The sequence below is a fragment of the Hemitrygon akajei genome, chromosome 4 (assembly GCF_048418815.1).
Source record: "Hemitrygon akajei chromosome 4, sHemAka1.3, whole genome shotgun sequence".
NCBI classification, from domain to species: domain Eukaryota; kingdom Metazoa; phylum Chordata; class Chondrichthyes; order Myliobatiformes; family Dasyatidae; genus Hemitrygon; species Hemitrygon akajei.
This window is the reverse complement of record NC_133127.1, coordinates 26,531,241-26,775,033: the sequence shown is the minus strand read 5'-3', so window position 1 is coordinate 26,775,033 and position 243,793 is coordinate 26,531,241. Positions and strand designations below refer to the sequence as shown.

General features: G+C 43.8%; 1 protein-coding gene and 1 long non-coding RNA gene across 2 annotated transcripts; one reads left to right on the top strand and one right to left on the bottom strand.

Annotated features, from left to right (window-relative positions):
• Nucleotides 1-451: 451 nt before the first annotated feature.
• rnf24 (ring finger protein 24) lies at nt 452-178,790 on the bottom strand. The gene is made up of 6 exons (XM_073042162.1): nt 178,264-178,790; nt 75,333-75,482; nt 64,021-64,063; nt 58,104-58,145; nt 8,899-8,978; nt 452-8,107 (listed from the first exon to the last, which is right to left on the bottom strand). The coding sequence occupies exons 2-6, from the start codon at nt 75,473-75,475 to the stop codon at nt 7,996-7,998; spliced, it is 420 nt and encodes a 139-aa protein (XP_072898263.1). The 5' UTR covers nt 75,476-75,482; nt 178,264-178,790; the 3' UTR covers nt 452-7,995.
• Nucleotides 177,086-178,012, top strand: LOC140726167 (uncharacterized). Its single transcript, XR_012098588.1, has 2 exons — nt 177,086-177,506; nt 177,887-178,012. It is a non-coding gene; the product is annotated as an uncharacterized lncRNA (long non-coding RNA).
• Nucleotides 178,791-243,793: the final 65,003 nt, after the last annotated feature.

The window sequence follows — 243,793 nt, the reverse complement described above, 5'->3', positions numbered from 1 at the left end:
GGAAACTCAGGAGTGGATCAGGATTGAATGGAATATAAGGGATGCTCTGAGATGGATCAGTATGGAATGGAAGGTACAAGAAAGACTCAAAGTGCATCAGTCTGGAATGGGAGGGAAAGTTGATTGCACATGAACTTGATGTAAGGAACTGGATCTTAATAAACCGTGCAGCCCAGTACCAGATCAGGTAATGCCCTTCCTTTGGACAACGTCGGTGGTGTGGAGAGGGGAGACTTGCAGCTTGGGCAACTGCCGATTTTCCATAAAAGAAACCTTGCCCAGGCTTGTGCCCTGGAAACTTTCCAAAGCACGAATCCATGGTCTATCAAGACTAATGGAGGCCTACACTACACACCAGATCAGGTAACTCCCTCTCCAGCAGAACATTGAGAAAACTGTGAGAAAGTGCCCCAAGCCATCAGAGGTTTAATGATAAACCACGCCACACCCGTCATTTCTGAAACCTCTTATTTATTTACAATTCCAGTCAAATTACATGCAAATATTCTGAAATACAATGCAATTAATTAGCAAAACAAAAGCCATCCAAATTTCAAAATAGCAATTAAATATACAAAAATATAGCTTACAAATAGCAATGTTTTAAAATATATTCTGCTGCAGAATTCTTATATAAACACGTCTATGAAACCAATATGCTTTGTTCCATAAACTTTATTACATGGTATCGATAGAAGGCCACCCACAAGAAGATCACAGCATCTGCTCAAGGTTACGTTGCTACTGAAAGAAGACATATTCGGTTTTTAGAAGTTGACCTCTTCTGTCCAAAACATTTAGAAATCCACATCTTCACTCATTATAAGCTAAACCTTTAATAGTGGACTATTTAAAGTGGCCTTCATTACACCTTCAAACTGCTTCCATTAACCATGTCTGAACTGTGTCATAAAAGCACTAGGCTGATTAGAACGAGATGGCAGATTGGAGTGGAGAGAAGACGAGAGGATTCCTTGGGAGAACGAAAGAACTGACTGTAAAGTAGAAGGGAAGAGCGAAGAGACAAAGGACAAGTGAACAGAGAGCAGAAAACCCCAGTAGATTCAGCACCACTCTTTATTCAAGCAGATCTCTGCAGTGAAGACTGAGATTACTTATTTCCTCCCAAATACATGTGCGATTCTGCAGATGCTGGAAATACAGAGCAAAACACAAACAAAATGCTGGAAGAATTCAACAGGCCAGGCAGCATCTACGGATAGAAATAAACTGTCGACATTTTGGGCTGAGATGTTTCATCGGGGGGGGGGGGGGGGGAGTGTGTGTGGAAATCCAACTAAATCCTATTGGATTGAAAAGCCTGGACAAAGTGGATGTGGAGAGGGTGTTTCCATTAGTCGAAGAATTTAGAATCTGAAAGCATAGCCCCAGAATAAAAGGATATCCCTTTAAAATGGAGATAAGGAGGAATTCCTTCAACCATAAGGTGGTGAATTTATTGCCACAGGGAGCTATATAATCAAGGCAGAGTTTGATAAGTTTGAGATTGGTAAACGGGTTAAGGGAGAAAGCGTGACAATGGGTTTGGGAAACAATAGGGCTGGATTGAATGGTGGAGAAGACTCGATGGGCCAAGTAGCCTAATTTTGTATGATAATCTATGGTGGGGGAGGAGTGGACAGGTGTAGTGACTGAAAGTGAGAGGGGAAGGGAATGTAACCACTAAATACTGCAGCCAGGAACGAAGTCTTGGTCTGACCAACTACATCTCAACATCTGCACTGCAGGGTGATGAATATGCCTTGTGTGTTTACTCATAAAATGCTCACTTCTACTCAACTCTCAGCCACGTGAACTCTAATACAAAGACCAGAAGCTGTGAGGTCCAATGAAAAGGCCACTTTGTTCTCCCTATTCTACAACACAGAGCTCCCTATTCAATGTCTAACACTGAGTTTCTTTGTAGAATAAAAAATATAAACAAAACTGAAAAAAGAAAGATTTTGTAACGCAGTCAGCTTTGGTAGCCTTTCAAGAAAGAATGTTGTAAGTATATTAACAGATTATAGGTAAATATATACATCATCGGTAATGAAGAAGCAACGTTTACCCACTCACTGGGTAAGTGAGAAGTTGTTCAGTTTGGACAACTGATGCCTAGTGCTTAGAGGGGGCTGGACCACAGCTGGAGTCAGGGGTCACAGAGACAGAGCCAGGGAGCATTGCTCCCATGTCCCAACACTTCAAGTAATTTCAAGAAAGAACGATTCAGTTCAGCTGGCAGCTGGGGGGTGCCAACAATGAAAATCCGACTGGAATAACAGTTGCATTAATACATTTCCGAGGGAAAAAATTACATTTAATTCCTTCCCGTGGTAGTTGTACAGATTCAGGAGGGATGAATTGGGGCAGGGGTCTGGGTTCAATTCCAGCCATTGCAAGAAGTTTGTACTATATGTTCTCCCCGTGAACGTGGGTTTCCTCTAGGTGCTCTGGTCTCCTCCCACATTCTAAAGGATTAGTAGGTTAATTGGTCACATAGGTGTAAATGGACAGGCTGGAAGGGGCCCATTTCTGTGCTTTATTCCTAAGTAAATGAAAAATAAATAAATAAATTCAGCATGGAAGGCAACACAAAGGCAGTGATTTTGATTTTAGGATCATATGCTGTTGGTAACCCTCTCACTGTACGCTCAGTTTTTATTAAGATGAACTTCATTCAAAGCCTTTCTTTCAGAAACCTGGGGTAGCTTGAGGTTTGTACATCCCATCGGTTACCAAATTCCCAATAGTCTGATTCAGGTACACGTAAACCTTAATCAATGTCACTTAACTGGTATCTCCACATAAGACCCATGGACTGATTCTATTTTATTTCTTTGTTCTACTGTGAATGCCCACAAATAAATGAACCTCAGGGCAGTATATGGTGACATACATGTACTTTGATAATAAATTTAAGTGAACACTCTTGTGACTTAAACATGGGGAAACTCAACATCTGGTCAGAGAGGGAGAGAGTAAACAATAACCACTGGATGAAAACTCATCTGTACAACTATGAAGCAGGCGTAGTTAAATTTCTCAGAAATACCCTGGATATTTGTGAAGCAAAGGCTTTGAATGAAAAGCCTAACCAAAACAGAGTGCCGTTGTTACTTTCCCAAGTTGAGTTACCCATCATTTCAACACAGTGTAGTGGCCCTCCATAAAAATGACACTGGATCAAATGCTTCCTTTCAGGTCGAGCACAATGTTTGGCACATTGTTCGAACCATCATGCAATCTTCTGCGCTGCTGGGGCAAGCTTCTGTCAGTATTCATAACGTAAGTTACTGCTCAGGAACTGCCATTTGTCACCTGTTGTTGCATGATTTATGTAAAAATTAAATCCCCGTTTGTTAGATTTGTTGATTTGTCACAGGCCTATGTGCTGCCTTTGTTCTTCAGCTGAGATGGGAGCATTTGCTAAGCCTCACACTTTAGCTACAGTCTTGAAGTATTCCAATCATTCCTTTGTAACTGCAGTTCTCAATACCTTCACCCAATATTTTGAGTTCTTTACATTTGTACCCTTTTCATCAAGCTTCAACTCAAAACAACAGGCTGCTAGACCCTGGTCAACTATGTTCCAATAATGGCTCAGAAGGAAGAATGTACATGGTTTTTGAAGATGGGAGTCTTCAAATACCCATCTCCTTATGGTCTCCATCTACTTCCCATTTCTCTTCAGGCTCAACAGAGACTGGGAACTCATCCTTTAGGAAACTGTGGGAGCCAGGTTCAGATGTCTCCACATTTTAAGGTACATCAAGCCAGGAACTGTTCTATTTGGATTAGTTTAACATAATGATCTCACTCTTCTTATTCCTTCTAACTTGACAGGACTGAGTAAATCTGAGGCAGCGACTGACTTGTGGGGAGATCTGTCAAGGTTAACAGTGACCTTTCTTGTGGAAGGCTCCACAAAGGGGTATGGTGTGGTCTCACCTCTGGGGCTCACTGCCCGAGGCCGTACGTCAGTTTGGGCAGCTGGCAAGCAGCAAGAGCCTTGCAGGAGTTCCTCTGTTGAACCTGGGACTGGGGGAAGTGGTATCACAAGTGCTGGAGAACATTTCCAGTAGCATCTCCAGAAGTGCAAAGAGAAGGGAGAGTACTGGACAACGTGATAGGCTATGAATGCCACACAAAGACATCATATAGCGAGTCCATCTTAGACATTCTTACTAATTAAGAAACCTATCAACCTCCACTTTAAATATACTCAAGAACTTGGCCACCAGTGCCTTCTATGGCAATGAATTGCATAGATTCACCACCCACTGGCTAAAGAATTTCCTCCTCATCTCTGTTCTAAAGGGACACCCCTCTAGTTTAAGGCTGTGCCCTCCAGTCCTAGATTACTGATAGGAAAAATCCTCTCCACATCCTTCAAGGGCTTTCAGCCACTGTGGGGTTTGGTGGCTGGGCTGTTAGCTACGTTAAGCGGGTTAGCACCCATATGGTAAGTGGGCACAAATGAGGAAGGCATCATTATCCAGCTCAGTTTTGACCTCAATGCATCTAAGATTATTCTTTGCAAGGGAGTCTGGATACTAAGGGGAACAGGTAGATGAATTGTTTTAAATTGCATCTGGAAGTTGCTATCTCTTCCTTCATCATACCTGATCCCTACAGCTCCACTTATCAATGGAATTATCTCTGCATGGAGAAGGGGCAGATCTACCCTGATTCTGGTTTCACATCAAGCAGTTTGAAACTTGTTAAACTAGCGGCTCGCAAACACAGGCTAGCAGCAGAATGCAAAATTAAAGGATGGAAATTCAAGGATCCGGAGATGATCCTAAAGCGGATAAATGGGATTACATCGACAGACAGAAGGTTAGTGTGGTAGGCTGAACAGTGGCCTTTCTGCCCAATTACCCTGTGGGCTTGTGCCTCTCCATGACTCTATAAAGGTCACAGGGCTAATAACTGTTTTGCACACACACATCTTTCCCCTTGCAGTGTTCCCTCTTCTCCCCCTCCCATCGGGCTGAAGATACAAAAGCCTGAAAGCACATACCACCATGGACAAGGACAGCTTCTATCCCACTATGATAAAACTATTGAACCATTCCCTACTACATCAAGGTGGATTCTTGACCTCACAATCTACCTCATTATGATTGTGTACTTTATTGTCTACCTGTACTGCACTTTCTCTGTAGCTTTATTCTCATTGTTATTGCTTTATCTTGTTCTCGGCCAATGCACTGAGTAACGATCTGATCGGTATGAACAGTATGCAAGACAGACTTCTCACTGTGCATGTGACAATAGTAAACCAATATCTGGAATGGGAGCAATACCAGTCTGATCCTACTCTCCATTGCATATCTCCATATTCATGCAGTTCCCCACATTTGAATGTTCCACTCACCAACTGGATTAAAATGGCCACTCTCCAACAGACATTCTCCTTGAAGAATGGAAGACTGAGAGTAGATGTGAGCAGGATACGGAGGCAGGGTTAGTAGAAGGAACATCACCCATTAAGCAGATGGTTCAAAGAGCTGATTTTAAAAGTTGGACAAAAGTTATAATAGAGTAGAGATTGATAGTTCTGATTGGTAAAGGGGTTAAGGGTTAGATGAAGGTGGTGGGAAATGGTGTTTAAAAAGTCAGTCATGGTCACAGACACAGGCAGTTCAGCCCATCTAGACCATTCTGAACTGTTATTCTGCTTAGTCCTGTCGACCTGCACCTGACCATAGGCCTCCATACCCATCCAATCCATGTACTTATCTAGACTCTCTTAAACGGTGAAATTGAAACCACATCCACCATTTCCTCAGGCAGCTCCTTTGCATAATCCCACCACGCTCTGGGAAACTTTGTGTTAAACGTTTCAATTTTCACACTTAACCCATGATCTCCAGTTCTAGTCTCACCCAAGCTGAGTGGAAAACCCTGCTAGTATTTACCCTATTTATACCCCTCATAATTTTGTATACCTACTTGATGGGCTGAAAGGCCTAAATCTGCTAATAAAATTTGTGGTCTGAAAGGACTTTGGCTTGGAGTGCGGAGAGGATCTGGGATTCCCCTGCTAAGCCGGTGGCACAGGCCATAGAGTATTGGAAATGCATTTGTGAGAGTAAAGTCAGTGGGGAAGAAAGGGTTTGGGACTGTAAACTCTATAAGGAGCTAGCGCACACTTGATGGACTGGATGCAACAATTCCATTAATTCAATAATAGGCTCTGTTCACAGCTGTTGTCATCTCATTACACGCACACCTAACGTTCTGGGTCCGGGGTAGTTCAGAGACCGCGCACTCCAGGGCTTGATATTTTAGGGACAGAAAATTTGCAGCAATCTGCTGGGGGGTCTTGGCTGGGCGAGCAGCATCTGGGTGTGGGCGGAGGAGTGAGGGGTTGTCACCGTGTTGGGTTGCAGCGCTGAATCAGATCCGTTATAGTCTCCCGTGTCTCCATAGAAACTGGGGATGAGCAGAGAGAGTCCGTGACTGCGTCCTGCACCATAACATGCAAGTGATTCCGTGAGTCCAGGGTGGGCAGTTGAAAATAACTGGCTGAGTAGCTAAAGAGACCTGGAGCCTGGCAATCTCAGTGCGACCGTGAACGGACGAGGTGGAAAGGGTTTGTGACACCACTGAGGCAGGGGGCTCAACGAAAGGAGGGAAGTCAACGCTGTTCTGCAGCGTACAGACTCACTCCTTTCCGAGACATTTTATTTAAAGGCCCGGGGCTCAGATAGGACAGGGAACGTCCGTGGGGTTGCAGTATGCACCTGCCCCGCAGCGAGTCTGCAATCGCCGCGGAGACGCTGTCAATGTAGTGCTTTGCCGTGGGGGTGGGGGAAGAGAACAGCATGTGGGAAATGGCTGTTTGTGGAGTGATCTGGGGAGGCCTCCCCCCCCCCCCCCCCACTCCCCAACAGAGAGGTTGCTGGAGAATTTTGCTGCTCTACTGCACTGCTCAGTCACCTTGGTTACTAAAGAGAGGGATTTCACCCCGTGCTGGCAGCCTTTTCCAGCATTCCTCCCCTCCTCCGCCATCTGCGTTTCATTCCATTACTAACATCCGTTAAAAATACTATAAATAACATTTTAAACCTAATTATATCATGGTCTAATCAGAATCTCACAGTCGCCCACTTTCCATCCCCTCCCCTAACCGTCAAGTTTCAGCCTTAGACCAGCCCCACATAAAGAGTATCAGAAACAATTAGTCCATTGTACAAAAATCCGTTTTGTTTTAGCAAAGAAACTCTCCGAGCGAGCTGTCAGTCCTCCAGCTAAATTGGTAATGTTCGGCGTTCAGGTTTGACCTTCCTGTCCAAACCCTCTCCTCCACACAAGCACTAGCAACCCATCTTCTACAGGGTTTCCATGTTCTGGTTGGGGAGGAGAGAGGCGGCCAGGAGGGAGGTGGGCGCACGATGTTAGGCACAGGGGAAGAATTGCTCTCTGGGGATCCGGCTGCCGTTCCCAGCTAACGGCCCGGGTTCAAGTTCAGATCTTTGAGCTCTGCACGTAGGCGAAGTTTCTTCCTCAGACAACATTATCTGTTTCCTTGATCTGTCATTCCATTAAAATTGCCTACCGAACTTGGCGCAGCTTGCAAGTAAAACAGGTCCCCCGCCGCCATACACTTCCGACCCTGCCCCGCTGTACCCGTGACCGTCAACATTCAGAAGGAGGAAGGAGTCAGTGTAAAGTGCCCCATTGCAAATAGCTCAAGTCAGTGTGACCACTGCATCATTAAGGCAGGTCAGGCAGCGATTCCCGGCCGATCCAACGACAAAAGTGCTTTGGCTCGTGTTGATTTGCCAGTCTGCCCCCAACACCGGCTGACTGCCGATCGCATGCTCTTCCAGGCAGACGCTGCCTTCGTTACCGTCTTGTGGATCAGCTCCATCACAGACACAAAAATAGAAACAAAAAACAAAATAACCAATAGTAATGACAAAAAATATATAGTAAACCCTTCTCGTGCGTTGCTCAGTTGGGGGGGGGGGGGGTGAGGGGTCACACAAGATTGTCTGTTCCGTTCACAGTTCCAGGCTCCTGTTCATTTTGCAGGACGGGAGTGTTGCAAAGAGGGCAAACCTTTCTCACCTCCAGCCACTTGATCAGGCACCTGTGAGGGAAGAGAAACAAACTTTATAGGCAAACACACCAACTGCAGCTTCTGGGTCACAACTGAATCCCCGAAGGTCCACGGGGCAAGATTTTCCCTGTTTTGGACTCAAAGTGAGTTGGGAGCTCTCTCAGGTTCAGAACAAGCTAGAGAAAAGGAAAACAGTATTCCCTTGCCTCTGTGCACTCTGCCCAGTATGAAGAACATAGAACATTACAGCTCAGTACAGAAACTTCGGCCCACAGTGCTGTGTCAATATTTTAACGTACTCTAAGACAATCCAACCCTTCCGACCGACAAAGCTCTCCAAGAAGATGGTAGGAGCAATACGTGGGAAGCTGGAGGAACTCAGCGGGTCAGACCACATCTATGGATGGAAGTGGCCAACTGAGGGGTCACGGCTTGAAGTGCCCATCTCCACCCACAGGTGATATCTAACCTGCGGAGCTCCTCCAGCATCTTGTGTGGTGCTCCAGATTGCAGCATCTGCAGTCTCTTGCACCTCCATGAGAAAGGTATGGTTCGCCGATGTGGAGTGGCTGCCCCTTGAACCCCATGCCCTTAGATCTGGTCCAGATATAAAACGATAGCACCAGCCGGCACAGAATTAACTTTATGCCAAATTTGGTTGACAATTCAGTTTCCCACTACCTTCTCATCCACAGCTCTACAATCCTCTCTGAAGTTGATATTTCTAGGACAGGAAAAATGTTTAAAACACGCCCCCCCCCCCCGACCCCCCCTGCAAGTTGCACATGGTCGCACGTTGCTTCAACCTCCACAGCACTCACTTTCTGTGAAATGCATGCTTGCACGGGCAGATTCCCAGCTCGTCCTTTGACTTGAACTCCTCCAAGCAGACTGCACAAATCTGTCAGATAAAACATAGACACATTATCAGTTATTTGGAACTTATTATAAAGGCTACAGAATTAGGCTGACATGTAAAGACATTAAGATGGATTAAGACCATGAGACATAGGAGTAGAATTTGGCCATTTGGTCCACCGACTCTGCTCTGCCATTCCATCATGGCCGACTTATCACCAGTCTCAACTCTATTCTCCTGCCTTCTACCAGCAACTTTCGACGCCTTACTAATCTAGAACTTATTAACCTCCATTTTAAACATATTCAATGACTTGGCCTCCACAGCTGACTGGGGCAATGAAGTCCACAGATTCACTACCCTCTAGCTAATTCCTCCTCAGCTCTGTTCTAAAGGGATCTCCTTTGTACTCCAAGGATGTGTCCTCTGGTCCTGGACTCCCCCCACCATATGAAACATCTCATTCTTCCAAACTCCAGTGAATACAGGCCCAGAGTCATCAAATGCACCTCACATGTTAACCATTTTATTCATAAAATCATTCTTATAAACCTGCTCTGGACCATTTCCAATGCCAGTGCATCCTTTCTTAGATACAGGACACAGAATTACTCACAAATTATTTTAACCAATCACTTATAAAACCTTGGGTACATGTATTGATTACTTCATAGCCTGGTAAGGAAACACCAATGCCCATAAACAGAAAAGCCTACAAGGAGTGAAGGAGTACCTTACACCTCCTTTGGTAGAGATGGATCTTCACCCAACTAGTTAACGCCAAAACATCCCTGCTTCCTTTCCCTCTCCACTTCTCTAAGGAGAGGGTCACCCCCTGGAACCTAATCCAGTATCCTGATAGTCAAGGAATTCCTGATGCTAATATGTGCACAGAATGGATAACCAGGGGTAGTGATGGAGGCAGATATGATAGTGGAGTTTAAGAGGCCGTTATAAAAACCGATAAATGAGTAGGCAAAAGAAAAGTAGTGTAACTCAGAATGAATCCTTTATTTTAAAGAAAAGTAACTTAAGACTGTCGTGTATCCTTATTGGAGTCGAAGTGGGCATGTTATGTTATGTCTGTAAGGAGCTTAGTGCATTGATATCGTTTAACAGTGACTCCATGTTTTACTAAATCTCAGCACATTCAGTACACCCTTTTATAGTTATCTGTATATCTATATATAATGGTAAGACTCTTGGCAGTGTGGAGAATCAGTGAGATCTTGGGGTCCGTGCTCATCCGACACTCGAAGCTGCCGCACAGGTTGACAGTGCTGTTAAGAAGGCGTATGGTGTGTTGGCCTTCATCAATCGTGGGATTGATCTCAAGCTGTGAGGCAATGTTACAGCTATATAAGACTTTGGTCAGACCCCACTTGGGAGTACTGTGTACAGTTCTGGTCACAAAAAGGATGCAGATACTATAGAGAGAGTGCAGAGGAGATTTACAAAGATGTTGCCTGGACTGGAGGGCGTGCCTATGAGAATAGGTTGAGTAAGCTTGGCCTTTTCTGCTTGGAGGATAAGAGGATAAGAGGTGACCTGATAGAGGTATATAAGATGATGAGAGGCATTTATTGTGTGGATAGCCAGAGGCTTTTTCCCAGGGCTGAAATGGCTAACACGAGGGGCATAGTTCTAAGGTGCTTGGAAATAGGTACGAAGGGGATGTCAGGGGTAAGTTTTTCACACAGCAAGTGGTAGGTGCATGGAATGGGCTGCCAGCGAAGGTAGTAGAGGTGGATACAATAGGGTATTTTAAGACACTCTTAGATAGGTACGTGGAGCTTAGGAAAACAGGCGGCTATGTGGTAGGGAAATTCTAGGCAGTTTCTAGAGTAGGTTACATGGTCGGCACAACATTGTGGGCCAAAGGGCCTGTAATGAGCTGTACATTTCTATGTTTCTAGTTGTCTGTATGTGGTTTCATCCCATGCTACAAAGGCACGTACAAGTTAGGGTTAATAAGCTGTGGTGCCAGAAGCATGGCAATACCTGTGGGCTGCCCCCCTCATCACATTTTCCGATCTTGCTGGTCTTTGACGGAAATGACGGACATTTCACTTTGTTTTGATATAGGTGTGACAAATAAAGTTAATCTCATGTTCGACGCAGGAATTGTGGGTTGTTCCTGAGTTGTACTGATCACTGTTGTATAAAGTAAATTTCTGGGGACTCTGTTTCACAGTACAACAGATTCCATTAGTGTCTCACAGTAAGGGACCAATCTCCACTATGTGTACCCACACAGAGGTGTGCGTAACTGGCCTCTTCCTGTGCAGTGATAATTCCGTCACAGTGTTTGGCAGGGCTGGGGGCTAAGATGGTGGGATGGGGGTTGGGGGGGAGCGTGGGTGTACTGGTGGGATGGCAGGGAGCTGTGGGTGTGCATGGAGATGTGCAGCTGGAGATATGACTCATGCTGGGCAGGGAGGTGATAATCTCTCTTCTGTCAGCTGCAGTTCATTGCAATCCTGGCTCCAAGCATCCGTCCGTTGAGCTCTCTGGGCTGTAACTGGCTCAGTTTCGAACTGAGATGGATATTTATCTAAGTGTAAGAAGCGAGAAATAATTACTGAGCTTTTGACTTCCTTCTTGTTGCTGCCATTGAGGAGGAGGTACAGGAGTTTGAAGGTCCATGCACAATGATGGAAAAACAGCTGCTTCCCCTTTGCCGTCAGATTATTTATTTATTTAGAGATCAGCATGAGCTCAATGAGCCCGTGGCGTCCGAATACACCCCTGTAAACAATTATCCTCCTATCCCAGACAGCTTTGGAATATGGGATGAAAGCAGAGCACCTGAGGGAAATATATGTGGTCATGGGGAGACTGTACAAACTCCTTACAGATGGCGTTGGGAATTGAACCTGGGTTGCTGTGTTAGCATTCTGCTAACTGCTACACTACTGTACAAACCCCAATACTGAACAGTAAGCCCATGAACTTTATTTTGTTATTCTTTATTTGCACTACTTAATTTCATCATTTATAGCGATTTTATATTTTTGCAGAGTACTCTTCCAACAAAATAACAAACTTCATGTCAAATAAGTCAGTGGTGATAAATCCAACTCTGATTATGATCCTTATCACAACCATCCCCAAGTGCTGGAAAACACAGATTCAGAGCTGTACATTACAACCTACACTTCAAGGAGGTCACTTCTTACCGTGGATTGAGAGGTTACTGTCCGATCCATAGGTCACGTAATCTGTCTTTGTTCTTTCCTTACATCACGTTGTGAGATTGACAGGTAATTAAATGTCTAATGAAAAAGGATCTAGTGCTTTCCCGGCATACTGTAAACTCTTCTCAGGCTTCCAAACGGGTACAGGTACCAATTCTAACCCCTGGCTAGCTCATCAGAGAATTTGTTTGGCCGCTGGAGAAACCAGCATGTATTGCAACCTCACAACCTTAGGGATGATGTCCTTGTCCCAGCATCTCAGAAGGAATGCCAAAGAACAAAGAAGCCTCACCTTCTTTTTACACAAATATTCAAAATGACGAATATTGCAGTGAACTGAAAGGTATTGATAATGGCTGAGGTCTCCCGTCTTGCAAAGACACTGCCCAGCAGAAGGAAATGGAAAACCAGCTCTGTAGAAAAACTTGCCAAGAACAATTATGGTCAAGAGACCATGATCACCTACGTCATACAACATGGTACATCATGATGATGATAATGAAGAAGGCTGTGATGTGAATGGCCAGACTCCAACAAGTACAGAGGACAGAGGGACGTGGTTCACGTGCATTGGAATCCCAGAAGGCAGCAGCACAGCAGATGAGGTGAAGAAGAAATAAAGAACATAGAAGAAACTTAGAAAACGTACAGCACAATACAGGCCCTTCGGCCCACAAAGTTGTGCCGAACATGTCCCTACCTTAGGAATTACTAGGCTTACCCATAGCCCTCTATTTTTCTAAGCTCCATGTACCTATTCAAAAGTCTCTTAGAAGATGCTATTGTATCTGTCTCGACCACCATTGCCAGCAGCCTATTTCACACCCTCGCCACTCTCTGCGTAAAAAACTTACCCCTGACATCTTCTCTGTGCCTACTTCCAAGCACCTGAAAACTATGCCCTCTCGTGTTAGCCACTTCAGCCCTGGGAAAAAGCCTCTGACTATCCACATGATCAATGCCTCTCATCATCTTATACACCTCTATCAGGTCACCTCTCATCCTCTGTCACTCCAAAGAGAGAAGGACAAGTTCACTCAACCTATTCTCATAAGTCATACTCCCCAATCCAGGCAACATCCATGTAAATCTCCTCTGCACCCTTTCTATAGTTTCCATAACCTTCCTGTAGTGGGGTGACCAGAACTGAGCACAGTACTCCAAGTGGGGTCTGACCAGGGACCTATATAGCTGTAACATTAACTCTCAGCTCCTAAACTCAATCCCACGATTGATGAAGGCCAATACACCATACGCCTTCTTAACCACAGAGTCAACCTACGCAGCAGCTTTGAGTGTCCTATGGACTCAGACCCCAAGATCCCTCTGATCCTCCACACTGCCAAGAGTCTTACCATTAATACTATAATCTGCCATCATATTTGACCTATCAAAATGAACCACCTCACACTTATCCGGGTTGAACTCCAACTGCCACTTCTCAGCCCAGTTTTGCATCCTATCGATGTCCTGCTGTAACCTCCGACAGCCCTCCACACCATCCACAACACCCCCAACCTTTGTGTTATCAGTAAATTTACTAACCTATCCTTCCACTTTCTCATCTAGGTCATTTATAAAAATCACGAAGAGTAGGGGTCCTAGAACAGATCCCTGAAGCACACCACTGGTCACCGACCTCCATGCAGAATATGACCCATCTACAACCACTCTTTACCTTCTGTGGGCAAACCAATTCTGGATCCACAAAGCAAGGTCTCCTTCGATCCCACACCTCTTTACTTTCTCAATAAGCCTTGCATGGGGTACCTTATCAAGTGCTTTGCTGAAATCTATATACACTACATCTACTGCTCTACCTTCATCAATGTGTTCAGCCACATCCTCAAAAGATTAAATCAGGATCATAAGGTATGACCTGCCTTTGACAAAGCTATGCTGACTATTCCTAATCATATTATGCCTCTCCAAATGTTTATAAATTCTGCCTCTCAGGATCTTCTCCATCAACTTACCAAGCACTGAAGTAACACTCAAAATGCTGATAGAACTCAGCAGGCCAGACAGCATCTATGGGAGGAGGTAGTGACGACGTTTCGGGCCGAAACTGGTCTATAATTTCCTGGGCTATCTCTACTACCTTTCTTGAATAATGGAACAACATCAGTCCTCTGGAACTTCTCCCATCCCCAATGATGATGCAAAGATCATCGCCAGAGGCTCAGCAATCTCCTCCCTCGCCTCCCACAGTAGCCTGGGGTATATCTCATCCGGTCCTAGTGACTTATCCAACTTGCTGCTTTCCAAAAGCTCCAGTACATCCTCTTTCTTAATGTTTATATGCTCAAGCTTTTCAATCCATTGTAAGTCATCCCTATAATTGCCAAGGTCCTTTCCCATAGTGAATACTCAAGCAAAATATTCAATAAGTACCCCTGCTACCTCCTCCAGTTCCATACACAACTTTTCCACTATCACACTTGATTGGTCCTAATCTCTCACATCTTATCCTCTTGCTCTTCATAGAAGTCATAACCAATACTTGCTTTTATTAGCTGTAAGACAGGAGGAGGTTATGGAAGAACTATATGAAATGTTAGATAGGCTGCAGATGGAGTACAGGGTGCATTTCCAGTTAGCACACAAAGAGAAGGGTGTAATTGCACTGGAGAAGGTGTAGAGTAGATGGGAAGGCATGGTAGCAGTTAGTGTAACACTATTACAGTGCCATTTGCCTGGGTTCAATTCCTGCCACTGCCTGTAAGAAGTTTGTATGTTCTCCCCATGACCATGTGGGTTTCCTCCAGGTGCTCTGGTTTCCTCCCACATCCCAAAGACATGCGAGTTAATAGGTTAATTGGTCACATGATTGTAACCAGGTGGTGTGGGCTTGTTGGGCCAAAAGAATCTGTTACTGTGCTATATCTCTAACTAATTAAAAACAGAATAAAGATTCACCAAGATACTGCCTGGGATGGAGTGTTTCAGCTCTGAGGAGAGAACAGAGAGGCAGTGTTTGTTTTTCCAGCAGTAAAAAAGGCTGAGCAGGAGCCTTTTTTCATTTATTTAGAGATATAGTGCAGAGCAGGCCCTTCTGGCCCAATGGCCTGCACCACCCAGCAATCCACCTATTTTTACTCCTTGCCGAATCACAGGACAATTTACAATGATCTATTAACTTACTAACTGGTATGTCTTTGGAACTTAGGAGGAAACCAGAGCAGCTGGAGGAAAGCCATGCAATCACGAGGAGGACATACAAACGTACAGACAGCGTTAGAATTGAAACTCTGAAGCTCCAAGGTGTAGTAGTTTCACGCTAACTGCAATGCTTGATATAGTACACAAAATTATATAGGGGTACAGTGTGGGAAACCTTTTCCATTAGCAAAGGCATAGGTTTAACCTAAGAAAGGGATTTAGATGGGATTTGAGTTTGAGCTATTTACTCAGAATATGATTAAAATCTGGAACACACTTCAGAGTAGAGACTGTCATCTGCTGGGTCATGTCACATTGCTGGAAGATGAGATTAGGCTGATTAACTCTTTTGGGGCTAGAGCAAACACAAAGGGCTGAATTAACTAAATCTGTGTTATAAGAATTCTACATTTTTTTCATTATCACTTTGCTCATGGGAGATTGTTCTACATTAAAACAATGACGACATCCAGAAGAAGAATTTCATTGGCATTCAGTGGTTAGGCTCAAGTTCAAGTTCAAGGTAATCTGACTGTACATATACACAACCAAACAAAACAACCTTCCTCTGGATTCACAAAACATATATATCACACACAGCCCACAAAACAAAATTATATATGCTCTAAAGTGCAAAGTGGAATGCAAAGCAACACACACTCAAAATGTTGGAGGAACTCAGCAGGTCATGTAGGATCTATGGAGAGGAATGTTGCCTGACCAGCTGAGTTCCTCCAACATGTGCGTGTACTTGGGTAACACTGGGATTTCCAGTACCTGCAGAATCTCTTGTATCTACAAGAATGCAGCAAACTGTTTATTGTACTGGTTGGTCGATGCATTCGTGTGCAGAGGGTGAATTCAGAACTACAGAGGTGAAGGGGAATAATGAAGGAGGGTTTGAAGGTTTCATGATCTTTTAGTGACAACATTGCAATGGATCATGTACCTGCTACATGCCATGTTACAAGGTCACGAGTATAAACTTCAAAGCAAACTCGCTTACAGCAGAGAGTCGAGACGGCAGGACAGCCACAGATAATAACAAGGACTTAGATAAGTATCAGAAGATCTTGTGTCACAGCTGCAGGCTGGTCATGTTTTTAAACTATCACCACTCCAATGGACTGTATGCATCCACTACTGAATAATGTAAGCCATCCCTGTCGTAGATGCGAATATGAAAGCAGAGATACGGTTTAAGGAATGGTGCCGGGGTCTTGGGCAAGTTTTAATGGATACAGTTTGTGGATTGGATTCTGTAGTTTATGTTATGACGTGTTTCTGGTTTCTGGTCACTGCTTTTTTTTATTGCTATTTTGCGCGACTTTAATTGGGGAAGACTGGCTCTGCGGCCTGCAGTCAATGAATGGCACAGCGCTAAACTGAACATTTCTAGACTGTTTCAATGTCTCCGTATTCTGTGTTTATTGGGCTTTTTTTTGGCCATTCACCCAACGTGTTCTTTTTTTGTGCATTGGATGTTTGATGATTTTTTTGAACAGATCCTATGGTGTTTCATTGTTTCAGGGCCGTCTGTGGGAAGATGAATTGTATACTGCATATGTACATACTTTGATAATAAATGTACTTTGAATTTTTAAAGAAGTCATGGTAGCCAAAAACTACACAGCACACCAAGACCAGAGACATTTGAGAAGTGCACAAAGAAGAAATAGAAGACTCAATGCTTCCAAACCGAGTAATAGATTTAACCAAGATTGCCAGTACCACTGCTCAAGATAAAGATATATTTCTGTTGTCTATACCTTTAAGACAACAGTGGCAATTTTAATAAATTGCTAGCTGGTTAAGTAATGCATTTTATCTCTCTCTCGCACATGATTAGTGAAAAGACTGGATAGACAGTTTATTCTCCAGATGGCAATGTGAGACTGACCAATATCTGGTGGAGAAGACTCAATGAGCCAATTGGCCTCATTCTGCTCCTTTGTCTTACAGTCTAGTGGAGTGAAAAATGAACACAAGTAAGGCAAACCTATCCTTAATGTGATGCCACACAAGCAATGAATCAACACCTTAACTCAGGACTCACATACACTAGAGACTTAAGAGTTGGACAGCATGGAAACAGGCCTTTCAACCATAGGACGTGTGTGCGGTTGGATGGCGGGAGGGAGGAAAGGGGGTCTGTCCCGCTGGTGTTGTTTTGTCATCATTGTTGCATGTAGGTAAGCTATGTTAGCACCGGAATGAGATGCCCCTTGAACATCCTTAAGCTGAGTTGGTTGTTAATTGAAGCGACACTTTTCACTGTCTGTTTCGATGAACACGTGATAGGTAGATGAATCTGAAGGGACTGTTTTCATGCTGCGACCCATGCGCAGAGAGCTCAGTCAGAGTATATTTTTGGAAGGGAGCTGGAGATTAGGTGTGAAAGTCTAGCTGAGGCATTATCAGCTGAAGTGTTGTTGAATAAAGTGTTGGCTCATGGGGCCACGTGACCATTGCTGCTCCACCTTTCTCAAGTTCTTCTGCTATGTTACCATCAGCAAGGATTTTAAAAAAGGATCTATACAGAGACAGACTTTATCATGGTTTACCTCGGCATGGTTAATGCCTTCTGCTTAACATATGCTGAAAGGAATAGCCTGTGAACTGCAAACAGTACACCCTCTGTATTTCCCTGTGTCTTTGATTTATCTGTCCTCCTCTGCCTCCTTGAGCTAACTGTTGACATTCGTAAATTCCCTTCTTGTTTGGAATTCCGATTACATTATTTGTGCAAGGCCATTGTCCCAGAGTGTTTATGCACTACAGCCAAGACCGGTGAGTCTGATCTCCAATCAAGTTCAGCTTTTATGTACATGAGAAACCAGGTGGCGATCTAATTTTAAGCTTTGACTTTTGATCATCCTGCCTTCACACATTCATACTGACCCACAGGCTGCTGGGTTTAAGAAGTATCAGAAAGGAACTGGGTCAAACCTTGATGGATCTGGCACACACCCAGTACCTGCCTGGTGCTAGAGGCAGATACATCAAGGGCAATTTAAGAAACTCTTAGATAGGCACATGGATGACAGAAAAATGGAGAGCTTTAGAAGAAGGATGGGTGGATTTCCAGGACATCAGAGATGTCCTCCTTCTTCAAAGAATGGGGTTTTTCTTCTGCCACCATTGATTCTGCCCTCACCTGCATCTTGTCCATTTCCCAGACATCTGCGCTCATGCCATCTTCCCACTGCCTTAACAGGGATAGAATTCCTCTTGTCCTCTCTTACCACCCTACGAGCCTCCACATCCGATACATCATTCTCCACAATGTCCACCAAATGGGGCCCTACCACCAAACCCACCTTTACCTCCCCCCACTCTCTGCTGTCTGCAGGAAATGCTCCCCCGTGATTCCCTTGTCCATTCATCACTCCCGATACTAAACTCTGCAAGCGGCTAAAGTTCTACACCTGCCATTCACTTCCTCTCTCACTTCCATTCACGGCCCCAAACGGTCCTTCCGGGTGAGGCACTACTTCACTTGTGAAGCTTTTGGGGTTGTCTACTGTATCTGGTGCTCCAGTGTGGCCTCCTCTACATTAGTGAGACCCAATGTAGATTGGGGGACACTTCCGGTCTATCTACAAAAAGCTGGATTTACCATTTTAATTCTTATCCTCATTCCTGTTCTGAAACGCTGGTCTGTGGCCTCCTGTTCTGCCACTCACTGGTTGGAGGTGCAGCACCTCATATTCTGTTTAGGCTGCCTCCAACCTGATAGCATGACCATAAATTTCTACAACTTATCTCTTCTCCTCACCTGCTTATCACCTCCCCCTGGTGCTCCTCCTTCTCCTCCTCTCCTCTCCTGTCAGACTCTTTCTTCTCCAGCCCTTTGCTTATTCCACCCATCACCTCCCAATTTTTTAATTTCATTCTCCCCAATTGGCTTCATCTATTAGCTTCTAGCTAGTCTTCCTTCCTAACCACCCCATCTTATTCTGGCATCTTTCCCCTTCCTTTCCAGTGCTGATGAAGGGTCTCAGCCCAAAACGTTGACTGTTTATTCATTTTGATAGATGCTATCTGGCCTGCTGAGTTCCTTTAGCACTTTGCTTGTGTTGCTAAAGATTAGATTGATCTTGAAGTGGGTTAAAAGATCAGTATAACATCGGTGGCTGAAGGGCCTGTTCTGTGCTGTGGTGTTCTATGTTCCATCCCATAAGCAGTGGATCTTTCATGGGGCCCTCTGCCAGCCAGTACACAGAGCTGTCCTGCCAAATCTCCTTGCCGTCTATTGGGCCTACAGTGAATACACCCTCAGGCAGGCAGGTCTGAGTAAACATTTTAGATAAATCTAACCCTATTGACACCTTTGCACAAAGGAGTTATGTAAAGAGATCCAGCAGGTGACCAGGTCTCAAGTACCACAGAATAGAGACTCAGCCCCCTCAACAGAAGCTTCACCTCCCATCAAAAATATGGTGCTGGCTTATCATTGGCACGTGCACTGAGATGCTTAGAACATCGAGCAGTACAGCACAGTACAGGTCTTAGACCCACAATGCTGTGTCGACAATCTGAGCTCAACCTAATGCTTTCCTCCCATGTGGCCCTCCATTTCCTTCCATCCACGTATCTATCTAAGAAACTCATAAAATTACCGAATGTATCTGGCTGTGCCACCACCCCTGGTAATATGTTCCATGTACTTAGCATTCTGTGATATTCCTCCTATCCCCTTAAAATTACATCCTCTGGTATTAGCCATCGCTCCAAAGAGAAAAGCCCGAGCTCACTCCACCTATCCTCATAAGACATGCTCTCTAATGCAGGCAGCATCCTGGTATATCCCCTCTGTGACCTCTCCAAAGCTTTCACATCCTTCCTATAGTGAGGCAACCAGAACTGAAAACCATATTGTGAGTGTGGAATTTCATGTTGAAAAATTGCCTCGTGGTTCTTGAACTCAATCCTCTGACTAATAAAGACCAATAAACCATACACCTCCTCAACCACCTCATCAACTTGCACGGCAACTTTGAGAGATCTCTGGACATGCATCTCAAGATCCCTCTGTTGCTTCACACTGCTAAGAATCCTTCCATTAACCCTGTACTCTGCCTCACTTGCAGCTTGGGCAACTGCTGGTCTTCCATTAAAAAAAAACCTTGCCCCGGCTTGCGCCCCGGAAACCTTCCAAGGCGCAAATCCATGGTCTATTGAGACTAATGGAGGCCTACTACTCCGCCTCAAGTTTGATCCAACAAAGTGTATCCCCTCACTCTTCTTGAATTGAACTCCACCTGCCTCTTCTCAGCCCAGCTCTGCATCCTATCAATGTCATGTTGTCACCCATCACAACCATCTGTACTATCCACAACACCATCAACCTTCATGGCATTTGCAATATGCAATGAAAATCTTTTTTGTTTTGTTTGACATTCCTCCAGATGATGACGTTCATAATTACACAGAGCAAGCAGAAAGGAAAAGCAGAGTGCTGACTATAGTGCTGCCCTCACAGAAAAAGTGCTCTGCAGGTAGACAGAGTGCTAAAAAAGCAGTTTTAAACATTTCTTTCATTCAGGCTATTGAAGTAAATAATTAAATAATGAGACGACTATTTCAAGAGATACAGTCAAGTTAAATACATTGACACACGAAAGATACAGTCAATTAATATCTGTTAAAACCATAAGACATAGGAGCAAAATTAGACCATTCAGCCCATCAAGCCTGCTTCAGTATTCAGTCATGGCTGATTTAATATACTTCTCAATCCCTTTCTCCTGCCTGCTCCCCTTAACCTTTGGCGCCCTCACTAATCAAGAATCTATCAACCTCTGTTTTAAATATACTCAATGATGTGGCCTCCACAGCCATCCCTGGCAATTAAGTTCACAAATTTACCACCTTCCTGTTAAAGAAATTCTTCCTCACCTCTGTTTTAAACGCGTGTCCTTGTATTCTGAAACTGTGTCCTCTGGTTCTGGACTCCCCACCATAGGAAATATCCTCTCCACAGATCTCTATTATCTTAGGTTTATTTTTTTTGAAATTCAGTCAATTAAAATACACTGCACATTGCAGCAACTGGAAAGAGTTGAAAACATTAAACTAAAGTCAAATGAATCTTAGAACAAGTGCCTTTCACGATCACTGTGGAAGGCGGCTGTTAAATCTCCATGGCAACCAATGTGCCGAGAATCTCAGTGCTCCTGCTGGACTCCCATGGAGAGTGTTCTGAGAAAGTCGGCCTGCTTTGTTGTCAGCGTTTCCCGGAGACACAGCATGTGGGCTCAAGTGCAGGGCTTTCTTCAGTGGACAGTACAGCATCAGCCTGTGGACAACCCCAGTTACTGTACTGTATAGTGCTATTGGTAGAAGCTAGGCCCACCACTGCTGATTATCACTAAATCATCTTTATATACAAACACCATGACTTGAGAGCAGGTTATATACTCATTGAGTATGTTCTGCTATTCCATCATGGTCGACATATTTTCACTCTCAACTTCTCTTCTTCCTCAAACCTTTGATGCCCTTACTAATCAAGAACCCATCATCTCTACTTTAAATATAGCCAATATCTTGGCCTCCTCAGCTGTCTGTGGCAATGAATTCCACAGATTTACCATCTTCTGGCTAAAGAAATCCCTCCTCATCTCTGTTCACAGGGATATCCTTCTATTCTGAGGCTGTGCTCTCTAGTCCTAGACTCTCCCAGAATTGGAAACATCCTCTCCATGTCCACTCTGTCTAGGCCTTTCAATATTCATGAGGTCTCAATGAGATCCACCTTCATTCTTCTTATCTCCAGCAAGTATAGGCCTAGGGACATCAAACGCTCCTCATATATTAACCCTTTCATTTCTAGGGTCATTCTGGTGAACCTCCTCAGGCAGGACCCTTTCTTAGCACATCCTTTCTTAGATATGGAGCCCCAAACTACTACAGTGATCGAAATGTGGACATTTCAGCCTAGGATCACAGATTCCAAAGTCCATCACATCCTGGATGCAAGAGTGCTATAGAAAATGAGTAAAAATGTTCACCTAGCACGTAGGGAGGCCCTGGTAGCTAGGGTAGATGGATTACCCACATTGCAGCAACAGTGGCTACCCTTGGGAAGTGAAATACAGAAGGGGAAGACTTACTGAGCAATGTGTGTGGCACTGGCTTGGGGCAAGTAAACTGTCAGGACCTAAGTGCAGATGTTTCCCAGTAGCATGTTACTCAGTTAACGGAAATGCTAGCTTGCTTGCTCTATGTGGAACTAGAAAGAGGCCACAGTGTTAATAACACTAACTTTGAGATGAAGGTGCTGACAGTATAAATTCCATTTTGAGGTCTTCCTCCAGATGCATCTGCCAGATGGCCAAGCACTTGACATGTCCTGCTGAGGGGTAAAAATAAAATACATCTGAAGGGAAAGAGGTTGCTTCCAAAATCTTCCAAGGTAGCTCAGTCTACATCCTGCAGTTCCCTACCCAACGGCAAGGCGGGAGCACCATCACCAGATTATCTATGGTTCAAGGAGACTCAACAAAGTACTCTCAAAGGCAATGGGAAGTGGCAGTGGGCAGGAGGAGTTGTGATGGATGATAGACATGAAATGCGGACGATACAAATCATCCCGAAATAAATATCTAGCAATCCCATTCCACTGAACACAATGCAGAGCAGTAGCTGTGTGTCAGCGGTCCACTGTCTACAGTGAAATTCTGCCCAGGCACAGGGTTCTCTGGAAGGAAGGTCTGGAAGGTGGACGAGGCAGACGGCTGAGGAAAAAATGACAACACATAGTACTCTGATTCAGTAGTTTTCGTGGCCAGTTACTAATGGCCAGACCAGATGGTGTTTTGTGCACCGCTCAAGGGGCAATACGGTAGTGTACAGAACACTATTACAGTGCTAGTGATCCGGGTTTAATTCAATTGCTGTCTGTAAGGAGGTTGTATGCTCTCCCTGTGACCATGTAGTGGTACAATGCTGCATCTCTGAATAAAAAAAGTAATGATTATTGAGCAACGTATAAAATGCTGGACGAACCAACTGGCCAGGCAGCAAAGTCAAAAGTTAAAGTCAAAGTACATTAATTGTCAAAGTATGTATGTATACAACCCCAGATTAGTCTTCCCACTGACAGCCACGAAACAAAGAAACAACACGAAACTCATTCAAAGAAAACATCAAACACACAATGCGCAAAAAAAATCAAACCGCACAAATGGCAAAAGAACGAGTGAATAAGACACGGAATATTAAACACCAGAGTCCTTGAAACAGTTCTGGAATGTTCAGTTTAGTTCAGTTCAGTTCAATTTAGTTGCTGTGTTGTTCGTTGACTGCAGGCTGCAGAGCCAGTCTGCCCTAATCAAATCGCACAAAATAGCAGCAAAAAAAGGAATTACCAGAAACACATAACATGAACTACAGAGTCCTCTAGACACGTCCAATCCACAAATTGCACCAATCAAACCTTGCCTAAGAGCCAAGACTCTCACATCTGTGGAGGGAAATGGACAATGTTTCAGGTCAACACCCTTCATCAAAGTTAAGTTCTGTGATGGGATTTCAAACACCAGCTATCAGTCCTGAAGAAGGGTCTCGGCCCAAGTGCTTATTCATTTCCATAGATGCTGCCTGACCAGCATTTTGTGTGTGTTGCTAGTTTTTTAGTCTCTGTAACTAAAGCACACACAACCTAACCAAATCTAAATAAGCTTACCAACATCAACTAAAAAGTAGATAAGAATGGATATTTGGAAAAATCAAAAAGGCAGTCCTCATGATTATAGAGGGTGCAGACATCTCCTCTTCGCTGATGATCAACACTGGCGCACCTCAGGGGTGTGTGCTTAGCCCACTCCTCTACTCTCTACATACACATGACTGTGTGGCTAGGCATAGTTCGAAAACCATCTATAAATTTACTGATGATACAACCATTGTTGGTAGAATCTCAGGTGGTGATGAGAGGGCGTACAGGAGTGAGATATACCAACTAGTGGAATGGTGCCTTAGCAACAACCTGGCACTCAACGTCAGTAAGACGAAAGAGCTGATTGTGGACTTCAGGAAGGGTAAGACAAAGGAACACATATCAATCCTCATAGAGGGATCAGAAGTGGAGTGAGTGAGCAGTTTCAAGTTCCTGGGTGTCAAGATCTCTGAGGATCTTACCTAGTTTCAACATATCGATGTAGTTATAAAGAAGGCAAGACTGCGGCTATACTTTATTTGAAGTTTGAAGAGATTTGGCATGTCAACAAAAACACTCAAAAACTATAGTTTTACCGTGGAGAATATTCTGACAGGCTGCATCACTGTCTGGTATTGGGGGGCTACTGCAAAGGACTGAAAGAAGCTGCAGAAGGTTGTAAATCTAGTCAGCACCATCTTGGGCACTAGCCTACAAAGTATGTAGGACATCTTCAGGGAGCAGTGTCTCAGAAAGGTAACGTCCATTATTAAGGACCTTCAGCACCCAGGGCATGCCCTTTTCTCACTGTTACCATCAGATAGGAGATACAGAAGCCTGAAGGCACACACTCAGCGATTCAGGAACAGCTTCTTCCCCTCTGCCATCCAATTCCTAAATGGTCATTGAAGCTTTGAACACTGCCACACTTTTAAAAAAATATACAGTATTTCTGTTTTTGCACTTTTAAAAAACTATTAATATACATAATTGATTTACTTGTTTATTTATTATTATGTTTTATTTTTTTTCTCTCTCTCTGCTAGATTATGTATTGCATTGAACTGCTGCTGCTAAGTTAACAAATTTCACAACACATGCCGGTGATAATAAACCTGATTCTGATTCTGATTCTGCCAGATGGAGGTGTCCAGGCAGGTAGAAATTGGGTCTCAGGCTTTTGAAGGGGTAGGTGGGGGTTGAACATGGTGGATAGGAAGTGAATTACACCATGTTCTGTATCAATACCAAATACTCATAAAAAGATGTTAAAATATTCTTTTATAACAAATTAATTCCAGTAGAACTAGAACTGCAGATGACACATTAAGGTTTTGCACCTAAGTATCATGTTGAAGTTTCACACTTGGGTAATTTCATTTGCCTGAAACAGCTCACGGCACTCTGCACAACATGCTTCTGCTCCAAAAAACACACACCCTCTTACATTTCTTTCTACAGAGTTTGCTCCTGATAAACACTAAATTTATGCATTAATACATCAGCCAGCAGCCAGACTGTGGCAAGCCAATGCCCCCCTTTTCCAATCAATATTCTGCATTCAGAACACTCTATCCACTTTGAAACAAGGGACATTTTAATCACTGCATTCGCTAAATAGAATACAATGTCACTATAACTTGTAAAGATTTTGTCCCGAGTTCCCTTTGCTCAAAAACCATTTAAGCTGATCTTTCTCTTTAAGGTGTGAATCTGTTACCGAAATGCATACTAATAAAAGCCATACCTTTTAATAATTAAAAGTGTTCTCTCTCATATGCCTGCATTAATTTTAGAGTGGGCGCTTTTCCAGCATTCTCTGTGGGATGCGATGAAGCAAGGCTAAATTCAGGTTACATTACGTGACATCCCTCAGCCCCCTCGACAATGGAGTGGTGGAACTGCTGGCTTGGGTTCCATGCTGACCTGGGGTACTACATTTACAGAGTTTGCACTCTGTTCTTGTGACTACTTGCGTTTCCCCTGGGTGCTCTGGTTTCTTCTGCACCCTGAAGACCTGAGGATTGGTAAATGAATGGCCACTGTAGATAGTCCCTAGTGTGTCAGTGAATGGTAGAGTGGAAGTGAGCAGTGGACCCTGGACATAGCTGATGGGAATGTGGGGAAAAGGCAATGGGAATAGTGGTGTTCTTGATAGTTGGCATGGACTCGATGGGCTGAAGGGCCTGATTACATGCTGCACGAATTTGTGACTCTTTGACTGAGACTCTCTGCCAACTCTGATAAGCTCTCAGAGATCCTTCCCAGTTCTGAGACATTGGTAAAATTGCTCTACAGTGCCAGCAATCACTGATCGGGGGCCAATTCCTGCCACTGTCTGTAAGGAGTGTGTACATTCTTCTCTCGACTACGTGGGGTTCCTCCGGATGCTCGCCTTCTTCCCACATTCCAAAGATGTACGGTTAGGGTTAGTGAGTTGTGGGCATGCTCTGTTGGTACTGGAAGCGCGGCAACCAGTTCCGACTGCCCCCAGCACGATCCTCGCTGATTTGACTTGACGCAAATGACGCATTTCACCGTGTGCTTTGATGTACAGGTGACAAATAAAGCCCATCTCTTTATCTCTAAAGGGACGTTGTTCTCTCTCATCTCGACTCCCAGAATGTTGACTCATTGGAGATGGGGCACACCGAGCTGGACTTCCATTGACCAAACCGAGAAATATCTAATGGCCACCAAGACAGTGCCAGAGCAAGGCAGCCCTACAACATTACCTCCCACACATCAAGATGTTCAGCAGCTCCTACCCATCTACCCATTAAGCCCCTGTCTCCTCAACCAATCTTCAAGAGAATTTGCCAGAGCCAGACAAAGTGGGATCACATCCCTTTCCTTCATCTTGGGAGAAGGTTGGAAAACCTATCCTGGCTATCCAGTTGCGCCAGGGAGGGCCAGAATCTTGATCCTGCTACCAGGATCCCTTTATCACTTTGATTACCTTTGAGTACACTTTCTGCACGAGTCTAGAAACTTAAAAGTTTTTCCATTAACCAGGGATCACAGGCATGAGTTGGGTCAACTCTATTAATCATTCTCCTTTTAGAACCCTAGCCAACAGCACGAGTGCCAGATTCAGCCTTATTTTCTTAGCATGGATCAGATTCCTCCAGCGACGGAGACCTACAGAGGACAGCGGACGTTTACCTGGAAGGGAGGAAGTGAATAAGTGAAGGTTTGTTATGACAAATGGGAATTAAGGGATTAATCTCGGTTTGCACTTTAAGTCTGCTGACTTGCTGATGTCAAAGTTTAAACAGGGGGTGACTGGTTTTGACCTTTCAGCAACTAATTAGTCATCTGGTGGTTTTGTACTCGTATAGTAAGAAGCATTACAGTGCCACTTTGACTGGGTTCTGGAACAGTTATCACCCCACAATCATCAAACTCCTGAACCAGCAGGGATATCTTCACTCACCTCAACAGTGAGCTGACTCCACAGCCTATAGAGTCTCTTTCAAGGACTCTGTAATGCATGTACTCAGTATTATTTATTTTTATTAATATTATTTTCACAATTTGCCTTTTTTGCATATTTGTTATTTACCAGTCTTCGTTATTTATAGTTTTTGCATAGATTCTATTATATTTCCTTATTTTCCTGTAAATGCTTACAAGAAAATGAATCTACAGGTTGTCATCTACGGTGACTTTGATAAATTTACTTTGGACTTGGGCCTTCCAAAGTTAGGGGGGAAGGAAGGGCCTCAGGTGAAATTTTGGTAGCGAGTCAGAGTACTCACAGTATTTCTCATAGGTTATAAATACTCACTTGATGCTAACTGATACAACACTGGGGCTGTAGCTCTTGGTGTTTACAAGCAAAGCAGGCTGCTTGACTCAGCAGTGAACTGGATTTAGAAACAAACTGCCAGGGGCGGGGGGGGGGGGGGGATTGCGGCTGCAAGCCACTAATACGTATCTTTGCCATTCCTGATGTTAGTAAGAAATTCTTCTTCAAATATCCCCCTGTAAAGGCAATGTTCTCATTGCTGTTTCTTCTAGGATATTCAGGTCCAAATCTCACCCATTTAGGTGGCCATAGTGCTCCTGACAAATACCATACCTCCAATTCTAACTGCACAAAAACAACATTCCCTGCGGTTAGTGAATCAGTGGAATTGATTACCACAGACAGCTGTGGAGGCCAACTATATTTAAAGTGGTAAGTTCTTGATTAGTAAGGGCATCAAAGGTTATGGGGAGAGGCAGGAGAATGAATCTGAGGGGATTAATAAATCAGCCATTTTAGTATGGTGAAGCAGACATGATGGGTTGAATTGCTTAATTCTGCTCCTGTGTCTCATGGTCTACCGTAGTTTACAGTTCACGCTCTTGGCATTGAGTTGAGTGCCTTTAGCATTTTGTGTGAGTAGCTTTCAAAATCTATTCTGACCCTGGGGTCAGACACCTACACTCACTCTGGTGCATTACTAGTACAGCAGGTGGTGTTGCTACCTCAGAACTTCAGCAGGTTGCACTAGATCCTGAGCTCCAGTGCTGTCTGTGAAGAGTCTGAATGCTCCCCTGTGACAGCATGGGTTCCCTTTGGGGTCCCACCTTACTGGTAGAGTGGGAGTACATTGGCCATTGGAAATTGCCCCTAGTATAAGTAGGTGAGAGAGGAATTGGAAGGAAGATTCAGGGATGTGTGAGAAAGCAGAGGCCACAAGCAAAGTCTGCCGTTGAGCTCGTTATGATAGAGTAACCACAGAGGTAGCTCAAAGGGGGCATCCATCACTAAGGTTCTGCACCACCCGGGTCAGGCCCTCTTCATGCTACTACCATTAGGGAGGAGGTGCTGGAGACTGAAGACCCACACTCAATGTTTTAGGAACAGCTTCTTCCACTCTACCATCAGATTTCTGAATGCCCGATTAACCCATGAACACCACATTGTTACTTGTCTTTTGCTCCATTTATTAATTTGGTAATTCACAGCAATGTTTACTGCTAAACCAAAACACATTTCATGACATACATCAGCGATAATAAACTTGGTTCTGATTCTGATTTTCAAGGTTGTGGAGAGCCAAGCAGTCAGACAAAGCGAGAGGGAGGGCAAGAGAGAGAGAGAGGGAGGGCGAGAGAGAGAGAGTGAGAGTGAGAGTGAGAGTGAGAGTGAGAGAGGGAGGACGAGAGAGAGAGTGAGAGAGAGACAGCGAGCAAGAGAGAGAGACAGAGAGAGAGAGAGAGAGAGAGAGAGAGAGAGAGAGAGCAAGGCAGACAGAGAGAGATGGATAGATACTGCAACTTCCAATAGGAGATGATTGGGGAGACTGCAGGATCTGGACAGCCTGTGAACATCTGGAGCAGATATGTAATGAGCTCCGCAGGCCTCTGCAGCCTGCGGTAGAGTGTTGGGCTTCTGGGCTCCTCGAGCATCTGTATTTATTAATTGCTGTCTTACTTGGAGCTGTTAAGCCCTTGTGCTTTCTGTTTAAACTGGTCAAGTTAGTTAGTGCTTTAGTGGAGTCCTCGTGCGCAGTTGTGCAGAATGATCTGTCTGACGGTGTTGCCTGGTCGGGCCGCTGATGCTCTGTGGGTGCTCCTATGTATAACCTTTGGTTTCCACCTCTTCATGGGAGGGAGTCTGCCGTTCCTCCTCAGCAGGGTTCCGTCCTACCAGCGATCACAGTGACAGGTATGAACAGCCCCCAGCAGCGACACGTGCTCATCGAGCTGGGTGAGACACCTCTCAGCAGTGGGCAGGCACAGTCACTCTGTTTGCCCACATCTGTCCAACACCAGTCCTCACAGACAGCCACAGTCCAGTGTGTCAAGTTCAAATTTCAGAAGTAAATTTATCTCCAAAGTGCCTTTATGTCACCATATCCAACCCTGAGGTTCTTTTTCTTGCAGTAAAGGAAAGGAATACAAAGGAATCCGTGACTTACAATGACACACAAAGACTTACAAGCACCTAAAGTGCAAAAGAAGACAAAGTGTGTCAATCAAAAAAGATAATAAATAAATAATATTGAGAACATGAGTTGTAGAGTTATGGCATCAGGTCAGAGTTGAGATGAGTGAAGTTACCCACTCTGGTTCAGGAACCTGGTAGTGGAAGGGAACTGTTCCTGAACCTGGTGGTGTGGGACCTAAGGCTCCTGTACCTCCTTCCCAATGGCAGCAGTGAGAAAAGAGCCCGGCCTCTTTGGTGGTTCTCTGCACACAGAACCATACAACGATGAGACCACTGGTCCACTGCTATAGCAGCAACAATTGAGGCAACATTGCGATACAGTGGTTTGAAGCATGTGTGGCTTACAAGTTTAGCTTAGTGTAATTTGTCACGTGTACATTGAAACATACAGTGAAATGCATTGTTTTGAATCAACGACCAAGCACAGTGCTAATAGGTACTGGGGGCAGCCTGCAAGTGTTTCCACGTATCCAGTGTCACAAAGCATGCCCATAACTTACTAACCTGAACTTGTATTTCTTTGGAATGTGGGAGGAAACTGAAGCACCCAGAGGAGTTGTCACGGGGAGAAGGTACAAACTCTTTACAGACGGTGGTGGGAATTGAACCCTGATCGCTGATTGCTGGCATTATTATGCTAACTACTATCATCACTATCCACACTGCTTACACTGAGCTTCAAATGAATTTCATTGGTGCATTTGACAGTAAAGAAAACTAACTGACGAAATGTAACATGCACAAAATGCTGGAGGAAGTCAGCAAGTCAGGTAGCGACTATGGAGGGAAATAAACAGTCAATGTTTTGGGCAAGGGTCTCAGCCTTATGTCTCTAATTAACGAAATATCAAATCCATAATGACATAGCGCTCTGCAGTAGGTTTAAATCAGGTAACAGCTGTGGGAGAGCATGGATCAATGCTGTCTGGAATAGAAGGAATACGCTATGTAGGGACAGGGTGGGCAAACTTCAGAATCAGCTTTATTGTCACCGGATGTGAAATTTGTTAACTTAGCAGCAACAGTTCAATGTAATACGTAATCTAGTAGAGAGAAAAAATAAATAAAATAAAAATAATAATAAATCAAAAAAGTAAATCAATTACATATATTGAATAGTTTTTTAAAAACTTGCAAAAACAGAAATACTATATATTAAAAAAGAGTGAGGTAGTGTCCAAAGATTCAATGTCCATTTAGGAATCAGATGGCAGGGGAAAAAAGCTGTTCCTGAATCGCTGCGTTTGTGCCTTCAGGCTTCTGTACCTCCTACCTGATGGTAACAGTGAGAACAGGGCATGTCCTGGGTGCTGGAGGTCCTTAATAATGGACGCTGCCTTTCTGAGACACCACTCCCTGAAGATGTCCTGGGTACTTTGTAGGTTAGTGCCCAAGATGGAGCTTACTAGATTTACAACCTTCTGCAGCTTCTTTCAGTCCTGTGCAGTAGCCCCTCCATACCAGACAGTGATGCAGCCTGTCAGAATGCTCTCTGCAGTACGTACAACTATAAAGTTTTTGAGTGTATTAGTTGACATGCCAAATCTCTTCAAATTCCTAATAAAGTATAGCCGCTGTCTTGCTTTCTTTATAACCATTTGTACATTGATAGGTTGGGACCAGGTTAGATCCTTAGAGATCTTGACACCCAGGAACTTGAAACTGCTCACTCTCTCCACTTCTGATCCCTCTATGAGGATTAGTATGTGTTCCTTTGTCTTACCCTTCCTGAAGTCCACAATCAGCTCCTTCATTTTACTGACGTTGAGTGCCAGGTTGTTGCTGCAACACCACTCCACTAGTTGGCATATCTCGCTCCTGTACGCCTTCTTGTCACCACCTGAGATTCTACCAACAATGGTTGTATCGTCAGCAAATTTATAGATGGTATTTGAGCTATGCCTAGCCACACAGTCATGTGTATATAGTGAGTAGAGCAGTGGGCTAAGCACACACCCCTGAGGTGCACCAGTGTTGATCATCAGCAAAGAGGAAATGTTATCACCAATCCGCACAGATTCTGGTCTTCCGGTTAGGATGTTGAGGATCCAATTACAGAGGGAGGTACAGAGTCCCAGGTTCTGCAACTTCTCAGTCAGGATTGTGAGAATGATGGTATTGAATGCTGGGCTATAGTCGAAGAACAGCATCCTGATGTAAATGTTTCTGTTGTCTAGGTGGTGTAAAGCCGTGTGGAGAGCCGTTGAGATTGTGTCTGCCATTGTCCTATTGTGGCGATAGGCCAAATGCAATGGGTCCAGGTCCTTACTGAGGCAGGAGTTCAGGCTAGTCATGACCAACCTCTCAAAGCATTTCATGCAAGCTGAAACTGGAATATTTAATCGTATCCTTTGAGTGTACTGCTGCTACTCGAGTCGCACCCCGGAAGTAGGTTCTTTTCTCTGGAGTGCCGGAAACTGAGGGGGAGACCTGATAAAATTTATAAGATTATGAGAGCCCATTGAGTCTGCTCCATCATTTCATCATGGCTGATCCATTTCCCTCTCAAACCCCTTCTCACCGTAACTTTTCAGGTCCTGATTAATCAATAAACTATCAATCTCTGCCTTAAATGCACCAATGACTTGGCCTCCACAGCCATCTGTGGAAATGAATTCCACAGATTCACTACCCTCTGACTAAAGAAATTCCTCCTCACCTGCAAACTAAATGACTCCCCCACTATAGGAAACATCCTCTCCATATCCACTCTATCTAAGCCTTTCAATATTTAGTAAGTTTCAATGAGACCTCTTTTCATTCTTATAATTCAATAAGTATATATTCACTAAGTTTCAATGAAATTCCCCCTTATTCTTCTAAATTCCACTGAGTACAGGCCCAGACCCATCAAACACTCTTCACACGATAAGCCTTTCATTCTCGGAATAATTTTCGTGAGCCTCCTTTTGAAATCTCTCCAATGTCAGCACATTCTTTCTTAGATAAGGGGTTCTCCAAGAGAGGCCCCACCAGTGCCTTATGAAGTCTCAGCATTGTTCACAACGTTGTGAGTTGAAAGGCCTGTTCCGATGTTGTTCTGTTCTATGTTCTATGGCAAGTTGACTGAAATGAGTTACAGATGGAGGAGGACAGGAGCCCTAAGGGTCCTGACTGGCTTAAGCCCATTCTTATACAGGATATTTTACAAAGTTTGATGCAAATGTGAGCTCTGTTCAGCAAAATCTCAGCTGGAATACAGGGCTGTCCAGACTGCTGCCTGCTGGGATTTACCTGAACGATAGTGACTTTCCCCAGCTAACATCCTTAAATGTTTCCAGAAGCCCTCCAGTGAATTTTTCGGTAACATTATCTTCAGGGGGAAGTAAATGGTACACGTCAAATAGAGGCAAGCCCTCAATTCCACTTATCCACATGGACCTCCTCCACAATTCCTGCACGTCCTTCCTTCAGGTGATAACAAACTCCACATTCTTATCACTCAGGCAAACTGCACCCCATACTGAATTCACAACAACAAAATAATCTGCTGGAGGAACTCAGCAGGTCAAGCAGTGGCAAGAACTGTCGACGCAGAATGTTAACCTGCTGACTTCCTCCAGCATCTGCGACTGATCCTGAGTATACAATTGAATTTATTCCTACTTCACACTTATCACTCCTGTTTTCAAAGTACAAAGTAAATTTATTGTTAAAGTACATATATGTTACCATATATTGCCCTGAGATTCCTTTTCTTGCAGGCATTCAGAGTAGAACAAAGAAATACAACAAAAACAAAACAACCAATGTGCAAATACCACAAAATAAAATAATTATAATAATAATCGAATATTATTCACTTTTTGGCAGCAGCTTTACTCAATCTGATTACTTACTCAGGCTAAATCAAGTGGCGAACATCATTCAGCAAAATCTTGCTTTAAAATACGAACTCATAATAGACACCATACCTTACTATACTTACTTACCATACTTATAAGCCTGATCCAGTTTTAGAATCAGAGTCACACAACTTATATTATGACTGATCAGTTACAGATAGGACAATCTATAATAACCATCTGGATATCATATCACAGGAACAACAAGCAAGAACAACCTACTTAATAGATATAGCCATTCCGAATAACACTTAACATACCGAGATCAATGTGAAAAACACCACAAATATACTGAATTAAAAGGGGAAACTGAAAGACTATGGAACATGAATAGGGTATACTTTGTTCCAACAGTAATACAAGACCATAAGATCCAGGAGCAGAATTAGGCTATTTGGTCATCAAGTCTGCTCTGCCATTTCATCATGGCTGATCCAATCTCCTAACTTTGCCCCACTACTCTTCGTGCCCTGACCAATCAAGAATCTATCAATCTCTGCCTGAAATATACATAAAGACCCGGCCTCTACAGCTGCCTCTGGCAAAGAATTCCACAGATTCACCACTTTCTGCCAAAGAAATTCCTCCTCATCTCTGTCTGTAAGGATGCCCCTCTATTCTGAATGTGTCCTCTGGTCTTAGACTCGCCCACCATAAGAAACGTCCTCTCCACATCCACTCTATCAAGGCCTTTCACCATTCCATAGGTTTCAATGAGGTGAACACTCATTCTCCATAATTTCAGTGAATACAGGCCCAGAGCTATCAAACGCTCTTGATACGACAACCCATTCAATCCTGGAATCGTTTTCGCGAAACTCCTTTGAACCCTCTCTAGTTTTAGCACATGCTTTCTTAGATAAGGGGCCCAAACCTGCTTACAATACTCCAAGTGAGGCATCACCAATGCTTTATAAAGTCTCAACATACTTACTGTTATCACCCCAAAGCAACAGCATTATACAATTCCACCTATGCGACAACATTTATGGAAATCTTCAGAAAGCCACAATACAAAGCACCATGAGAAGAGTCTGAAAGTTCCTAGCAACTGAGAAATGATTGTGCTTGGTTATGTTCACACCTCAGGTTTTACCAGCTTGAGCTGAGAAAAAATTAAAATACAATAAAAATAATAATAAGTAAATAAATAATATTGGCAGTTTTTTCTGAGAATACTAAGAAATAATACTGGATTTGGAATTATCTGCATTATATCTGTCTGAATTAAACCCTCCATTGCCGTGATGACTCTACTAGTTGAATGCTCTACTACTACTAGGGTAAACCCTTTAGCCCTCACTTCAGGTTCCCAGAGCGAGAGACCAGCAATCCCTCCCAATCCCACATGACTGGGCTCAATAGGAGGGAGTACACCGTCTCGACTGCCTGAAGTGAACAAAGCCTTGGCTCAGTAACTTCTCTGAAACTTTCTCTTGGCTCCTACAACATGGTGATGGACTTCAGCCTATCTCAGACACCAAAGGGACCAAAAATAAACAACTTAGCCGAATCTTGAGGAAGTCTTGCAACGAGAAACGTATCCAACAAGGTCACTTGATATCGGTGCTCATGCGCTTTCTGCCAGCCATGGTCTGGCAATGGCACCCTCGTCTTGGAATCGAGAGATTCATTGAAATGTCCCGTCCGAAGTGCCTAAGTCAGCAGCAACATTGATTTTTCAGTTAAATACTTTCTTCCTGGCTGGAATCCAACACTACTGCTGTGACCTTATGAAGTAAATTTGACCCCTGTGTTTCTGTGTCACATCCCCTTTCTCCCTCACTACACCAAAGCTGGATCAGACCCGGGCAGAATTAGTGGAATAAAGAGTGGCTTCCTACATCCCCAGGAATCAGGCATAAAATCGTCTGATATCTTTTACCAATGAATCCGATTTCTCCTTTCATTTGGCAAATAAAACCTCATACGACATAAAAGTTGCCCGATGGTGAAAGAGGAAATCCATTTCGATCTGGCAAGAGACTACAGCCCCTACACTGTGGTTCTCCTAAGGAATATCACTTTTTTTCACTGTCAAATCTTGCTTTCACACAAATCTTGCTTTCTTGTTTTGTATGATGAATATGTCACAGCATTTCATGAGGGAACAATATTCAGCATTTATGCATTGAGAAATTGCTGGTACCTGAATGGCTTTAAGCACAGTGTTCAAGAAGGAAAGAGAAGTTCAGTTTTATAAAACTTTGGTGAGGCTGCACTTGGAGGATTGTGTACAATTCTGGTTGTTCTACCACACTGGTGACCCTATGGAAAATCCTGACAATTCTGGACAATGTTTCTCCCCCTCTGCATGCCACCTTGGCTGAAAAGAGGAGCACTTTTAGTAATGGACTGAGATAACTGCACAGTATGAGGTCATTCTTACTCTTGGCCATTAGGCTCTACAATTAATCAACATATAGCCAGGAAGTGATAACCTCCTCCTATTAGACTGTTTGTGGTAACTTATTTTTTTATTCCTCTACTTCTGATTATATCTCTACACTTGTAATGCTACTGTGACACTGTCGTTCCCTTTGGGATCAATAAAGTATCTATCTATAGTAAGGCTGTAATTGATTTTACCAGAATGTTGCCTGGATTAGAGGATATTAGGTTGGAGAAACTTCTATTGTTTTCTCTGGAGACTGAGGGGAGGCCTGATAAAGGTTTATATGAGCAACAAACACAAAATGCTGGAGGAACTCAGCAGGTCAGGCAGCATCTATGGAGAAGAATACACACTCAGAATGTTTAGCTGAGACTTTTGACCAGGATTGGTTTATATGATTGTGAGAGGCACAGACAGGCGAGACTGTCAGAATCTTTCTCCCACATCAAGTCAAATACTTGAGGATGTGCAGTTTAGGCAGGAGGGGTAAGTCATTAAAGGTGATGTGTGGGGCAATTTCTTTTCTTCCACCATGGAGAAGGGTAGGTGCCTGGAACGGGCTGCCGGGGGAGGGGGGGGGGGGTGGTGGTGGAAAGGGAGACGGTGGAAGCAGATGTTAGATAGACACATGAAAATGCAGGGAATGGAGAGACACGGATCGTGCACAGGCAGAGCAAACTGAGTTTAACTTGAGATTGTGCAGACATTGTGAGCTGTGCTGTACTGTTCCATTAGTATTAGATAAAAAAGAAGATTCTAGCTTAGGGACAAGGGCAAGAATGGGGTGAAGGAAAACTGCATGGACAAGTGGTTGGAATTGGAGGAATGCTATTTTCTGAGGATTGTAACACCGGGGTAGCTTCCCAGATTTCTCCAACTATCCTCTGTGAAGAGGATCTTCCTAAATCTCCCCTAGATTAGTCAGTGACTGAATATGCATGCTTCCTCCACCATCAATGTCCTTCTTCCCACTCTCTGCCCTGTCGGAGCATGCAGTTTCATCTCTGAGCCGCTGTGTTTCTTGTGTCGGACTCCACCAGTGAGTGCTGGCACACAATGGCATCTCAGCAGAGTGAACCTTCCTTCCTTTACACAGCAACTACAGGTTCAAGAAATCATCCTGATGCACCATCAATAACTCTCTCTGAGACGTAAAGGCGAGGTATCAGCTTTTATTGACTGGAAGAAGGAACAAGCAGTGGTTGACCACCATACTACATCCTGGAGACTGAGAGGCCGGGCTCAGACCTCAATCGCCTTTATACAGGGGTCTGTGGGAGGAGCCACAGGAGCAGTCAGCAGGGGGCGTGTCCAGACAGGTATATGTAGTTCACCACACATCCCGTGATAGATTTACACAGCATTTGTCCACTTACAATTTCACCTTTCTGTATCATGGCCCACCATTGAAAACGTGGGTGATAACATCAAAATCTGCTCACAGGAAACTCCTCACACTTTTTCTTGGCAGGTGAGGTTTACAGTGTCACCTTTCCGACACTGTACAATTCCTTTAGTGGCAAAATCTTCGGAAGACACTAAAAATAGGAGATGAGTCAACTTCAGGAAGTGTTGTCAAGTAAACATGTTGAGGGTTCTGTTTACTGCACATCTTCCCTTATGAGCAGAGAAAATACACCAAAACATAGGCAGGGTGGTGGTTTCTGAAGCTCGCAAGATTAGTATGTGAAATCATAGCTTTCCTTTCTCTAACTGGAAAAACCTCACCAGTATTGCTCTATTCAGATTTATTACATGCTGTAAGAACACCTCGTTATTGCAAATATCTGATCAGCCAATCATGTGGCAGGAGCTCAATGCATGAGAGCATGCAGACGTGGTCAAGAGGTTCAGTTGTTGCTCAGACCAAACATCGGAATGGGGGAGAAATGTGATCTGAGCAATTGTTACAGTGGAATGATTGTTGCTGCTGGATGGGGGGGCTTGGGTATCTCAGAAGGTGCTGATCTCCTGAGATTTTCACATGCAACAGTCTCTGGAGTTTACAGCGGCTGGTGCAGAAAATAAAAAACATCCAATGAGCAGCAGTTCTGTTGGCAAAGATGCTTTATTAATGGAAGGCCAGAGGTGAATGGCTTGACTTGTTCAAGCTGACAGGAAGGCAACAGTAAGTCGATTCAAGTCAACTTTTATTGTCATTTCGACCATAACTGCTGGTACAATGCATAGTAAAAATGAGACAACGTTTTTCAGGACCATGGTGTTACATGATACAGTACAAAAACTAGACTGAACTAAGCAATAAAAAAAAACACAGAGAAAGCTACACTAGACTACAGACCTACACTGCATAAAGTGCACAAAAACAGTGCAGGCATTACAATAAATAATAAACAGGACAGTAGGGCAAGGTGTCAGTCCAGGCTTTGAGTATTGAGGAGTCTGGTAGCTTGGGGGAAGAAACTGTTACGTAGTCTGTTCATGACAGCCTGAATGCTTTGGATCCTTTTCCCAGACGGCAGGAGGGAGAAGAGATTGTATGAGGGGTGCATGGGGTCCTTCATAATGCTGTTTCCTTTGCAGATGCAGCATGTAGTGTAAATGTCCATGATGGATATTTATAACTCAAATATATAATATTTGATGATATAACTCAAATAACCATGCGTTACAACAGAGGTGTGCAGAAAATCATCTTTGAACACACAACATGTCAAACCTTGAAGTGGGCATGCTACAGTAGCAGAAGAACTTGAATATACACTCAGTGGCCACCTTGCTAGGCACAAGAGGTACCTGATAAAGTGACCACTCAGTGTATTTTCAAACCAACACAGAAATCTCCTTTAAAAAGATATGTTAAAGTCTGAGTTCAAAGTTCAAAGTTCAAAGTAAATTTATTATCCAAGTACATATATGTCACCACACACAGCCCTGAGATTCGCTTTCCGCAGCAGTGTATCCATATTGCTCAATACAGAACCATCTCCATTCTGGATCACATTCCACCTAAACTCTTTGATGAACTCTTTGGTGTTTGCACAATTTCTCCAGTTCCATAAATATCCATTTCATTTCCCTCACCATCCCCATGGGAGAATGGCTTGAAACGTTAGGGCCTGAGCTATTCGGGCTAAATTGGCGCACGTAATCCAAAGTAACACAAAAGCTGCTGCAGGAACTCAGCAAATCAGGCAGCATCTAGATAAGTTATTTAAAGACACAGCGCCGAAACCGCTTCTTTTGGCCCAATGAGCCCACACCACTCAATTACACCCACGTGACCAATTAACTTACTAATCTGTATGTCTTTTGAACGTGGGAGGAAACCCTCTTGGTCATGGGGAAAACGTACAAACTCCTTACAGATCGTGGGAGAATTGAACCCAGGTGACTGGCGCTGTATTAGCATTATACCAACCGCTATGTTACAGTGCCGCCCAACTCTGATGGACATGAACAGATCACATTTCTGGTCAAGACTTTTCACCTGGACTGATCTTTTAACATTACCAGTTCAGATGAAGGGTCATGTGGTCTGTCCATTTCCCTCCATAGATGCTGCCTGACCTGTTGAGTTCCTCCAGTACCTTGTGTGCTCTTGCTGATCCCATCATCTGCAATCTCTTGTGTCAGCACTCAACCTAAAATTAGCTTGGTGAGAGGAGTCAGAGGTTGATGGTAGGGGGCTGCTTTAATGCCTGTGACTAGTGAGGTCCCACATGCATCAATACAGGAGCCTTTTTCTTGCCATATACATGAAAGTCTTCAATATGCATGAAAGACATTTAGATATGTGAGACAAGACAAGTAAGTTCAATATAGTAAGAAGTTAATAGCATGGAAGGTAATCTTACGCAGCAGAGACATAGTCATATGTGAAATGAGCTGAAAAATGGCAGGTATAGTTTAATCCCACATATGTGAGGAGGGATGTCTAGAACTTCTATAGATGTGTGGTGGAGAGTATATTGACTAGCTGCATCACAGTGTGGTATGGAAACACCAATGCCCTTGAACAGAAAATCCAACGAAAAGTAGTGGATATGGCTCAGTTCATCATAGGTAAAGCCCTCCCTAGCATTGAGCACATCTACATGAAGAGTTGTCGCAGAAAAACAGCATCCATCATCAAGGACCCACACTATCCAGGACATGCTCTCGTCTCATGGCTGCTATCAGAACGGTGGTACAGGAGCCTCAGGACTCACACCACCAGGTTCAGGAACTGTTATTACCCCTCATCTATCAGGCTTTTGTACCCAAGGGGATAATAGAATAGAATAGGCATCCGTTAGTTTTGTGAGACCATGGATTTGTGCCTTGGAAGGTTTCCAGGGCGCAGGCCTGGGCAGGGTTGTATGGGAGACTGGCAGTTGCCCAAGCTGCAGGCCTTCCCCTCTCCACGCCACCGATGTTGTCCAAGGGAAGGGCACTAGGACCCAAGCAGCTTGGCACCGGTGTCGTCGCAGAGCAATGTGCTGTTAAGTGCCTTGCTCAAGGACACAAACACGCTGCCTCAGCTGAGGCTCGAACCAGTGACCTTCAGGTTACTAGTCTGATGCCTTGCCCACTAGGCATGTGCCAAGGGGGATAACTTCACTTGAAATATTCCTACAACCTATGGACTCACTTTCAAGGATGCTTCATCTCATGTTCTTCAAATTTATTACTAATTAATTTATTATTACTTATTTATTTTTGTAGTTGCACAGTTTGTTTTCTTTTGTACACTGGATGGACGTCCAATTTGGTGTGGGCTTTCATTGATTTTATTACGGCTATTATTCTGTCACAGATTTATAGAATAGGCCTGCAATAATATGAATCCCAAGGTTGTATATGGTGCCATTTGTGTACTTCGATAATATGCTTACTTTGAACTCACTGTCAGAGGTGGCGGTGGGATCAGATTCAATTACATCTTCTAAGAGGCATTTAGATAGACATTTAAACAGGCAAGTCATAGGAGACGGTCCTTGTGTGGGCAAATGGGTTTAGTGTAGCTGGTCAAAAAAGGGCAGCACGGACTCAATGGGTTCAGGGTCTGTTTTTGTGTTGCACAGTTCCATGACTCACTAGGGCAGGATTACATGAGAATTTCCAGAGGCCCACCAACCCTCTCAAGAAGTCCTGGCAGTTGACTCTCTGGGGGGCAGGACCCAAATCTGATGACTGTAGCAATAGCTGCTGGGTGGCGTGATCACTGGACGATGATCAGCAACTGCTCTTCCCACGCCATTTGCATTGACCGCCTGCTACTTGGCACGTGGCACATCTAGCCAGGATGACAATGGAGAACTTACCTAGCTTCCTATTAGTTACTTGGGCACAATAAGAGGTCAGCATGAATGCCCTTTAGGACTTCCACCACCGCCTACCTTTCATACATTTTCATCATGTTACTCAGGGGCAGGTAAGTAGACTACATGGTAAACGCGTCTTGCATTGAAGCGATGTTATCTGGTAGTCAATTGCTCCTTGAGGTTTCTATCCAAATTTCCCCACATAATCTCTTTCTGTTGCCGGTTTGATTTAACTTGACACCATGAAATGGAGATCTGTTTGTTATTTGTGCCAACCAGGCATTACTGAATCTGCTGAATAATGGGGATGGGTGATCGAAAGCATCCATTTTCCTGAACAAAGTTTTGTTCTGGAAGTTTCAATTTAAATATAATGTGGATTCCCTGCAGACATTCACAGCATAACTGAGATCGCCACTTGTTCACACGTTGTGCATTGCCAACATAGCCAGCAAATATAGTAAGTGAAAGCAAAAGCACTGCAGATTCTGGAGATCTGAGAGAAAACAACAAGAAGTCAGGGGGGAGGCTGTCAGTCTTAAATGTTAACTCTTTCTCTTTCTACAGCTGTTGCCAGACTTGTGCGAGTCTGGTTGGACTGAATCAACCTGATTCTATTCTGAATGACACTTATTTTTTTTTACAGAAAACAGCAGCTTCAGTAAATATTTTGGTAAAATTGCTCTAAATGTTGGTAAGGAAGGAAACAAGAATGCCATAAACTCACCTTCAGACCAAGAAACCTTCCCTAAAAAGAACCATGGATCACTTGTCAATGCTATGGTACCAACAGATTGCCAGAAACATCAAATCAACACTCACTCTCAATGCTGACAATTTGCACATCACCAGTTTCCATCTCATCTAACTGTAGGACTCCTCTTAACAAACTGAACCCAAGTTACTGTACATGATTTGTTCTAAAGATATGTGTGATGGTGACAAGGTTAGGTTATTTCCCATATTGAGAAGATGGTGTGGGCATTCATGATAACAATTGACTTTTACACCCTGAGGGACTTCAAAGTCATGCTGAAATGTACCAAGAGTCAACAAAGTGGGAGCAGTGTCACCAAGTAGGGCAGCATTGGAAGCAACAATACAAGTCAGAAGTTGCTTAGAGGTCAAGGGCAAGCTTCCAATGTCACGGTTAGAGAAGCTATTGGTGTGAAATGTAAAATACAGAAGATGTTAAAAATCTGAAATCAAAAGAGAAAGAGGTAGAAATTCACAGGAGGCCATTAGCATCTGAGCAGAGAGAAGTAAAGTTAATGTTTGAAGTGTTCTACTTTATAGAAAAAGGGTATGTCTCTTGAGAATTAAGAAGAGGAATTTTTTCAGCTAGAGGCTGATAAAGCTGTGGGAATTCATTGCCACAGATGGCAGTGGAGGCCAAGTCATTCGGTGTAAGCAGGGCAGAGACTGTGAAGTTTTTGATTGGTAAAGGGGTTGAGGATTATGGGGAGACTGTGCGAGGATGGGATTGAGAGAAACGTCAGTCATGACTGAACAATGGAGCAGACTTGATGGGCTGAATAATCTAATTTTGCTCCCATATCTTAAGGTATTGTAGTCCTAAATTTATGCATCATTACTTTGTATTTCAGTTAGCTTAATAAGTATACTCACAGAAGCGAGTTTAATAATACTGGAACTAGAAGTGGGGGCAAACTGTGGAATAAAGTTGATCATTCCCCAGGTCAGGCAGCAAGAGTGCCAACGTTGCCAGATAATAACATTTCATGAGAAATCATTTGTTGGAGACAAGGTCTGCAGTCTTGTAATTACTTCATATAGAGAGGAGGTGTTTCTGGCAAGAGAATTATTGTTGAATGTTGCTGTAGGACATCCTTGCATAAATGCATATAGTACTCATGGTAGAAATGCTTTACAGGTAGCAGCCGGGGCTCAGCCAAAATCAGACACATATTTCCAGCACTACTTTTTGTTTTAATTTCAAATTTACAACATCAGCAGTATTTTGCTTTTGGAAAATTATAATGTCCACTCAGTAAGTGATGAGCCTCTGTTTTGACTGACGATGCTGCCCGCTCCAAGGCGATCAAAGAGGGAGGACTACTAGCCATGGTGAGAGAGGAGGGAGAGAGAGGGAGAGGGAGAGAGAGAGAGAGAGGGAGAGAGAGAGGGAGAGAGAGAGGGAGAGAGAGAGAGAGAGAGAGAGAGAGAGAGAGAGAGAGAGAGAGAGAGAGAGAGAGAGAGGGAGGAGAGAGAGGGAGAGAGAGAGAGAGAGAGAGAGAGAGAAGAGAGAGAGAGAGAGAGAGAGAGAGAGAGAGAGAGAGAGTGTGTGTGTGTGCTGGGATAACTGCAAAGAATCGAAGATAACAGCAGAAATTCTGGAAGTCGTCAGCAAGGATGAGAAATGACGACCGTCAGGTATGGAGTCACCAATTCAAAGGATCAGGGAAAAAACTGCAGAGGATTATGAATACAGCCAGCTCCACTGTGGGCTCTGGCATCTCCATCACCAAGGACTTCTTCAAAAGATGATGTCTCAGGAAGACAGCATATATCATGAAGGACCCACCCCCACCATCAGGACATGCCTCTTCTCATTCTTACCATCAGGGAGCAGGGGGTAGGTGCAGGATCCTGAACACACACATTCACCTCCTCTGCCATCAGATTTCCGAATGGAACATGACCCATGAACTCTACTTCACTATTTTGCTCCCTTTATGCACTTTTTGCACTATGGTAATTGACTTCAGGAAAGCAAGAGGACCTAATGAGCTCCACTACTGATAAATGGTGAAGTGGTGGGAAGGGTCTCCAGCTCCAAGTTTTTGGGGATGAACATCACCAAGGAGCTCTCTTGGTCCATCAACACAACCTCAGTGGTAGGGAAAGCGTTATAGTGACTATACTACTTAAGGAGAGCTAACCTGCCTCAAAAATTGCTGGCCAACTTTTACCAATGTGCAATAGAGAGCACACTGACATAGGCAATGACAGTGTGCCACACTAGCTGCAGCAAGACAGATTTCAAAGCACTCCAACGGGTGATTAGTACAGCTCAGCGCATCTTTGGGACTCAACTGTCAGACCTGGAGACAATCTACAACTCCCGATGCCTACTGCACACTCGTAACGTCATTAAAGATCCCTCACTTCCTGGACACTGCCTGTTCAATCTCCTGCCATCTGGTAGGAGAGACAGAAACGTCGTAGCCAAGACAGATTGAAAAACAACTTTTTCCCGAGGGTTGTTGTGCAGTTGAATAATGGGACATTCTGGCTTGCCAATGGCCTTTGTGTGTTCTGCACTATCGAAGTCGCTTGCTGCATGTGAATGTGGGAACTATTTTTAAATTAAGTCCCACCGCATGCATTGTAAATATCTGTTTTGCACAGACTGGAGTGGCACCATTATCTTCTTGTCTTGAGCGATGTCAATAAAGTTCTATTCTATTTATTTATTTTTTATTTGTCGTTTATAGTAATATTTTTATGTATTGCTCTGTACTGGTGCCACAAAACAATAAATTTCATGGCTTACTGTATGTCAGTGATAATAAAACTAACTCTGATTCAGCTGCAAACAAGTAAACTGTATTTACTGACAGAGACTACAGAAGGGAATGGCTCATGAACCTCACTCTTTTGGAATCTGTGCCAGTGTTTGGAAAGGTAAATAATCCTCGAGAACAGCCACAGTTATGCACATTCCTGGCACTTTTAGCAGTGGATCCTTTAGGTGATACTAATAAACTCTTGCTTTCCCACCATGGGAGATTAACAATGATCATTCTGCCACAGTGTACAAAATGGTCCACAGTTCCAATTTATCCTTCAGCATCACATCCACTGCTCTGTGTGCCTTTGAACAGGGTTCAAATTCAAAAACAAGGCGTACATCTCCTCAGAGACCTACAGTGTGTTGATAAAGGGTGAACTTGGACGATCACACAAAGAGCTGGAGGAACCCAGCAGACCAGGGAGCATCAATGGACGGGAATATCAATGAAGGGGAATAAATAGACCTTCCTGATGAAATGGACTGCACACAATATTCTATATAACCTTACCAATGGAATTGGAATTGAAATTGTTTTATTATTGTCACATGTACTAAGATACAGTGAAAAGCACGTCTTGCACACAGCCCATACAGATCAAATGATTATATGGGGCACTGAAAAGTGTCAAGTACAGTAATTATAATAGCAGAGAGAAGATATGCATCAATCTAGTCTTATTACCATCTTGCAACTATCTGCTCTTTTTTGTTCCCATTTATTGCTCGGTATGCATTTCCAGTCTGTTATTTGTGGCTTAGAAATGAAAACCAGGCACAAATCCTAACCTTACCATAAAACCCACTGATAACGGGGGCACTCTAGTAGTCTGGTGTACTGACCTCTATCTTGCCAAGGCTCAGCAACAACTCGCTGATACCTCCTCTTATTTACCCCTTTGTCATGACCCCACTAAGGAGCACCAGGCCATTGTCTCCCACACCATCACCAACCTTATCAGCTCTGGAGATCTCCCATCCACCGTCACTGACTTCATAGTTCCCACACCCCACACTTCCCGTTTCTACCTCCTACCCAAGATCCACAAACCTGCCTGTCAAGGTAGACCCATTGTTTCAGCTTGCTCCTGCCCCACCGAACTCATCTCTGCATACCTCGACACCGTTTTAACCCCCCTTGTTCAATCTCTTCCCACCTATGTTCGTGACATTTCTCATGCTCTGGATTTTTTCAAAGATTTTAAGTTCCCTGGCCCCCATCGTCTTATTTTCACCATGGATGTCCAGTCCCTATATACTTCAATCCCCCACTAGGGAGGTCTCAAAGCTCTCTGTTTCTTTTTGGATTCCAGACCCAACCAGTTCCCCTCTACCACCACTCTCATCCGTCTAGCGGAATTAGTTCTTACTCTTAATAATTTCTCATTTGGCCCCTCCCACTTCCTTCAAACTAAAGGTGTAGCCATGGGCACCTGTATGGGTCCCAGTTATGCCTGCCTTTTTGTCGGCTTTGTGGAACAGTCCATGTTCCAAGTCTATATGGGTATCCATCCCCCACTTTTCCTTCGCTACATCGATGACTGCATTGGTGCTGCCTCCTGCACGCATGCTGAGCTCGTTGACTTCATTAACTTTGCCTCCAACTTCCACCCTGCCATCAAATTTATCTGGTCCATTTCTGACACCTTCCTCCCCTTTCTTGATCTCTCTGACTCTGTCTCTGGAGACAGCTTATCTACTGATGTCTACTATAAGCCCACAGACTCTCACAGCTACCTGGACTATTCCTCTTCCCACCCTGTTACTTGTAAAAATGCCATTCCCTTTTCTCAATTCCTCCGTCTCTGCCAAATATGCTCTCAGAATGAGGCTTTTCATTCCAGGATGAAGGAGATATCTTCCTTTTTAAAGAAAGGGGCTTCCCTTCCTCCACCATCAACTCTGCCCTCAAATGCATCTCTCCCATTTCACGCACATCTGCTCTCACCCCATCCTCTCGCCACCCCTCTTGGGATAGGGTTCCCCTTGTCCTCACCTACCACCCCACCAGCCTCCGGGTCCAACATATAATTCTCCGTAACTTCTGCCATCTCCAACGGGATCCCACTACCAAGCACATCTTTCTCTCCCCCCTACTTTCTGCTTTCTGCAGGGATCGCTCCCTACGCGACTCCCTTGTCCATTTGTCCCCCCCATCCCTTCCCACCGATCTCCCTCCTGACACTTATGCTTGTAAGTGGAACAAGTGCTACACCGGCCCTTATACTTCCTCCCTCACCACCATTCAGGGCCCTAGACAGTCCTTCCAGGTGAGGCAACACTTTACCTGTGAGACTGCTGGTGTGATATACTGTATTCGGTGCTCCCGATGTGGCCTTTTATATATTGGTGAGACCCGACGTAGACTGGGAGACCGTTTTGCTGAACACCTATGCTCTGTCCGCCAGAGAAAGCAGGATCTCCCAGTGGCCACACATTTTAATTCCAGATCCCATTCCCTTTCCGATATATCAATCCATGGCCTCCTCTACTGTCGAGATGAAGCCACACTCAGTTTGGAGGAACAACACCTTATATACCGGCTGGGTAGCCTCCAGCCTGATGGCATGAAGATTGATTTCTCTAATTTCTGTTAATGCCCCTCCTCCCCTTCTTACTCCATCCCTATTTTTTTCTCCCTCTCTTCCCCTCTCACAATAACTCCTTGCCTGTTCTCCATCTTCCTCTGGTGCTCCTTTCCCCCTTTCTTTCTTCCAAGGCCTTCTGTCCTATGATATTCTCCCTTCTCCAGCCTTGTATCCCTTTTTGCCAATCAACTTCCCAGATCTTAGCTTCCTCCCTCCTCCTCCTGTCTTCTCCTATCATTTTGGGTCTCCTCCTCCCCCACCCACTTTCAAAATCTCTTACTATCTCTTTTTTCCATTAGTCCTGATGAAGGGTCTTGACCTGAAACGTTGATTGTACTCTTCCTATAGACGCTGCCTGGCCTGCTGCGTTCCCCCAGCATTGTGTGCGTAACACCATTATTTTTGATGCACGAGCTATCTCCAACAAACATAAGAATGGACCAGAGTGGATTTGTACATCTATAATATGACACACCAATTTCTGAACTCACTGGCCTGACCAATGCCAAATGCCTTCTTCACTACCCTGTCTACCTGTGTCACCACTTTCAGGGAAGAATGAATCTGTACCCCTAGGAATCCTTGTTCACTCTCCAGACCCCTACCAGTGTAATACAGGAGAAGGGCGATGGGAAGAGGCTTGAGTAGACAAGAGCATCGTGAAGGTTCTTGGCCCAAATGTTGTCTGTTTACTCCCCTCACCAGATGCTGCCTGACCTGCTGGGTTCCTCAAGCATTTTGGGTGTCGCTCAAGATTTCCATCAGCTGCAGAATCCCTTGTGTTTAGAACTTGGAGCACGTAAGGTTCCAGCACATGTTGGGTGGAGAATGGTTTCCATTCTTCCTTTGACATCTTTTCCATGTTTTTCTTCAACCAGCCAAGAAGCTGAAACTTTGGAGCAGGAGAACCAGACTTGCTTCTCAACATCACTGCCAACCTTTCTCAAGAGATTAATTAATGTTGTCTTTGTAACACTGAGATTAATATCTCACTTCAATCCCTCATTTTGTTCCCTTACTTCTAACATTCTGGGGAAGCTTCTGAAATTAACATTAATCCTTTAACATCCAGCAGCTTGTAGAAGAACAAGAGAATTCGAATAGGGGCCACAAGCACCCTCAGAGGAGCTAATGGGTGGATTCATCTATATGATGAGTAAGGCTCATTTGACATGACTTAATGCTTATATCCTTTGGGGAAGACATGTTTCCGGATAAACAAAAGAGGAGATGTGTCAGTGAACTGTGAGCTTATGTACTGTAGAGGTCCTTATATAGCATGCTTTTGTGCGTATGCGCCGGCCACGCATGTAGCCTGTTACAGCCGCTCCGACTAGTTTTCTTACTTTTCTAATGTCTGTCTGTCTGTCTAAGGTTGCATGTTTCATAGGATATTGCAAGTGAGGTGATTACTTTAAAGCAATAGCTATCAATCATTCCCACTGGTAGCTCATTCCACACTCTCACCACCCTGAGTGAAGAAGTTCCTCTTAAAAATTTCACATTTCACCTTTAACTTATGATTTCTAGTTCGAGTTTCACCAAACCTCAGTTCAAAAGTTCAAAGTTCAAAGTTAATTTATTGTCAAAGTATAGTAAGTGCCATAGAAAACCCCGAGATTTGTTTTCTTGCAGGTGTACTCATTAAGTCCAGGAACCATAATAGAATCAATGGAAGGCAACCCAATAAGATAGACAAACAACCAATGTGCAAACACAACAAACTATGCAAATACAGAAAGAAAAAAATAAATAAACACTAAATATTGAGAATATGACAGGGTCCATGAGTTCTTGAAAATGAGTCATAGGTTGTGGGAACATCTCAAAGATGGGGCAAGTGAAGTTGAGTCAAGTTATCCCCTTTGATTCAAGAGCTTGATGTTCAAGAGGTGATAACTGTTCCTGAACATGGTGGTGTGAATCCTGAGACGCCTGTACCTTCTTCCTGATGGCAGCAGCAAGAAGAGAGCATAGCCTTGGTGGTGGGAGTCCCTGATGATGGATGCTGCTTTTCTGTGACAGTGCTCCTTCTAGATGTGTCACATGGTGGGGAGGGTTTTACCTGTGATGGACTGGGCTGTGTCCACTCCTTTTTGTAGGATTTTCCATTCAAGGAAATTTGTGTTTCCATACCAGGCTGTGATACAGCCAGGACGTTTTAAAATGGACCTCAGGGGAAATCTTTCACACAAAAAGTGACGGGTATGTGGAGTGAGAGTCTGTCTAGTGGAATCTACAAAGGCAGGGGCAATTACAATATTTAAAAGTGATGGGTATGTGGAATGAGATTCCATCTAGAGGAATCTATAAAGGCAATTACAATATTAAAAAAAATTGTTTAGAAAGGTAAATGGACAGAAAAGGTTTAAAGGATATGGGCCAAAAAACAGCAAATGGCACCAGCTGGTTAGCATGGGTGAGTCGGACTGAATGGCCTGTTTCTATGGTGTATAACTCTAAGAGACTCGTGTGCTTTTTTCAAACTTCTTCCTTTCATGTGTTTTAGTTACTCTTTCATCTGTGCTTCACGATGGTAACATTACACCAAGACAGAAACCCGAGAAAAGTCAAAACAATTCAGTATTGTTTGCTCGCACTAGTGTTCAGCCACGTAAACAGCAGGACCTTAGCTCAATGTTCCCTGTTCAAATATTTCCAATGGGCTGTAAATGAACATTTCACACATACATCATTCAACAAGAACAGAAGAGAGGCTGGTCAATGTGCAATGGCGATCAGCGGACTGTGACAGAAAATCTGCACGATATGATGGAACAGAGAAGTAGAATGCTAGGAAATTCCCAACCATTCCCAAAACAACTGGCCAGGAGAGGGAGTCAAAAACGAGAAGAGAGATTTAATAAGGTGTCAAAGGGTTTGTTAAAACTTCCATTGTCAAGAGAAGATGCACAAGTGTCCCCAGCACTGGGAAACAAGATGGAGCACTCAAAGGGAAATGTAGAACACAGAACAGAACAACACAGGACTAGCCCCTTTAGCCCCCAATCTCTCCTCGGTCTGCACACAATCCATATCGCTTCATTCCCTGTACATTCATGAGTCATTCTAAAAGCCTCTTAAGCATCGTCATTGTTTCTGCTTCCACCACTACTCCAGTCCAGGAACCTATCACTCCATTATATATAAAAATACACTGCACAATTCCTTTAAACCTTCCCCCTCTCACCTTAAATACATATCCTCTAGTACTTTACATGCCAACCCTTCGATAACAATTCTGTCTACATGAACTTTGTTCTCATAATTTCATCATTTCTGTCACGTCTCCCCTTGGCCTCTGATGCACTTGAGAGAGCAATACAAGTTTGTCTAACCTCTCCTTATAACTCGTACCATCTAATCCAGGTAGCAGCCTGGGAAATCTTTCCAAAGCCTCCACATCATTTCTGTAATGGAGCGACTAGAACTGCAAAGAGCGGCCTAACCAAAGTTTTATACTTCCTGATTCTTATACTTAATTCCTGGAACAATGAAGGCATGCATGCTATACTGATGAAGTCCTCATTAAAGTGTCTGGGCCTGACATATTGACTGCTTATTCCCCTCCATAGACTCTGCCTGACTTGTTGAGTTCCTCCACTATTTTGTGTGTGCTGTTAAAGATTTTCAACATCTGCAGAACCTCTTGCATTTGAATGGACTGTACTCTTCCTTTACCATTCTATCTACTTCTATGGAGAAACATCTAGAAGCAGTAAGGTTCAAAAACGTGTGATCTAAGTAAAAATGTCAGCTTTACAAAGCAAACGGGGCCTGTCAGGATTTAATAGCAGAACTAGGAATTGCTTGGGTTAATAGTAACTAGGGTTACTTAGCAAGGGCCAATAAAAAGAAGCAAGGTTAATGCAGAGTGGCCTTCGTTGGAGTGGACAGTGTTAGAGTGGTCAGGCTTTGGCTCAACAGGCTTAGGTGAGAACAAGCACAGGCTAGAACATAAAGTGTGAGAAGTTAGAGGCTTAGCAGGTGTAGGCAGTGAAATGTTCCTCCTATGAGATGTGGGATTTCAGGGTACCAAATGGTCTCGCTGACGACTACATTTGCAGGAAGTTCTCCCAACTTCAGCTCCTGACTGACAAGGTCAAGGAACTGGAGCTGGAACTGGACACTCTTAGGGTCATCTGGAAGGGTGAAAACTTCATAGCGAGTCTTTTCCTGAGGTTGTCACACCCAGAGTGCAAGCTTCAGAGAGTAGATGGGTGACCACTAGAAGTGAGGGGAGTAAGCAGTCAGTGCAGAGCTCCCCCTGTGGCCATTCCCCTCAGCAACAAGTATACCTCTTTGAAAAATGCTGGGGATGACTGGGGAGGGCTCAGCAGCAGCAGCCAGGCTGGTGGCACTGTGTCAGCTCTGAGGCTCAGCAGGGAAGGGTAAAGTCGAGCAGAGAGATAGTGATAGGAGGCTCAATAGATAGGGAGGGAGAGATGGACAGAAGATCCCATGGCTGCAAGAGAAGCCAAGATAACATGTTTCCTCCCAAGTACTAGGGTCCAGACCTCTGGATCATCAGGATATTTCTTGGGGAAGGTATGATCTGTACAAAAAAGAATGGCTTACATCAGAACCCGAGAGGGACCAATATCCTTGCGGGCAGGTTTGCTGGAGCTGTTGGGGAGTTGGCAAGGGATGAGAACAAGAGTGATAGGGCTGAGGATGGGGCAGTTGCTGTGTGTAGGGAGACTGTGAGGAAGGGCAGATGACAGGGCAAAATTACTGTCAGTGGGATGAGGTGAAGTGTAACATGGGGGCAAAATCAGAAAGAGTGATGAATACAGGACTTACGGTGTTATATTTGAATGTATACAGAATAAGGTAAATGATCTTGTAGTTCAGTCAGTGATTGGCAGGTATGATGTTGTGGGCATCAATGAGACGTGGCTGAGACATTGTTAACATCTTTTTGTTAACAAAAGGACAGGCAGGTAGGCAGAGGGGTGGATGTAGAATCGTTGTGGCTAGGGTTAAGAAACTGCAAGGGTAAAAAGACCCAGATGGAAGCTGTATTCAGGCCTCTGAATAGTAGCCAGGATGTGGGATATAAGTTACACTGGGAGATAGAAAAGGCGTGTAATAAGAGCATTGTTATGATAGTCATGGGAGATTTCAATTTGCAGGTAGATTGGGAAAATCAGATTAGTGCTGGATCCCAAAAGGGAATTTGTAGAATGATTAGGAGATGGCTTTTTAGAGGCATGAGAGAGGAGCTGGCACAAGATAATTGGAAGGAGACAATAGTTAGGGATGATAGGTGAACAGCAATGGCTGGAGTTTCTGGGGGCAATTTGGAAGGCAAAGGATAGATACATCCCAAAGATGAAGTATTCTAAGGGGAGTATGAAGCAACTGTGGCTGACAAAGGAAGTCAAAGACAGCAAAAGAGAGGGCAGATAATGTAACATAAATTAGTGAAAAGTTAGAGGATTGATAAGCTTTAAAAAAACCAACAGAAGGCAACTAAAAAAACCATAAGGAGAGCAAAGATGAAATATAATGGTAAGCTAGCCAATAATATTAAAGAGGATACCAAAAACTTTTTCAGATACATAAAGAGTACAAGAGAGGCGAGAGTAGATATTGGAAGGCAGGAAAGTGATGCTGGAGAGGTAGTTATGGGGGAGAAAGAAGTGGTGGAGGAGGTTCACAAGGATGATTCCAGGAATTAAAGGGTTATCATACAAGAAACGTTTGATGGCTCTGGGTCTGTACTCGTTGGAATTCAGAAGGATGAAGGGGGATCTCATTGAAACCTTTCAAATGTTGAAAGTCCTAGACAGAGTAGATGTGGAAAGGATGCTTCCCATGGCGGGAGAGTCTAGGACAAGAAGCCACAGCCTCAGGATAGAGGGGTCCCCTTTCAAAACAGAGATGCGGAGACATTTTTTTAGCCAAAGGGTGGTGAGTTTGTGAAATTGGTTCCCACATGCAGCTGTAGAGGCCAGGTCATTGGGTGTATTTAAGGCAGAGATTGATAGGTTCTTGATTGGATGTGGCATCAAAGGTTGTGGGGAGAAGTCCGGGAACTGGGTTTGAGGAGGAGACAGAAAAAAACGATCAGCATGATTGGCGGAGCAGACTTGATTTGTTGGAATTCTTTGAGGAAATAACAGGCAGGATAGACCAAGGAGAGTCAGTGGATTGGGACCGCTTCTCTTCACATTATATGGCAATGATTTGACTGTCAGAATCGATGGCTTAGTGACCAAGTTTGCAGATAATACAAAGATAGTTGGGGGGGGGGGCAGATAATGTTGAAGAAGCAGGGAGTCTTCAGATGAACTTGGACAGTTTGGGAGAATAGATAAAGAAGTGGCAGATGGAATATAGTGTAGGGAAGTGTATGATCATTCAATTGGTAGAAGGCATAAAGGCATACATTATTTTCTAAATGGGGAGAAAATTCAAAAAATCAGTGGTGCAAAGGGACTTGGGAGTCCTTGTGCAGAATTCCCTCAAGGTTAACTTGAAGATTGAGTCTGTGGTCAGGAAAACAATTGCAATGTTAGCATTCAATTTGAGAGGACTAGAATACAAGAGCAAGGATGTAATGCTGAGGCTTAATAAGGCATTGCTCAGACCACACTTGGAATATTGTGAGCAGTTTTGGGCCTGTTATCTAAGAAAAGATGTGCTGGCATTGTGGAGGGTCCAGAGGAGGTTCATGAGAATGGTTTCAGTCATTGTATGAGGAGCATTTGATGGCTCTGAGCCTTCAGTCACTGGAATTTAGAAGACTGGGGGGGAGTGTCATTGAAATCTATTGAATATTGAAAGACTAGATAGAGTGGATATGGAGAGGATGGTTCATTTAGTGAATGACTCTAGGACCAGAAGGCACAGCCTCAGAGCAGAGGGACGACTATTTAGAACAGAGATGAGAATGAGTTTCTTCAGCCAGAGAATTGTGAATCTGTCGAATTTGTTGCTATGGATGGTTGTGGTGGCCAAGTCATTGAGAATATTTAAAGCAGAGGTTGATAAGTTCTTTGTTAGTCAGGGTGCTAAAGGTTATGGCGCAAGACAGGAGAATGGGGTTGAGAGGGATAATAAGTCAGCCATGATGAAATTGCAGAGCAGACTCAATGGGCTGAGTGGCCTAATTCAGGGGCAAAAGTGACAAGAACATATGAGAATGGAGGCAGAATGGAGAGAAAAGCACAGAAAAATGTAATTAAATGAGTAGCCCAGAACATTTGGGAGAAATACATTCTATCAGCTTTAACTAATGAAAGATTCCATCTGAAGAAAAGGGGTAATGCAAATTACATGAGACGATGGCAAAATAATATAATGTTTAGGAGAAAAGGAGGAAATATAAAATAGAAATACAAGCCAAACTATAAGGCGGGAAAGGTCTGTTAGTACATAAACAATAAAAAGATCAAAGATCACCACGTTATGTACAAGATAACTGCACAACAGATAGTGCAGAAATAATGAATTACTTATCAGTGTTCATTAATGTTTTAAGACTAGAAAGTATTACATCACTGTGAACAGTGGACAGAATCCAAACTGGGCTTGCCACATTTTAATCTTCACTCCACAGAGGAATGATTAATTTAGAACCTGCAGTGATGTGTGCTTGTGCACAAGGTGTACAGGGAACATTTTTAAGGTCAGATTCTAAGTCACTGATTTGGGTGGGGTGGGGTGGGGCATGGTTGGCAATAGCCAACAAGAAGCACACTAACCACACTACTCAGTACCAGGCTGATGGAATCTCAGTAGGAACACTCGAGAACTCACTTGTACACAAGGACCAGCCTATCTTCAGTGCCATGTTCTTATTTGTAGAGTGTTTAAGCACCAAAAAAGGCATCACTGAGGTTCCACTGAAGTTCAGATGGGGAAAAATGTGGAACTTTCAGCAAACATTTTCATATCCAATAACTTTCCTTGTATTCTGCTGGACAGCTCTGTCCTTTTAATTTCGAGCCAAGCTATAACGTGACAGAGGAGGCACAGAAAATCTTTCCAAGCAAGACTCTTAACAAATTTCTACAGGCATATCATGGAGAGCATTCTGACTTGTGGCATCAATGTCTGGTGTGGAGGCAACAATGCGCAGGATCAGAAAAAGCTGTGGAAGGTTGTAAATTCAGCCAATTCCATCATAGGCACGAGCCTCCCCACCATCAAGGACATCTTCAAAAGGCGATGTCTCAGGAAGGCTGCATCCATCGTTCAATACCCTTGCCACCCTGGATACGCCCTTTTTGCATTAGTATGATTAGGGAGGAGGTACAGAATCCTGAAGACACACACCCAACATTTTAGGAACCGCTTCTTTCCCTCCGCCATCTTGAATGGTCAAGAACCCATGAATACTACCTCAATATTTTGTCACTATTCATTTATTGTTATTTTTTTTTGTAACTTCTGCAATTTTTAAAATGTATTACACTGCACTGCTTCCTTAAAAGAAGTTTCACAACACATATTATGACTTAAGTTTAAGTTTAGTTATCATTGAACTGTACATGAATACAGCCAACAAAACAGCATTCCTATGGGGTCAAGTGGAAAAACACAATACCAACAGTCATTCACAGCACAACGTGCATATAGCACATTTAATATGGCAAAGAAACATACAATCACACAAAAAAATACAACAACCCTTGTTTAAGTTATTCTTTGTTTAACAAAACATATATATTAAACAAAGGACGAGTGCCGACTGGATTAAAGATTTTGAAATGATACGGTGTTCACTAAAGTAAATTCACCGTACATGTTTATATTTATGTGCCTTAAATATAAATTTATCAACAATGTGAAATTTGGGAAAGTCCAGAACAGAGTTCATAGGGTTGCCCAGGTTTTCCTTAGGGGTCCAGCCTCAAATTTTCCAGGTTCCTGAGGTGAAATTAACAAAGGATGGTCCAAACTAAAACTTGACAGACGCTGTTCTGACCCTGATGCGGTCAGGTTTCACTCATACTTCTGGCTCTCGCAACTCTTTGTGAAAATGACCATGGGCTGTGAATTATCTGATAAATACTTCTGACAACTGTCTACTGTCCACGGCAGACTTGTTTCTCCTACAAATACAAACTTAAAATGCTGGAATAGGCCTGACTAGTCTAGTAGCCACATCCTGCCTGTACTATTCTCACCAGCAGAGAGGACAGTCACTCTTTTGAACATGAAGTAACTGATGTCAGCTGATCCAGTATCTCCTCGACCTGAAATGTCACAGAATTTAGAACAATACAGCACAGAAACAATCCCTTTGTTGGGTTTGATTGAGCTATACCAAATTCTGAGGGAATAGAGTAAATACACAAATGACTTTTCTACTCAGGTTGGGTGAGACTAGAACTGGGTAAGATGAAAGGAGAAATATTTAAGACAATCCTAAGGAGAGGCTTCTTCACTCAGAAGATGGCGAGAGTGGAATGAGCTGCCACTGGTAGTGGTGGATGCAGATTCAATTGAAACATTTATGAGAAGTTTGGATAGGTACATAGGTGAGAAGGGTATAGAGGGCAATAATCCAGGTGCATGTCAATGGGATTGGACATAAAAGTAGGTTTTCATGGACTAGATGGGCCAAAGGGCCTATTTCTGTGTTTTTGTGCTCTATGTCTATGACATTGACTGACAATGTTGTACTGAAATAATTAAGCGACGTGCAGAGGATGTTTCCGATTGAGGGTGAGGCTGGGACCGGAAGGCACAGCCTCAAAGTAGAGGGACATTAATCTAGAACAGAGATGAGGGGGAATTTCTTTAGCCAGAGGGTGGCAAATCTGTGGGAGTCACTGCCACTGATGGTTGTGGAGACCAAGTCATTGAGTCGATTTAAAGCAGAGGAGGATAGTAACGTTGTCAAAGTTACAGAGAGGAGGAACAGAGATAATAAATCAGCCATGATAGAATGGTGGAGCAGACTCTGTAGGCTGAATGGCCTAATTCTGCTCCTATATCATATGGCCTTATGTACCTGACTTTCCCATGAGAAGCTTTGGGAGCATTCAGATCTGTGTCACCCAGCATTTGAGCCAATTTTGCAGACACAGTGGCTGGTCGAGTTTCATTTCTGGTAGGTCAGTCTGAGGAAGTACCCGAAAGCAGGTGACCTAAAGATATCTTGCAACTGCTACAAGAGGTCTAAAGAATTTTATTGCATATTCATTTTCCTATCTAAGTATCTTTTAAATGCCTCTATCCTCTCTGCCTCCAGTAGTGCTTTCCAGGCACCCATCACCCTCTGTGTAAAAACCTTGCCCCAACATCTTCTTTGAACCCTCCCCTCTTCCCACCTTAAATGCACTTTGACCCCAGGACAAAGATACTGGCTGTCTACTCAACTCTGTCAACTCAGTTTCTCTTTTCACACATGCTGCCTGTTTCATTTCCTGATACAAAAGCAGGCAGGCCTGTATTTGAATTTTCCCCAGGGTCTGATGCTTGTTTGGTGACCAGGCCGGGGGTGGGGAGTGTGGTCATCAGAGGGGGAGACCTGTTCGCTCTTTGGCCAGTAGGGCTTAGGTGAGGGACACTGACTGAGAATTAACTAGGGAATGTCGGACTCCCCCTTACCTCATGCAAGTTGAGTTCTTTTACTTTCTCTTTCAGTATGACCTGCAAAACAAAGAATGCAGTCAGTCACTCTGAGAACATTTCCGACTTTACAAAGTATCAGCCAATAAAAATCGCAGTGATTCAGACATAAACAAACACTTGTTAACTATTTATTGCTGCTATCTTTGTGAGCTCAACCACTCTCATCTGATGTTTATTTTCCCCATATCTCACTTCCTGTTCCATTTGCCTTATCTCAGTAACTCCCACTGTCTCATTGCTGTTTCTCCCATGCCAGGCCATTTGCTTCAATCCCTTTGAACGAGAAGAGTTCCACTTTCCCATCAAAAACTGAGTAATGAGATTTCACCCTTATTTCCCTCCTGGATCTTGTGAATATTTCCTATTTAGTGCTTGTGAATGTATTTTTTCCTCAAAAGTAGCTGCGAGGCAGTGGGCCCACTGTGCTGCCCTTGAATTGTTAAAATTAAGGGTTAAGGGTCAAGTGTAGGAAAATTGGATTAATAAGGATGTATTCTTGCCCATTTTAAGTCCACTCCCTATTCCCGTTCCTACATGTTGGTCTGTGGCCTCTTCTACTGCCACAATGATGTCACTTTCAGGCTGGAGGAGCAACACCTCATTTTCCATCTGGGTAACTTCCAACCTGAAGAGACAAAAATCGATTATTTCTCTCCCTCTCCCTTTTCTCCTTTTCCATTCTACATTCTGGCTCCACGCTTACCCCTACCTCTTCTCCTCACCTGCCTATCACCTCCCTCTGGTACCCTTCCTCCTTCTCTTTCTTCCATGGTTCACTCTCCTCCTATCAGATTCCTTCTTCTTCAGCCCTTTAACTTTTCCACCTATCACCTCCCAGTTTCTCATGTCACTGCCCCTCCCCCACCCACCTCCTCCTTGCCTGACTTCACCTACCACCTGCCAGCTTGTACTCTCTCCTTTCCCCCACTTACTTGTCCTGCCTGCTTCCCCCTTTATTCCAGTCCTAAGGAACGGGTCTTGTCCCAAAACATCAACCGTTTATTCGTCTCCCTAGATGCTGCCTGACCTGCTAAGACAAGGCATTCAGCCCATTGATTCTGCTCTGCCATTCCATCATGGCTGACTTACTATATCTCTCAACCCCATTCTTCTGCCTTCTCCCCGTAACCTTTCACACCCTTACTAATCAAGAACTGATCAACCTCAACGTTAAATTAAACCTCCCAATGACCTTGGCCTCCACAGCTGGCTGTGGCAATGAATTCCATAGATTCACAACCCTCTGACTAAAGAAATTGCACCTCATCTCAAGAAACTCCCTTGTGTTCTGAGGTTCTGCCCTCTGGTCGCAGACTTGGTCACTATAGGAAACATCCTTTCCACATCCACTCTATCTAGGCCTTTCAATGTTTGCTCCTTCAGAATTTTGTGTTTTACTCTGGATTTCCAGCATCTACAGAATCTCCTGTGTTTATGTATTTTTGAGATTCAGGTTGGACATTGCAGGCTATAATGCTGCCTGATTTCTTTATCAAGGACACTCAAATGAACATCCATTCCCTCATATGTATGCATTCTTACTTTCTTGAATAATGTAGAATGATGTACATTTGCGGTAGGGTAGTGGTTAGCAAATGCTTTACAGTATGGGTTCAATTCCTGCTGTTGACTTAGGAGTTTGTATGTGATTCTGGTACACCTGTTGTTATATTTTTAGCTCTATAGCTGCATTAATTACTTCTACTCTTTCTGTTTAATCTCATTCTGAAACCCCATCACTTCCTTCAACAAAAATCTGCAATGAAGTGTCTTTAAAAGGCAAACACGAGGAAATCTGCAGATGCTGCAAATTCAAACAACACCCACAAAATGCTGGTGGAACGCAGCAGGCCAGGCAGCATCTATAGGGAGAAGCGTTGTCGACATTTTGGGCCGGGACCCTTCGTCAGGACTGATGAATTAAGTGTCTTTGCCAGCTTTGTTGTGATTTTGGTGGTCCTCATATGGCTCATCTTTAAAGGCTATTAAAAGGACATCAATGTCAAATTCAAGAGTTGTTATCAGCTTAAGCAGTATTTCAGATACTCAATACAGAAATGAATGGAAGGAGCATCTTATACTGATTGTTCTGATTTAAGGTGCTGAATCTACTCCAGGATGATGGTTTCATGACTCTGAAGCATGAACTGATCAGCCTCTCCTTGAGGTAACACTTATCGACAAAAATATCATTTTAACATTCCTGCCTTAATTATTAGCAACAAGAACAACACGAGGGACCGACTTTCTACCCTCAGTCATCTGTGTTGCGCAGGCCATGTTATTTGCATGTCTGCTATCAGACAGACACACTATTTTGAGCTCTGCGGAAATTCGCACAAAGATTCAGAGACACAAACCACTGTAGGTAGAGGAGGACCATTCGGGCTGCTGAAAGAACTCTGTGAGTCAGGCAGCATCTGTGCAGTGAAATGGGCACTGCACAGCAAAAAGGAAGTGCTGGATGAACTCGGGTCGGGCAGAATCTGTGGATGGAAATACACCGTCAACATTTTTAGCTCCTTCACCTGGACTCTATGATTCAAGGATGTACTCAAAACTCATGAAGAATTGTGACCTTCCCACGGACTGTTGGGAAGACAGCGGACTCAAACCTGCTAACAAAACTCCAAGTGAGGCTACACCAGTGCTTTATGAAGTTTCAAGATTACATCCTTGCTTTATATTCTAGTCCTCTTGAAATGAATGCTAACATTGCATTTGCCTTCCTCACCACAGACTCAATCTGCAAATTAACCTTGAGGGAGTCCTGAACAAGGACTCCAAAGTCCCCTTGGACCTCAGTTTTTTTTGTATTTTCTTTCCATTTTGAAAATAGTCAACCCTTTCACTTCTTCTACCAAAGTGCATGACCATACATTTCCCAACACTGTATTCTATCTGTCATTTCTTTGCCCATTCTCCCAAGTCCATCTGTAGCCTCTTTACTTCCTCAAAACTTCCTGCCCCTCCACCTAACCTCATATCATCTGCAAACTTTTCAAAAAAGCCATCAATTCCAAACTTCAAATCATTGACATATAATGCAAAAAGTATTGGTCCCAACACAGATCCTTGTGGAACACCACTAATCACTGCCAGCCAACCAGAAAAGGCTCCCTTTATTCCCACTCTTTGCCTCCTGCCAATCAGCCACTGCTTTATCCATGCTAGAATCTTTCCTGCAATACCATGGGCTCTTAACTTGTTAAGCAGCCTCATGTGTGGCACAGTGTCAAAGGCCTTCTGAAAATTCAAATACACAACATCAACCGATTTTCCTTTGTCTATCCTGTTTGTTGTCCCTTCAAAGAATTTCAACAGATCTGTCATGCAAGATTTTTCCTTGAGGAAACCATGATGACAATGGCCTATTTTATCAGGTGCATCCAAGAACAACGAGACCTCATCCTTAATAATCGACTCCAACATCTTCCCAACCATTGAAGTCAGAGTAACTGGCCTATAGTTTCTTTTCTCTGCCTCTCTCCCTTCTTGAAGCGTGGAGTGACATTTGCAATTTTCCAGTCTTTGGGAACCATTCCAGAATCTAGTGATTCTTGAAAGATCATTATTAATGCCTCCAGAATCTCTTCAGCCACCTCTTCCAGATTTCTGGGGTGTGCACCATCTAGTCCAGGTGACTTATCTACCTTCAGACCTTTCAGTTTGGCAACCTTCTCTCTAGTTATGGTAACTTCACACATTTCATGCCCCCTGACACCTGGAATTCCACCATCCTGCTAGTGTCTTCCACAGTGAAGACTGATGCACAATACTTAATCAGTTAATCTGCCATTTCCTTGTCCCCCATTACTACCTCTCCATCATCATTCGCCAGTGGTCTGATCCACTCTCGCTTGTCTTTTACACTTTATGTATTTGAAGAAACTTTTGGTATCCTCTTTAATATTATTAGCTAGCTTACTTTAGTATTCTATCTTTACCTTCTTACTGACTTTTTAGCTGTCTTCTGTTGGTTTCCTTCCTACTAAATTTTGCTCTATTATATGCACTCTCTTTGGCTTTTATGTTGGCCTTGACTTCTCTTGTTAGCCATGGTTGTGTCATCTTTCTTTTAAAATACTTCTTTTTTGGGTTGTATATATCCTGTGCCTTCTGACTTGCTTCCAGTAATTCCTGCTCTGCTTTCATCCCTGCCAGTGTTCTTTTCTGGCCAAATCATCTCTCATGCCTCTGTAATTCCCTTTACCCCACTGTAATAATGATATATCTAACTTTAGCTTCTCCTTCTCAAGTTTCAGGGTGAATTTGACCACATTATGATCACTTACCCCAAAGGGTTCTTTGACCTTACATTCTCTAATCAATTGTGATTCATTGCAGAACATGCAATCCAGAAAAGCTAATCCACTTGTGGGCTTAATAATGAGCTGTTCCAAAAAGCCATTTCATAGGCACTCTAGAAACTCCCCCTCCTGAAATCCAATGCCAACTTGATTTTCCCAATATACCTGCATTTCGAAGTCCCCCATAATGGTTGTAACATTGCCCTATCTCCCGTTGTGATTTGTAGGCCACATCCTTACTACTGTTTGGGGGTCTCTCTAGAGCTTCCATCAGGGTCTTTTTACCCTTTGAGTGAGAAGAGTTAAGAGGCCAGAATGGGGAATAGAAGGGGGAGGGTTTTTTATTTTACCTTCCCGAAGGAAAAATTGATATTCATGCCATCAGGGTAGAGGCCACCCAGACAGAATACATGCACCAATATTTCCGTCTTACAAACTTATACCATTGCTTTGCTAACACAAGGTCACCTGCTGGGTCAGACTGCTGATTCCCTCTACCATCAGGCAAGAGGCATTAGGACAATGACCTATAGGTTGGGAAATAGCTTCCTCCCCCAGGCCAAGAGACTACTGAACTCCCTGCCACCATCTCATTACGTATGAAGGGCCAGTTGCGTTTTACTGCATAGTTTTTAAACTGATCTGGTAAATGCACCTTATTAACTGTTAAGTTATTTGTGGTGCTATTACTTACTGTGTTGTGTGTTAGTTATATGTACTGTGCTGTGCACCTTACTCCGGAGGAACAATGGTTTGTTTGGCGGTATACGCCAAATTCTGGAGTATATGTTTGCATAACGATAAAGTCGATTCAGTCTGAGACTAGAGGAGGGTGTGAGCAGCTACAAGATGAAGGCAGTCGAGGCTATTGGCTCCAGATGCTGCAAGGCTCGCCTGATATGCAGCCTCAACCCAAACATCGGGGTTACTGGGCAATCAGTCAGCGCTTGCGATGCATGAGACAGAAGCCCTCCCTGAATACGAAGCTCAAAGAAAGGCCGTGGTGGAATGTGAACATGAGAGGTTCTGCAAATGCTGGAAATCCAGAGTAACACAAACAAAATGCTGGAAGTACTCAGTATGGAATGTGAGAACTGGGGTTCTCCAGGCATCTTTTCTGGGTTCTCGGCTTGCTAGTTAATAAACGTGGACTGGAGATCCACCCCACCCCCTCACCCCCCATCCCCATTAGACAACATGTAAAATCAAGATGTTGGCACTGGTGAAATTCAATCATCCTACATTGTACAGGGACTACACTTTAGAAGAGCTCCACTGGCGATCAAAGCACCTCCCAAGGCACATTTCCAATTTTCCCTTCACATGCAGATTGTGTGGTGGGACAAAACATAAAGAATTTTACACAGTGCATACATTGCAGTTCCTCAGCTGGCCTGCGATTCTTTACCTAGTCCTGTAACTGTGGGAAGGATGGAACAATCACACACAAGAGTTCCATTTTAATGCAGAGTAACACACAAAGTGCTGGAATAACTCAGCAGGTAGGGCAGCGTCTATGGAGGGAGATGAACAATTCATGTTTCAGGCTTATCTGATTGTTTTAATGTAGCTCTGGATCTTACCTGCTTATAGGCGTATAGCTCCTTGTGTGCTTGATGCCGTAACCTATGCAGAGGAAGACAAGAAGATTGAGGATGGTAGTTTCTACAACAGACACATTACTTTTCTGTAAGAGTACAGCATAATTATTCAATAGCAGCTACAGGAAAAAAGCATCCGTGGACAGACAGACACACACACACACACACACACACACACACACACACACACACACACACACACACACACACACACACACACACACACACACACACACACACACACACACACACACACACACACACACACAATGTCAGGTGACCAGCTAGAAATCAGCAGTTGCTGCCGCTGACTGGAGGCCTGAGGCAGAATGGGATGCTGGTTGAGGGCCAAGCTCAGACCTGCTACTTATCCCACACCCCACACCCCACAGAGCATGTGTACGGGCTCAGTTAATCCTGTTCTGATTTAGCTTCCACGCTGGGCCTTCTGAACATCTCTCTCAAGCTTGAGGTCATGACCATTAAAATATATTTAAGTTGCAAGGCAGGTACATGGTTGCCACATTGGCTTGGCAATGTAATGCTTGATTTTGATGCCTTCCAAAGTCCTTGCCTGCGTGAAAGTACATCAGCTGTACATACTATCAGGCTTGCAGAAGCCATGGGAACATTTCTTAAAGCAAGCTCTTTGATGCAGAAATGGACAAAGTCTGTACAACATACAGTACTGTGAAAGACTTAGGTGCATATAACCAGGGTGCATTAGACTTTTGCACAGTACTGCAGTAATTCTTCTTGAACTGTACTGCTGAAATACAAATTTCATGAGATATGTGAGTGATGATAAACCCGATTCTGATATGAGTTTCTATTGTGGACTGAGAGTGGGAAAGGGACAGGGAGAGGGCAATCATGGTTAGGAAAAGAGGAGGGGAGAGGGGAGGCTGCCAGAAGCACCTGGGAGACATTCTGTAATGGACAATAAACCAATTGTTTGGAATCAAATGGCCTTGCCTGGTGACTCAGGGCTGGATGCGTCTACACCCGCACCACCCCTGGCCGCTACACTCTTCTCTGACACCTGTCCCACACCCCACCTGCGGGCGCTACCCCCTCACCATTCCCAACATCCTTGCTCCTGCCAGATTTTCAAACTTGCTTTCCACTCCATGTTGACAAATACATCTGCGCCTAAGACTTTTGCACAGTACTGTACATCACCCGCAAGCTCCCGCAAGTCCAGCACTCCAAGTCTCCTATACTGAGTGCCATTAGTACCTCTGCAAATTGTGACTGGGTCGTAATCTCACCTAACAGTACCGTGGGAACATCATCACAGCTACTTCGGAACAGTGGTGTGGGCTTCATCAGCAGAGATCACACGATGATGACGTATCAGAGATAAGACTTGGACCCCTAAAGAAGTGGAATCCATCCCTGAGGACAGAAATCCAACACTCGCTAGAGGATTCCCTCACCAGATTAGTCTTAAGGTGATTGGAGGGAAATATAAGGGGGATGCCACAGTTGGGTTTTTCTTTGCACAGAGGGTGGTAACTACAGGGACACCCCTGCTAGGGGCAACGGTAGAAGCAGATACAGTTGGGACATTTAAAAGACTCTTAGACTGGCACATGCATAAAAATGGAGGACTATGAGTGAGGAAAGGGTTAGATTGATTTTAGAGTAGGTTAAAAGATCGGTGCAACATTGTGGCAAACTATTTTCATCCCACCGGGGATTTGTTGTAGGATATTAGGGATGCAGTAGTGTACAGAATAACAGACCTAACAAATCAGATGGGATGCAGGTCTAGGATTCAAACCCTCTGTCCTTAGAATCATTCTGGAGCAGATCGTACACCTCTATACATAGTACCTTCAGCCTTAGAGCCTGGATGGGCACCAGAGAGTCTGAGAATGGCTCAGTTTTATACTTGTTCATTAACAAGCTGATTTTCCCTCTGTCAATGGCCATACTTCTGTTTGCCTCCAGGGTGAGAAAGACTATCAGGGAGGTGGCAGTGACGAGGGTAAGCTATCAAACCCAATGCAGGTGGCTAGTGAATGTTTGATCTCAGGGTTAGTAGGAAACCTCCTTTTCCACAGCATTTCTCCAGTGTAGGCGAGCACAGTAATATCCACCATCTAGAAATATACTAGGTGTTCTGTACCTTGAAGGGTTTTATGATCTTGGGACACATGGATTTCCAGCATTGGAGTCATAATGCCCTTAGCACAGAAACAGGTTCTTCGGGCCATCTGGTCAGTGCTGATCTATTAAGCGCCTTGTCCCATTGGCCTGCATGGGGACCATAACCCTCCATGTCCCTCCCATCCAGGTATCTGTCCAAATTTCTCTTAAGTATTGAAATCAAATCTGAATCTACCATTTCTGCTGGAAGCTGTTCCACACTCTGAGTGCAGAAGCTCCTCCTTATGTTCCCATGTGTCCAATTAACTTTATTGTCCACCCGCACTGCTCTTTCCAGGCAGCTCTTACACTCTATTCTGCGTTGTTATTGTTCCAGTCCAATGCATTGTGCAATTATTTGATCAGTATGAACAGTATGCAAGATAAGCTTTTCACTGTAAATGTGACAATAATAAAGCCATTGCAATAAATTTTCCAATTTATCCAGCTTTGAGAAGTGTGAGACCGAGCAAGCTTCACCAGACAGCACAGGACATCAGGATTGAGCCTGGGTCACTGAAACTGTACAACAGCCATGCTTATAGACACTCAAGAATTGCTGGTCCACCACACAGTCCTGTTCTCCTTTCCACTGACGTTGCATGACCACCCCACCCTCAAAGTTCAGAGTAAATTTATTATCAAAGTACATACTATCCTGAGATTCATTTTCTTGAGGGCTACAAAGAAACTCAAAAGAATCAATGAAAAACCACAAATCGGATGGACGACCACGGTGCAGAAGACAACAGACTGTCCAAATACAATAAGAAAAAAACTAAATAAGAAAGCAGTAAGTATTGAGACCATGAGACGAAGAGTCCTTGAAGGTGAGTATATTGTAGAACAGCTCTGTGTTGGGGTAAGTGAAGATGAGATCAGTTGGATATTTACTGAGATACAGTGGAGATTAGGCCCCTCTGACCCTTGGAGCTGCGCTGCCCAGTAATCCCTGATTTAACCGAGCCTAACTATGGAACAATTTGCAATGTCCACTTAACCTACCAACTTTGGAATATTGGAGGAAACTGGAGCACCCGGAGGAAACTCACGCGGTCACGAGGAAAACTTACAAACTCCTTTCAGATTACCAGGAACTGGACTCAGGCCTCTGAGCTAACCACTATGCTACCGTGCCACCCTCTGGTTCAAAAGCATGGTGGCTGAGGGGTAACAGCAGTTCCTGAAAACTGGGCTAATAATTACAAGGCTCTAACCATGGCAGCATTGTTTAACGTGGCTGGACACAGGGGGGAGTGTTACATAATCCTTGATAAAACACCCCACAGCTACTGATGTTAATCAGTGAGCAACAAGTGAAGCAACCAGTGCATGCAGGGTGGGGTGATGACGGGGCATGGTGTGTGCAAATTTGACTGGCAATGACAAACTATCAAGTGTTTCTCAGTCACTGACTCAAAAAGACTCAAAGTACCCTGGACAACACAAACACCTATGTCAGGAATGCAGTTGATTGACTATAGCTCAGCATTGAACACCATCATTTCCACAATCCTGATTGAGAAGCTACAGAACCTGGGCCTCTGTACCTCCCTCTGCAACTGGATCCTTGACTTCCAAACCAGAAGACTACAATCTGTGTGGATTGGTGATAACATATCCTCCTCGCTGACGATCAACACTGGTGTACCTCAGGGGTGTGTGCTTAGTCCACTGATCTACTCTCTCTATACCATATAAACATATATAACCATATAACAATTACAGCCTGGAAACAGGCCATCTCGGCCCTTCTAGTCCATGCCGAACGCTTACTCTCACCTAGTCCCACCGACCTGCACTCAGCCCATAACCCTCCATTCCTTTCCTGTCCATATACCTATGCAATTTTACTTTAAATGACAATATCGAACCTGCCTCTACCACTTCTACTAGAAGCTCATTCCACACAGCTACCACTCTCTGAGTAAAGAAGTTCCCTCTCGTGTTACCCTTAAACTTTTGCCCCCTAACTCTCAACTCAGGTCCTCTTGTTTGAATCTCCCCTACTCTCAATGGAAAAAGCCTATCCACATCAACTCTATCTCAAAATCCTCATAATTTTAAATACCTCTATCAAGTCCCCCCTCAACCTTCTACACTCCAAAGAATAAAGACCTAACTTGTTCAACCTTTCTTTGTAACTTAGGTGCTGATTGTGTGGCTAGACATAGTTTAAATTCTATCGATAAATTTGCTGATGATACAACCATTGTTGGTAGAATTTCAGATGGAGATGAGAGGGCAAATGCCTGCAAGAAAATGTATCTCAGGGTAGTATATGATGACATATATGCTCTTTGGTAATAAAGTTACTTTGAACTTTGATCTTCTATTCTGATTATTGACTATATTGATGATGTGGCAATACACCCATGATGTTACTGAGGCCACACAGAAGAGTTTTTTTGACATTCACTGTTCAGGATAGGCATTGAATGACTTTGCTAAGTCCCAAAGGATGTTTTTTGTAGCCAACTTACTTCTTACTTAGTGCATTCATGCTTTGTGAAATGAAACTCCCAACATTACTGAAGCCAAAAACAACACTGAAGTAAACAGTAACACACGCAAAATGCTGGAGGAACCCAGCAGGTCAGGGAACAGCTATTGTCCTGACGAAGGGTCTCACCCGAAGCATCCGTCATTTATTCCTCCCCATAGATGGCGCCTGACCTGTGGAGCTCCTCCCACATTCTGTGCATGTTGCTTTGGATTTCCAGTACTTGCAGAATCTCTTGTGTTAGTGAAATAAATAATTAGATAATCTAGGCAAATTAATTTCAAAAAATCAGGAAAAGCTTATGTGGACATTGAGATGCAGTTCCCTGCTCTAGTACCATAGATATTTCGGTACAGACTCTGGCCAGATCTTGTCAGCTAGCACGTCTGACAGTGCGGCTCTCCCCACTCACTGCATAGCCATAGTGTGTTGAAGCTTCCGCAGAGGGGCTGAGCCCATAATCTGACACAGAATCAGGAGAGTTACAGCTGAGACAATGTCTCCTCACTCAGCGTGACCCTGCACTGCATTTAAACTAGCATTCAAGTATGGCCAGTGATGCCCACCTCTCATGATTTGTTACTGTATTGACACCAATATCTGGCGTTATGTGCCTCTTGTAGTCTCATACTACATGGACACTAACCTATTATAGCCAGTGCCTCACACCCATCAGGGTCCCATTCACGAGTGTCTGATTGTAGACAATGTTCTGTGCTTACCCTGGTATTATATCTACACTGGCATCATCCATAGCTCGTGTGTAGTGCCCATCGTGGCCCCAGGTACATTTAGCTCAATGTCACATCCAGCTAGCACACCATACCCATCATGTCCCCATAATAGAAACACAGAAAACCTACAGCACAATACAGGCCCTTTGGCCCACAATGTTGTGCCGAACATGTACTTACTTTAGAAATTACCTAGGGTTACCCATAGCCCCCAATTTTTCTAAGCTCCATGTACCTATCCGGGATGATGTAATCAGACTAATATCTGGCAGGGTTAGTGCTTCCAGATTCAGACATTCTAGAGTTACAGAGCATGGGATCGGGCTCTTTGCCTTAACTTCTCCAAGTTAAACATGGTGTCTATCGGAACTGATCCCATATGCCTGATTTTGGTCCATATCACTCAAAATCTCTCCTACCCGTGCGGTTGCCCAAATGTCTTTCAAAACTTTGTATTTGTTGTAATGTATGGATCGATTTCCTTTAGGGCAAAGACCACCCCTCCCCTCCTTAGCACTATGTATTGATCTGTTGCCTGCACGTGCACTGTTGTTTACATATGCGTATTGCTCCCTCTCTCGCTGCAATGTGAATACACCAGTTATGGACTTCAGTAAGGCCTTTGACAAGGTTCCTCACGGAAGGTTAGTTAGGAAGGTTCAATTGTTAGGTATTAATATTGAAGTAGTAAAATGGTTTCAACAGTGGCTGGATGGGAGATGCCAGAGAGTAGTGGTGGATAACTGTTTGTCAGGTTGGAGGCCGGTGACTAGTGGTGTGCCTCAGGGATCTGTACTGGGTCCAATGTTGTTTGTCATATACATTAATGATCTGGATGATGGGGTGGTAAATTGGATTAATAAGTATGCAGATGATACTAAGATGGGTGGCGTTGTGGATAATGAAGTTGGTTTTCAAAGCTTGCAGAGATATTTAGGCCAGTTAGAAGAGTCAGCTGAATGATGGCAGATGGAGTTTAATGCTGATAAGTGTGAGGTGCTACATTTTGGGAGGAATAATCCAAATAGGACATACATGGTAAATGGTAGGGCATTGAAGAATGCAGTAGAACAGAATGATCTAGGAATAATGGCGCATAGTTCCCTGAAGGTGGAATCTCATGTGGATAGGGTGGTGAAGAAAGCTTTTGGTATGTTGGCCTATATAAATCAGAGCATTGAGTATAGGAGTTGGGATGTAATGTTAAAATTGTACAAGGCATTGGTAAGGCCAAATTTGGAGTATTGTGTACAGTTCTGGTCATCGAATTATAGGAAAGATGTCAACAAAATAGAGAGAGTACAGAGAAGATTTACTAGAATGTTACCTGGGTTTCAGCACCTTAATTACAGGGAAAGGTTGAACAAGTTAGGTCTTTATTCTTTGGAGCGTAGAAGGTTGGCGGGGGGACTTGATAGAGGTATTTAAAATTATGAGGGGGATAGATAGAGTTGACGTGGATAGGCTTTTTCCATTGAGAGTAGGGGAGATTCAAACAAGAGGACATGAGTTGAGAGTTAGGGGCAAAAGTTTAGGGGTAACATGAGGGGGAATTTCTTTACTCAAAGAATGGTAGCTGTGTGGAATGAGCTTCCAGTAGAAGTGGTAGAGGTAGGTTTGGTATTGTCATTTAAAGCAAAATTGGATAGGTATGTGGACAGGAAAGGAATGGAGGGTTATGGGCTGAGTGCGGGCCAGTGGGACTAGGTGAGAGTAAGTGTTCGGCACAGACTAGAAGGGCCAAGATGGCCTGTTTCCGTGCTGTAATTGTTATATGGTTTTATGGTTATAAACCATCTCTTGCGTGCATGCTTTTATTTAACTGATATGTAGTTATGCACAGACACAACAAGTTGGTGATGAGTATGAAGCTGAATGTTTGGAAATATCACGAACTGCACCGACAGTTACGAGACAAAACAGTGAGAGCTAGACAGCAACAGAACGCTGAAGGACCTGTAAGTAACAGTGAAAGACGCACTGAATTTAAAGGGAAAATAGCATGGCTGTGGCTTCACTTGGGAAATTTGATGTACTTGATAGCGCTAATGAAGACTGGGAGCCGTATGTTGAGAGGGTTCAACTGTATTGCAACACAAACAACATGAATGAGCAAGAGAAAGCTTAATGAGCCCAAGGTCACACAGTTTCTTACACAACTTAACACTGCAAAGCCAGCAATTGGGACGTTAGACAAAATTGTTACAATTTTACAAAATCATTTCAGCCCTAAACCACTGGCAATAGCTTGAGAGATTTAGATTTTACAAAAGAACCAGTCAACAGATGGAAGCCTTCCTGAATACATTGCCTACCTGTGCAAACTTCCCCAGTGCTATGGCCTTAGAGCTGGATTTTTTCTGATGCACCGAGGGATAGACCTGTATGTGGCATGCAGAGTCAGAGCACTCAAATGGTGCCACTGTCCGAAAGTGATCAGAATGGGTATTGACCATTGCAATATCATTTGAGACTGCAGCAAAGGATGTAGCAGAACTGTAGAAAGAGAGGTTAGAATGTGACCTGCCCAAAATGTCCCTGAATGGTGTAAAAAGCCAAAAATGTTATCAATGTAGCAAATCCTCCCATGATGCAAATGACTGTTGGTTCAAAAAAAAAGTCGGTAGGAAGTGCCACAGACAAGGTCACATAGAAAGAATGTGCAAGGAAGACTAAAAGCACAACCGAGTAAAAAGTCTCAAGCTCAAAACTCAGCAAATACATGAAGTTACCAACTGTTAAACAAAATCAGACAACACAGAGTCTGACTAATGCTCCCCCACAGGCACCGTTACACCCAATGGGACCAGCCATCATCACCGTGGCAAAGAGACTTCGCTGGGCCATTCATGGACTCCATGTTTCTGATTGCAGTGGATGCTCATTCGAAGTGGCCTGAGGTCATACCAATGAGGTCATACCAATGAGGTCATACCAATGAAGTCAACCACCTCAGCAAAGATTGTCACCACCCTGAGGACTTAACTTTGCCAGAAACAGCTTACCAGTACAAGTTGTGAGTGACAACGGACCACAATACACGTCAGAAAAATTCTGACTGTTCACGAAGGAAAATGGTATTAGATATTTCAAGTCAGCTCCTCACCACCCAGCAATGAATGGGTTAGCTGAAAGGTTTATCCAAACATTCAAGAAGTCCATTAAAATGATGGACAAGGACGATATTTCTCTACAGCACAAGGCGAACAACTTTCTTCTTGTGTATCAGAACTCTGTTCATACGACAACAAATCAAACACCTGCAATGTGTTCATGAGCAGGAATCTGAAACCTCACATAGACTTCCTTTAACCTAGTCATAAGTTACTGATTGTAAATAGCCAATGTCCCACCATTGATCCCTGTGACATCTACCAGTCACTGAATGGTCATCCATATTGGATCCATTTGTCCCAGTTCTTTCTTTTCTTTCAGCAAATTAATTCCCTCCAATATAATATCCGGCACTCTTACGCATTAACTTTTTATCTGGCACTTTTATTCTTCTGGATTTCTGGACATCCAAAAATAACGCTACTATCTTCTCCAACTCTCATTACATCCTCACCATAGAAAGCACTTTTGGTCAAAAGCTTGGTTTGGCAACTGCTTAGCCCAAGATTGGTCTGAAAATATCCAAAAGTTGTAGCAAATAGTTGACTATTTGAATATTGAGCAGTTAGCACGTCAGCCTGAGGACTGACACTGAATGTTTTAGATCCTTCCCTTTCATCATCACATTTCTGAATGGTCCATGAACACAACCACATCATTCAACTTCTGCACTATATATATATATATATTTTGTAACTTTGAGTAATTTTTACATTGGTACTGCTACTATGAAACATCTATCAATGACAATAAACCTGGTTCTGATTCTGATTTTTGAGCCAATGGCTCTGCCCAAGACCACAAGAAACTACAGAGTTGTGAACACAGCTCAGAACATCTCAGAAACTGAAGGTTTATAGCTTCTTGATTAATAAGGTTATGGGGGAGAAGGCAGGAGAATGGTATAATAAATCAGCCACGACGGAATGATGGCGCAGACTCAACGGACCTAATTCTGCTCCTGTTCCTTGTGGTGTAATGCGTTTTTGGAGGGAGAGGGTGGGTATCTTCAGTTCCAATGAGACAACAGTCTCACACCATGGGAGTGTTGTGAAACAATGATGCAAACGGTTGTCCCGGAACCTTCTCAGTGCAGCTGGGCCAGTCAAATGTGAGTTTGGCCAATGTTACTAGAGTCACAGCAGTCAAGTTCTACAACTTCAGGACAGATCAAGGGCTGACTCTGCAAATCGACTTGAGGCTAACAGCAGGACGCTCTGCACAATTCTTACCCATCTGATTTTCTCCCATGTGTTCCATTAAATTACTTGTCAAATTGAAAAGAGGGAGTTGTACAAGACAGTGATGATAAACCTGATTCTGATTCCGATCACACTGAGCATCCAGTTCACCCCCTAATGCTCAAAGGGCAGATTCTTTGTGTAGAGTTAGACAGAGTCACTTTGGTTTTGCAATATAATTATGTATACAAATTTACTCAAATAAAGTAATACCATTCACAGAAAACTCCTTTACCTTAACACTTCGATAACTTTAACCCCAGTAAAGGGAATATGTACACTCAGTGGTCACTTTATGAGGTAGCCCCATACCTAAAGTGGCAACTGAGTACACGTTTGGAGTCTCCAGCTGCTCTTGCCCATCCACTGCTGCCAGAAAACAACAGATACCTGTGATAATTAACCTGGTTCTGATTCTGATGTCTGAGCCACTGGCTCTGCCCAAGACCACAAGAAATTGCAGACGGTTGGAGACACAGGTCAGCACATCATAGAAACTGGAAGGTGATAGTTTCTTGACTAGTAAGGGCTTCAAGGGTTACAGGGAGAAGGCAAGAGAATGAGGTTGAGATGGATAATAAATCAGCCATGAGGGAATGATGGAGCAGACTCAATTGGGCCTAATTCTGCTCCTATGTGATGCAAGGTTTGACATGTTGTGTGTTCAGAGATGCTCTTCTGTACACCACTGTTGCAATGTGTGATTATATGAGTTGCTGTTGCCTTCCTGTCAGCTTAAGCTAGTCTGGGCATTCTCCTCTGACCTCTCTCACCAACAAGGCGCTTTTGTCCACACAACTGCCACTCACCATTCTCTGTAAATTCCGGAGACTTTGGCTTGGTTCATACAGATCAATTCACAATTCACGACATTGAGGTAAAACAAAAACTGAATGCAGAATGTTATAGTTACAGACGGAAAAAAAAATTGGATAGGTATATGGACAGGAAAGGAATGGAGGGTTATGGGCCGAGTGCAGGTCAGTGGGACTAGGTGAGAGTAAGCGTTCAGCATGGACTAGAAGGGCTGAGATGGCCTGTTTCCATGCTGTAATTGTTATATGGTTATACGGAAATGCAGTGCAAGTAAACAATAAGGTGAAAAGTCATAATGAGGGGGAATTCTGAGGTCAAGAGTCTGTCTTATTGTACTAGGGAACCAAAAGACAGTCTTATAACAGCAGGGCAGAAACTGTCCTTGAGACTAGTGGAACATAATTTCAGGCTTTTGCATCTTCTGCCAGATGTGATGGGGAAGGGGAGAAAATAGCTGGAGTGGGAGGGGTATTTGATTACATTGGCCGCTTTACTGAGGCAGCAGGAAGTCTATCTGCACAGTATCTATGGAGAGTAGGCTGGCTTCCCTGATGTACTGAGCTGTGTCCACCACTCCCCGTAGTTTCTCGAGGTCACGGGCAGAGCAGTTGACACACCAAGCCATGATGTGTACACAAAAGTCGGTGATGGTGAAAGGGGACGTGCCAGACCAGCTCCCAATCAGTGCCCTGCAGGGAGTCAATTCTCGCTGTTAGGTAAGCCGCAACTTACCTGATTAAGTAACAGCAGAACAATAAACTGAGAATGAAGACGAAGATTGCTGTCCCGAAAACCACAATGTAAATATTGAGCGGAAGGTTCTGGAACCCAATGTTTGGCATCCTGAAGCTGTGCAGCTGCAACTCAGAACTCATGGACTGCCTGCAGAAGGGTGGAGGAGGGGGGCGGGCGGTTGGCGAGAAAGAGAGAAAACAGTTGGTTAATATTTGCCAGCTTTAACATAGCCAACGGTAAATTTGTCTCTCTGTTTCAATGTTTGATGTAGAGAGAAAATTAAACAGTCACTACCCCATCTTCAAACAAGAGAAAATCTGCAGATGCTGGAAATCCAAGCAGGATTTCATCTGCTGAAGGGTCTTGGCCCAAGATGTCGACTGCACTTTTTTCCATAGATGCTGCCTGGCCTGCTGAGTTGCTCCAGCATTTTCTGTGTGTTGCTATCCCATCTTCCTGAGGTTCCACTCAGCAGACTGCCCACTGTGTGAGATGCGTACTTTGGCAGAGAGCTCTGGAACTCTCTGAAACGCCTGCCGTCTAATCTGATCGCGCCAGTGCAAACAGACTTAGTGGCCACTTTATCAGGTGCAGCAGTGAATCCTTGTGTGATATTTTGCTGGCATAGCCCATACGCTTCAATGTGTTGTGCACTCAGATGTTCTTCTGCACACCACTGGTTGTAATGCATGCATAGTTACTGTCTCCTTCCTGTCAACTTGAACCAATCTCACCATCTGCTTCTGACCTCTCTCATTAACAACAGAGAATCTGCAGATGCTGGAAATCAAAGCAACACACACACAAAAATGCTGGAGGAACTCAGCAGGCCAGGCAGCATCTATGGAAAACAAATACGACGACGCCTTGGCACTTTCGCCCACAGAACTGCCGCTCACTGGATTTTTTTTTTGTTTCTCACACCATTCTCTGCAATTTCTAGACACTGTTGTGCATGAAAACCCCAGGAGATCAGCAGTTTCCGAGATACTCAAACCACCCCGTCTGGCACCAACAATCATTCCAAGGTCAAAGTCACTTAGATCACATTTCATCCCCATTCTGAAGCTTGGCAAGCACAACAAATGAACCTCTTGACCATGTCTGCATGCTTTTATGCATTCAGTTGCTGCCATATGATTGGCTGATTAGATATTTGTATTAATCAGCAGGTGTACCTAATAAAGAAGCCAGTGGTTGTATCATTTCCTCTCCTTGATCCTCTACCAACTTTGACTCAGTTGGTTTACCTTTAATTTTTGCTGCCAATTCACTACCTGGTACTGTGGTAGCTGATGCCCACTGTCTAGCATCAGTATTACGTCAGTGTTTGAGGCTGCTGTCTCTAGCTTCAGATCCACAGACCAGAGCTACATTTACACTGAGATTTGGCATTAGAGAACACCCAAACCGCTCAGCTATCATCAGTGGAAAGAAACAAAAGTTTATTGTTTCAGGTCATTGAGGTTTCGTCAGGATCGGGGAAAGTTTTAGGCAGTAAAGAAAAGAGGGGAAGGTAGGGGACAATAAAAAAGGCCCACGATAGGATGGAGATCAGGAGATCCTCTGACATGAAGAATGTGAAGACCGATGAATAACAAAAGCCAACGAGACAAAAAAAAGACTGCCGATGCTGGAATCTGGAGCAACAAACTATCTGCTGGAGGAACCCATAGGAACGGGCAGCATCTGTGGGAACAAAGGGATTTTGATGATATGTCGATCTGAAACCCTGGATCAGGACTGAGAGTGGAGAGGGGCGATGCCCAGAATGATAGGGAGGGGGAGAGAGTGATGAGACAGGAGAAGGGGAATCAAATCATAACTGTTGGAGCTGCAAATAAACCATAAGACAAAGGAACAGAATTAGGCCATTCAGCCCAGAGTATGCTCTGCCATTCCATTATGGCTGATAGGTTTCAATGAGATCCCCCCCATTTCTTTTGAAATGGTATGAGGTAGCTGTGTGGTAGCTCAAGGAATGGTAGCTGTGTGGAATGAGCTTCCAGTAGAAGTGGTAGAGGTAGGTTTGGTATTGTCATTTAAAGCAAAATTGGATAGGTATATGGACAGGAAAGGAAGGGAGGGTTATGGGCTGAGTGCAGGTCGGTGGGACTAGCTGAGAGTAAGCGTTTGGCACAGACTAGAAGGGCCGAGATGGCCTGTTTCCGTGCTGTAATTGTTATATGGTTATATGTTATATCCCGAAGCAGTGCGAGTTAATAGAGCAATCGACCATAGTAGTGTGTTGATGAGTGGTAGAATGAAGGAATGGGAGGCAAAGGGTGGGATGATGGGAATGTGGGGAGAATAAAAAAGGGTTACTTAGTCAAAAATGGGTGCTTGGTCATAATGGACTTGGTGGATGGAAGCACTTGGCTTGTTGTTCTATGACTCTGTGGCTAGTTGTATTTAACTGTAAGATGGCATTGAGTACCAAGTATAAAACGTACCCGACAGAAGAGATGTTGCTCATGGAGAGTCACAGAGCCAGGCAATAGTTATGGGGAGAAGGTGGGAGAACGAATTTGACAAAAATGTCAGCCAAGATTGAATGGTGGAGCAGACTCTGTTGGCCCAATGGCCTAATTCTGTTCCTATATCTATGGTCCCATACTCCAAATGTCCTATCCATTTCCACAAACCTCTGCCAGACGGTAACATTTCTCATCATCTGCAATCTTTATGCCCTTCATTACATTTTTACACATCACAGGCATTTGAGGCACCTGAATGTACAGATTATTATGCAGACAGAAGGGGTTAGTTTAGTTAGGTATTTAACAATTCGTTTAGTTCGTCCAATACAACATTGTGGGTTAATGTGCCTTTTCCTGTGCTGTTCAGTGGTCTATGTTTTAATATGTCTATGCCTCAGCCTCCCCTGGTCCAAGGAAAACAACCACAAGCTATCCAGTGTCTCATAAATGGAAAGCTTCATCCCAGCATATCCCGGTGAATCTCTTCTGTGTCCTCTACAATGCAATCACATGCTTGCTATAGTGGAGGAAGGACGTGATTAAACTGGAGAAGATGCAGGAACGATTCACCTGGATGTTACCAGGATGGAAGGGTTTGATCGTCAGGAGAGACTGGATAAGCTGGGCTCATTCTCCCTGGAGCAAATGAAGCTAAGAGGTCACATGACAATATTATGAGAGGCACAGGTAACGTAGATGACCAGTGATTATTACCATGATCTATAGCAAGAGGATACAAGAATAAGGTGGGAAAAAAGAAGTTCAAAGTATAAACACAAAAGATTCTGCAGATGCTGGAAATTCAGTGTAACATGCACAAAATACTGTAAGAATTAAGCAGATCAGGCAGCATCTATGGAGAGGAATAAGAAGTTACCATTTCAAGCCAAGAAACTTCATCAGGACATGCCTCAGCAGCATACTTTGTTAGCTCTTTGAAAAATTCAGTCAAATTGACTGGGCAGGATCTGTCCTTAACAAAACCATGTTGACCCTCTGATTAACCTTTGTCTTTCTAAATTTAAATTAATCCCATCCCTTAGAGTTTTTCCAAGAGATTTCCTGTCATTGATACTCTCTACACTATAGTTACCTGGCTCATCACCGTTGCCCTGTAGGAATACAGGTTTCACATACACTGCCCTACAGTCTTCTGACACATCTGTAGTCAGCGAGGGCTTAAAAATCTGTCCGAGCCTCAGCAATTTCATCAGGCCCTGGGAACTTATCCAACTTTTACATCATCTAATACCTCCTATTTTTTAAACATTCTTATAACGCGTTCTCAAATTTCACCACCACCCTTCCTGGATTCTCCAAATGCAATGTCTTTCGCCATAGTGAAGGAAGATGATAAGTATTCATTGCAGACTTCACCTACTTCTCTGATTCCATGCAGTTATTCCCTTTGCCCACTTTCTCTGTATACCCTCTTGCCCTTAATATACACACAAAATGCTTTGGAGTTTTCCTTTAATCCATCCCCAGTTCTATTTTTTGCCTCCTCTTTGTCCCAATTTCCTTTTTCAGTAACACTCCCTCCCCAACACATATACTTCCGAGACTTATTTTTCCAGTTCTCTATACCAGCTTTGTGCTTCCTTTTTTTCTCTATCCAAACCCCTTCCTCCCCTGACTCCTGAGATTCCTGGAGTTGATGTCTTTACTTTGAACTGCTATTGGAAATTTTTTGTCCTGACCTCTCATTGTTTTAAATTTGAACCATTTCTATTTCTCATACGAGGCTTACTAAAGCGGAACGGTACCGCAGCGGTTGGTGCAATTACTTGACTGCGACAGTGATCACCGATTGGGGTTCAATTTCAGCCACAGTAAGGTGCTTTTCTGTCCTCCCCGTGACTGCGTGCCTTTTCTCTGGGTGCTCCAGCTTCCTCCCACATTCCAAAATTTAGGGTTAGCAAGTTGAGGGCCTGCTGTGTTGGCACCAGAAATGTGGTGACACTTGGGAGTGCCTGCAGCATGAGACTTGCTGATTTGATTTGACTCAACCGACACATTTCGCTGAATATTTCAATGTTTCAATGTACATATGACAAATGAAGCTAATCACCAAATCTCTTTAAATCGCTTAAAAGTGCCAGTTCTGAGTTTACCCATTCTACCTTATGGAATTGAAGCTTTCTCCCAGTTCAGGATATTATTTTCCTGTCAATCCTTTTGCTTTTCCTTGATGATGAAACTTACAAACTTATGGTCACTACTGTATTTTCAAAATGCTCCCCCACTGACATTTCAAGCCCTGGTTCAGCAACATTCCCTAAAATTAGTCTCCTACTACTAATAATAGTAATAATAAATACTTTATTAATCCTGAGTGGGAAATACTTTCATTGCAGCAACAACACTTAAAAACACACTTAGCAGCGTGCAGACTAACTAATAATAATTTGCAAATTAATATACTGGTTTGCAATAATTTGCAATAATAATGTACAAAAAAAATAAAACAGACTATTGTACTATGATATGTGTTTAGTACCAACATGTGCAGCATACATGGCTCAAAAACTCTCCACTTTAAAAAATCCACCTTTTTGAAATTTTGGACATGAAAGTGATTGAGGAAGTTATGGGGAAGTTAGTGATCCCTTGAGATTTAACCATATTGCCTCTCAGTTTATAATCCAGTTTCCACTGGTCTTTGGTCCAAGAGCTAGTGTCCATCAGTTGATGGTTCACAATCCAGAAGGCTTCAATCTTGAGTGTACAATCAATCTTCGGTCAATCATTCAGTGGCCATCAAACTAGGTCTGTAATCCAATGTCTATCAATCCCTAGTCTATAATCCAGCGTGTGAATTAGGGCGGATGGTTACAGTAATGCTTTACAGCATTAGCTGTAAGATCAGAGTTCAATTCCCGTCTTCCTATGACATTGTATTTTTCCTGCAGCTTGCTCCACTTTCCTCCCACATTCCAAAGACGTACGTGTTAGACTTTTAGTAACTTGTGGGCATGCTGTGCTGGTGCTTGCATTTGCAGGTGGACCCCAACACATACAGTATCTGGGCTGTGCAGATTGTTGATGCAAAGGACACATTTCACGGTATACTTTGATGTACAGTTGACAAAAAAGCTAATCTTCTCATGTAACACAATTAGCCAGTATTCGTCAATCTCTAGTTATTATTCAAGGATATTTGAGACTGGATTTTGGACTCAAGCCCAAGCACTTTCAAACCTTACGCACAACCAGCTCCACAGGAGTATCATTATGGGAGTTAGTCTATCTTCTACTATATGCCGATGCCACTATCATTTACAAATCATTTCTTCTGTGCAGCCTGATGCAAGTCTTACAGGAAAGAATACAACCTGAATCGCGGAGCAGATTAAAGCTGCTGCATAGTCATTTAAATTGTCTGCTGTGCAATAATTTACGTTTTACATAGAATTCAACCAGAAGAAATAGATCATTTAATGCCTCAGGTCCACAAGAGTCCCCGGCCATCACTTTTTATCCAGGCAACCTACTTTCCCTCTTCTTTTTAATGCATCTTCACATCTTTCTCCTAACATTGATGCTTCATCATTTCGTCTTGAAGTGAAATTGTTCCATAGATGTTTGTGCAGGAGCACAGGAGCATTGAGCTGTGGACTGAAGGCCTCGATGGCCAACAAATAGAGATTTTTGTGCATTCCCTATTGACATAGAAGGACAGCAATCAACTCAGTTCTGGATATCATTACTTGTTTAATTATTACTATTTCTTTCTTTTTGTTTTTGTACAGTTTGCTGTCTTTTGCACACTGGATGAAAGCCCACATTGGTGCCATCATTCATTGGCTCTATTATGGATTATTGCGTATGCACACAAGAAAATAAATCTCAGGGTTGTATATGGTGACATATATGTACTTTGATAATAAAACTTCGAACTTGTCCGGCTGCTGCCAACACGGTGCAGCTCCATTCCCCCCATTTACTTACCTGCTTAAATATATTCAACAGCATCCCCTGATTTTCCCACAATCCTCTACACCACAGGCCAATTAACATTCCCAGCTGCACATTTGAGGCGGAACAGTGACGTAGCAGTTAGCATGGCGTTATTCGAGCGCTAGCAACCAGAGTTCAATTCCCGCCACTGTCAGTGAGGGATCTGTATGTTCTCATCGTGACTGTGTTGGTTTCCTTGGGGTGCACCAGATTCCTTCCACAGTCCAAAGCAGGTTATTTGGTCAGATGGGGGTCATAGACAGGAAGGTCGTATTACCGTGCTGTATCTCTCAATAAATAAAAATAAAGTTTCTGGGTTGTGGAAGGATTTCGAAGTACATGGGAGAATGCACTATCTCCATACAGGATTGAACTTGGGTTACTGGCCTTGTGTGTCTGCTGCATTGCTACAGTACTGCTTCTCTCCTCACTCCATTGTACTTTGGTAAAGATCATTCAGGGGACCAGATTTCCCAGAAACAAAGAGTAGGCACATTTCACAGCTTGGAGGTCTTTGTGGTGTAGGGAGAGTGGAGCACTGAATGTTAGGCCTGCTGGGTCAAGGGTCGGGTGTCCTGTGCCAATGCCACAAGCACAGTTCAATCTTATATTCAACAATAATTGTGGTGAACTGCTCCATTACATAGATGCTATGGCAGGCTAAGAGAAAGATGGCTTTGCAACAGTGATGGAGAAAGCCAGTGTTTGAGCAACTAAACAAACATCAAGAGAAAATGGAGTTCCATGGGTGTACGTTCTTGTCTGAAACGTTCTTCACACTGCTCAGATGAAGGATCTTCAGCCTCTCCTTTTTCCACAGATGCTGCCTGACTAAGTTCTTCCAGCTTCCCTGTTTGAGATTTCCAACAAGTACAGTTTGATTTATTTCCCTTCACACTGAAAGCATTGTCCGCCAAGCTTGCATTGTGATAATGGACCTGTAGCACCTCATGCACAGTAAATGATGTACTCTACAAGAACACAAGTGAAGAAGCCATGGCTAGATTTTCCCTCAGTGCCTCTCCCCTGCACCTAACCAGCATCCCGCAGGGCTGCAACTCTGCCATCACTGCCACATGGACTCGGATTTAATTCTGACCTTCACTGCTGTCGGTGTCCACTAAAACTGTGCGAGTTTATTTTTGATGCTCCAGATTCCTCCCACGTCCCAAAGACGTGCAGTTTGATAGGTTAAGCGACCGCTCTAAATTGCCCCTAATGATGGGAATGTGGGAGGAATCATATCTGGGAATGGGATTGCTTGTGAGGACTTGAGAGGGAGATATTGTCTCCTTCTATGGAAATAATAAATGAGAAAGTCTGCAGATGCAGGAAATCCAAAGCAACTCACAAAAAAGTGCTGGAGGAACTCAGCAGATCAGGCAGCATCTCTGGAAGTGAATAAACAGACAACGTTTCAGGCTGAGACCCTTCTTCAGGACTGCAAAGGAGGGCCAAGACGTCAGAATAAAAAGATGGGGTGAGGGGAAGGTGGATAGCTAGATGGTGACAGGGGAAGCCAGGTGAGTGGGAAAGGTAAAGGGCTGGAGAGAATGGAATCTGATGGGAGAGGAGAGTGGACCGTAGGAGGAAGAGAAGGAGGTGGGAACCCGGCGAGAGGTGTTGGGCAGGTGGAAAGAAATAAGAGGCCAGAGTGGAAATAATTTTGGGCAGCAGAGTAGCATAGCAGTTATCATATCACAGCTCTGGTGACCCGGTTTCAATTCCTACTGCTGCCTGTACAGAGTTTGTACATTCTCCCTACGATCATGTCGGTTTTCTCCAGTTGCCCCGACTTCCACCCACATCCCAAAGGCATATGGGTTAGTAGGTTAATTGGTCACGTTGGTATAATTAGGTAGTATGGCCTCATTGGGCCGGAAGGGCCTGTTACCCTAAATAAATCTCCAAATAAAAATAACGAAATACAATGAAATACATTGGTGGTGGGGGGGGGGGCCTGGAGGGCTATGGTCCAGGAGCAGGTCAATGGGACTAGGCAGAATGATAGTTCAGCATGGATCAGATGGGCCAAAGGGCCTGTTTGTGCGCTGTAGTGCTCTACGACTCTTTAGAATAATTATTGTTATTTACTACTATCTGTGGAACATGCAGTACACAGGACTAATCTTTTCAAATACAATCTCATGTTATGCTTCTCTGCTTTCAGGTACACTCCGTCCATGTAATATGGAACTTTTGCTACTAAATACCTGTGGATTGCTTTACTCTGGCTCCCACACTGCAGCCAGTCTGTCCTCTGCTAACGCTAAAGAGAAGACGGAAGGAAGCGACCAGTCTTCAAAAAGATAAGCAGGAGAGCAGGACAGCGCTAGGTTCAACGGTGCTGAGACATGGAGGACCAGTCACCACAATGCCAATGAACACCGATTGAGGTTCAATTCCCACTGCTCCCGAATAACTGGTATTCCCGTTCCCCCCCTCCCCATTCCAAAGAGTTACGGATAGGCTTGGCGAGTTGAAGGCATGCTTAAGTTGGTGCTGGAATTGCGGTGACATTTGTGGGCTGACCAGTGCACTAACCTCTGATAAAAAAATGATACATTTCACTGAAGGGCTAGGTTTCACTTAGGTTTCAGCACCTGAGTTGCAGAGAAAGGTTGAACAAGTTAGGTCTTTATTCTTTGGAGCGTAGAAGGTTGAGGGGGGACTTGATAGAGGTATTTAAAATTATGAGGGGCATAGATAGAGTTGACGTGGATAGGCTTTTTCCATTGAGAGCAGGGGAGATTCAAACAAGAAGACATGAGTGGAGAGTTAAAGGGCAAGAGTTTAGGGGTAACACGAGGGGGAACTCCTTTACTCAGCGAGTGGTACCTGTGTGGAATGAGCTTCCAGTAGAAGTGGTAGAGGCAGGTTCGATATTGTCATTTAAAGTAAAATTGCATAGGTATATGGACAGGAAAGGAATGGAGGGTTATGGGCTGAGTGCAGGTCAGTGGGACAAGGTGAAAGTAAGAGTTCAGCACGGACTAGAAGGGCCGAGATGGCCTGTTTCTGTGCTGTACTTGTGGTATGGTTATATGGAATGTTTCAGTGTTTCAGTTTACATGTGACAAAGCTAATCTTTGTGTTTAACAGCAGCAACCCGATACTTACTTGGGCCACTCAGCCACAGACAACATCACTGTCGGAAGCATTCAACTGAATAGTGTCACTGCAGTTGAGATACCAGAGCAAACCTTGGAAGGAGTTCTTCTCTATTCTGATTTGTGTCCGGATCCACCCAAGGCCATTCACTTAACCACCAACCATGAGCTCACAACGTTTCTCAACACATGGAGTGCCGGGTGCAACCTCCACGTGGATGGATATGAGGGGACAGAGAGGCTGGTTCTGTGCTGTACGATATTCAGCAAAAACAAACTGGCTCAGTATCTAAGAACATAAGTTCTTAAGGCATGGTGCTGTAGCAATTAACGTTGTTTGTAAGGGGTTTGAACGTCCGCCCCATTACCGCATGGGTTCTCTCCGGGTACTCCGGTTTCCTCCCACATTCCAAAGGCGTACATTTTAGTTGGCTCATTGATCAAGTAGTCCTGAAAGAAGACTACAGGGAGTTAGGAAGGAAGTTGAAAAGCAGGACCTCAAAGGTAGTAATCTCGGGATTACTGCCTGTGCCACGCGACAGTGAGAATAGGAATAGAATGAGGTGGAGGATAAATGTGTGGCTGAGGGATTGGAGCAGGGGTCAGGGATTCAGATTTCTGGATCATTGGGACCTCTTTTGGGGCGGGTGTGACCTGTACAAAAAGGATGGGTTGCACTTGAATCCAAGGGGGACCAATATCCTGGCGGGCAGGTTTGATAGAGCTGTTGGGGAGAGTTTAAACTAGTTTGGCAGGGGGGTGGGAATCAGAATGTGAGTGCAGGGTTTAAGGTAGAAGGACAAGGGCATGATGCTAAGTGTTCTGAGTTGATGAGGAAGGACAGGCAGGGGACAGAACATAATTGTAGCCAGTTAAAGGGGTTGAAATGTGTCTACTTCAATGCTAGGAGTATTAGGAACAAGGAGGATGAACTTAGAGCATGGATTAGTACATGGAACTACGATGTTGTGGCCGTTACTGAAACTTGGTTGGAGGAAGGGCAGGATTGGATGATGCAGGTCCTGGGATTCAGGTGTTTTAAAAGGAATAGGATGGGAGGTAGAAAAGGGGGCGAGTGGTATTGCTGGTCAGGGATAGTATCACAGCTATAGAAAGGGAGGATGCTGCAGAAGGAGTGTCCACGGAGTCAGTCTGGATGAAAGTCAGAAATAGGAAGGGATCAATTACTGCGCTGGGAGTAGTCTATAGGCCCCCAAATAGCCCTCGGGACACCAAGGAGCAGATAAGTAGGCAAATTTTAGAATAGTGCAGGAAATACAGGGTAGTAGTTATGGGAGATTTCAACTTCCCTCATATTGACTGGCACCTCCTGAGTGCAAGGGAGATAGATGGGGCTGAATTTGTCAGGTGTGTTCAAGAAGGATTCCTGTCACAGTAGGAGAGGCTATACTGGATCTAGTTCTGGGTAATGAACCTGGTCAGGTGACAGACCTCTTGATGGAGAAGCATGATGGTGAGAGTGACCACAACTCCCTTAGCTTCAGCATAGCTATGGAAAGAGATAAAATCAGACAAAATGGGAAAGTGCTTAACTGGGGAAGGGCTAACTTTGAAGGGATGAGGCAGGAACTAGCGAGAGTAAATTGGAAACAGATGTTCAAAGGGGAAAGCACAGAAGTAATGTGCGAGAAGTTTAGGGACCACTTGAGCTGGGTTCAGGATAGGTTTGTCCCACTGAGGCAAGGAAAAAATGGTAGGAAAAGGGAACCGTGGCTGACGAAACATGTGAGGCAACTCGTCAAGAGGAAAAAGGAAGCATATGATAGATATAAGAAGCAGGAAGTAGGAGGGGCTTATGAGAAACATAGGGTAGCCAGGAAGGAGCTAAAGAAAGGACTTAGGAGAGCTTGAAGTAGGCATGAGAAGGCCTTGGCATGTAGGATTAAGGAGAACTCCAAGGCGTTCTGTGCGTATGTGAAGAATAGGAAGATGACGAGAACGAAGGTGGGACCGCTAAAGGATAAAGAGGGCAACATGTGCCTGGAAGCGGAGGAGGTTGGGGAGGTCCTAAGTGAATATTTTGCTTCAGTATTCACAAGTAAAAAGGATCTTGATCAGGATGAGGTCAAAGTAGAGCGGGCCTGTGTGCTGGACAATGTGGAGATTAAGGAAGAAGAAGTGCTGGATCTTCTTAAAAACATTAAGATTGATAGATCCCCAGGGCCGGATCTGATACACCCCAGGTTGTTGTGGGAATTGAGAGAAGGGATCGCAGGAGCATTAGCTATGGTCTTTGAATCCTCTTTGGCTGCAGGGGAAGTGCCGGAGGACTGGAGAACGGCAAATGTAGTTCCCTTGTTTAAAAAAGGTAATAGGGAGAAACCTGGGAACTATGGACCAGTGAGTTATGTTGGTGGTATGCAAACTACTGGAAAGGATTCTTAAGGATAGGATCTACGAGCGTTTGGAGAAATATAGTCTACTCATGAATAGTCAACATGGCTTTGTGAAGGGAAGATTGTGCCTCACGAGCCTGATTGAGTTTTTTGAAGAGGTAACAAAAGAAATTGATGAGGGTAGGGCAGTGGATGTGGTCTACATGGACTTTAGCAAAGCATTTGACAAGGACTCTCATGAGAGACTCATCCAGAAAGTCATGAGGCATGAGATCAGTGGAACCTTGGCTGTTTGGATAAAAAATTGGCTTAAAGGAAGAAAGCAGAGGGTAGTTGTGGAAGGAAACTATTCTGCTTGGAGGTCGGTGACTAGTGGAGTGCCGCAGGGATCTGTCCTGGGACCCCTGCTATTTGTGATTTTTACAAATGACCTGGATATAGAGGTGGAAGGATAAGTGAGTAAGTTTGCGGATGACACGAAGATTGGAGGAGTGTGGATGGAGCTGTAGGTTGTCGAAGGTTACAAGAGGATATAGACAGGCTGCAGAGTTGGGCAGAAAAATGGCAGATGGAGTTCAATCCGGACAAGTGTGAGGTGATGCTTTTTGGAAGGACAAACCAGAAGACTGAGTACAGGATTAATGGTCAGATACTTAAGAGTGTGGATGAACAAAGGGACCTTGGGGTTCAAATCCATGCATCCCTCAAGGTCGATGCGCAGGTTGATAGGGTAGTTAAGAAGGCCTATGGGATGCTAGGCTTCATTAACAGGGGGATTGAGTTCAAGAGTAGAGAGGTCATGTTGCAACTCTACAAATCTCCGGTGAGACCACACTTAAGAGTATTGTGTTCAATTCTGGTCACCTCATTATAGGAAGGATGTGGAAGCTATGGAGAGGGTGCAGAGGAGATTTACCAGGATGTTGCCTGGTTTGGAGAACAAGTCATATGAAGCAAGGTTAGCAGAGCTGGGACAGTTCTCTTTGGAGCGTAGAAAAATGAGAGGGGACGATAGAGGTCTACAAGATTATGAAAGTCATAGACAGGGTGGATAGTCAGTACCTGTTTGCCAGGGCACCAATAGCAAACACCAGAGGGCATATGTACAAAATTAAGGGAGGGAAGTTTAGGGGAGACATCAGGGGTAATTTTTTTTACACAGAGGGTTGTGAGTGCCTGGAATGACTTGCCAGGGATGATGGTGGAGGCTAAAACATTAGGGGTATTTAAGAGCCTCTTGGACAGGCACATGGATGAAAGAAAAATGGAGGGTTATGGGGTAGTGTGGGTTTAGTACTTTTTTTAAAGGATTATATGGGTCGGCACAACATGGAGGGCTGAAGGGCCTGTACTGTGCCGTAATGTTCTATGGTTCTATCACATGGCTGTAGTAAAAGTAAAGAAAGAAAGAAGCAGGGACAGGCTGTTCAGCCCTTCATATCTAGTCTGTTATTCAATGGGTTAGGGCTGATTAGTAATGGGCTGGTCCATTGCGGACATCACTACGTCACTCTTCATTCACGTGAGTGACCAGTAACTTGCAGCTGGACTCCAAGGGCACAGAGGAAGAGGGTTAAATACCGACCAGGAAAACGAGGATATTCATCAGCAGCACACAAGATGCTGGAGGAACTCAGTGCATCAGGAGGGAAATATCCTGCGGACGTTTCGGGCTGAGACCTTTCATCAGGATGGAATTACATAGGGAAATGAAAGAGTTACCATATAAGGAGTGTTTGATGGCTCTGGCCCTATCCTTGCTGGAGTTTAGAAGAATCAGGGATATTGTATTGAAACCTATCGAATAGTGATAGGGTGAACGTGGAGAGGGTGTTTCTAATACAGGGAGAACCTAGGACCAGAGGGCACAGGCTCAGAGTAGAAGGATGTCCCTTTAGAAGGCTACCCCTTTAGAACAGAAATGAGGAGGAATTTCTTTAGGCTTGAGTGGTGACTCTGTGCAATACATTGGCATAGGCTGCTGTAGAGGCCAAATGATTGTGTATATTGAAAGCAGAGGTTAATAAACATTTGATTAATAAGGACGTCAAGGGTTTTGGGCCAAAGGAAGGAGAATAGGGTTGACAGGGAAAAAAATCAGCGATGATGGAATGGCGGAGCAAAGTACTGGGCTGAATGGCCTATTTCTGCCCCTACGTCTTATGGTCTTGTGGTGGGGAGGGACACAGCACTGGAGCTGGAGTATGTGACCTGACTCCTGCGTCCAACAGCCCAACACCCTTGGCTATACGTCACTGTAAAGATAACTCAACAGCTGAGAGCGCCAGTGATCTGGGTTCAATCCTCACTGCTGGTGCTGCCCATGTGGAGTGTGCATGTTCTCCAGATTTCCTCTGGGGGACTGATTGCCTCTCACATTGAAAATAAATGCAATTTGTTAGGTTAGGTGGTTACTCAGATACAACCCAGCCCCCTCACTGAGGATATCTTCAACAGGAGATGCCTCAAGAGGGCAGCGTCCATCATGAAAGACCCACAGCATCCGGGACATACCCTCTTCATGTTACTACTACTGGAGAGGAAGTACAGAATACTGAAGACCCATATTAAATGGATTACGAACAGCTTCTTCCCTTCTGCCGTCAGATTTCTAAATGGTCCATAAAGCCATGTACACTACGGCATTACTCGTCTTCTGCATTATTTGTTTATTCATGTAACTTATTGTGAGTTAGTGGTGGAGAGGAGGCCACTAAACAAATTGCTACCCATGATGGACAATCTGGCCCATCCTCTCCCTGACCTACTGAATAAGCTGCAGAGCACCCTTTTGAACAGACGCATTCAGTTCCCAATGATCGTTACAGAAAATCCTTCCTACTAAATGCAATAAGCATATACAACTGCTCATCTCTGTGCGATAGGAGAACACGCATCGTAGTACAATAGTCTCTGCTTTATTATTTCATACATTATTATTGCAAATTATTTCACATTGGTAAATTATTGTTCTGCATATTATTATTCCGTACTTTATTATTAGTTAGTCTGTACACAGCTAAGTGTGTTTCAAATGTTGCTGCTGTAATGAAAGAATTTCCCACTCAGGATCAATAAAGTATTTATTATTATCAGCTTAGAGTACTTTTTGTCGTGCACTGCATTGATATTACAGAAATACAGTCTGTGAGTGAGAATAAACCCGATACTGCTCGTGTGAACAGGTGGTCAGCATGAACTTTGTGGGTTGAAGGGCCTGTTTCGATGCTGGATCACTCTTTGACCCTGTTTTATCAGGTTACATGGATGCATGTCTTAGTTCTTGTAAAAGTGGTGAGGACAAGGGTCTTATCATATCAGAGAACTTTCTAGATGAACACTTGTAGAGGTATTCACTGGAACTCAATGGGAAGAGACAGTGCCCGTGGGATTAGCTGAGGTAGCTTCTTTCCAGTTTGTGTTTTCACAATAGGCTTTAACCTTCACTGACATTTCCCAATAGCTCACCTGGTGAAGGCCAGCTGGCCAATGTGAAATTGAACCAGAAAGGGCCAAGGGTTGAAACTTCATCTCACTGTATTAGTGGCAAACGAGTTAACTTTTAACATTAAGGTTTTTGTGAAAGTAACAGAACTAGAAAATCATTAATATTATGTTTAGATACATTACTAATAGATGGCAGTGTGAGTTCAACTCCAGCCCTACTAATGACCTAACAGTGAGTCATGTAGATATCCCGCTATAATCAGCCCACAATAAACCTGATGAAATCATTGTTAAAATGACAATTATTATTATTATTATTGCCTGCGTGACCAATACAGGGCAGGGCAAGTTCAGCCATGGCCTCATCAATAATTTTAACAACATGCAGAGGCTTACCACACTTCACTGCACAATCTCAGGACAGCCCACACCCTGAATAACTCTCATTGGAAAAAATCCAATAGTTACAGGTTCTGGGAAGCTGAGCAGTGTCACACATAATGAACAGGTCACGTTGTTATTGTGGAGAAAGAAACTCAGCCAGTGCTTCACTTGGAAGATCATAGGGCTGAAATGTTAACTATGTTTTTCTCTATTGCTGACGTCTCTACGACTGAGTCAACCTCAATCACTCACTCATCAGCACTGACCTCATCATGTGAAATATTCAGATTTCAAAATAATCTTGATATTAAAGTACACATATCACTATATAAAACCCTGGGATTTGCTTTCTTGTGGGCATACACAGTAAATCCAAGAAACGCAATAGAATCAGTAAAAGAGCAACAGGAGGGACAAACAACCAATGTGCAAAAGACAACACACTGTACAAATACAAAAGAAAAAATATATAATAAATAAATAAACATTAAATATTGACAAACTGAGATGAAGAGTCCTTGAAAGTGAGTCCACAGGTTGAGAGAACAGTTCAGTGATGGGGCAAGTGAAGTCAAGTGAAATTATCCCCTCTGGTTTAAGGTTCTGATGGTTATCAGGTAACAGCTGTTCATGAACCTGGTGATACAAGTCCTAAGGTTCCTTTACCTTTGTCCTGATGGTAGCAGCAAGAAGAGAGCATGTCCTGGGTAGTGGGGCACCCTTGGTGATAGATATTGCTTCTCTGTGTCAGTGCTCCATGTAGATGTGCTCAATGGTGGGGAGAGCTTTACCAATGATGGACAGTTTAGTGTAATCTGCCTTCTTGGCCTACTGTACATCTTCCAATCTGTTTACCAAGATGTGCGGCAACTAATCTAATTAACTCTTAACAATACCTTTGCTCACTGGAGTACGAGTCTCCAACTTCCCAGTTTTACAAGTTTTCTTTCAATTTTGAACCCACAATTACCGTTAAATATATTGCTTCCATTAACTATTCTGGATAATTTTCTAAGGCTTCACCCATTTGACCTAACCAGTCTACCTGTTGATGCTCCGTACTCTGAACCCAACCATCCCCTTTGGTCTGCTGAGTCTATGCTGACCATCAAACAACCATTAGACCAATCCTACACTAAACCCTCTTTACTCCTGATGCACCATCAGTAACTCTGAGATGTGGGTCAAGGTAGGCTTTTATTGGCTGGAAGAAAGCACAAGCAGCAAGTGACCATCACACAACATCCTGGAGACTGAGGAAGGGTCTGTGGCTCCAATCGCCTTTATACCGGGGTCTGTGGGAGGAGCCACAGGAGCAGTCAGCTGGGGGGGGCGTGTCCAGACAGGTATATGTAGTTCACCACAACTCCCATCATACTCTGTCCTGTGGGGGCCTGCCTTACTTTGATTGTCAAACTTGCTTCCATTATGATTGGTTAGTATAGAAACTGCAGCTGCTTTTCCCATTGGATAGCTGCCTGGTGTCCCGTTTCAAATATCCTGGGTATATAGGATAGCATGTGGAAGGGGCTTGCTCTCTTCTTCCTTTGTTTAAGGCAAGACAACTGGGAAGGCGTGCTCTGTGCGCACATCTAACTAAGCAGGTTTGTTGAATATTCAGCTTTGTATTGTCTGTAACTTGGGGAACCTGAATGTTTGGTTGAAGTTTTACTGTTTGTAAATAAATGATTTACCTATTCGAAGTCAGTGCATATCCTGTTTCACTTGCTGGATCCTCAAACCTAATTCAACATTGCATGCTCCTTTTAACATCTCCCTAGATTATATTGTTCACCTACACAGAACCATAATGGTTAGCCCAAGGCTTTACAACTGCAAGATCGGGGTTCGATACCCACCGCTGTCTGTGCATTCTCCTCGTGATTGCATGGATTTCCTTCTACAGTCCAAAGATGCACAGTGATGATCTCTCTAATCTGTAATGTCCAGTGTCCACAAAGATCTTGTGCTGCGCGATTTTTGCCCAGTGACAACGATATGTGTGCACTGAATTTTATATATAGAGGTACTCATTTTAACAGCTAGCAAAACACTGTCAGTAAGAGCTTTGATCTCCTCTGGGTTTGATTGTTTTTGCTCTTGTTCATCCATCTGCATTTTCACAAAACATTTGTAGCAGGCCTGTATTGGGTACTGAAGGATTTTCTCACCAGAGTTTTGCACACCATCCGTATGTGATTTGCTAAATGACGCTTTAAAAAAATCAAGTTTCCAAATATCACTCCACTTCTTCCCACTTGCAAATTCTGTAGCAACTTTGGCACCATGGCAATACATGCAGGGAACACCGGTTTCTGTATTGTACATAAATTTTTCTCGTAGCTGCACGTTCCGGACCTCATGAGCTTTTGGTGCAGTAGTTTCTACTGTTTCATTAAGCTGTTCCACTTTAAATGAACTCGCAGTGGTTTTGCACTTCACACCCTTTGTTTCATTGTATTTCGACAGAGTGAATCAATAATTTCTGCAATAAAAATAGCATAAGTAAGCCAGTTCTAAAACCTGCAGACAAATCATTGCAAACTCCTTGTTGTCAGCACCATCTGTATCAGAAACCAGATGAGGAAATGTGATTGCGTACGATCGTGAGATATACTTAACATACCAACAAGGTAAAGGGTGTCAACTTCTTGTGCGCAGTTTAAATTCCTTTCTGCGCTGGTAGCAAAAGAAGTGTGTGTGTGTGTGCACATATTAGAGGAAACATTGATGTACAATAAGGGTTAGTGAGCTGTGGACATGTTATTTTGGCAATGGAAAAGTGACAACACTTGCAAGGTGAAGAGTCTTTTTTCTGTAGATGCTGCCTGTATTTTGTGCGTGTTGCTTGGATTTCCAGCATCTGCAGATTTTCTCCTGTTTATGTCAGCACATACACTCGCTGATTTGATTTGAAGCAAATGGTGCACTTTACTCTACGTTTTGATGTACATGTAAAAAATAAAGCTAATCTTAATTTTATATGTGATTTTCATTTGTTTTATGCCATGTCAGATGACGTAGGCAATCATGGTCTTTCCATGGCTATGAAGTGGTTCCTCATTGCCTTCTTTAGGGCAGTGTCTTTACAAGATGGCTGACCCCAACCATTATCAATACTCTTCAGAGATGGTCTGCCTGTCATCATGGTCACATAACCAGGAGTTGTGATATGCACCAGTTGATCACAAGACTATCCACCACCTGCTCCCATGGCTCTATGCGACGTTTATTGAGAGGGCTAAGCAAATGGTACAAGGGTAACCTGCAGGCTAGTGGAGGGAAGGAGCATCTTGCATCTCCTTTGGTAGAGAGGTATCTCCACTCTGCCACCTCCGTTCTGCAGTGAGGAGGCCAAGTATGCTGATGCTTCCAGGTCAGTGATGAGACATTGCTTATTACACGGCACAGAACAGTCGCTATGCACGAATCACAAACAAGAGAAGATCTGCAGATGTTGGAAATCCAAGCCATACACACAAAATGCTGGAGGAGCTCAGCAGGCCAGGGAGCATCTATGGAAAAGAGTACATTTGATGTTTCGGGCCAAGACCCTTCAGCAGGACGGGGGGGGGGGGGCGGAAAAGTATCATCAGCCTGGCCTGCTGAGCTCCTCCAGCATTTTGTGTGTGTTGCTACATGCAAATAGTGGATTTGAACAAGCACATGAAGGAATCAAGGAAAATGAAGAATTAGAATGAGCCTGTGCAAGATGATGTCACTAAACAGAATCTGAATGATTGCAAACGATTGATGTGTAGGAGTGAATGATCAAATGTTGAGCAATTGCAGCAGAATTTACAACACAATTATTCATTTGGCATTGAGAGCATGAAGAAATAGGCAAAATAAACTGGCAGACTTGCTTCCTACAACCCAAATGGCTCCATCTGCTTGGTGCTGATTGCAGTGGTTTCTTGTGCTGAAGAAGACTGTTTACTGCAAAGTCAGACTGAGCCAGAGACAACTGGACAGATCCCACTCCACCATCATGATGTGTTGCCTCAAGAGGACATCACCTACCCTCAGACAAGATGTACAGAAGCATGAAGACTCACATCACCAAGTTTCAACATCAGCCACTCCCCTTCAACCATTTGGTTCTTGAACTAACCTCAAAGTTAAAAGTTCAAAGTAAATTTGTTATTAAGATTCAAGATTGTTTATTGTCATTCTTCAGTGTAAAGGAGAAAGAAATGATTGTTACTCCGGACCTGACGCAGCATAAAAAAACACAATAAGCATAAAGAACACAATAAAAATAAATACATAGATAGAATGTACACTCAATGTCCACTTTATTACCATCACAATGGGGAAGAAATGTAATCTAAGTGATTTTGACCATGGAATGATTGTTGGTGCCAGACAGGGTGGTTTGAGTATCTCAGAAACTGCTGATCTCCTGGGATTTTCACATACAGAAATCTCTAGAGTTTACAGAGAATGGTGTGAAAAACAAAAAAAAAATCCAGTGAGTGGTAGCTCAGTGTGCAAAAATGTCTTGTTAATGAGGAAGGTCAGAGGAGAATGATCAGACTGGTTCAAGCTGACAGGAAGGTGACAGCAACTCAAATACCATGTGCTACCACTGTGGTGTGTGGAAGAGCATCTCTGAATGCACAACACATGAAATGTTGAAATGGATGGGCTACAGCAGCAGCTGATGTTTGGTCTGAACAACACTGAACCTCTTGACCATGTCTACATGCTTTTATGCATTGAGTTGCTGCTGCCTAACTAGTTGATTAGATATTTGCATTGATGAGCAGGAGTATCTAACTAAGCGGCTGCTGAGTGTATGCACATGTGTATAATGACAACAATGTCAATTTTGACTTTGAAATTGAAAGCCAGTTGGATAAGAGATCTGTATCTCGCTTCTGTTGATTTGCATTTTAACTCCGTGAATTATCCAGTATTTTGCAGCCTTTCGCTTTGCCATGTTCAGTTTTCAAACCAGCATCCTCTCAAACTGCTTCACCTTGTCAGGAGTGGCAACCTCTAGCTTTGAGGATAATTAGATCTCTAAGTTGTAGGAGCAGAAATAGGCCATTCGGTCCATCGAGTCTGCTCTGCCATTCCATCACGGCTGATTTATTATCCTTCTCAGCTTCATTCTCCTGCCTGTTCGCCATAACCTTTGACATCCTGACTAATCAAGAACCTAGATTAGATTAGATTAATTTATTAGAGCACCAGTACATGGCCATCAGCCACAGTGTTGTGCTGAACTTTTAAGATCAACCTAACCCAAGGGTCCCCAACCTTTTTTATACCAGGGATCACTACCATTAACCAAGGGATCCATAGATTCCAGGTTGGGAACCCCTGATCTTGCCTTTCCTCTTTCATAGCTCTCTATTTATTTTTCCATCCATGTGTCTGTCTAAGAGTTTCCAAGTGCCCCTAATGTCTCTGTCTCTAACACCATCTCTGGCAGGCTATTCCATGCACCCACCACTATCTGTATAAAGAACTTAACTGTACTTTCCTCCAATCATCTTAAAATTATGCCCCCTTGCATTAGCTGTAAGTTACTCACACATGCATGGAAACATGCAGTGAAATGTGTTGTTTGCATTAACACGCAACGCAATCTGAAGATATACTGGTGCACTGATAGATTCAGCAGTGACTCAGTCATCTGATATTGGAGCCACACATTTACCGGTCCAAAGTGTAGCTGGGGTATACTTTTCCTTTCCCCATCTATGCACTTTCATTTTGCCCACTTGAACTGATGTCTAGGTGGCACTGAATTCTTTTAGTGAGTATTCCCAGCTTCAGATGCCCACATCCTTTTCCCTATGACTCCAGTGTTTCCTTTCATTGCCTTGGGATGTCAGGTCATGACTTACCTAGGTACAGAAAACTAACCAGTCATCCCTCTTTATCGGTACATATTATCACTAATCCTGTGTTTCCTCAACAAATTTTGCAGGCACTAGCCATAAAGCCAGAACCTCTGGAAACAGCTACCAAAAGCATTTGGAAGGAAGTTTTCTCCCTTGTCTTCTAGCTTTGCAACACTGGACATAGACACACAGCAATTTGGTATGGTGGTTACACAGATGCAAAGAGAAGAAAGCCACAAAATAAAATATTAATGATAAATAGTCAACATTTCCGTGTTGGGTTATACTTGAGTACGGCAGAGAAAGTGAACCTAATGTGGATTCAGAAGGCAAGTTGGGAGATGGTAGAGTAAACAAGCTTTGAGGACAGAAGAAACTTTGGGAGGGAGAAGAGTGGCAGGCATTGAATATGAAGGACAGATCAACTAAGAGCTTGGATGATTCATGGGAAAATATGTTTCCACTGCTTTTCTAGGAACGTGGTTGAATAAAAGGTCAAAAATTAAAGGAACAACATTCTTGGCTGATGACAAATCCATCAATGACACCACTGTTTTTGGACAAATCACAAGTAGTAGTGAGTCAGTGTACAGGAGCACGATTGGCTGAGTGGTGTTTCATCAATCCACTCTTGCTCACTTTTCCTCACAGCCCCAGAGCTGATTGTTGACTTTGGGAAGGGGGAAGGAGGCCTAACATGCACTACTCTACATTCGGGAATGTTGGTGGTGACAGCATCGTTAAATTCATGAGAGTTAGCATATCAAATTACCTGTTCTGGGCCCATACAAGGACGAATTTACAAGCGAGGTGTGCCAGCATCTTTACTCTCATAGAAAATTAAGGAGGTTTAGCAAAGCTCAAAGTACATTTATTATCAAGCTATCTATACCACATACAACCTTGAGATACGTCTCTTTGCAGGCAGACACAAAACAAAGAAATCCTATAGAACCCAATAAAAACGGACTGTCAAACACCCAAAGTGCAGAAAAAAATAAATTGTGCAAACAATAAAAGCAGGCATATAATATTTAGAACTGAAATTCATGAAAGTGAATCCACAGCCATGAAGCCAATCGTAAATGCAGCTGATCCAGGAGTCCATTAGTTCCACCCATAGCCTCAGTTCAGCACAGGGACGAGTAAACCTCGTGGAGAAGTGAGCTGACCACCCGCTAGTCCCTTGCCTCCAGCCCTGACCCCTGACCTTTTCAATCTGACCCAGTGCTTAAATCGGCTACACAGTGGGTCAATCCTCGCTCTCATACCTGGGCTTTGCCACTTTGATACGTCTCGGGCTTGCGACAGGCCATTTTGTTTCAGCCCACACCTGGCCTTTCCAATTCAGCCTAACGCTTAAATTGGTCAAAACCCCACTTGTTCCTCATTCTTGACCCTAGCCCCGCTGCCTCGCTGCATATCACCTAAATGTACTATTAAAAGAACCTTGATTGGTTACATCAAAGTTTGGTATGGCAATGTGAACATGCAGAGGCATTTAAAAGCTTCAAGAGTAATAGACTCAGCCCCATCCATCACTAGTATCATGGGAACGCTTATGAAGGGAACATCTCGTTAAAAATCACCACTATCTAGGCCATGCCACCTTCTGGCAGCTACCATTGGGCAGATGATACAGAAAACTTTTGACCCATATTACCAGGTTCGAGAAGAGCGACTTCTTTTCAACAATTTGGTCTTGAACCAACCTGCACGACACTAATCATTACCTCGGTATAGCAACACTACAACCATTTTGCACTAGCGTTGACTTTTTCTTTGTTCCAATGGTGTTCTTGCTTGTAGAATTTTATATAATACCTGATTAGCTTGTGTTTTTGCTTGAATGTGTCTCGGATGCTGTGTGTTGTGTGATGGTGTTGCAGGTGAGAGAGAGAGAGAGAGAATAACAGCAATATTACAGAAGTGAGAAGTGATAAAATGCCAGATAGACCATCAATAGAAGCCATAAGGATTCAATTAAAAACAGAACAACCACTCTGTAAAAAGTAGCTTACAAAGGCAGAATAAAACCAAGTAGCATAAAAAACCCAGATAATCAGAATCAGAATCAGGTTTATTATCACCGGCATGTGTTGTGAAATTTGTTAATTAGCAGCAGCAGTTCAATGCAATAGAATAAATAAATCAATTACAGTATATGTATATTAGAGATTAAAAATCGTGTAAAAGCAGAAATAATGTATGTTTTAAAAAGTGAAGTAGTGTTCAAGAGTTCAATGTCCATTTAAGAATCGGATGGCAGAGGGGAAGAAGCTGTTCCTGAATTGCTGAGTGTGTGCCTTCAGGCTTCTGTACCTCCTTCCTGAAGGTAACAGTGAGAAAAGGGCATGCCCTGGGTGCTGGAGGTCCTTAATAATGGATGCTGCCTTTCTGAGACACTGCTCATTGAAGATGTCTTGGGTACTTTGTAGGCTAGTACCTGTGGTGAACTACATACACCTGTCTGGACACGCCCCCCCTGCTGACTGCTCCTGTGGCTCCTCCCACAGACCCCTGTATAAAGGCGATTGGAGGCACTGCTCCTCCCTCAGTCTCCAGGATGTTGTATGATGGTCTCTTGCTGCTGATAGTGCTCTCTTCCAGCTAATAAAAGCCTATCTCTCGCCTCACATCTCCAAGAGTTATTGATGGTGCATCAGTACCCAAGACTAAATTTATGACCTTCTGCAGCTTCTTTCAGTCCTGTGCAGTAGTCTATACGACCTAATCTATCACAGGTAAAGCCCACCCCACCAATGAGCACATCTACATAGAGCATTGACACAAGACAGCAGCATCTGTCTTCCACACCATGCAGGCTATGCTCTCCTCTCACTGCTACTATCAGGCAGGAGGTATAAAGACCTCAGGACCCACAGCACCAGGTGCAGAAACAGTTATTACCATTCAACTATCAGGCTCCCGAACCAGAGTGCAGAGCTTCACTCACCTCAACACCAAACTGATTCCACAACCTATGGACTAACTTCCCAGGACTCTACAACTCCAGTTTTCAGTATTATTTATTATTATTATTATTATTATTATTTATTTTTCTTTCTGTATTTGCACAGTTTGTCATCTTTTGCATATGAGTTGCCTATCTTTGTGTAATAGCTTTTAATTGATTCTATTGTGTTCCTTTGAATCTACTGTGAAGGCCCACAAGGACACGAATCTGAGGGTAGTATATGGTGACATATATACACTTTGATAATAAATTTACTTTGAACTATAGGATCTCCTATTGAGTGCACTGAGAGAGGCAGAAAAGCAAATATTCTCCACCCCTCACCCTTCTCTCTTTCCCCATTCTTGATTCTGGTTCCCCCTTACTCCTTTCTTTTGTTCTCACCTGCCCATCATCTCCCCCTGGTGCTCCTCCTCCTTCCCTTTCTCCCGCGGTTCACTCTCTACTATCAGACTCCTTCTCCTTCAGCTCTTTACCTTTCCCCACCTATCGTCCCCCAGTTTTTCACTTCATCTCTCTTTTCCCACCCACCCCCTCACCAATCATCTGCCAGCCCCTCATTCCCCTCACCCTAATTTATTATGATTTCTGCCTCTTTCCTTGTCAGTGGTGCTAAAGGGGCTCGGCCCAAAATGTTGATGGTTTATTCCTCTCCATAGATTCTGCCTCACATGTGACTTCCTGTAGCATTTTGTGTTTGTTACTCTGGGCTTCCAATATCTGCACATCTCCTTATCCAGCACATATATTAGTATGGTTCTGAAAAGTAATTTTAATACCCTAACATTAATTATGGTAGAACTCGTATAAAAGCTAATGTTCAGACTATTTTTCATGTCTGTTTTGGAGAATGTTTTGCAGCAAATTTTACAAGATTTCTGGATGCTCCATTCGAGTATTCAAGCCTCTCTTTCACATGTTCTATCAGTCTTGTTGCCAGTACAATCTTCTATGTGGTGGCGTGCTGGGTCAATTGCATCTACACGGGTGACACCAACAGACTCAATAAACTGATTAGAAAGGCTGGCTCTGTTACAGCAGTCAAACTGAACACACTGGAGGCGGTGGTAGAACAGAAGACCCTCTGGAAAATCCTGGCAGTTCTGGACCATGTTTCTCACCCTCTGCATGCCACCTTGGCTGAACAGAGGAGCACTTTTAGTATTAGACTAAGACAACTGCGCTGCACCAAACAGTGGTGTGTGAGGTCATTCTTCCCCTCAGCCATTAGACTCTATAATGAGTCAACTATAGCTGGGGAAGTGATGACCCTCTCTTGTTAGACTGCTTGAGCTAAGTTATTTTTTATTCTTTCTACTTCCCTTCTAATATTTATATCTGTGCACCTGTAATGTTACTGTGACACTGTAATTTCCTTTGGGATCAATAAAGTCTCTATCTAGGAACAGTGGGTCAGGCAGTGTCTATGGAGGGAAATGGACAGTCAACGTTTGGGGTTGGGACTCTTTATATGAACTGCAGAGGAGAGGAAAAAACAAACTCAAAGGATTGCTCTGCTTGGAATTAGTGTGGACTCAGTGGACTAAATGGCATTGCTACAGAAATAGTCAAAGACTGTTTTAGGAAATTTTGAGAAAATCCAAAGACCGATGAAAAATTCTGGGGAAATTTCCAAGCTACAGAGTGTTTTAGCAAAAGTGGACTGGAATCAAGGCAGGAAGTGTGTTTATGGTCCTAAGTAAATACTTCCACTTTTCACAGAAATGGGGCTGAGGACTGTGCATTAGATGGCATAAATGGAAAAGAAATGTCAAGAGATTTGACTCTTTAAAGGTAGACAGGGCTGGTGACGCCTACCGTAACAATGGAGGAAACACAATTTGAAGCTCCACGAACCACTTCCTGCTGACCGCCCAGACACAGGTCACAGGATTGAGATGGTACAATTACTTTCAAAAGTGTAAAACTGACAGTGCAAGTCAATCTGATGACTCTCAGTAGTGGAGAAATTACTGGAGCGAATTAATCCCCACTAAGAAAAGACAGGCAGCATGAGGTTAGTGAGAGAAAACTGTGCTTGACCCAACTGGCTTGCTTCATGCAGATAACAAGAAAGTTACCAGCTCAGAATAAGAATCAGTTTTATTATCACTAACAGTGAAATTTCTTGTTTTCCGGTGGTTGTACAGTGCAAGCCACAGAAGAATACTGTAAGTTACAAAAATATATAAATACTGCAAAAAGAGGAATACATAGTAGTGTGTTTATTGGTTATAAGACCTGCAGACCAGAAGATCATAAGACATAGGAGCAGAATTAGGCCATTCAAGCCATCAAGTCACCATTCCATCATGGCTGATCTTGGACTCCATTCAACTCCATATACCTGCCTTCTCACCCTATCCGTTGATGCCCTGATCAATCAGGAAACGATCAACTTCTGCTTTAAATATGCATATGGACTTGACCTCCATTGCAGTCTGTAACAGAGCATTCCTCAGATTCACTACTCTTTGGCTAAAACAATTCCTCCCTACCTCAGTTCTAAAGAGTCGCCCCTACATTTTGAGGCTGTGCGCTCTAGTTCTGGAACATCCTCTCCACATCCAACTTATCTAGTCTTTTCAACATTCAGCAGGTTTCAATAAGATACCTCTGCATTCTTCTAAATTCCAGTTAGTACAGACCCAAAGCTGCCAAACACTCCTCATATGTTAACCCCTTCATTTCTGGAATCAACCTCGAGAACTTCCTCTGGACTCTCTCCAATGACAACACATCCTTTCTGAGATATGGAGCCCAAAACTGTTGAAAATACACCAACTGTGTTCTGACCAGTGTCTTATAAAGGCTCAGCATTATCTCATTGCTTTTATATTCTATACCCCTTGAAATAAGTGCCAACGTCGCATTTGCCTTCTTTACCACAAACACAGCCTTCTGGGAGTCTTGTACGAGGACTCGCAAGTCCCTCTGCACCTCTGATGTTTGAATTTCTCCCCATTTAGATAATGGTCTGCACTATTTTTCCCTTTCCCAAAGTGCATTATCATACATTTCCAAAAACTGGATACCACCTACCACTTTTTGCCCATTCTTCCAATTTGTCTAAGTCCTGCTGCAATCACATTGCTTCTCCAGCACTACCCACTCCTCCACCTATCTTTGTATCATCTGCAAACTCTGCCACAAAGCCGTCAGTTTCATCATCTCAATCACTGACAAACAACGTGAAAAGTAGCAGTCCCAATACTGACCCCTGTCTAGTCACTGGCAGCCAACCAGAAAAGGCCCCCTTTATTCCCACTCACTGCCCCCTGCCTGTCAGCCATTCCTCTATCCATGCCAATATCTTTCCTGTAATGCCATGGGAATTTATTTTGTTAAGCATCCTCATGTGTGGCACCTGATCAAATGCCTTCTGAAAATCCAAGTAAATGTCACCCAGTGTCTCTCCTTTGTCTACCCTGCTGGTTACTTCCTTGAAGAACTCTAACAGATTTGTCAGGCAAGGTTTTACTTGATAGAAACCATGCTGACTTTGACTTATTTTATCATTAGTCTCCAAGTAAATTGAAACCTCATCCTTAATAATAGACTCCAACACCTTCCCAGCCACTGAGGTTAGGTTAACTGGCTTACAATTCCCCTTCTTTTACTTTCCCCCCCTCTTAACAAGTGGATGACATTTGGAATCTTCCAGTCCTCTGGGACCATGCCAGAATCAAGTGATTCTTGAAAGATCATGACCAAATAATCCAATAACTTTTCAGCAACCTCTCTCAGGACTCTGGGATGTAGTCCAACTGGTCCAGGTGACTTATCCACTTAAAGACCTTTGAGTTTGGCTAGCACTTCTTCCTTTGCAATAACAATGACACTCATGGATCTCTGGTGCACTGCTAGTGTCTGCCACAGTGAAGACTGATACAAAATACCCATTAAGTTCATCTGTCCCCCATTACTACCTCATCAGCATCATTTTCCAGTGGTCTAATATCAACTCTCACCTCCCTTTTACTTTTTATATAACTGAAAAAACTTCTGGTATCCTGCTTTATATTATTGGCTAGTTTGCCATCATATGAGGGCTGATTGATAAGTTCGTGACCTAAGGTAGAAGGAGTCAATTTTAGAAAACCTAGCACATTTATTTTTCAACATAGTCCCCTCCTACATGTACACACTTAGTCCAGCGGTCGTGGAGCTTACGGATCCCTTCTTTGTAGAAGTGGTCCACAGCAGGGGTGATTGATAAGTTTGTGGCCTAAGGTAGAAGGAGATGAGTAATACAGCTGTTGTTATATACATATGTAGTTCAACTCTTTAAGTGAAAATGCAGGAAGTTTGAAGTTAATAACTTATTTCCTTCTACCTTAGGCCACAAACTTATCAATCACCCCATGCTGTGGACCACTTCTGGAGTTCCAAGACGCTGAATTCTACAAAGAAGGGATCCGTATGCTCCACGGCCGCTGGACTAAGTATGTAAATGTAGGAAAAATAAATGTGCTAGGTTTTCTAAAATTGACTCCTTCTACTTTAGGCCACAAACTTATCAGTCACCCCTCATATTTCATTTTTCCCCTTATTATAGTTTTTTTTAGGTGCTTTTTGTTGGATTTTAAAAGGTTCCCAATCGTTCATCTTCTCACTCACTTTTGCACCTTATATGACTTTTCCTTGGCTTTTTTGCATTCCTCAACTTCCCTTGTCAGCCACAGTTGTCTACCCCTGCCATTTGAGAACTCCTTCCTTTGTGGGACATATCTATCCTGCGCCTTGTGAACTACTCCCAGAAATTTCACCCATCTCTGCTCTGCCATCATCCCACCAGTATCTCCCTCCAATCTACCTGGGCAAGCTCCTCTCTCATGTCTCTGAAATTTCCTTTATTCCATTGTGATACTGATACATGTGACTTGTGCTTCTCCTCAAATTGCAGTTTGAATTAAATCATATTATGATCACTGCCTCCTAAGGGTTTCTTTATGTTAAGTTCCCTAATAAGATCTGGGTTATTTCATAACACCCAGTCTAAGATAGCCTTTCCCCAGGTAGGCTCAAGCAGAAGCTGTTCGGAAAAGCCATCTCGTAGGCACTCAACAAATTCCCTCTCTTGCGATCGAACACCCTGGTTTTCTCAATCTCCTCGCATATTGAAGTCCCCCATCACAATTGCCCTTTCCAGCTCCCTCTGCAATCACAACCGCACATCTTTGCCACTATTTGGAGGACTATACAGTATATGATTCCCTTAATTTTTTTTTAAACCTTGCAATTTGTTAACTCCACAAAGATTCAACATTCTCTGACCCTATGTCACCTCTTCCTAAAGATGTAATTCCATTTCTTACCAACAGAGCCTTTGCCTATGCCTTCCTGCCTGTCCTTTCAATACAAAGTATATTCTTTGATGTTAATCTCCAAACAATGGCCTTCTTTCAGACATGACTTAGTGATGCCCACAACGTCATACCAACCAATCTCTACTTATGCCATGAGTTTATCCACCTTGTTCTGAATGCTGCACGTATTTAAATACAGCACCTTCAGTCCTGCATTCTTCGCCCTTTTTGCATTTTACCTCTGTGGTACAATTTAACTCTTTACTCTGTCTACATTTGACCCCGATCAATGGCTTGTCATTCATGTTACACCCATCATCTACTTGTAAACCTACACGGCTCTTCCTCAGCTCTGTCACTCTCGCTCCCATCCCCCTGCCACATTAGTTTAAACCACTCCCAACAGCTCTAGTAAATCTGCCCACAAGTACATTTGTTGTTCAAGTGCAACCCGTCCCTTATGTACCAGTCACACCTGCTCCAGAAGAGGTTCCAATTATCCAGAACTCTGAATCTCAGCCCCCTGCTCCAGTTCTTCAGCCACACATCTTTATATTCCTATCCTCACTGCCGAGTGTCACAGGCAGCAATCCTGAGATTACGACCCTTGAGATCCTGCTTTTCAGCTTCGTTCCTAACTCCCCTGCATTCTATTTTCAGGGCCTCCTCCCTTTTTCTACCCATGTCATTGGTAGCAATATGTACCATAAGATTGTTTAATATATACATACATGCAATGCCCTGATTCACATCTTTACTGAATTACTGGAGATGTTTCATTTAGCAGCTCTGTAAGAGCTGTTTGTTCTAGTTTCAGCCTGTTTGGGTTATTGTTGAAGATAGAGGATGATGTGAATGTGTGCCATCCAATTAGCAGGAGGTTTTTCTTGTTAAGGGACACTGAGGTTGGTCTTGGACTTTTGTTCGAGAAGAAATGAAGAGAGAAAACGCTGGGGAGAACCGGTCGTAGGATACGATCTGGTAGGAGACCCGTGTGTTCGAGATGGATTGCGGGTGACATTTGGGAGGTGGTGTGGGCTTTCACGTCAACCGAGGGCCCAGCGCGTGACTGACAGAGAAGTTCAAGTTGAGCTCCAACCTGTGCATTTGACTGTTTAATTAGAATAGGCCCTTTTCTTTTTGTTACCCTTTGTTAACCATTCAGTTAAGATTCATAAATATAATTCCTTTAATCATATGCAGTGTATTGTCTGTGCACTGTGCCTCAATCTCTAAAGTTTGGCGGGACTGGAGGTTGTCTTCCCTAGACATAAGCAGCCAAGGAAACCAGGCGTTTCATACATACATACATACATACATACATACATACATACATTGGGCAGATGGGGCTCATCAGCCTTGGCTGGCAGCCTGCCTAGGAGAGGGAAAACTCTGATTTTAAACCTCTGCTGCATTGTGGCCGTCCCCACCCATGGGAAAGGATTCAGGAGTAAACCCCGAGGAAGAAATCCAGAGCCAGGGTCCCTAAGGCAGTTTGATGTTGTTTACAGCTTCACTCTGGCAACCTCTGTGGTGACACTGGTGTCAAGCTGTACTGTCGCTTGCCCTTCCATAAGACCATAAGATATAGGAGCAGAAGTAGGCCATTTGGCCCATTGAGCCTGCTCCGCCATTCAATCATAGGCTGATCCAATTCTTCCAGTCATCCCCACTCCCCTGCCTTCTCCCCGTACTGTTTGATGCATTGGATAAACAAGAACCTGTCTATCTCTGCCTTAAATGCTCTCAATAATTTGGCCTCCACAGCTGCTCATGGAAACAAATTCCATAGATTTACCACCATCTGACTGAAGTAATTTCTCCGAATCTCTGCTCTAAATGAATGTACTTCAAGCCTGAAGTTGTGCCCTCTTGTCCTAGAATCCCCTACTATGGGAAATAACTTTCCCATATCTAACCTGTTCAGGCTTTTCAACATTTGGAATGTTTCTATGAGATCCCCCCCCCCCCCATTCTCCTGAACTCCAGGGAATACAGCCCAAGAGCTGCCAGACGTTACTCATATGGTAACCCTTTCACTCCTAGATTCATTCTTGTGAATCTTCTCTGAAACCTCTCCAATGTCAGTATATGCTTTCTAAAATAAGGAGCCCAAAACTGCACACAAGTGTGGTCTGACGAGTGCCTTATAGAGCCTCAGCATCACATCCCTGTTCTTATATTCTATACCGCTAGAAATGAATGCCAACATTGCATTCACCTTCTTCATCACTGACTCAACCTGGAGGTTAACCTTCCGGGTACCCTGCACTAGGACTCCCAAGTCCCTTTGATCTCTGCACTTTGAATTCTCTCCCCACCTAAATAATAGTCTGCCCGTTTGTTTCTTCCACCAAAGTGCATGATCATACACTTTCCAACATTGTATTTCATTTTCCACTTCTTTGCCCATTCCCCCAATCTATCTAAGTCTCTCTGCAGGCCCTCTGTTTCCTCAACACTACCTGCTCCTCCACCTATCTTTGTATCATCAGCAAATTTAGCCACAAATCCATCATTCCATAGTCCAAATCATTGAGATACATTGTAAAAAGCAGCGGTCCCAATGTTGACCCCTGTGGAACTCCACTGGTAACCGGCAGCTAGCCAGAATAGGATCCCTTTATTCCCACTCCGTTTTCTGCCGATCAGCTGGTAACTCCAACCATGCTGGTAACTCCCCTTTAATTCCATGGGTTCTTATCTTACTAAGCAGCCTCATGTATGGCACCTTTTGAAAATCCAAGTATACCACATCTACTACATCTCCTTTGACTACCCTGCTGGTGATTTCCCCCAAAAATTGCAATAGGTTAGTCAGACAGGATTTTCCTTTCAGGAAACTAGGCTGGCTTTGGCCTATCTTGTCATGTGCCTCCAGGTACTCCATTATCCCATCCCTAACAATCAATTCCACCAACTTCCCAACCACTGATGTCAGGCTAACAGGTCTATAGTTTCCTTTCTGCTTCCTCCCACCCTTCTTAAATAGCAGAGTAACATTTGCAATTTTCCAGTCATCCGGTACAATGCCAGAATCTATAGATTCTTGAAAGATCATTGTTAATGCCTCTGCAATCTCTCCAGCTACTTCCTTCAGAACCCAAATGTACATTCCATCAGGTCCGGCAGATTTATCCACCCTCAGACCATTAAGCTTCCTAAGCACCTTCTCAGTTGTAATTTTCACGGCATATATTTCACTTCCCTGACACTCTTGAATGTCTGGTATACTGCAGATGTCTTCAACTGTGAAGACTGATGCAAAATACACATTCAGTTCCTCTGCCATCTCTGCATCTCTCATTACAATATCTCCAGTGTCATTTTGTATTGGTCCTATATCTACCCTTGACTGTCTTTTACCCTTTATATACTTAAAAAGGTTTTTAATATCTTCTTTGATATTAGTCTCCAGCTTCCTTTCATAATTCATCTTTTCCTTCCTAATGACCTTCTTAGTTCCCTTCTGCAAGTTTTTAAAATCTTCCCAATCCTCTATCTTCCCACTAACTCTGGTTTCCTTGTATGTCCTCTCTTTTGCTTTTACTTTGGCTCTGACTTCACTTGTCAGCCACGGTAGTGTCCATCTTCCATTCAAAAATTTCTTCTTATTTGGAACATATTTTCCTTGCACTTCCTTCATTTTTCGCAGAAACTCCAGCCACTGCTGCTCTGCTGTCCTTCCTGCTAGTGTCCCTTTCCAGTCAACCTTGGCCAGTTCCCCACTCATTGCATTGTAATTTCCTTTATTCCACTGAAATACCGACACATTGGAATTTAGTTTTTCCTTCTCACATTTCAAAGTGACCTCGATCATATTGTGATCACTGTACCCTAAGCGTTCCTTGCCCTTCCCTTGGACTACATCAGTGACGTGGAGAGGGGGCACCCGCTGCATGGGCAACAGCCGGTTCTTCAAATCTTCCCGCCCAGGCTTGCGCCCTGGAGAGGACACAGTCCACCAGAGGCACAAACCCATGATCCCCTGGGATCGACGTCTGCCTACTACTACTATACGTATATCATAAAATCATAAAATACTGGAGCAGGATTAGGTCTTTCAGCCTATCAAAGCTACTCCATCATTCAATCATGACTGATTTATTTTCCCTCGCACCCCCATTCTCCCACCTTTGCCCCACAATCTTTGATGCCCTTACTAATCAAGAACCTATCAACCTCCACTATAAATATTTCAAATGACTTGGCCTCTACAGCTGTCTGTGCCAATGAATTCCACAGATACGCCACCATCTAACTAAAGAAATTTCTCCTTATCTCTGTCCTAAAGAGATGTATTCTGAGGCTGTGCCTTCTAGTCCTAGATTGCCCCACTACCAGAAACATCCTCTCGATGTCCATTCTATCTAGGCCTTCCAATATTTGATGGGTTTCAATGAGATTCTCCCTGGCCCAGTCTTCTAAACTCTAGCAATGACTGGTCCATTTATGGACAATTCAGAAATCTGATTGCAGAAAGGTAGAGGCTGTTTATAACACACAGAATGAGAGTCTTCAGGCTTCTGTACCTCATTCCCAATGGTAATAATATATCCATGCGGATTTTGAGAAAACCTTTGTTAAGTTTCCATATATGACACTGATTACAAAAGCAAATACCCATGGGAATCAGGGAATCGAAAATTGGCCCAATGTTATGTCTAACAGGTGGCTAGAAATTTGACCAGTTTGCTGTGAAGCTGAACATTGACAAATGTCATTGATGAAGAGGCTGAGATGGTTGGGATTCCCTGAGAGGAAATCCTATAATGTTGGTGAAGGGCTATAATGATTGACCTCATTAACAACGACCAACACCATCCTTTGTCGACGTTATGACCTCAAACCACTTGGATATCTCCTCCTAGACACCCATTATCTTCAGCAGAAGGGTATAAAAATATACCAGAATAAGGTAGCTCAGGTGGTGGCCCTTTAGCCAACTATTCTTTCAGTAACACGCTGAAGGAACTCAGCAGGTCAGGCAGCATCCGTGGAAACGAACAGTCAACATTTCGGGCCGAGACCCTTTGTCAGGATTGAAGAGGGAGGGGCAGGCGCCCTATAAAGAAGGTGGGGGGAGGGTGGGAAGGAGAAGGCTGGTAGGTGCCAGGTGAAAAACCAGTAAGAGGAAAGATCAAGGGGTGGGGGAGGGGAAGCAGGGAGGGAATAGGCAGGGAAGGTGAAGAAGGAATGTGCAAGGAAGGTGAAGAAGGAATGTGCAGGGAAGGTGAAGAAGGAATGTAAAGGGAAAGCACTATGGGTAGTAGAAGGAAGTGGAACCATGAGGGAGGTGGTAGGCAGCTGAAGGAGGAGGCAGAGTGAAACTGGGATGGGGGAAGGGGGAGGGAGGGAATTACTGGAATTTGGAGAATTCAGTGTTCATGTCAAGGGGCTGGAGACTACCCAGACGGTATATTTAGAAAGCAAACACAAGGAAATCTGCAGATGCTAGAAATTCGAGCAATGCACACAAAATGCTGGTGGAACGCAGCAGGCCAGGCAGCATCTATAGGGAGAAGCACTGTCGACGTCTTGGCCCGAAACGTCAACAGTGCTTCTCGCTATAGATGCTGCCTGGCCTGTTGCGTTCCACCAGCATTTTGTGCCAGACAGTATATGAAGGGTAGCTCCTCCAACCTGAGTTTGGCCTCATCATGGCAGTAGAGGAGGCCATGTATGGACATATCCGAATGGGAATGCGAAGCAGAGTTGAAGTGAGTGGCAACCAGGAGATCCTGTCTGTTGTGACGGACAGAGCGGAGGTGCTCGATGAAGCGGTCCCCCAATCTGCGTCGGGTCTCACCGATGTAGAGGAGGCCGCACCAGGAGCACCGGATGCAATAGATGACCCCAACAGACTCACAAGTGAAGTGTTGCCTCACCTGGAAGGACTGTTTGGGGCCCTGAATGGTGGTAAGAGAGGATGTGTAGGGACAGGTGTAGCACTTACACTTGCAGGGATAAGTACCAGATGGGAGATCTGTGGGGAGAGACTGGTGGACCAGGGAGTCGCAGAGGGAACGATCTCTGCGGAAAGCAGAGAGGGGTAGAGCGGGAGAGATGTGCTTAGTGGTGGGGTCCTGTTGAAATTGGCAGAAGTTGCAGAGGATAATGTGCTGGATCCGGAGGCTTGTGGGGTGGTAGGTGAGGACAAGTGGAACTCGGTCCCTGTTGTGGTGATGGGAGGATGGGGTGAGGGCCAAAGTGTGGGAAATGGAGGGGATGCAGGAGAGGGCATTACTGGTGACGGCAGAAGGGAAACTACGATCCTTAAAGAAAGAGGACATTTGAGATGTCCTGGAACGGAAAGCCTTATCCTGGGAGCAGATGCGGCAGAGACGGAGGAACTGGGAATAGGGAATAGCCTTTTTGTATGTGGCAGGGTGGGAAGAGGTAGAGTCCAGGTAGTTACGAGAGTCAGTGGGTTTATAGAAGATGTCAGTGGACAGTCTGTCTCCAGAGATGGAGACCAAGGGATCGAGAAAGGGGAGAGAAGTGTCCGAGATGGACCAAGTGAATTTGAGGGCTGGGTGGAAGTTAGAGGCAAAGTCAATGAAATTGACGAGCTCAGCATGGGTGCAGGAAGCAGCACCAATGAAGTCATCAATGTAGTGAAAGAAAAGTTGGGGAACAGTACCAGTATAGGTTTGGAGCACAGACTGTTCCACATAACCCACAAAGAGGCAGGCATATCTGGGGCCCATGTGAGTGCCCATAGCTACACCCTTGGTCTGAAGAAAGTGGGAGGACCCAAAAGAGAAGTTATTAAGTGTGAGTACCAGTTCTGCCAACCGGAGGAGCGTGGTGGTGTTGGGGAACTGGTGAGCTCTATTGTCCAGAAAGTAGCCAAGGGCTTTAAGGGCTTCGTGATGGGGAATGGAAGTGTAGAAGGATTGGACATCCATGGTGAAAATGAAGTGGTCGGGATCGGGGAACTGGAAGTTATTGAAGAAGTGGAGGGCATGGGATTCTTTCAGTAATTTTGGCTCAATAGGTTTTTGGTTCAAGTGTCATTCCCATGTAGGTGTGCTTTCATTTAGAAGACTCACGATCACTCACAGGAATTCCCAACGTATTGTTATGAGAAGAGAAGCGGAATTTCTCTTTGGTATCCCAGCAGTGCTTTCTCCACCAAGCAACGTCAATATACTCTGCTGCCTGTGGGAGATTACTGCTTGTCGCTTGCCTGCTGTTTCCTATAAGGGCTACACGTCAGAAGCACTTCATTGAAGAGGGCACATACTGTCATTATGAAAGCTGTTTCTTTAATGAAATCCCTTCTCTTTATCTGTCCAATGACAATGAAGCAATGATTCACTCAACATAAGTATGATTCTTAGCTTTTCTCTTTAGAGTGAAGGAGGATGAGACGTGACTTGATAGAGGTGTATTGGAAAGGGTCCAGAAGAGGTTTACCAGAATGATTCTGGGAATGTATGAGGAGCATTTAGCAAATTTCAATTTCAATTTCAATTTTAGCATTTACATTTTAAATGCTGCACCGCCCCCAAGTTTTTTCCAGTTCTCCTCCCTTTGAAAATATTTTTATCCTCACCAAGATCCAAACGGACTCCTTGCCTGCCACAGACATGGGATCCTGTGATTCTAACCTGATACAACTTCAAACGCATCTACTCAATCTTCCCAGAATCAAGGGGAAACAAATTCAGCAGATATCAGAAATAAAAACACACCTCTACAGGTCAGGCAGCAGCAGAGGGGAGAGAAACCAGGTTAATGTTTAGGATCAGTAGAAGAGTTTTAAATTTTCTTTACACTTTAAGAGAAAGCAAACAAGTACTTCCTGTCTCTCCACTTAACACTTGCCTCCATTCTGCACAGTCTCTGGCATTCTTCCTGAAGAGGGGATCCCAAATCACTGCAAACTTGTACTGAGACAACCTGTTCGGCAGAGCTTTGCTGCTTCCCTCAATCTCCATTCTGACTTCTACCTCCTGCCCCATACCGATCTTGGCCAGAACCCTTCACGTTTAGCTCTGTGCAGAATGACAATGATTAATCCTCACTTGTCTGTGGCAGGGTGCCCAGGAAAGTGACTCAGTGCACGTCTGACTGTAAGTCACTGTCTGTCTCTCTGTCTCTCTCTCTCTCTCTCTCTCTGTCTCTTTCTCTCTCTCCCCACCCCCCCCCCCCCTCCATTATTGGCCCACACTGCACCCAGATGGAGTGGCTCAGAAGCTGAACACCATACAAGAGAAGGTGGGGGGGGGGGGGGGAAGAGTCTGAGAACTTCTCTAGCACACTCAATAAAACAGGAGGGTTGCCTCGGGGTCCAAGAGATAGCAAACTGATCCTACCCACAGCTGCCTGGTAGTAATTCAGCAGAAGGATTCCGAGGAGTCTCTGATCGACCTTGTCAAACGCGGCCCCTCCCATTCCTCCTCACACCTATGGTTGCTTCTTGCTCTGGAGCAGATCCTTCTCCATTCCAAAAGTTATCACTGAATTTGCTTGCTTCTGTCAGCAGTGACTTCCAGACTTGTCATGTTGTCTCTGTTGCCTTTGCTTGTCAACTTAAACCTACCATCATGGAGTTATCGTATAGGGAAAAAGGCCATTTGGTCCATCGACTCTTGAGCTGACCATACAGCATCCACATTCGCTCGCCCTAATTTGTATCAATTTTAAGTTTTTTAACTTATGTCTGTCATTGTTTCCCATTATACTGTACTGTTGCTGCCAGAAACTAATTTCCATGGAATTTATGTCTGGTGTATGCATCTCATGACCAAAATAATCTTAATCTTATTTTATTGGCAGCCATCCTTATCACCACTCCAGTTACATCATCAGAACAACTTTTAAAAAAGAAGATAAAGATCAGCTTTGTCACATGTACATCGAAACACCGAGTGAAATGTGTCCAATGACCAACACAGTCTGTGGATTGTGCTGGGGGCAGTCTGCAAACGTCGCCTTGCTTCCAGCTTGCCCACACTGACTAGCCCTACCTTGTGCGGTTTCGGAATGTGGGAGGGAAGCGGGGCTCCCCGACGAAACCCACACGGTCACAGGAACCCCTTGCAGACCGCAGCGGAACTGAACCCAGGTCACTGCCGCTAACACTGCTATGCCAGTGTGCCGCACAGGTTTGGACATCTTCACCAAACTTTCTGACAGCTGAAGAGGGTTGTAATGAGCATAGGTTACATAGTCGCAGCTTGAATTCACTTTGTTTCAGATGGGAGACCGATTATAATCTCTCATCTCATTTGCAAACCCCAGTCAGTTTGGATTGGCAACACCATCTCCTCCACAAGCTCCACCAGCACAGGTGCACAAGGCTGGGTGCTGAGCCCTCTGCTCTACTCACTTTAGACTCACAATTGTAAGGTTAAGCACAGCTCCAATGCCATGGTTAAGTTTGCTGACATCATCACTGTCGTTGACTGAATCAAAGGTGGGGGTGAAGCAGTATGTAGGAGGGAGATTGAAAATATGGCTGAATGGTGCTTCATCAACAACCTCTTATTCAATGTTAGCAAGACCAAGGAGATGATTATTGACATCATGAGGAGGGAACCACAGGTCCATGTGCCAGTCCTCATCAGAAACTCAGAGGTGGGCAGCTATCAATTCCACATCTTTCTAATCACTCTCGACAACTTCCACCACCTCCAAAGAGACCCTACCACCTAACACATCTTTACCTCCTCCCCACTCTCTGCTTTCTGCAGGGATCGCTCTCTCTGTGATTCCCTTGTCCATTCATCCCTCCCCACTAATCTCCCTCCGAGCACTTAGCCCTGCAAGTGGCCAAAGTGCCCATTCACCTCCTCTCTCACCTCCATTCTGGGCCCCAAACAGTCCATCCAGGTGAGGCAACACTTCACCTACGAATCTGTTAGGGTCGCCTGAATCAGAATATAGAACATAGAAATCTACAGCACATTACAGGCCCTTTGGCCCACAATGTTCTGCTGACCATGTAACCTACTTTAGAAACTGCCTAGAATTTCTCCACCACATAATCCTTTATTTTTCTAAGTTTGATGTAACCAAGAATCTCTTAAAAGACCCTATTATATCTGTCTCTATTACATTCGCTGGTAACCACAACTCCGTGAAAATCTTACCTCTGACATCCCCCCATACCTATTTCCAAGCACCTTAAAACTATGCCCCCTCATGTTAGCCACTTTAGCCTTAGGAAAAACCCTATGGCTATCCACCCGATCAAGGCCTCATTAGTGAGAAACATCATAAATTGGAGGATATTTTCGTCAAGCACCTCCGCCCTATTTGGCAAAGCAGAACTTCCTGGCGGTCAAGCATTTTCATTCCTATTCCCGTTCCTTGGCCTCCCCTTGTGCCATGATAAGGCCACGCTCAGGGTGGAGGAGCAACACCTGTAATTCGGTCTGGATAGACATCAACTGATTTGTCTTTCTGGGGAAAAAAATTCCCTCCCCCTTCACTCTTCATTTATTCCACACTCTGGTCTCCTCCTGGTGCCCCTGATCCTACTCTTCTCCAATGGTCCACTTTCCTCTCCTATCAGATTCTTGCTCTCCAGCTTTTTACCTCTCCTATGCACCTGGCTTCACCCATCATCTTCTAGCTATCCTCCTTCCCCTCTCCTCACTGTTTTATTCCCATTCCTTTCCAGTCCTGTGGAAGGGTCTCAGCCCAAAACAGCGATGGTTTGGTCATTTCCATGGATGCTGCCTGACCTGCATTTTGTGTGTGTTGCTCTAAATTCCTTGGTGTTATCACCTTTAGAGGATCTGTCCTGGACCTAGCACTTAAGTGCAATAACAAAGAACGCACAACAATACCTCTACTTTAGAAGTTTGAGCAGATTCAGCATGACATCTACAACTTTGAATAACTTCTATAGATGTGTGGTGGAGATTATATTAACTAGTTGCACCATGGCCTGGCATGGAAACACCAATGCCCTCGAATGGAAAATCCTACAAAATGTAGTGGATACAACCCAGTCCATTGTGTGTAAAACCCTCCCCACCATTGAGCACATCGACACAGAGCACTATCGCAGGAAAGCAGCATCCATAATCAGGGATCCGCACCATCCAGGCAACGTTCCCTTCTCACTGCTGTCATCAGACTGAAGGTACAGGAGCCTCAGGACTCACACCACCAGGTTCAGAAACAGTTATTACTCCTCAACTATCAGACTCTTGAACCAGAGAGAATAACTTCACTGACCCCATCACTGAACTGTTCCCACGACCTCTGGACTCACTTTAAAGGACTCTTCATCTCATGTTCTCAGTATTTATTGCTTATTTATTATTTTTTTCTTTTGTATTTGCAGTTTGTTGTCTTTTGCACACTAGTTGTTTTTCCGTCCTGTTGGATGCAGTCTTTCATTGATTCTATTATGTTTCTTGAATTTACTGAGTGTGCCTCCAAGAAAATGAATCTCAAGATTGTAGATGGTGACATGTATGATAATACATTTACTTTGAAATTGGTTTTATAGTAGTTATTTCCTCTTGTGGTGGGAATATTCATATTGAGATGCCAAATGGAGTTGGCAACATTCAGTCATAGTTACTGGCCCTTCAGCTCAGCTCATCCATGCCAACCAAAATGCCCATCCAAGCTAGAATCATGTGTCTGCACTTGAGCTATGCCCCTGCAAACGTTTTCTATCCCTGTACTTGTTGAAATGTGTTGTTACTTTAGCCAGTATATGGTGAATCTGTGGAATTCCTTACCACAGGCAGCTGTGGAGGCCAAACTTTTATGTGTATTTAAGGCAGAGGTTGGTATATTCATGATTGGTCTGGGCATGAAGGGATACGGGGAGAAGACAGGAGAGTGGGGCTGAGAGGAAAATGGCGGAGCAGACTTGATTGGCCAAATAGACTCATGCTGCTCCTCTTATGGTCTTTCTGTACCTATCTCAACCACCATCTCTGCCAGCTTGCTCCATATACGCACCTTCCTTAATATGAAGTTTCCCCTCAGGTTCCTTCAGGCATGAGTGAGAAATGGTGTACATTTACCCACATGATTTTATACGCCTGAAAGGCAATTCATTCTCTTACGCTCCAAGGATTTTTAGGTTTAATCAGATTTCCTCTGCATTTTCTACATTTCGACAGTATGGTTCGTTCTCCTTCTGTGCTGCTGAAATCTGACTAGACATCACATGTGGGTTTCAAAATGCTCTACAGACTAACTGATGCAGATCGATTGTTACAGCCAGTAATTCGATGCTTCCTGTTATTGTGTCAAGGTCAATATAAGTTAGATGCTGGATTTTATCCATAGGCAATCCCCGAGACCCTGAGCACTTCACTGCTATTACACCAAAATACCACTCCTCCCTCACATTCCCAGTTAGATAGAACATAGAATAGTACAGCACATTACAGGCCCTTCGGCCCACATTGTTGTGCCGACCCTCAAACCCTGCCTCCCATATAACCCCCCACCTTAAATTCCTCCATATACCTGTCTAGTAGTCTCTTAAACTTCACTAGTGTTTCTGCCTCCACCACTGACTCAGTCAGTGTATTCCACGTACCAACCACTCTCTGAGTGAAAAATCTTCCTCTAATATCCTCCTTGAACTTCCCTCCCCTTACCTTAAAGCCATGTCCTCTTGTACTGAGCAGTGGTGCCCTGGGGAAGAGGCGCTGGCTGTCCACTTTATCTATTCCTCTTAAAGAGGGATTTTCCCTATACATTGACAATTGTAATCACCCCCCCCCACCAACAAGCACCCTCCTCCAGCGTCACTCTTTCCATCCTCTGTATTTACCAAATACGAAGGATAGTGAACTGACGAGAGACTGCGGACTGTGGAATCTGGGCCAACAAACAAGTCTGCTGGAGGAACTCAGTGGCTCGAGCAGCATCTGTTGGGGGAAAGGAATTCCTGACGCGGGGTTTTGACCTGAAATGTCGGCAGTTCCTCCTCCCACCATCACCCCAGAGCCGTTGCTCAATCCACTGAGTTGCTGCCTGAAGTAGCGGGGGTTAAAATGCAGGTCAGGCATGTTAAAGAAGAGTAGGGAGGGTCCCAGTGCTGGGGATGCTGGTTTATTAGAGAACAAATATCACCCCCTACCAGCACTGCAAAGACATCACCTAGTGTCACTTTATGTACATACAATTAGTCTATGTCTATGACAGTTGTGATTCATTGGACTGCTTTTATACTTCTGGAGAATCGGAGTCACTTCATTGCCAGTACGTGAAACATACCAGAATTGATTGTGGTTCGGTGCGAAGCATAAAGCACAGGACAGTATCATGACAGACAACACAATGGCAACCTACAATCTACAAGACAATAGTGCAAACAGTCATGAACAATCAACAATTAGCAGAACAATGTGCAAAGGTCAATAGTCAACTTAATTAAATGTGAACATATGAACAAACTCAATAATTACCGACGGACCAAGTGAGCAGGAAAGGCCATTTAATGGATGTTGTGCAGGAAAGGTGCTTCGGAGACGCCTTGTTCTGGCGGTGATCGACCCTGTTGGCAGTTTGGTCGACAGGTGACTGCTAGGGTGGGTGGAGTCAGCAATAAATTTTTCAGCCCCTTTCTTTGCTCTGGTAATGAACAGCTCTTTTAATGTCGGTAGCTGACAGCAGTGATCTTCTCCGCTGAGCGGGCCACTTGTTGCAACCTCGACTTGGGGAGGGAGGAGGCGGTGGGAAACCAAACTGTGATAGAGGTGGTCATAGCACTCTGGATGACGGCTGAGTATTGTGTTTTCTTTTCTGTTTTTATTGTGTTCTTTATGCTTATTGTGTTTTTTATGCTGCTTTGAATCCAGAGTAAAAATAGTCTTTTTCTCATTTGCACTCGTGCACTGAAGAATGACAATAATCAATCTTGAGTCTGTGAAAGATGTCTGAATACACGATAACTTTAACTTTACACACTATATGCTGGAGGAATTTAGCAAGTTCAGGCAGGTTTATGGAGGGGAACTCCTTCCACATCCTCCTCCTTGTTTTGGCTTCTGCTCCCTTCCAGTCCTGATGAAGGATCTCAGTCCAAAATGTCGACTGTTTATTCCCCTCTGTAGATGCTGCCTGACTTGCTGAATTCATCCGGCATTTTGTGTGTTTGCTCAAGATTTCCAGCACCTGCGGAATCTCTTGTATTATTAACTTCAACTTCACCATTTCTATTCACATGTGAGTGAAAAAAAAAGTGCTTTGAAAGCCTCAGTAACCTTTAATCTTTAAAGCGTGACAACAAACCTGCATCGCCCAGGTTACAGGCTCCCATCAGTGCTTGGCTGCCATCTCTCAGTCCAAACCCTGTGTGCATTCTCTGCGCTGTGGGTGACCTCACATAATGGAGCAAAGAGAGGATTTTCAGCTATTGTCTCTGGCTCTTTTGATTTTGAAAGTAAGCAGAGAAAATCCAGAACGTTATTCATCAATAGTGCAAACGTCACCACCCAGTTGTCTGCCGTAATCCACCACTGCTCTTTACTGGCTCACAGAGGGGGTGCAGTGCTTCATCTGATCAATCTTAGTGTCTTTCCTCATAAAAGGCTATTCAGCCCAGTGAGGCTTTTCCTGCTCTTTGCCCGGTTACAGGTTGAGTGAGGGTGAGGGGTTACATTGATCATGGAGTAAGTTTATACAGGTTGACACAACCTTGTGTACAGAGAGGCCCATTCTGTACTGAACTGTTCTATGTTCTTTGAAAGTAGTTCCATATGTTCTGCCCTTTATGTTATCAACAGATGTTCCGAATCAGTCCCACTTTTAAATAGACATACACAAAATGCTGGCGGAACTCAGCAGGCCAGGCAGCATCTATGGAAACGCGTACAGTCAACGTTTCAGGACGAGACCCTTCGGCAGCACACTTTTAAATGACTACTTAGGGATGGTAGAGGTCTCCCGACCGTCCATGGGGGACGTTTATCAGGAGCACTGCGCACAGAGGCTCTTAGCATTATTTAGGGTCCCACCCATCCAGCATCCTCCGACTTTCTACCATCAGGAAGGAGACTCTGATTCATAAAAGCAAGAATGGTTGGGATGAGAAACAGCTTTCGTTCCTCAGGCCATAGGGCTTCTGAACTCCCTGCCGCATCATATTCAAAGCGCCACTGGTTACTCTGATATATTAATGCACTTTAGTTTGTTATTTATGTGTGATTCTTCAGTAGATTTTATCTTTACCTTCATTAGTTATCGCATGTTGTGTGTACTACTGTGCTTTACACCCTGGTTTGGAGAAACGTCTCATTTCTGTATACATTATATGGTTAAATATGTTATACATATTTATATAGTTAAATGATAATAAACTTGACTTGACTATTAAGTCTATAACCAACTAATCACAGAACAGAAGAGAAGGACCCACTTTAGACCCCAAGCTGATGTTAAAGTTAATCTTTGTTTAAATTAATCCTCATTTCTGTACTCTGTGGATTTCTGACAATTTTCATCAAGGGTTTAGCCAATTCTTCACTAAGTGGTTTGGCTCAGATAACTATTCACCTGTTCAATCACAAATCTCTATAAAAAAACAATTTTTAAAAAATATGAATGCAGGTGGATCAGAACCTGTTGGAGTCTCCTTTAGGCTGCGTGTAGTATGACAACTTTACTAAAGGAATCGTGGAGCCAAAACAGAGTTCAGGCTTGTGATAACTCAACTGGCCACCCCCTGCCTCCCCAGTACGTTAGCTTAGTTACGAGTAGCACTCCCAAAGCCCATGAGTCACACTTTCAAATTTCAAATACTCATGTCACCATACACTACTTTGAGGTTAATTTTCCTGGGAAAGCAAAGAAATACGTGAGAATTAATGAAAACTGCATGCAAAGGCTGACCAAGAACCAATGTTCAAAAGACACACTGTGCAAAACAAACAAATAAATAATACTGAGAACATGAGCCGGTTTCCTGTTAAATTAAGAGTCATCGAGTCATGCAGCAAGTAAACAGGCTCTCTGGCCCATCTGGCTCATGCCAACCAATATTCCCAATTAAATTACGGTAGTCCAAATTGCTTACACCCCTCCAGCCCAGGGGTTTCTAACCTTTGTTTTAATGCCATAGACCCCTACCATTAACTGAGGAGTCAATGGACTTCAGCTCTGTACATTTCCTATCAATCTAACAGTCCAGGTGCCTTTTAAATGTTGTTAAGCTACCTATTTCAATCACGTCCTCTGGAAGCTCATTACACAGATGGACAATGCAGTTTAATTTGTAAATCAGGGGCTTGGCCTGAGACATTGACTCTGGTTTCTCTTCTCACAGGTGTTACTAAACCTATTGAGCGCTTCCTCCTTTGCTGGTTTATTGTAAGGGCTAGATAGAGCGGGTGTGCAGAAGGTGTTTCCTATAATGGGAGAGTTTAGAACCAGAGGGCACAGTCTTGGAACTGAGAGCTGTCCCTTTAGAACACAGATGAGGAGGAAATTATTGAGCCACCAGAGGGTGGGTGAATCTGTGGAATTCACTGGCACAGATGGCTGTGGAAGCAAAGTCATTGTGTGTATTTAAAACCGAGTTTTAAACGGAGTTTGATAGGGTCTTGATTAGCCAGGGTGCCAAAGGTTACGGGGAGAAAGCAGAAGATTGGGATTGAGAGGGAAAGTAAATCAGCAAACTCAATGGGCCGAATAGCCTAATTCTCTCCTATGTCTTATGGGTTACTTTCCACGCTACACAGTTCTGCCCAGTTCTAAAGCAACAATTTTTTTAAAAAGGCTTATCCTGCTTGGAATTTCTTTTTACGAATCAACAGACACTGTTGAAGCAATGAAACACATTGGTTACTGGGCCACACGTGGCACCACTTCATTTAGATTTGGTCTAAATCATCACCTCGTGCCTTCATACAGGATCACTGACAGATGCTCTTTCATGGGGCATCCTCTACTGCAGGATCAGCTTCCTCAAAAGAAAAAGAAACGTGAATAAGGTCAGTTTGATTTAGTAATGCACTTCCTTTCCAAAGTTCAAGGAGAGGACAAGACTTTGAAATCCTGCAAGCCACCTCAGGATGGCAAATGAAAGCCTTCTGCTGTGTTCACTGACAAGCCTTCAGTGGGTTATTTATTGCACCTCCTTACACTGGTGCCTCCCCTTGCTTAAGATCATGGAGATGATCAAAGTCCACATTCTCCCCCACCACCAACGCAGCATGCTTCTCTGCCCTCTTCTCTTATTAGTCCACAACTAATAAGGACTGCCAGTTGGAGGGATTATCTTTAGAACATTCGATAGCCTTGAGCACAATCCCTGCTATTTTGCCTGTAGCTTTCCTGCCTCAATGTCCGCCTCTCATTCATTTCCCCAAATGCATGCTCCCGATGGAGAAGGCTGCTTGCCAACAGCCCACATTGGAATTTAATGTCCATGCTATGTGTAACTACTTGACTATTAAAAACTGCGAAAATCTTTGGCACTGATGCACATTTTCAGAATCTGACAAATGAGAAACAGGCATTCGGACTTAATTTGTCAGAGGGAAAGTGGACAGGACTGTAAATGGAATAAAAATTGTAAAAATGCTGGAAGCACTAAGGAACACCTGCAGAAAATCAAACCGAGTTAACTGTTTGAAGACCCTTTGCTGGTACCGTTAACTGCGGAAGTTTTAAATTGGAGAGAGGGAGTGGGGGGGGGGGGGGGGCTGGTAGGATCAAAGGGAATGAAACAAGTTGAAAGACTGAAGCGTCAGAAGGTTAAAGGCAAACGAGATAAATGATAAGTTCAAAATGATAACGTGACAATGACTCATTGAATATAGTAACTCAGCTTCTTCAAAGATGGAATTATCAGAAGAATTAAGAGCATACCACATGGGAGTAGAATTAGACCATTTGGCCCATCAAGTTTGCTCCACAATTCAATAGTGGCTGATTTTTTCCACTCCTAAATCTCCTGCCTTCTCCCTGTTACCAATGAAGAGCCTCTCAAACTCTCTTTAAAATATGCCAAATGACTTGCCCTCCACAGCCACCAGTGGCAATGAACTCCACAGATTCACTACACTCTGGCCAAAGCAATTACTCTTCATCTCAATTTTAAAGGGGCAAACCTTTATTCTGAGGCTGTGCTCTCAAATCCTAAATTATCCTACTAATGGAAACATCCTCTCCACATCCAATCTACCTTGACCTTTCAGTGTCCGTTATGTTTTAATGAGATCTCCCTCCTCGCCCCTTCCCTTCCAACCACCCCATCGTTCTGAACTCCACTGAGTTCCAGCCAGGACATCAAACATTAAGCCTTTCATTCCTGGGATCATTCTTGTAAATCTCCTTAGGACATTCTCTGCAAAGTTTGAGTGTGTTCAAATTCAACAGTATTTGAAAAGTTTAAAAAAATTGCAGATGCTGCAAATCTGAAATAAGAACAGAAAATACAGGAAGCATTCAACAAACTACTGGAGTTTTCTGTTTTCAATCTCCTCAACAAGATATAACTCTGTCTCTTTTACCTTCCCTACCCTCAGTGGTTTGTTTCACAACTTGTTTTATTCCCTTGGTTCCATCTCTCTGCATGGCTGCTGACTGACCTGCTGAGTTTTTCCATCAATCTTTATTGTTTTTATTTCAGACATCCCACATCCAAACTTTTTTTTCCAATTTTCAGGGCAACAACCAACTTGCAAATGTCCTTTCTCCCTCTTGTCTTTGCCTTTATGTCCCACTAGAAACCATTCCTTGAAAATACTGTCCTTCCCATCAGATTTGGGCTGGAGTTACAGATTTAATAGAGGCTTTCAAAATAAATAAATAATATTAGGAAAATAGGATAATAAATCAGAAAATAAAATCCCAAAGCTTTGTGGGAGCAAGTAGATCAAGCAGATTCCAAATGTAGCCCAGATCAGATAGTGTCATCTGCCAACTCTGTGTGTGTCTCTATTTATGTGTGCATATTATCTGACGCTGATAGGTTCACATTTCTATCATGCACACGCACAGATGTTTATGTGATAATTGAAACTCTGAGGTTCTAATAAAATTACATAATTTAAAATGCAGAATCACCTTCATTTCACAGAATAAATATATAATTAAGAACTGTCAGAAATTTTCCTTCTTTCTCAGAACCAAGCTGAGTGGAAAGGTTTAATAAATGTCAACCGTGTCGCTGTTTAGAGAACTTTGTATCAACAGAGTGAAATGTAATTGGTCCTGATACTGGCACAAGTGACCCAACCCCCTCCCCCTCCCAGGAACATCAAGCTAACTGGCAGCCACTTACAAACAACACATACCAGACTGGCCAAGGGCCAGCGTAACCATGAAAAGGCCAACGGGTAAGCAGCTTTAAGCCGACTCATAGAAATGTCACTGTGTTAGGAATTTCTATCTTGCAAGAATAGAAAGATTAATAAATTTGCCACTTCAAACTGAAGGGGTGAAGAAGAAAGGAGGATCAGCTAGAGAAGACAGGAGACTACTCAGAGGGAAAGAGCACCAGGAGTCCAACAGGACTGGGAAGCCCTCCAGAAATAGCACTATATCACTGACGGTCAAAGTTTATGAAACTTAATGCCACGGCAATGTGATCAATCATCCCACCTTGGAATCTGAAGAAAAATGAATAACGCTGAGCCATCAGGGTTCCAGGAATTAGAATATTCTTCACACGCAAGTTGGAAGGAAAATCAAATGTGGACTATTTTATCAGAATTCTGAACATCTGCAGTTTCACTGGATGACATACTCTGGATCTTCTCTCAGTCTGCTACCAAAATTTTAAAAAGCTCAAGCAGCAGCCCATCATAATTTGATCCAGTTCTGCTCCCCAGGCCCACAAAGCTGAAACTGAACAAAGAGTTTATGCTCAGTGGCCATTTTATAAGGTACACCAGATCTTTAATGCAAATATCTGATTAGCTAATCATATGGCAGCAACTCAATGCATAAGAACATGTAGATATGGCCAAGATGTTCAGTTGTTGTTCAGACCAAATATCAGACTGGGGAAGAAACATGAGCTACGTTAACCTGACCATGGAATGATTGTTGGTGCCAGATGGGGCAGTTTGAGTACCTCAGAAACTGCTGACCTCCTGGGATTTTCACACACAACTGTCTCTAGAGTTTACAGTGAATGGTGCAAAAAAGGAAAAAAACATTCGGTGAGCAGCATTCTGTGGGTGACTACACCTTATGAGAGGCCAGAGGAGAATGGCCTGGCTTGTTCAAGCTGACAAGAAGGCAAGAGCAGCTCAAATAACCACGCGTTGTAACAGTGGTGTGCAGAGGAGCATCTCTGATGTACTGGCCCTTGACGTGCATGGACTAGAGCAGCAGAAAATCACAAACGTGCACCCAATGGCCACTTTGTTAGGTACAGGAGGTAGCTAATAAAGTGGCCACTGAGTATATAATTTGATTTGGTTCTCCTGTCTATGTTTCACACTCCTTCAAGGCCCACTAGTTGATTTATTAACTTGGGCCTGTCCTTGTGGTTTTACAGCCAATTAATTATTTTTCATGTGTAAGCTTGGAAACAAAGCAGCACAGAATGATCCCATAAACAGCCACGTGATAATGACCAGATAATCTTCGGAGTGCTGGCTCCGACACCAGGGAAAATTCCCCTGATATTCTTCAAAATTGTGGAAATTTCTTCTTACGTCAACTGTGAGAGCAGATGTAAAATGTTGCAGTATTCAATTCTGTGCCAAGTTTCCGCTGGCAAAAATTAAACAGACAGCCGGTCCTGTACAGTGGATTTTGGAATTTAGTGTTCTACTATAGCAATTCCCCACTGTACCTTGACTCTCCCTGTCTTTGTAGCCCCCACCCTCTGGGCCAGACTTCCATTGCTTCATCATGGCTTGATATCAAGTTTTGTGTGAAAGTGATCCAGTAAAATGCCTTTGAGTGTTTTAAGGTGTTGTACAAAGACCACTCACTCTAAACTGCCTGGGTGCACAGCAATGCAGTAACTGAAATGCCCCCTTGCACAAAGCCCTCTTTGCTGCACAGCTGGAATAAAGGCAAATGAGAAACAGTTTACGAAACTCGAAAGGTTTTCTTTGTTCTACTGATTTCATTCAATCCTTCTATTAATAAATAAAATCAAATTATGCTATTTTCCAATTTTCATTGTAAATATTCATAGTACGCACATTATAAAAAAAAATTGCTGTGCAGTTTTCATGTAGCTGTAAAAAAAATAGAGGGAATGCTGCTTATAAATGCACGTCAAACTCAAAGTTTGTGGTTGAGAGTTCTGTGCCTGCTCTGCAAGCTGATGCAAACGCACGGATACAAAGGCAGTTCAGGAAAAAGCAAAAGGAGATATGAGACTGCAGACACTGGAATCCAGAGCAACAAACAATCTGCTGCAGGGCCAAGCCGCATATCCTTGGGAGGAAAGGAATTGTCGAGGTTTTGAGTGAAACCCCTGCATCAGGAATAAGAGTGGAAAGGGGAGAGAGCTAGAATGAAGAGGAGAGGAGGAGTGGTGCCACAGGGTCCAGAGGAGAAGGGTGACTGATGACAATGGGCGAGCAAGAACCAAAGGCACTTTGAGTCTGCAATCACACGCAGGTCAGATAATTCCTATAGGGATTTTTACAATAAAATGCCAGTTTATTAGCTGTTATTGCTGAAATTCTGGATTTACACTATTATACCTCAGGGCACTGGAGTTTGGGGTTCAATTCCAGCACCGTCTGCAAGGTGTTTGTACGTTTTCCCTGTGACTGTGTGGGTTTCCGCTGGTTCCCTCCCACAGTCCAAAGACGTAGGTTAATTGGTCATTGTAAATGGTCCTGTGTTTAGGCTAGGGTTAAATAGATGGGTGGCTGGGCAGTGTGGCTCATGGGCCGGAAAAGCCTGCTCCACACCGCATCTCTAAATAAATAAACTTCAAAACCAAAGAGTCCCAGGCATATGGCATGGAAACAGGCTAAAAAACTATCTGCTGGAGGAATTCAACAGATCGAGCAGCATCGGTGTGGTGTGGTGGGGGGGGGGGGGGGGGGGGAGTTAAGAGGAAATGTTGATGTTTTGGGTCGAACTCCTGTATACAGTGCTGACGCAGGGTTTCAGCCCGAAATGACTGACATTTCTTACCCTCCTATCGGTACTGCTTGACTTGCTGAGTTCCTCCAGCAGATTGTATGTTAATCCAGATACCTGGCATCACCATGGAAACAGACATTTTGGCTCACTGTGTGCCTGCTTCCACCTGACATCCCTTTACGCTAATCTCATTTCATTCTCTCCACATTCTCACCAAGTAGCACCGGATTTGGCGGCTCACCTACACCCCAGTTACATTCTACAGTGGCCAATCTACCGATCCACGCTCTCTCCATCTAAGGAGGATCAAGCGTCTCGCCAGGAGAGAGGCAAAGGATAGTATTCGGCATTTGGTCGGACCCAGACATAAATCTGCACGTACCTTTGGGACGTGGCCAGCCCTACACAGGAAAAACAGGCAAACTCTTCACATACAGCACCGGTGGTCAGGATTGAACACATGTCGTCGGAGGCAGTGAGGCAGGTCACTCTGAAGTAGCAGCTCTTTTGTGCTAGCCTTCTGCTTCCTAGTTCCCTGTTGCCATGCTGGGATTTGAACTCCCGTCTCTGTTTCAATTGTTCAAGCTTCTGCACACTAGTCCACAAAGCTACTACGGCCTAGCCTCTTCTTTTCCTGTAGTTTCCTCCCATCCTTACACCCTCCAAAGCATCTGCCTCATCCAGTTCTGACCTCCTGATTTGCTCTCCACCATTAATGATCAGCAGCCAAGGACTTCCCCCTCAAATCCCTCTGCCTTTCTTTCTGCCCTTCTGATACTCCATCCAGCAGATCTTAATCAGCAGGTCCAGTATCAACATGCAAGGGATCCATGAACATCAGTCTGAAGTATTTTTCTTTAGAAATGCGAATTATTTTTGTACCATTGTCCTGATGAAGACTCTCAGCCTGAAATGTCGGCTCTTTATGCCTCTCTATAGATGTTGCCTGAACTGCTAGTTTCCTTCAGCATTTTGTTGGTGTTACTCGAGATCTTGGTAACATGGCGTCATGACAACAACATTTCCCTCAAGGTCAGCAAAACAAAAAAGCTGGTTATTGACTTCATGGGGGGTGGGGGGGTGGGTGGTGCTGTGCACTTGCTCCTGTCTACATCAACGGTGTTGAGCTTGAGATGGTTGAGAGCTTCGAGTTCCTAGGAGAATGCAGTACTATGCTAAAGTCTTAGGTACCCGATGGTTTCAAAAGTTATGGTCTCCATTGAGCCTGATCTCAACATCACCGAGGCTGTCTGGGATTACCTGGAGACACAGAAGCAAGCGAGGCAGCCAAAGTCTGCAGAAGAAATGAGGCAAGTTCTCCATGATGTTTGGAGCAACCTACCAGTAGATTACCTTATAAGACTATACAATAGTGTATTTAAGATAATGGATGCAGTTTTAAAGACAAAGGGTGGTCACACTAAACATGGATTTGATTTAGGTTTTTTATGACTGTTTACTGCTCTTCATAGTAATTTTTTTGATATTTTGAAACTTTTCATTTCTTTATTTTTGAAAGCATCTTTGCTTTACAGAATTTGTTTTACATATGCTCAAGACTTTTGCACAGTAACAGTACTATCACCAACATCCTGTCTTGGTCTAACTATGCCAAACCATAGCCAGGAAAACACACTAATGCCTCTACTTCCTCAGAAGTCTAAGGAAATTTGGCATGTTCCCCTGGACCCTCACCAATTATTATCGATGCACCTTAGAAAACACCCTAACTGGGTGTCACTGCTTCACACAGAAGACTGGACACTATTCAGCACACCACCAAAACCAGTCTCCCTTCCACGGATTCAGCAAAGCAGTCAGTATAACGGATATTCATTCTTGCCCCTTCTTCCAATGGGCAGAAAACACAAAGGCCTGAAGGTGCATAAGACCATAAGATAGAATTAGGCCATATGGCCCATCAAGTCTGCTCCACCATTGCATCATGGCTGATCCAATTTTCCTCTCAGCCTCATTCTCCTGCCTTCTCCCTGTATCCTGTCACGCCCTGACCAATCAAGAATCTATCATCCTCTGTCTTAAGTATACATAAAGACTCGGCCTCTACAGCCACCTGTGGTAAAGAACTCCACAGATTCACCACTCTCTGACTAAAGAAATTCCTCCTCAACTCCCTTCTAAAAGGACACCCCTCTATTCTGAGGCTGCGTCCTCTGGTCTTAGACTCCCCCACCGTAGGAAACATCCTCTCCACATCCACTCTATCAAGGCCTTTCGCCATTCAATAGGTAACATCATATTCAAGGATAGCTTCTACCCCACTGTTACAAGTCTATCAGTTCAAGTTCACTTCATTGTCATTCAACTGCACATGGGTACGTGGCCAAATAAAACAACACTCCTCCAGTCTAAGGTGCACATGTAACTCACACCCAGCACATGAAGTAACAGAGCCTCAAAGAAATTAACAAATAAGGTACATTTACAACGCAAGTTAAAAACTGAACGGCATGACACCACTGGCACTTCAGACGTGATGAAGCCTAGGTGGCGGCAGGGAATTTCCTGAGGGAAGAAACTGTCTCCTATCATTGCCCTAATGCTATGGTACCTCCTACCTGATGGTAGGTGGTGAAAGAGATTATTGGATGGATGGGAGGGATCACTGACAATGTTAAGGGTCCTGCGTACACAGCATTCCGGTTAGATATCTCCAGTGGGAGGAAGAGAGACCCCGATGACCTCTCAGCAGAACTCACAAGCTCTCGAAGGGACTCGCAGCCACTACCTCATTACGGCCTTGCACCTTTTTGCTTGCCAGCACTGCACTTTCTCCACAGCTGTTACACTTTATTCTGCATTGTCAAATCACAAACACGCTGGAAATCAAAGCAACACACACAAAATGCTGGAGGAACTCAGCAGGCCAGGCAGCATCGCTGGAGAAGAGCAAATAGTCAACGTTTTGGAATGAGACCCTTCATCAGGACTGGAAAGGAAGAGGAAAAGACAGAGAAAGAAGTGGGGGGGAGGGGAGGAAGTAGTACAAGGTGATAGGAGATAGGTAAAATTGGGAGGGGGAGGGGTGAAGTAAAGAACTGGGAAGTCGATTGGTGAAAGAGATAAGGGGCTGGTGAAAGGGGAATCTGATGGGAGAGGGCAGAAGGCCATGGATGAAAGGGAAGGGGTAGGAGCACCAGAGGGAGGTGATGGACAAGTGAGGAGAAGATGAGAGAGGGAAAAGGAAATGGGCAATGTTAAAGGGGGGAGCGGAATTACTGAAAGTTCGAGAAATCAATGTTGATGCCATCAGGTCGGAAACTACCCAGACAGAATATAAGGTGTTGCTCCTCCAATCTGAATGTGGCCTCGTCACGGCAGTACAGGAGGCCTTGGACTGACAGGAAGGACTCAAAGCCCTCCGATTCCTTTTGGACACCACCCCAAATCAGTTCCCCTCCACCACTACTCTCCTCCATCTGGCGGAACTGGTCCTCACTCTCAATACCTTTGCCTTTGTCTCCTCCCATTTCCTTCAGACAAAAGGTGTAGCTATGGGCACTTGCATGGGTCCTAGCTATACCTGCCTTTTTCCTCACAGCTTATCCACTGATATCTTTTTTAACACCACTGATACAGCCCCTTGGACTATACATCTTCTCACCCTGTCACTTGTAAAAATGCCAATCCTTTCTCTGCATCTGCTCTCAAGATGAGGCTTTTCATTCCAAAACTCACCCGCATTTCTTCCATATCTGCCCTCACCCCATGCACCTGCCACCCCATGAGGGATGGGTCCTCCTGTCCTCACTTACCACACCGTTAGCCTCCACATCCAGTGCATAATTCTCCATAATTTCCACCACCTCCAACGGAATCCCGCCACCAAGCACATCTTTCCTACCCACTTTCTGCTTTCCACAGGGATCACACCCTATGCGACTTCCTTCTCTATTCATTCCTCTCCACTGATCTCCCTCCTGGTACTTATCCTAGCATGCTGAACAAGTGCCGCACCTGCTCCTATACCTATCCTATACCTCACTACCATTCAGGGCCCCAAACAGTCCTTCCAGGTGAGGCGACACTTCACCCGCAAGTCTGTTGGGATCATATACTGTGTCTGGTGCTCGCGGTGTGGCCTCCTGTAATCGATGAGACCTGACATAGATTGGCAGACCACTTCGCTGAGCATCTATGTTCCATCCGCCAATAAAAGCGGGATTTCCCAGTGGCCACCCACTTCAATTCTACTTCCCATTCCCATATGCCAGCCCATGGCCTCCTCTACTGCTATGATGAGGCCACACTCAGGTTAAAGGAGCAACACATTATATTCCCTCTAGGCAGCCTCCAACCTGATGGCATGAATATCGATTTCTCAAACCTCCAGTTATTGCCCCCCCATTTACCATTGCCCATTTCCATTTCCCTCTCTTATCTTCTCCTTCCCAGCCCATCAACTCCTCCCCTTCCCTTTCTTCCATGGTCTTCCGTCCTCCCCCATCAGATTCCCCCTCCTCTCCAGCCCTGTATCTCTTCCAATCAACTTGCCAGCTCTTTACGTCACCCCTCGCCCTTCAGCTTTCACCTTTCACCTTGTGTTTCTCCCTCCCCTCCCCCCACCTCTTAACTCTTCTCCTCATCTTTTTTTCTCCAGTCCTGCTGAAGGGTCTCGGCCCGAAATTTGACTATTTACTCTTTTCCACCGATGCTGCCTGACCTGCTGAGTTCCTCCAGCATTTTGTGTGTATTGCTTATTCGGTATTGTTATTGTTTCACCTTCAGAGCATTGTATAATGATTTGATCGTATGAACTATATGTAAGGCAACCTTTTTGCTGATTATTGTCATACGTACCGAGAAGAAATTAACTCCAATTCCATGCTGAAGGCTACCAGGGATCACAGGAGTGGAAAGAAACCTAAGATGGATTTAGCTATATGAGAAGAGAAATTGTGTTTGTTCTCTGGAAATGTGATCTGGAGTGTGTTACCGCTCTAGGAATCTTCTGCATGCACTGGGTGCATCAGTTTCCTCATCAGGGTCAGGACAAGAGGTGCTTTTATACAGCAAATCCAGTTCTGGCAGACCTCAACTGATTAAATGCAGGATTTATTGAGCTAATACACAGTCTGAGCTGGTTTTCTTGCTGAGCTGCTTGAGATCATTAAAAAGCACAGATTATTGTCTTGCTACCAGCCATCATTTGAAGTGTGGGCACACTTTTGTTTATTGTTGCCCCCGATTATCTTCCCCTGCTCTAGCCCAGTCTGGTACAGAGATGAATACAGTACCTGGTACAGAGGCCAGCAAGGCCAATGCTTAGGGGCTTGGGAACATGGCGTTGAAATGCCCTGCCTAAGATAATGTCAAAGGAGAAGGAATCTATCAAGAGCTTATTCTGTCCTGCTCGCTCAAGATAAATAAATGATTATTTTCCCTGGAATGTTGGTAATTTTGTTGCTTGAATGCAGCTACAAATATATCCTGTCTAGGTGAGCTCTGTTTTCTGACAATGTTTTTTCGAGCTGAAGATTATTGTGTAATTTTTTGCTTGGCTACACTAGTGGGCTGCCCCTATGCCAACAATGGGTTTCACTGTATATTTTAATGTTTCAAAGTGCATGTGATAGATAAATCTGATCTTCGTCTTTAATTAGCCCTGTCAATCAATGCTGTTAATGACCTGGTGCTGAGAACTGTACACAACTTCTCCACTTGCGGCCGACACGTTTGCCTTAAATTCTTGCTGCAGTTTCTGTATCCCCTGCGCTTTAAAATGAATTTTTCTTCAAGTCAACTAGCTCTGCTTGTACAATATACAATAAGCTGAGTGGTAAGTTCCAGTGCAGCTCTACCTTGTTCAGTGACACAATGTGAGTATTCTGCCCCTGGAAGCCCACGAGACCTAGACTCAGCTCCTAGCATCATCAGTATTGTGCGTGGCTTATAGAGTCAGAGTCACATGGCATGGAACCAGGCCCTTCAGCCCATTAAGTTAATGTTAACCATCAACACAAGAGAAAATCTGCAGATGCTGGGAAGACGCAGAAGGCCTGGAAGATCATCGGGGTCACCAGTCAGTCCAAACCATAAACTGTTTCAGCTGCTTCCATCTGGCAAATGGTACAACAGCATTAAAATCAGGACCAACAGGCTACGGGACAGCTTCTTTCTACAAGCCATTAGACTTATAAATTCACATGTCTGTATATTGCAACAGAGTCATAACGCAAACATTTTTACTCCCTCTCACTGTGTGATGGATGTAAGATTTAAATTCAAATTTAAATCAAAGTCATGAACACAAAATGCTGGAGGAACTCAGCAGGTCAGGCAGTATCCATAGAAAAAATTCCATGGATGCTGCCTGGCCTGCTTAGATCCTCCAGCATTTTGTGTACTAACCATCAACAACTCATTTACAATAATCCTACATCCCCTTTTTAAAAATTTCCACAGACTTTTCAGACTCCTCCCTCCCAGATTCTACCACTTGCCCACAGATGAGGGACAATTTACAGTGGTCAATCAACCCGCCGGATGTTATGTTTGCAGGAGAAAACCAGAGCACTCAGGGACTGACCAGCTGAAGGGAAATTCAACTCATCGCAGCCTTTTTTTATTGCTCTAAATGAGGAACTGAAAAAATCCATGGAATAATTTGGCAACCTCACTGACTCTCAAGCATGCAGCCAGTCTGAATCTAGCTTGGTGGAACTGGGCTTAGGTCAGATGGAAGACCCCCTCCCAAGATAAAGTCTGCACCGACAAAGACCCCCTCCCTGACTGCTAAAACACAAATACAAAGAATGGCTACTTGGCTAAGGTGTCGGGAGCAAGGGGACTCAGTCGCCCATTTCTTCACAGTGCATTGGCCTACTATGAGAAAAAGCAGATAATGATGAAAGGCACAGGAACAGATGAGTGCTCTAAAACACTCATGGTTTTATTCAATTAAAGGTCAATATTTCCATTTCTAATTGGATAAGTTGAATTTTTTTGTTTTTATCAGAATCACTTTATTGGCAGTATGTGAAACATAACCAGAATTGATTGTGTGTCGGTGCCAGGCATAAAACACAGGACAATACCATAACAGACAACACAACAGCAACAAACACTTTACCGAGAATAGGGCAAACGGCCATGAGCAATCAACAATTAGCAGAGCAGCTACTTTAATAATCAGATTTAAATAAATGTGAACATATGAACAGTTTAAATAATAATCAACAGAACGAGAGCAGGGAAGCTCATTTAATGGATTTACTAAATTGCCTTATAAAGATCGAAGGCCTGATTACAGCAGAGGTTGCAAGGCAGGTTTCTGTACAGATTCTATCTCCTTCCCTGGCTGTTCATTTCCAGTAGCCATAAAACCTGTACTACAACCTGGCAAGGCTATTTCATTTGCCATATCTAAACCACGTGAAAGAGCCGGTGTGCTATTCAGTTAGAAAGAAAAGCTATATCAGATCAGGAGGCACAAACCCCAGTGTTATCAGGAGCTGCAGGCTGACTGCCCATCCTGGGTTTACTTACCACCTCAGTTAAGTCACTGAAGCCTCCCCTGCTCGTGTGAAGACTCCCAAGCCCTCTATGAGTCTGGATAATGTGCACATTGCCAATAACTGTTCAATAGGTTAATAGATGGCAGCATGAACATGCAGTTAGATAGGATTAATTAAAATTGGCATCATGGTTGGCAAAGACGGTGCGCTATACCATATTTTCTTTACTTGTTTCTTTATTGAGAGACAGCACAGAATAGGCCATTCCACCCAGCAACCCTCCGATATAATTTCAGTCAAATCACGGGGTATCTTACAATGACCAGTTAACCTACCAACCGGTACGTTTATGGACTGTGGAAGGAAACTCATGCGGTCACAGGGAGAAATACAAACTCCTGACAGCCTGTGGTGGGAATTGCACCTGGGACACCTGCACTGTGGTGCTAACCTCTATACTAACGCGCCTCTCCTTGTCTATGTTCCACGTTGTTCTGTTCTCACTTGGGGGCTATATACTGTATATACAGGCACAAATCAATAAAGTATTCAGGAGAAACGTGGGTATGCATGTGCTTAGAATTTATAACTCCACCCTCATGGAGGTGAATAATAACGTTCATTAAATTATGTCTAAAGAGAATCAGGGAGAAAGTCTGTGGTGGTACGTGCTGAGGTACAGCATAGGAACAGGCCCTATGGCCCACAATATTGTCCTGAACTAATTACCCCTTCCGTCTGCATATGCCCCTATCCCTCTGTTCTCTGCATGTACAGAATTTGTGCAAATATATATAGCTAGGATATCCAAGGCTCTTGCACAGTACTGTCGTAATTTTATGTATTACACTGTACTGCTGCAAAGAAGAACATGCAAATTTCATAACCTATGTGAGTGATGATAAACCTGATTCTGATATGGGTCTCTGTTGTGGACTGAGAGTGGGAAGGGGGCAGGGAGAAGGGAATCACGGTTGAGAAAAGAAGGGGGAGGGGAGGGAGCGGGAAGCACCAGAGATACATTCTGTAATGATCAGTAAACCAATTGTTAGGAATCAAATGACCTTGAATGATGTTTCAGGGCTGGATGTGTCTATACCTATGCACAAGCCCACCATCCCCACCCCTGCCCCTGGCATTTCTCCTCTGCCACCTGTCCCACTCCACTCTCACCATTCCCAATATCCTTTGCTCCCACCAGATTTACAAACTCACTCTCCACTTCATGTAGACAAATATAGTATTGTGCAAAAGTCTTAGGTGCCCCAGCTATACCATGTTCCTCAGATTTTTGCATAGTACGTACAAAGGCCTCTAAACATCTCCGTCACAGAAACAATTGGAGAGGGAACCATGGCGAGGATGAAAAGCAATATGGAATGGCCTGCCAGTATTTTACAAACTACCTCAAGCCATCTGATCATATCAAATATAGGTTGATAACATCCAGCACCATCTGCTTTCCCCTGAGCAGCGGTCTGTGAATTGCAAGACAACCATGGAGTGAAATTTTGGGCAGGAGCACAAATCCCCCATCCCCAGCCAGACCAGCACACGCTGAGCAGGGAACAGTTGGTGTTCCCTTAAGAACGCACATCCTCAAGCATAGAAGATAGAGCCCAAGCAAGAAGTTAAGCTGACCATCATTTAACAGCTAAACTTACAGTGAAGGGGGGTGTGAGAAGTAAAAGAGATAAAGGCCAAATTACCCAAAATAATTATCCAATTCTTTATGAGAAGTATCGTCGAGATGTAAGAAAGTATGGGAGATCCCAATGCAAGAGGCATGACTTACTAATAAATGGGAGACCTTCAAAGTGATATTTTGAGAGTATAATATTCCCTGTCAGAATAAAAGACAAGGCTAACATATTTAGAGAACCTTGGTTTTTGAGCGATATTGAGGCCTGGTTAAGAATTGAATTGAATTGATTTTATTACGTACATCCTTCATATACATGAGGAGTAAAAACCTTTTATGTTACATCTCCGTCTAAATGTGCGATGTACAATTATAGCAATTTATAATGAATATTATGTACAACAGGATAGTCAATATAACATAGAAATACAGTTGTGTCAGCATGAATTAATCAGTCTGATGGCCTGGTGGAAGAAGCTGTCCTGGAGCCTGTTGGTCCTGCCTTTTACGCTACGATACCATTTCCCTGATGGTCACAGCTGGAACAGTTTGTGGTTGGGGTGACTCGGGTCCCCATTGACCCTCCGTGCCATTTTTACACACCTATCTTTGTAAATGTTCTGAATAGTGGGAAGTTCACATCTACAGATGTGAAGGTAATGGCAGGCAGGAACAAACGAGGTACTTACGGAGTACAAGAAATGCAAGAGAACGCTTAAGGAGGAAATCAGAAAGGCTTAAAGAAGACATGAGGTTGCTGTATCAGACAAGGTGAAGGGGAATCCCAAGGGCTTCTACAGATGAAGAGTACTAAGAGCAAGATGATAGAAAGGAACCAATTAGTCCTCTGGAAGATCAGCGTGGTCATCTGTACACGTGCTGCAGTGTTCTACGTCTCTATGACATTCCTGGGGCTGAGCAGTGATGGAAGGGAGTGTACAGTGTGCACACAAAACCCACACTGGCACAGAGACACAGGACAAAGCAGAGGTACTGATCCTGAAACACAGGGCAAGGTATCGGCATTGACATCGGTACAAAAGCAGGAAAAAATTCTTGCCACTGACACTGAATCACATGACCAAACACTAGCACCAACGTTGAAACCTGGGGTTAGGCACAGGCACCAGCACTGAAGCACAACAGAACCCAACATTGAACAGTACAGATGTTGTGTCAACATATTAACCTAGAACAAAGAACATCAGAGCACAGTACAGGCTCTTCGACCACAATGTTGTACTGAACTCTCACCCTACTCCAAGATCAATCCAACCCTTCCCTCCTACATAGCCCTTGAGTTTTCTATCATCCATATGCCTATCTAAGAGCTTCTTTAATGTCCCTAATGTATCTCCTTCTACCAGCACTCCCGAAAGGGCATTTCACGCACTCACTAATCTCTGTGTACAGTATAGAATTTACCTCTGACATCCCTCCCATCAATTCCAATCACATTACAATTGGGCCTCCTTGTATTAACCATTTCTGGCCTAGGAAAATGGTTCCAATTATCCACTTGATCTATGCCTCTTATCATCTTATACATCTCTATCGTCACCTCTCATCCTCAGCTTGTTCAACCTTTACTCATAAGACATGCTCTTTAATCCATGCAGCATCCTCTGCACCTTCTCGAAAGCCTCCACATCCTTCCTATAATGAGGCAACCAGAACTCAACAAGTGGGCAATGGCATCAATTTACAGATTGACACACAGTCAGAAGCCCTTCTGGAACTGGGGTTACAATAGGTGGGTTGCTAGGCAATGTGGCTTGGTGGGCCAGAAAGGCCTATTTTGTGTTGCGTCTTTAAATCAAATAAACTGATCCACTAGGCCCAAGTCTTCTTTTGTGTCCCAACAGAACTGTCCAATAATGACACCTTTCCAAACCACAGTAAAAACAGTAATTTATTTGTTAGTGGGGAAAAATATTAAAAGTTGGGCTCTTCCTTAATTTTTTTTGTGGTTCTGCACTGTGGAAAAGTTGTTCAGTATTAGGCCAGCTGAAGTGTTTGAATTGTTCTTACAGGATTCTGACAGACAACAGCTTTGTAACAAAGAATGGTCTTTGGAAACATAATGCTTAATTCACCAAAAGGAGAGACTGGATAGGCTGAGTTTTGTTTAACCCTGGAGCAGACAGGAGATGTTGAAGGAGTCCTGATAGAGAGGTATGGTGACACTTGCAGGTTACCCCGCACAATCCTCACTGATTTGTTTTCACGCCTTTTGCTGTACGTTTTGATGGACATGCGACAAAATAAAGCCAATCTTTTATCTTTCGGCAGGGAAGTCAATGGACTTTATGTGGGAAAATGAAATGAATGCAGAGATACAGAAACAGCACGAATGTGATGGGCTGAATAGCCTGTTTCTGTGCTCTACCACTCAGTGACACATCAGCTCTCAGACACCAGACTCCGACTAACACACTGCTGCAAAATGTGCAACTGGAACAATGTTCTAAGGAGGGATAAGTGCAAGGAAGTTCACCAGTCTCTCACAGTAGCACTAAACATTTTGGGATGAGGGCACTTTAGTCCTGACTATTTCTTTTGGGAGGTAAACTCCTACATCAATATGCCTGAGTGCTTGCCAAGTAGATCCCTTTTGTTAGCAATCAGGCACCATTCACTCAGCCGCATTTCATGCAGTCACCATGGCTCAGAATGACATAAGCTCCATTAATATCTGCGTGGCTCTTTGTGGAGAAATCCTGCCGATTCATTCTTTCCCATAGCTCCCCAGATTAAATATCTGTCCGACTCCATTGTGAAAGCCCTGACTGAATCCATCTCCAGCCACCTTCCAAGCCTTCACCACCTTGTTTAAAAAAAAAAATCCCTTTATATCTTTTGTCACTCACTACAAAGCTACATTGCATGAATCATTGCCAATGGAACAGCTTTCCTCCAAACCTGTGGTAGCCTTGTACACTGCTGTTAAATCTCTTCTCAACCTTCTGTGTCCTCAGATTCTCCAATGTAACCTCACAGGTGGAATTTCTCATCCAGGGAATAAATCAGATGTCCGGAAGTTGAGGCCCATTGTCCAGAGCCCTGTGCCTGTGAATCTCTGCGAGACCGCTGGGTTAGTCAGAGGCCCAATGTCCATGTGTACGAGTCCACTGGAGGCCGAAGAAGGCAGCCTGTCTTGGGTTTAGGGGACTGTGTATGTGTGTGTGTGGGGTGGGATGCAGGAATGTGGTTTGTTCTGCTGTTGGTGCTTTGCTTTTTGAGGTGTTTTGTCCAGTTCTGCCAAGCGTTGTGGACATATTCAGTTGGTGCCAGAACGTGTGGCACACTTGCAGGCTGCCTCCAGCACACCCATGGGATATTGGTTATTAACACAAATGATGTATTTCACTTTATGCTTTGATGCACACCTGATAAATAAACTTGAATCTTTTAGAGTAAACCATTATTTTCCTGTCCTTTTGAGGACCTTTCCACCTTCTTTCAAATACAGTGGCCAAAATTGGACAAAATATTCAGCTGTGGCCTAACTGGAATCTTAAAAGCTTCAACATCAAAGCCTTGCTTTTGGACTCTTAGCTCTACGTGTGAACCCAAGGAGTTTATTCAGTCCCTAATTTTCAATTGCATTTTATGCTTCGCTGAAATTGGATCATGTAATGCACCAAAACATGGCAACATGTCATTCAGTTTCTAGGCCAGGACATGTAGTCAAGGGCTGCCTCTCTCCAAGCAGTGTAGCTCTCTACAACTCTGGGAGTATTGTGTTCATTTCTGGTCATCTCATTATTGGAAGGATGTACAAGCTTTAGAGAGGGTGCAGAGGGGATTTATCAGCGTGCTGCCGATAAGAGAGCGTATCTCATGAGCAAAGCTTGAGCAAGCGAAGGAGGATGAGAGGTGACTTGATAGAGGTGTACAAGATGAAAAGGAGGTGTAGATAGAATGGACAAGGCAGTGCTTTTATCCCCAGAGTAGAATACGAGAGGGCATCATTTTATGGTGATTGGAGGAAGTATAGGCGGGATGTCAGAGGTAGGTTTCTCTTACACAGAGCGTGGTGACTACGTGGAACGTGCCGCTAGGGGTGGTAGTAGAATGAAGGGTTAGATTGATCTTGGAGTAGGCCAAAAGGTTGGCAGAACAAGGGGCACATACTGTGCTGTGTGTTCTATGTTCTCAGCAGGCTGAAAAAGTAAGAGAGAGCACATGTACCACCAACTGACTTCTAATCATAGCAGGGTTGAGTCCTGCAGATTGCACAACAGATGTTACAGTAAGCTTCTGTTGCAAACTGTGTTAAGTTTGTGCAATGAACTTTTTATGTAATCAGACACTTGTCAGGTGAAAGGGCCTTCCACCAAACATAGGATTTCAAAACCAAAAAAAAAAATCGCAGAGGGAATTCAGTGGGTCAAGCAGTTGAGGTAAAAGGACGGCTAATATTTGAACTGAAACCCAGAAGGTCTTGAATCTTCAACTTAACTGGCCACCACCGATCCTGCCCGACCTGCTGAGTTCTCCAACGGTTTATTTCTGCTCCCGATTCCAGCATCTGCAGCTTCCTGCATCCCCTAGGATTTCAGAAGATGCTAAACTAACCTGGAAAGGTTTCCTTAAACAACTCACTAGAGTGTTTCCCTGAGGGCCATCAACTCTAAAGACATAGGCAGTCTAAACCTACATCTCAACTGCTACTAACGTTGGGCAGGGGATACAGAAACCTAAAGGTTCAGAGACAGCACTGTCCTTTACTACAACCATCTGATTCTTGTTCCTATCTGCACACCCCTCACCCAATCGCAGCGAAGGCACTCTGCAGACCACCTAAACACACAAAATGTTGGAGGAACTCAGCAGGCCAGGCAGCTTCTATGGAAAAGAGTAAACAGTTGACATTTCGGGTCAAGACCTTTCATCAGTCGACTGTTTATTCTTTTGTATTGATGTTGCCTGGCCTGCTGAGCTCCTCAAGCATTTTGTGTGTGTTGCTTGGATTTCCAGCATCTGCAGATTTTCCTGTGTTTGTGACTCTAATACAGACCATCTCTTGCACTACCATGGACATTTGCTTTTAGAAATAAACCCACAGGAACAGCACCTGCCAGCCCAATGAGCTGTGTCACCCAACTCCACCCTTGAGACCAATTGACCCACTAACCCTTATGTTTTTGGAATGTAGGAGGAAACCACAGCACCTGGAGGAAATGCATGTGTCCATTTGTCTTCTATTGGCCGTTTTTGCACTGATGTCTTGATTTTGCAGTCTTAATTTTCCACTCTATGATATAATTTTGCAGATAAAATATATGGTGTGTTGTCTGTAACTATGCTCCTGTGATATTGCTGTCACTGTTTAGCTCCTCACCATGCCTGTGTATTTGACAACAATCTTGTCACACGGTAGCACAGCACTTAGTGTAAGACTTCACAGCACCTGCAATTGGTTAAAGTTTCTGCCGTTGTCTGTCGGGAGTTTGCACATTCTCCGCGTGACCATGTGGGTTTCCATAAGACATAAGAGCAGAATTAGTCCATTTGGCCCATTGAGCTTGCTCCAGCATTCCATCATGGTGGATTTATTGCCCCTCTCAACCCCATTCCCTGCCTTCTCCCTGAAACCTTTGCCACCTTTACTAATCGAGAACCTAGCAACCTCCACTTTAAACATACTCTGTGACTTGGCCTCCACAGTTGTCTGTGGCAATGAATTCCACAGATTCACCTCTATCTGGCTAAAAAAAATTCCTCCGGCAGTCCGGTTTCCTCCCAGATTCCAAAGACACCCGGGTTAGGGTTAGTGAGTTGTGGCATGCTATGTTGGCACCGGGCACGTGACGACACTTGTGGGCTGCTCCCGAGCACATCCTGTGTGGGTCACTGATGCAAACAAACACTTCACTCTGCTTCGATGTCGATGTGACAAAGAAAGCCAACTTTCCAAAATAAACCAACTTGACTGGAACGGGTAATGTGGGGGTATGAGCGATGTAGCCACAATGCACAGAGAGCAAACCACACCCTCCTCAGCCCGGGAATGCTGCATCCTTGATCAAGCAATGCAGCACGCCATCACATCCCCGCCCTCCGTACAACTTTGATGACGATAACCTAAGATGAGCTCCCTCATGGAGGGATCGTACTGCCTCTCATTAATTTATTAACGTTACCCCAACATACGTCAGAACAACGACGTCAGTACGTTATTAAGAATAATGGCAGGCACGTCTGAAATAGGAACAGTAAAAGCTGGAAAAATTCAGCAGGTCAGGCAACAAAGGTACGTCGGAAAGGTGCTTCAATGTGATTCACATACTGGACTAAGCAGAAGTGCCCATGTGAGGATGAACTCTGAAGGCGGGGGGGGGGTTTGTAGGTACACAAAGAAAAGTGGGAAGTTCCTCAAGGGACCCATAAGACCTTAAGACATAGGAGCAGAACTAGGCCACTTGGTACACCAAGTCTGCTCCATCATGGCTGATTTATTATCCATCTCCACCCCCTTCTCTTCCGTGAGATTTGATACCCTTATTAATCAAGAACCTCTCAACCTCCCTTTAAATATACCCTGTGACATGTCCTCTACAGCTCTCTGTGGCAACGAATTCCATAGATTCACCACCCACTTGCTAAAGATATTGACGTCCTTCTGTTCTGAGATGGTGTCCTTTGGTCCTAATCTCTCCCACGATTGAAAACATCCTGCCCATGTCCACTCTATTCTAGGCCTTTCAATATTCAAAAGGTTTTAGGGTTCAAAGTTGAAAATAAATTTATTATCAAACATGTCACCACATACCACCTTCAGGTTCATTTTCTTGCAGCCATTTACAGAAAAATAATGGAATTTATGATAAACAGTAAACAATAAAGATTAGTAAGAATAATGTGCAAAAAACAAACTGTACAAATAATAATGAAACGTAAATAAATAATACTGAGAACGTGAGCTGTGGGGTCCTAGAAAGTGAGTCCATACTGTAGGTTGTAGAATCAGTTTGCTGTTGAGGTGAGCAAAGTTATCCACACTGGCTCAGGAGCCTGATGGTTGTAAGTTAATGACTGTTTCTGATCCTGGTGGTATGGGTCCCAAGGCTCCTGTACCTCCTATCTGATGGTAGTATCAAGGAGAGAGCATGGCCCGGATCAGGGATACCCTATCTGTTTATTGTCATGGACCAAGACCATTTAAGCAAGGGGTCCGTGGACTCCAGGTTGGAACCCTTGGCCAGGATGATGGAAGCGCTTGACCATGGCTGCTGCTTTCATGTAGCTGTGCTCGTTTTAAATATGCTCAATGGTTTGAATGCAATATCCAACCCCCCCACACACACACCATTCTTCAGAACTCCAGCAAGTACTGACCCAGAGCCAAGCACTCCTCCTAAGTTAACCCTTTCATTCCTGAGATCATGCAGGCGGCTGCCTCACGTCTTCTGCTTGCTTAACTTCACCCCGTGACTGAATAACCCGCCTGTATCACCCTTGACGAGGGGGTTATAAGACCAGTAAAAGATGGATCCTTGTATTTCAGTAGCAGTTTCTGGCCCTGACACTTTGGAAAATAAAAATATGAAGCTAAATAATTTATTCATCGCACAGAGGCAACTGGTGCTGCTTCACACCCTCCTTTCACATTTGCACATGCATTTTGCCACTAACCTTTTTATAGCTCGGCCCCAAGTGAAACATCATGTAGCTATGAACTTGCCACACAGTTCTGCATGGAATCTGAATAATGTGCGCTTCACACTTGCCCAATAGTTCCCATGAATTCGGAGCTCAGAGACTGCCTGGTGAGGTAGTTGCATAATAAATAGCTCCTACTGCACTGTACACTACCAATGAAGCCGAGTGCATTTGGAAATAAGGTACCAGGGGTTTTTAAATATTTGATTAGTTACCAGTTTCAGTTTTAACTTTCACTGTGGTTGAATGAGACTTGAGACTGAAAACTGGGAAAATGACTTTGATCATCGGGAGCCGTGACCCAATAAGAGGAAATTGCATTAGCCCATCAAACTTGTGTTTGTGTCTAACACTGTATCGGCTGCGTGTCTCAATTTTAACATGATCCATGTACTTGCACAACACTGCCATCACTGCAAGCTCCCCTGCCCCCCATCGCTGCAAATTCCCCTGACCCCCTTCCCGTCACTGTAATCCCCCCTACACCCCTCAACACTGTAATCTCCCCTACACCCCTCATCACTGTAATCCCCCCTACACCCCTCATCACTGTAACCTCCCTTACACCCCTCATCACTGTATTCTCCCCTACACCCCTCATCACTGTAACCTCCCTTACACCCCTCATCACTGTATTCTCCCCTACACCCCTCATCACTGTAATCTCCCTTACACCCCTCATCACTGTAACCTCCCTTACGCCCCTCATCACTGTAACCTCCCCTACACCCCTCATCACTGTAACCTCCCCTACACCCCCATCACTGTAATCTCCCCTACACCCCCATCACTGTAACCTCCCTTACACCCCTCATCACTGTAATCTCCCCTACACCCCTCATCACTGTAACCTCCCTTACACCCCTCATCACTGTAATCTCCCTTACACCCCTCATCACTGCAATCTCCCCTACACCCCTCATCACTGTAACCTCCCTTACACCCCTCATCACTGTAACCTCCCCTACACACCTCATCACTGTAATCTCCCCTACACCCCTCATCACTGTAACCTCCCTTACACCCCTCATCACTGTAATCTCCCTTACACCCCTCATCACTGTAACCTCCCTTACACACCTCATCACTGTATTCTCCCCTACACCCCTCATCACTGTAACCTCCCCTACACCCCTCATCACTGTAATCTCCCTTACACCCCTCATCACTGCAATCTCCCTTACACCCCTCATCACTGTAATCTCCCTTACACCCCTCATCACTGTAATCTCCCCTACACCCCTCATCACTGTAACCTCCCCTACACCCCTCATCACTGTAATCTCCCTTACACCCCCATCACTGTAATCTCCCCTACACCCCTCATCACTGTAACCTCCCCTACACCCCTCATCACTGTAATCTCCCTTACACCCCTCATCACTGCAATCTCCCTTACACCCCTCATCACTGTAATCTCCCTTACACCCCTCATCACTGTAACCTCCCCTACACCCCTCATCACTGTAACCTCCCCTACACCCCTCATCACTGTAACCTCCCTTACACCCCTCATCACTGTAACCTCCCTTACACCCCTCATCACTGCAATCTCCCCTACACCCCTCATCACTGTAACCTCCCTTACACCCCTCATCACTGTAACCTCCCCTACACACCTCATCACTGTAATCTCCCTTACACCCCTCATCACTGTAACCTCCCCTACACCCCTCATCACTGCAATCTCCCCTACACACCTCATCACTGTAATCTCCCTTACACCCCTCATCACTGCAATCTCCCCTACACCCCTCATCACTGTAATCTCCCTTACACCCCTCATCACTGTAATCTCCCCTACACCCCTCATCACTGTAATCTCCCCTACACCCCTCATCACTGTAACCTCCCTTACACCCCTCATCACTGTAACCTCCCTTACACCCCTCATCACTGCAATCTCCCCTACACCCCTCATCACTGTAACCTCCCTTACACCCCTCATCACTGTAACCTCCCCTACACACCTCATCACTGTAATCTCCCTTACACCCCTCATCACTGTAACCTCCCCTACACCCCTCATCACTGCAATCTCCCCTACACACCTCATCACTGTAATCTCCCTTACACCCCTCATCACTGCAATCTCCCCTACACCCCTCATCACTGTAATCTCCCTTACACCCCTCATCACTGTAATCCCCCCTACACCCCTCATCACTGTAATCTCCCCTACACCCCTCATCACTGTAACCTCCCCTACACCCCTCATCACTGTAATCTCCCCTACACCCCTCATCACTGTAACCTCCCCTACACCCCTCATCACTGTAACCTCCCCTACACCCCATCACTGTAACCTCCCTTACACCCCCATCACTGTAATCTCCCCTACACCCCTCATCACTGTAATCCCCCCTACACACCTCATCACTGTAACCTCCCTTACACCCCTCATCACTGTAACCTCCCCTACACCCCTCATCACTGTAACCTCCCCTACACACCTCATCACTGCAATCTCCCCTACACCCCTCATCACTGTAACCTCCCTTACACCCCTCATCACTGTAATCTCCCCTACACCCCTCATCACTGTAACCTCCCTTACACCCCTCATCACTGTAATCTCCCCTACACCCCTCATCACTGTAATCTCCCCTACACCCCTCATCACTGTAATCTCCCTTACACCCCTCATCACTGTAACCTCCCCTACACCCCTCATCACTGCAATCTCCCCTACACCCCTCATCACTGTAATCTCCCTTACACCCCTCATCACTGTAATCTCCCCTACACCCCTCATCACTGTAATCTCCCCTACACCCCTCATCACTGTAATCTCCCTTACACCCCTCATCACTGCAATCTCCCCTACACCCCTCATCACTGTAACCTCCCTTACGCCCCTCATCACTGTAACCTCCCTTACACACCTCATCACTGTAATCTCCCCTACACCCCTCATCACTGTAATCTCCCTTACACCCCTCATCACTGCAATCTCCCTTACACCCCTCATCACTGTAATCTCCCTTACACCCCTCATCACTGTAACCTCCCCTACACACCTCATCACTGCAATCTCCCCTACACCCCTCATCACTGTAACCTCCCTTACACCCCTCATCACTGTAATCTCCCCTACACCCCTCATCACTGTAATCTCCCCTACACCCCTCATCACTGTAACCTCCCCTACACCCCTCATCACTGTAATCTCCCTTACACCCCTCATCACTGCAATCTCCCCTACACCCCTCATCACTGTAACCTCCCTTACGCCCCTCATCACTGTAACCTCCCTTACACCCCTCATCACTGTATTCTCCCCTACACCCCTCATCACTGTAACTTCCCCTACACCCCTCATCACTGTATTCTCCCCTACACCCCTCATCACTGTATTCTCCCCTACACCCCTCATCACTGTAATCTCCCCTACACCCCTCATCACTGTAATCTCCCTTACACCCCTCATCACTGTAACCTCCCCTACACCCCTCATCACTGTAATCTCCCCTACACCCCTCATCACTGTAATCCTCCCTTACACCCCTCATCACTGTAATCCCCCCTACACCCCTCATCACTGTAACCTCCCCTACACCCCTCATCACTGTAATCTCCCTTACACCCCTCATCACTGTAATCCCCCCTACACCCCCATCACTGTAATCTCCCCTACACACCTCATCACTGTAATCCCCCCTACACCCCTCATCACTGTAATCTCCCTTACACCCCTCATCACTGTAACCTCCCCTACACCCCTCATCACTGTAATCTCCCTTACACCCCTCATCACTGTAATCCCCCCTACACCCCCATCACTGTAACCTCCCCTACACACCTCATCACTGTAATCTCCCCTACACCCCTCATCACTGTAATCTCCCTTACACCCCTCATCACTGTAACCTCCCCTACACCCCTCATCACTGTAACCTCCCTTACACACCTCATCACTGTAATCTCCCCTACACCCCTCATCACTGTAATCCCCCCTACACCCCTCATCACTGTAACCTCCCCTACACCCCTCATCACTGTAACCTCCCCTACACCCCTCATCACTGTATTCTCCCCTACACCCCTCATCACTGTAACCTCCCCTACACACCTCATCACTGTAATCTCCCCTACACCCCTCATCACTGTAACCTCCCTTACACCCCTCATCACTGTAACCTCCCCTACACACCTCATCACTGTAATCTCCCCTACACCCCCATCACTGTAATCTCCCCTACACCCCTCATCACTGTATTCTCCCCTACACCCCTCATCACTGTAACCTCCCTTACACCCCCATCACTGTAATCTCCCCTACACCCCTCATCACTGTAACCTCCCTTACACCCCTCATCACTGTAATCTCCCCTACACCCCTCATCACTGTAATCTCCCTTACACCCCTCATCACTGTAATCCCCCCTACACCCCTCATCACTGTAACCTCCCCTACACACCTCATCACTGTAATCCCCCCTACACCCCTCATCACTGTAACCTCCCCTACACACCTCATCACTGTAATCTCCCCTACACACCTCATCACTGTAATCTCCCCTACACCCCTCATCACTGTAACCTCCCCTACACACCTCATCACTGTAATCTCCCCTACACCCCTCATCACTGTAACCTCCCTTACACCCCTCATCACTGTAATCTCCCCTACACCCCTCATCACTGTAACCTCCCTTACACCCCTCATCACTGTAACCTCCCCTACACCCCTCATCACTGTAACCTCCCCTACACCCCCATCACTGTAACCTCCCCTACACCCCTCATCACTGTAATCTCCCCTACACCCCTCATCACTGTAACCTCCCTTACACCCCTCATCACTGTATTCCCCCCTACACCCCTCATCACTGTAATCCCCCCTACACCCCTCATCACTGTAACCTCCCTTACACCCCTCATCACTGTAACCTCCCCTACACCCCCATCACTGCAATCTCCCCTACACCCCTCATCACTGTAATCTCCCCTACACCCCGCATCACTGTAACCTCCCTTACACCCCTCATCACTGTAATCTCCCCTACACCCCTCATCACTGTAACCTCCCCTACACCCCTCATCACTGTAACCTCCCTTACACCCCTCATCACTGTAACCTCCCCTACACACCTCATCACTGTAATCTCCCTTACACCCCTCATCACTGTAATCTCCCCTACACCCCTCATCACTGTAATCCCCCCTACACCCCTCATCACTGTAATCTCCCCTACACACCTCATCACTGTAATCTCCCTTACACCCCTCATCACTGTAACCTCCCCTACACCCCCATCACTGTAATCTCCCCTACACCCCTCATCACTGTAACTTCCCCTACACACCTCATCACTGTAACCTCCCCTACACCCCTCATCACTGTAACCTCCCCTACACCCCTCATCACTGTATTCTCCCCTACACCCCTCATCACTGTAATCTCCCCTACACCCCTCATCACTGTAACTTCCCCTACACCCCTCATCACTGTAATCTCCCCTACACCCCTCATCACTGTAACTTCCCCTACACCCCTCATCACTGTAATCTCCCCTACACCCCTCATCACTGTAACTTCCCCTACACCCCTCATCACTGTAATCTCCCCTACACCCCTCATCACTGTAACCTCCCCTACACCCCTCATCACTGTAACCTCCCCTACACACCTCATCACTGTAATCTCCCCTACACCCCTCATCACTGTAATCTCCCTTACACCCCTCATCACTGTAACCTCCCCTACACCCCTCAACACTGCAATCTCCCCTACACACCTCATCACTGTAATCTCCCTTACACCCCTCATCACTGTAACCTCCCCTACCCACCTCATCACTGTAATCTCCCCTACACCCCTCATCACTGTAACCTCCCCTACACCCCTCATCACTGCAATCTCCCCTACACCCCTCATCACTGTAACCTCCCCTACACCCCTCATCACTGCAATCTCCCCTACACCCCTCATCACTGTAATCTCCCTTACACCCCTCATCACTGTAACCTCCCCTACACACCTCATCACTGTAATCTCCCCTACACCCCTCATCACTGTAACCTCCCCTACACCCCTCATCACTGTAATCTCCCCTACACCCCTCATCACTGTAACCTCCCCTACACCCCTCATCACTGCAATCTCCCCTACACCCCTCATCACTGTAATCTCCCTTACACCCCTCATCACTGTAACCTCCCCTACACACCTCATCACTGTAATCTCCCCTACACCCCTCATCACTGTAACCTCCCCTACACCCCTCATCACTGCAATCTCCCCTACACCCCTCATCACTGTAACCTCCCCTACACCCCTCATCACTGTAACCTCCCCTACACCCCTCATCACTGTAACCTCCCCTACACCCCTCATCACTGCAATCTCCCCTACACCCCTCATCACTGTATTCTCCCCTACACCCCTCATCATTGTAACCTCCCCTACACCCCTCATCACTGCAATCTCCCCTACACCCCTCATCACTGTAATCTCCCTTACACCCCTCATCACTGTAACCTCCCCTACACACCTCATCACTGTAATCTCCCCTACACCCCTCATCACTGTAACCTCCCCTACACCCCTAATCACTGTAATCTCCCCTACACCCCTCATCACTGTAACCTCCCCTACACCCCTCATCACTGCAATCTCCCCTACACCCCTCATCACTGTAATCTCCCTTACACCCCTCATCACTGTAACCTCCCCTACACACCTCATCACTGTAATCTCCCCTACACCCCTCATCACTGTAACCTCCCCTACACCCCTCATCACTGCAATCTCCCCTACACCCCTCATCACTGTAACCTCCCTTACACCCCTCATCACTGTAACCTCCCCTACACACCTCATCACTGTAATCTCCCCTACACCCCTCATCACTGTAACCTCCCCTACACCCCTCATCACTGCAATCTCCCCTACACCCCTCATCACTGTAACCTCCCTTACACCCCTCATCACTGTAATCTCCCCTACACCCCTCATCACTGTAATCTCCCCTACACCCCTCATCACTGTAATCTCCCTTACACCCCTCATCACTGTAACCTCCCCTACACACCTCATCACTGTAATCTCCCCTACACCCCTCATCACTGTAACCTCCCCTACACCCCTCATCACTGTAACCTCCCTTACACCCCTCATCACTGTAATCTCCCCTACACCCCTCATCACTGTAACCTCCCCTACACCCCTCATCACTGTAACCTCCCTTACACCCCTCATCACTGTAATCTCCCCTACACCCCTCATCACTGTAATCTCCCCTACACCCCTCATCACTGTAATCTCCCTTACACCCCTCATCACTGTAATCTCCCTTACACCCCTCATCACTGTAACCTCCCCTACACACCTCATCACTGTAATCTCCCCTACACCCCTCATCACTGTAACCTCCCTTACACCCCTCATCACTGCAATCTCCCCTACACCCCTCATCACTGCAATCTCCCCTACACCCCTCATCACTGTAACCTCCCTTACACCCCTCATCACTGTAATCTCCCCTACACCCCTCATCACTGTAATCTCCCCTACACCCCTCATCACTGTAATCTCCCTTACACCCCTCATCACTGCAATCTCCCCTACACCCCTCATCACTGTAACCTCCCTTACACCCCTCATCACTGTAACCTCCCCTACACACCTCATCACTGTAATCTCCCCTACACCCCTCATCACTGTAACCTCCCTTACACCCCTCATCACTGTAATCTCCCCTACACCCCTCATCACTGTAACCTCCCTTACACCCCTCATCACTGTAACCTCCCTTACACCCCTCATCACTGTAACCTCCCCTACACACCTCATCACTGTAATCCTCCCTTACACCCCTCATCACTGTAATCTCCCCTACACACCTCATCACTGTAATCTCCCTTACACCCCTCATCACTGTAACCTCCCCTACACCCCTCATCACTGTAACCTCCCCTACACCCCTCATCACTGTATTCTCCCCTACACCCCTCATCACTGTAACCTCCCTTACACCCCTCATCACTGTAATCTCCCCTACACCCCTCATCACTGTAATCTCCCCTACACCCCTCATCACTGTAATCTCCCCTACACCCCTCATCACTGTAATCTCCCTTACACCCCTCATCACTGTAACTTCCCCTACACCCCTCATCACTGTAATCTCCCTTACACCCCTCATCACTGTAACCTCCCCTACACCCCTCATCACTGTAATCTCCCTTACACCCCTCATCACTGTAACCTCCCCTACACCCCTCATCACTGTATTCTCCCCTACACCCCTCATCACTGTAACCTCCCCTACACCCCTCATCACTGCAATCTCCCTTACACCCCTCATCACTGTAATCTCCCCTACACCCCTCATCACTGTAATCTCCCCTACACCCCTCATCACTGTAATCTCCCCTACACCCCTCATCACTGTAATCTCCCTTACACCCCTCATCACTGTAATCTCCCCTACACCCCTCATCACTGTAACCTCCTCTATACACCTCCACATTGCTGTAACCTCTATTTCTAATTTATGTTTACATTTTTCTTGTGAATTTAATATATCTGATGCGATGCTGCTGCAAATAAGTTTCTCATTGCACCTGTGCAGACATATACTCATGCATATGACAATAAACATCACTTTGAAGAAGCACCTTAGATTTTACTCTTTATACCAAGTCTGCTCGAGAACTCTTTATTCACTCAGTGACAAATTTTGATTCGTTACTGAGCTTCTGCGAAGTGTGCTAGGATAGGCTGCTATATTTAAGGTACGGTGCAAAAAACAAGCTTTCATTGCTGTTGTTGTTTCATGCAGAGTGGTTAATCAGTGCATCCCAAAGCTCTCTGACTCAGAATAAGCAAGACTGCTGGGACTCTGGGGATATACAGAGGTGCGATTGTGTAAAACAGAAGCTAACGAACCCGATAGTTTCTCTGCCTAGTATTTTCCTTGACATTTTCTGCAGAGCATCATTTAAAGCAAGTCGAGGGTTAGATCGGAGGAATCATCTGTCTTCATTTCACATTGCGGTATAATGGCTTGGTGCCCTGAAGATAAATGGTCTCAGCACTCTCATAATGTTTTCACATTTCTTTCAGGTTTTGGGTCCTGGGCATCACTGGCAAGGTCAACCATTATTACCCATCTTAAGTGCCCTTGACGTTGGTGGTGAAGATTCCTCCACTGTGCCCTTGAGTAGGGAGTGCCAAGATCCAGGCACGGAGATAAAGGAGGAACAAAACAATTCTAAATTGGACTCGAATGGGTATTGCAAATACTCGTATTCTCATGCACCCAAAACTCTTGCGGTTCTCGGTGGTGGGTTTAGGAGTGTAGCCTGAGGACAATAAATGTAGAGGATGACTGGCACCACAGCCAGTGTGTGCTGGTGGTGGATACTGGGTGTTGCTGTGAGAGTGTTCTACCAGACATGTGACCAGTAGGTAGTTGGAAGGCTTAGGGCTGTCAGAAGGTGGGTCACTTGCTGCAGCCTAGCCACCCTCTGATTCACTCTTGTTGCTGACTTACGTGGCTGCTTTTGGGGTTGTGGCCAATGATGACCCTCATCATCCCTCAGGGTGCCTACTGTGTAGGACTCAGCAACGTCTCTGCCTGCAGCCCTTGCTGCCTTGTTCAAGCAGCCAACATAATCAAACAACGCACCCAACCTGGTCACTCTCTCTTCTGCCCTCTCCCACTGGGCAGAAGATACAAAAAGCCTCAGAACACCAGGCTGAAGGACAGCCTCCATGGGGTAGCCTCTATCCCATTGTGTAAGACTAGTATGACAAAATGGGCACTTAACCTCACTACTTACCTTGTCACTGTTTTTTCCAACTTATTGCCTATATGTAGTGCACTTTCTCTGTAATGCTAACAATTTATTCTGCACTCTGTTCTTGCTTTTCAACTGTACTCTCTCAATGCTTTGATGTGATGAAATGGTCTGAATGGGTGGCATGCAGAACTAAGATTTTCACTCTATCTCAGGACACGTGAGAACAATACCAAACTGATGGTAAGGCTATGGCATCTGCAGGTTTTATTTTGAAGATGATGAGTGGAATCAGACTAGTTATCCTTGGACCAACATAACAACAACAATTTCTGATCAATTTCAGCCTTCTGTGTAAAATTAACTGTGACATACTCTTGATTAAAACTGATTAGAGTCATGGAGAGATACAGCACAGAAGCAGGTTTTTCAGCCCACAAAACATCAATCACCCATTTCCGCAAACCTGACGCTCGATTCCAGCAGAATGACAATCAGGTTTATTAGCACTGACATATACTCAGTGACCAGCTCGATAATGCAAATATCTAATCAGCCAATCATGTGGCAGCAACTCAATGTATAAAAGCACGCAGACATGGTCAAGAGGTTCCGTTGTCGTTCAGACCAAACATCAGGATGTGGAAGAGATGTGACCTAAGTGACTTTGACTGAGGAATAATCATTGGTGCCAGATGAGGTGGTTTGAGTATCCTTGAAACTGCTGATTGCCTGGGATTTTCACCCACAACACTCTCTTGAGCTTACAGAGAAAGGTGCAATAAAGAAAACCCATCCAGTGAGTGGCAGTCCTGTGGGCAAGAGGGACTGTTCTCACAAGAGGGGTCAGAGGAGGGTAGCCAGACTGGTCTAAGCTGATAGGGAAGCGACAGTGACTCAAATGACCACATGCTACCACAGCGGTGTGCAGACGGGCAGGTACAAACGCTCAACACATCAGAACCTGAAGCGGATGGGCTACAGCCGAAAAAGACCACAGATGTACACTTAGTGGCCAATTAGTTACATACAGTAGGTACCTAATAAAGTGGCCATTAAGTGTATGTAATGAAATTTGATCTGTGGCAGCAGTACTGTGTAATACAAAAATATGCTATAGATCACACACACACACACACACACACACACACACACACACACACACACACACACACACACACACACACACACACACACACACACACACACACACACACACACACACACACACACACACACACACACACACACACACACACACACCAAAAATAGTAAGATAGGGCTCAGTGATGGTGAAGGGGAAGAAGCTGTTCCTAAAATGTCGAGTGTGTGTCTTCAGGCTCCTGTACCTCCTCACTGATGATAGTAATAAAGATATATCAGAAAGTTGTGGAGAACTTTGGGACTGGGAGTGTTACTGTATTTCTTTACTGAGTCCCTACTGTATGCGTTTCATCTTTCCCTGTGCATCCAGCGTTCGCTGTGGGAACAGGTTTAGTCAGTGCTCACTCCAGGACTCAGTAGCCTCGAAGACCAGCAGTCTAAAGTGCTGTACGACTGATACTTGTAACTATAAGGGAAGCTACGTTGATGCTGTACTGGCAGATAGGCAGCACAAAGGATCCCTTGTACTGGGGATCAGGAGCAACATACCAATGCTGGAAAGATTTATTATTTTATTTTTAGAAGATCTGAAACAGATAACCCTCAGGGCTGTAGCACGCTGGCTTTAAGAACACCCCCACCCCCACCTTCCTGCTCAACACAACAGTGAAAGCAGCAACATGCCCTTTTCTACGCCCCCATTGTAAGGTTGAGCTTGGCTAATATATTTTAAAAATTACTGCATTTATCCTAGATTCTTTGTGTGATCTGATTTTTTTAAATTCTCACAGAACAAGCCATTCATACAAAATAACTGTTTTTGAATGATTGTGCAATGCTGACATTTTGAATGGCTGATATTTGCCAAATCTATCCACCCTCTAAACCACTTACACTTACACAAAGCCAGCGGGGTCTATTTCCCAAATCAATAGAGTACATCGGCCTTCGTTAGTCAGGGAACAGGGTTTGAGAGTCACGAGGTAATGTTGCAACTAGTTAGACCACACTAGTGGAGTATTGTGTTCAGCTCTGGTTACCTCATTACTGGAATGATTTAGAAGTTTTAGAGGGGGCCACGGAGATTTAGAATGCTGCCTGAAGTGGAGAGCATTTCTTAGGAGGAAAGTTTGAGCAAGCTAGGGCTTTTCTCTTTGGAGCGAAGGAGGGTAAGAGGTGACCTGATAGAGGCATAGATCGAGTGAATAGCCAGGGACATTTTCCCTAGGGTGGAAATAGCTAATACAAGAGCACATAATTTTAAGGAGACTGGAGGAAAGTACAGAGTGGATACCAGAGGCAAGTATTTCTTCCACCCACCCACACCCCAAAGTGATGGGTGCATGAAATTCATTGTTAGGGATGGTAGTAGAGGCAGCTATATTAGGGACATTTAATAGACTCTTAGATTGGCACATTGATGAAAGACAAATGATGGACGGCTATATGGGAAAGAAAATCTAGACTGCTCTTGGAGTAGGTTAAAAGGACAGCATGACATTGTGGGTAAAGGGCCTGCACTGCTCTATGTTCAGATCAACGGCAACTTTCATAAGATTCAATACTTCAAAATTCATAATTCAAAAGAATATCGATCTGGTCGCCTCCCTACAGGAAGGATATGGAAACCATAGAAAGGGTGCAGAGGAGATTTACAAGGATGTTGCCTGGATTGGAGGGTGTACCTTATGAGAATAGGTTGAGTGAACTCAACCTTTTCTCCTTGGAGCAACAGAGGATGAGAGGTGACCTGATAGAGATGTATAAGATGATGAGGCATTGATCATGTGGAAAGTCAGAGGCTTTTTCCCAGGGCTGAAATGGCTAGCACGAGAGGTGTTTTATGGTGGTTGGAAGTAGGTACAGAGGAGATATCAGGGGTAAGATTTTTTATGTAGAGAGTAGTGATTGTGTGGAATGGGCTGCCGGTGACGGTGGTGGAGGCAGATACGATAGGGTATTTTAAGAGACTCCTGGATAGGTACATGGAGCTTCGAAAAATAGAGGGCTATGGGTAACACTAGGTAGGTCTAAGGTAAGGACATGTTCGGCACAACTTTGTGGGCCGAAGGGCCTGTATTGTGCTGTAGGTTTTCTAAATTTTTATGAAAGCCCTTGATAGAAGGAAGGACCTACAACCTTTATCTGAGGGCTTGACATCAGGGAGCCTCAATTTACAGTAATCGGTTAAAGGATAAGACATGGAACGAGAAAAAAATGTTGTTTGACCAGATGGCGTAAGGCACTTAGAACAGACAGACAGACATACTTTAATGATCCCGAGGGAAATTGGGTTTTGTTACAGCTGCACCAACCAAGAATAGTGTAGAAATATAGCAATATAAAACCATAAATAATTAAATAATAATAAGTTAATAAGAAATAAGTCCAGGAACAGCCTATTGGCTCAGGGTGTCTGACACTCCGAGGGAGGAGTTGTAAAGTTTGATGTAGGAATGACTTCCTATGATGCTCAGTGTTACATCTCGGTGGAATGAGTCTCTGGTTGAATGTACTCCTGTGCCTAACCAGTACATTATGGAGTGGATGGGAGTCATTGTCCAAGATGGCATGCAACTTGGACAGCATCCTCTTTTCAGCCACCACTGTCAGAGAGTCCAGTTCCACCCCCACAACATCACTGGCCTTACGAATGAGTTTGTTGATTCTGTTGGTGTCTGCTACCCTCAGCCTGCTGCCCCAGCACACAACAGCAAACATGATAGCACTGGCCACCACAGCCTCGTAGAACATCCTCAGCATTGTCCGGCAGATGTTGAAGGACCTCAGTCTCCTCAGGAAGTAGAGACGGCTCTGACTGTGCTTGTAGACAGCCTCAGTGTTCTTTGACCAGTCCAGTTTTTTGTCAATTCATATCCCCAGGTATTTGTAATCCTCCACCCTGTCCACACTGACCCCTTGGATGGAAACAGGGGTCACCGGTGCCTTAGCCCTCCTCAGGTCCACCACCAACCAGCTCCTTAGTCTTTTTCACATTAAGCTGCACATTCTGCTCGCACCATGTGACAAAGTTTCCCACCGTAGCCCTGTACTCAGCCTCATCTCCCTTGCTGATGCATCCAACTATGGCAGAGTCATCAGAAAACTTCTGAAGATGGCAAGACTCTGTGTTGTAGCTGAAGTCTGGGGTATAGATGGTGAAGAGAAAGGGAGATAGGACAGTCCCCTGTGGAGCCCCAGTGCTGCTGACCACTCTGTCTGGCACACAGTGTTGCAAACGCACGTACTGTGGTCTGCCAGTCAGGTAATCAATAATCCATGACACCAGGGAAGCATCCACCTGCATCGCTGTCAGCTTCTCACCCAGCAGAGCAGGGCGGATGGTGTTGAATGCACTGGAGAAGTCAAAGAACATGACCCTCACAGTGCTCGCCGGCTTGTCCAGGTGGGCGTAGACACGTAGAAAGCAACTCCTGAAAAGCAGGTAGACACAGAAGACCCTATCACAGTTAAACAGCACTTGGAACAGGATTAGATGTATCATCACTGACCTAGATTACCTGAAATTTGTTGTTTTGTGGCAGCAATACAGTGAAAAGACAAAATTACTATACGCTTCAAAAAATAAATCATGCAAGACGAAGGGATAATGAGGAAGTGTTCTGATGGTGGAAGGAAAGAACTACTCATGAATTGGGTGTGTACTTTTATCAGCAGGGCTGCCAGTCAGACGCTGGAAAATGGGGTTAGATTGACTTGGTTTGCTGAAATAGGCTGGATAGCCCCCTGTGTGGTAACTTTTCTATGACAACAGTGAGGACTGAGGAGGCATCTGAGTGTAAGACAGGGATGGAAGGCACACTGCAGTGGGGTGTAGATGTTTTGCTGGCTGCTTGCTGTGCAGAACCTACTTTCTCCTTGGCATTACGGGGGCGACAAAGAAAAGAGCCACCAGGACCATCACTGAGGCTGCTGAGTGAGCCTCCAGATGGCTGTGGGTCAAGAGGTGTGACCCGAGGACCAATGCCGCTGGGCCACAAGCCAGGGCCTGGTAAACACTGGCAGGGTCACATGGCAGGACTGTCTGATGTTGGAAGGCCTGAAACACCTGATGACCCTGGGTGAAAATGTGCCCCCTCACATCCTAGGAGGTATCTCAGCAGTAGCCACAAAATGGCCTCTCAGATTCTGCCTGATCTGTGTATTTAAAAAAAACAGGAAAACCTGGAAAAACTCAGCAAGTCATGACACATCTGTGAAAGGAGAAACAGTTAATGTTTCAGGTTATGAGAACACCAAATTTCCAGCATTAGCAAATCTTTTGATTTTATTTACCACTCATTAATGGAGGGGTGATAGATTGGAGTAAAGTGGCCCACAGAAGGTAAGGGCTTTCAATTCCAGTCTTAGACCACATCCTAACAATGCGATAAATCTTAATTACTGCCAAACAATACTCTGGTACTGAAAATGATCTAGAAAATGTGTGCTACCTTAAATTTCTGGCTGAGATGTTTTTAATTAATAAAGTATTCTCTTCTCTCTATATACGTTCTAAAGCCACATATTAACTTCATTTCCATAAAGCTGATTTCAAACTCTGTGTTGTTTGATCTTCCGACTCCGAGTTCCTTAGTTTACTTTATTCCCACACGTTATATGGAGGAAGTCACAGCATTTCTCCCATTTTCAGCAACTTGCTGTGGGAAGTCTATTAGAAATTAAGTGGCCGTTGGTAAGCCTGATGAGCTGTAGGCGGTGAACTCTGGCTAAAGGGGTGGGAGGTTCTAAAATAGAACTCATTCATGCTCCATGTTCTGATGTTCATTCATGTTCTGATGGGGCTTCTCTTCTGTTCTGGTTATTAAGACATTTCAACTACTGAGAGACAAAAATCCAACACAGAGAAGATTATAGAGCCAATTCAAATAACGCCAAGCAATTCCACAGGGGACAGTGGAATGAAACATGGAAGTAGAGGTCACAGACTGGGTTAGACTGACCATTGGTTAAGCTCTCGAGGCTCAGAGGAGGAGGTACTGTCCAATTAAGTGAAGACTGCAACAAAATCAGGGGGATTCAGTTTTCCCAGAGTGATGTAAACTGGCAGAAGAACCAAAGGTGATCTAATGACTGGTGAAGGTATAGTTAGGCACTGCAGGCAAAGGAATTGCAATCATAGATTTGAAAAGTGAGGAAAAGTGAAATGGAAGACTTGGAGCTCTTTGGGAGATGGTGGCAGGAATGTTCTAACATGCAGCTCATTCAAACCCAATGGGCAGTGTGTCTTCCCCCACGACAAATCTATTTAAGATCACAATAACATATGACATAGGAGCAGAATCAAGCCATTTGGCCCATCAAATCCACTCCACCATTCCATCATGGCTGATTTAGTATTGCTCTCAACCCCATTCTCATGCCTTCTTGGAACCTTTGGTGCCAAGATCTCTGAGGATCTAACCTGGTCCCAACATATCAATGTAGTTATAAAGAAGGCAAGACAGTTGCTATACTTTATTAGGAGATTGAAGAGATTTGGTATGTCAACAAATACACTCAAAAACTTCTATAGTTATACTGTGGAGAGCATTCTGACAGGCTGCATCACTGTCTGGTATGGAGGGGCTACTGCACAGGACCAAAAGAAGCTGCAGAAGGTTGTAAGTCCAGTCAGCTCCATCTTGGGTACTAACCTACAAAGTACCCAGGACATCTTCAGGGAATGGTGTCTCAGAAAAGCAGCATCCATTATTAAGGACCTCCAGGACCCAGGGCATGCCCTTTTCTCACTGTTACCATCAGGTAGGAGGTACAGAAACCTGAAGGCACACACTCAATGATTCAGGAACAGCTTCTTCCCCTCTGCCATCTGATTCCTAAATGGACATTGAAGCTTTGGACACTACCTCACTTTTTTGCCACTTTGTGGCAAAGTTGGTAAATGATACAAAGCAAGGTGGAGTGATAGCTAGTGTTAAGGAAGCAATGCGATTGCAGCAGGACTTAGACAAATTGGAAGAACGGGCAAAAAAGAGGCAGGTGGAATACAGAGTTGGGAAATGCATGGCAATGCATTTTGGCAAAAGGATCAATGGTGTGGACTGTTATGTAAATGGGTAGAAAATACACCATCAGAGGTGCAAAGGGACTTAGGAGCACTTGTGCAATACTCTCAGAAGGTTAATTCACAGGTTGAATCTGTGGTATAAAGACAAATGCAATGTTGGCATTTATTTCAAGAGGAATAGAATATAAAAGCAAGAAGATAATGCTGAGCCTTTATAAGACACTCGTCAGGCCACACTTGGAGAATTATCAACAGTTTTGGGTCCCTTATCTCAGAAAGGATGTATTGTCATTGGAGAGAGTCCAGAGGAGGTTCACGAGGATGATTCCGGGAATGAAGGTGTTAACAGATGATGAGCATTTGGCAGCTTTGGGCCTGTACTCACCAGAATTTAGAAGTATGCATGTGGATCTCATTGAAACCTACTGAATGTTGAAAGGACTAGATAGGGTGGATGTGCAGAGGATGTTTCCTATGGCGGGCGTGTCCAGAACTCGAGGGCACAGCCTCAAAATTGAGGGGTGACCTTTTAGAACAGAAGTGAGGAAGAAATTTTTTTTTAGCCAAAGAGTGGTGAATCTGCGGAATACTCTGCCACAGACTGTGGTTGAGGCCAAGTCCGTGGGTGTATTTAAAGCGGAAGTTGATAGATTCCTGATTGGTCAGGGCATCAAGGGATATGGTGAGAGAACAGGTGTATGGGGTTGAATGGGATCCAGGATCAGTCATGGTGGAGTGGCAGAGCAGACTCGATGGGCTGAATGGCCTAATTCTGCTCCTGTGTCTTATGGTCTAAGAATGCAAATACTAGCTAGTAGAAAATAAAACAGTCCTTCATCTACCTGGGGAGAAGAGGTCAAGCGCTCAGTGGGTGAGTAAGGAGAATAGCACAGATCCAATTTAGAATGGAGAGAAGGAATGAAAAGCAATGAAGGAGATTCCAAATAGTTCTGCAACATGGATGGTGGCAATTTTTTATTTTATTGTCCTGGATATAGATGTTGCTGACAGAAAGTCTGTATTTATTGTGAGTAAACCATGTTGTGATGGACTCAGGCCAGATATAAACCACACTGAAGATTGATGGCTAATGTCAAATGACATTAATGAATCATCTAGACTTTACAACCACAATGACTACTGCTAGAGTTCCACATTCATTTCCACATCCAGCAAAGGGGAATTTGACACTCTGACTTATGAGGCCCAAACCAAGTACATTACTTTGCCAAACCTCCACCACGATCTGCCGTGCTGCTTTCTTACCACACCAGTCGAAACCAGATCTCACTCCCTGTTGTGGGTCAGATGTGAAGTGTGTTGGTTGTTAATGGAAATGCCACACTTCGATGCACATGTGGTAAATAAATCTGACCCTGAACCTGATCCCCATGAGGCCAGGGAAAATTATGTGGCACAGTTTGTTGACTGCAGAGCCAAGCTTGACCTGCACCATGAGACGGACAAGGCACAAGCAGTGAGGATCAGACAACCTTCCTCCACCCTCATCTCTACAGTCCCTGTCACTCTACCACACCTGAGTAACTCCTGCAAAAACTAACAAAAATAGCAAACAGTGGAAATACCCAGCAGGTCAGGCAGAGTCTGCAGAGAGGTACAGAAATGAGGCTATTCGGCCCATCAAGTCCACACTGACCAGCAAGCACATTTACATCAGCCTTACCCTGATCCCTTTTTCCTTTTGCTTCACATTCCCCTCAATTCCCTCGCCTACAGGCTGGGAAGTGGCAAAGTAACTGACCGACTTGTAGCTTCTTGTCATGGCAGCCAGAGCACCCTGAGGAAACCCACACGATCACAGAGAGAAGGTGCAAGCTCCCCACAGACGGGATTGAACGTGGACCGCAGGAGTCGGAAAGCAGCATCTCGACCAGCCGAGCCGTTGTGCTTCTCCCATGGATTCAGGCCAAAGGCCTTTCATCTACAGTCGGAACCAGCATTGCCACAGGAGCTCTTCTCTAGACATCAGCGACCCTGCCCAAGGGTCACCACCGTGGGGAACTGACACCTCGATGACAGCTGGCTGTCAGGTTTTGGACAGGTGAGATAGAATGGAGGCAGTGAGAGCCTGATGCTGGGCAGGCAAAGCCATTCACCAAAAGTCATTGCTGAACAGTTAGGTTTCACCGACAACCTATCTGCTTTGGTAATCACTCTATCCGGTAATCAGCCAATCATAGCCTCCCCTCCACTGACACTCCTCACACTTCCCACTGCCAACGTAATCAAGAAGCCCTCCCACCCTACCTAAACTCTTTTCCCCAACACTCCCTTACCCCATCCATTGGGCAGAAGATACAAAACTATGAGGAGTCTAGATAGGGTTAACACAAGCAGGCTTTTTCCATGGGGTTGGGTGGGACTACAACCAGGGGTCATAGGCTAAGGATGAAAGGTGAGAAGTTTAAAAGGAACCTGAGGGGAAACCTCTTCACCGAGAGGGTCATAAGAGTGCAGAATGAGCTTCCAGCACAAGTGGTGTATGTGAGCTTGATTTCAACATTTAGGAGAAGTTTGGATAGGTACATATATGGTAGAGGTATGGAGGGCTATAGTCCTGGTGTAGGCAGTTGAAATGGTTTCAGTATGGACTAGATGGGCCAAAGGGCCTGCTTCTGCGCTGTTCTTCTCTATGACTCTATACAAAAGCTTGAGACCATGCACTAGCAGGAAAAAGGTCAACTTCTATCTGGCTCTCATAAGACTGTTGAATTGACCATGAACTCATGGTCTCTCACTCTACCTCACTGTGGTCCTAGCACTTTATTTGTCTGACTGCAACATACTTCCTCTGTCACTGTAACATTATATTCTGCATTGTTATTGCTTTCGTTCTGTACCACCTTCATGTAAGGAATAATGTATATACGTATGCTTATGTATAGAATAAACTGTTAGGATTGCAAAAAACTTTTCATTGTATCTTAGTACATGTGTCAAGGTTCCTAAGGTTGTCGTAGCAGGGGGTGGTAGTGGGGATAAGCTCCCACTACCTATAAAGTGCTCTAAATGGCATGCAACTCTAACAGCCTCCGACAATCAAGTCCAACTCTTGGCCTTCATGTGTGGTTTAGCTACCAGGCCCAGCAGAACTGTTACTACTGACAAGAGAAAGGGCAAAGGCGGACCACCGGTGCCTCAAAGCCAGTTGCTTCAGGCAGGTGAGGCTCATCAGCCTTGGACGGCAGCCCACCTAGGAGAAGGAAAACTCTGATTTTAAACCTCTGCTGCCTTGGGGCCATACCCACCATGGGAAAGGCTTCAGGAGTAAACCCCGAGGACAAAATCCAGAGCCGGGATCCCTCAGACAGTTTGATGTTGTTTACAACTTCACTGTGGCAACCTCTGCGATGACACTGGTGCCAAGCTGTATCAGCACTTGCCCTTCCCTTGGACTACATCAGTGACGTGCAGAGGGGGAGCCCACTGCATGGGCAACAGCCGGTTCTTCAAATCTTCCCGCCCAGGCTTGCGCCCTGGAGAGGACACAGTCCACCAGAGGCACAAACCCATGATCCCCTGGGATCGATGGCTGCCTACTACATGTGACCATAATAAACCAATTGAAATTTGTTCTGCGAGGCCTGTGCAAAAATGATCAGGTTTATTCAATCACAAAACTGCCATGGTGTGACTTGAACTCATGACATTGTGGATTGCTAAAATGACTCCTTCTATTTTCTAAGAATGACAGATGAATTGCTGACTGGATCAAAGGCACATCGTGGAAGTACACTCCTTAGTCCTGGGCTCTGACAGTACAGCACAGATTTTCCATTTACTCCAGGAAAAGGACCGTGCCACTCAGAGTCTATGCTTCAGGAAGGCTGAAGTGTCTAATGTTACGTCAGACGGTAACTTAACCAGGTTAAATAATTTTAGAGCATTTGATGTTTTGTTCATGAGGGGTAGACAGTTTGGTTGGCCTGGATGGGTTCAGCTGAAGACAAACTAGAGAAAACCTGCAGATACTGGAAATCCGAGCAACACACACAAAATGCTTGAGGAACTCAGCAGGCCAGGCATCTAGGGAAAACGTACAGTCAACGTTTTGGGCCGAGACCCTTCCGCAGGACTGGAGAAAAAAAAGGTGAGTAGAAATCTTGTAGAAATGTGTGTTGCTTGGGGTTCTGCCGAAGAGCCAGTTTCCACATTCTATGAGTGCTTTGTACCACACAAACACGAGGAGTTACACAGGACAAACCCAGCTACTGCACATGGGAATTTCCTGACCTTGGAAGTGCTCACAGCATTTCTGTGTTTACTTCTGATTTCAAAGATCTGCAATGGTTTAATTGCTCTGTTTGTTTTTGGATATTCTTCAACAGCGTACGTTATCCCTGGAAGCCCAAGAGACCTTGGCACAAAGCAACACATAAATAGACGGTCACTGGTGTATAGTGGTGACAAGTACAGCACAGAAACAGGCTCTTCAGCCCACTGAGGCTTCTAGCCATTTACACTAAACTGCTTATTGAGCAGCTCAAAGACCATACCACTCAAATCTAATGGAATCACCTACACTCAGCCCAAACCCACCGTCAGAAGTAGAGTCGTAGCTCCTTTGGCTACTGTAACTTGGAATACAAATAACTCAATAGGTCAGGCAGTATCGATGGAGGGAAGTGGGCATTCCCATGAGAAAAGTTACAACCCAAAACACAGACTAGTCATTTCCCTCCACAGATGCTGCTTGACCTGCTGATTTCCTCAGCACCTTGCATGCTGCTCGATATTCCAGCATTTGCGGACTCTGGTGTCTGATTAACTGGTGGAATGAGTAGTGGGAAAACACCAAAAACCTTCATCTAGAGCATGGTTGGGGTCTGGAGCTCAAAGTAAGAAAGTATATTGGAGAGTCACAAATCCTTGTCACAGTCCTTGAGCATCCAAGAGCCACAGGGCAGGTGGAGATCTCTTTAGGAGTTGGCAGTTGTAATGACCAGTGCACACAAAAATCTTGTGCAGTGCAATTGCTTGCCCAGTGACAGCAACATGCGTGCACTGAATAATTCCTTCAATAAAAACAGCATGAAAAAGCCATTTCTAAAATCTGCAGACAAATCATTGCAAACTCCACATTGTCAACACCGTCCACGTCAGAAACCGGAAAGGAAATGTGATTGTGTACGATTGTGAAATATACTTAACATGCCAATGAGGTAGAGGGCGGCAACCTTCTGTGTGCAGTTTAAATTCCTTTCTGCGCTAGTAGCAAAAGATCCATGAGAGTGTGCACACCTTGGAGGGAACACTGGCTGAATGATCTCCCTATTGTTGGAAATTTTTCTATGATTCAGAGAGAATTGATTGTGCTTTTGGCCCTTTGCCATTAACTAGCGCTAAATACTGCTGAACATAGAACTTAACAGCACAGTACAGGCTTTTCGATCTCTGATGCTGTACCGAGCATTTAACGTGCTCTAAAGATCAATCAACCTTTCCCTCCTACATAACCCTCCATTTTCTTATAATCCAAGTTTCTTAAATGCCCCTGTTTCTGCCTCCACTACCACTTCCGACAGGATGTTCCACACACCCACCACTCTCTGTGTAAAATACTTACCTCTGACATCCTCCCATCAACTTAAAATTATGCCTAGTTGTATTAGCCAGGCTGAAGGTTCAGCCACCTTTTTCCAGGGAACATGGGCAGGAGACGGAACAGATTGACACCTGTCCAAACACACGCTGTCACTACGAACAGTATGATGAAGTTCAGGGAGGTATATTGCCAAGATGAGTGAATTGTAGCAACAAATTGTTCACTGAAATGGTGGGGTCAGCTATTACTTTAAAATCCCAACATGAGCAAGAGTAATGGGTAGCGTGGATCACTTTCACTGCCAAATTGCACATCACGTAGCCTAATCCTCTTCAATTGTTACCCATTACTGGTTGATTATCTTGGCAGTCTCCAGTGCGAAGGGTCCCCATCACCCAGGCTGCAATGATCCAAGGCTGCCTACCACCTCTTTCCAAGTGCAGCAAGGCATGGTGAATAAATGCCAGCCTTGCCCTTAATGCCCAGGAATCAAGGGAAGAGACTGGGTGCTGCACTTGTTCTTTCCACTGACATGTTAGTAGTGCGATCACACGAGTCGAGTATGATGTTCTCCTAAGGGGTTGTCTATTGATGGGCCTTCACGTGTCTGTAGAGGCCAATCCAGGATCCACCCATCCTGGTTGCTAGGGTGGATTCTCTTCATGGAGAATGCCTGTGCGCGACTTTGTGTTATATGGGAGGCTGATCAGTCATCACACGCTCCTTGACAGATAGGGGTCAGGACCCAGTGGTACAGAAAGCAAGATGACTGGGGACACTTCACTGATGCAGCTTTCCTCCACCTTCTCTGCTGTTGTGTTGTGTCCATATTTTCCACCAGTTCTACCCTCGAGGCCTTGGTTGGATCGTTCTTTGTCTGGAACCTCTTCTTATCGTCATGGGTGAGCCTACCAGGAGCTAAGTGCCAGATTGGTAAGCTCCAGATGGCATCAGTCTCTGGATCTCAGGAAATCACAAGCCTCTCCACCGCAACAAGGCGATGAGCCTTGGAGAAGACATGCTGTTGTCAGGAGGCGGAAATGCATGAAAGCACATAGTGCTTGCCAAGTGGGACAACGTGCTTGACTGCCTACATTGCTCAATGCAGATAACAGTCCAATAATTGATTAAAGAAATACATTGCCTGAGCCTGAAATAACATTTATTTTTTCCTCTTCAAACATCCTTGAGACGCGTCCAAATGCCAATGACTATGATAAAGGAAGTGAGTTATAACCCGATGAAGAAAAATAATACGAAAGTTTTGAGAAAGAAACATTTGATTAGATCCAAACTCTCATTTAATGGAAGTCATGAGAAATACCATGTTTGCCCCCAACTATTGTGTGAAAACAGGATTTGTCTACTAAGGTATTTAGGCTTGCTCTTGAGTATGATAATCTGGATCCCACTTTCTTCATGGTGTCATCTTTGAGAAGAGATGGTAAACTGAGCCCTATCAGCTCTTCTGACAGACCTGAAGGATTCCACGGCACATCTGCAGAGTTCCTGCCCATTAATTGTACCTCAGTTATCTTCCAAATTTCAGCAGTAACAGACAAAAGGGTGGAGGAACTGAGCAGGACAGGCAGCATCAGTTGACATGGCCAGTTCAACAATGCAGGTCAAGGCCCTTCATTTGGGCTGGAAGTGCAGAGTGGAGTTAGCCAGCATAAAAAGCCAAAGAGAAAGGGTGGAGTAAGAGTTGGCAGGTGGATCTAACAAGGGGGATGATAGATTCCAGTGACTGCAGTTTCCTGTTTTTCAAAAATCGCAGCAGTGTCTGACAGGCTAGATGCAGAGAGGATCCACCAGCCAAAGGAATCTCTGAGGCAAGCCATTTAGGACTCAAATGCAAAGAAATTTCTCCATGGGGAAGGTGTCCAATCTTTGGAATTCTCTGCCCCATCGGGTTGTGAAGGCTCAGTTAGGGAGTTCATTGGAAGGAGAACTGGCTTGATTTCGGGATATTCAGGGAATTACGAGCATGGTGCTTGGAAGCAGCACTGAGGCACCATAATCTCAATGAATATCAGAGCAGCATTGAAAAGTTACCCATTCCTGTTCCTATTTCTTATTGTCATATCAAGTTAGCAAATTATTTGATTATCATAACCAGCTGCGGGAGCTTCCATATACAAACTAGCTTCCTGCTTTCTTCTTACAGCGGTGAATGAACATTGAAACTGTTTTAGTGATTAGAAAACATGCCATTCTTTTTGGAGAAGATGATTCCTTTCAACTTTGTCACGGGCCACAAATGCAAAGAACGAACAGGAATCTGACTGGTGGTCTTTCTTTCTATTGGATCAATTCATCACATGGAGTGATAACTACCAACAATCCAAACAAGGATCCAACAGTATGCACAAACAATGGCAGGTGGCCCGTGTATCATCAAATACAGATTCCAAATGGATTACACATTGAGCCTTTCCTTTGCGGACACACCATGCATGAACATCAATATACTCAGCAAGTTAGATGACTGGGCAATTGAACCCATGTTACTTGTACTGTAAAGCACTGTGCTGACCAGTATGCTACTGTGCCACCCTGAATTAGTAAGAGAGGCAATTATTTCCCGGTCTTCGAATGATACATTAACTTCTTTGCAACTGTAAACTTTGAACTGAGGGATGTTATGGCTACAGATCAAGCTCAACTGTCAGCTTATCTACTACTCTGACCTAGTGTCAGAACACAAAGGAATTACAATGTCTAACAACACTGAGGTAATATGCAGATTTCATATTCCACCATGTCTGCTGCATTTAAACTTGTACTAATGCAGATTAAATTTTAGTTACTCCAATCAACCACACAATTGTTTCTCTTGATTTGAACTTGTGGTGATATCTCCTCACCAAGGCTGCAATAAGTGCTAAACGAAGAGTGAGAGCAATGAGCAAAACACCCAAAGAACCGGAGGAGCTCAGCAGGCCGGGCAGCATCTGTGGAGGGGAATAAACAGTCGAGGTTTTGGGCCGAGACCCTTCATCAGGACCGGACAGGAAGGGGGAGAAAGTCAGAGGCAGAAGGTGGGGGAAGGGTAGGAAGAAGAACAGACAGAAAGACAGACATACTTTATTGATCCCGAGGGAAATTGGGTTTCGTTACAGTCGCACCAACCAAGAATAGTGTAGAAATATAGCAATATAAACCAATAAATAATTAAATAATAATAAGTTAATCATGCCAAGTGGAAATAAGTCCAGGACCAGCCTACTGGCTCAGGGTGTCTGACACTCCGAGGGAGGAGTTGTAAAGTTTGATGGCCACAGGCAGGAATGACTTCCCATGACGCTCAGTGTTGCATCTCGGTGGAATGAGTCTCTGGCTGAACGTACTCCTGTGCCTAACCAGTACATTATGGAGTGGATGGGAGTCATTGTCCAAAATGCATGCAACTTGGACAGCATCCTCTTTTCAGACACCACCGTCAGAGAGTCCAGTTCCACCCCAACAACATCACTGGCCTTACGAATGAGTTTGTTGATTCTGTTGGTGTCTGCTACCCTCAGCCTGCTGCCCCAGCACACAACAGCAAACATGATAGCACTGGCCACCACAGACTCGTAGAACATCCTCAGCATTGTCTGGCAGATGTTAAAGGACCTCAGTCTCCTCAGGAAATAGAGACGTCTCTGACGCTTCTTGTAGACAGCCTCAGTGTTCTTTGACAAGGCGGATGGTGATAGGTGAAACTGGGAGAGGGGAGGGAGTGAAGTAAAGAGCTCGAAAGTTGATGGTGGAAGTGAGAAAGGGCTGAAGAAGGGGGAATCTGAGTGGAGAGGACAGAAGACAATGGAAGAAAGGGAAAGGGGTGGGAGTAGCAGAGGTCAGGTAAGAAGAGAAGGTGTGAGAGGGAAATAAGAATGGGGAATGATGAAGGGGGGGGGGTGGGCAATTACCAGAAGTTAATGAGCTGCAACAAGCATGATCCAAATCTTAATAGCACTTTTTTCCTTTCCTTAAACATTATAATTTAATTTGGAACCTGCCCACCACCACCCCAATGCAAATTCTTGAACATTTTCAGACCAATGCCACTGGTGATCTGACATTGAGCTCTAAAAGGAAGGAGTGAATGAGGACATCATCGTAATTTGGGCTGAGATCAGATCCTTTTCCATTGAATACCAAAGCAGCAACAGAACAACGTTAAAGCTCACTACTCATCAACAGCATAGTGCTGAAGACAGTCATTGCTAGAGGAAACCTTGCAGTTGGAGAAGGCTGTTGGTTATAACAGTTCAATGCAGAAAAATGAGAAGTGGTAAAAGTTCGGACAAAAGTCAACAAACTGACGTGACTGCTAAATGTTGAGGATCCTAACCAAATGGAAGAGCAAGGAGATCCAGATGTGTGGATCTTCGCCAACAGGAGCAATTACCCTTCAACCATCAGGCCCCTGAGCCAGTGTGGATAACTTCACTCACCTCAACACTGAACTGATCACTGAACACAACCGATGGAGTCACTTTCAAGCTCTCTACGACTACTGTTCTCGGTATTATTTGCTTATTTATTATTAGTTTTTTAAAAAAAAATTTGCTCAGTTTGCCTTCTTTAGCATATTGGTTTCCTGTCAGTCTTTGTGTGTAGCTTTTCATTGATTCTATTGTATTGTGTGTTGGACTGTGCATGCCCGCAAGAAAATGAATCTCAGGGTAGTATATGGAGATAGTATACATGCTTGATAATAAATTCACTTTGAACTTGGATGCAGAGATCTTTGGAAGATGAAAACACAAAACTGAAAATGTCAGTGAAAGGCAAATGCAAAAAAATTAAGCACGCAACATCACACAAGGAAGTGAAAGTGAACTTGTATGGCACTTTCATGCAAAAGGTGGAGATGCAGAAAAAATTGCAGAAATGTGGTTTGGAATGATGGCTACTTAAGGTTATTATAACCAGGGGCGGGTTGGGTGCGTGGGGGGAGGTAGTGTGGATAAGCTCCCACTATCTATTAAGTTCTCCCAATGGTATGCATCTCCAATAGCCTCTGACAACCAAGTCCATCCAGCTCCTGACTTTCATGTGTGGTTTAGCTACTAAGCCTGGCAAAACCATTTCTACTGACAAGAGAAGGGACAAAAGCGGGTTACTGGTGCCTTGAAACCAGTTACTTTAGGCAGATGGGGCTCATCAGCTGTAGTTAGCAGCTCATCTTGGAGAAGGAAAATTATAATCTCCACTGTCTTACGGCTGCAACTGCTCATGAGGAAGGCCTCAGGAGTAAACTCCAAGGAAATATCTGAGGCTGGAGGCCATAAGGCAGTCCTACATTGAATTCAGCGCTGACCGGCAGCTCTTGTAATGCTGCAGGTGCCGAACTGTATTAACTGTATTGGCTTCTGCCTTCCAGTGGATTCATTAACTGTGTGGAGAGGGGGAACCTGCAGTATGGGCAACAGCTTGGTCTCCATATCATACTGTCCTAGCTTGCATAATGGCTGACATATCGAGTGCACATAGACAGCAAGGACGCAACATCCGTGGTTGATCCTGACCAATGAGGGGCCTCAAATAATGATGGTACGATGGCAGTTTAGAATGTCTTTTCCCATTAAAAGCAAGAATTTGCACACTTCAGAAATCTGAGCTTTTAGGACAGAAAACATTGAACAATGATTTCCATTTATTTGCAAAAATAGTAAAAATGGAATAAAAATATTAAGGCTGACAAGTCTTCAAATCCTGATGACATCCTAAGGTCCTTAAAAAAAAGGCAACTTGTGTCTTTGCTGATAGAAGTTTTAATTTACCAGAAACTCCTTAGTTTCATGGAAGGTTTTATCACTTCGGAAAATAGTCAGTGTAACTAGTTCATTTAAAAAGAAAATCTGTCTGTCCGAAAGATATGTATTAAAAGGTATTACTAAAAGCAAGGCATGCAATTTAAAATAATCATGCAAAACAAAAATCATATTTGACCAAATCATTGTAGTTCTTTAAAGAAGTAAATGTGCTGTGGACAAAGTGGCATAAACAGTCAATTTTCAGGCCAAGACTCAGAGGTTCTCGGTCCAAAATATCGACTGCTTATTCCCCTCCACAGATACTACCTGACTTGCTGGGGTCCTCCAGCATTTGTGTGTGTTACAAAGGAGTAGAACCGGGCTACATGAATGGGTAAAGATGGAATACAATGAGGGAAATTCTGAAATTGTCCATTTCAACAAGGTATATAATAGCAGTTTAGCTGAATAGCAAGAGAGCGCAGAGCTCTGAGGTACAGAGAGAGTGCAGGGAGCACAGATTCAGAGGGATCTGTGCGCCCGTGTGAACAATTTACAAAGGTTAGCATTCAGGTATAGCAAATAACTATGAACGTTAACAGACCTTGTTTACTGCATGGGAATTGAATACAAAAATGGAAAATTATGATCCAGAGTTATCAGATACTAATGAGACCACATCTGAAATTTCACTTCATCAAACATTGTAAACAGTTCAGAGATTTATTAGTCTGTAACATAAAATGGGTTGGTTATCCATGAGGGTATGTTTTTCAGAGTAGCAGCTGGAGTTTGGAAGAGGGAGAGGAAACTTACAAGATCTGAGGGGTAGATATGTAAAGGATGTCTCTCTTTGAGGGAGAACCTAGAATTAGGTGGCATTTCTTAAAATAAGGGGTCACAATTTCACTGATAATGTGACTATTTTCTTCATCTTGGAAAGATCTGTATGTGGAAATTTCTCCTTGAAAGGACAAGTAGTAGAGGTACATGGGCTTTTGAGAAGTAAGGAGATCAGAAGTTACCGTGTGCAGATGGGAATGCAGAGTTGAGGTTATGATTAGAGCAGCTACCATCTTATTGTATAATGGTGTAGGCTAGAGGCCTCTTCCTGCATCTAATTCATATCTAAAGGCATGTACTGTCTGGCATTGTAAGACAGATGGCATTCAGTTGCACGTGTACCTGTGGCTCAAAGAATTGGTCACCAAATTTAGGTCTCACACCCCTACTATTATCACTATTATCCTGATAATGAAATCTTTTGAAGTAGATGTCCAACCAGAATTTGCAATTGTCTAAGGGTCAGGTTTCTCTTTTCAGGTAGCATGTTTCAGGTTTTTACAGTCTTGTGTGAAAACATCTCCATTCCAATATATGGATTGTAGGAATCTAGAGAGGTGGTCACCCCTCAAGACTCTGACATTCCAGAGAAAATAATCCAAGTTGGTCTGACTTCTTCCTATATCCTGTATTCTAATCCAGGCACACATGTTATATTTGACCTCACAAAGTGCAGTATCTCACATTTGTCTGGATTAAACTCCATCTGCCATTTCTCTGCCCACATTTCCAACTGGTGTAACCTTTGACAACCATTCTCACTATCCACAGCTCAACCATAAAGGTGAAATGTTTAAAGGGAATCTGACAGGGAACTTCATCTCTCGGAGGGTGGTAAGAGTGTGGAATGAACCGTCAGAGGAAGTGATAAATGAGAGTTTGATAAGAGTAACTTGGACAAGTACATGGATGGGAAGGGGGTAGAGGCTATAGTCCAGGAGCAGGTTGATGGGACTAGGGAAAATAGTAGCTTGGCATGGACTAGATTGGCTGTAGGGCCCATTTCTATGCTATAGTGCTCTATGACTCTAATCCACACACTTGTACTTTCAGCCAAATCATTTATTAATACTACAAACAGAAGTCCTAGCACTGATCCTCATGGAGGTCTGTGGTCATAGTCCTACAGTCATGATAACATCTTTGTACCACTGTCCACTGTACCAAGCCAATTCTCATTCCATTCCACCAACTAATCGATTCACCGTGTATCCCCTGTCCTTTAATCTTTTGAATTCTTAATCATGCCTACCATGAGGGACCTTGGTGAAAGTCCATGTAAATAGTAACCAACACCCTGCACTCATAAATCATCTTTCCCTTAAAAAGCTCAATCAAGTTCGTAAGAATGAGTTCCCCTGTACAAAGCCATGCTGACTATCCCTTATAAATAAGTGCCTTTCCAGATGTGAAGAGATCCTGTCCCTAAGTATCTTCTCTAATAATTTCCCTTCCACAGATGTCAGGCACGGTGCCATAGAATCTTCTGTATAACATAATTAACTAAATAAAACACAAATGAATTTAAAAATCTGTTCAGCATGCTTTCTGCCTTGATCATATAGTTTCAAGTAGCCCATGGAACAGCCCTAGCTCCTTAAAAGGACCACTCTCTGCTACATCAATATCTGTACGTGAATGAGTGAGCAGGTTTAGAATCAGAGTCACATATATTAATGCTGTTACACGAAGTGAATTTTGTTGTTCTGCAGCAGTATGACAGTGCAAAAATGTTAAATTACTTCAAATTTAAAATAAATAGAACAAAAAACATTGAGGTAGTATTCCTGGGTTTGTAGACCATTCAGCAATCTAATGACAGACATTCACAAATGTTGGGAACCACTGAATTAGATTAAGTTGCTTCTCTTGAATTCACACATCTAAAGTGAATCATAACAGATTTAAAGCTCAAAGTAAGTTTATTACCAATGTACATGTTACCCTATATTACCCCGAGATTTGTTTGCCTGTAGGCATTCACAGAATAAATAAATATAATAGAATCAATGAAAAAACATACACAAAAACAACAATGTGTAAAAGACAAACTGCCAATACAAAACAACACAGATAATTAATAAAACTATAAATAAACAGACAATACGGAGTACACAAGTTGTAGTCCGTGAAAGTTATCTGCATTAAACTGCATTCGCCACATATCAGCCCACCTTCCAACGAATTGGGTTGCAGTCCAGATCACTATTTACCTTGTTTTTAAGTTTTATGTCATATGCAAACTTAAAAACTAAACTCACTATCGCAAGTCTAGCACATTTATTTGCACTGTCAACATAAAACTCAAACTGAAAGTGAGCATAATAGATTAATAAAATACACACATTATTCATAATGGAACAGACAGAAAGTAATGATCTCATAATATTGATCTAGTCACAGTCTAGGTTTCCAGAGTGAAGAGGCACAGTAGGGTAATGTTTAATGGTGCCTGAGACCAGGGTTCAATTCCGCCACTGTCAGTAAGGAGTTTGTACATCCTCTCTGTGATGATATGAGATTCCTCGCACCACTCCTGTTTCTCCCCCCATTCCAAACACTTACATAGGAAGGGTTAGTGAGCTATGGGCATGCTATATTGGCATCACAAAGTACACTGCAGATGCTGTGGTCAAAGCAACACGTACAAACACGCTGGAGGAACTCAGCAGGTCGGGCAGCATCCGTGCAAATGAGCAATCAATGTTTTGGCCCGAGACCCTTCGTCAAAGGGTCTGACGAAGGGTCTCAGCCCAAAAAGTTGACTGCTCGTTTCCACGGATGCTGCCTGACCTGCTGAGTCTATATTGGCACCAGAAACACCATGGCACTTGCAGGCTTCCCACAGCACATCCTCAGACTGTATTGGCTGTTGATGCAGATGGCCTATCTCACTGTCAACAAATAAAGACAATCTCTTCTGATGTCTTTAAACAAGATGACTGCCACCCATCAAAGCCAGCCTGTTGCTGAGAGTGGAGCATTCAGTTGTGCAATGTCTATGAACTTCACACTCAAGGCTTATGTGTGTGACTCTACACCCAGGTCTCAGCAAGCTGAAGTATCCTCAGGCCTTTCCAGTCACACCCCCAATACCAAAAATGAACAAAATTTCTCCCATTCTTCCATTGACATTCTTGTCAGAGCAGACTGCTCAGCATCAGGTGTTCTTTGTTGGACGTTAATTATTTATTCAGAGCTACAGCTGGTTAACAGGCCCTTCTGGTGCAATGAGCCTGTGTTGATCAATTACGCCCATGCCACCAACTAACCTACCGACTCCTACGTCTTTGGAATGCGGAGGGAAACTGGAGCACACGGAGGAACCCGCACCGGTCACGGGGAGATCCTGCAAACTCCTCACCACAGCGGCAGGAATTGAACCCGGTTCTCTGGAGCTGTAATAGCGTTACACTAACCACTACATTACACTGCCTTGTTACGTCTGCCGGCCCCTTTCTGAACTCTGTCCGAGATGCTTGCACATCAGCACGGCAGTGTGTCAAACCCACAGGACCGCACAGAAGTGCCAAATAGATGGCCAGTCAATTTTGGGATAGTTTTTTATTTCCTCCCGTGATTAGGCCAGGGTTACATTTGGGGATTGCCGGGTGGCGCGCCTCAAAGGGCAGGAAAGGCCTATTCCATGCTGTACCTCAATAAATAACGGAGGCCGTTCAGCCCATCATCTCCATACTAACCCTTAAAACAATACTACTGTTCTACTTTATTTCAATGTTACACACACAAAATGCAGGAGGAATTCAGCAGGTCTGACAGCATCTACGAAAAGGAATAAAAAGTCAACGTTTCCGGCCGAGATCTTTCATCGGAAGAAGGAGAAAGAAGCTTGAATGAGGTGGCGGGGAAAGGGGAAGGGATTATTCCCATGTAGCCTATTTTCTCTGGCGTGCACTGCTGCGACCCAGCTACACTAGCAGTAACTTACAGTGGGTAATTAACCGGACTTTGAAACCGGGGGTGGGGGACCGTGCAAACTCCACACGGAAAGCAGCAGCGGTCAGGATCGAACCCCGAGCAGCTGGATCTGCGAGGCACTGCGGCTGAAACGATGTCGCCCGTAGCCCTGTTACTCGGGGATACATCAGTAAACAGGCGACCGGCATAGCTCAAAGCAACAGCACCGTCTCACCGACGCCAGAAAGAACCTCTACTGGGGCAAATGAGCCAGAAGACGGGGCGGGGCTGAGTTACCCTCGCAGCTTGAAGTGGCATGTGGTGTCCTCGCTGACTGAACTGACGGGCAGCTTGTGCGAGGAGTCACCCCACAGGGAATTTGGCGGACTGCTCCGGGTCGGCGGCACGGAAAGTTCCTTTCCCCACACACATCCGATAAGGGACAACATACTCAAACCCAGGAAAAGTTTCAAATCCTGAAGACCCCCCTCCCAGAACAAATCTTCAATCCCTGCCTAGAGCATTGTCCGATCTGTGAGTATTTAAAATGAACTTGGGGCGGGCACATGTCAAACTCCCGAACTCCTCCCTGTCCCCAAAATCCAATGAATATAATTGCGGCCGGAGTGCGGGTCTGGAAACTCTGTAGACTCCGAGTTGGCTGGGGGGTGGGGGGGGATGGGAGGGGGTTAGCCGAGGTCGCGAAGGGAATCCATACTATTCTATAGCACAGCTTGCTTTTAAACTGAAGCCCCCGGCAACAAACGGCCTGAATGGTTCAAGAACTCACCCCCTCATGTACGAGTCACTCAGCACCACACAATCTCCCCTCTGGTCCCTTTATTAAATTAAATAGAGAACCCAAACTCCACAGGAAAGAAAACGGGCGTTCACGCTTTCTCTCTCAATTACAGAATTGCCCATACGCTAAATGGAAAATAACCACATCGACTTGACCGTCCGGCTCTTTCACGGGCGGGAGATGAAATTACATTCACCAGACAGAACGAAACAAAAATAAAGGGGTTTTAAAGCGCGTAGTCCCAGCATTTCATTACTTATTTCTTACGGAAGATTTTCTTTTCTTTTGCAAAATTAATTATTAAAATTAATATCACCCCATGGTTTTGACTTCAAAAAGACACAACTACTCAACTAAAAATACAAATCGACACAATAATTACACGAACTGTTGTCGTATATATCTCTAACGCGTTCTGTTTAGTTACAAATCACTAAACTAGAATAGATCTCCTAATTAACTGTATACCAAAAAAAAAATCGAACTCACCAGCTGGCCACTCGTCTGTATATTCGAAGCCAAATAAATCGTCTCTTTATATATTTTTGGCCTAAATTGAAATGAGCTTTGTTTTATATACGGTGCAAAACGCGAACGGTATCTGCGGCTGGGGATGAGGAGAGCGAGTCAGTCTGGTCTGTACTTAGCAGGGACAGTTTTCAGTCTAGCAAGTAACGTAGAAGAACGACACAGTTTGCCACACGCTTTCTGCTCTGCTTTTGAAATATGCGCCTTCTTTCAAAAACGAAGAACACTGCTGCTTTTCTGGTGAAGGACAGGCTGCTTAATTCACTCTTTCTGCCTTATGTCCCGATTGTTGTCTGCATGTGTTAACTGGAGGTGATGCCTCGTTTTTGCAGCGGGAGACAGAGAGGGCTGGGAGGACCGGCTCGTCCCTCCGGTCCTGATGAAGGCTTTCATGGAGCTCTCTCGCCGCACGGCGCAGCAGCGCTCCGAGCGCACAGAACGCGGAGAAGCCGAGCGTCACCGAACAGGAATGCTCTGTGTGGCAGAGGGAGGAGGGAATAAAGGAAACCAATTTATAGGTTCGCGTCCCCTCCCACCCGGAGTCGGAGCAGGTCGTCTTCGGTCGAGTTTAGAAACTTATTTTTTTTTTAGCAACTTTGTCTAATAACTTCGCTCCTTCACCGCTTCACAGTAATAAATCGGGAAATAGACAGGCAATGCTGGAAATACCTGGCAGGTCAGGCGTAATCCATGGAGAGGGGAACAGAGTTTATGTTTCAGGGGAATACCTTCCATCACAATCGGGGGGGGGGGGATAGTTAAAATCAGTTTTTTAGGAGTGCAGTGCCGGGGCAACGAGAGGGGAATTAGAGACATAGCGTAGAATCAGGCCTTTCGGCCCACCTCTTTACACCAATCCCACATTAGTTCCAATTTTTATTCTCCCAACCTTCTCATTAACTCCTCCCAGATTCCACTATTCAGCTACATACCTGGGGTATTTACAGCCCAATTAACTTATCAATCAATGTATTGTTGGGGTGTGGGTCGAAAGCGGATCACTTGGAAAACACCCCGCAGTCAGAGGGAGAATGCGCCACACAGATAGCACCTCAGGTCAGGATTGAATCTAGGATGCCCCTGGAGGCACTAAATGCAACGTTATGCGAGCAAATCCTCCTTCACCCAGAATATCCGGGAAGGGAAAAGAGGAAAAACAACACGGGAGCGGCATTCTTATGAAAGAGCAGAATGGAACATTGACAGGACCTTTCTCCCCATGGAAAGGGAATGAAAAAAGAACAAGAGGGCATAGGTTTATGGCGATAAGGGGAAAGGTTTAAAAAGTACCCGAGGGGCAACTTCTTCGCGGAGAACGTGGGGCATAGACGAAACGAGCTGTCAGAGGAAGCGGGTGCAATAATGACATTTGAAGAAGACTTGAGCAGGTACGAGGATAGGGAAGCTCTAGAACAGGGGGTCCCATCCTGGGCATTACGGACCCTTCGCTTAATGGTATTGGTCCATGGCATAAGAAAGCTTGGGAACCCCTGGTCTAGAAAGACGAAGGCCAAATGAAGACAAATGAGACTAGTTTAGGTGGACATCTTGGTTGGCATGAACAAGTTGGGCTGAAGGGCTTGTTTCTGTACTGCGTTACTCTAGGACTCTGAGGAACAGTCATAGAACTTAGAAACTAGAACAGTACAGCGCCATAGTGTTGTGTCAATCTTTTAACGTCTGTAAAATCAGCCCTCCCCATAGCCTTTCATCTTTCATCCGTGTGTCATAGAATCTCTTAAATGCCTTTAATGTACCTGCCTCGACCACCGCTCTTGGCAGCATGTTCCATAACCCAACGCTCTCTGCGTAAACAAAAACTTAGCACGGACTTAACCCTTCTATATTTTCCTCCAATCGCCTTAAAATTATGCCCTCTTGTATTAGCCATTTCCGCCCCGGAGAAAGGTGCTGGCAAGCCACCCAATCTGTGCCCTTTATTATTTTACACGCCCGTTTGTTCTTCCCTCACCAGTCCTTTTGCAACGGTGAGAGGGGAGCACTGTGAGCCTGTAGGGCTGCTGACTGCACCGCTTACTGTAACATCTGTTCTCCACTGAGGGAGTTACGACTATCACAGCTGGGCGTCAACCACAGATGTATTTAATAAGTTCCTGTATTTTCACAGAATTACCAACTGGGATGGCTGCGGGTTGTTGGGGGCATGATACTTAACGACGATAATGCTCGATGCTATGTTCCCAAACTAATATAAGACTTTCCACAAGAAAGGAGATAAGTGAAGCTGGGCTCCTTCAGGTGATAAATTGTTCCAGAGGAGCTACTTCCTTGGGATATGTATAAAACTGTCGACCCTTGATCTGAGTCAGAGACCCTGAATTTAAGTACTACTCCAGAGACGTAAGTACTTTGTCATGGCGTACTGAGGCAGTGTTGCATTGGCAAAGGTGCTTTTTCTTTTGGATGCTCAATATTAAATGAAGCTTTCTCAGATGGATTGTTCTTTGTAACAAAGAAACAGTGGTGATCTTTCCTGACATCCCATCACATACTTTCCCCAGGATCAGCGCTGACCGAAACAACGGAATCAGGCGTTCTGCGCTTGATTGCGCTCTAGTGACCCCTGCTGGTTGGCAGACAGAAGAACGGCAGGTCGGCTCCAATTCCCCAATTGGTGCTATTCCCTACATCCTGACCAGGTAGAGACACTGCCATAAAGGAGAAGTACTGCAGGCCTCGAGTAAATCTGTTAATCACATGAAAATAAATCCCGTATTTGTACTACACTTCCGTTTATCAGAACCAAAGTGGAAATGTCTTACCCTGTTCAATCTGAGAAAGGAGCATGCTGGGAATATGAAATACCAGCTGGCTTTACCTGGAAAGTAGATGGTACCACTATCTTGGGTGTCCCAATGGCCAAAGTGCAGTATGGGTGCCCGGGTTTTGAAGTGAGGTCCCTGTTGAGGCCCCCTCAACAGCTGATTTGTTTGAAGATCATTACAGGACTGAATCAGCTAGGTCACTGTGAAGATTTACACTGGTATATCAATCTCCTGAGTTACAAGAGTGTCATTAACCTCCACTTTAATCTGGCTGATGGGAACGATTAAACTGGCCAGTAATTATCACGGTAGATAGCAAGGTCACAGAAGGCATGTCAACTCTCTGCAGATCTATCTACACAATCCCTCTGTTATAATTGTTCGACCTCAGTGTACTGATGCAATGAAATTACCTTTATGGATGGCAAGCAAAGCAAGTTTTTTTCATTCTACCTTGGTACACATGACAATAAAAATGTTCACTTAAATGCCAGGGTGACAGTGAGGAGCAGCTAGGCCTGAACTTGGGTCTTGTCTGTATGGAATTTGCAAACATAGACCAAATAGCTCATAGAGCAAACTCCTTACAGATGCCGGAGGGAATTAAACCCGGGCCGCTGTTACTGCAAAGCATCACACTAGGCTGCGAATACTGGAGGTCAGTCATTGCCACCCCAGGACATCACTGCAGGAGATCATTAGGCTGTATTCTCGGCCTAATTATCTTCAGCTGCTTCGTCAATGACGTTCCTTCCATCATAACATCAGAAGTGGTGACGTCCAACGCGGAGTCCATTAGCAATTCCATTTGGAACTCCTCAACGAATGAAGAAACCTACTCCTACGTGCAGAATGACCTAGAACAAAAAGTCAGACATGTATTGGTAACAGTTGTGATTGGTGTCAAGCAATGCATATGTCAGACTTGCTGGCAATGTCCAGACCTTGAAAAATAAATAAATGAGAAAATTCTGTGTAGTTATCATAATGCTTTGTTTAGCTTCCAGTGTTTCACTTCAAAGCCTTCAGACATAACGCTTTCAGGCTTTTTTTGATTTAAAGGAACACAGCAGTGCCATGGTAACATGAGAGACATCGTAGAGGGTGTATTGTGCCGAGTGAATGGGAATGATGCGAAAAATTAACTGTTTGTAATTTGTTTTCAGGGTTGCAGTTGCAGCCAGTGAGGAGGCGGGTGGTGGGGGAGGGTCAGTTGATGATAGATGTGGGGGAGAGGCTGTGAGTGATGGTGAAGGTACCAGGTACCTTCCCCACCTCACTGACCTTACGCATGGCTTGTCTCCTAGGGGAAATATCGACTCCTTTAATCTTTGGCAAGTGTATGTTTTCTGTCTCCTGATTAAAGCTAAATTACAAATACATGGAGACTGATTTGGAAGGACTGGCAGTAAACAACTGGTACAGCCATTTGCATGGAGCCCCACTTTCTGTAGCCAACAAGTTACATTGAAATCTGCCCCAATACTAATCTGCCCTGAAGCTCGGTAAACACTTCAACATCTGCTATTTAAATGATCAACGTGTTCCTACCAATTTAATTCAACACATGTTATAGTCAGGCATCTAGTCTTAGAGTCACAGAACACTGCCGCTCAGAAACAGGCTCTTTGGCCCATCTAGTCTGTGCCAAATTATTAATCTGCCTAGTCCTATCGACTTGCACCCAGACCTTATCCCTCCATACTCCTCGGTTCAAACTCTCACCACCTTTTGAGTGAAAAAGTTCTCCTCATGCTCCCCCTAAACATTTTGCCTTTCACCCTTAACCCATGAACTCTAGCTTTCATCTCACCCAACCTCAGTGGAAAGTCCATAGGAGTCTTCTTATTTTCAGAAAATAGAGAGCCTGTATTTTGGCAAAGGCCAGGGGGATGTGGTTGTTAGAAGCTAGGCTGGAAATAACGCACCACCTCCAGCAACTGAAAGGGGCAGGGCAATGTTTGTGCCAGACTGCATTTGGGCGCAGGCACAACCCACCTAATGCCACCATTTAATCAGTGCTGTTCTGTGAGCAAACTCTGGTCACCTCCCATCTTCCTTCCTATCTTTGGTTAAAAGATGTCAACCTGGGATTTGATGTTAAAAACTGACTCAGTTTGTACACCTCAAACCCTCTGCCCTCTGTGACCATGATGAAATGTCTCCTACCCTTACTCCTGAAGAATCTGGTTCTCTTCAGGAGATGCTCTCTTATTTCAATCAGTGAAAATCATTTCTATCTATGATCATTAGTCTTACTATCATGAAATGTGATCAACCCATAAATCTTCTAAACGATAGAGCAGGGGTCCGAACCATTTTTATGCCATGGGACCTTACCATTGACCGAAGAGGCTGTGGACCCCAGGTTGGGAACACCTGCTATAGAGAATAGATCCACATTATGCACTCTATTATAGTTCTGGTAGCATTCCAAACCTGAATTATAATCCTATCCAAACTTATCTTACTAAGGATTGTTCCCAGATCTGGCGAAAATTCTCCAGATGTGGTAAAACAAGACTTCATAAAATTGTAGCATAACTTCTAACTTTTTGTACTCTATTCTTTTTTTACAAAGCTGAAAAATTGATAAAACCTTTTAGAGTTCAGCTTTTCACATGGACCCCTATATAGCCTTGAAACTCCATTTCTTCTGGCTTCCCACCTTTTCAAAAGTACCTTTTCAGGATCTAAACTTGTCCATTTCCCAACTATCTACAGTATGTGTAATCCATTTGTAGTAGTATCATTCAACCTGGTCACTTTTCTTTCATGGAAACCTGATTCTTCCACCTTTGCTGCTCATGAGAACAAACTATTTATCACTGTGGAATCTGAAAGAAAAACACAGAGAACGTTAAAAATGTTTTGTCGGTCAGATTGAACATGTAGAGGAAGAAACAGAGTTCATGATTCAGGTCAATGATCTCTTTAGGCTTTTAAAAAAAAACACAAAAAGAGCAACCTACAGATACAGAAGATGTTCCTGTGCTTAAGGCCCATTGATTCATACTATCCTTCTTGTTGGATTAGGGTCAGGAATCACAATTTTTCTTGTAATTTACCTTTTCTATGCTTGCTTGTATTTTCCAGAATCAGAATCAGGTTTCATATCACTGCCACATCTCGTGAAATGTGTTATTTTGCCGCAACAATACAGTGCAATACATTTTTTAAAAACTATAAATAGCAATAAGAAATATATATAAAATTAAATGAATAGTGAAAAATGAGAGCAAGAACTAGTGAGGTGGTGTTCCTGGGCTGGTTCATTGTCCATTCAGAAATCTGATGGCAGAGGAGAAGATGCTCTTCCTACAACATTGAGTGTATGTCTTCAGGCTTCTGTACCTACTCTCTGATGGTAGCAATAAGAATGGAGCATGTCTCAGGTGTCGGGGTAACGATGGATGCTACCTTTTAGAGGTATCGCTGTTTGAAGCTGTCCATGATGCTGGGAAGGCGGGAGTCCATGATGGGGCTGGCTGAGTTAGCACTCCGCTGCAGCTTTTTCCTGATATAGGTGATTTTATATTATATGTAATTGTTCAGGGAATTTTCCACTAGTTTCAGTACAGTTGCTTCTAGATTTTTCTAGAAACTTCTTAGTTTTCAGTAGCAGGTGTCACACTAGTTGAATCTGGTTACTTTATATAGGTTAATTATCACTGAAATTTTTGTTACCTCATGCCTGAGTATGAAGTCGGCATGTCTTCTTTTCCTTTTTGTCTTTATTTTTTCACTTGGATCCTCTTTCCTTTTTCATTCTTTTTTCTTTTAACACTTCATAAAATAGCTTTGCAATGGATTTATGCCTCAATCTTAATTTTGCTTTGGACTGCAAAAGGATCAGGATCCAACATATTACGTTGCCTTTCCCAGTAGCGAGCTCTCACATCTGCCCGGTGTATGTCTGTCAGGCACGTTGAACAGGAGCTGAGAGAAAGTGACCTGCCCATGCCTAGCTTAGTTCCATCCAGGTTAGCCTGGCCTGCCCACCAGAACACAAAACATCAACCTGCAACATGGCCACCTAACGGGGATTAGAATTTACACTTACTGTTCAATAGATTTGCTGAGCATGCCTGAAGAAAAACAATCTCAGGGTTGCATGTGTTTGTACTCTGATAATAAACTTTACTTTGAACTTTGAGAATATGTCTTATGAGGGAAGGTTACGCTAGTGAGGGCTTTCCTCTTTGGAGTGACAGAGGATGAGAGGTGCCTTCATAGAGGTGTATAAGGTTAGGAGCAGAATAAATGGAGTGGAGAGCCAGATCCTTTTTGTCAGGGCTGTAATGATCGATATATCAAAGAACATCCTCTTAAGGTGAGTAGAGAAAAGTTTAGGGGAGTTGTCAGAGACAGTTTTTCTTTACACAGAGTTGTAAGTGCCTGGAACATGTTTCTGGGGGTGCTGGTAGAGGCTGCTACATTAGGGTTATTTAAGGGATGTTTAGATAAGTGCATGGATGAAAAGACAATGGAGGGTTGTGGGCTGTGAAGGAGGTAAGGGTTACATTGATAGTGAAATAAAATGTTGGCACAACATCATGGGCAGAAGCACCTATGCTGTGTTTTACTATATTCTATTTAACGTGTTAGCACCAATAAATGATGCAGGAGTTTGGGACCCAGCAACACTGAAGGATTGGCGATTTATCTCAGGGAGGCAAATAGTTGGGAAGGAACTTGGAACCAGAGTATTCCCATGTATTACCTGGTCTTTTAGTCAAATACTCTGTTCATCATCACCATTCAAAATCAATTTTGTCAACATTCTCTTCACTCACTCCTACAATTTAAGGGATTAATTTTACAGCATATTTTGTGGAGTGTGAGTATGTGTAACTCAGGGATCAGAATGGAAGACAACTGAATCTGATGCAGGTTAGCTTGCCTGGTACAAAAGTAATACTGTATATCTGCATTCACTGGAGCATCTCTCTGTGGTAAATAGCTTTCATGCAGAGTCCATGAGGCCAGCATCTGTCTTCTATTATGGCATTGTGCCTAAGAATCTAATGGCTTCTAGGTGGGGAAAATTCTTAAATCCTCTGTTAAGCAGTGGCCTGGGGTTAAATAAATGAGATCTTGTCAAGTTTTGTTTATGTCAGTTATTCTCAGGGATGCAAAAGATCTTGGCAAAGCCAGTGGCAACATCATTCACAGTCCAAACAAAGCAAGAGTTTGGTAGGATAGGCCAGTTACTTATTCCAAATTATTATTAGTTAACAGAAAATTCTCATCTAATCATCGTGTGTCAGCCCCCTTGAGATGCAGGTTAAAAGGGACCCTCTACTCAGTTTTGAATGCTCATATGAATATTTTTAAAGATTTAAAGATTATCTTTATTTGTCACGTGCACATTGAAACTTTGAAACATCTAGTGAAATGCGTTGTTGAGGACCACCATGTTCTGGCACCAACAGAGCCCACTAACCTTAACCCTAACTGTACGTCCTTGGAATATGCGAGGAAGCTGGAGCACCCAGAGGAAACCCACACCACCGTGGGGAGAATGTACAAATTCCTTACAGACAGTGGTGGGAATTGAACCTCAATCGGTAATCACCGGTGCTGTAATAGTGTTACACTAACTGGTATGCTACTGTGTAAGTTTAGGTACAGCCTAAGTTTCTGACTGGTTAGGACCATGGTAAAGAGTGTTTTCGTTGGGTGTTGGTTGGTTCCTTGGTTGAATGGCGCTTTTATTCCTCATAGTGTTGACTATACTTAATGGGCTGAATGACCTGCTTTGCCTTATGGTCTTATAGTATCTTGACTCACCCTGGCCCACAACCATTTGAGTGAAAATGCATTAGGAATGAACCTCGGCATTAAATAAGTGACTACACTTATAGACTCTGATGGTTACGGATTGCCTTTCTGAACAAATACTTGAATTAAAGGATGTTTGTCCCACTTAATCTGTAAAACAGTTTTTATTGTGCCCTGCTAGAAGACCCACTGAAAAATCTTTGGTCCTCTAGATATTATAACTACTGAGCTTACAATGTATCATTTCATTAGTGCATGAATCTTTAATTTCTTTTAAACTACGGTCTAGATTTTCTATTGATTGATAGTCAATTGTATTGGCGGGTGAAACAACTTAAGCAGGTTGAATCCTCTCCGTGGAAGTTAATTGGGTTATTAAGCATCTATTAAAGGCCCATCTAGCATGTAAGTATGCGTTACATGGAGCTTGAACTGCTCCCTGAGGATGTTAATGAATAGACCATTAATGCAAATGGTACAAAGCAGTAACAGGGAGTTACACTGCTATTTGTGTAATCATGCAAAGTCTGCTTTGCATCTAAACACATTGCACCACAGCTGTGAGCCTGACTTCTGTATGGTCTATTGTAACACCCTGCTATTTTCATAGTTGTCCAGTGCTCTCGATGCAGCCTCCCCTACACTGGTGAGACCCCTTGTAAATTTGGGGACCACTTCATCAAGCACCTTGCTCCATCTGTCAAAAGCAGATCTTCCCAGTAGTCAAACATTTTAATTCAATTCCTATTCCTGTTCCAACATGGCAGCCCTCGTACCATGCTGAAGTCCCCTTCAGGGTGAAGGAGCAATACGTTATATTCCGTTGGGGTAGCCTCCAGCCTGATGGCTTGAATATTGATTTCTCTTTATAGCAAAAAATGCTTCCCTCCCACTCCCGTCATCTTCTATTCCCTACTCTTACCCCTTTTCACCTGCCTATCACCACCCTTGGGTCCTCTCCTCCTTCCCTTTCTCATATGGCTCACTTTCCTATCAGATTCTTTCTCCAGCCCTTTACCTTTCCTACCCACCTGGCTGCACTTATGACCTTCTAGCTATCCTCCTTCTCTTCCCCCATCTTTTTATTCTGACATCTTCCTTCTTCCTTTCCAGTCCTGCAGAGGGTCTCAGCCCAAAACATTGACTGTTTACTCATTTCTGTAGATGCTGCCTGATCTGCTGAGTTCCTCCATCCTAATTATCTCTGTTGAATGGAATGGGTATAATTATTGCCACAGAATTATTTACGGCCCCTGAGAAGAATAATAGTCTTGTGTGTGGCCTGGATAACTGCTTGTTGTAATCACAAAAGGCTGCAGTCGCTGGAATCTGGAGCAACAAAGAATTTGCTCGAGGAACTCAGTGGAATGAGCTGCATCTGTGGATTGTCATGTAACCCGTGACTGGGTTAAAGAACCAGCAGAAATGGAAAACACTTTGGAGTCCAGTATTACTGTAAACTAATAGTGTTTATTAGTAAACTATGCAATGCAGTACTATAAAATGCATATATATGAAACAGGTTAGCAATGATATATACAGAAGTGTGGAAATAGGAACCAAAACTAGGCTCTTTCAAAGCTAGGGGTAAATGGATGCAGTCTTATGATATGATAAAGAAAGTTCAGTTCAGTTTGAGGTAGCTGTTTGAGTAACGTTAGAGAGAAAGAGAGAGAGAGAGAGAGAGGTGATGCCGTTGCAGTCGATCTTCCCGTTGTCTTCCGAAGTCCTGTTATGGTCACCGACTATGACCATAATACTTACGACCATTCTTCAGTGGTGGAACTATCACCCAGGCAAGGGAGGACACGCAAGTAGATCCCCACCGATCGCACCTTTTCACACTGTGAGCCACTGATTGATTCCCCCGAATTGATCCTCCAAAACCCCACCTTCACGTGGGTGCACAAAGCTCGTTCAGTGTCCCGTGGTGTGTCTGCCTGTGTCTCAGCAGACCTGCTTTTTATCTCCACATGCTGGACACCAGCTGTCCATCAACCGGCTCCTCCCTGCTGTCTCTGCAGGAATCTTAACTAGCAGGCATAGTGTCCTTGGAGAAAGGTAAATAATCAGCAAATGAACCATAACATTAAATCCCCCCCCTCTCTCTCTCTCTCTCTCTCTCTCTCTCTCTCTCTCTCTCTCATTTGCACTGGACACCTCCCCCCTCCCCCTCTCAATAGCAGCACAGTTCATAGGGTCAATTCTGGACCCCGTTTCAAACTCAGTTTGCCCATCACAGGATGGAAAGGAAATGTTGATGTCTCAAGCGAGGGCTGTGGAAAACTGGCCCAGTGCAGATCATCCATGATCCTATTGAATGGCAGGGCAGGTTTAAGGAGCAGAATGGCCTACTCATGATCCTCCTTCTCTTTTCCGCTAGTCCCTGGCTTACTTCCTGACTTAGCCGGTGGGCTCTCTCTATTATCCCTACTACCCCTCTGGTAGTTCTTACTCGGAGAAAACTTTAACTTGGGTTAAAGCATACTCACCTGCTAACTTAGAAGAGTCTGACAGGGTCTTAGTCTCCTTCTCATTCAGGTATGTCCATACGTTGTCAGGGACACAACTTTTAAATTCCACGATTAAGATCAACTCCCTCAGTCGGTCAAAATCCTCATCCACCTTTTCTGAAGTGCACCAATGATCAAAATACACACATTTCCCATAGGCAAACTCTACAAATGTTTGATTCCAATGCTTCCTTAAATCTCTGAACTTTTGTTGATACACCTCTGGCACCAACTCATAAGCCTTAAGGATAGCATCTTTTGCTTCATCATAATCATCTGAGTCTTCCACAGACAACACTGAATATGCTCTTTGAGCCTTCCCCTTAAGTACACTTTGTAACAAGACAACCCACTTATCTCTTGGCCACTTCTAGTTCATGGCCAGTTTTCAAAATGTTGGAAGTACCTATCAATTTCTGTCTCCTCAAATGGAGGTACCAACTTAATTTCCTGACTAACATTAAACCTCTCCCCCCAGTCTGCCATGAGATCCTTGCATTGCCATTTCTCTCTCTCGAACTGTCTCTGTTTTTCTGCTTCTTCCGCCTCTAACTTAAGTCTCTTTAGCCTCGTCTGTTCCAGTCGCACCTGGACCTCCCCTTTCCCTATAGGAAAGTGCTCCAACACCTTCACCATGACGTAATATTCAGCTATCTTCCATTGCATTTCTACTTTTGTCATCCCCTTCTTGACCTCTGTGAGTTTCAAGGCCTCAACAACTGCCCACAACTCATCCTTTTTAGCTTTCCTTAAGCTCGCAGGGTCTGGTCTTGCCAGAAAATCTGCAACATACATTTCTTCCTGTTTTCCTTTTGTTTTCCACACAACCAAATCAGATAAGGGGCAATTCAAACAGCCCCCACACGAATTTTTGTAATATCCCAGACGAGCCCCCAATTTTGTTATGTACCCCGTAACCGGGTTAAAGAACCAGCAGAAATTGAAAACACTTTGGAGTCCGGTATTACTGTAAACTAATAGTGTTTATTAGTAAACTACACAATGCAGTACTATAAAATGCATATATATGAAACTGATTAGCAATGATATATACAGAAGTGTGGAAATAGGAACCAAAACCAGGCTCTTTCAAAGCTAGGGGTAAATGGATACAGTCTTACGATATGATGGAGAAAGTTCAGTTCAGTTTGAGGTAGCTGTTTGAGTAACATTAGAGAGAAGAGAGAGAGAGAGAGAGAGAGAGAGAGAGAGAGAGAGAGAGAGAGAGAGAGAGAGAGAGAGAGAGAGGTGATGAGAGGTGATGCTGTTGCCGTCGATCTTCCCGTTATCTTCTGAAGTCCTGTTATGGTCACCGACTACGACCATAATACTTATGACCATTCTTCAGTGGTGGAACTATCACCCAGGCAAGGGAGGACACACAAGTAGATCCCCACCGATCACACCTTTTCACACTGTGAGCCACTGATTGATTCCCCTGAATCGATCCTCCAAAACCCCACCTTCATGTGGGTGCACAAAGCTCGTTCAGTGTCCCATGGTGTGTCTGCCTGTGTCTCAGCAGACCTGCTTTTTATCTCCACATGCTGGACACCGGCTGTCCATCAACCGGCTCCTCCCTGCTGTCTCTGCAGGAATCTTAACTAGCAGGCATAGTGTCCTTGGAGAAAGGTAAATAATCAGCAAATGAACCATAACATTAAATCTTCTCTCTCTCTCTCTCTCTCTCTCTCTCTCTCTCTCTCTCTCTCTCTTTCTCATTTGCACTGGACACCTCCCCCCTCCCCCTCTCAATAGCAGCACAGTTCATAGGGTCAATTCTGGACCCCGTTTCAAACTCAGTTTGCCCATCACAGGATGGAAAGGAAATGTTGATGTCTCAAGCAAGGGCTGTGGAAAACTGGCCCAGTGCAGATCATCCATGATCTTATTGAATGGCAGGGCAGGTTTAAGGAGCAGAATGACCTACGCATGATCCTATATCCGGTCTAGTAACTTTGAATTATCTCTTAACATTTTTTTCAATGTACACTCAATGGCCACTTTATTACATGTCTTCTATACCTAATAAAGTGGCCACGCAGTGTAAGTTCATGGTCTTCTGCTGCTGTAGCCCATCCACTTCAAGGTTCGACATGTTGTGCATTCAAAGATGCTCTTCTGCATGCCACTGTTGTAATGTATAGTTATATGAGTTACTGTCACTTTCCTGTCTACTTGAACCAGTCTGGCCATTCTCTTCTGACCTCTCTCATTAACAAAATCACCACTCACTGGATTTTTTTTGCTGAATTTTGCACCATTCTCTGTAACCTCTAGAGCTGTAGTGCTTGAAAATCCCATGAGGTTAGCAGTTTCTGAGATACTCAAACAATCTTGGCTGGCACCAACAATCCTCCCAGGGTCAAAGTCACTTAGATCACATTTCTTCTTCATTCTGATGTTTGGTCTGAACAACAACTGAAGCTCTTGACCATCTCTGCAAGCTGTTTGCATTGAGTTGTTGCCACATGGATGTTCGATTCGATATTCGCAGACCTCTCAACAATATACTCACATCAACTTTAAATACCCCAATGACCTCACCTCCACAATCCTTTGGGGTAGTGAACCAGGATGTCCTGATGCTGGCTTTTGGCCCAAAACATCAACATTTCCGTTCCATCTGTGGCAGTCATCCAGACTATCATCCTTCACAGGGTCCCCGACATAATTCTGAGGCAATAACACTGGACATCAAAGATTTTGCTTCCTGAATACTTTGCGGTATATCTTATGGATTTTGGGCTACTGATCATGAAAATCACCATGATTTTTCCCTATCAAGCACCATTCTTTTGAATATTTTTTATTTCAATTCAAAACTCAAGTCAGTTGAAATTGCCCACAGTGCAAGCTGAAAAGTTTTCTATCTTGTCCAGGCATGCCTGGGCATGCTTAGGAGAACAGGTGCTGCATGGCAGGACAGGTTTTAGAAAGGCTATAAATTTCCATGAAGAATTTCAGTACCTGAGATAGATGTTTCCCTGATTAACTGATGTCAAGATTAAGGTAGTAATTTTTGTTGGTCAACAAGTCAAACAGGACATCAATGACAGGCAACAGGAAGAACTTCCGGTGGGACCAGAGAAAATCACACGGAAGGCATTCAAGAATGTTGCTGAAAATTTTCTTGGCTTCTACAGAGTGCCAGACTTCATGCAGCTAGTTGACAACATGCTTCAAGCGTACAAAAACATGAAGTGCAATGTGTCACTAAAGATTCATTTTCGGCATTCCCATTTAGGCTTCTAATCTTGGTGCTGACAGTGATGAGCATGGTGAAAGATTTCAGTGGGGCATTGTGGTCATGGAGAAACTGTATTAGGGCAACTGGAATCTATCAATGCTGGCTGATTATTGTTGGACATTTAAATGATTATCCTCAGACACTGAGTACAAATGAAAATCATCAACAAAACATTTTGCGCTTAGTTGAACTATTACAAAGAGTCAGTACTGTTATACAATTAATTGCATTATATTCAATAAGAGTTAATTTCCTGTTTCTCCAAATTCCTATGTGATACAAGAAATTTGAAATTACATTTGTGTAGAGCTTTAATCAGTCTATCATCAGCAAAAACATTTTGAGGAAGTAACACTTCCAAAAAAAATTGATGTCCAGAGTAATTATATCTATTCTGTGTAACAAGGATACACTCTGTGGCCACTTTACCTAATGAAGTTGCCACCGAGTGTATACTTTCTTGATTGTTTTAAATCAAGTCATCTTAATACTTAATAACCATAGCTCATCATTACAGTTTCCTGCTTATTACCACCAGCCCTCAACTCTGTCCTTCAAGCAATGTTCTCTCCATGTTATAATGTTCCCATCAACAGAGGAATTTTAATAACTACCTTCTGTGTGGCATCTTGTTTAATGCTTTCCAAAAATCCAGTGCAAGATCAAGTAATATCCCTTTAGCTACGCTGCTGGTGAAACTCCTGCAAAACTAACCTGTCACTCACAATTTAGATTTCATCAATTGAAAAGCAAAATACCTCTGATACTTAAAGGATTTGTAAACTTCCAAATACTGGGAACAAAGTTTCCAGGCCAGGCAGCAGCAGAGGAGAGAGAAATACATTTGAAATACATTGTTATAAAGTTGGATCTAAGCATTTTCTTCCGTCAGGATGCTTCATACCTCAGGTGTTACCATTTACAACACCAGAACAGTCATATTCTTGCATTTGTTCTACATATCTCTTGCCATTTAATCATCCCCGACTTCCACCGGGTTATTGGCCTTCCTTGTTGTTTTATTTTTACAGAGTTATAGAGAGATACAGACAGAAACAGGCCCTTCACAAAAACTGGTCCATACCAAACGCTTATTTTTAAACTAATTCTATCCCAACCCATTTTGTCAAGCCAAACTGCATCTTAACTGCATTTTACAGGAGCCCCATTGAGAATGCCCTGACAAGTTACGTCTCCGTCCAGTATGGGAGCAGTCGAGCATCCGACCAGAAGTTCCTACAAAGGACTGTGAGAACAACTGAGAGGATCATAAGGGTCTCCCTACCATCTATTGGGGACATATATCAGGAGCGCTGTGTATGTAGGGCACTTAGTATTATTAAGGATCCCACCCATCCATCCAGCATCCTCTTTGACTTTTTACTATCAGACAGGAGACTTCGATGCATAAAAACAAGAATGGTTATGATAAGGAACAGTTTCTTCACCCGGGCCATTAGGCTTCTGAACTTCCTGCCACATCATATTCGAAGTGTCACTGGTTAATCTGTTCCATACCTTACAATATTTGATATTGATGCACTTTTGTTTGGAGTTCAATTCCTCCATCCTTTGTAAGGAGTTTCTACTTGAATGTGTGGGGTTCCTCCACATGCTCTGGCTTCCTCCTGCAGTCCAAAGACACACCGGTTAGTAGGTTAATCGGTCATTGTAAATTGTCCCGTGATTAGTCTGTGGTTAAGTAGGTGAGTTGCTTGGGCAGTGCAGCTCTTTGGGCCAGAAGGGTCTGTTCCACGAAGCATCTCTAAATAAAATAAAAAATTAAGGCAAATCCCCAGACTTTGCATTTATTGATTCTGCAGGTGAATAAAACTCGGCTAACTTTACATCCCAATTGTGGTTTCCATGACAACCATTGAAGCAGCTGCCATCATGAATGATTTATGTCATTTAGGTGTTATTGGCTTATAGTAAGGTGTCAGCAGCCATTGATCTTCAGGTACACGAATCTTTCTCACTGTTCATTGCTTCAGAAGGAAGGAAGATACATCAGGGGCATTTAAGACATACTTAGGTAGGCACATGAATGATAGAACAGTGAAGGGCTACATAGGAGGGAAAGGGTGGCAGGGTGCAGATGCATCTCTACCAAAGGAGGCCTGTAGATCACCCTTTGGCAAGGTGTAGTGCCTGCTTATCAGGGTCTTGTGAAGTCATGGGTGCAGGTGGTGGATGGTCGTATGAGCAGCTGGTGCATATCATGTCCAGGTTATGCGACCACTGACACCAGACAATCTCAGATGTGTATTGATAATGGCTGCGGGTCCCCCGTCTTGTTAAGACACTGCCCAGAAGAGGGCAATGTCAAACCACTTCTGTGGCAAAATTTGCCAAGAACAATCATGATCATAGTCTATGATTGCCCACGTCACATGACAGGGCACATAATGATGATGATGTAGGAGGGATGCATTAGACTGATCGTAGAGTAGGTTAGAAGGTCAGCAGAACATTGTGGGCTGATGGGTCTGCATTATGCTGTAGTGAGGTTTAGAGAGATTTAAATAGACTTACAGTGCGGTAACAGGCCTTTCCAGCCCAACAAGCCCGCACACCCAATTACACCTACTAATCCGTACATCTTTGCAATGTGGGAGGAAACCTATGCAGTTACAGGGGGAACTTACAAACTCCTTTCGGGCAGCAGCAGGAATTGAACCCTGAGTCGCTGGCACTGTAACAGTGTTATGGTAATTGCTACGCTACTGTGACCAAACCCCAATCATTTCCCAGATGTCCACTCATGCTGATTTGGGTGGTGAAATGTTCCCAGTGAAGGATGATGTTAGGAACAGATACTCGGGGGGGGGGGGGGTGACTGCTGCCCCATGATGAAACCTTTACATCATGTGTGGAATTAATTCAGCTGGAAAGGAGAAGCAAAACATTTTTCTCCCAGAGGTATAATATTACTTTTGACACCCGGAGCAAGGGGCAGAGGGCAGAGCTGGGAATGTTCTCCAGAGGAAATGGAGAAAAAAATGGAGGAAGATTTAACAGATGGGTTCAGGAAGAGGAACGGATTTGGTGTCAAGTTAAGTCAGGTCGAATTTATTGTCATGTGCACAAGAATCAAGAGGTATGTGTACAATGAAGAACTTGCTTGTAGTAACATCACAGATTACAGGCCTTTAGGTTCAGACAACTTAAAAAACAAATAAATTATACATAAATTGTACAAGCCAGTGAAGACTGTGGCTGTGCAAATACAAGAGACTAGTGTGATTACAAACTCCATTCAGAGATGAGGCCAAGAGGTGCTCTGTAAAAGAAAAGGCCCTTGCTGGTGAAGGAAGCCATTGGTATAAAATTAGAGGAAAGACAAAGGTCTCGCTCTAAGTAGGAACTGGAAGTTGATTGTAAACAAGGTGCGACAGCAGAAAACTGATTGAATGAGGACTAATTAATCAGGAGGGATGGACAATGAGGATGTAAAGTACCACCAGACTAGAAATGGCCAGAAGGTGATGGTTGAGTTTTTCATCGAAGTGTCAGTCAAAGTTGATACCCATACCCGGCTGGAGGGCAGTGAAGAGTTTATTCGTCTGTAATAGGGTTGTACAGGCCAATTCAAGTACCTGATGTTTGTAATGCAGTGCTGGAAAAGCTTTCTGTTTCCTTGACAGCAAGATCGATGACAAGAGATGGTGATTCTTCCCCCAGGGTTTGAGATGTCTGAACATTCAGTATGCATTATTTATGACAGCACCAGTAGCAGTAATACTGTTGCATATTTTACTATATGTTGTACAGTATATCTACATAACACATTTTATCTGTTAATATTATTGTGTTAATATTATTCTATGTGCAGTATGTATAGCCCTCCAGTGGTGTAGTAGCATCCGCACCAGACTTTGAGGCGAGTGGTCCCGGCTTCGAATCCAGCCGACTCCTTGCACACCTTCCATCTGTGCTGGGTCGAGCAGCGAGCCAGCAACTCAGCCTCGTGAAAAAACAGATACAAATGCTGAAGAGCTGGCAAGGTTGCCACCCGATATGCCACGAGGCACGGAAAGGAACACCACAACAATATGATATACGCATAGTGTTTTGCACCTTGGTCCCTGAGGAACTTTGTTTCATTTAGCTGTATACATGTGTACAGTTGAATGACAATAAACTTGAAGTTGATTATAGTCCAGACAGCAACACAAAGGGACTTAGATTAGTTCTCATAAATATTCTTTATTCATAATACTCTTACAGCAATAACAGTTGTATACATCTTTCATTATACCATCAGTTCAACACATTCTCTTATTTTCTTCGACATCTCTCACATATAGAACGTAGAACAATGAACAGTACAGCACAGTCCAGGCACTCTGGCCCATGATTTGTGCCAACCTTTTAACCTATCCCAAGGTCAATCTAACCCACGTAGCCCTCCATATTTCTATTAGCCATTTCTTCCTTAAACAATGAACCCATGAAATGTTTGAGTGAGTGTTATGCAGCACTGGCTCCTCAGTATCCAGTGGTGATGGGGCTACAGACTGTGCTCCTTCTCCACCAAGCCTTTGTTCTGGCAGCACATGCTCCTGTAAGTCGACTGTATTTGTTTGCAAACAACTTATGATGGAAGGCCAGTGGTTTACAGACAGACCAAATGCATCTATCACCGAGTTCATGACCTTCCTTCTTCCTGCTTCTCCAGCCCTGTCTCTTTTCCACTTATCACCTTCCAGCTTCATCCCACCCACCCACCTTCTCCCTCCCCTAGCTTCACGTATCACCTGTCAGCTCATTCCCCTTTCCCCCACCATTTTATTCTGGTCTTTCATCTTCCTTCCTTTCAAGTCCTGATGGGCCAAAACATCAAGCATTTATTCCCCTCCAAAGATGCTGTCTGACCTGCTGAGTTCCTCCAGTGTTTTATTCTAGTATTGTTTGATGTCTGTCTCATTATGCATCCCTGGGAACAGCCAGAAGGATATAGATGCTCAGTTAAAAAACAGGAGATTTTTAGCTGCCAGCCCTCTCCTTTGTGCTCTGGCCTGTTTCTCTCAGTACTACTCTTCCTGGACATCACCAATTGCTAAATTAATCCTATTCTGTAGTGTTTTTGTTACCTAATGTAGGGAACATCAGATAGCAAAAAAGAGATTAAAGATTAAAAATAACTGATTAGCTATATTTGTCAGATGTACAGTACAGCACAGAAGTCTTAGGTACATATATAACCAGTGGAAGCCAAGGATGTTGGGAATGGTGAGGGTGGAATGTCATAGGGGGAGTGTGGGACAGGTGGCAGAGAAGGAGTGCCAGGTGCAGACACACACAGCCCTGTGGCACCAGGCAAGGTCATTTGACTCCAAACAATTAGTTTATTGATCATTACAAAATGTCTCTCTGGTGCTTCCTGCTCCCTCCCCTTTTCCCTCCCCTCTCCTTTCCCATTTTCTCAACCATGATTCCCCTCTCCTTACCCCCTTCCTACTCTCAGTCCACAACAGAGACCCATATCAGAATCAGGTTGATCATCACTCACATATGTCATGAAATTTGTTGTTTTGCGGCAGCAGTATAGTGCAATACATAAAATTACTACAGCACAGAACAAAATTCGTAGGTACCCTAGATATATATATGTGCTTAAGACTTTTGCACGGGACTGTAGTCAAACATTGAAACATGAAACTGTTTGCCTCAACAATGAACACAGTCTGAGATGTGTTGGAGATAGCCCACCATGTGCCTGACACTTGCAATGTTAAGATACTACCAGGGAGGATAATGCATGAAGAGGCATGTGATTCTAGAGATTTAATCCACTGGGATTTGAAAGGTAAGGGGCAATAGGTAGCTTTGATTTTAAAGGAATTCTGGAAGTTGAGAATGTGCAGGAAGGAGGGGAAGAGAAGTCTTGAGGAACAATTTGATTCTGGGGAAGAGTAAAGCAAAGTGGAGGGCAGTACAAGGTGTCCTGGATTGGTGGGAGGGAGAAGAGAAGCATGCAGAGGATGTCAAGGAAGCAGATTAAAAGGGACATGAAAAGAAATTTTCCTCAAATGATACCATCTTTCAAATCACTTGAACTGAAAATGAATAACAGCAGCAGACAAAGCTAGCCTCAAGCCAACACCAAACTATTGAACAAAGAAGCCTATTATTAAGACGAACACTTCTGACAACTTGGTATTGCTTATTTTAGACCTAACAATCAGTGATCAAATACAATTATAGCACAGTCCCTGCTCCTGTGTATGTCTGATCTGATGAACTATATATCCATTATATGCTTAATTAAATTTTAAAGAGCACTGCTTTTCCCAAAATTGACGTCCAGATATGTCTGTGGCTCTCTTGCTGGGATCCCATCCAAGAACAAACTGACACATACTAGAAAGAAAGGACAAACTGTTTGGACCAGCTTTGTCTTTGTTTAAATCTGTTTAGCTCTAGATCTGTGACTGGCTTTCTGAAAAATATGTCTGTCAGCAGTTGTCAAGGGATTGAAGGTCTGAACTAGAGAAGCTACTGAAGGGTTCACCCCTTTAACAAAGAATAGGTGGATTCAGTCCCAAACACATATTGAATCCATTCTAAGAAGTTGCAGTTTGGCAAACGCAAGTTCCCAAGGCAGTGTAAGATTTTAAATAAATTGAAGACCTATGATAGACAGTGAATGGATCTTCCTCAGATTAACTGTCTACTTTGAGGCATCAAACGCATGATTTTCTGGTCTTAAACACTACTGTTTCTCTATAAGAAGAGCATACTTAAAGAGAAGCAGTACTCTTCTCTTTAATTCTTCTAATTAATAAGTTCTCCTTACCCATAAACAGCTTGAAATCCAGTGGAAAGCTTGATGTTCTGAAATCACTTAAACCAGATTAAAAAATCTTTCTAATTGTTACACTTTGGTGTTGTTTCTACTTCAAACCTTCCCATATAGTTATTGGCACCATGTTTACAGTACAAGCTCATGCGGCAGGGTGTACCCGACACACTGCCAAAGCCATTTCATTTACTGGCATTTCTTCACCTGCATTGTGTTTTTCTTTGGCTCCTCGGGGCCCAGGTCAGGGCTATAGGACTGCTGTGCAAATAAAAATAGGAAAATCCATTCCATATCGCAGATTGAAGATTTGTTGGAGAACTGGCCAACTCAGATATGGTGAGATACCTAAAGTTGTAGAATCAGATAATTTGTAGAATATTGCAGAGGTTGTAGAATCTGGAAAGCTGAAACGCGATGGCATCCATCATGGCCAGAGACAAGCAGATAGGTGAAGATGCATGAATATTCTCAAAGCCTTCTTGAAAAAGTGTAACATCCTCGTAGTCTCATGGGACCCTTGGCTCGTCATTCCTCAAAATGGAGAAGTAGTGTTTGTGAAGCCGTTGAGTGCTTGGATTAATTGATCAGGAAGACAGGGAAGTCCAGGGCAAATGATGGAAGGAGCACACTACCTGCAGTCCCATCAAACTCCTACGGCTCCAACCGTGATGGAAGCTGCAGGTCCCAACTATCCTCATTGGCTGAAATGAAGGCCAGCGATCTTGAGTAGAATCTAGTCATGTTTAATTAAGAAGGAGAAAATGAACAGAGAAGAGATATCAATAGGACATCAATAGGTGGAGGAACTCAGCATGTCAAGCAGCATCTACGAAGAGGAATAAACAATCGATAATTCAGACCAAGAAGGTCCTAATGAAGGGCGTTGGCTCAAAAGATCAACTGGTTATTCCTCTCCATAGATGCTGCCTGACCTGCTGAGTTCCTCCACTATTTTGTGTGTGTTGTTCTGGATTTCTAGCATCTGCAGAATCTCTAGTGTTTAAGATATCAGTTGGATTTGTGGTAACTTTCAGTAGGAGTTGAATATATTCATGGATACAAAATGTTTCCTGGTCTTAGGAGAAACATTCAGCTGTGGGATGTTTGTGTATTTCCTGTAGAGAGGTACAACGTATTGAATTACTTCCATCTGTTCTGTATGATTCCCTGATTCTGCTCTGTTTCCGGATGTCGGTATTCCCCACAGCCCATGAATCACTTCTGATGTACAGTTGCTTGTTGACAGTCTGTACACAACAAGTTCTTTATGTACAAATTACCAGTGGCAATCATGCATTAAAGAGCACTTTCCTGAAGTTGGCCATGGGATTGTCGATCCCTGTGTTTTTCTTCCCTGCCAGTGATATGGAGGGTGAGTGGGTGGGGTGGGGTCCCACGCACTGTGCTATGTAGCTGGTCCAGAGAGTGGAATGGAATTGACACCATTTATAAGTTGGACACTTGATCCACAATTTGGGGCCTCTGCGTTCATTGATGGGTCATCAAAATACAAAGGCCGTCTTTAGAAAAGGTTTCAATGATTTCTTTGTTAGCTCCAAACTTATTTTTGTGCTTAAATCAGTAGTTTTGGTACGTCCAGAGTCTGGAAATAAGGGATAGCTCTAATCTTGTGGATTTTTTAATGTGCGGATGTGCCTGGCACAGTTGCCCTTACACCTGGTTCATAGGGAGTGAGCCAAGATCAACTCTACATTGTAAACCTCACCACAAACAGGATGCAGAATCTGGCCTTGAATGCAATTGACCCGTTTGGCAACCACTACCTGGGCAGCACATCCATGGTTGCAATTACAGCACATTACAATGTACAAGGAAGACATTTAGTCCATCATGAATGTACAACTTTTCTCCTATAATCCCACACCCTGTATCTGCACTTATTTCTCTAGCTTTTTAAAAGATTCAAGGTGTCAACCACACTGCTAAAACATTCTGTCCTCCAAAAACTCTCCACACAGTCTATTGTTGGTTCATTGAGACGGTTGAAAGTTTTGAGTTTCTAGGCATGAGCATCACCAATAGTCCGTCCTGGCCCAACCACACTGAGGTCACAGCCAGGAAAGCTCACCAATGCCTCTACTCCCTTGAAAAACTAAAGAAATTTAGCATGTCTCTGTTGACCCTTACCAATTTTTCATCAATACACCATAAAAAGTATTGCATCTGGATGCATTCACAAACAAGAGAAAATACACAGATGCTGGAAATCCAAGCAACACACACAAAATGCTGTATTTCTATCTCTATAGTTTGACCTGCTGGGCATGTCCCACATCCTCACAGACTTAAAAGATTAATAGGCATCCGTTAGTCTTGAGAGACCATGGATTTGCTCCTTGGAAAGTTTCCAAGGCACAGGCTGGGCAGGGTTTCATGGGAGACCAGCAGTTGTCTATGCAGCAAGTCTCCCCTCTCCACACCACCAACGTTGTTCAAGGGAAGGGCAAGGGCCAATACAGCTTGGCGCCGGTGTCATTGCTGAGCAATGTGTAGTTAAGTGCCTTGCTCAAGGACACAACACACTGCCTTAGCTGAGGCTCGAACTAGCGACCTTCAGATCACTAGACCAACACCTTAACCACTTGGCCACGCGCCAACACTAAAGATTAATGTGCATGTAATTGCACCATAGCTCATTTAGTCTTACCCTATCAGAGATATTCTCTTTGTCCTAGCCACGTCTCTGCCACCTTCTCTCCTACAGAAAACTAATCTGTTTTTCTATCTTTCCCAATCCAGACCTTAATTATTAACTGTTTCTTTTCCCATGGATGTTGCCTGACCTGCTGAGTGCTTCCAGCATTTTTTGTTTTTATCTCATATTTCCAGCATCTGCAGCTTTTCTTGATTTTCAAGCTGTTTCTCTTGGCTAGAGATAAATGTCATAGTCCCAAAATAAGTGGAGTACTATTTTGGATTTTCAGGTTCAGAATTATCTATCACACGTACATCAAAACATACGGAGAAATCATGTGCTTCTGTGAACAACTAGCACACCCAAAGATATACTGAGGGCAGCCTGCAAGTGTTGCCACACATTCAGGAGCCAACATATCCTGCCCACTAGGTTCCACAGAACAAAACAAGCAACAACAACAACAAAAACAAAACAAGACAACAAATGCAAAACAGCCAACATGAGAAAGTCTGCAGATGCTGGAAATCCAAAACAATGCACGAATTGCTGGGGGAACCCAGCAGGTCAGGCAGCGTCCCGACGGTCGATGTTTTGGGCTGTGACCCTTATTTATAACTGGAAAAGAGGGGCGAAGATGCCAGAATAAAAAGGGTGTGGGAGGGGAAGGAGGATGGCTAGAAGGTGAAGCCAGAAGGTCAGGAAAGATAAAGGACTGGAGGGGAAGGAATATAATAGGAGAGGAGAGTGAACCATAGGAGAAAGGGAAGGAGGAGGGGATCTGGGGGAAGTGATTGGCAGGTGAAAAGAGGTAAGAGGCCAGAGTGGGGAAGAGAAGAGGGAAGGAGGAAGGAAATTTTTTAACTAGAAGGAGAAATTGATATTCATGCCACCATTTTGGAGGCCACACAAACAGAATATAAGCTATTGCTCCTCTACCCTCATCATGGCACAATAGGTCACGGACTGACATATCAGAACAGGATTGGGAATTGGTATTAAAATGCTTGGCCGCCAGGAAGTTCTGCCTTTGACGGGTGGAGTGGAGCTGCTCGACAAAGTGATACCTCAATTTACGACGGGTCTCATCAATGTAGAGGAAGCTGCAGCGGGAGCACTGGACACAATAGGTGACACTAGTAGGTTTGCAGGTGAATTGTTGTCTCACCTGGAAGGACCTTTGGGGCCCAGAATGGAGGTAAGGGAAGAGGTGACTCGGCAGGAGTAGAACTTGAGCTACTTGCTGGGTTAAGCGCTGGGAGGGAGATTAGTGGGGAGACCGAGGGAGTGGAATGAAAAGAGGGGTAAGAGATAATGATGTGTTTGGTGGCAGGATTCTTTTGGAGGTGGTTGAAGTTGCGGAGAATAATGTGTTATATGCGGAGGCTGATGGGGGGGGTAGGTAAGGACAAGAGGAACTCTGTCACTGTTAAGGCAACAGGAACATGGAGTGAGTGCTGATGTTTGGTAAATGGAGGAGGCAGGTAAGGGCAGACTCAAAATAAGCTGCTTTCCCATCCCTTCCAACTCATCTACCCAGACAGACCTCCAACCCCAGGGCAGGTCACCCATAGGCCTCCAGTTCTTATCTCCACATTACTGTCAGTATCCTCTTCCTGGCTAACACCTCCAGTAGTGAGGCCTCAGTTACTCTCAGTCATTTACAGTGTTGTTACAGAAAGAGGTTGAAGCAGGTTGAGGAAAGGGTTTAAGTAAGTATCCAAGACTTCATGAAGAAATAAAATACCTCTTCTGGCTTCTGGATGGCCTAGTCCATGACTGTTCAAAGTGGAGAATAAGCTTTCCCATGAGACCAAGAGCCTCAAAATTCAGGACTATTAATGTCATTTCCAGAACTCAAGTGTAAAAGAGAATGAAATAGTTGTTACTCTGGACCCGATGCAGCACACAATAATAAAAAAACCCCACAATAAATACATAAAATAGCTTATCTACAACACAGTAATTGACTCTAAATGACGCTAGACACAGGAGTGTCTGTATATAAGGTGACTGACAGGAAATGATGATTGGGTGCTGGTTGGGTGTATGGGTCAGTGGGTGCAGGTGTTGATCAACTTTATTGCTTGGGCTTAGTTTCTGCTTTTGAAACTGGCGTCCTGGCGGGTGGATGCTATGTAGCCCCGTCCCTGATGGGACTGGGACAAACAGTCCATGAGCAGGGTGGGTGGGATCCTTCATGATGTTATCGGCCCTTTTCCAGCACCTGTCAGTGCACATGTCCTGGATAACAGGTAGGCTACCCAGTTTAGAGACTTTCTGTCTGCCGCAGTGCAGATTCCACTTTTCATATGGCTCAATGGTATCTATCAGCTGCCCTGAGTAATAATCTGAAATTCAGTGAGGTGAATCAGCTGGGATTTCTTCTGTACAGTGCAGGTGGCCAAGGTGTGACCTGTTAGAAGTTTGTGAAAGAACTGCATAGAAGCCCCATCTACAGATCTCCTGCAGATCTTCTCGTAAACTACTGACGATGGTGTTGCATTTGTGGAATATTGGCTGGTCTGACATTGGCCTTATCAGGACCAATAAAACCAGAGAGGAAGTCATCGTTGATTCCAAGGAACGGTGGAAGCCCACAAAACCGGTGGATTGGTGTAAAATCCCAATGGATTTACTAAGCTCCAGAAGGGATAGAAATACGTTTAACCGCACTCCTGACCCATTAGTGTGGTTAAGTCTGAGCAGTCTTCTCGGTTTAGAAGTTATAAAATTAGCTTTATTTGTCACATATACATTGAAACATAGAGTTTGCAACAAGTTAGACTGAGAAGATTGCACAGGTAAGTGTCAGCACGCTAACATAAAATACCCAAATTTCACTAACCGTAGGCCATATGTCTTTAGAATATGAGAGGAAACAGGGAACCTCAGAGGTTACTCATGTGGTCGCGGGGAGAATGTACAAACTCCTTGCAATCAGCAGCAGGAATTGAACTCAGATGGGTGATCACTGGCTCTGTAAAGTGATTGCACTAAGCCCTATGCTACCGTGCTGCTCTGGGAAGCATAGTTAGCACTGGCATTGCCAAACTCCTTCCTGAATGACTGGCAGCCACGGAATCAGTGAGCCATTAAAACAAATATTATGTGAAGCAGTCACTGGAGGCTCAAAGACCCCAGGCGCTGTAGCAGGCAGTCTGCTGCAGGAACTCAGTGCGTCGAGCAGCATCTGTGGGGAGAGAAATTGTCGATGTTTTGGGTCAAAACCCAGCATCAGGACTGAGAGTGGGGAGGTGACTTGGCTGGGTCAAAGGGGAGAAGGGGTGGGAGAGAGGCTGAGGGTGATTGGTGGACTGGGGAGGGTTGTCAGATGACAGACAAGTTGCACCAGATTGAGGAGGGGAGCAGGGGTGGGGCTGAAGCAGTGACAACTGAATAACGAAGGGAAATTAAATCAATTTATCTCCATGAATACTCTTGGATGTCCCAGAACCCCAAGAAATGGAGATTCCAGACACAAAATGCCAGATGGCAGACCAAGATTCATGTCAGATTTGACAGAAATCTGTAAAATTTGCTCTTGTTTGAGAGAGTGCAGTGAATGTACCAATTAACTGATAACCTCACTCAGAAGATTTTTCCCCTTCTGACAACCAGGTGACCATGGGAAATGCAACCTCTTTGGAAAAGGTAGACACCAATAACGAGAATACACCATCACCTTTAGTGAACTAGCATGGCCCCTGGTTGTTCGTTTGATGATCAATGCCTTAAGACCAGCACTAAACACATCATGTACAAGACCAAGAGCTCCTCCCCTCCTTTATGCTTCTAAGATATGGAATACCTGAGCAGATTCCTCTTTACATTGGAAGGGAATCAATGATGTCTATTCGTTATCAGGACGATGTCTGGATTATCTCTAGAGCAATATAGCTGGCATATCTTATCATATTTATATTTAGACAGCTCCAAAGGCAGGCATCTTTATTTTGTGATACAGAGACTCTAGAACAAGCTCCATTATTGCAAGAGTTTACCTGGAGGATGGAGAAAATGCTTTAAAACCTCCTTAAAATAATGTAACAGCCTCACCAAGTCTATGGGATCGACAAAATGGAAAAGGAGCATTCAGATAGCCATTATGTTCAAAGTTCAAGGTAAAATGTATTATCAGAGTACATAATGTCACATGCACAACCCCGAGATTCTTTTCTTGTGGGCATACTTTGCAAATCTATAGAAACTGTAAGCTGTAAACATCAGGTACTATTAACTGTAAACAAACTGTGCAATTGCAGATATAAATAAATAGCAATAAATAGCCAGCATGAAATAAAATATTACAGAGTCCTTAAATGAGCTCAGCCATCCCCTTTTGTTCAAGAGCCTGATGGTTAAGGGGTAGCAAATGTTCTTGAACCTGATGGTGTGAGTCCTGAGGCACTTGTCATGGTCTGGTCCGTTGACCCCTCATTTTAGTTGATTTCCTTTTCCCCGTGTTCCACTGGGATCCTTGATTGAGGCACCTGATCCTCATTCAAAGCGGCAGCTTAAAAACTGGTTTACAGCTACTCACTGCTGCTTCGTCACCATAGCCAGTGCGGCTATGCTCATCCCGGGGCCGCTGAGAATCATGGACTCTAAGTTGCTTCAGTGCCTGTGGCTGCTTAGTGAATTCAGTCGTTTTCATGTCTGGCTGAGATTTGCTGGCTGATTGCTGCCACTCCGAGCCAAGATACAAATGAACTGTCATTGTTTGGTTTTGTCATCTCGTTTCCAGCTGAGTAGGTCCAGCTGTTTGCCACTACTCTGAGTTGAGAATTCCGTGTCCAGCTGAGTGATTGTCGGCCGTTGGCCGCTTCATGAGCTACTCCGTGTCAAGATATGGATTGTCTGTTGTTGTTTGGTTTGGTCGCCTTGTTTCCAGCTGAGCAGGTCCGGCTGTTTGCCGCTACTCCGAGTTTGGTATTCTGTCTCTCCGTGTCCAAGTCCAGGCCTCCGGGCCCAAGTCCAAGTCTAAGTTCAGGCTCTGTGTCTCATCTCCACCCATTTGTTCTCCCACATCCTTGTCTGCATAAGCATTCTATCCTCGCTCCCCGGCTTTCCTGGCAACTATTAATAAACACACTTCTATTAATGCTGCTTATGTGTCTGTGTCCTGCTCTTGGGTCTGCTCCCAAACACCACACAGCAACCCTTGTATTTTCTACCTGATGGCAGCAGTGAGGAAAACGCATGGCCTGGGTGGTGAGGATCCTTGATGATGCTGCTTTTCTCCGGCAATGTTTCATGTAGATGTGCTCAGTGGTTGGGATGGTTTTACCCGTGATGTACTGGGCCATATCCACGACCTTTTGTAGGATTTTCCACTCAAAGGCACTGATGCTCCCATAACAGGTCGTAATGTAACCAGTCAAACACGTTCTACCACACATCTATAGAAGTTTTCCAAGGCTTTTGATGACATGCTGAACCTCCGCAGACTCCTGAGGAAGTAGAGGCACTGTCATGCTTTCTTCATTATAATATATACATGGTGGGTCCAGGGCAGGTCCTCAGAGATAGTGACACCCAGAAATTAAAAGTTATTGATGCTCTCCACCTCCAATGATTACTGGCTTGTTGACCTCTGGTCAATGATGGAGATTGTGGAGCCGATGTTCTTTGCCAATCCAAACTGACTGGGGTCTACAAATGAGGAAATCCAGGACCCAATTGCACAAGGGGGTATTGACCCCCAGATCTTGGAGTTAACTGATTAGTTTGTGGGGATCGATGGTGTTAAATGCCATGCTGTATTCGATTAAGAGCATCCTGATGTATGCATCTTTGCTGTCCAGATGTGAAGAGCTAGTGAGATTGCACCTGCTGTAGACCTGTTGATTTGGTAGGTGAATTGGAGCAGATCCAAGTCACCATTCAGAAAGGAGATGATATGATTTAACACCAGCCTCTCAAGACACTTCTTCACAGTGGATGTAAGTGCCTGTGGGCAACAGGGATTTAGCAGATTACCCAGCTCTTCTTGAACACCGGTACAAATGAAGCCTGCTTGAAGTAGGTGGGTAGCACACACTGCGGGAACAAGAGGTTGCGGATATCTGTGAATACACCATCCAGTTGGTTGGCACAGGTCTTCAGTACTCGGCCAAGTACTCCATCCAGACCGGACGCTTTCCTTGGATTCACTCTCTTGAAGGCAGCCCACGGTGCATTTGGAGAATCAGAAAACCTTTAATAAGGCACCACTTGAGTTTATGAAACAACTTTAGAGCATGTGTGAATGGAGTTGATCTACCACTCCAAGGGCAGCATGGTAACACAGTGCTCATCGTAACGCTGTCACAACACAGGTTCAATTCCTGCTGTTGTCTGTAAAGGGAGACTGGTTCTCCCTGTGACTGTGTGAATTTACTTCCAATTTCCAAAGACAAATGAGTTAGTAAGTTAATTGGTCACATGGGTGTAATCGGGTGATCTGGGCTTGTGGGCTGGAAGAACCTGTTACCACGCTGTATCTCTAAATAAATAAATAAATAAATAAATACCAACTTGGACTGAGGATTGGTTAATAAACACCAGTCTGCTATTACCACAGGCACTTTGGAGCTCTCTCTTACAGTCATGTTCATTTATAAAAAGGAAGGAAATATTGACAACAGAAGACAACGTAAATGGTGGAATGTGCTGCAGCACACTAAACACTGGAGGATCTCAGGTGAGGATGCTGTCTGACCTGCTGAGTTCCTTTGGCATTGCGTAGGTTGAGTTTTGGAAGCTGGTGCCAGGGCTCCAACACCAAGAGCTTAAACACTGCAGAGGCTCTTCACTGCGTGCCGCTGCCCTCTACTGGCTGAGTCCTGGAAAAACGTGCACTGACTAAGACCCGTCATCATTGGGTCAATGTTCAGACATCTCCATGAATTTCCCCTTGAGGCTCCAGTAACCATCCAGTACCTTGACCAGGTGGTAGCTGATGGTGTTTAAGCAGACAGCGGATGGTTAATCATTGTGGTTGACAAAATATTGGCTTCCTAAAGTAATAGCATTGGAATTGGTTTATTATTGTCACATGTATAGGGGTGCAGTGAAAAGCTTGTATTGAATACTGAACCCTAATAATATATAATTTCACTGGCATATGTCATAAAAATTATTATTTTATGGCAGCAGTACATGCAATATATTAAAAATAACTTTAAATAGAGGAAAACAGTGAGGTAGTGTTCATGGGTTCAATGTCCCTGAAGAAATGTGATGGCGGAAGGGAAGCAGTTGTTCCTGAAATGTTGAGTGTCTGTTTTCAGGCTCCTGTACCTCCTCCCTGATGGCAGCAATGAGAACAGGGCATGTTCTAGGCTAAGGGATGGGGGTCCTTAATGATGGACGCTGCCTTTCTGAGGCATCGCCATTTGAAGGTGTTGTCGATGCTGGGGAGGGCAGTGCCCATGATGGAGCTGGCCTTAGATCTCCACTTTCTGCAGCGATTACTAATCCTGTACAGTGGCCCCCTCCCAGCCAGACAAGGTTAGGATGCTCTCCTTGGTACATCTGTAGAAATTTGCCAGAGTCTTTGGTGACATACCAAATCTCCTGAAGCTGCTAATGAAATAGCGCCACTGTTGTGATGATCTGCTCATGCACATCAAATCATTACACAGTACGTTGATGTAGAAGACGATAAGACCATAAAATATGGAGGCAGAAGTAGGCCATTCAGCCCATCTAGACTGCTCTGCTATTCAATCATGGGCTGATCCCATTCTTCCAGTCATCCCCACTCCCCTGCCTTCACCCCATACCTTTTGACGCCCTAGCTAATCAAGAACCTATCTATCTCTGCCTTAAATACACCCAAAGACTTAGCCTCCACAGCCGCTCATGGCAATAAATTCCACAGATTTACCGCTCTCTGACTAAAGTAATTTCTCCGCATCTCAGTTCTAAGTGCATGTCTTTCAATCCTGAAGTTGTGCCCTCTTGTCCTGGACTCCCTAACAATGGGAAATAACATTCTGAATGTTTCTATGAGATCCCTCCTCATTCTCCTGAACTCCAGGGAATACAGCCCAAGAGCTGCCAGACATTCCTCATATGGTAACCCTTTCATTTCTGGAATCATTCTTGTGAATCTTCTCTGAACCCTCTCCAATGTCAGTATATGCTTTCTAAAATAAGGGGCCCAAAACTGCACACAATACTCCAAGTGTGGTCTCACGAGTGCCTTATAGAGCCTCAACATCACATCCCTGCTCTTATATTCTATACCGCTAGAAATGAATGCCAAAATTGCATTTGTCTTCTTCACAACCGACTCAGCCTGGAGGTTAACCTTTAGGGTATCTTGCACAAGGACTCCCAAGTCACTTTGCATCTCTGCATTTTGAATTCTCTCCCCACCTAAATAATAGTCTGCCTGTTTATTTCTTCCACCAAAGTGCATGACCATACACTTTCCAACATTGTATTTCATTTGCCACTTCTTTGCCCATTCCCCTAAGCTATCTAAGTCTCCCTGCAGGCTCTCTGTTTCCTCAACACTACCTGCTCCTCCACTTACTTTTGTATCATTGGTAAATTTAGCCACAAATCCATTAATACCGTACTCCAAATCACTGACATACATCGTTAAAAGCAACGGTCCCAACACCGACCCCTGTGGAACTCCACTGGTAACCGGCAGCCAGCCAAAATAGGATTCCTTTATTCCCACACTCTGTTTTCTGCCAACCAGCCAAAGCACCACCCATGCTAGTAACTTGTAATCCCCTGTAATTCCATGGGCTCTTAACTTGCAGCCTCATGTGCAGCACCTTGTCAAAGGCCTTCTGAAAATCCAAGTACACCATGTCTACTGCAACTCCTTTGTCTATCCTGTTTGTAATTTCCTCAAAGAATTGCAGTAGGTTTGTCAGGCAGGATTTTCCTTTCAGGAAACCATGCTGGCTTTGGCCTATCTTGTCATGTGCCTCCAGGTGCGCTGTAATCTCATCCCTGACAATCGATTCCAACAACTTCCCAACCGCTGATGTCAGGCTAACTGGTCTCCTTTCTGCTGCCTGCCACCCTTCTGAAATACTGTAGCAGAGTAACATTTGCAATTTTCCAGACATCTGGTACAATGATAGAATATATCAATTCTTGAAAGATCATCGTTAATTCCTCCGCAATCTCTCCAGCTACTTCCTTCAGAACCCTAGGGTGCATTCCATTAGGTCCGGGAGATTAATCCACTCTCAGACCATAAAGCTTCCTGAGCACCTTCTCAGTCATAATTTTCACTGCACAAACTCCACTTCCCTGACACTCTTGAATGTCCGGTATACTGCAGACATCTTCCACTGTGAAGAATGATGCAAAACATGCATTCAGTTCCTCTGTCATCTCTGTATCTCTCATTACAATACCTCCAGCGTCATTTTCTATTGGTCCTATATCTACCCTCAACTCTCTTTTACCCTTTATATACATAAAAAAGCTTTTAGTATCTTATAACCATATAACCATATAACAATCACAGCACGGAAACAGGCCATTCCGGCCCTCCTAGTCCGTGCCGAACTCTTAATCTCACCTAGTCCCACCTACCCGCACTCAGCCCATAACCCTCCACTCCTTTCCTGTCCATATACCTATCCAATTTTACCTTAAATGACACAACTGAACTGGCCTCTACTACTTCTACAGGAAGCTCATTCCACACAGCTATCACTCTCTGAGTAAAGAAATATCCCCTCGTGTTTCCCTTAAACTTTTGCCCCCTAACTCTCAAATCATGTCCTCTCGTTTGAATCTCCCTTACTCTCAATGGAAACAGTCTATTCACGTCAACTCTATCTATCCCTCTCAACATTTTAAATACCTCGATCAAATCCCCCCTCAACCTTCTACGCTCCAATGAATAGAGACCTAACTTGTTCAACCTTTCTCTGTAACTTAAGTGCTGAAACCCAGGTAACATCCTAGTAAATCGTCTCTGCACTCTCTCTAATTTATTGATATCTTTCCTATAATTCGGTGACCAGAACTGTACACAATATTCCAAATTTGGCCTTACCAATGCCTTGTACAATTTTAACATTACATCCCAACTTCTGTACTCAATGCTCTGATTTATAAAGGCCAGCGTTCCAAAAGCCTTCTTCACCACCCTATCTACATGAGACTCCACCTTCAGGGAACTATGCACTGTTATTCCTAGATCTCTCTGTTCCACTGCATTCCTCAATGCCCTACCATTTACCCTGTATGTTCTATTTGGATTATTCCTGCCAAAATGTAGAACCTCACACTTCTCAGCATTAAACTCCATCTGCCAACGTTCAGCCCATTCTTCTAACCGGCATAAATCTCCCTGCAAGCTTTGAAAACCCACCTCATTATCCACAACACCTCCTACCTTAGTATCATCAGCATACTTACTAATCCAATTTACCACCCCATCATCCAGATCATTTATGTATATTACAAACAACATTGGGCCCAAAACAGATCCCTGAGGCACCCCACTAGTCACCGGCCTCCATCCCGATAAACAATTATCCACCACTACTCTCTGGCATCTCCCATCTAGCCACTGTTGAATCCATTTTATTACTCCAGCATTAATACCTAACGACTGAACCTTCTTAACTAACCTTCCATGTGGAACTTTGTCAAAGGCAAAGTTCAAAGTCAAAGGCAAATATCTTCTTGATATTAGTCGCCAGCTTCCTTTCATAATTCCCCTTTTCCTTCCTAATGACCTTGTTAGTTTCCTTCTGCAAGTTTTTTAAAGCTCCCCAATCCTCTATCTTCCCACTAACTCAGGCTTCCTTGAATACCCTCTCTTTTGTTTCTACTTTGGCTCTGACTTCATTGTCAGCCACGGTAGTGTTCTTCTTCCATTCGAAAATTTCTTCTTATTTGGAATATATCTGTTTTGCACTTCCCTCATTTTTTGCAGAAACTCCAGCCATTGCTGCTCTGTTGTCCTGCCTGCAAATATCCCTTTCCAGTTAACTTCGGCCAGTTCTCCTCTCATGCCATTGTAATTTCCTTTATTCAACTGAAATACTGACACATTGGATTTTATTTTTTCCCTCTCAAATTTCAATGTAAACTCAATGATATTGTGATCACTGTTCCCTAAGGGTTCCTTGACCTTAAGCTCTCTCATCACCTCCGGATCATTGAACAACACCCAATCCAGCACAGCCCGTCCCCTAGTGGGCTCGACAACAAGCTGTTCTAAAAAGCCATCCCTTAGACATTCTCTCTCGAGGCCCAGTACTAACCTGATTTTCCCAATCCACTTTCATGTTAAAATCCCCAACAATTATCATGACATTGCCTTTCTGACACGCCTTTTCTATCTCCTGCTGTGATTTGTAATCCACATCCCGGCTGCTATTTGGAGGCCTGTATACAACTGCCATTTGAGTCCTTTTACCCCTGCCATTTCTCAACTCAACTCATAGAGACTCTACACTTCTCAATCCTCTGTCATCTCTTTCTAATGATTTAATATTATTTCTTATACACAGGGCCACACCACCCCCTCTGCCTGCTAACCTATCTTTCCAATACATTGTATATCCTTGGACATTCAGTTCCCAATGACAGCCATTCTTTCGCCAAGTTTTAGAGATGGCATATTTGCCGATCTGTAGCTGAATTTCAAGATTGTCCATTTTATTCCTTCTGCTCTGTGCATTCAAATGTAACTCTTGCAGTTCAGTATTTGTTGCTTTCTGTTTTAACTGCACCACATCTCTATTGCCCTGTAACTCATGCCATTTCTGTGATTAATCCTCATCTCTGCCTGTTCTTTCTATCATCTCTGTTGCACGCTATCTTTGATTTATTTCTTCTTTCCCCTTCCTCAACCCTATCACTCTGGTTCCTACCACCCTGCCAAATTAGCTTAAACCCTCCTGAACAGCTCTATTAAATGTGCCCGCTGGGATACTGGACCCCTTTGGGTTCAGGTGTAACCCGTCCCTTTTGTACAGGTCGTACTTCTCCCAGAAGAGGCCCCAATGATCCAGGAATCTGAAGCCCTGCCCCCTACACCAGTCTCTCACAACACATTAATATGCCTGATCATGCTATCCGTGCCCTCGCTAGCACATGGAACAGGCTGCAATCTTGAGATTACTACACTGGAGGTCCTGCTTTTCAGCTTCTTACCCAACTCCCTGAATTCTCTCTTCAAGACCTCCTCCCTTTTTCTACCTATGTCATTGGTACCAACGTGTACCAAGACTTCTGGCTGTTCACCCTCTCCCTTCAGAATACTCTGCACCCGATTTGAGACATCCCGTACCCTGGCACCTGGGAGGCAATACACCTTGTGGGTATCTCTATCAGGCTGACAGAACCTCTTGTCTGTTCCCTTCCCCTATGACTACCGCATTCCTCATCTTTCCCTTCTGCACCATGGAACCAGGCTCTGTGCCAGAGACCGGATCGCCGTAGTCATCCTCTGTCAGGTCATCCCCCTCGACCGCATCCAAAACAATGTAAACAATGTAAAACAATAACAAAATGCTGAATGAAGTGACAAAGAAATTAGCTTTAAAAGTATGAAATGTTTCTAATGGAGAAAATAGTGGATCTGCAGAGAACAGCTTGCAACAAGCAGCCAAACTCCGGTGCCACCTTGGACAGCAGAAACTTCTTGTACAACCATTTTGTGGATCTATTACTCTTCAAAATCTCTCAACTCCGGGGTGATGGATCATACCTGTCCAGAAAGGGGCTTCCATGGAAAGCACAATAGCATCGGGGTGTGACAAGCAGCTGGCTCTATCCTTACCAAACAGAATCTGGCCCATTGCCCAGACTCGCAGCTGGCCAACTCCACAGAGACACACATTACATAAATAAAAACATTAATATATGCAAACGCATATAAACAATGTACATAAATATACTGGCACACATATGTGTATACACACGCACACAGTGCAGAAGTATATATAGACAACTTGGGTGTCTCAGACCTTTGCACAGTACAGAACTTGTCAACATGGAGCAGAGAGCGAGTTTTGTGAACCTGGCGGGAGAAAAGGATGTTAGGAATGGTGAGGATGGAGTGCTGCAGGAAGGTGTCAGACAGGTGGCAGAAAATGAGTGATGGTGGGGGTGGCGTGGCTGCAGACACACCCAGTCATGAGACACCAGGCAAGGTACTTTGATTCCAAACAACTGGCTTATTGATCATATCTCTCTGGTGCTTCCTGCAGCGTCCCCTCTCTCTTCCCTTTCCCCAACCATGATTCCCCTCTCCCTGCCCCCTTGCCATTCCCAGTGCACAATAGGGGTCTAGATCAGAATCAGGTTTATCATCACTCACATGTCATGAAATTATTCTTTTTTTTTGCAACAGCAGTACAGTGCAATACATGAAGTTACTGCAGTACTTTGCAAAAGTCTCAGGCACCCTAGCTACTTATATGTGCCTAAGACTCTTGCACAGGACTGTATACTGACACACATGCAAACACACACACACACACACACACAATGGGTAGAGGAGGCTGAAGCTTTCAAATTTATACAGGTATAGGCAGCTATGCTATGGTCAGAATGGAAATGGCAAATCTATATGAATATGGTGAAAGCATAGACACAGATAAACCAGCTGAATTTTCAGTCATTGATTTCATTAGACCACAATACATTGCAGCAGATTTAGACCATTTGGTCCATTGAGTCTGGCCTGCCATTGCAACATGGCTGATTTTCAAAGTTCAAGGTTGAAAGTTCAAAGTAAATTTATTATCAAAGTACATATATGGCGCAATATACAATCCTGAAATTCAAAATACAAGAAATACAGAAGAATCAATGAAAGACCGCAACCAACAGGACAGACAAACAACCAACATGCAAAAGACAGCAAACAGTACAACTACTGAAACAAAAAAAACCCAAAATAAATAAATAGGCAATATATATCGAGGATGAGATGACAAGTCCTTGAAAGTGAATCCATAGTGTGGGACAGATCAGTGATGGGGTGAATGAAGTTATCCCCTCTGGTTTAAGAACCTGATAGTTGAGGGATAGTAACTGCTCCTGAACCTGGTGGTATAGGTCCTGAGGCTTCTGTACCTTCTTCCTGATGGCAGCAGTGAGAAGAGATCATGACCTAGATGGTGAGGTTCTTTGATGATTGATGCTGCTTTCCCGTGACGGTGCTTCATGTAGATGTGTTCAATGGTCGGGAAGGCATTAACCATGATGGACTGCACTGAATCCATTAATCTTTGTAGGCTTTACGGTTCAAGGGCACTGGTGTTTCCATACCACTCAAAGTACTTTCCATCACACATTTTTAGAAATTTTTCAAAGTTTTTGATGACATGTCAAATCTTTGCAAATTTCTAAGAATGCAGATGTACTGCTGCACTTTCTTCATAACGGCACTTATGTGCTGGATTTAGGACAGATCCTCTGAACTGATAACCCCATGACACTCTCCGCCTCTGATCCCCCAGTGACGACTGGCTCATGGTCCTCTAGTTTCCTCCTCCTGAAGCCAATAACTAGTTCCTTGGTCTCGCTGGCACTGAGCGAGAGGTTGTTGTTGTAGCACTATTCAGTCTCCCTCCTATGTGCTGATTCATCACCACCTTTGATTCAGCAAATACAGTGGTGTTGTACACAAACTTAAATATGGCATTGGAGCCTCACAGTCGTAAGTATAAAGTGAGTAGAGTAGGGGGCTAAGCACACAGCCATGTGGTACGCCTGTGCCGATGGAAATTTTGGAGGAGATGTTGTTACCAATCCTAACTGACTGGGGTCTGCAAGTGAGGAAATCCAGGATCCAGTTGCATGAGGAGGTGTAGGATTTTGTGGATAAAATACACGTGTCATTTTATGTGCTTAACAAAAGCCACAGGCCTTTATTTCCATTACCCTACAAATGTACTGAGGCCTAAGTCTTGAAGCTTATTCATGAGATTTGAGGGGACGATAGGATTGAATGCCGAGCTGCAGTCAATGAAGAGCATCCTGATGAATATTCCAGATATTCCAGTGTTGAATAAAGAGCCAATGAAATGGCATCTGTTGTGGACCTGTTGTGACGGTAGACAAATTGGAACAGATCCAAGGTATTTCTCAAATTGGAGTTGATGTGTTTCATCCCCAACGTCTCAAAGCACTTCATCATTATGGATGTAAGTGCTACTGGATGATAGTCATTGATGCAGGTTACCATGTTCTTCCTGGGCACCAGTATAATTAAAACCTGTTTGATGCAGGTGGGTACCGCAGACAGCTGAAGTGGGAGGTTAAAGATCTCAATGAACACTCAAGCCAGTTGATCAACACAGCCTTTACAATTCAGTCAGGTGCCCCTTCTGGGCCAGATGCTTTCCATGGGTTCACCACCCATGGGCGGCCATCACATTGGCCTCAGAGACTGAAACCACAGGGTGATTGGTGGCTGTGGGAGTTTGTGAAGGTGATTCCATGTTTTGACAGTCAAAGCGAGCATAAAAGACATTGAGCTCACCTGGGAGCTTGGTTTCACTTTGTAGGAGTTGATGGAGTTCAAGCCCTGCCTCAACTGTTGAGCATCCTTCAGTGATTTAAGTTCAGTCTGGAATTGCCACTTAGCATGTGAGATGTCTTCTTGGAGATCACACTTATCCTACTGTATTTTACTTGGTCACCAGACCTGAATGCCATTGTTGTGCCCCTCAGCAGATTGAGGACCTCCCAGCCATCTAGTGCTTCTGGTTGGAGAAGACTGAATGCTTTGGTCGGGACACAGACGTCTACAACTGTTTTTGTAAAGTTTATGAGAAGATTGGTTCCAAGGTTGTCAAGCCGAGGACGAGGAGTGGTAGTGGGGACAAGCTCCCACTATCTAAAAATACTCCTCACGGCATGTGCCTAAAATAGCCTCTGACAACCAAGACCAACTCTTGGCCTTCTCGTGTGGATTAGCCTCTAAGCCCAGCAGAACTGTTTCTACTGACAGGAGAAGGGACGAAGGTGGGTCCTGGTGCTTTAAAACCAGCGCTCTGTGTAGATGGAGCTCATCAGCCTGGGAAGGCAGTCCATTTAAGACAGGCAAAACTCTGATTTCAAACCTCCACTGCCTTGTGGCTATACCCCTCATGGGGAAGGCTTCGGGAGTAAACTTGAGGACAAATATGGAACTGCAGTCCCTAAGGCAGTCCGACGTTGCCTTCAACCTCACTCTGGCACCTCCTGCGACGACACCGGTGCCAAGCTGTATCGGCCCTTGCCCTTCCCTTGGACAACATTGGTGGCGCGGAGAGGGGAGACTTGCTGCATGGGCAACTGCTGGTCTTCCATACAACCTTGCCCAGGCCTGCGCCCTGGAAACCATTCCAGGCGCAGATCCATGGTCTCGCGAGACTAACAGATGCCACCATAAGAAGATCCCTCTCACCACCCCCCCCCCCCACATTCTTCTGCTTTCTCCCATAACTTTTGATGCCCTTATTAATCAATAAACTATCAACTTCCACTCTGAATACACCCAGTGACTTGGCCACTGCAGCCATTCTCTGGCAATGAGTTCCACAGATTCACCTCCCTCTGTCTAAAGAAATTCCTTCTCACCAATGCTCCACTCAAATAGCATCATATTTGTGTTCCCCCACAGAAATAACTTAAAATAATCATCTCTTTACTTAATCATTTCCGTGCTTGGAGTTTCTAAACAGTGATTGATATATTTTAAGCACAAGAGATTCTGCAGACTCTGGAAATCCAGCACAACACACACAAAATGCTGGAGGAACTCAGCAGGCCAGACAGCATCTATGGAAATGAATAAAAAGTCCACGATTTGGGCCAAAATCCTTCATCAGGATTGGAAAGGATGTTGGAAGAAGCCAGGATAAGAAAGTAGGGGGAGGTGAAGGAGTACAAGGTAGAAGGTGAAAGTTGAAGCCAGGTGCCTCGAGAAGGAAGTAAGAAGCAGGGAGGTGATAGGTGGAAAAGATGAAGGACTGCAGAAAAAGGAGTCTGATAGGAGAGGAGCACGGATCATGGAAGAAAGATAAGGAGGAGGGGCACTGGGGAAGGTGAGAGGCAGCTGACGAGAAGAGGAGAGGTGACGGGAGAGCCACAGTAGGAAATGGAAGAAGAGGAAAGAGGAAGGGAGAAAAATTACTGGAAGTTAGAGAAATGCCATCAGGTTGGAGGCTACCCAGATGGAAAATGAGGTGTTGCTCCTCCAACGTGAGAGTGACCTCATCATGGCAGTAGAGGAGGCCATGGACCAACATTTCCATTTGGGGATGGGGAGTGGGATTAAAATGGTTGGCCACAAAGAAATCCTGCTTTTTTGTGGATGGGAAAAAAGTGCTCAGCAAAATGGTCCTCCAATCTACGCTGGTTCTCACCAGTGTGGAGGAGGCCACAATGGGAGCACCTGACACAGTCGAGGAGCCCAAAATATTCATGGGTGAAGTGTTGCCTCACTTGGAAAGACAGTCTGGAGCTCTGAGTGGAGGTGAGGGAGGAAGTAAATGGGCAGGTATTCATTTTTCTGTATGAGCGATAAGTGCCAGGATGGAGATTAGTGAGGAGGGACGAATGAAAAAGGGTATCACAGAGGGAGTGACCCCTGCGGAAAGCACAGAGTGCGGGCCGGTGAGGTAAAGATGAGTTTGGTGGTAGGATCCCATTAAAGATGGTGGAAATTGCTGAGAATTATGTGCTGGAACAGAGGCTCACGTGGTGATAGATGAGGACAAGAGAAACTCTATCCCGTTAAGCCGGCAGGTAGGTTGGGTGTGGGTGAATGTCCGGAAAATGGAGGAGAGCTGGCGAGAGCAGCATCAAAAGTGGATGACAGGAATCCCCGTTCTTTGAAGGACGAGGCCATCTCTGATGTTCTGGGAAGGAAAGCCTCAACGTGCAGTTCTGGAAAGGGAAGTCTTATCTTGGGATTGATATACTTTACTTGGAAAATGGAACAGAGAAGGGAGTTTGGAGCTCTGGTATAGGTTGGCAATGATCAAACCAGAGAGCAGCTTGCTCATGTATTTAATAATCTTTAAGATAAAAATATTAGCTGTTTTAGTTTTATTTAATATGGGGGAAACTGGAGTATCGGGAGGAAACCCACATGGTCATGGGGAGAACGTACAAACTCCTTATAGACAGCAGCAGGAATTGAACCCAGGGTGGTGATCACTGGTACTATAGAGCGATTGCACTAACGGCCATGTCACTGTGCTGTGCCTTCTATTGACGGGGAACTGATTTCTTTACTAAACTGATGTTTAGATAGTTCCTCAACATCAAGGCTCTCAGGTATTGTAGCTGTTATTCCTAGCTTATGGTTACAGGAAGGATAAGACCAAAATCAGAATCAGAATCAGATTTATTATCACCAGCATGTGTTGTGAAATTTGTTAATTTAGCAGCAGCAGTTCAATACAATACATAACATAGAAGAAGAAAAGAAAAACAATAATAAATAAATAAATCAATCAATTACAGTGTACGTATATATATTGAATAGATTAAAATCGTGCAAAAACAGAAATAATATATACTAAGAAAGTGAGGAAGTGTTCATGGGTTAAATGTCCATTTACGAATCGGATGGCAGAGGGGAAGAAGCTGTTCCTGAAACACTGAGTGTGTGCCTTCAGGCTTCAGTACCTCCTACCTGATTGTAACAGTGAGAAAAGGGCATGCCCTGGGTGCTGTTGGCCCTTAATGAGCTGTCTTTCTGAGACACCGCTCCTTGAAGATGTCCTGGATACTTTGTAGGCTAGTATCCAAGATGGGGCTGTCTAAATTAGGCATTGGAGCAGGATTAGGTCATTCAGTCCATAAAGTCTGCTCCACCATTCCATCATGACTGATGCCCAATCCCACTCAACCCCATACACCTGCCTTCTCACCATATCCTTTGATGCCCTGACCAATCAGGAAACGATTAACTTCCACTTTGAATATACCCATGGACCTGCCCTCCACCGCAATCTGTGGCAAAGCATTCCACAGATTTATTACTCTTTGGATATAAAAAAAAAACTCCTTACTTCTGTTCTGAAGGTTTGCCCCTCTAATTTGAGGCTGTGCCCTCTAGTTCTGGATACCCTCATCAGAGGAAACATCCTCTCCACACCCACCTTATAGGTCCTTTCACCATTCAGTAGGTTTCAATGAGATCCCCACGCATTCTTATAAATTCCAGTGAGTACAGGCCCAAAGCTGAATGCGTGGGAATATAGATGTTTTGGAGAGGGTGAAGTTGACCAGGTTGCTGCCTGAATTAGAGGATATTCTCCATAAGGAGAGGTTGGACAAATGTACTGTTTTCTCTAGAGCAGAGTGTTCCCAACCTGAGGTCCAAGAGCCCCATGGTTAATAGTAGGGGTTAACCATGGGGGTTAACCATGGCAACCCCTGCTCTAGAGCATCAGAGGCTGATGGGAGACGTCTGAAATGATGACAGGCATGGACAGAGGAGACAGTCTGAATCTTTCTCCCTGTGTAGAAACGTTGAATGCTACAGGGTATGGGTTTAAGGTAAGCAGAGCATGTTCTTTACATAGAGAGATGTAGGTGATTGGAAAGCATAGCCAGGATGGTGGTGGAGGCAAAGATAATAGTGGAGTTCAAAAGGATTTTAGATAGGGCACATGAATGTGTGGGGAATGGAAGGATATGGACCTTGTAACATAGAAGCAATTGGTTTAATCTGATGAACATAATCATGAGTCAAAGGGCTTGTTCCTCTGCTGTACTATTCTACATTCTATATTTCAGACTTATACCTGCAATTATGCTATTCTCTGCAGCATTCACCACACTCAGGGTCGAAGGTTTAATGATTAACCAGGCTTTATCAAATTTGGAACTGTTCAGCCTTTTCTTCCTGTTGGCTTCATGATAGTGCTATATAAACCCACCCAGCTGGTTTACAGAACTTTAGTCTTAACTATTCCACAAGCATTTGCCTTTGTCAAGTCACTGTATTATGGTGAGCATTCTGGCGGGCTGCATCACCATCCAATATGGAGGCGCCGCCACACAGGATTGGAAAAAGCTGCCGAGGGTTGTAAACTCAGCCAGTTCCCTCACGGTTCTCAGCATGAGAACATCTTCAAAAGGTGATAATACAAAAAGGGGTCACCCATCATTAAAGACCCCCAACATAGATTACTACACCCACTCCTTGCATTGCTACCATCAGAGAGGAGGTACAGGAGCCTGAAGACACATACTCAATGTTTTCGGAATGGCCTGTTTTCCTCCACCATAAGATTTCTGAGTGGACAATGAACCCACGAGCACTACCTCAGTATTTTGCTCTCTTGCACTTCGGCCTTGCACTGTGCTGCTGTTGTCACAAAACAACAAATTTCATGACATATGTCATTGATATTAAACCTGATTCTGATTCTATAATAGTGACAGGGCTCATTGCTCCAGCTTCCCCCTGACCATATTCCCAGACAATGTTGGCTATGTGAAGGCGCTGATGGCCTGCCAACTGTCCCAGCTGCAGGCTCAATGGAGGGTGAGGCAGCATTTTCCACAAAGAGGATCTGTAGTCACTCAGGCTGAACCCAACCCAGCTGTGGCTCCCTGTACATTTATCATTTCACTGCAAAGGGAATTTGAATACACCAGTATAATTCCCATTCCCTCTGCCTGATTCCAATACCACAGGTGTCAGATTTTGCATCACTAGCTAATACTGCTTTGGGAGATCACTCTGTTGTCCCCAACCCTCCCTTACACTTAAGCACAGAAATGAGGGCATTGTACATTGGTTGTTTCGCAGTCCTTGTTTATGTAGTGGAAGTTGTATAAGACCTTGGTGAGGCCTTATTTGGAGTATTGTGTGCAGTTTTGGTCACCTACCTACTGGAAAGACGTAAACAAGGTTGAAAGAGTACAGAGAAAATTTACAAGGATGTTGCAGGGTCTGGAGGACCTGAATTATAAGGAAAGATTGAATAGGTTAGGGCTGTATTCCTTAAAATGTAGAAGATTGAGAGGAGACTTGATAGAAGTATACAAAACTATGAGGGGCATAGATAGGGTTAATGCAAGCAGGCTTTTTCAACTGAGGATGGGTGGAACTACAACCAGAGGTCATGGGTTAAGGGTGAAAGGTGAAAATTCTAAGGGGAATATTAGGGGAAACCTCTTCATTTAGAGAGTTGTTTAAGTGTGGAATGAGCTGCCAGCATAAGTGGTGCATGCAAGCTCAATTTCAACATTTTAGAGAAGTTTAGATAGGTACATGGATGGTAGGGGTATGAAGGGTTATGGTCCTGGGTGTAGATCGATGGGAATAGGCAACTTAAATGGCTTTGGCATGGACTGGATGGTCCTAAGGGACTGTTTCTGTGCTGTACATCTCTATGACAATGTTTCAATAGGTAGGTACATTTAATATCAGAGAAATGTATACAGTACACATCCTGAAATCCTTCTTCATCACAAACGTCCAAGAAAACAGAGGAGTGCCCCAAAGAATGAATGACAGTTAAATCAAGTACCCCCAGCTCCCCCTCCCATGCACAGGAATTGACCCCCCTCCCCCACCAGAAAAAAAGCATCAGCAACCCCCACTGACCACTCAAGTGTGCAGCAAAGCATCAATAAATGCACAGACTTACAGTACCCCAAACACTACTCTTTCACCCGGTATTCAACATACCACAGGCTCCCTCTTCCTCTCTAATAAGGAAAAAAGAGGTGTCTGCATTTCACAGTGAGGGGGAGACACAACAAAGCAACTCACTGATTATGGTGTTAAAATTCTGTGGTGTTGCTTCTTCCAAGCTCTGTGCCCAAAGAACTTGAGTCTCTGGGCATACAGCCAGCAGCCAGCTTGTTGCTTTCGATCTTCTGTCTCCCACAATGCATCAAGTGGCGGCACCAGCCTTGAATCCACTTGCCCCCAGAGCCACGAAAATCTGGCACCCTGAAGACGTGCTAGTCTTTCAGGTTGCATCCTTGGCATATCGAAAAGCGGCTGGTTGTCAGGCCCTGAGACCGGGACCCATTTCTGCAAAGAACCGAAGTCAGCACGTAACTCCAGGTCAGGGTCTTATGAAGAACCTTGAAATGGAAAAAAAAGAGATATCAAAGATAGAAATAGAGTTGTTTCTGAAGATGCAAGCAAAGGAGATGCTGTTATGTGCCACCGTCCTCCTAAGCTCAGCCCAATTGACAGATTTTCATAGGTACAGATTCTCATAAATTTTATTGTATTTCTGACCACACTGACTTTTTACCTCTTCTCACCTGCTTATTACTCCCCCCAGTCCGCTTCTCCTTCTCTTTCTCCTGCGGTCCACTCTCTTCTCCTATCCAATTCCTTCTTCTCCAGACCATGACCTTTCCCACCCATCTGGCTTCACCTATCACCTTCCATCTAGCCTTCTTCCTTTCCCCCAACTTTTGAATTCTGGCATCTTCCCCCTTTCTTCTCAATCCTGAAGAAGGTTCTCAGCCTGAAATGCTGCCTATCTATTCATGTCCGGAGATGCTGCCTGATCTGTTGAGTTTCACCAGAATTTTGTGCGTGTTGCTGTTGTATTTCTTCATTTTTCTGTGAACAATCTCAAGGCGGTATATGGTGACATACTGACACCATTATTAATTAATATTATAATTTTATTATCAATTATATTTATTAAATGTATATTATTATATACATTATATATAACATATAATATATAAAACATGTAACTAAATATATATTAAATATAGTTATATTTATTAAATATATTAAATATTATTAATTAATATTTTCTAATTGCCCAGTTCATCTTCCTTTGCACATTGGTTGTTTGTCAGCCTTTGAGTATAGATCTTCATTGACCATATTGCATTTCTTTGCTCTACTATCAGTGCCTGCAAGAAAATTGCAGCTCAAGGTAGTATGTGGTGGCATATACATTTAGTGGCCACTTTATTACATAGTACGTAATAATCACTATTGAATGAATGTTTGTGGTCTTCTGCTGCTGTAGCCCATCTACTCCAAAGTTTGACACAATGTCCATTCAGAGATGCTCTTCTGCACACCATTTTGTGGTCATATATGATTATTTGAGTTACCGCCACCTTCCTGTCAGTTTGAACCAGTCTGGCCCTTCTCCTCTGATCTCTCTCATTAACAAACTGATCTTGCCTGCAAACTGCTGCTCACTGGGTGTATTTCATTTTTCTGCACCATTTTCTGTAAACCCTAGACTGTTGTGTCTGAAAAGCCCAGGAGATCAGTGTTTTCCGAGATACTCAAACCAACCCGTTTGTGAACAACATTAATTCCACAGTCAAAGTTACATTTCTTCTCCACTGCTGTGTTTGTTTCGAACAACAACTGAACCTTTTGACCATGTCTGCATGCTTTCCTGCATTGACTTGCTGAAACATGATAGGCTGATTAGATATTTGCATTAATTACCAGGTGTACGTAATAAATTGGCTACTGGGTGTATGTACTTCGATAATAAATTTACTTTGAAGTATACTACTTTGACTTTGAGAAAAGGAGTATGGGGAAATTTGGTGAGCTGGGTCCTCAGCTTTTGCTAGCATAGCTCATTCACATCACGGCTTGGAACAGCGCTGTTTTACTGCACTTGCCACAGGGAAGCAACAAGTTTGCTTTCACTGTGAATTCTTGAGTCAGTGACTCCATGTGCATCACTTTCAGAAGTGCTTTAGTGCCCTCTAGTGGGAACCTGGAAGGAAAATTGAAACTAGAAATGGTATTAGGGTTGCAGAGTCATACAGCGCAGAAGCAGGCCCATCAGCCTACCTTATTTATGCTTACCCTTATACTAATCTACGCTACACAAGCCCCACCAAGTGCATTTGGTCCATAGTCTTCTATAACTTGGATTATTCCTAAAGATAGGAGCACTGATTTACTCAGTCCCATTCATCTCCCATCTGTCCTTGGCCCAATATACTATTCAAACAAAATCCAATGTAAACCAAAAGGTCAGGGCAGCACCCTCCAATTAGAAACCATGCAGTCCTCAAGACGCAACATTGACATCAGCAATCTTTAATAACCAACCTTTCTACTTTGTGTCAGAATTCAACAGTTCTGATAAATGATCACTGGCATAATGTTAGCTCAGTTTTGCTATCCCCACAGTTGCTGCTCTACCTGTTGGGTATCTTCCTGCATTCTTCTTTATGCCAACACACTAGTTTTTAAAAATATTTCACAGTTTTATCATTTATTTTTCCCTTTTATTCACTCCCCATTCTGTTCTAACCATCCTCTTGTATCTACACCCTTTCCAGACAGTTACAGCTAACAATCCTTCGGCAGCCTCTCTCAGCTGAAGCCTCTGCACTCTCTCTTGGACTTCACTGTCACTACCTTATAACAAACAACAATTAACTCAGAGTGGATCAATCATAAATGCATTTACTTTACTTGCAGCAAGGGAAGACCAGCACTGCACAAGAGCAAGTGATAGCTTTGAAAAAAACAGACAGCGTAGCCACACAAGTTCAAGGACAGGGTGCATTCTGTTTGTCTGCTTAATAGTATATTTGGCATTCTTCCAGTCAAGCGGGGATTCCCAACCTGGGGTCCATGGACCTGTTGCTTAATGATATTAGTCCATGGCATAAAAACGCCCGAGAACCCCTGCAGTAACACATCTGCTGGTCTACAGTTTGTCAAGGACTCGGGTTCCATTGGCATTATGTCGCTCAAACACCTTTAGCAAAGCACTCTGATACAGTACAGGTTTCATTTTGTTACAGACAAAAACACCATTTTGTTACTATGGGTACACTTACACACCATCCAGTCACACATAAATCTTTTGTTGCCACCCCCCCCCCACCCTCTCCTCTCCGCAAATTAAAACTTGGAGTCATAAAGTCAACAAGTTAAACAGCATGAGAACAGGCCCTTTGGCACAACTCATTCATACAGAGCAAGATGCCCATCTAAGATTCAAGATCATTTAATGTCATTTCCTGTATTTAAGTGTAAAGGAGAATGAAATCATTGTTAGTCTGGACCCAATGCAGCACATAAAAGACAAAGAACACAATAATAAAAAAAACACAATAAATATAAATACACAAGATATCTTAGACATTGATTGTATGTCTGTAAAATGATGCTAAACTGTACATAAGGTGACTGACAGGAAATGATAAAGTAATGGTGGAGATAGTGGGAGGAGGTGTTGATCAGCCTTACTGCTTTGGGAAAGTAACTCTATTTGAATCTGGTGGTCCTGGTATGAATGCTGCATAGCCTCCTCCCTGATGGGAGAGGGATAAACAGTCCACGAGCAGGTTGGTTGGGATCCTTCATGATGTTACTGGCTCTTTTCTGGCACTTCTCTGTATAGACGTCTTTGATGGCAAGTAGGTTGGTGCTGGTTATGAATCGGGCAGCTGTAAAACCTGCTTTCTGCCCCAGTGCGGGTTTCTGCACTAAGCAGTGCTGCAGCTTGTCAGGATGCACATCTATAGAATGATGTGAGTATGGATGTGCCAAGTCCAGCTCCCTTCAGCCTCCTCAGAAAGTGGAGGCATTGTTGAGCTTCGTGTTCTGGGACCATGAGAGGTTGTATGTAATGTCCACTCCCAGGAGTTTCAAACTGTGTGCAGTTTACACTGCTGCACCTCTGGTGTAAAGTGGGGGGGGGGGGGGTGTAAGTGTGAGTTCTGAAGACAATAACCATCTCCTTTGTCTTGTTGACATTAAGGAAGAGGTTTTTTTGGCTTGCACCAGGCAAACTGGTTCCATTTTGCCTGCACTTGGCACATATCCTTTTGAATCTCTCCTGTCCACGTACCTATCCAAATGTCTTTTAAGTGTTGTTATTATGCCTGAGACAGGAGAGATTCAGCAGATGGTGGAAATTTTGAGCAATATGCGCAAACTGCTGGAGAAATTTAGTAGCTCAGTCAGCATCTATGGAGGGAAATAAAATATTTTGGGCCAAGTCTTCATTACGTCCGGATGCTGCCTTACTTGCTGAGTTCCTTGAGCAGTTTTTGCATGTTGCCCCCTAGTGTAGCTGCCTGGACCTCTTCCTCCGGTAGATCATTCCATATACAGTACTGTGCAAAAGTCTTTGGCACCCTAGATCTTTTTTATATTGTGTCGGATAGTATGTTCTTGACAAAGCCTTGATGCTGGCATCATCGAGGTTGTCTGGGATTGCCTGGAGAGACAGAAGCAAGTGAGGCAGCCAAGGTCTGCAGATGAACTGTGGCAAGTTCTCCAACAGGCTTGGTACAACCTATGAGCAACCTTATAAAACTACACAACAGTGTACCTAAGAGAATTGAAACAGTTTTAAAGGCAAAGTGTGGCCACATCAAATATTGATTTAATTTAGTTTTTTTTAACTGCTTACTGCTCTTTATAGTAATTTTTTTTGATATTTAGAAAACTTAAATTTCATTATTTTTGAAAGCATTTTTGCTTTACAGAATTTTTTAAAATGTGCCTAAGACTTTTACACAGTACTGTATGCACGAAAGATCACAAGATCATAAGATATATAGGAACAGAATTAGGCCATTTGGCTGATCGAGTCTGTTGCACCATTTCATCAAACTGTTCCATTTTTCCTCTCAGCCTCAATCTCTTGCCTTCTCCCTATATGCCTTCGTGCCTTGACCAATAAAGAATCTATCAATCTCGAATATTTGCAAAGACTTGGCCTCTACAGCAGCTTGTGGCAAAGAATTCCACAGATCCATCACTCTCAGGCTAAAGAAATTCCACCTCATCATGTTCTAAAAGGACTCTTCGCTATTTTGACTCTGTGCCCTCTGGTCTTAGACTCTCTCACCATAGGAACTATGCTCTTCACATCCACTCTATCAAGACCTTTCACCATTTGAGAGGTTTCAATTAGGTCACAGTCCATTCTTCTGAATTCTAGTGAATGCATGCCCAGAGCCATTCAAACACTTTTCATATGACAAGCCATTCAATCCTGGAATCATTTTTGTGAACTTCCTGTGAACCCAGTCCAGTATCAACATCTCCTTTATAAGATAAGGGACAAAAACTGCTCACAATACTCCAAGTGAGGCCTTACCAGTGTTTTATAAAGCATCAACATTACATCCTTGCTTTTATATTCTAGTCCTCTTGAAATGAATGCTAAAATCACATATGCCTTCCTCACCACAGACTCAACCTGCAAATTAACTTATATTGAATCCTGCACAAGGACTCCCAAGTCCCTTTGCACCTCAGATTTTTGAATTTTCTCTCTATTTAGAAAATAATCTACCCTTTATTTCTTCTACTAAAGTGGATGACCATACACCTTCTGACACTGCATTCAATATTCCTAATCTGTTCAAGTCCTTCTGTAGTCTCTCTAATTCCTCAAACTACCTGCCCCTCCACCTACTGTATCTTCGTATCATCTGCAAACTTTGCAACAAAGCCAACAATTCTATCATCCAAGTCAATGACATATAACGTGAAAAGAATCCGTCTCAGCACTGTTGGATACCATTAGTCATCAGCAACAATCAGAAAAGGTACACCATTAGTCATCGGCAGCAATCAGAGAAAGGTGCTCTTTATTTCCACTCTTTGCCTCCTGCCAATCAGCCAATGCTCTATCCATGCTCGTATCTTTCCTGTAATAAATTTTCTTGGAAAATTTTTGCAATTTCCCAGTCTTTCGGAACCATTCCAGAATCTAGTGATTCTTGAAAGATCATTGCTAATGCCTCCACAGTCTCTTCAGCCATGTCTTTCAGAATCCTGGGGTGTACATCATCTGGTCCAGATGATTTATCTACCTTCAGACCTTTCAGTTCCCCAAGAACTTACTCCCTATTTCAGGTAAGTTCATACACTTCTGATCCCTGGCACTCTGGAACTTCCACCATGCAGCTAGTGTCCTTCACAGTGAATACATGCAAAATACTTATTAATTTCATCAGCCATTTCCTTGTTCCCCATTGCTATCTCTCCATCATCATTTTCCAGTGGTCTGACATCCGCTCTCACCTCTCTTTTGCACTTTATGTATCTGAAGAAACTTATGGTATCTTCTTTAACATTATTGGCTAGCTTACTTTCATATTCCATCTTTACCTTCTTAATGACTTTTTTAGTTGCTTTCCGTTGGTTTTTATAAGATTCCCAATGCTTTGACTCCCACTAATTTTGAATAATAGAAGAGCAGATTATTAATTAGATGGCGAAAGACTGCAGCATGCTGTTGTGTAGAGGGACTTGGGAGTGCTTGTTCATGAATTGCAAAAAGTTGGCTTGCAGGTACAACAGGTCATTAAGAAGGCAAACGAAATGTTAGCCTTCATTGCTAGAGGGATTGAATTCAAGAGCAGGGAGGTCATGCTGCAACTATACAGGGTACTGGTGAGGCCGCACCTGGAGTACTGTTTGCAGTTCTGGTCTCCATACTTGAGGAAGGATATACTGGCTTTGGAAGCAGTGCAGAGGAGGTTCACCAGGTTGATTCCAGGGATGAAGGGGCTAACCTATGAGGAGAGATTGAGTTGCCTGGGAATATACTCTCTGGAATTCAGAAAAATGAGAGGGGATCTTATAGAAGCATACAAAATTTTGAAAGGGTTAGATAAGATAGGAGTAGGAAAGTTGTTTTCATTGGTAGGTGAGACTAGAACTAGGGGACATTGCCTCAAAATTCAGGGGAGAAGATTTAGGATGGAGATGAGGAGAAACTGTTTATCCCAGAGAGTGGTGAATCTGTGGAATTCTCTGCCCAGGAAAGCAGTTGAGGCTTCTTCACTAAATATATTTAAGATACAGTTAGATAGTTTTTACATAGTAAGGGAATTAAGGGTTATGGGGTAAAGGCAGGTAGATGGAGCTGAGATTACGGACAGATCATCCATGATCTTATTGAATGGTGGGGCAGGCTCAATGGGCTGGATAGCCTACTCCTGCTCCTATTTCTTATGTTCTTATGTTCTATGGCATTTATGTTGTCATTGACTTCACTTGTTAGCCATGGTTGTGTCATTTTGTTTTTAGGATACCTTTACTATGGAATACTGTGACCCTTGAGGTCCTGCTTCTCAGCTTCCTTCCTAACTCACTGCATTCTGTTTTCAGGACCTCACCCTCCCTTTGCATGATATTTTGAATGTGTTCAGGAACATCACGGACGCCAGCACCTGGGAGGCAAACTACTATCCCTGTTTGCTTTTTGTGTCCACAGAATTGCTTATCTGTCCCCCTGCCTATAGAGTCCCCTATTACTGCTGCCATCCTCTTCAGTTTCCTGCCCTTCTGAGTCACAGGGCCAGACTCATTGCCAGAGGCATGGATGCTGTTGCTACTCCCAGGTAGGTTGAAATCCCTGCAATAGTACTCAAAATGGAGTACTTATTGTTGAGGGCCATGGCCACAGGGGTGCTCTCAACTACCTGCTGTTCTCTCTTCCCCCTCCTGACAGTTGCCCATTATCTGTCTCCTGTAGCCTTGAGGTGACTACTTATCTGTAGCTCCTGTCTATCGTTGCTTCACTTTCCCAAACAAGCTAAAGGTCGTTGAGCTGCAGCTCCGGTTTCTTCACCTAGTCTTTAAGGAGCTGCATCTCGAAGCATCCAGTGAAGATGTAGCTATTGGGGAGGCTTGTAGTCTCCCAGAAATCCTATATCTGACACAAAGAACAGAACACTGGCTCTTCAGATATACCTCCTATTCTCTCAAAAGTTAAATAAGAAAAAAGAAGTATGAAATAAGGAATGAACTTACCTACTTATTTTGCCTCTGCTTGTTCTTGTTTAGCCAAAGCCTTACTACACTGACTCAGACTACTCAGACGACAATCATTACCATGATGACCACTCTGCTAGGCAATACCTCTCTTTTATAGAGACTGGGTTTTTTAAAGCTCTTTACTGGAGCTGCACTGGAACACATCTGTTGCATTTGCACAGAACTCCAATCGAAGACTCCCACCAAAAATCACCCTGCTTTGTAAAGCTCTTCACCAGCAGATGTTCCTTGCTGACAGGTTTGCTAAAGATGCTGGGAGTGGTTTAAGCTAATATGGCAGGAGGATGGGAATCAGTATGATAGAGCTGAGGATGAGCCAGCAGGCTTACAAGTAGATGTTGGGTGTAATTGCGAATGAAAGGAAGGACAAGCTAATGACTGGGTAAAAAAGCAGACAGTGCAAAGAGTTAAATTGTACCATAGAGGCGAAGTTCAAAAGGGCAAAGAATACAGGACTGAAGGTGCTGAATTCAAATGCATGTAGTTTTCGGATTAAAGTGGATGAACTCGTGGCACAATTAGAGACGGTTGGTATGACGCTGTGGGCATCACTGAGTTGTGGCTGAAAGAAGGTCATAGCTAGGAGTGTAATACAGTATCAAAGGATATACTTTGTAACAATAGGACAGGCACAAGGGCATAGGTAGTGGTGTGGGTCTGTTGGTAAGAGATGGAATTGCATTTTTAGAAAGAGGTGGCATAGGGTCAGAGAATGTTGAATCTTCGTGGGTGGAGTTAAGAAACTGCAGGGGTAAAAAAAGTCATTATGGGAATAATATATAGGCCTCCAAATAGCAGCCAAGATCTGAGGTTGAGACTGCAAAGGGAGCTGGAAAGGGCAAGTAATAGAGTAATGTCATGAGCATAATGGGGGGACTTCAATATGCAAGGAGATTGGGAAAATCAGGTTGGTGTCAGATTGCAAGAGAGGGAATTTGTTGAATCCCTCAAGATGACTTTTTAGAGCAGCTTGAGCTTGAGCCTTCTCAGGAAAAGGCTATCTTACATTGGGTGTTGTACAATAATCCAGACTTAATTAGGGAGCTTAAGGGAAAGGAACCCTTAGGAGATGGTGTTCATAATATGATTGAATTCATACTGCAATTTGAGAGGTAGAAGCATAAATCACATATATCAGTTTGGCAATGGCATAAAGGGAATTTCAGAGGCATGAGAGAGCCCTGCTGGCAGCTGATGGGGTAACATCTTTTTGAACTTGCTCCTACCTGATCTATCTTTTTGTTTACTACCAGTTTTTTGAAACCTTATAAATCTTAATATTGCTCTATTATGTCTTTGAGAAAGACTAAAGCCTCTGCAAAAGAAAAAGAAGATGATTCTCCAACCACTTTGGAATCAATTAGAGATTTCCTTAAAAAGCAAAGAACAGAACTCTCTGAGGAATTTCAACATCTTAATGTTAAGCTGGACACTATTCAACAAACTCTAATCGAACATGAAAAGCAAATTAAGGAGAATAAAGGAACTTTGTCGATACTGGAAGCAGACTTAGAAGACATGAGTCAGTGCTGCAAAAAATTATCATTATCCAATGAAAAATTAACAAAGGAGATTACCAACCTGGAAAGCAGAAGCAGAAGGAACAACCTATGTATTCTGGGTCTTAAAGAATCAATTTGAAGGTGCCTGCCCCACTGAGTTCTTTGCAAGTTTTCTGAAGCAGATATTCCCTGATTTATTGCCGTCTGTGCCTAAGTTGAACCACACCCACCGGTCACTGGCACCCCCCCAAACCAAAGCTGGGAGAGCATCCTAAATCAGTCATTTTATGTTTTCACGAATTTTGTACTGAGGAGTTTTTAATCCATCATGCCCGTCGAGAAGGAATGATCGATTACAATGGGAAGATGATTAGATTCGTGGAAGATTATACACTGGAAGTTATGGCTGAATGTGCTAAGTACAAAGAGGTCATGTCGCTGCTTTATAATAAAGGGTTTAAGCCCTCCCTTTGCTTCCCTGCACATCTTAGAATCATTCTGAAAAATGGTGTGCAGAAATGGCTGGGATCGGTTGAACATTCACAGAAGTTTTTGAAAGCAGAAGATTAATTGTGTTATATCTCTTACAAGAGCAATTATCTTTTTAATGTTGGATCGAATAAGGTTTTAATAAACCTATGTTTTGACTGTTTATATATCTTGTTTTTTTGATATTTTCTTTGATTTTTTTTCTACATTATTCTTTTTGAGGTTTTTCTATATATATATATATGTAATTGTTAAAATGAATCCTCTTATGTTTTGGATTTTTGATCTAAGTTTTCTTTCTGTTTTGTCTTGGTAGGAACATAATAACTTTGGGTGATTGGAGTTACCAGCAGGAATTCTTTGGGAGGGTTGTCTTCAGGGTTTAGCATACTGACTGTTCTTTGGCCGGCTTTTTGGCTTTGGGAGAGGGGGTGGGGTTTCTTTTTTCATTTTTCTCTGGAAGTTGGGTTGGGCTACCATCCAAATTTTCTGTTTGAGTACCTTATTTTATGGTTCATTCTCTGGTTCTAATAATTTATGGCAGACCTTTTAACTCTTCCGTTAATTAGAATTTATAATGGATCGAAATATTAATTTATTCAGTTTTAATGTGAAAGGGTCAAACCATCCTGTGAAACAGAATAAGATTTTTGCTTATATTAAAAAGTTAAGGGCCCCCATTATTTTTCTACAAGAAATGCATATACGTAGTTATGATAATGTACACCTTTTTAATCTGTGGAGGGATCTACAATTTCATTCTTCACTCAGAGCAAAATCTTGAGGGGTCTCGATTTTTATAGATAATACAATTTCTGTTGTTCAACATAAAGTTGTCTCTGATCCTAATGGGTGATTGTCATAGTGTCAGGGAAACTAGATAATACATTAATTGTATTTGCTAATGTGTATGCCCCCAATATGGATGACCCAGGATTTTTTGAGCATTTCTTTTCATTCCTTCCAGATTTGAGTTTTTATTCTTTAGTGATGGGAGGAAATTTTAATTGTTGTCTAGGCACAGTATTAGATCATTCTTCTCTTAAATCAGCCACACCTAATAAATCAGCTTTATTTATTCAATCCTTTCCAACGAAGTGTGATATTGTTGATATCTGGTGTTTTTTCACCCAGCAGAAAGGGAGTATTCATTCTTCTCTCATGTTCATCATTCCTTTCCCAGGATTGTTTTTTTTTATTGATAGTCAAATGATTCCGTTAGTTCAATCCACTGAATATAAAATAATAGCTCTATCCGACCATTCTCCTGTATTTCTATCTTTAAAGCTTCCTGGTTTCACTCATATGAACAGATCCTGGGGTTTTAATTTAACTTTGTTATCTGATAAGGACTTTTTAAAATTTCTGGAGAATCAAATTACTCTTTTCTTTGAAGAAAATGCATTGGAAGAAACTTCTAATCATTTGGGATGCTTTTAAGGCATATATTAGAGGACAAATTATCTCATATACTGCACATATTAAGAAAAAAGCTAATAAAGAGTGAACTGATTTAGTTAATCAATTAAAACAATTAGTCCAGAAATACGCTTTGGCATCAGACCCTGAACTCTACAAAACACATATTGAAATTAAAACTATATATGATCTTCTTATAACGTATCCAATTGAAAGCCAACTTTTAAAAGATAGAAGCCAATTCTATATACATGGAGAAAAACTCGTAAACTATTGGCTAATCAATTGAAGACCTCTATAGCTAAATGGCAAATTAAAGAAACTTGCAAACCAATGGTGATATGACAACTGAACATTTTGAAATAAATGACACTTTTAGAGAATTTTATTCTAAATTGAATAGTTCTGATTCTGTTAAAGATAATTTTAAACAAACAATTTTTTAGACCAATTAAATATTCCTGGACTTTCGGTTGATAATTCAAAGCAGTTGGATCAACCTATTTCTCAGGAGGAAATCACTGAGGCTATACGTTCATTGCATTCTGGGAAATCTCCAGGACCTGACGGATTCTCTGGAGAATTTTATAATGCTTTTTCTTCATTGCTTATACCTTATTTATGTTCTACCCTTACTGATTCTTTCAAGGTGGGTAGGTTTTATGAAGCTTCCATTTCGCTTATTCTTAAAAAGAATAAAAATCCCACTAAATGCTCTTCATATAGATCAATCTCTTTACTCAATGTTGATGCTAAGATCCTATCTAAAGTTCTGGCCCATAGACTCGAAAATATTATACCTTCTATAATATCTGATGATCAGACAGGATTTATTAAAAATTGATATTCCCATTTTAATATACGGAGACTGTAAAATGTTATGCATTTTCAAGCTAAGGAAATATCAGAATGTGTGATTTCTTTGGATGGGGAGAAGGCCTTTGATTGAGTTGAATGGAATTACCTATTAGAACCTTAGAAAAATTTAATTTTGGGCCAAATTTTATTCATGGATTAAATTACTTTACGTATCTCCCTCTGCTCGGGTCCTTACTAATTTTCAGATTTCTAAACCAATTAATCTCCAACGTGGAACCAGGCAAGGATGTCCGTTGAGTCCTTTGCTTTTTGATTTGGTATTAGAACCTTCAGCAATTGCCTTTCGAGAGTCTAAAGATAGCACCGTTATGTTAAGGAAAGGGACTATTCATAAAGTCTCGCTTCATGCTGATGACCTATTGCTTTTATATCTAATGTTACAATTTCTTTACCCTCTATGTTTCTTTTACTGACTAATTTTAGTCAGTTTTCAGGATATAAATGTGAATTGTTTCCTTTAAATAATTTGATACCAGCCGATATTAACCTTCCTTTTAAAATTGTAAGAAAACAATTTACATATTTGGGTGCAACAATCACTAAGAATTATAAAGATCTTTTCAAAGAAAACTTTCTAACCTTAATGAATTATGTGAAAAAGACACTTTCTAATTGGACGCCTCTGTCTTTATCATGGTGGAATCAATTCTATTAAAATGAATATTTTACCTAAATTTATATACCTTTTTCAAGCCGTACCTATTTTTATTCCTAAGTCTTGTTTTGATTCTCTAGATTCAGTTCTTTCCTCCTATATATGGAAGAAAAGAAAACCCCAATTAAATAAAGCCCACCTTCAAGAAATTAAAAAGAATGGAGGCCTTGCTCTACCCAATTTTAGGTTATGTTATTGGGCAATTAACATATAAAATCTTACATTCTGGTTATATTATATTAGCTGTGAGGATTGTCCAATATGGGTCTTTTTGGAAGCCAAATCTGTTACAAAATTTTCTATTATTTCTCTTCTTGGATCCTCTCTTCCTTTATCTTGAAATAAATTAATTGACAGTTTGGTGGTTAAACACACTTTGAGGATCTGGCTACAGTTTAGAAAACATTTTGGTTTATTGAGATTTTCCCTTTCTAGTCCTATTTTTTCTAATTTTTTTTAAACCATCTGTTTTTTCAGAGAATGAAATAGATTAGGCATTAAATGATTTCAGGATCTGTTTGTTTGAGGGACTCTTTCTTCTTTTGAGCAGCTCTTAGCGAAATATAACCTATCAAATACCCACTTTTTTCAATATCTACAGATTAGAGATTTTTTAAGATCTAAACTACATATATTCCCTTCCAGACCAGATAAGAACATAATAGATGTAATTTTTAATTTGAAACCTTTTGATAATGGCTCAATACGTTATGTTTATGGTCTGTTGTTGGAATTGAGAATGGCTCCTTTAGACAAAATTAAAAAAGATTGGGAAAAGGATTTACAGACTTCATTATCTGATGAGACCTGGCGGGCTATTTTCAAAATGGTTAATTCTTCATCATTATGTAGCCGTCATTCCCTCCTACAATTTAAAGTGGTACATAGGGCTCGTACGTCTAAGGACAAGCTGTCTTGTTTTTTTGCAGATATATCTCCTTACTGTGATAGATGTAATAATGGAGTGGCTTCATTAATTCATACATTTTGTTCATGTTTGAGCCTTGAAAAATATTGAAAAGTTGTATTCCAAACTTTTTCTGTACTTTTTGAAGTTAATTTTAAGCCCAATCCTTTGACTGCCTTATTTGGTATTGTTGAGGAAAGAACTACAATTTTGAAGCCTTCTCATTTGTGGGTACTGGCTTTTATTTCTCTTATGGCTGGGAGGGCGACCTTGCTTAAATGGAAGGAGGTTTCCCCCCCCCCCCCACACATACACATGCTCAATGGTTATGTGATGTTATGTCACGTTTAAATTTAGAGAAGATTCGTTGTTCAATTTCTGATTCTAACCAAAATGTTCAAACGCTATGGGGTCTCTTTCTGAACTACTTTAAAAAGCTTTGAATTGTTATTGTTATTAAAATATAGATCTGGGCTATTATAAAACACTATATGGTAAAGTACTCTTTTTTTTCTCTTGTTTTTTCTTTTACCAACCAGCTTTGTCTTGGTAGTGGATGTCAATTTTTTTAATAATATAATTAACTATATAACCATAGTGGAGGCCAAGTCCATGTGTATATCCAAAGCGGAAGTTGATGAATTCCTGACTGGTTGGGGCAGCAAGAGATATGGTAAGATGGCAGGTATATGGGGTTGAGTGGGATCTGGAATAGCCATGATGGAATGGCAGGGCAGCCTCAATGGGCTGAATAGCTTAATTCTGCTCCAATGTCTTATATTCTTATATTAATTTAAACAACAGCCAGTTTTCAGGTCTTAATGTGCATTGTAAATTACAAACAGTAAATTGAAGTTAAAAGCATACCCTTGCAAATAAACAATACTGTCTGTGGAACACTGGCTGGCCCACAGTCTAAGAGAAATGGCCTGCGATGTTGCAGACTGAGACCCTTCATCAGATCACTGATGAAGGGTCTCAGTTTTAAACATTGACTGTTTACTCTCTTCTAGAGATGCTGCCGGGTCTGCTGAGGTCCTCCAGCAGTTCTTATGTGTTGCCTTGGATTTCCAGCATCTACAGAATTTCTCATGCTCCTAAGAGAAATAGTGTGGGAAAGGGTGACTATGGGATGTTTGCATATGCATCAGCCAAATGTTAAGACAATGGGGCTGTGTTAATTGGCCTGAATCAATCCAAGCAATTAAAGGCGTAAGTAATTCACACCATTCTGAGCAATTTCAAGGAAGCTTGCAGATCAGACTGATATTATCACGTCAATTAGCTTGTCCCAGCATGGTACTTGAACATTCTGAAGTGCCTCCCACTGTAGATATACAATTCAAAGGGAGCATTATCAAACCAAAGCAAACGACGTCATTGTAACTATTAAAATTGTATTGAATCACTTCCTGTTACTATTGATCTTAAGGCTATAAAATGTGATGTACCTTTGAGTTTGTGAGACCCTACCAAGAGGAACTCCAGAAGAATGTCAGCTTGCTGTGTTGAATAAGGACTTCCATATCACCGGGTTCCGTGTCTCTCTGGTGACTTTGACTTTGATCACAATCACAACACAAATGATCAATTTACCCATTCAGTTTCCTGCCTGCACTCTTTCACGCAGGGGTCTGACCTGAAACATTGACAATTTCTAGCCCCCCCCCCCCCCCACCCCACAGATGACCACTGAATTGCTCCAGTAGATATTTTGTTAATCTTTAACATTTGTGTCTACATGGTTTAAAACTTCCCAGGAAATATAACAACAATGACTTCATTGGTGCTCACTAATAGCTAATGTAACATATTCTTATTAAGACATAGGAGTAGAAATAAGCTATTTGGCCCATCGAGTCTTCTTCACCATTCAATCATGACTGACTTATTATCCCTCTCAAACCCATTCTCTTGCCTTTTCCCTATAACCTTTGATGCCCTTACTAATCAAGAACCCATTAGCCTCTGCTTATAACCAAAAGATAAAGATTAACTTTATCTGTCAGATGTACGCTGAAGGGGAGAAGAGAATAAGAGGATGTTTGAAAAAGAAACAAAGAATGAAAAAGTGAGTTTGGTATGCACAAAAGAGAGACCAGAGAGTGCAGTGGAAAGAAAGCAAAGCTGAAACCCATCGTGAACGATATAAGGAGTGAGAAGCAAGCACAAGAGCAAGGAAGTGATTAAAGTGATTATGCTAGATTTTTATTAGTGTTATTTATGTATATTCCTGAACTGTTTTATCTGAGCACCAATTAAAATTAAAAGCATATTAAACAATTATTGGATAGTTTGATTTTGCTAATAATAATAATAAGGGTCATCATCATGAAATATAACTCTGCTTACCCCTCTACAGATGCTGCCTTATTGCTGAATAGTGCCAGCACTTTTAAAACAAATTGTTTCTGATTTCTGTAATCTGCAGTGTTTTATTTTTGTATTTCATTTGTTTGCATTTCAACATTTTGATAGGAAAGCAGAGTTTGTGTTCTTTGTCCTGCACACTGTGGCGTCTTCTTTCTCCAAAGTCACTGAAGTTGTTTCTATTTCATGAAAGGACTCCTTGGGGTGAAGCTGTAATTACCATGGATACAGCAGTACTAGCCATGTCCCTTTGTTAATCCACCTGCTCTGTGAATGGTTATTCAGATCTCACCAAACTGAGCTTTGGCTCCATGCTGCGTCTGTATAGCGCACACACCTTAGCTTGACATGTTCCTTCCAGTATGTTGTGAAAAAATAACAAAGAAAGGGATTAGCTTTACCACATTAGACCAGGCCAGCTTTTCTCCACCTCCATCTGCCTTTAGTCTTTCAAACACTAATCCAAATAACTCATATTTTATATCCCTCAATCCTTGACTACAGGGTGTCCCAATGAAGGAGGCACTGGAGACTCAGGACCCACACCACCAGATTCAGGAACAGTTATTACCCTTCAATGAATCAGTGTGGATTGCTCAGTCATCTCAACACTGATTCCGCAACCTACTGATTCACTTTCAAAGACCTTTCAAAGTCTTTACAACTCATATTCTCAGTAATATTTATTTATTTAGTATTTGTTTTATTTTATATTTGCACAGATCATCTTCTTTTATACATTGGTTGCTTGTTGGTTTGTGTTTGTGTGTAGTTTTTCATTGGTTCTACAGTGAATGCCAGCAAGAAAATGAATCTCAGTTTCTGGTGACATGTAAGTACTTTGATAATGAATTTATTTAAACTCTGAACTCCTGAAATATAGCCAGTGTAATGTTGGAATACATTAACCAGAACAAGATAGAGTTCAATATTTCTAATATGATTATCTCAATTGTTTCCTTGCTCTTTTAGCGGATGATAAATGTTTTTGTGTGCAATGAATATTTTGGTCTGAGGACCTAATTAAGCAAAACTACATTCAAATCTTTCCAAGGTAAAGGACAACATTATAATGCGATTCAAATGCTCAAGGATATTTCCATTAGTAGGAGAGTCTAGGATCTAAGGGCACAGCCCCAGATTAGAGGGGTGTCTCTTTAAAACTGAGATGAAGAGACTTTCTTCAGCTGCTCAAGCTATGGAATCTGGTGCCAAATCATTGGGGTGGCATGGTGGCATAGTGGCAGGCGTAATATCCCATTACAGCACCAATGATCGGTGTCCAGTTCCCGTTGCCATCTGGCAGGAGTTTGTATGATCTCCCCAGTGACTGCATGGGTTTCTTCCTACTTCCCTAATATGTACAGGTGAGGGTTAATAGGTTGCAGACATGCTATGCTGGAGCCAGAATCGTGGTGACACCACCAGGCTGTCCCTCAGCACATTTTTAGACTGTTTGCCATTGACCCAAATGACACATTTTGCTGTATGTTTTGATGTACATATGATAAATAAACATAATGTTTAATCTTTATCTTTAATTCTATACTTAAGGCAGAAATTGAGAGATTCTCAATTGGTAGAGGTGCCATTGGTTACAAGGAGGTGGGAGAATGAGGATGAAAAAATAATCGGCCATGACGAAATGGTGGAGCAGACTAGAATAGCTAAATGGCCCAAATTCATCTCTGAGACTTTATGGTTATGCTTAGACACAGACCCCGGAATTTAAAGCCTTTTAAATTATGGCTTTGGTTCCAGCTAAGTCAAATCCTCTGCCAAATTTTTGTCTATGCACTCTGAATTTTCCTTTATTTCTATATTTTCCATACAAATACCAAGCCAAATGACATTGATTTATTTGTAAAGTATGGACAATGAACTGTGGAATCATAGAGAGATACAACACAGAAATTTCATGGCCCACTGAGTCAGCCATAAACCACCCATTTATACCAATCCTCTCAATACACCGATTTTGTTCTCTCCCAACATCTTCATCAGATGCTCCCCAGAATCTGCTGTTCTGGGGGCATTCACAGTGGGCAATTAACCAACCAAACCGTATGTCTTTAGGATGAGGAAGGAAACGTATGCAGTCACAGGGATAATGTGCAGACCCCACGCAGATAAAACCTGAGGCCAGGATTGAACATGGGTCTCTGTGTAGTGAGGCAGGGCTCTGTCAGCTGTGTCACTACACAGTAAAGTGACAATCACCAGGTAATCCAGTACAGTGAAACTGTTAGAGAGAAACAGATCGACAGTATTTATTTTAACCTGCTAACCTACTTTTGGTGGAAATTCATGAAACCACAGGGAGAATGTACCAACTGCTTACAGACGGCGCCAGATTTGAACTTCGAACTCCAAATTCCCTGAGCTGTAATAGCATTGTGCTAACAGCTAAGCTGCTGTGGGGCACCACGCGAGTGTAGCGGTGCTAGACTCCCAGTCCTTCTGTGAAACAGTGCCTTGTTTGAGCGCTTTGTGTTCCTTGGAGTAAACATCAACAATAGTCTGGCCTGGTCCAACCACATTGATATCATGGTCATGGAAGCTCACCAATTCCTGTAATTCTTCATGAGACTAAAGAGATTTGGCATATCCCAGTTGTCCATTACCAATTTTTATCCTATCTGTATGCATAATATCTTGAGATGGCAATTGATCTGCACCTGACTGCAAGAAACTGTGATGACAGACCTACGTGAGGATGGTTTGGACCCAAGGGCTGGACTATCCAAGACTAGGATTGAGACATGATACAAGACCAAAATGAAGACAGGGTTTTAGACCTAGACGAGAATCCAAAGTTGAGCTGACGATTGACCCCCGAACCTCAGTTCAGGTGCTCTTTAAATATTAAAATCCTTGTGGCAAAACATGGCCACCAATTGATGAGGTAGGCCTGAATCTTTAAAGGAGTCGTGCCATCTATCCATATTCCAGAGAGTTAGAGCATCTAAACTCCGAGACTGGCCCCATTTGTTGTCCTACTACCAGGCTTAAGGACAGCTTCTGTCCTGCTGTTTTACGCTTGAATGGTGGTGTGGGACCTGAGTCTCCAATACCTTCTTCCAGATGGCAGAAATATGCATTGGGACAGCCTGTAGTCAAGGATTAAGGGATATAAAATATGAGTTATTTGGATTAGTGTTTGAAAGACTAAAGGCAGATGGAGGTGGGGAAAAGCTGGTCTGATCTAAAGAGGTAAAGCTAATCCCTTTCATTATTATTTTTTCACAACATACTGGAAGGAACTCTTGATCTTATGATCTACCCCGTTGTGATCTTGCACTTTAATGTTTACCTGCACTGCACTATCTCTGTAGCTGTGGTACTATATTCTACATTGTTATTGTTTTACCTTGCTCTACCTCAATGCATTGTATGAACAGTGTGCAAGAAAAGCACAAAAAGATCATAAGACTATTAGGCATTTTCTGATACCTCCATCCCCTTCCTCAATCACTCTGTCTCCATTTCTGGAGACAAACTACCTACAAACATCTTTTGTAAACCTACCGATACCCACAGCCATCTTGATTATACCTCTTACCACTCTGTCTCTTGTAAAAATGTTATTCCTTTATCTCATTTCCAGCGCATCTTCTTCCAGGATGAGGCTCTCCTTTCCAGGACATCTGAGATACTCTCTTCCTTCAAAGAACGGGGTTTCCCTTTCTCCACCGTTGATGCTGCCCTCATCTGCACCTTCTCCATTTCCTGGACACCTGTGCTC

Excerpts from the sequence above, each read along its gene's own strand:
- rnf24 (XM_073042162.1), bottom strand. The coding sequence starts at position 75,475 with ATGAGTTCTGAGTTGCAGCTGCACAGCTTCAGGATGCCAAACATTGGG. Across the intron at positions 8,979-58,103 it reads AAGAACTCAACTTGCATGAG|ATTTGTGCAGTCTGCTTGGA; the intron begins GTAAGGGGGAGT and ends TTTATCTGACAG. Across the intron at positions 8,108-8,898 it reads AAGCATGCATTTCACAGAAA|GTGCCTGATCAAGTGGCTGG; the intron begins GTGAGTGCTGTG and ends CTTCCCTCACAG.